This window comes from Lissotriton vulgaris, chromosome 2_1, assembly GCF_964263255.1.
Source record: "Lissotriton vulgaris chromosome 2_1, aLisVul1.2, whole genome shotgun sequence".
NCBI lineage: Eukaryota > Metazoa > Chordata > Amphibia > Caudata > Salamandridae > Lissotriton > Lissotriton vulgaris.
This window is the reverse complement of record NC_141687.1, coordinates 1,676,006,076-1,676,294,433: the sequence shown is the minus strand read 5'-3', so window position 1 is coordinate 1,676,294,433 and position 288,358 is coordinate 1,676,006,076. Positions and strand designations below refer to the sequence as shown.

General features: G+C 44.5%; 1 protein-coding gene across 2 annotated transcripts; it reads left to right on the top strand.

Moving 5' to 3' along the window:
- The first annotated feature begins 63,930 nt into the window (after positions 1 to 63,930).
- LOC147733074 (pancreatic secretory granule membrane major glycoprotein GP2-like) lies at positions 63,931 to 275,176 on the top strand. Of its 2 annotated transcripts, XM_086957636.1 has the most exons (9): positions 63,950 to 64,082; positions 65,315 to 65,379; positions 66,202 to 66,282; positions 155,100 to 155,189; positions 184,373 to 184,575; positions 188,742 to 188,902; positions 235,184 to 235,429; positions 247,267 to 247,420; positions 273,563 to 275,176. In XM_086957636.1, exons 2-9 carry the CDS (start codon positions 65,367 to 65,369, stop codon positions 273,572 to 273,574), a joined length of 960 nt encoding a protein of 319 aa, XP_086813762.1. In that variant the 5' UTR covers positions 63,950 to 64,082; positions 65,315 to 65,366; the 3' UTR covers positions 273,575 to 275,176. The 2 variants fall into 2 exon arrangements, with proteins under 2 accessions (XP_086813761.1, XP_086813762.1); XM_086957635.1 differs by lacking the exon at positions 65,315 to 65,379 and having other exon boundaries at positions 63,931 to 64,082.
- The last annotated feature ends 13,182 nt before the right edge of the window (positions 275,177 to 288,358 follow it).

The window sequence follows — 288,358 nt, the reverse complement described above, 5'->3', positions numbered from 1 at the left end:
TGGTTCCCCACTCTTAGCTGTGCTGAGTATGCATGGGAAGATTTACTTGAATTTCTTCAAGAGGCAAATGGAAACATAGAAAATATAGAATTCAAGACACCTGGAGAACTGTGCTCTTTGGATCCAGTTAATGTTTGTAGGTATTTTTATCATCGATTTGAAGCTATGATGTCTTTCATCACAAACAAAAAAATCCTCCACATAGAGTGGTTTTGGATTTCTTTTGGAGAAAAGAGTATCAAGCAAGAGGTGCTCCTCACATACATATGCTGCTATGGATCAAAGATGCTCCCAAGTTTGGAACAGATTCGGATGACACAGTGATGAGTTTCATTGAACAATATTCCACATGTGTTGTTCCAAAAAGTACAGAAGAAGACAATTTACGACATCAAGTCTTACGCTTTCAAACCCATCGGTGTGGAAAGTACTGTCGTCGAAAGTTCAAATCCAAGGAGAAGTTCTACACAAAATATCTTTTTGGATTTCCACGACCAGTAATATATAAAGGAAGAGTGAACAATTTTATGTCTTCACTGCGACATACTGTGACAAGAAAATCACCGAAAAATACGTACAACTTGAAAAGAAATGAAGAGTCCAAATACATAAATGACTACAACCCAGTCATTTTGTCCATGTGGAATGCTAACATGGATATTCAATATGTTGCTGACAACTCTATTGCTGTGGCTCGATATGTAACGTCTTACATCACAAAATCAGAAAAGACGGAACTGAAGGAAATGTGGGAGGATATTTCGCATGAAAAGAGCCTAAGTATGAAATTATACAGTTACAGTCTGAAGATGTTGTCGCATCGAGAAATTGGAGCATATGAATGTCCAGATCGGTTATCATCAGCAAGTCTATATGCCAAATCGAGATCCTTCATTTGGGTGAGTCTAAGTCTTGCTGCAACACGAAACCGAGTTTTGAAGTCTGCACGAGAAATTGAGTATTTGGCGGAGTTTCAACCAAACAGTACAGATATTTTGAAGACAAACATGTTGGATACATATTATCCAAATAGAAGTAGTCATCTTGAGAACGTTTGTCTATATGAAGTACTGCAATGCTATACTTTTAAGAGAAATATGACAGAAGATATCAGTAAAGGAGTTTATGCTGTAATTTGATGTGAAGGATGTCTGGTGAAACAAAGAAAAGGACATTTGATTAATCATTGTAAATTGAGTTGCGAATCTCCTGATAAAAGGGAATTTTACTATTTAGCTCTTTTGCAACTCTTTAAGCCATGGCGTTCTGAAAAGGAACAACTTGGAGATTTTCTCAGTTTTGAAGATTCTTTCAATGCAACCAAGGATACCATAGAATGTCCTGTTTTTTCAAATTATCTGCAAATGTTGAACGATGAAATACAGCCAGAAGCTCCCATTGCAGCAGAGATTGCTAGAGACAGTTCTCAAGAAAGTCAAAGTTCTGTTTCGTTGAGTCAGGATCCACTAGGAGGACCAATTATCCAAAATGAAGCTGCCACTGCCATGGAAGAGGTGGAAAGAGCCATGGAACAAGCTGAGGAGGTTGTAGTTAATTTAGAAGATTTGGAAAATCAACTAAACGTGGAGCAGAAATAAATATATGATGAAGTCACAGAACAGATTGAGCATGGTTTACGTCATGATAAAAAAGAGCGCTCATGTACGTCATTTGAACCTGTCCGACTGTATGTGAGTGGAGAAGCCGGAATGGGGGAAAGTTTTCTAATTAAATCAATTGCAACTGCTCTGCAGAAAAGAACAGAGTCATCACTATCTTGTGTTGTTACTGCTCCAACTGGGTTGGCAGCACATAACATTAAAGGGATTACTTTACATCGTTTATTGATGCTGCCAGTAGAGCATGATAATAAATTACTATACCACAAGCTATCTGGAGAAGCTTATTGTGAAGTTGGTAAAGTCCTGAAGAAAATGAAACTTCTTATCATTGATGAGGTAAGCATGGTTTCAAATGTGATGCTTGCTTTTGTGCATTTAAGAATGCAACAAATTCTTAAAACAGAGTATGATGTGTTATTTGGAGGCAAACACATCATTGTCTTTGGAGATCTACTGCAGCTAACTCCAGTGAAAGGACAACCAGTGTTTAAGATGCTTACGCATGAAGATACAAGAAAGTGCCTAGGAAGCATTGGAAATGTGAATATCTGGTTATATTTTAAATATGCAGAACTGCTTCAAAACATGCGACAGGCAAAGGATGAAGATTATAAAAATATTCTACAAGATGTAAGAATTGGAAAAGTAACTGAACATGGCAAAGAACCTTTACAGTCATGATTAATTTCAAATTTGTTTCGAATGGAAAATATTCTCCCAGAGATTATTTATCAGAAAATTGCTGAAAACAAAACTGTAATATGCTTGATGCCAACTCTTCGAGAATGTTCAGTCTTCAACAACAAAATGATAGAGTTAGAAAATCAAAAGATTGTGAAACTGGAAGCTGTTGATAAAATAGAGCACGAAGGAGTTACTATTGTTTTGTCAGAAAAGTTGAAATCAATTTGGATTCTTTAGAGAAGACAATTTCTAAAACTGCTGGTTTTGAAAAGACTCTATATCGTAACAATTGTCGTATAATTTTACGACGGAATTTAAATGTGGAAAGAGGTTTAGTAAATGGAGCAATGGGTCATGTTGTTGATTTTGTGAATTACCGAAATAGAGATGGAATTGAATTTTTGAAAATTAAATTTGATGGAATTGAAGAAGTACAACAGTTTAGTCATTGTTCTGTTCGATTTTTGCTTGTGAAAGATTTATAAGTCCGCCGAAAACAGTTTCCTGTTTCTTTGTCATATTCAGTAACTATTCATAAATCTCAAGGTTTAAGTGTAGATAGTGCTTTGATGAATATTGGAAGTTCTGTCTTCAAGGAGGGTATGGCATATGTTGCTTTATCTCGAGTCAGAACTTTATCTGGATTGTACTTGATTGATTTTGATGAGACAAAGATGAGTGCAGATCTAAATTGTGTAAAGGAATATAATAGGTTAAGAAGAGAGTATGCTCCAAATTTAGCTCTATATCCTCTATTTGAAAAGCGTGTGGTAGGCCGAAAAAGAAGAAATGAGAAAAATTGTAGCAAGGCTGTAGCAAAAAAAGAAAAGTAGATGAACCAGTAATTGTAAGCAGAAACAAAGAGGATTCTGTTGAAGATATTGTTGGATTTCAATTTGAAAACAGTTCTGGTGTCAACTGCTATGCTAATCTAGTGGTTAATGTTGTTTTTTTTCTCCAAAGTTTGCAAGAAAAAGATTGTTGAAAATCGGGATCAAAGTTTTTGTTGTTTGTTGAATACTGTGTTTGGGAAATGTAGAAGTGATAGAACAAATATAGAAAGTGTTTCTGATATTCGAAATGATTTAGACATATGTTCTGGTACTCAACTTTCTCAGGATATTCAGCAAGATTGTCAGGAATTTCTGATGTACATGCTTGTTGTATTGCAAGAGGAAGGTATAGATGTTGAAAATCTTTTTGGCCTTTCTTATAAATGGCAACATGTCTGCGATAATTGTTCCTTTTCAAGTAGTACAACAGTAGATATTGAAAGATTTATATATTTGACTTTACCAGACTGCAAATCAGTGTCTTTTAATAATCTAGTTGGAGCAGCTGATCAAAACATGGTTTGTACCCAATGTAACTCTGCAATGCTATCAACATTATTTATACAAAGTTATGGACAGTACGTAATTTTAATGTTCCAACCATGTAGAACTGATGGAACTAAATTAACAACTTTAATTGAAAATGTTGTGACTTCTCAATTATCAATTTCAGGAAGAACCTTTGTAACAGTAGCAATTATTTTCCATGATGGTCCTTCAACAACATCTGGACATTATACAGCTTATTTAAAATGTCAAAAAGGCTGGATTTATTGTAATGATACTATTATGACTTTCCAAAAGCGTTTGCCTTTTGACTTAAAAAATTCTAACCTAGTGTTTTTACAACCTAAATTTTAGGAAAAGTAATTGGCCTAGAAAGATTGGAGCAATTAATAAAAGTTAGTCATCAGGATACTATATGATGTTCAGATTCTGATAGTTTACTGGTTGTTTAATGTTTTATGGGCATGATACAAATCCTTGGGTGGAGATATAAATATTGTTAGGTGTTACGAAAGACGTTGGAGCTTTTCATGCAGAAGGTCGGGAAATGGAAGGTCTAGAGTATTATTAAGTATTATCCAAACCAAGGAATTTTTACGTACTATTTGGCCATGTGGGAAAGTATATCAATGAAAAATGAGTTTCTCGGGTAAATGTTGATAATATATGTTTTTACACAAGTTTGTAATGATACTCAATTGATTTTCAAACAACGTTTGACTTTTGACTTAACAAATTCTTACCTAGTGTTTTTAGAACCGAAATTTTAGTGAAAGTAATTGGACAATGAAGATTGGAGTAGTTAATAAAAGTAAGTGTGTTGTTCAAAATTAGTTTGTGAGTGAAAGTGATCAAGATAATTAGTAAACTGGTAGTTGTCATAGAGGTAGTGTAAGTGTATCACATAGTGAGTGATATCAGTATTATAGGAGATGTTAATCAAGAGTAAGTCAGAGGTGCAAATATATTTATTGTTAGATGATGAAATAGACGTTGGACTTTTCATTCAGAAAGTCGGGTAAATGGAAGTTTAAAACTACTATTAAGTAATTTCCAAAAAGAGGACTTTCTGTATGCCATTTGTCCATGTGGAAAGGTATGTAAATGAAGAATACGTATTTCGGGTAAATGTGGTTAATATATGTTTCTATATCACTTTAGTGTGAGAGTATAATAATGAGATACTGTATCTTAGAAATTGCTGTTTGGAAGTTGTATGGTTTTTTTAAACACAATCATTTTGATTGTGATTTTTTTTGCTCGCTGTGATATGATGAATAGTATTGAACTCACTGTTTCTAGTGAATATCAATATATTCTGAGAACAATTTAATTTGCATTTTATATTGTGAAATATATATTATAACTGATTTGTTTACTCTCTTCCACAGATATTACATTTATAAGGTAAGTTCGACTAATAAAAAATACATTTTCATTACTTTTTTATTTCTGTTTCTCTCTATCCTTCCCTTACTGCCTCTCTCTTAACCTCACTGCTTTCATCCCTTCAGTTTCTCACTCCCTTTCTCTTATGTTCACTCCCTTTAACTCATCCACATTTTGTCACTGACTTTTTTTTGCTCCTTCACTCAGTCCCCTTCTCTCACTCTTTCCTTCACTCCCTCTATTTCCTCACTCTTTTACTCTTCTTGTCTCATGCTCATTTGCCTTTATTCATCCTCTATCACCTCTGTTTCGTCAAACTTACTGTCATTCGTTTTCCCTATGTCACCCCTGTCCCTTTATTGTGCTTCCCTCACTTATCCTCATTCCCTATACTTCACTCCCCTTCTTCTTAGTCTTCCCACCCACTCATGTTAAGTCAGTCCCTCTGTTTCACTCCCCTTCACCTCTCTTTCCTTCCTTTGCTCACTCACTAATTCCCCTTTTGTCACTCACCTAACTGCACTTCAAACACACCTTCACAAAACTCCCTGTGTCCTCTTATTTTCTCTGTACTCTTCTATCACTCCATCTCTCTTAGACTCACTGTTGTTAACGCACCTGCACTAATTCCCCCTTCCCTCTCCCTCATTTCCCTTCCCTAACTCCTCTTTTCTTTTTCTCCTGCTTTGTCTCTTGTATTGTGAATAATGTATTATAACTGATTTGTTTTTTCGTTTCCACAGATATTTCATTTATAAGGTAAGTACGACTGACCCAAAAAACGTTTTTATTTTTATTTTTGTCTATCCTTCCATCGCTCCCTGTCTCTTAGCGTGACTCTCTCCATCACCTCATTCTGTCACTTCTTTTCCCTCACCTACACTACCTCATTTTCCGTTCTTTGACCCCTCACTGAGTCTCCTTCTGTCACTCCTTCCTTCACTCCTGTGTGTAGTCAATCGCTCACTCCCATTGTCTCATGCTCACTGGACTTTATCCACCCTCTTTCATTTGTCTTTCTTCAACTTCACTGTCCTTCTCTCACTCACGTCACCCTTGTTTCATTAGGCTGCTTCCCTCAGTACCCTTTATTCCTATCTTTCACTCCCCTTCTCCTTTCTTGTTTCCCTCACTTACCTTTTCTCAGTTCATCTGATTTTTCTCCCCTTCACCTCTCTTTCCTTCTTTAGCTCCCTTACTCATTAACCTTTCCTTACTCACCTTACTCCACTTTACTTACTCCTTCTGTCACTCCCTTTGAACTCTGACATCCTCACTTCTCTTTCTTCCCTGTCTCTCTGTTAGCCTTACTTCCTCTGTCCCTTCACTGTCTCACTGCCCTTCCCTTACACTCACTCTCTTTAACTCACCCACACTCCATCACTTGTCTTTCTTTGCTCCCTCACTCAGTCCCCTTCTCTCACTCTTTCCTTCACTCCCTCTGTGTCTTCACTCCCCTTGTCTCACGCTCATTCACCATCTCTCTTTTGACTGTGCTATATCTTCCTTTGCCTGTTCCATGTTTCTCTGTGTGTGTGTGCCATCGTACCCTCCGTCTGCACAATATATGCATGTGCGTGTGTCATCTTACCCTCTACTTGCACCATCTTACCCTCTACTTGTTGTATCTCACTCTCTGCCTGCACCATCTTACTCTCTACCTGTGGCATGTGTCCCTCTGCATGTGCCATCTATCTTTCTTGACTCTTAATCTCCTTCCTTCTCTCTTGTATTGTGAAATATACATTGTATGCATTATAATTTATTTGTTTCTTGTGTTTTACAGATATTATATCTTTTTTTAAATAATTTCTTTAAGTTTTTTTATATCTTAGAAGGTAAGTATAAGAAATAAAAAACTTTTTTCACATCAGTGTCTAAGTTTTCATTATTTATAAGGTAAGTATGAGAATCAAAAATAAGTTTGTTATCATTCTCTTATTGTGACAGAATAACTGCCTAACTCTTTCTCAGTCCCTTGCTCCCTCTCTCTCTACATGTCACTCCCTTACAGTTAATCTTCTTTGCTCTCTCTTTCTACCACTCCTCCTCTTTACCTCAGTCAGTTTCCCTCTTTCTTTATTTTGTTAGGTTTAATTTTATTCTCCTTCCTTCACTCAGTTATCCATTTCTTACCTGTTAGTAAACCTTCATTTATTGGCACTCCACTTCCTCCAGTGCACTTCCTTCTCTCTGTTTCTCACACCTCTTCCCTTTTGTGTTCACTTTTGTTTACACTTCTTTGTTTTGAAAACAGTGCCACAGGCCCTTAAATATTGGTTAGTTACCACCGAAAACTATACGGCCTCAAGGCCCATAGGAATCAATGGCAATTAAAAAAACGGTAAATACCGATTCGGTAAAATGACTGAATTATACAGATTCGGTAATTTCAAAAGAGAAATTACATACATCCCATTTACCTTCTCTTAAATATTGAAGTGGTATGATTTGGGACGCGATGTAGGTAGGCATTTACCAGTCGGTAACGGCTGAATTTGGCTGTTGCCGACCGGTAAATGCCTTTTCCTATGTAGGAGGCATTTATTTACAGATTTGGTATTTTTACCGATTCTGTATTTACCGAATCGGTAAAATTACTGAATCAGTAAATACAGACTCTGTAAAAATACCAAATATGTAAATTCTAATGTAGGTAGCACTTTTGACAGTGCTAGAGGCGTCAAAGAATTTGTTATTTACCACTCAATACAATTGGGTGCTAAATAAGGAATTCCTGTGTACATGCACATCTGTGCATGTACACCTGTGCCATGTGGCACACATACATGCCCAAAGGGCATGTATGTGTGTCACATTGCACACAAGCCAAAAACAGGGGTGCTACAGGGTGTCAAAGTGACACCCTGTTCCCCCTGGCAGGATTCGGTATTTACCGATTCGGTAATTACCGAATCGGTATTTGCCATTGATTCCTATGGGCTTCAAGGGCCATAGAAATCAATGGCAAATACAGATTCTGTAATTACCGAATCGGTAATTACCAAATTTCACTGAATCGGTAATTAATTTTGTAAAAATACCTACATCCCCATTGCCAGTTTTTAAGAAGTGGTAATCTGGGATTACCTACATCGGCCCTCAGTATTTATGAGTAGGTAAATCGAGATTACGTACATCTGGCCCATTGAGTTGTAACATATTTATATACATATGTTTCATTTCAGTGCTTTGGAAGTAGTACAGTATACTATAGGTAAACACCTTATAGGTTTATGCTGTACCACATCCTTATAGTTTTGCACTTTGACATTTACTATGACAAACTTTTACATACAATCATAGAAATTTAGTTCTTTCTTTAACCATAGGTAGTTCTAAAAAGAACTGTTTTTTTGTTGTTTTTGTTTTGCTTGAAAAACGATGTAAAAAAATAAACTTTTTAAGGCAGATAATTGTTCAACTGGAACAAACTATGAAAAATAAAGAAAAAAATTATGGGGTGCACCTGTGCTTCCTGTTTTTTTGCAGGATAACTTGAATGGACTCTTGTGTAAGGGTGGGCGTAAAATCCGTTTCGCGGGCGAATTTGCGGATTTTCCCCGATTTCGCGATCCGCGAATCTCGCGAAATCGCGGTAAAATCCGTGAATCAGCGGGGACGAATTTTCAGCCAAGCAAGGGTTACAGCAGCAGGTGCAAAAGTTGAACCTAATTTCTTTGTAACCTTTTACAAAAGGGTTACAAACAAATTAACTTCAACTTGGACACCTGCTGCTAATTGCTTCCTGGCGCCTTGTTGCCTACTTGCAACTATTCTCTGACCCTGCTCTGACCCTTGAAGCAGGGTCAGAGAATAGTTACAAGTAGGCAACGAGGCACCTGTCCAAGGAATTAAACCTCATCAAGAAGCACTTACAGATATAAAAAACAGGAAGAAGGGAGAGGATGGCAAATACACCCATTTTGAGTTGTCAGGGGGGGTTAAACTAAAAGAGACCTTTACAGCACAATTTTCATATGCATTTTGCTAAAAATAAAAAGCTGTATGTTCTGTAGGGGCAACTCAGGAATCTGGCCCTTCAGAGATCCAGCCTCTCTTTCTTTCTCTCGTTCTCTCTCTCCCTCTCTCTCCCTCTCTCTTTCCCTCTCTTTCTCTCTCTTTCTATCTATCTATCTATCTATCTATCTATCTATCTATCTATCTATCTATCTCTCTCTCCCTCTCCCATAAACGACTGCATGGGTAACCGCTATGCAAGCGGCTCGCGAAGACGCAAAAATCCCTGCGAACACGCAAAAAACCCAGCGGACACGCAAAAAAACCCCGCGAACACGCAAAAAAACAAAAATCCGCAAATTCGCGAATTTTGCGGATCGTGAATTCGCAAATCCGCAAATTCGCAGATCGCAAATTCGCAAAATTAGCCCATGCTTACTCTTGTGCAAAGGCTATTAGTTTCTGCCAACAAATGCATTGCATCATCAAATTCTTAAGTTCTGGTTGGATATTTGCAACCATTGATGCTTGCATTGGTGGTGCTGTTGGTTGAGAAGAAGTGCTGGGAGCAGAGCCCTGCTCCTCTGATGATCTTTTCATTACAGCTTTACTCCAATTGATCTAGGTGTATATTCTTGACATGGCGTTCCATGCTAAAAGTTCCAAAGCTGTACTTCTTCTGTGGATCCCCTCTGGAAAGTACTGTGTCACAGATTTTGCATGTGACAAAAGGCGCATTTACCTTTTTCTGTAAACATTTCCAAACTATGGACTCTTTTGGTGATCTAGGGGTTTAAGGAACAAACTCAGGTTCCTCATGTTCAGAATGCTCAGATTCCTCATGTTCTGAATGCTCAGGTTCCTCATGTTCTGAATGCTCAGGTTCCTGCTGTTCAGACATTTCAATAGATTTTTCAGGAGCAAAGTGCTGATGAAAAAAGGTGTTTCTTCCTCGAAAGCCAAAGAAGAATGATGACGATGGGAGGGGTCTTTCAAGAATTGGAGTAGGAAGTATTATAAACCAATAAAATCTTTTGTTATGAGGTCACATGGTTGGACGTAAGCTTACAAAGCGTTTACGGAGCATTTATGGAGCACTTACGTAAGCTTACTGTGCGTTTACGTTCTACGTACGGAGCGCTTACGTCATCTTACGATGCATTTATGTAGTACACACCCTCGCGAGGTTTATAATTGCTTAAATAAAGTTATATATGGTCTTTAAAAGTTTAAATTAACATGTTCTTTATTATCCCAGATAATGTGTTACCTTTACATTGTGCAATGAATACGTAGATCTAACGATTTAAAGTTTATAAAACTTTCGGGAGTAAGAGCTCGAAGCTTTTACGGGGTGCGGACGGAGCTCTTACGTTGCGTGCACGTGCGACTTACCCTCGCGAGATTTGTTACTACTTCAAAAAGTAATATACGGTTGTTAAAAGTTTAAAAAAACATTTTCTACATTAAAGCAGATATTGTCTACCTTTAAAATCTACGTTAAAAACGTTGTATTTTATGTTTTAGAAACTTAAAAAATCAGTGATGTCATTTAGTGGATTGCGGGTGTGCGAAAAATAATTAGTACAACTAACTATATAGGAGCAATTTCAATGGTTTTTTAAATGCTAATTCCTAACTATATATGACCTGAAACCTATGGTTTTTTCAGTGAATTTGCAAGGTTTTTTAAATGCTAATTCCTAACTATATATGACCTGAAACCTATGGTTTTTTTCAGTGAATTTGCAAGGTTTTTTAAATGCTAATACCTAACTATATATGACCTGAAACCTATGTTTTTTTTAGTGAATATTGGAAAGGGGCGACCATTCGGTCCCCCCGAACGTATGGTGGAGTACCACGATCCCCCCGGGAAGCCATCTTGGGCGGGAGGCGAGTCTCGGCTGGTATGCCCGAAGCGGCGTAGCCGGGGCGCGCCTTTTCCCGCCCTGGAGTGGGTTGTCCTAGACACTGACGCGGCTGGCCACGCCCTCGGAGGCAGGCGGGGGCGGGTTTACGCCCGCTCGAAGACGGATAAAAGGAGCAACAAGCCAAGAAAGCATCCTCTTGTTCCTGTGCTCTGAAGCTGCACCTCCCCGCTGCACGTGAGCTCGAGACGGAACGAAGAGCCAATTTTGAGCGTTGTAATCTTTCTTTTTGTTTTACAGATATCTTCGTTTGAGAATGCCAGGCAAGAAGGTCGGAAAGCGGGTCGGTACCGATCAGATGCTCCGCATGCTCATAAAGGAGGTAGCCGATTTGAAGAAGCAGATGGCGGCTAAGAGCGGGGAGGGAGGACCGAAGCGAGTCATCGGACCAGCTTTGCCAGGAGTAGTCCCTGGTGGGAGAGGCAAGAGGTCCAAAAGGGGGGCACTTGGGGAAGAAACCCCGGTTCCCGATACCCCACTCGAGGAGCCAACCCCGGTTCCGAAGGAGGGGCATCCGACCCCCGTGACCGGGGAAGATATGCCTCCCGAGTTAGCGGCACAATTAGCAGCGTGGTTGGGAAAAGATAGTGAGGGCACCACGGCTGAAGACGCCCGGGCAGTAATGAGACAACTGCGGGAATCTAGAGAGGCTGCGAAGGCACCATCTTCTGTTACCCCGCCAGTTCCGGCGGCGGAAAATGCATCAGGCCCAAGTTCGGCGGCAAATGCAGCATCTGGTTCAGGTAAGCGGCCATTGCCGATTGCGGGGGAGGGGTCTGTACCTTCACGAAGGGAGAAGGTGGCTCAGCACGTTCCACTGGAAATTAAGGAAAAGATTTGGGCGAATAAGTATGTGAACATTTTTTCTTTGCTTACCGACCATTACGAGATGGAGCATGTTAAGAGCCAAAAGGAGCTCATGCATCCGGGTGTTTGGCACGCAAAAATGGCTGCCTTTAAGGTTGATGAGAACATAGGTACTTGGGGCAGAGCGTGGGGCATTTTTACCTCCATCATGGGCGAGCGCAGGCCCGAGTTGCTGACCGAGTTGCCTATTTATCAGTCACGTATCATGGAGTATTCCGTATCGTACGGGGGCAATCAGTGGTTCTGTTATGACAATATTTTTAGAAAAGCTAAGGAGCACGACCCAGTTCTAACTTGGGATTGTTTCGACTCCGTTTCATGGCAAAAAATGGAGAGTTCAGGAATGTTAAAAGTGCCATTGTCAGGGAGTAACGGGGGGGAATCTTCCCGCCAATCCTCTGGGACATCCTTTCGGACGGGTGCAGGTAACGAGTACCACTCGAAGCCGAGTGGCAACGCAGGTAAAAAGGGGATTTGTTGGAATTTTAACAGGGGAAAATGTACGAGGCCCCAGGGGTCATGCAAGTTCAGACATGAATGTGGGGGGTGTGGGCAGCCATCCCATCCTGAGTCCATGTGCAGAGCCAAAACGGGTGATAACGGTGGTAGGGGAAGCGCCAAACAGGTCTGAAATAGTCCGAGGGGCGCCTTTACCTACTCCGATTGATACCATGGCAATGATTCCTTGGCTCAACGAATACCCGGATCATGCTTCCGCTGGGGTGTTGCGAGACGGGTTTTCATATGGTTTCCGCATCCCAGTGGGGGATTTTCAGGGTGTAGCAAATTGTAAAAATCAACTGTCGGTCTTGCAGCATACGGCGGTGGTACAGGTAAAGATTGGGAAGGAGGTGACTCGAGGTCGTGTCGCCGGTCCATTTGATTTGCCACCGGTTGCTAACTTTGTTTGTTCCCCTCTAGGGGTGGTCCCCAAGAAGGACCCGGGTGAGTTTCGGCTGATACATAACTTGTCAGCCCCACGTGGTCTTTCCGTTAATGAAGCGATAGACCCGGACGTGTGTTCGGTGCGGTACGCATCTTTCGATGAGGCCGTTGCCATGTTGAATCGCCTGGGGCCCGGGGCGCTGATGGCAAAATCAGACATCGAGTCAGCGTTCCGGTTGCTCCCGGTGCACCCAGACGATCAGCGTCTCCTTGGTTTTATGTTTCAGGGTCGCTATTACATGGATAGATGTATGCCAATGGGGTGCTCGATATCCTGTGCCTATTTTGAAAAGTTCAGTTGTTTTCTGCAATGGGTATTCACAAGGAAGACGGGTTTTCAGCATGTTATGCATTATCTCGATGACTTTCTGTTTTTGGGGGCAGCCGGGGATCCTGAGTGTGGACAGGCTTTACATGAATTTTGTGTCTTAATGAAGCAATTCGGTGTGCCATTGGCGCCAGGTAAGACTGTGGGTCCCTCAACTTTGCTCGAGTTTCTGGGGATCGAGCTCGACTCGGAAGAAGGTTGTTTTAGATTACCCAGGGAAAAAGTGTTAAAATTCAGGACATCCCTTGAAACATGTATTCGTGCGACAAAAGTAAACCTGCATCAATTGCAACAGGTGGTGGGTCAGTTGAATTTTGCCCTGAGAGTAATGCCAATGGCACGCCCCTTTTCCCGCTCGATTGCACAAGCCATGGTCGGCCTGAAGGAAGGACATCACCGCACGAGGCTCTCGGCAGAGGTTCGCCAGGACATGCGCATTTGGTTGGCATTTCTGGCGGATTTCAATGGTCGAATTGTCTGGAACAAACCGGCAGTGTCCTCTGAGGAGCTGGGGTTTTGGACAGATTCCGCGGGGAGTGTAGGTTTTGGCGCCATATTTGGTACACAATGGTCGGCTCAAAAATGGCTGTCATGGTGGCACGAGTGCGGGCTGACGAGTAACATTGCTTTCCTTGAACTCTTCCCTATTTTGGTGGCCTTGAAAACATGGCCGGAGGGGTTTCGTGATCACTCTGTGGTGTTCTGGTCTGATAACATGACTGTGGTTGAGTGTATCAATAGTCAGGCAGCACGTTGCAAATGGATTCTGAGACTGCTCAAAGAAATTGTGTTATTGTGTATGCAGTTGAATGTGCTCTTTAGGGCAAGACATGTCCCGGGGGTACTGAACCAAGCGGCTGATGCGCTTTCTCGTTTCCGTATGCAGGCCTTCTGGGGTTTTCTGCCCGCAGCGGACCTGGTGGCAGCACCCTTTCCCGAAGCTCTCTGGTCTCTCGGTGCCCCGAACTACAAAACCTCGTGGGAGAGAGTTTAGCACCCAGGACAAGGAAGGCATATGAAGGGGCGTTCCGTTCCTATTTGTCCTTTTTGGGTTCTGCTGGGGGGGAGCTTTGGGGACAGGAAGAGCTTGTCGTAAGATTTCTGCTGTCTTTACATCAGGCAGGCAAATCAGTAGCTACGGCCCAGAGGCATCGGGCCGCCATTTCCTTTATGGCAAGGGCTCATGGGATCCAGGACCCGACAGCGTCTTTTGTGGTGCAGAAAGCGCTACGTGGGTGGCAACGCCTTGAGGGTCGCAGAGTAGATGAGAGGCACCCGATAGGTCTGGATAGGTTGACCCTGTTATTGTCCGTACTCCCGGCACCGTGTTCATCCCAGTACGAAGCAGTGTTATTCCGAGCTGCGTTTGCGCTAGCATTCCATGGGGCTATGAGGGTAAGCGAATTGGTGGCGAAGAACAAGCAGGATACGATGGGGGGACTGTGCCGGGAGCACATTCAGGTCAGGGGGGAGACGATGACAGTCTCGTTTGTTAGGTCCAAAACCGATCAGGGTGCAAATGGGGACTGCATAATCATTCAGAGGATCCCCGGGTCTTCCATGTGCCCTGTGGTGTGCGTAGAGGAATATTTAGCGCAGAGGGTGGCATCATGGGGGGGGACCTTGTTGAGACACGCTGACGCCACCCCACTGACGAGGTTTCAGTTCCAGCGGGTGCTTGCGATGTCGATTTCGGCCGCGGGCTTGAACCCCGGCGAGTTCGGGACCCATTCCTTTCGGATAGGGGCTGCTACTGAGGCTACAGCCAGGGGTCTGAGTGTAGATGAAGTAAAACGTGTGGGGCGTTGGTCCTCGAACTGTTATAAAAGGTATGTGCGGTTGCACATGTTGTGAAGCTGTAATGATGTACTCACGCTTCTTGTTTTTGTTTGGTTTTCAGTTGCGCAAGCTTACGAGGCGGGGCGGACTGTGCAGTCGACCCGACACCTGGGGACCAGCGGTCAGACATCACCGGCTGCGAAAAAGGAGGTGTGGGTCGTGGGCCACTCATACGTGAGGCGTGCCGCGGACGTATTCAAAGCAGGTGACATGATTCACGTGGCTGGGGAATACGGGTACAGGGTGTCCTTCTACGGAAAGGGCGGGCTCTGTGTTGACCAGTTTCAATCCTTTTTCGAGGGTTTGTTAGGGCGGACAAGGTCACCGCCGTCTATAATCATAGTCCATCTTGGGGGCAACGATTTGGTGGCCACTGGTAGACGACTTCTTCTTGAGGCAATGCTTTCCACAGTAAGTTGGTTGGCAAGAAGAGTTCCAGGGTGCACAATTGCATGGTCCCATATGATCCCACGGAAAGTGTGGCGGGGGGCTATTTCGGTTTCTGCTCTGAATCATTCAGTAAAGAAAATAAATAACAAATTGAGTAGATTGTTTCGGTCAAGTACACTGCATTCTGTTTCGCATGGTTGTATCAAAGGGGACAGTATGTATTTGGGGGATGGGGTTCATTTGTCCCGGGTGGGGAATGAGTTACTCATAAGAGACCTCATAGCTTGGCTAAAGAGTTTAAAACATGACCTTTAGGCAGGAGTTGTTGTGGGGGGTCCGGATAGCCGGTCAGCTATCCGGCCTGTGGCGGTAAGGTCATGATCGGTGAGCAGTAATTGGAAGATCCCTATGGGGGGGCGTCACCCATTACGGATGGGAGCGCTCGGGGGAGGTGGCCATTGGCCCCTCAACGGGGAGGCGGTCCTTTCTAAGGATAGGCCGCCGGAAGGAAAGGAAAGGTGGTCAAGGCCCCTTCCTGGATAGGAGGGGCTACGGGCCCTCCTGGGGAATTTCCCGGGGCCAGGACATCTGCGACGGCAGATGGGGTAAGTTGTGTGGGGTTCGGGAGGGGGTTTACGCTACCTTTTAGACACCTCACACGAGTCCTCGGACGACCGTTAAATGGCGTCGAGTTCATTGCGGCCCCCGTCAAGTCCAAGGGAAATTGGTAGATGCACTTGAGGTACGCCTCTGTGCGGTCGCTCCCCTCACAAGTGAGGGGGGGTAGTTCTGGTTTAGGGATCTGACACCGGTTACGACCTTGCCGTTGGCCCTTAACGTTAGGATGTACAATTTCAAGTCAAATGTTTTGTAGGATGTTAGTTCGGCTAGGAGAACCTTTGTATTAGAGATCTGTTAAGGTTAGCCAAACATCGTAATGTGGAAATGAAATTGTACATAATATGAAACGGTTATTTTAATGTTTTTTGATTTTGTTTCATATTTTAATAAATACGGCCGGGAGGGTCACTCCCTCCCGCCTTCCAAAAGTTCAGAACCGTTTCCGGTTTCCCATCCTTGGGGATTGTGTTGAGAGGGGGTGGCGGGTATCTCAGCCATATGGAAAGGGGCGACCATTCGGTCCCCCCGAACGTATGGTGGAGTATCACGATCCCCCCGGGAAGCCATCTTGGGCGGGAGGCGAGTCTCGGCTGGTATGCCCGAAGCGGCGTAGCCGGGGCGCGCCTTTTCCCGCCCTGGAGTGGGTTGTCCTAGACACTGACGCGGCTGGCCACGCCCTCGGAGGCAGGCGGGGGCGGGTTTACGCCCGCCCGAAGACGGATAAACGGAGCAACAAGCCAAGAAAGCATCCTCTTGTTCCTGTGCTCTGAAGCTGCACCTCCCCGCTGCACGTGAGCTCGAGACGGAACGAAGAGCCAATTTTGACCCACCCACCAGCCCCTGAGGACAGCGAGTTGTTTTGAATAAAGTTTTGATGTGGTAACTCTATTTCTTACAGGTTGTGATGATTGTCGTGATATTTTGAGTATGCAATAAAGAATGGTCATTTTTCAGTATGTTTTTTCAAATAAAGTAATTCTGCATTAGTGTTGATCAGTAATCATGCTTGTAATAGTTATGATTGTTTTGTAATTTAGTAATTTAGGTAAATTGTCGTATTTATTTTGGTCGGGCGGTAAGGTCATGATCGGTGAGCAGTAATTGGACCCTCCTGGGGAATTTCCCGGGGCCAGGACATCTGCGACGGCAGATGGGGTAAGTTGTGTGGGGTTCGGGAGGGGGTTTACGCTACCTTTTAGACACCTCACACGAGTCCTCGGACGACCGTTAAATGGCGTCGAGTTCATTGGGGCCCCCGTCAAGTCCAAGGGAAATTGGTAGATGCACTTGAGGTACGCCTCTGTGCGGTCGCTCCCCTCACAAGTGAGGGGGGGTAGTTCTGGTTTAGGGATCTGACACCGGTTACGACCTTGCCGTTGGCCCTTAACGTTAGGATGTACAATTTCAAGTCAAATGTTTTGTAGGATGTTAGTTCGGCAAGGAGAACCTTTGTATTAGAGATCTGTTAAGGTTAGCCAAACATCGTAATGTGGAAATGAAATTGTACATAATATGAAACGGTTATTTTAATGTTTTTTGATTTTGTTTCATATTTTAATAAATACGGCCGGGAGGGTCACTCCCTCCCGCCTTCCAAAAGTTCAGAACCGTTTCCGGTTTCCCATCCTTGGGGATTGCGTTGAGAGGGGGTGGCGGGTATCTCAGCCATAATATATATATATATATATATATATATATATATATATATATATATATATATATATATATATATATATATATATATATATATATATATATATCCAACCAAACGAGTCGCTGTAGACCCCTGCCGCTTTCAAAGGCGGGCCTCGGATGGGATAGCGAATCCCAATCTATACAACCAAAACCTTCTCCAGTCAAGAAAAGAGATCCGGGCCACTTGGAAGTGCAAAGCGTTTTTTATTCAATGGCTTTCTGGCTTTATATATATATATATTCAATGAAAAAACCATAGGTTATAGGCCATATATAGTTAGGAATTAGCATTTACAAAACCTTATTTTACTCGCATAAAACCATTGAAATTCCATATATAGTTAGCTAACTATAAGCGCTAACTATATATCGCGCACCCGCAATCCACTGCTGATGATGTCACATATTACATCATTCATGACATGGTCAGTGACATCACTGATGACATCACTGATCAAAACAACCAGTGATTGTATGTGTCTGTAAAGTTTAAATATGTTTCACATATTGAAGAATGAGTGGATGTATAAGTGTCTGGATGAAGAATTTAGTAGGTGCATGACTGACTGTATGAGTGAGTGATTAAATGTGTCTCACTGAGTACATGGGTTAGTGACTAAACTGTCTTAATTCGTGCATCAGTATGTTTGTTGTTGTGTAAGCTGCTGCATGTGTTGATCAGTAGCTATAAGAGTGGCCATATGGGTTATTGATTGGTTGCCCAAATATTTGAATGGGAGGCTGAGTGTGTGTGTGGGTGGCTGGGAGGTGCGTGACTCTGTGCATAGATGTGTAAGCAGTTGATTCACTAGGAGTATGAGTTCAAGAGTGCATGTGGAAACAGCTATATGGGCGGTTGACTGTGCATGGGTGTGTTGGTGAGTGAATGGATTTCTCATTGCTACATGTGCAAGTAAGTACGTATGTAAAACACAATACATGTGAGAGTTGAGATATATAAATAACTGAACATAAGAGCCAGTGAATGTGTGAGTGGCTGTATCGATCACTGTGAGCTTGTATCAGGGATTATATAAGAGAGTAAATATGTGTTATTATATGTTTGAATAAGTAAGATGTGTATAACTGTATAGTTGAGGAAATGGAGGTGTGATTGATTCTTTGCATGACTGACTAGGTGTGTGAGTAACTCCATGGATGAGTGACAGTCTGTGAGTGTCTGTTTATACTGAGTGTATGTAAGGTTATATTAGAGTCTGAAGAGGTTCATTGTATTATCACATGAGTGATGTGATCAGTGATGACAAATGAGATGTCATCAGTGATGTCATTTGAGTTGTCATCAGTGATGTCATCAGTGATGTCATTTGAGATGTCATCATTGATATCATTTGAGTTGTCATCAGTGATGTCATTTGAGATGTCATCAGTGATGTCATCAGTGATGTCACTGACCATGTCATGAATGATGTAATATGTGACATCATCAGCAGTGGATTGCGGGTGCGCGATATATAGTTAGCGCTTATAGTTAGCTAACTATATATGGAATTTCAATGGTTTTATGCGAGTAAAATAAGGTTTTGTAAATGCTAATTCCTAACTATATATGGCCTATAACCTATGGTTTTTTCATTGAATTTTCAAGGTTTTGTAAATGCAAATTCCTAACTATATATCCACTATAACCTATGGTTTTTTCTGTGAATTTCATTGGTTTTTTAATAGCAAATATGAAAAGCTTTAAAATGTCAAGTACGTGATAGATAAAAACATTTTCGTATTTATGCACGCTGATGTGCTTTGAACGCTGCCCCCCCCCTCCCCTCTTTTGCCTTAGTAGTACTCTCTCTTTGCAGATACTGAAGGGTAGTTAACGCAGGCCTTTACCCCCGTTGTAATCCGTCGTGCCTCCTTGTCTCTCCATTTGATTGATTGTTGTCCAAGCATTTACTGTTTTAGAATTGGTTCTCTTTGGATCATTCTCTATTTACAAACAAGCACAAAGTCGCAATACTCTGTTTAGTCTTTGCAGATAGTGAAAAATCGTGTAAAAAAATAAAAGTAATCGAGCAAAATCAGTAGGCCAACTAATTGGATCTCTTTTTGACCTCGCTAAAATAGAAATATTAGGAACAACCCTTCTTGAGAAATACGAAAATAGTGAGATGAACTGAGCTCCACACCATGAGGGCTGCAAGACAGCTCGGCTCCATCACCCATCCCGCACAAAATAATGACAAACCCTATGCAAATATTAAAAATATAGACAACACACCAGCAAAGAAACAGGGTAAAACATTTTATTAAAAAACTATTTACATAACGTTGGTTTATAAGATGATGTCAGTAGTGGACCGATGTGTGAATAGATCGAAAACAGCACAAGGCTCCAAGATCCGGATAGCAAGCTCCTGGATGTTGGGTGCCATAGTTTAGAGTTCTGAATTTCAGCCTTTTTCAATGCCTGTGCTTTGTTGAATCAAAATGGCGGCTTGACACAAAGCTGACTCAAGCGTTGTTACTGATGCTATGCAGACCAAAACTGGTTTTCAGTTTGTACATTTTTCTAGATTTTTCAATCCAAGTTTGGTTGACTTTGTAGAACGATGGCTTCAGATTTTCAACATACGGTGTGGTGGCGCTGACTGGGAGGGGGCGCTTCGCTCCTGCCCCCTCCCCAAGTAAGATTTTCATACGTGAAAGTACGTTAATGGTTTTGGTCCCTGAGATGCTTCGATGTCACTACCATTCTCAAATAGCATAAGTTCTGGATGTTGGGTGCCATAGTTAAGAGTTCTGAGCAGCGCTTGTAACACTGTCTGAAGCTTATTTCCACCTACTGCAGCTTCACTATTCTCAAAGTAAGTGAGTGTCGTTTGTGGACCTGACTGCATTAGAAAACAATGTGATATGTTACCTTCCTAAACAGCTTGACGGAGGCCCCTGAAGGGCGGTGTGATGGCCATGGACTCGGAGAAGACGCTTGGCTCCGACACCCTCCCCAAGTCTTATAGCACTGGTGTAGCCTGAGATCGCCCCCGACATAGGCGGCCGGCTCCCGGGGTCCGGCGGAACTTTTTGCCTTTTGATGACTCTTCAATTCTGGACCTTGTCCCACAATCCGTTTGACCTGAAGACAAGCTGTAGTGGGGCGCCCCTTTATCGTTTTAGTTGCCATTCCGCCCGCTTTTGCTACACTGTGCCTCTTCCGCCATTCAGCTGTTTTCCGCCCGCTCTTGCGACTACAGCGTCTCGCTCACCATGTAGTTGAGATGCGCCCGCTCTTGCGGTGCAGCGATAGGCGGCTGCCACAGGACTCTCAAAATGGCGGCCGGCTCTTCGGTTTTGGGCCTGGTCCACTAAAATGGCCCTGGGACACCTTGGAACTCGGACGCTTGTCTGCTAGGGCTTGGGTCCCATTCTCGAAAAGCGTCCCCTCAGCCGTGAAGATTCTACAAAAGTCTTGGGGGCCTCCGACTCCCGCAGGCTTCTGGTGGGGAGCGGCTGCCATGATTGCTCGTGGAATGGCCACGACGGAGCTACGAGATGGTAGTGGTCTCATGCTGACGCCAGCTTTAGTCTGAAACATCCAGAAACACTGTAGACTACCAATTCGATCAGTTCCGGTAGCGCCCCAACATGACCCGGAAGAGAAGAACTTGCCCTCCCCTCTTTGACTGATGGTTCTTGTTGCCTGTCCCCTCTGTTGTCATTTAACAGAACTTTTTGGACTGCTGAAAGGGGTTGTGTTCTGAACGCTGGTTGGTGGAGACATTTAGACTATATTCTTGACCTACGTTGTCGCGTAATGCGTTTTATGACACGCCGCGTTAGCGCACCCGGAAGTGATCCGAGGCGCGGCGCGCAGCGCGTAACGTAAGCATAACAGGTCATGTGACTTGTTAATAAAACTTTTCATTGGTTCATTTTACTTTTGTTAATTTAATGATGAAAAGCTTGGTCATATGACCTAAAAATTACGCTTTTTATTATTTTCGAACAATATTTTTTTTTCAAACATATGTTATAATATTCCAGGCTAATGTACTTTCCCGGAAAATTTACAACTGTCTTGCAAGTAAAATATATTCCTTTTTCGAGAAAAAGGGCGTTTCTTCCTTCCATGACGGAGCCGTTGAGTAAAAGAGATTCGGCCTGCTGTCTTAGTCGCCGATACGCCTGATTATCAGATTCTTATCGATCACTTTATGTTGCAGACATGAAAAACACAACTGCCCTTGACCATTTATCTTTACTGCGTTCCTACATATTATACCTTTTATCCGTCATGTAATTGGACTGCTTTATTTCACTTGCCTTTTACTGATTCGAAAACAGTCACTAAAAGTAAAAACTTTACAAATGAAAATACTACTACCGTGTTTTGTTTTAAAAACCTTTATTGTGAAAATGTCAGTATACAAATACGGGCCTATAACCACGTGGGCCGGCCACGGAGCAAACTGAAATCGTATATGATGAGGAGACATTTACACTGTAGAAGAACGTAACGAGCGGGCCATTAGGTGACAAGAACAAAGGTGTCTAACAGTTGCGGAATCGGTGGACGTACATTTTGTAATTAAAATACGACAGGGCCACTTACAATAACATTTTCTAGATATACATTTGCGGGCAAAGAGTTACGAGTCCCATTTATACCGGCGCCATTTTGGGCGAGGCCGGGCAGGTCCAAGATATAGTCAAAATGTCTCCACCAACCATCGGCCAGACCAGAACCCCTTTCGGCCCTTTATGCTACAAGATGGTGTCTACCATTCAGAAAATATTGGTGGCAGCATTTTGAAAGGAAACAGAAACAGCCGTTCTCCTAGTGAGTTTCACATTGTTACATTTAGGAAGAATGTTGAAGAGTAGTATGTGGAAAATCTGAAGCCATTTTTCTACAAACTCTCAATCAGACTTGGATGGAAAAAAAAAACCTGAAGAATGTACAAACTGAAAACCAATTTTTGTCTGTATAGCACCAACAGTAACGCTTGAGTCAGCTTTGTGTCAAGCCGCCATTTTCATTCAATCAATAGCGTCCCCCTGCACACATTCAGGGACCTGGTCGTGTCTTCAGATGAAACGCATTGTAGGAAAAGAAGCAGAAAGGAAAAGGAAAAAAGTTCCGCCGGACCTAGTGAAGCTGCAGCAGGTGCAAATAAGCTTCAGACAGTCTTACAAGCACTGCTCAGAACTCTCAACTGAGGCACTCAACATCCAGGACTTGCCATTCGGATCTTGGCGCCTTGTATTTTTGTTTTGTTTTTGATGGAGGGGAAACAACAAAAAACAGACATTGAAAAAGGCTCAACAGTGCAGGGCGCCTTGTGCTGGTTCCGACCTATTCACACATCGGTCCGCTACTGACATCACCTCATAAACCAACGGGGCACCCCACGCCGACTTTCGGCGCAGCATTGTAGGATGGCCACACCAGTGCGGCAATTTGCTGGACACCACCTCGGTGCCATCCAGATCTCGGCGCGTTCATTCAATCAATAGCGTCCCCCTGCACACATTCAGGGACCTGGTCGTGTCTTCAGAAGAAACGCATTGTAGGAAAAGAAGCAGAAAGGAAAAGGCAAAAAGTTCCGCCGGACCTAGTGAAGCTGCAGCAGGTGCAAATAAGCTTCAGACAGTCCTACAAGCACTGCTCAGAAATCTCAACTGAGGCACTCAACATCCAGGACTTGCCATTCGGATCTTGGCGCCTTGTGCTGGTTCCGACCTATTCACACATCAGTCCACTACTGACATCACCTCATAAGCCAACGGGGCACCCCACGCCGACTTCCGGCGCAGCATTGTAGGATGGCCACACCAGTGCAGCCACTTGCTGGACACCACCTCGGTGCCATCCGGATCTCGGCGCGTTCGAGTCACTGTACCGCAACAGTGACCGCAATTCAGCTGAACACGCCGTCTTTCGGCGCAGCATTGTAGGATGGCCACACCAGTACGGCAATTTGCTGGACACCACCTCGGCGCCATCCGGATCTCGGCGCGTTCGAGTCACTGTACCGCAACAGTGACCGCAACTCAGCTGGACACGCCGTCTTTCGGCGCAGCATTGTAGGATGGCCACACCAGTGCGGCAATTTGCTGGACACCACCTCGGTGCCATCCGGATCTCGGCGCGTTGTGCTGCCTTCGGCCTATTCGCACATCGGTCCGCTACTGACGCCGCCTCACGTGCCAACGGATTTTCTACGCTTTTTGTAGCCCTATGTCGCATAACAGGTCATGTGACTTGTTTATAAAACTTTTCATTGGTTCATTTTACTTTTGGTTTCCTAAAGATGGAAGGCTTGGTCATATGACCTAAAAATAACACTTTTCATTGGTTTAGAACATTTTTTTTTCCCAAACGATGAAAGCCCCACCTTGTTTCTGGATCATTCAGACTGAAGCTGGCGTCAGCATGAGAGCACCACCATCTCGTGGCTCCGTCGCGGTCATTCCGCGAGCAATCATGGCAGCCGCTCCCCACCGGAAGCCTGCGGGAGTCGGGGGCCCCCAAGACTTTTATACAATCTTCACGGCTGAGGGGACGCTTTTCGAGAATGGAGCCCAAGCCCTAGCAGGCAAGCGTCCGAGTTCCAAAGTGTCCCAGGGCCATTTCAGTGGACCAGGCCCAAAACCGAGGAGCCGTCCGCCATTTTAAGAGCCATGTGGCAGCCGCCTATCGCTGCACTGCAAGAGTGGGAGCAACTCAACAACATGGTGAGCGAGACGCTGTGGCCGCAAGAGCGAGCGCAACTCAGCTAGATGGCCGCCACCTGGGGAGGCCCGTTCACGCCGGCTCCCCCACGCCCCCCCCCCGGGCCGCCGCACGCCAATTTTCGGAGCAGCATTGTAGGATACCAAAACCAGTGCGGCAGTTTACTGGACATCACCTGGGTGCCTGTCGTACATGTTGTGTCAGCCATGTGACACTGGACACAGACCGCTACTGACGAGGCCTCCCCCCGCACCACCCAGGACGCCCCACGCTGTTTTTCTGTGCTGCATTGTAGGATCCCTAAACCAGTGCGGCACCCAGGCGACATCACCTGGGTGCCGTCCAGAACTCTGCACGTTGTGCTGCCTTGGGACTATTCGCACAACAGACCGCTACTGACGAGGCCTCCCCCCGCCCCACCCGGGACGCCCCACGCCAATTTTTGGAGCAGCATTGTAGGATCCCTAAACCAGTGCGGCACCCAGGCGACATCACCTGGGTGCCGTCCAGAACTCTGCACGTTGTGCTGCCTTGGGACTATTCGCACAAAAGACAGCTTCTAACCATTGTTGCTTTTTGTGTTGAGAAATGTTTAAATGTTTTTAGTTTTTGTTCCGTTTGTTAAAGTTAGTAGTTAATAAAGTTTTATAACCTTACTTTGTTGGAGTGTTATCTATTTTTTTAAAAACGGGTGAATGGGGCCTTGATTCGGGTTATTGTCATGTGTGGGCTTTGGAAGTGTGCTGCTGCAGGATCGGACATTTCAAACTCAAATGCACGTTCTTTTTCTTACCTTTCCGAAGCATGGAGCGCAATAGCAGGCAGAGAAAGGGTGATGCACGTGTTGAACACTACCTGACCTGGCAAGTTGCTGGCAGTGCCCCCCCGCCCGCTCCTGAAAGAGGGCACACACACACCGCCGCCCCGAGTACTTCACAAATCTTTAAAAGACCATGCGCTTGTTCATGAGGCTTAAATGGTTTATCACCTCTTCTAGAACCCCTACATCGACCCTCTGATGTTTCATGGAAAAATTACCATGTAACACAATACCAAGCCCTGTCAGCTGAAACCCCCAAGGAATCGTGGGGCATATTATCAAGGGGGTTTATCTCCGCTTTTTTGGCTTTAAAAACCATGAAAGCGGAGATAAAATTATTTCCCTATTATCAAGCTGTCGCTAACACCAGTTAGTGACAGCTAAAAGGAGATAGCGACCATCTTGGGCCCCGCTTTGCATGTCAGTGATACTTATCACTAATGACATGCAAAGTGGCGTGCCAAGATGTTAGCGACTGGAAACAGTCCCTAACATCGCTACCTTCTATTACCAACTTTTGGAGATATTCGCGCTAAGCGCGAATATCTCCAAAATCTAACACCTGCCCTGAGCAGTTCTTAGCCATGTTATCCAATGGGAGGTGGATAACATGGCTAAGAGCATTAGGTCGATAATACATGAATATCGCTGACTTTTCTGCGATAATAGCAAGGTTTATCTGCGATAAAAATCGCCGATGTGCGGCGATAATTTTTGTCTCTAAACAAGTTATAGACAAAAATTATCGCTAGTTGTTCGTAATATGCCCCCGGGTTTTTGCTTGCAGAAATCGGGAGGCGGGAGACTAGCACTGAAATCAGTACTCACACGCCTGAATCAGGAGGATTGGCATGTCTGAATTCTCTACAGCTGGGGCCATAAACTACATCCGCAGGGTTAGGTGATAGCCTGGAACCAGCCTGGCATCTAAAATGGCTGCCGTGCACAACAAAATTGTGGCATTCGAAAAAAGGCAAGATGGCGCAGCCGCTGGAAGAGATATATCAACATATATCAGCCTCCTCAGCCACCCTCAGGAAACATAGGGGATTAGGATATGTCTCCCGCACCCCCTTATACCTAGTACTTTAATTAACGAAGCACAAAATGGCGAATTCCCGTTTCGCTACCAGTTTGCGGCCCAGTTCGCGGCCCGTGAAGCGCTTCTACCGTGAAAAATCATTTTTTTTTTATTTTCCCCACGGGACCCTTTAATAACCCCAACAACATTCCTAGGGGGTCAAGAGGGGGATACCTTGCCCCCTTTCATTAAATTCCCCCTTAGTTTTTCACCTTTTCTTCTCTCTCGATCCTACCGAGAGACAAGATGGCGGCCGCTCCGGACTGTCACGCAGCAAAAAAAAAAAAAAAGCTCACGCACAGCCGCTGGAAGAGATGTATCAACATATATCAGCCTCCTCAGCCACCCTCAGGAAACATAGGGGATTAGGATACGTCTCCCTAGCACCATCGCCTAGCTGGATCAAGTGAAAACCAGCTGGCCGAGGCTGAAGTGTTGCCAGGTTCAAGACTTCTTAAGCACAGCGCTCGATATGCGGATCCTGCCTGCTCTGTGAATCTAACCCTACTAAGGAATTAATAGTACTGAAAATATCGAACAAACAATGCTACTCACTGCAAGAAAAACGGAGTAACCCTCGCTAGGGACTTCGTATCCCAGAAGACATTGGAGGTAACTTGCATGGAAAAACACGCCCATGAATAAATTAACTATAAAACGTCAGTGTGAGTTCCAATTGAATGTTTGCAGCTGCCCATGAAGAAGGGGTCCAGTACCCTGAAACGCGTTGGCCAAAAGAATGCAATAAGGAATCACGTAGCAGGGTGCATTTTTAAAGCCAGGTGGCCGAGAGCTGTTGTGTGACCTCCCGATGCAGAGGGCACTTTGAATCACGCATTTCTACACGGCGGCTCATCCGTGGGGAGGAGCACCCTCGCCTAGCTGGATGAAGTGAAAACCAGCTGGCCGAGGCTGAAGTGTTGCCAGGTTCAAGACTTCTTAAGCACAGCGCTCGATATGCGGATCCTGCCTGCTCTGTGAATCTAACCCTACTAAGGAATTAATAGTGCTGAAAATATCGAACAAACAATGCTACTCACCGCAAGAAAAACGGAGTAACCCTCGCTGGGGACTTCGTATCCCAGAAGACATTGGAGGTAACTTGCATGGAAAAACACGCCCATGAATAAATTAACTATAAAACGTCAGTGTGAGTTCCAATTGAATGTTTGCAGCTGCCCATGAAGAAGGGGTCCAGTACCCTGAAACGCGTTGGCCAAAAGAATGCAATAAGGAATCACGTAGCAGGCTGCATTTTTAAAGCCAGGTGGCCGAGAGCTGTTGTGTGACCTCCCGATGCAGAGGGCACTTTGAATCACGTATTTCTACACGGCGGCTCGTCCGTGGGGAGGAGCACCATCGCCTAGCTGGATGAAGTGAAAACCAGCTGGCCGAGGCTGAAGTGTTGCCAGGTTCAAGACTTCTTAAGCACAGCGCTCGATATGCGGATCCTGCCTGCTCTGTGAATCTAACCCTACTAAGGAATTAATAGTGCTGAAAATATCGAACAAACAATGCTACTCACCGCAAGAAAAACGGAGTAACCCTCGCTGGGGACTTCGTATCCCAGAAGACATTGGAGGTAACTTGCATGGAAAAACACGCCCATGAATAAATTAACTATAAAACGTCAGTGTGAGTTCCAATTGAATGTTTGCAGCTGCCCATGAAGAAGGGGTCCAGTACCCTGAAACGCGTTGGCCAAAAGAATGCATTAAGGAATCACGTAGCAGGCTGCATTTTTAAAGCCAGGTGGCCGAGAGCTGTTATGTGACCTCGCGATGCAGAGGGCACTTTGAATCACGTATTTCTACACGGCGGCTCGTCCGTGGGGAGGAGCACCATCGCCTAGCTGGATGAAGTGAAAAACAGCTGGCCGAGGCTGAAGTGTTCCCAGGTTCAAGACTTTTTAAGCACAGCGCTCGATATGCGGATCCTGCCTGCTCTGTGAATCTAACCCTACTAAGGAATTAATAGTGCTGAAAATATCGAACAAACAATGCTACTCACCGCAAGAAAAACGGAGTAACCCTCGCTGGGGACTTCGTATCCCAGAAGACATTGGAGGTAACTTGCATGGAAAAACAAGCCCATGAATAAATTAACTATAAAACGTCAGTGTGAGTTCCAATTGAATGTTTGCAGCTGCCCATGAAGAAGGGGTCCAGTTCCCTGAAACGCGTTGGCCAAAAGAATGCAATAAGGAATCACGTAGCAGGCTGCATTTTTAAAGCCAGGTGGCCGAGAGCTGTTGTGTGACCTCGCGATGCAGAGGGCACTTTGAATCACGTATTTCTACACGGCGGCTCGTCCGTGGGGAGGAGCACCATCGCCTAGCTGGATGAAGTGAAAACCAGCTGGCCGAGGCTGAAGTGTTCCCAGGTTCAAGACTTCTTAAGCACAGCGCTCGATATGCGGATCCTGCCTGGTCTGTGAATCTAACCCTACTAAGGAATTAATAGTGCTGAAAATATCGAACAAACAATGCTACTCACCGCAAGAAAAACGGAGTAACCCTCGCTGGGGACTTCGTATCCCAGAAGACATTGGAGGTAACTTGCATGGAAAAAAAAGCCCATGAATAAATTAACTATAAAACGTCAGTGTGAGTTCCAATTGAATGTTTGCAGCTGCCCATGAAGAAGGGGTCCAGTTCCCTGAAACGCGTTGGCCAAAAGAATGCAATAAGGAATCACGTAGCAGGCTGCATTTTTAAAGCCAGGTGGCCGAGAGCTGTTGTGTGACCTCCCGATGCAGAGGGCACTTTGAATCACGTATTTCTACACGGCGGCTCGTCCGCGGGGAGGAGCACCATCGCCTAGCTGGATGAAGTGAAAACCAGCTGGCCGAGGCTGAAGTGTTGCCAGGTTCAAGACTTCTTAAGCACAGCGCTCGATATGCGGATCCTACCTGCTCTGTGAATCTAACCCTACTAAGGAATTAATAGTGCTGAAAATATCGAACAAACAATGCTACTCACCGCAAGAAAAACGGAGTAACCCTCGCTGTGGACTTCGTATCCCAGAAGACATTGGAGGTAACTTGCATGGAAAAACACGCCCATGAATAAATTAACTATAAAACGCCAGTGTGAGTTCCAATTGAATGTTTGCAGCTGCCCATGAAGAAGGGGTCCAGTACCCTGAAACGCGTTGGCCAAAAGAATGCAATAAGGAATCACGTAGCAGGCTGCATTTTTAAAGCCAGGTGGCCGAGAGCTGTTGTGTGACCTCCCGATGCAGAGGACACTTCGAATCACATATATATATATATATATATATATATATATATATATATATATATATATATATATATATATATATATATATATATATATATTGCTGCACGTTTCTGTGTCCAAATGTTGGTTTCAGAAAAAAAGGTTGGCTGGCACGCTGGTATCCAGTTTAGAAATTTATTAACACCAAACCCCCCTCACCCCAACAGACGCGTTTCGCCTTTGCAGGCTTCGTCACTGTTAAAAAATATATATATACATATATATATATATATGTATATATATATATATATATATATATATATATATATATATATATATATATATATATAGGAGTCGACACTGAGGCAACGGTCTGGTATTTGGTAGCGGTGAAAGGAGCCTGGGAGAAGTATAACCGGGCGGCAGAAGCTTTGCGAGCCCAAAAACTTTATGAGCCTCATTTGATGTTGAGAGCAGCCGCACTTGAATTGGTATATCTTTGAAATGGAGTCTGTGATGAAACTGCGAGAGGAAGCAGCTGACTTGGTGTTTGAAGGAAAAAGCATTGCAGAGGTAACTCCAAAACACGGAGTGGATTCCGGAAAAAATGAAGCTGAGAGCAATTCATTAAGACTGAAGAAGAAACTTGAGAAGTTACGGCGGAGTGAAATTTCTAAATGGTGGGAGGTCAAATCTCTAAGCCATTATCTAGATGTAGGAAGAATTCCCCGAGGCCTGCATGTCTCGACAGCCCCCACTTATGAAAACCCAGACCCGTAAATGTTAGGGGAGTGGGCACAAAATAATGTGCAAGCATCTGAAAATAAGATGAAAATATTAATTAAATAAGTTTCCAAAGATCGTGACAAGATTTTGGCAGAAATTATCACAATGGAAGCGGAGCTCAAATAAAGTCTGGAGGATGACATGATGAAAAAATTTCAATTGGATTTAAATGAACGCTTGAGAAAATATGAAAATACGATAACTGAGAGAAAGGCCACAAAATTTCAGCGGAATCGCCAAGATTATGCGAGAGGCCAAATATACACCTTTGCTCGATGCCTTGACACGATCAGGAAGCAAAGGCTGTCAAAAGCAAAAGGGGCGGATGGCAGACAAACAGCAACAAGCTTGCGACAAGCTGAACGAAGAGATACATCGGAGGCGAGCTCTATAGCAAGCTCGGATGTGGATACGATGTCGGAAGATGGCAATGCTCGTAGAGAACCACGAGTGAAATACCTACAATTATTGATGAGTTTGGTTTTTTATATCAGAACTGCAATCAATGGTTAAGATCAAACTCTCAAAGTCAAAGAAAAGAAAATTACGGAAGCTTAAAAACAGACGGGCGGGATTGGAACCCAGGAACAAGGAAGAAAGAATTCTATCAGCGCAAGAATTGGAAGAAGCAATAGAACAAACAACAGTCATTAATTTAACTGATTTGATCTGAGGACAAAACAAAGGTTCTATCTTTAGGACTTTCATTCTGTAAGCGCACTAATTTCAATTATACGCGGACGCGTATTGATTTCTTTAAGTATATTAGAAAATTAAAGCTCAAGAAATTTTTCAGTCAAAGAAGTGGCATTCGCAAGGAGATTGGGCAATTGATGAGTGAAGAACCAGGCAACCTGGATGTTGGAGATATGGAGGAACAATTCGAATGTCCACAGTTGATGAGGGAGGCTGAGGGGTTGGATGTGGCTGGTACTATTAGTCAGACAGATGATCTTTTCTGTCTAAATGCATTTGATAGACCACTCACAGTCTTTAGACCAAAATCAATGATTACCCCAAATACCTCTAAGGATTCAATAGATCTTTTTTCAGAACTTGTGATAAAAGATTTAAAGCAAATGTCATTATTGTGTGTTAGGGAATTTTTTTAAAATGAGCCTATGTTTGAGAAAAATTACCACATGGTAATAAAGAGATTACAAAACAGACATGATATAGTGGTGAGGCAAGCTGATAAGGGCGGGAATCTTGTACTCTGGCCCTTGGATACATATATCATGCAGCACTCATTCAGTTAAAGGACAGAGATTGCTAGCAAAAGGTTCCTCAAAGTAATCTGATAGAGATCAAATACATGTATATAAAGGAACTTGACAGATGGAAGGATCTAGGCCTTATCAGTAAGTCAGAGTACTTGCATTTGAAAGTGGAAAATCCAATACTACCAACACTTTATCTAATACCAAAGGTTCATAAGCATAGAGAAAAACTACCAGGCCGACCTATTATTTCGGCCATAGGTAGCTTATTTGAACCTACCTCCAGGTACTTGGATTCTTTTCTGCAAGAATACGTAAGAGCACTACCAGCTTGCATCCAAGATTTAAGGAATTTTTTGAGTCAAATAACTAACCAAAGGTGGGAGGAGTCATATCTTCTCGTTACATTAGATGTTGTTAACTTGTATACGAGTATTGCCCATGAGAATGGGTTACGAGCTATCAGACACTTCTTAAGTAAAAGACCTATCAACTTATACCAACATACCAACATGTTGATTGAGATGTGTCGTTTGTGCCTCACAAACAATCATTTTATGTTTGGAACAGACACATATAGGCAACTACAGGGCACGGCGATGGGCACCTGCTTCGCCCCCAGCTTTGCTAATTTGCATATGGGCTGGTGGTAGGAGCAGGTGCTCAAATCTGAATTTGGTAGGGAGTGGAGCAACCACATAGTTAAATGGGTCAGATATATTGACGATCTGTTTATCGTGTGGAATGCATCCAAAGAAATAGCCCTTGAGTTCATTAACGGCATCAATGTAAACAGTTTAAATCTAAGATTTTGAGCACAGATCCGTGAGAAGAGTGTGACTTATTTAGACCTTGAGGTGTATATCTCGCAGGGAGCTATTTATACGAAAACGTTCAGAAAGCCAACTGCAGGCAATACAATCTTGCATGCGAAAAGCTTTCACCCCTCAGGATTGAAAATGAGCATCCCATATGCAGAAAATTTAAGGATGAAAAGAAACTGCAGTGAAAAGGATGCCCTGGGGGAAGCACAGAAAGCTCTCTCAGATAGATTCCTACAAAGAGGTTATGGTCAACAAACCTTAGATCAAGCAAAGAAGAAGGTAGACAATATACACAGAAAAACTTTGTTGAAGCCCAATGAAAACAAGATGAGAGAAAAGAAAAAAGATACCCAAAATCAGATAAGAATGATCACTGGGTACAATGCCTACCAGGCGAAGGTGAGCGATAGCCTGAGTAGACATTGGTACCTCGTGAGGCAAGATCCAGTCTTGCAGGGTAAAGTATCTAGGAGACCTATAATCACCTTCAACAAGGCGAAGTCAATGAGGGAGGATCTATTCAAAACGAACCCAGAAATTAAGAAAGGGGGAAGTTACGCGCCTTGTTGCGGGATGGCAGGCCGCGCATTTCTGTTGTCAAATTGACCATTCCGTGGTATGACGGTGGTATTGCCTTGCCTGACATACGCCGCTACTACTGAGCGTCTCAGCTAGCGGCCATTAACCACGGCTTCTACGGACCGGCGGTCAACCCGGGATACGCCATGGATCGCTGGCTCATGAATGATGGGATGTATTACAGGGCGCTGTACTCTAGATCTCTGGACCGGAAATTGACTGGTCCCACCAAGACTGCGGTGCACTTGTGGAGGGCGGTGACAAAGACTCTGGGATGGCAGAACAGGCTCACCATGGCTACTCCCCTTTATGATTCCGATTTACTGGGGAAACTGTGGCACTCTAAGGGGTTTGACCGGTGGGACCTCATTGGTATTTCCAAAGTCGCGGATGTGCTGTCCAAGGGGGAAGTCAAATCATTCGCTGCTCTGCAGGCCGAGTTCCAATTGGGGGCCACGGAATATTTCCGATATGCACAACTGCGACACGCACTCACATCTTCCTTGCCTGTGGGTGACAAGGTTCCCGAATCATCCCCGCTTGAGGACAGGGTGTTGGACGGCCATATGCCGGATAGTGCCATTTCCCTGACCTACAAGAAACTTATAAATGTACGGACGGACCTGTTGGTGAAAGTACGAGACCTCTGGGTGAATGATGGGATTGAGATGGATGACGAGGAATGGCAGTCAGCAGTCTCCTCCCCTAAGGAGGTGGCCATTTCTGCCAGGTTGCGATTGGTCCAGTTGAAAGTGCTCCACAGGGTGTATGTCACTGGCCCCAGGTTGATTCGTATGGGGCTCTCCCAGGATGGCCTTTGCAGGAGGGGGTGTGGTGCAACGGCCACCTTCATGCATATGATTTGGGAGTGCCACGTCATTGCCTCCTATTGGGAGCGAGTGCATGCGGTTATGAGGGTTGTGACTGGTGTGACTCTGCATGCGGAGGCTCGACGCTGCCTGCTGAACGCGTGGGGTCTGACTGACTACAATACTGCTCAGACCCGCTGGGTCATCCTGGGTAATATGGTTGCCAAGAGGGACATCGCCCAGAGATGGAGTGCTCCGACCGCCCCCACTGTTAGTCTTTGGAAGACCAATATGGATTGGTGCATGCTCCGGGAGAAAACTGTTTACGTGGCCCGGGGTAAGCCCAAGATGTGGGGCCTGATCTGGAGTGCCTGGAATTCATATAGAGGAGACATCTGTGTACCCCCAGAGACAATTCAACCGGAGGCCCGCCTTTCTCCATAGCTTCCCCTTCCCCAAGTTTCACGTAGATTTATCCTGATTTCTTGCTCCCCTGTCACATGCTTGCTTTCATGATCTGGTACTTTTACGATGTTATCGATCCCGCCTCTCCCCCGGGTTATGTGCCTTAGCGCTTTTTATGCTCCTTTGCCTTGCCATCTTTTTCCTCCTTTCTCTCCCCCTTTTCCTCTTCTCTTTCTCCTCTTTTCTTGTCTTCTTTGGTTCCTCTCGTTTCTTGAGATTTTCTTCAATATCCATAAAATTAAACCTGATTGCTCCTTTTTCTGTTTTGTACATGTTTCCGAACTGATTCACAATGCTGCCTGGCCTCCGGGATGTACGGCTGAATAGCGGTGTACTTTGTTTTAGTAAATAAAGGTTTTCCAAAAAAAAAAAAAAAAAAAAGAAAGGGGGAAGTTGGTTTAAAGTAAGCCCAGGCTTCCATAAGTGCTACAAATGTAAAGCCTGTAGGTATGGGTCAAATGAACAGCAGTTGGTTTCACCCCTTCTAAACAGTCCATGGAGTATACGTATCTCTTTAAATTGTAATAGTGATTTTGTTGTTTACATTCTAAAATGCTCCTGCCCAAAGATGTACATCGGCAGCACAATCCACATGGTTCATGTCCGTGTTTTACAACATTTAAAAGTAGTAACAAACAAGGACAAGAACTATGTAGTGGCCAGACACAAAAATGAAGAACACAAAGGAAATTTGAATGATCTGGTTTACTTTGCAATTGATCAAGTCCCTAAAAGCTTGCGAGGCGGAGGTAGGGTGAGAAAACTCCGAAAACTAGAGTCAAACTACATACTCCTGTTTAACACGAAGATCCCAAATGGGTTAAACGTGGAGGAAGATCTACATGTACACTTAGCGTGAATCAGAAACTCCAATTCAAAGATTTTTAAAGTTAGTATCTTTTAAATTGTGAAATTCAGAGGAGAATAGTAGTTAAGATGTCACATATATTGTTATTGTCAATTTGAATTAAATCTGGAATGTTAATAAGTAATACAAGATATAGAGAAATGATTGAGCAAAGGATAATTTAGAGAGATAAGGATCAACATTGCAATTTAGAATTTTAAATATTGTGGATGCTGGATACTTGTATATTTATTTTGCGATAATTTGCACAGAATTGTAGGACTTTAATATCCTATGCAATATATTTATGAATTATACTATGGTAAAACAGCACTAGCACTTTATTAATGTATATTTTTGAGATGACTTGCACTTTACAAGCATTTTTTCACAGCATTGGATGCACTATCAAGCACTTGCACTTTATAAAGAATCTTTTAGCATTGTTGCAATAACAATAGTCAAATTGTACTGTATTGCATTTGAACTGTAAATGAATTATGAGAAATCTCTTATATTAGATACCTGTACTATATACACAATTATTTGATTTATTAACAGAATTTAACCAATGAATTGTGCTTAAGGGCACTGGCTTACTATCACTTTTAAGAAAGACTGTCAGACACCACAAATCCCATTGGACGAACTTTGGAAATGCAGTTACTGAAAATTAATATTGACACTAGCCATTAAAAGAGAATTTGGGAAAGGACTTCCAGTGAGAATACATCATGGAAAGAAATAATTCATCTCAAACAAAATATACTTTTTCTCTTTTAAAATTGGTTTTACAGATTATCTGCTATGATTAAAATAGTAGATACAATTTGGTGTTTTTAGAAATGTTAAAGAATGGTTGATTTATTAAAACACCAACGAACTATGTATTACATCAATTTGAATTTTAGTGACAATTATAACTATTGATTCAAACAAGTGATTGCTGGGAATATGATGATGTAATGTCAGGGTATAGTAATCTTTCTTTCTGTTTCATTATAATGATGACCATGTGACTCTGTGCCTCTGTTAAAAATACTCCATTTTATGTGGCTGACCATTGTGAGCAAGGCAAGTGTGCCGAAATGCGTCAAGTGGAAGACTAATAAACGGCTGGATGGTAAAGCTTATGCCCTGTGTCGGAGTCCGATTTTTTTCGTAAATCGGGAGTGGTTGCTATATATATATCTTTAATATCTATAATCTTTCTCTGACGCATTCTGCATCAAGAATGCGTGAGTAAGCCCATCCAGGGCTGGAATAATGAGACAATATCCCAAACTAGGCAAGGGAACATAAGGAAATATACAGCAGATATGAATTAAGCGCAATATGGATAAAATGGTTTAAACAAAGATGAAAGCAATGGAGATAAATTAAAACGTGCTGTATATAATAACGCAATTCTAGTTAATGAGGATATATCCTTAGCAGTATATTAGATTGCAGATGGTGATTTAACCATTCAAAGATGGCTGCCAAATGCGAATAAATTTAGTGTGCCTCTTTTATGTTTACTATTTTAACATGTGATATTTTTTGAATGTTAACTTTATTTAAAACTCCAAAAAATGGCTCCGTTGGCGAGCACTGACCAAGGCGGCAACGCCGAAACGCGTTTGCTTGTTAGCTGTGTGTGTGCGCAGGAAATAAACTTGAAAGCGGAGATCGAGAAACCGGGCTGGAGTGTCCTTATTTGCGTAGCAGTTCCACGGATGGGAACTGCGTGTTGACAATATATATATATATATATATATATATATAATCAGCCCCCATGAAAAAGAGCAGATGCAGGCACTCCCGGTAAGCAGACGTTTCTTTACTCATATAGTCATAAGGCCATGTCTGTCCTGACGCATTTAGGCTGGTCCCAGCCTTTGTCAAAGTGTTTTAGCAATTAATACTCAAATATGTTGTATATCTAGGGATGCGGAGGCTGCGATCTGACTGTTTGCCATAACCCCAAACAGGAAGTGATGGCAGCCATTTAAGGGCTTGGTACTCGATCCAAGTCATTAAAAAAAAGCTAAAAAGGATACAAGAGGGTAGGGTAGGAATACCGTGACCCCCCTAGGCATTGTGGTAGGGTCCCAGAGGAACACCACCTGGTGTAAAAAAAAAAAAAATCAAACCTTTGCTCTAAATTTGCAAATCCTACATAAATTTGTAGCAAAACCGAAAAGAAAACTGCACGATCTCCCATGCTTGTTTGATTTAAAGCCCCTTGGGTGGCTCAGTTCCTGGGGGAAACACATTTATGTTTTGAGGGATGGAGGTGGGCATGGAGCCCCTCTCCAGGTCAATTTCAGCCCGGGGACCCCATCAGCAGGGCGTAGCTGTGTATTAAAGGGGGAGGGGGCACACACCCTAACTCTGTGGGCTGTTTTTGACCCCATTATATCATCGAACCCGACAGAGAAAAGGCTGCTCCTCTGTTGAACGGCACCGGGGGAGCTTTGGCAGGTTAACCAGCGCTGACTCAGAGCACACGCATCAGCAGCCCTCTGATTTGAAACACCGACTGTTACATCGATACTAGTACAAGACACCGCTTCCCTTAATACAGAGCGGCAGCACGCGCCTCAAGTGAAATCTAGCTCCATGTGGATTTTACAGCGCTGAATCCTTCGGCCCACTCCTACAGCCCATCCGCCTGTCTCACTCCCACTACCCTCACCAGGGCACCCGGCTGGGTTCCCTGTGAGTATTTACTTTCACTTTTTTCACAGTGCCACTGCATTCCACATTCGGCAGGATTAGCCCTCCTTCAGGTGTCCCCACACTGCTAGGTCCTGAAGAGACCCAATATCCTAAATGGGTCGAAATGCCATGGACAGTCCAAAAAGGCAAACCATAACACAGCATTTATGAAATCTATTAAGTGCTGTGCACCACACTGATACATTTCTAGTGGTAGCCTAATTGTTCTAAAATTGAAACCTTGTACATATGACACCTTGAGTGTCACTGTTTAGTTTAGGCTCAATTGTTTTTTTTTTACTGGGACACCAGACACCTTTACGTAATGTTCAGTCACTGTATAGCACATTTCTCTCAACAGTAGATGTATGTATGTATTTACTTTGTTAATTGTGTATTTTTCCATATAAAGAATTTCACTAATTTATTATACATTTATTGTGTAGTGCCAGCTTTCTTTCTGACATCATATTAACCCTTTGCATTGCCATTGTGCCTCACACTATCAGAAGTGTGTCTTACTATTCCACAAAGAGCCATTGTTTCCTCAATAGCTTCATACCCAGGCTCCACGTGAGAAGGGTTCCCTTGTTGCTTAGTCACAGTTTTTGACGCCTGCTGCCTAGCTGTGTCATAAAGGAGAGCATATGGCACCCCTACCTGGTCCAGTTTCTGCCCCAGGGATCCCATCCCCCAGGGTGCTATGTTCCTGGGTGTCAACCACAGAACCTAGATGTTTCCTTGCCCACACTAGTGTTAGCAGGGTAACGTGATTGCTCTTGCTTGGTGGGAGCAATTTCAAACCTCCCACCAAGCAGGAGCAAATATCAAGCCCACTCCCAGTAGACAGATGCTTAAGAAATGCTCTTGGACTTCAGATTGGTTTTCTTGCCTGCATTGATGCAGGCAGGGAAACAGATCACATTATTGCCCCTACCAGCAGGGAGCAGCATTATTAGCAGCTCTCTGTGGGCAGGAGTAATACTGGCTCCTGCTGGGTTTGGGGAGCCAAAGGGGGCCGAAGGGCTTTGAGGCTCTCCCACAGCACACAACTATAGTGTAATGAGTGCCCTGGTTGCACACCAGGACTCCCACCCTTTGTGATATGCCCCCAGGAGATAGGGTCGCTGGTGCCAAAATCAGCCTAGGGTCTATGTCCTCCCCTCCCCCCAGAAATGTGTGAGGCCCTGGGTGATGGGGTCCCTGGGGCCAAAACAGCCCAGGGAGGAGGGCCACATGCCTCCGTCCCCCAACAAATATGCCAGCCCTGGGGTATGGGGTCCACAGGGCCTATCAATGCTAAGGGAAGTTGACTGAGGGACCACCCCTCCCTTAATTTTCAAAAATAGCCCTGAGGGATGGGGTCCCCTGGGCCTTACAAGGCTCGGGTACGGGGCTACATGGCCATCCTCCCCTTTAGTTTTAATTGTGGATTTGGCTATGAGTTCCCAACGGCCTAAGGAGGTTTGAGGAGGGGGAACACGTGATCCTTTCACCTTTAAAATATACATGGCCCTGGAGGATGGTGTGCCCTGGGCCATAATAGGTGTGGGAGGGGGCCAGACACCCCCACTCCTCTTGAAAAAAGGCCATGGGGTCCCTAGGACCAGGCCCTGTGGCAAGTCTCTTCTGCAAATGGTTGAAAGCGAACGAACGAATGCGCTACAACGCATTCCATTACAATGACTGCATTGAAACAAAGCAACCCATTACATTGCAAGTTGTTACAATAACTTGCTGTAGGGGGCATAAGGTGATAGATTTACAATCCAAAACCTTCCCTGCTGTTGCACAAACTGGAGTAGGGACAGTAAATTATACTATTCCTAAGTCCAAAGCGCCACGTAGACGCGTTGCCTAGGTTCTTTCCTATCCCTTGAGACGAGCATTGTTTAAGTCTCCGGCACGTGGTGCCAGTTCCCATGGATACCGAGGGCGTAGCTGATCGCGAGCGGTTTCGAGTTCGTTACTCGACCGTCGCGATTAGCTGTACCTCGTTGGGAATGCCAAACTTTACCGATTAACTTATTATACAATTACCATTGAAACTCCGCCTCTTTCCTAAAAAAAAAAAACGTGATAGCTCTAATATCTTCAAACTCTAACTACATTTCTAGTTATTGACTCACGTCTGAATCGGAGACTGAAGGCGCTTCTGCCCCTACTCCCAATGTTGAGGGTGAACATTTTAGAAGTGCTTTGGATCAGGAAGTGCAGTCCTGCATACGTGGTTCTCTAAGAAGGGTGATGTCTTCTAAGAGATCTATCTCTCCTGATGAGGATGAGTTTTATGAAGGTCATTCAATTGAGATTGATAATTTAAGGGGTAAAAAAGTAAGAAAGGTTAAAAACATTGAACAATTTGCCCCTAAGAGCGCTGTTGGAGGTCCTAGAACCTCGCTTTATCTGGGAGGTCCCCGCACCTCAAAGCCTCTTGGTGTCCTTCGCGGTACAACTCATCATGGTGTCCATCGCGGCACAACCTATTATGGTGCCCCTCGCGGCTCAAGATATCCTGGTGTCCTTAGCGGCACACAATATCAAAGTGCTCATGACCATATACTTGATAATGATCTCAGAGATGATAATTCCTCAGACACACCCGACGAATATGTACTTGATTTTAATGATGACTACGATGAAGACCTTTTTAACCCTCCAGAATCCTCCTCTGGTCCAAAAGATACTATTCTTGACCCTCTCGGGGAATAAATATTTTCTCCCCTTAATCTTAAACATCCTAGGAGTTCGGAATGGTGGCCTCACGAACATGTGGCGAAATTCATTGATAAATGGTTGAGATTTCCTCTTGAACCCAGCACTCGCAACATCCTGGGAGCTGAATGTTCAAGACCTTCCATTGATGAAAAGTCTGCCAAACTCCTAATTTGGACCCTGAATTGATAAAATTCCTTTTTAAGCTTGGACGGGACCCTCGCAAAGGTATGGAGAGGTCCCTCAAGGGTTGTCAGGAACGTGTCCTCGACGTTCTAGGTCCTTTGGCTAGAATTATCGACGCAGCGGAGGAGAGCAATCTCAATGGTACTCCCCTTAACATTACTTAATCAGAGGCTGGAGTGAGAGAGCTTTCATTCTGCTAGGGAACGCTAATGCCAGCTTGAATGCTGAAAGACGTAGAGTTGTTCTGACCAAAATAAACCCGAAGCTTTCGGACATGGCCGACAAGGAGACCTCCCAAAATCCTAAAGGCCTACTTTTTGGTGAAGATCTCATTAAAACTCTCGGCAAATATGTCTCTACTTTTATGGCTTTGGATAAAGCCCAACAAAATATGCGTTAGGTCTTTAATAACAACCTTTTTGGTAGGGCTGGAAGAAGAGGTCTCTCTTCCGGCCGATTTAACCAACTGCCCTCCTCGAGATCAAGAGGCTTTGGAAGAGGCTATCAGCAATTCAGCAACTCACAATTCTTTCCTCAGAGAGGACGCGGCATGCGCTCAAGAGGATATAGATCACGTGGCCAATCCTCCACCGACACCACTACAAGTGAGTACTGTCACCCCTCATTCCTCTCTTTCTTTCCCCTCAGAGGTGGGAGGGAGACTCAAGTTCTTTTCCCAGAACTGGAGAAAGATTACTCAGGATCCTTGGGTCTTGAACACAGTCAAAGGTTTCAAGATAGACTTTACAAAAACTCCAACTCAGTCTTCTCTTCCAAAAAATTTTCAAATCCCCTTAGACAAGCAAAAGATAATAGAGGAAGAGATCTCTTCCATGCTCAAGAAAGGTGCCATCTTAGAAGTCTCCCTAGAGGAACTCAGGTTCATAAGCACTCTTTTCCTCGTGGAGAAAAAAGACAAAGGTTGGAGACCTGTTAAAAACTTAAAACACCTCAACAAATTTTTAGTATACAGGCACTTCAAAATGGAAGGGATTCACCTTTTGAAGGATCTGCTTCTAGAAGGAGATTGGCTAGTAAAACTGGATCTGAAAGATGCTTACTTCACCATTCCTATGGCAGAAGTTCATCAACCTTTTCTCCAATTTCTTTGGAAAGATCGATTGTACCAGTTCAAAGCCCTTCCTTTCGGTCTTTCTTCAGCCCCTTGGTGCTTTACCAAGGTAATGAGACCAATTGCCTCCTTTCTAAGAGAAAGAGGAATTTGTCTGATCATTTATCTAGACGACATTCTAATTATGTCTCAGGAACTCTCTCAAATCTCTCAAGATCTCAAAACAGTTATGGACCTCCTAGAAAATTTAGGCTTCATTGTCAACAAGGAAAAATCGGTCTTGACTCCTTCAAGGTCGATGGAATTTTTGGGGTTCACTGTAGACACTTCCAAGTGTCTCCTTCTTCTCCCTGCCAAGAAAATACCAAAATCAAAAAAGAAATTCGTCGTGTCTTGAAACTCCAAGAGTTTCCCCTCAGAGAACTTGCAAGACTCCTCGGTCTTCTTTCTTCCTCTATCCAAGCAATTTTCCCTGGTCCTCTGAATTATCGAGCCCTCCAGAGGGTAAAAGCCAGAGCCCTAAGATCCGGTCTTTGGTACGAGGATCTTATCTCCTTAGACCTCGATGCCAAGCTGGAACTGAACTGGTGGCTAGAAAACCTGGATGCTTGGAACGGAAAAGCAATTTTCGGTTCGAAACCCGAATTCGTTTTGGAATCCGATGCCAGCATGCATGGCTGGGGAGCCTGCCTTCTCAACCAGAATACTGGTGGAACATGGTCGCTGGAAGAGTCTTCTCAACACATACATTTTTTAGAACTTACAGCTGGTCTTTATGCTTTGATGAGTTTCAAACACTCACTGCAAGGAAGATCAGTCATTTTAAAGATGGACAACATGTCCGCAGTGGCCTACATAAACCGCTTAGGCGGGACCAAGTCTGCAGACCTTTCGAACCTAGCAAAAAAACTTTGGATGTTCTGCCTAGAGCGCAAAATCGCTCTGAAAGCGGAATACCTTCCAGGGAAAGCGAATATTTCTGCAGACTGGAACTCGAGATTCCTCATAGATCACAGTGATTGGAAACTCAACATTTCCATCTTCAACCGTCTGAATATGCTTTGGGGTCCCTTGGAAATAGATCTTTTCGCAAGCAGACTAACGTTTCAACTGGAAAAATACTTCAGTTGGATGCCCGATCCCGGTGCTCTAGCAGTGAACGCCTTTCTCCAACCATGGAAGAATCTGAGGACTTATGCCTTTCCCCCCTTTGCCATGATTCAGAGAGTCTTACAGAAAGTGAGAATCGATCAATGCTCGATCAATGCTCCCTTGTTCTAGTGACTCCCTTCTGGCCCTTTCAAGCTTGGTTCCCAACAACTCTGGAACTAACTTACAACACTCCCTTCCCAATTCCTTGCCTAGATCATCTCCTAACAAACGTAGATGGCGAAATTCATCCTCTAGTACAAACAGGGAGTTTGAACCTTCTTGTTTGGAGAGTGTCAGGAGATCAAACGAGGTCTCAGGACTTTCGTCTACAGCTTCAACTCTCCTCTCAGAATCATGGTCACCAGGCACCCACTACAGATATAACAACATCTGGAGAACTTGGGTTCGTTGGTGCTTGGAAAGGAACCTGGATTCCCTTGAAACACCTATTGTTGACATAGTTAATTTTCTCTGTGAACAATTCGATAAGGGTCTTAGCTATAGAACCATCAATTGTTATAGATCTGCTATCTCCGCTGGTCATGTTCTTGTGAATGGTAAAACAGTAGGTAAAAATGTTATCATTTGTAGAGTTATGAAGTGCATCCGTCTAAGAAGACCCCCAAAACCTAAGTATTATTCTCTTTGGGATGTTAATTTGATTTTAGACCTTTTTACCAGCTGGCCTGATAACACTTCCCTTAACAGGAAACTCCTCTCTATCAAACTTGCCACTCTTCTTTGCCTTATTTCATGTAGAAGAGTGTCTGATGTTAAAGCTTTAGACATTTCCTTTAGGTCCTATAACATGTTTGGTATGAAATTTGAAATTCATAGAAGAACTAAGACTATGTCTGATTCTATTTTCTATCCACACTTTGACTCCTGCCCTACACTTTGTGTTGTTGATTGTTTGAAAGAGTATGAGCGAAGAATGTCTCCTCTTCGACCATCTGATGTCAATCAATTACTTATTTCCTTTGTTAGACCTCATAAAGCTATTTCCTCTACTTCCATTGCTAGGTGGGTTAAAACATTTATGAGCTTAGCAGGCGTTGACTTAGATAAGTTTCAGGCTCACTCCCTTAGGGGTGCTATGGCCAGCAAATCCCTCCGGTCAGGGGGTAACCTTGACGATATTCTTAAAGCTGCTGATTGGTCAAATGCTAGCACATTTGCTCGACATTACTATAAACCTATAGAACATATGTCTGATGTTGTTTTACAAAGCTACCAACATGCATAATGTAGCCTCCGTTCTTTTAATGGAATTGCGATTCTCCTATTACCATGACTAGAGAATCTGGATTTCATTAAAGACACGGAGGCTCACATTATCCCACCCATCCCTCCCTGGGATGTGATGTGATATTTCTAGGTTTACAGCTATGTATGCTATGTATTATCTTTCAAATGTTTTTTCATCTAAATTGTTACATTTGTATTCATTGTAATGTTTTAGTTTGGATTGCTCCAAATTTACCACCTTTTTCTCCTTTTCAGATAATCCTTCTTAATTTAAGATGTTTGGATCCTTCTGCAGTTTTGGCTTCTACGGATTTTCTCAAGATGAACTCTTATGAAGTTTCTCGAATATTTTGGAGTTTATTGTTCATTTATGGACTTCTCTGTATTTCCACATTTAAAAGAGGCAGTCTCTTGTTGGCTCATGCCCTTTATTTGTTATGAATGTTCTTTATGGAACCTTTTAATTGTGATGTATGCGGCTGCTTGGAGACGCATTAAAAGTTGTATGCATAATGTGAGCCTCCGTGTCTTTAATGAAATCCAGATTCTCTAGTCATGGTAATAGGAGAATCGCAATTTACAATCCAACACCTTCCCTGCTGTTGCACAAACTGGAGTAGGGACAGTAAATTATACTATTCCTAAGTCCAAAGCGCCCCCTACAGCAAGTTATTGTAACGACTTGCTATGTAATGGTTTGCATTGTAACAACTCGTCGTCGTAATGGAATGCATTGTAGTACATTTGTTGTAAGGAGATATATTCTGAAGGCCGAATGCAGTATGGTGTTAGCTACCTTTGGGGGGTTGGTCAGAGGGCCTGGCCTTGTGGCTAACCTCCCGCTGCACATGGTCGGAGGTCGAGCACGGCACGGGTTTGGATTAACATATGGCATTGTAATTAAATATCACTTTGCTTTAAAAGGACCCTAGAAGTTCACTGAAAAAGCAAAGGTTAAATACAATTGTAGTTAGGTGAAAGGTTCAGTTTTAAACTCTAGAAACCACTGAAATTCACCAGTTACAGTCATCTCAAGTAACTATAACTTGAGACGTTAGGTAACTATAACTCTCACCCTCATCATGCACTGCTCGTTACCCTACATATTACATCACTCATGACATCTTCTTAGACATCATTGATATTATCACTGTGCATGGCAGGGATGTGAGTTATAGTTACCTCAGGGCATGAGTTATAGTTACTTGAGATAACTATAACTGTTGAATTTCAGTAGTTTTCAGAGTTTAAAATTGAACATTTTACCTAACTATAAAATAACTTTATCCTGTTTTTTTTCTGTGAATATATGTGTGTGTGTGTGTGTTTCTGTGTGTATATGTGTGTGTATGTGTGTGTATATTTATGAATATACGGTAGGATGGTGGCCGGGCATTCGAATGGCTTTGGTGCTATTTATCCGGAAGACAACAAGAGGTATTTGTATCACCTTTTACATTTCAATTTCGAGCCTTAAGTTGTGGTATCCCTTAGGGCTCAGCTTTGAGCCCTATTCTCTTTAACATCTATATGGCCGTTTGGCTTTCATTGAACAACTTTGTGGTCTGAACATCAGATCATATGCTGATGACACATAACTTACGTTTGCATTTCAACAGCCTGACAACTCTGTAGTCGGTGATTTTCAGGTACATCTTACTGCTGTTGGCGACTCGATGTACAACAGCTGCTTACAAATTAACTTGAAAAAAATGAAATTCTGGTATTTGGTACTCTCTCTCCCCAGTGGATGCTGCAAGACTATGGCCTATCAAATTAGGGCAATCATCGATCCATCAACAGTCGACATGATTCTTGGAGTGTTGTTAGATGCAGCATTATCTTTCAAACCCCAAGTAAATGCGTACGCTGCTACTTGTTTTTTACTTTTAAAATCACTGAAAAAGCTCTTCATAAATTTGTCTCTGGTCACCCAAAAGGGGATTGTACATGTGAAAATGTACCATATCTGTGAGATTCTCACGGACTGCTTATGCGGCTTCAGGGAGTTTTGAATGCTGCAGCACGGCTTGTGCAAAATATTCCTAAAGGATTCTATTGGGTCAGGCTTAAAGCAACTGCCTTGGCTGCCAAATAAGTCTAGAATCAAGGTTAAAACACTCTTGATCACTTACAGAGCATTTCATCAGACTGGCCCGCTGTACATCCAAAATAGGTTGACAAAATACTCCCCTCACAATCTGCTTTATGTTCCTAAAGTATGGAAAGCCAAATCTAGTTGAAAATCTTTTTTCTTTCTTAACCCCAAGTGTTTGGAATTCTCTACCACTGCATCTCTCTACCATTCCAAGTGAATGTGTGCTTTTTACTCAATTAAAGGCCTTCCTGTTGCAGGAACTATAGATTCTGCTCTTTTCAGCGCCAGGACGCTTCTTATGAAGCAGCAATTGTGCTTTAACAGTTTGAGGTGAATTGGAGTCTCACAGAGAGACTCTCATTGACCCTGGTTAGTATTTTGTCTGACAGGGACATTAGGCCAAGTCACACAAGTGGGGTAGCATTTGTGTTGGGACAAGTGGGGGAACGCTAGGTGGTAGGACTTTTGTGTATTCCTGTTGATTCCAGAAGTTTACGTCACAGAGACGCGTGGTAAATGTGCAATTATAGGCAATGTTCGAAGTTTGCAGGGCATTGTGAGTAAGAAAACGTTGTGGGATACATGCAAGGTATACCACCCTGGACTCCCCTGGGTGTCTAACTTTCAGAAATGTCTGGGTTTGGTAGGTTCCCCCGGTTGGCTGTAGCCTAAGCCCAAAAAGTGCAGCCATTCAGAATAGAGGTAGGGCGATATTGCGACTAAGCCCAACTTTACTGCCCGCATGTAGTAAAAAAGCATTGAAAATCCAAATTTCCCTTCTTGCCAAAGAGAGTGGGCAGGCTACTCCCACACCTTGTAACAATAAAAAAAAACGTTGTGGTGTCTAGTGGGTTTTCTGCCCCTCCCACTGAGGCAGATTGGAGTTTAAGACTTTTTATCTGCCCCCCTAGGGGGGGGGGGGCAAAAAAACTGTTGTTGGTCTTTTGAGGGGTTGGATTAGGCCCAATGTTTTGGCAGGCTGCCCCCACCCATTTCTCCATAAAATTATCATCCCTGGGGTCTAGTGGGTATTCTGTGCCCCAGGGCAGATTGGAGATAACAGCCTCCAATATGCCCCCATGGGGGCATAAAGACATTTGTGACTGGGGGTAGAGGGAAGAATTAGTCCATTGCAAGGGAGCGCTCCCCCCTCCAAATACAATCTCTGATGGTCTAGTGGGATTCTGCCCATGCAGGGAGGAGATTGGATAAAACACATCCTATCTGAAAGAGTCCTGAGGGTTATCTGGGTGGATGGGGACTGGGCCTGTTCCCTGGGAGAGCTGCCCCTACCCATTCTGCCTTCGAAAATAAATTCTGGTTGTCAAGTGGGCATTCAGACCCCTGGGGTCAGTTTGCAGTGAAGAATCTCCCCAGGTGGGGCAGAAAGACATGTGGGGTAAGTGGAGGGGGTGCACCAGGCAATTGCTGGGGGGGGGGGTCACACCTTCCCTCCAAATATGGCCCTGGTGGTCTAGTGAGCATTCTACTCCCACTGGGGCAGATTGAAGGAAAGCACCAAAAGTCTGAAAGCTTGGTATTCACAAAAGGCATTTAGGAGTAGTAAAGTTAGGAATCCTAACTTTACTACTGCTAAATGTCTTTTTTGAATACCGAAAGGGGGACTCACCTACAAGCCATGAGGTGAACGGCCAGCGTGTCCAGCATCAGCGCTCCAGCCGTGAGGGAAACGGCCGGCGCTCCCTCACCAACTCCCGGGGACTTCAATACCCAGGTGCCCCGGCGGCGGGAGTGACGCCGCACCAGCGCCCGGAGGCGCCTTAAGGCACGGAGCATCCAGAGCTCCTTGGGGGACTCACCTACAAGCCGTGAGGTGAACGGCCAGCGTGTCCAGCATCAGTGCTCCAGCCGTGAGGGAAACAGCCAGCGCTCCCTAACCAACTCCCGGGGACTTCAATACCCAGGTGCCCCGGCGGCGGGAGTGACGCCGCACGAGCGCCCGGAGGCGCCTTAAGGCACGGAACGCCCCTCGCACCCGCGAGTCGCGCGCGGGAGCTGCCCGGGAGAAGCCCGGGACAAGGGCGGAGCCGTCTGTGGCCGTCCGGGGACGACCAGTGACGGGACGGGCCACCCCCCTTGGTTTTAATTGTGAGTACGCGCCCATTTTTGGCCGGGCTAGTGGCAAATTGTTTATAAAACTTTGTTTGTGACCTCATAACTGTCCGTGACTTTTGAACTACCCCCAATATGTCTATTCAATCTACCCTACCGGACAACTACCTACTGAAAGTAGTCACTAGAATTAATAGCGACAGAAGGAAATCGCTAGGTAAAGGTAATTTACCTGACCTCCCTTTAGTTACATCTCTGGACCCTAATAATGCGGATACTAATATCACTAACGATCCTATTATAGCAGTTGAGACTGATAACACCTGTATTAATGTTGTATCCACTGAGGCCCCTGAAGATCTTACTGTGGTGGAAGACATATCGAACCCATCTGAGCCCCTTGAAGGCACCCCTCAACAGTCCACCAGGGCCACAAAATTTATGAGAGCATGTAGGAAAACAGCTCCTAAACGGGGAAGCCATTCTGCTAGGAAATAAAAGGACACCACACACAAGGAGAATATTGGTGAAAAAGGGGCACCATCTAAAGATAATTGTGTTTCCATTAATACTAACCAAATTGACCTGCTAGTGAGTACTATTGATGACAAATTGAAGTTGGTTGTGGAGCCTTTGTTAGTTAAAATTGATGAATTGTGGGCAGAAGTACTGAGACTGAGGGCTGTGGTGGATCAGCATGTAGTTAATTTGGATAAATCCATATCAATTATTAAAGATACTACTTGCTCTCATCCTGCACCTAAACAAGATAAGGGAAGGCCACGCCACGTAAATAGCGCCCCTCCTGTTACTAATGTAGGGAAACAACCACCAAAAGAGACACCTGTATTGGCACGCCCATTAGTACATGATACGGGCCGACCTTCGCAGGTACCGGCGGTTGCGCCAGCAGCCGTAGTGCCTGTAGGTTTAAACTCTGATGTAAGAACACTACCAGCACCAAATAGAGACAAGACTGTGCCGGTGCCAGTTGTGTCAGCCATACCAGCTGCCATGGGGGGCACTGATGGGGTACCTGTAAGGATATGTAGACGACCAGTAGACCTTCCCCCTGAATGTGTACCCTATGTTGTGGTCTTAACTAATGTCCCGGCTCTAACCCAGGCCCCATATACCCAGGAGTCGGGGGATTCCTTAAAAAATAAAACAACTTCATGGTTAAACCACCACTGCTGTTATCCAGTTGGCTACTCTGATCAAATTATATCTATCAGAAGAGTCAATTGGATTGGTAATACCCGGAAGACCTGTGGGGGTGATTGTGTGATCATAAATTTTAAACACCCGCAACATGTTGCGACGGTCTTGCTCAGAGCAGCTGCAATAATGCAGTCAGAGACAGATGTCGTTGCAAGACCATTGGGCTATTTCTATAACCATCTTAACAGGTTGCCTTCTGCTAATTGTAGGGAGGGGGCTAATAATTTCAATTTTTCATCTACTGGAAATAGACCTGTGTTGTCCACTTTTAGCCCTGGTTTTTCTGATGGCAGACCCATCCTGCCTATGCATATGTTGAACCCTGCCCCCGGTGGGAACAGATTTATAACACACACCCCCAATTTTGTACCCACTTGTGATAGCATTTTTTCATCTGCTAATGGGATGGTCTACCAAGTCCCAATCCAGAACAGGTACCAGTCATTGAGTTTTCTGGACCAAAACGACTGACATCAGATGGGCCCTGGAATTGGGAGGGATGTAAACAGAAATTATAATGGAGAGTCAAGTCAGTCAAGTCAAAAGATCTTTATTCGAAATAAAAACATTCATATAAGTACAAACAAGTACAATCAAAACAATACAGTACAATAATTTGACAGCTGGCAAAGAGACATAAGACCAGTCAATCAATTTCACATTAACACACAAAGTGTCCCTCCTTACTAAAAACAGCCTTATATACAGTTAAAAATGATTTCTAACAAACATAGTTAAAACTGGATGAATAATATCAGCATCGTTAATGGGTCCACATCAATAATGTGCAAAAATGCAAAATGTGCAAAAAAGGAATTATAAAGTGCATAAAGAGTGCAATGTGCGGATGTTATACATCAATATTTAAAGTGGCTCGTGATCGAACAGCAGCTTTAAGGAAGCAACTCACTCTGAATATTACTTCTTCTGATCCCAGTAATAAAAAAGACCTCAATGCTATTCTAAAGCTAGTCAATTTATGTTTTCTACAGTAGGGCATTAAATAATACGCAGAAAGATTTTTATAAAAACCGCAGAAAAACAAAAATTGCATAAGGCTATGTTTCATATTAGGGTTACATGGACAATACATGGTTTCTAAATGTTTGTTGTAACCCAAAGGGAAGTTTAGTAGATTTACTATACTCCCGTCTCGAAAGCGAAACAGTAGGCTCCTATTCCATCTGCCAAGGTGTAAACATAAATACCTGTGTGGGGGACCTGGGTGTTTAGTGTGAGGTTCGAAATAGCCCGTGTATTTTTTAACGATACACTTTGACAGGTTCTTCCTTTCCCGCTCTTCTCTGTACAAATGATATAGTGCCCTATGAATAATAGTCTTATGAGAGCGATTTATTAGACTGGGTGAGGTGAACAAAAAACCGTGTCCTACGCTATCAAGGCATTCTTTTACAGCTTTTAACCATGGTATACAGTGGGCCCTATCGCATTTTAAACAGTCCAAGATTATATCCCGGGTCAAGGTGGCAGCCGGGTTAATCCATATCTTTAGCCAGAAGAGTGCTGGTCTAGATCTTACAAAATCTTCTATATATGAGATATTTAACTCACTGTGACATATATAGTGAGGGGAACAAATAACCCCACCCAGCACCTTCCGACAGAACCTATTTTCTTTGGTTTGGATATGGGTACAATTTGTGCAACCCCAAACCTCGGCGCCATAAGTACCAGTTGGGATGCATTGGGTTTGGTAAATCTTTACTAGTGGTGTAATCACATCAGCATGGTTGGGTTGTCTCAAGGAGGTGACACAATTTATGGCTTTACCCAACTTATTCCTAGCGTAAGATACATGTGGTTGCCACGAACCAGTATTTGAAAATAGCAGCCCCAGGTAGGGAAAAGTGCAAGTGCTTTTCAAAACATTTGACCCTGATTTAATCTCAGAAATTTTATATTTTTTGGGGCCACAGCTCATGATTAGGGATTTTTTTAAATTAGTGGTCAGGCCTAGGTCTGCCATAAAGTGGACAAAGCCTGAGATTAAAGTGCGAAGTGCCTTTGGTGTGCGGCCCAATAGGACCGCATCGTCGGCGTAAAGGAGGGTGGGTATAGGGACTCCGTTTACATGAGGTACATCTTTAGATAAAATACTCAGCGAGCAACTCAAATTATTAATATAGAGAATAAAGAGGAGGGGGGCCAGCACGCACCCCTGTCTGACCCCCCTACCAATGCTAATGTCGTCAGAAACTTCACCAGATTGGTTAATACGCACACGTGCTCTTAAATCACTGTGTAAAAAAGCTAAAAAGTGGACCAAGTAATCATCCAAACCATAATTAAGAAGGGTGGACCATAGACGGGAACGGTTAACAAAATCAAATGCAGAACTTAAGTCCATAAAACCAAAATATAGAGGGGATTTTTTAGCGGTATTATATTTTGCCATAATCAAACTCAAGTTCAAACATTGTTCCACCGTACCAACATTGCTGCGGAAACCAAGCTGGCTGGGATGTAGAATCTTACTCTCATCCGCCCTGGTTCTAATCCTTTTAAAGATAACCCTCCCCAGAACTTTCCGGGTGTTATCGATTAACTAAATGGGGCGGTAGCACCCGGGATCCAGCCTGTCGCCTTTTTTAAAAATGGGGACGATTGTACTACAAGACCATGTTTCTGGAATTTGTTCATTCGTTAAATTATTAAAGACGTTACAAAGCAGTGGGGCCCAAAAGTCAAGCTCACACTTTAACTGATCAATTGAGAGCCCATCGGGGCCAGGCGCTTTATTTCCTGCGCTTTCAGATATGGCATCCTCAACCTCAGACACAGAGATGTTAAGGGGGCTTAAGGGGAGGGAGGTTAAAGCGGGGATGTCTGGTGTGGCATAAATTTTAGCAAAATGTTCAACCCACGTAGGTCCGGTGATGTTACAGTTGATTGCCGTTAAATTTGAACCTATAGATCTTAGCTCCTTTACCTCCCTCCAAAACCCAGTAGTGTCTTTCAATTCGGCTGAGCGTGCCAACGAACCCCAGTGGGTCTTAACCAATTCATTAGTTCTAATACGTAGGGTAGATTTATACTCTGCTCTGAGTAACCTTATTTGGGGAATATCCCTTGGTTCAGCTTTTAGGGCAGCTCTCAACTTCCTATTTGCCTTAGAGCAAGGGGCATCAAACCATCTAGGTGTTTCCTCAGATTTCCTCGAGGCAGGTCTGGAAATCTCACTTTTTATTACAGAGCAGAGTTCACTAAATGATGTAATTATATTACCCCCGTGGTCATCGGTAGTGAGACAGTTGTCAATCAGAGCTGGGTGTTTTTTAATGACTTTTGCCAGGATTCCCCTGTTATCCACGCCCCTCCAAATTACCCTCAATTTGTCAGATGAAACCTCCAAGTTTCTAGCACCTATTTCATTTTGTGAGCACTTACCCCTCGGAAGTAATAGGTGAATTACGATAGGGTAATAGTCGCTATATACCTTGCACACAACTTCAGCCTTCGTTAAAACATTTGCGACGGGAGGTGAAACAAATGCATAATCAATTGTAGTACCGCTCCCAGGTCCAATAAAAGTAGGAAATGGGGCAACGCTGGTTTCCGTGCCAGCATATTCCATGCAATTTACAAGATCTCTGGTTGCAAGGAGATTTGACAGTTCTGTACCTCTTCTACATGGGGGATTTCTAGAATGTATATGGGCATTGAAATCCCCTCCTAGACAGATGCCGTCAAATTTCCCATATTTCTGTCCATCCATAATTTCATCAATAAAATCAAATAAAAGAATAAAATTACGATTAGGTTGGGACAAAAAGTCGTTATTGTAGAAATTAATCAAACATAGCCTTGTCCTTTGAGTATATGATAATGCCATGAAGCTTGGGCAGTTGGTTTGGAGTGTGTCGACTTTAACTTCTGCAGATATTTTGACCCAAATAGATAAGCCCCCACTAGGACGACCTAAAGGGGGGGCCAGAACAATCCTATTATGGCAGCTGTACCCCTCAAATAACAAATCGTCAATACACCAGGTTTCTTGAAACATTAATACATCATGGCAATAGACCCAGTCCTTCCAAGATGTAATTTCCATCTTAGCCTTCAGGCCGGCAATGTTCCAGCTAAGGATTGACAGATTTTTATCTGGCCTCAAGCAAGGGCCCTGGTCAATTCCTGGGGAAAGTGTTGATGTAATATGCCCCTGTTGTTCACATGGTGTTTCAAGTAGAAGAATTTTGGGTGTTGGCGGGGGTACCTCGGATAATATTTCCACTGTATGATCAAGAGCCGGACACACTGAGACAGGTTCTTCAATAGTGGGGGACAGTCAATCCAGTGTTCCCAGGTCATGAAGTATTGAGAACCTGTTATGTAGTGGGAATACAGGTGGGGGCTGCATCATTTTGTGTGGAGGACGGTAAAAGTAATTTAACGGTAAAGGGGTCACCACAGTGGTTGGGCCATGTTGAACAGAGTTTTTGTTTAACAAAAATTTTGCAGTGCCCGGGTCCCTGAAGTTAACTACGATACAGTCCCCGTTAATGTTTTTAAAAAGAGGACCTACCCAAGTTACTCGGCGTGTGGATATGATTTCTTTGGAAATGTCATAACCCACCCCCTTGTGCTTGGTTAGCCAGTCGATACATTTGTTATGCAATTGAACCCACGATTCTCCTTGCCCTTCCCTGAGAGGTGGGATGCCAGCCAGAACTAAGACATAAGGACACGCCTCAGGTGGAAGATGTAAGGCAGGGCCTTGATGTTTGAAAGGCCTGGTGTCTTCGTGTGGGGTCTTATTGTGGCGCTGGCTGGAATTTGTGGAAGCCTTCTGCATTGTAGTGCCTGTAACAGGGTTACTTTTATGATTATTCTTTGGGGCACTGGTAACAACAGAGGGAGGCGAGGCAGATTTATTCAAGGAATCAGGGGGATTACTTCCCCTTATGCTTGTGGTGGTCGCCACAGATGTTATAGTCGTGGGTGGGTTAGTGGCAGCCTGTGGTTCCTTAACCCTATTTGTAGTGTGATCGCCGCTAGTGAGCGCACGGGTGGTAGATTCCAAGTTTTTTAGCAGACGTTCGCCTCTTAGTTTATCCAAACACACTGTGCCTTTTCTTTTGGCATCATCATTTTTGATTAAATTTTCCAGTCTGTCAAGTCTTTTAAAAATATTATTAAATTGTTTGATCATTTGACCTTCAAGTTGCTTAAAAATTGTATCCGCAATGGTCTCAATAAGATTCCCCTCTGATTTAGAGTGGTAACTATTTACATTAAGGAATTCAGTCTGAGTGGAAATAGACATTGAATTTGAACCATCATTATTTATGACTACGACATCATCCAGATGAGATTGGTCCTGCACGGAAACTATGTGTTGATTTTGTTTCTGTTTCTTTCCCCTACTCCACATGCTTTGTGGTGTCGGTTGATTAGCACTCCTAGGGGGCTGCTTCCTTTTGTTGTATGTTAATTTTACCGGGCCCCTTTTTCGCTTAGCTCCTAAGTTCTCAGTGACCTCAGTAGTTGGTAATGATGAGGTAGGGTCTGGAGCTGCGACTGGGGCTGTATACATAATAGTATTTTCGTCTTCAAGGACAATGGGCACACTAATAGCAGAAGGTGGTGGTTTGACCACGATGACTTCAGGGATTATGTGCATGTTACCACTTAAACTGCCTGTTGCACTTGGTTGGTTAGTGGTAAGTGGACCCATGGAGAGCCTCCTCTCAGTTTCGGCGATCTCATTGAATGCAGTGTCTATCAATGTCTCAAAAGATGTAATGAGAGATGCAGAAATTTCTGCGTCCTGGGTGACTAAATCTGTGATGTTGATGATAGCGTTACGGTCGCCCATTTTATCAGCTAGATGGAATGCTCACCTTTCAGAGGGGATGTTAGATGGGTGGCCCGCCCGACCACTGATGACCTTTGAGGGCCTCAGAGGGCCCGCCCTTTGCCCGGGCTTCGCCCCGGGCATCCCGCTCGCGTCCCGCGTTGCGGTCTGACCCCCGCTTTGTAGCGCCGCCTGGCGCTGGCTGGTGACGCGCTCCAATGCGCGGTCGTAGTGCCTCCTGGGAAGGCGAGTTCCTTCTACCTGCGTCGCTGGTGTTCTTAGCGTCACAGCAGGGAGGAACCGGCAGGTGGAAGCGGGCAGGCACGGGAGTCAGCTCTGGTAACAGGCGAGTCTCGGTTCACTCGTAGGATCTCTCACGCACCCGTCTTTGCATCAGCGTTACACACAACTGGACGGTCTGACCCCCGCTTTGTAGCGCCGCCTGGCGCTGGCTGGTGACGCGCTCCAATGCGCGGTCGCAGTGCCCCCTGGGAAGGCGAGTTCCTTCTACCTGCGTCGCTGGTGTTCTTAGCGTCACAGCAGGGAGGAACCGGCAGGTGGAAGCGGGCAGGCACGGGAGTCGGCTCTGGTAACAGGCGAGTCTCGGTTCACTCGTAGGATCTCTCACGCACCCGTCTTTGCATCAGCATTACACACAACTGGACGGTCTGACCCCCGCTTTGTAGCGCCGCCTGGCGCTGGCTGGTGACGTGCTCCAATGCGCGGTCACAGTGCCCCCTGGGAAGGCGAGTTCCTTCTATCTGCGTCGCTGGTGTTCTTAGCGTCACAGCAGGGAGGAACCGGCAGGTGGAAGCGGGAAGGCACGGGAGTCGGCTCTGGTAACAGGCGAGTCTCGGTTCACTCGTAGGATCTCTCACGCACCCGTCTTTGCATCAGCGTTACTCATGGAGAGTCAACTATGTCTGAAATGGAACTGGTTAATAATGTGACTATAGATTGTATGTCCACCGGAGGAAAAGATGAGAATTTTAGGTATAACATTCAGCTTTCTAATTCAGATGAGAGCATGTCCACATTTAGTGATGGCCCGCCTAATGTTAGCCACCATAGGAAAAGTGAAACTTGCTATATCGCCAGTTGGAATATTGCAGGCTTGACGGCCAAGGAGGATATTTTAGGTTGGAAAGAATGTATTAGTTTATTTGATATAATTTGCCTACAGGAAACTTGGTGAAAAAATTTCAAGGGCAGTGATGGCTTTGTATCCTACGAACTTCCTGCCTTGGCATCGCCCTTTGGCAGAGCAAAAGGAGGGTTGTTGGTTTTGATTTCAGTCAAGTTACCAATCTTGGTGAAAAAGCATGTAGTAGTGGGGGCTCACTCCCAAATTCTTTGGCTAGCACAAGAAGCGGGTAGAAATATACTCTTGATTAATTTTTATAATAATATATTTGATGGTACTAGGCACACAGTAATTAACGACTTAGAAAATGCACTAAGTAGTATTGTGAATAATTTTAATGGTGTTTATGAATGTATTTTTGTGGGGGATTTTAACATTTCAGTTTGCCCCTTATCATCTCAGAAGTTATGTGGTGTCTACGATCGTTCAGGGGATGCCGATGTTCACTTTCCCCATAATTTGTATGGAGAAACTCTGAATAGCTTTCTGATAGATTATGACATGGAAATTTTGGAAAATGGAAAGAATGACCTGGGAGAAAGTTTACCGACTTTCAAAGGGAGGGGGGCTAATACTGTCATTGATTTTATGTGCATGTCCTCTAACCTAATCCCCCTGTGCTCAGAACCTAAGGTGGTTGATGTTATGCTAAGTGACCATAACTGTTTAACTATTGAAGCCATGATCTGGAAACCTGCCCCCGTTTCCGATTTGAGTACTATTGTTAATATTGAACCCCATAGACCAAATGGTTTCAGGTTGAGGTGGAAAGGAGATAAAGCCGAAATAACATCTGACTCTATCATTAATAGCTGTATGACAGAAATTACGACGATCCTCGAACAGGACGAAATCATGGCCGACAGTATTGATCACTTTGGTAGAATTAATGCAATCATCAATAAGAAGTTTACTAGAGTAGCTGGGCACAAGAGTAAACAAAAAAGGGGGTGGTTTGACCATGCCTGTTCTACCGCTCAGAAAGACCTCAAAGAGGCCTTAGCAGTTAAACCTAGAGATAAGATTCTGGTGACCCAACTTAGGCAGGATTACAATTTGACCCTTAAGCGCAGAAAGGCCGAACTCCAGCAGGAAGCGTGGGATAATCTTAGCCAAGCAGCAGAATTGAAGAATTGCACACTGTTTTGGGCCACAGTGAACTGTCCATTTCTTAAGGACGAGAAGGTACCAGAGCTAACATCAAACGTGAGCATGGAATCATGGATTCAACATTTTTCCATCATCTTTGACTCTGGTAATGGACCGGTCTCCTCTGGAGATGGTTGGCCTATTGTTGCCTTAAATATCACCATAGCAGAGGTCATGGATAGTATTAGAGCTAGCAAGGGAGGGAAGGCCCAGGGACCCGATGGGGTGCCTATAGATGTGTACAAGACTGCTCCGGAGATATGGGGCCCATAGCTGGTTAAGATCTTTGATGCAGCAGTTAGTTGTGAGATACCGTCAACGTGGGCGGAATCAATAATTGTCCCCATCTTTAACCCCTTTAGTGCTAAGGCAATATTATAATTTTCCTTTAATTTCCATGGAAATGAATGGTAAGTGCATGACGAGTTACCCTTGTCATTAGCATCGAAGAGGTTAAGAAAGGTGACCGGGGTGATGCAAAAAATTATCGGCCAATATCCTTACTGGATTCATCCGCAAAAGTTATGAGCCGGGTCCTTTTAGTCAGATTAGAGGAATGGGCAGAGACCAACGGGATCTTAACCAACAGTCAGTTTGGGTTCAGGAAGGGTCGTGGTACCATAGAGCAATGCTTGAATTTAGAACTTTTGGTAGGGAAATATACCCAGGCCAAAAAAGGGTCTATTTATTTATGTTTTGCTGACCTAAGCAGCGCTTTTGATATGGTAGACCACGCTATACTCTGGGCTAAACTGATTGAAATGGGAGCTCCCAAAGGTATAGTCTACTTCTTGGCCCGCCTGTACGAAAAATTATGCACCAGTGCTCGGTATGGACCTAATGGGGAGTGTACGAGCAAGTTCAGGATCGGGAGGGGAATAAGGCAGGGGTGTGTTTTAGCACCCCTGCTCTTCACACTCTTCATTAATGAGGTGAATTCTGTTCTACAGACAGTTACACCAGACATCCCGAGAGCTAACAACCTTAACATCCCTGTGTTACTCTATGCGGATGACGCCGTGCTGCTGTCCAGGACCCCATTGGGTCTTCAACGTTTGATGGACAGGTTTGTACAGTTCATCAAAAGTAGGAAGCTTGTGATTAATAGGACTAAAACTTATGTTATGGAGTGTGGGTCAGGACGATCTAAAACAAAATTTAATTCCCATTATTCCATAGAAGGTGAACCGGTTCAAAAAGTAGATAACTTTTGCTACTTGGGGATTACATTCTCTAAAAACGGCTGCTGGGATACAGAACATAAAGCCGTTAAAACAAAGATGATGAGGAGTGCTAATGGGGTATTTGTATTCGCCAAGAAGTTGGGGAATAGGCGCATTAAAGACATGTTAAATATTTTTCAATCTAGATGTCTTTCTGCGGCCCTCTATGGGGCTGGAGTATGGGGTGTGTCACCAGCCGGGAGTCTGCAGGTAGAGGAGAATAATTTTCTGAAAAGGCTCCTGTGTTTTCCCAAATCTACCTCCAACAACTTGGTTCATAAGGAAATGGGGATTCAATTCCTGAATGATATGATCATGTTAAGACCCCTATTATTGTGGCGCTCTGTATGGCTGAATGATGGTACTTCCCTGAACAGAGCCATCATCGATGATTGCCTTACCTTGGATCAGCATTTAAAGATCCCCTGGATCAAATATATTATTGATAGCTTTCAAAAGGTTTTTGGGTTTAATATGCCCAATGATCGATATTGTGCCTCTGACATTTCCAAGTCTAATTTGAAAGTCACTTTCTTGAACTATTGTGCAGAGAGGCGTGCTTTGGAGGAATTAAGTCTCTCTACTTGTATGCTGTATAACAGTATGAATGATTTTATTGGACTCCAACCGTACTTGACACAGGTGACCAGAGTCTCGCATCAGTTTGTGCTGACCAGGATGAGGATGGGAACAGTACATTATCTGGTAGCATGTCCCAATGTAAAAATGCTCCCATCCGGACCCTGTGCTTGTGATAATAATGCTGAGCAAAGCACTATGCACTTTCTTTTATTGTGTCAATTGTATAGTGAGCTACGGAAAATCTTCCTAAAGCCTATGCTGAAAAGATTTGGAGTAAGAACAATTAATGACTCTATGAAACTGCTTTTTAATCTGCACCACCCGGACATCTGCTTTTTTACGGCTACTTTCCTGCTTAAGGCAATCGGTGCTAGGAAAAGTATGTGTTTTTAATTATTTTAATTATTTATTCCATCCCCTTCTGGATAATAATGCATTTTGTGTTTCTTTTTTAAATCGATCAAATGTTCTGTATTTATAACTGTGTGTGCTTTTATGGACATGTTTTCTATGCTCCGAATAAAGCTTTATGAAATGAAATGAATACCGAAAGTCGTAAAGTTAGGATTTTGTCTCAGATTACTTTTGTGAATTGGGCCCTATGCCACTAACAGACCCGCACGGCTACTCATGCAACCAGTCACTCCCCCACACTGATATTCACACAGCCACATACTCACCCATGCAGCTACTCACACACAGACTTATTCACCTTGACACTCACACAATTACTCACACAGCCTGACAGCCTCTCAACACAGTCACTCATTTACCATACAAGCACTCACACACTCACTCAGAGACCCACACAACCACTTACATACCTATTCACATATCCATACAAGCACTCCCATACCTGATCTCTCACCCATAAAGTAATTCACACAGACACTCACTCTCCAAGACAAACACTCACACACCAATGCACTTAACCACACACAAACTCAAACAGAAATGCACTCAACCATACAGACACCTAGTCACTCACTCATACAGCCATTCAGACTCCCACTTACTCACCCATACAGTCACTCACTCACCCATACAGCAACTTACATACCCACTCAGACACCAGCATAGTCACTCACACACCCACTCACTCACCCACACAGCTACTTCCATACCTCCTTATATACCCACACAGCCACTCAAACAGTAGAGGGTCCAATGGGAGTTACAGTCCAGACCCCCTCTCCCAGGCCACAGTTTTAAAAGGCCTACCTACCTGTGAGGTGAAGCAGAGTGCGTGAAATAGCTGCTATGATGGGTGTGGGGATAGAGGGGAGTGAGGTGATGAGAGTAGAGAGCCTGGCGGGAGTTGCAGCCCTTATACCCTTTCCCAGGCCATAGTTGTATAAGAACTAACTACCTGTGAGGTGAAGTAGAATGGATAAAATGTCTGGCAATAGTAAAGGTGTGTTTGGTGCAAACATTACATTGGTATGTTGTTTTATTTTGAGGGGTGTTACTTACCAATCTCCGGTACCCCAGAAATCCCAGTCAAACTTTCAGTGTTCAGGATGGCAAGCACTTTCTCCTCCCATGCTGCAAGTTCCAATGGTGGCACAGGAGGCCCAATCACAGTCTGCTGAGTCGCCAGGTGGAGCCTGTTGACCAGACTCTTTACCCTGAGCTTCAAGTCATGCTACCTCTTTCTGATGCTGTCCTTTATGCGCAGGATGGGAGCTACAGCATTGACCTTGTTGACAAACCTGTCCCACATTTGATTTTTGAGGGTGACAGAGGTTTACTGGACTTGTCCTCCAAACAGTTGTGGCTCTACTCTGAGGATTTCGTCCACTATCACTTTCATCTCATTGTCACAGAATATTTGCTTTCTTTTGTTGCCATCCTTGTGCTAAAGGAGTGAAATTTGAACAGGCTGGTGAGGTGATTTTGAATTTGTGTTAAATCAAAATGTGGAGGAAAGGATGTGTGTATAAAGGTGTGTGTATGTGCAGGTGCTGGTGTTGTGATAGCTCTTGTGTCCTTTGCAAAAGCGTGTGAGGTAATCAAGTAAGGCAGAGTAGTTGCAAAGGATCATGGTCTGGGATGGTGTTCCTTTTATCCTATGTAATGTGGGTGTGACCACCTGTACGATTACCATCAGCTGCGTATTTTGTAGATCTTCCATTGGGACTATTCAAGATGTGGTAACCAGTATAGCAATACAGGCGCACAGCAATTCAGGGGAAAGTAACAAACAGATAGTTCATCAATGGTGCTCCAGGAAGATCAGGAGTTGGTTACCACAACCCCATATATATCCCCACTGCAGTGGAGAAACAATCAAAATAGAATAGTTCTTCCGAGCACTCCACAGTCAGTAATACATTATCAATGAAAAAAGTATTTCTTCAATCGTAGGTTCAGTCTGCACAAATTCCCGAATGGATTTATTAATTCCAAAAATTCCAGATCCAAAGAACTCAGTTCCAATTCAAAGGAAATAAGCGCAGCCAGTTCCAAAAAGAAATAAGCACAGTCAACACATGTTTCGTCTTGCCAGTATAAAGCAATTGACTTCTTCAGGGCTTGTATAAATCTTGATAATACAATGTTTTCTCGCATTGGTAATTCAGTTCAAATCATAACGATAACAGTTTTCCTCAAATCAAGACAATGGTCACTAAATATCAATTGTCTGCAAAATTCCAATAGGTTTTGCAATTTCTCTGTAATCCCCAGCAAAAGATGGCAATAAGTCACCTCAAAAATTTCAGCTATGCCAATGCTTCAAGTTCCCATCATGTCGTTCAGCACCCAATAATCATCCCGCAACTTCACAAGTACGTGTTCTCAGCTCCGTAGCAGTGTCCCCAAGGAACGACATGATCGTAATCAGGCCCAAAGTACTGGTGTGTGGCCAGCGCCAAATTGTCAAAGCCAGGACGTGGGCAGGCAAGGCAGGCTACCATAATATGAAGGCTATGTCTGGGAAGTAGGGGGCTGCCCTTACCTGGTTAAGTTATTTTATGTGTATTTGTAACGAGTACTATCATCCACAACGGTATCGCAGAGCTGAGCCTAGCCTAGCCCAGCAGAGTGTGCCTAGCCCTGTCTATGGGAGGTTGGTTAATTGAAAAGTAAATTCTTCATCTTCTTGTGGAATTCAACAAGAAAGGAGGAGACTCTGATGTGGAGTGAGAGGTCGTCTCACGTCTTAAGAGTAATATAAGAGACCACCCCTCACCCTGATCTCGTTCTCTGGATTCAAGCAGCTGTGGCTCCTCCATTAGGGCGGAGGAACGTTGCCCCCCTGCTGCGAGCGCATCATGTACACACAGAATAATAACATGTTTATTACCATTTTACTATTCTGTGTACCGCTGGCCGCGCTAGCTCAAGTTTTATAGTGGGGGCGGGCAGTCAGGTTTCTGCTTATTGCAGGAGGACTGCTCAGCGGGCATGACAGATTGACCGCTGTCTACAGCCCGGCAATCTGTCATGTGCACTTCAAAGCCTGCAATCCCAGAGCTGTAAAACAGCCAAGGGATTGCAGGTACAGGCCCCCAGCCTCAAAATTAGCTCTGGGTTAGCCTTCTGCAACCAATACTGGAGCTGCTGATTGGTTGGGTTCATAAGCAGGAAGCAAACCAACTTCCTTCCTGCTTGTCGCCCTGGTCGTCATCAAGAGAGTGGAGTGGAGAAAGGCAACATATTGGTGAGTTTAAGATGTGCTGTGCCACACTGATTGTCAGAGTTGGTAGCCAACTCTGGATGCAAGGATGTGTGTGAGTAGGAGTCCTGCGTTGCTTAAGTCTCTGGATGTTTGGTGGAAGGAGAAGTGATTTTTCAGGTTGGTCGGGCCTGAGTCGAATGTGTTTGTGAGGAGTTTGATTTGAGTGTGTTTTTGTATCAAGAGTCTATGTAGTTCCCTGAGATGTTCAATGATGTGAGTTCTGTTCGCGAGTTTGAGAATGAGTCTGAGTGTTGAGTTCTGGATCATTTGTAAGCTTCTAGTGAGTTGTTTGGTGAACCTGGTATAGAGGGTGTTCCTGTAGGTCAACTTGCTGGTGATAGATACAGTTCTTCGCCCACATATGAATTATTAGATAATACAGAACTGTTGTTTTGATAATTGTAGGCCAATGTGAACTTCCCGTTATCGCTTTGCCATGTTCTGGTAATGTCAACTTAGTACGGGAACTAGTGGGATTCATATTTAGCCTAGCAATGTAGTTTTATTCAAACTAGGGGTATTGTATTCTTATCCACATGCCTCCACCTCTAATGCCATCAGAGTAAAAAAATCATGTGTTGTCCCTACCTGTGATGACGTTTGGGGGTGTTCATGTGATGTCACTCCCTTCAATTTAATTGATTCACAAGATTTTGAATGTACATTCGCTTTACTACTGTCATGCTGGTAAACTAATGACAAACGCCTCCCTTGCTCAGGCATTGTCAGTCTTTTTCGCATTGTAGGGTAGGAGTAATGCTCTTCCATTCACGCATCAATGCGAACCACCATGCTCTGAGTAGCTGCCACCTCTTCAATTCTATCAGCTGTCTGCAGCTCCTACGAGCGCGTACCACGGACGCCCAAGGGCCCTGCACTTGTCACCTTGGGGGAGTTGCGTCGGGCTCCGAAGAAATTCCTCTGACACTTCCTGAAGCCTGTAATTCGACACACACTCTCAACGACTTAAAACATCCTCTACTCCTTCCTCGGTCACATAAAGTTGCAGCAGCAACCCCGACGAAAGAGTCCCGCAGAAACAACGATCGGTGTGTATTCTTCGGTGAGTAGCAACTCTCTTTATTTGCTCTGATACATTCTCTGATAATATCACATATTATCTGATAGGATGTATTATCTGGGCTGCCTTTATGTTTTAGGATCTATGACCTGACAGGGTGTGTTACCAGTTCTCAATTGTCTTATATGATAGGGTGTGTTATCGCACCGGATGTATCACATTTTTCGTGATGGCATGTATTATTTGAAAGCATCATTATCGGGTGACATGTTTTCGGTTACAAGGGGCTTTTCCTATTGGTTGCTTCATCTGTTCAAGTTGCGATGTGACCAAATGCACATCCAAATGCTCTTTTTAATCAGTAGAAGGTCCTCGTGATCTCACGCCCTCTCAGTCGAGTCGTGTCTGTGATAGCGAAGTGATGCGCTTGTCCTGGTCTCCAGTGCACTTCGCTCAGCCTCAGAGTTTTCTTATAAGGTTTAATGCACACCCCCTGATGCAATTTCAGAAATAAAGAAAGTAAAGCAGGGACATGTTTTGCTGCACGCGCTTCCAGCGTTAAAGGGCACTCTAGCGGTGCTTTACTGGGGTCGCCCTGCATAAGATTTGTGATGCACGCAAATTGCGCAAACGGACCGCGCCTGAGACAATTTTACGTGCACGGGGCAGCACTGAACGTGGATGCGTGGATTGGATTGGTTTATGTGCACGGTATTAATTCTTATGGATTTTGACCTTAACAGTAGGCCACAACCCCAGTGTGTTCTTCTTAGAGAAAGAAGGACTTCTGTCACAAAAATGCATAGGCCGAAAAGAACTTTGTAGGATCATCGAAGTTTAAAATAAGCAGAGAAGGAAGCTTGTCACCTTTATAGTCCTGTTGGGTAAAAGCCTAACACAAGAACAGTTTGTTTCCGTAGCAACCAATGTGGTGAGCCGCTGGGCCTCAAGAAAGACGCTATTATGTCAACTAATGGTGTATTTATTATTTTATTTACGAATTTTTATATGAGTTTATTTGTTTATTTACATAGTGTTTATGAGTGCATTTATTTAAGAATGTTTTATACATTTACGTATGTTTACAGCGTTCATCTGTCTTTGTAGATACTTAAGTATTCATTTTTGTGTGTTTTTATCGGTATTTTATTATTTATGCATACATTTTTTCTCATGTATTTCTTCTTTTCCTTATTTATTTAAGCATGTATTTTTTATGATGTATATTTTGGGGGTTTGTTGAGTTTACACGATGTCTTGCACCCATCTTACAGCACCAGGTGGTTGAGAAGGTGACAGATATTCGACCCAGGGCCAGAGTTTGACATGTTTCTCCTTGGTGAGTTAAATTTAAAGGTCGCTCTAAAATGTATGCATTACAGGGGGGAAAAAAACCTAGTTATTGGTTTTGAGGCGTTTTGAGTACTGAGGCAAGTTCCGTTTCTGACTTGCTTACTCCTAAATTCTCACTGAAGAGAGCGGTTTTCAACTCATTCCTGACCTCGTCTATAGTCGTTGGATCTAACAGCTGAGGACAATTTGTTCAATAGTCAGTAAGCCTTGAGTGTTCATCGCCTAGACTTCTCCTGTCTCGACATGCCATGTAACGTTTGACCATTGTGTTTAGATCTGAGGATCCTAGAGGACCCTAAGGAAGATACCAATTTGTGAAAGAAGATGGGGGCTTTATCCGCGGAGAGAGCCTTGTGCATCCCCAAGGAGCCATGAACTGGGTCTTAGTGCATAGGAAGAGCAAGTCATGTGTCTGCAGAGCCGTGTTTTGACCAACTTCAGAGTGTGTTTCCCATGTTATGGATCCTTTGACGATTTTGGACTTGTGTCCTTAGTATGTTGACAGCAATGAGGAGCAGGAGTTCAGTCTTGGTGGCCCCAGTGGCCTCATAAGTTATTGCAATGGTTAGTTTGAATAATTAGATTTTATCTAATTTAAAAACTGCATTAATCTGGTTGCTTCCGAATCAGTGATCCTAGTCGGGTGCTCTCATAAAGATCAACAACGAGGTTCTTCTTCCATAATCGGATCTGTCTTGCACATGACTTTGAACTATCTCTGACTTAGGTGTGGAACATGACTTATTGGTTCGTTGTCCACTGAAGGTGTTGACCAACAATGCCTTAACAAAAAATTGTTATCTTCTAGGTGCTGCAACAAGACAAGATTGGAAGATGATGATGTGGTTCGGACTAGGATTGGCCCTCAGCCTCTGCCTCTTACCCACAGGTGACGATTTCATACGGTCTGACTGTGCACCACTTCTCTTTCTCCATCCATGTCTTCCTCCTGTGCTCCTCTACACCATGTGGATGGAGGGGACTTGTCTTTACTAGTATGGTTACACTTTATCCTGGGTCGAAAGGAAGCTGTTTGCCCTGCTTTTTCCATCTCATCTACCAATAGACCTTCCTTTAATCCAGTATTTATCATGCAGTATTTGATGTCTCTTCCCAACAAAACGGAAGGAGCTAAATAGATAACAAAAATCAGAGTGATAAGTGGCTTCATTGCCTGATAGGCTTTGGGCCAAGTATTTTTAGACAATGAATATAACCTATGCATAAGGTACTAACAGCAGTGAAGAAGCATTGCGTAAGTCCCTTAAATAGGTGACAAGAGCCCCCTATTTAAAAAGAAGATTCACTATTTTGTACTCACCGCACATATATGTCTGTAGGTGTTTTTCCTTTTCCCACACTAAAAGCTTCAACATTCTAAAGCAAGTCAATAGGTAAATAAAAGCATTCCTCTTTCAACTGCAACATCTTCTTTTTCAGCTTTAGCAGAGGCTGACATGATTAACTCCTAAGGGCTTCAACACCTCGTTAAGGGTAGTAAATGCTGTAAATACAGTTACAATATTACCCCATGCAATATCCTCTTGTACAGGAGTACTAAAGGTATCTGTACCTAATCACTCCAAAACAGTAATACCTAAATGCTGCGATTCATGCTTCTTTAAAGCATGGAATAAATTAAATATTAAACAATTGTTTTATATTTTAGTTGCCTTAACACTGACATTGCAATTAAGCTAAGCCCCAGCTGACATTTGCCTTGAAAACCGTATAGTTACCATAAAGCTGTGGTAGAGTTAGCCTTGCTTTCACCACGTGAGGATGATGTGGAATCTGTGAAGAAAGCGGAAGCCAAGAGATGGGTGGAGGGGGGTTGTGGGGGAGGGTTTGTGACTTTAGTTACTCCCAGAGTACTTGGTGCAACTTCCCTCCCCTAACAAACCTTGATCAGCCACTGCTTTTATAGACCGGAGAAAGGGATTCCTGGATTTCTCTGGACAGTCCCATTTATCAAAGTTCTGACCTGGTGCCCCCACACTTTTAACATTTTTAAATACATGTCCAGGTTCCCAAAGAAGGAGTAGTGAGTATTTGAATTATTGCATATTGTTGCACTTCCTCATGTGCCTCTGTTGTATAGAATATAGTTAATTATTGCTGACGCTACTCTGCATCAGCCTAATTCTAGCAGCACAACTGGAGCTCAGCTGAACACTCAATTCATTGTCCCAGAAGAGGGGGGAAGGCATTGGGAAGAGGGAGGAAGTCATGATATATATTAGGGGCATATTTACAAGCCCCTTGCGCCACCAGTCCGTCACTTTTTGTGACACACCGGCAGCGCAATTTGGTGCTCCATATTTACAAGGACACATAAAGCCACTTTATGTGGCTTTTCATGGCCTTGTAAATAGTTCCACTTTTCATGTAGCACTGCGTGAAAGGGGTGTGCTATGGTTTTGCTGTGGGTATTCCCCCGCACTTCCCATGTATTCTGTTGCATTCCCAGGTTTACAGGGTTTTGTAAACCTGGGAATGCGTCAGAATCCTATGCCCCCACAGGGGAGGCGTAACGAGGTGCAACAAGGAGAAATACTTGTATTTCTCCTCATTTTTCCTCTTTCAATGGCACACAATTGGCTGCCATGCACCAATGCAGGCACCCTTGCACCATGGTGCAAGGGTGCTTGCGTTGCGGAGATGTTTGTTTTTGTGCAGAAAGGAACATCTTCCTGCATAAAAACAATCAAAAGAAGTGTTTTCCTCTTTTCATGCGTGATGCAGAATGAATACATTTTTCCTCGTTGCGCCTCCCCTAGCATTCACATGCATTTCCCGATTTACGATTCCTCGTAAATCTGGAAATCTGTCTGGTTCCATGGGATTTGCGTTGGAATTCCCACAGCACCCCACATGGAATACCCCTTTCACGTAAAAGTCACGCAGGGTGGCTTTTCCTTTACTTGTAAATATGGAGCGGTAAAATATGCTACAAGTGCGTCCCAAAAAGTGACGCACTGGTAGCGCAAGGGGCATCTAAATCTGCCCCTTTGTTTTCAATGTTAACGGTCCTTGTGCTGTGTACCTTTCAGTCCTGTATGGAGAGCAGCACTTCATCTGAGCAGGTGGTGCCAGGGCCAGCACTAGGCATGGGCCGGGGGCCCCCCGCCCAGCCGATCAACATGGGCCCCCTGCCTTGGGCATCACACCTGTGATGTAGCACTGCGAAGCCCAAGGCCTCACAATCATTTGGAGGTAGCTCTGGAAATAATAAGTGTAAGGGCCCACTTCCCTGGGCCTTGCCGCACTGTGTCAGGCACTGGGAAGGGGCGCCTCATCCCTGGGCCTTGCAGCTCTACACCAAAAGTGCGATGCTCAAACAAAGGGCCTCTCCCAGGCTATTCACGGCCTGTAATTGACAATCCGCACTGCTCACACAAAGACACTGCAGGGCACCCACTGTCTTGCACTTTTAACCCTTTCAACTCTCTTTCAGCCCTTGATGAGCAGTGAAAGAGATGCTTGTGGGCGGCAGACAGGAACACAGTACAGCACACGAGGTGTCAGGCGTCAAGCAGCTTCAGTAGAGCCTTCAGCTACTGGGATGCAAACATCCTTAAATGAGTGCATAAAACCTATTCTCAGCACCTGTACTAAGAGTGTACCCTGTAAGGTTATTTTAAAGTGCTGTCACAATTGTAAATCACTAAACGAGGCACATGGAGATTATTATTTGCCCATGAACAAACAGTTGATTAAATTAGTAGAGCCAAGAGTGTAACACATTACTTGGTTCAAAGGCTATTCACAGGGCCAGTGTAATTATGCAGAAGAGGACTGTCAAATTGTGCGGCAGAGTTCACTAGAATATGTGGTAAAAAATGATGCAGTGTAATGCAGTACATTTTTCATAGTATTACTTCATTATTTTCTCATTTTACACTTGGTAACACTGTCCTTGCATAGGCTGCCCCTCATTAGTATCAGTTTAACACCCAAACAGAGTAATAAGCAACAAATAGGTAACCAGTGAACCTTTGAAATGGGCCTTTCATTGCATGGCAACACATGTTGCTGGGTCTTCGTAACTTGTGAACCGGTTGAGCAAGAAACATTTTGTGGGTTAAAATCTGTAGATTATGTAACAGATGTTGGATTATGTGGCAAATGCAGCAAATCCATAATTATGGGAAAACCACCATGGCAACACAATTACATAGTTTCAGTGGCCCTGGCTATACATTTTCCACTGTATTGCACTGGGGTGAATATACCATGTGACTGGGCACTTCTCTCCCAGGTAATATTAAGGGCCTGATTATGACTTTGGCGGTATTCCCTTGGAGCGCTACACCAGCGCATCAGGGAAGAACTACCAAAGCCGACCTCACACTGAATGCCATATTACAACCGTAATCCTTGGCAGGTGAATGTGGTGCAGCAGCCCCACTGCGGTGCCTTTCTACTGTGGTGCCTTTCTACTGCGGTGCCTTTCTACTGCGGTGCCTTTCTAAGGCTCATAGGAGAGCCTTAGAAAGGCACCGCTGTGGGACCACCGCAATACGTTCCTTCACGGGAAGGAATGCACCATTTTATGCATTCCTTCCTGTGCAGGAACTGGGGGTGCGAACATACAGGGGGCACATTCTGTGCCCCCCACTGCATTCTCCCCCATGCAGAGAGGCACCACGGGCCCTGTTATGGCTCCCTCTGTTGTCTCACCACCACCACTCTCTTCATGGGAATCTCACCGCCATGTAAAGGATGGTGGTGAGGCTACTCTTAATACGCTGGCGGTGCTGCAGTGGCACCACCAGCATATTGCAGCCACTGAACGCTGCACAACCACTGCAGGATCATGGATCCCCAGCAGTTGCAGCTGTCCTGTGGCAGTCCAACGGCCAAAGTCGCAATACAGCAGGTAGCACTGCCTTAGTGGCCAAACAGGCCGCTCTGACCAATCACGAAGCTGCTGATGGAGAGTCGTGATTGGCTGGGAGAGTCTGGGAGCCTGAGTGCCTCCGGTGCTGAGAGAAGAGGACGGAGAATAGACGTGCGGCGGCAGCTGGGAAGATAAGTTTATTTTACTTATTTTTTCACCCCACCACCCCTGTTCCGAGGCAACTGCTACAGCACTTCCTATGATGTAATTTTCTGTGATTACACACTGTATGCAAATTAGGGGGGCCCCACACATTTCCTTTCTTGCCGGGGCCTCAGAAGTCCCAGGACCGGTCTTGGGTGGTGCAGGTGGGGTCTACCAATACTAATCTTTGGGGAGCAGCACTTATGTCTTCCCCAACAAACTCTGATCCAACTTAAAAGAAAGAAAAACACAAAGGGGGGGAAGGAAGGGAAAGACGGGAAAAACTGTGTCAAAGAGTCAAGGCAGTGACGAAGAAGATACTGCAAGAGTGGGATGAAGAGGCAGGGTGTGCCTGGTGGTGGATTAAAAAGGCATGACATCAAATCTAGACTGCAGCCTCGGTACTCGGTACCCTGATTAGTCGACGGTGAGCTTCGAAGCGAAACTTAATGCCCCAGCACTTACTCTTTTGCCAATTAAGCTCGGGAGGAAAGACAGTTTTTATGTAGGTGGTGTTAATGACACCGAGCTGCCCAAATGTTTAGGTGTCTGCCTTTGCTGTGATGATGAACGGGGATCTGGTAATATAGTATGTGTCAATGAGGGAGTACAGACCAGGGCTGTTGGTGGTGACGAGGACTGATAGAGAAAAAAGAAAAAAAACCTTATTGCATTTTGTGTAAATTAGAAGGCAAGTATGGTGGAACTTCAGTATATTTTTTCATGTGCCTCGACTAGCACTCTTTAGGAAGGTAAGTATGGCATTTTAGATTAAGTGTAAAATGCAGTATCAGATTCAAAGCTATTTCATTTACCAACCCTAGAAAGATGAAAGACTCCGTCGATTCTGCTGGGATTTCAAAATGACTGAGCCCTCTGCGCTCTGTAGCAAAAGCTCCACCCTTCGAGCTAACTTAAGACATTAGATACTGTGACACAAGCCTCAGAGAGGAATAACATTTCATAACATATATAAGCACCCCGAGTACATTGAAAGTTACTAATTAAAGAGGTGATTGATAGGAGGGATTTTCATTTCTGTCACCAATTTGACGCACCCAAGAATGACGAAGGACGAGTTGTAGGGGCCGCAGACCTCGGCATCAGGTGTGCGCGCCCTTGAGCTGTTTGACGAGGAAGAATGAAGGTCGGCAGGTTCCCTGTGTCAGGTGGAATGCGTGCTGCTCAATGTGTGTCTAAGTGCTGGGAGTGTCTCAGCACTGGGATGGATACCAGAGCACGCTATAAATGCCAATAGAGGATCCTTTTGATGCACTGAGATTATGGTGCTTGTTAGGACTGAGCACAAGGTCCGAGCCCTGTGATAGTCCTAGGGCGAGGCAGCAATATGTGGAAAAGCTTAGAGATCTGCTCCTTTGCATGTTTTCTCTTACATGCGAAATGGATGTTCTAGTTTTGGGATTCGCAGTAGCCCCATGACCTGATACTGCCCAATTGAGGCATAGTACAGGCAGACGTTATATCACATCTTGATTACACTGCAATGTGTTTTATTTTTCCAGATTGTCTGTGGTAAATTCTATTGTTCTGTATCATATCAACTAATGTGGATAGGTGAAGGACATTACCACCACAATTACGCACTCATGGCAGTCTTTGCTGCAGTAGATTTTGGCATGTCAATTCGGTGGTAAACTGATTGTGAGATGAGACTGGCTGGGGAACAACTGCATAGGGAGGCTTGGGAGGCCGCGCCAGGGGTTTAATAACGGAAGTGGTGTGGGAATACTGCTGCCATCAGACGAAGAAGGTATCCATAAACCACAGGCAAAAACTGCAAAATTACAAGTTTGCCTGCCGAGTTTACCAACTAAAGTGCAGACAATAGACCTAAATTGCTCCTCGCATCAGTGTCCACTCTGCACACAGCCAATGCAGCTATGGCCCACATGGCCTGGTCCTGATTTGATTTTTGATTTGATTTTGATTCAGATTTGTAAAGCGCGTAGCTACCCAAGGGCGTCCCAGCGCTGATACTCGGCCTGCTTGATCCAGAGAAGGGGTAGTTTATGGGAAAAGCCAGGTTTTCAGTAGCCTATGGAAGACCAGTAGGTTGGTTTCCCTTTGAATGGGGAGCGGAAGGGCATTCCATAGCTTAGGGGCATTATATGAAAAGAGGCGTCCCCCTGAACGTGCTTTTCTTATTCTGAGGACACTGGCCAAGGAGAGGGAGTCTGATCTCAACTGTCTATTGGATTTATGGGGTTTGATGAGAGGTCTCAGAATGGGGGGCCCCTGCCATGAAGTATTTTGTGTGAGATACAGAGGGTTTTGAAGTTAATCCTTTCTTGAATTGGGAGCCAGTGTAATGATTTGAGGGCAGGTTTGGCAGAGCATCTGGACTTTGTCCCAGTGAGGAGCCTTGCGGCGGCATTCTGGGCACATTGTAGTCTGTTGATGACCGATATTGGGGCACCCAGGTGCAGGGCGTTTCCGTAGTCCAGTCTTGAGATAATTAGGCCCTGCATTAGCAGTTTTCTGGACTGGAAGGGAATTAGGGGGAGGATTTTCTGTGCTGTCTGTATCAGGCCAAAGCATGTACCGGCGTTTTTGCTTGCTTGGACTTTAAAGTTGAGGTCTTGGTCCATCCAGATGCCAAGGCTCTTAATTTCCCTTTTGGGGTTGGGGGAAGTCCCCATACAGAGTGGCCATGAGAGAGAGGGGGGAAGTTTGCGTGGGTCGCCAAGTAGAAGGATCTCTGACTTCTCTCCGTTAAGTTTAAGGCGAGAGTCGCACATCCATTTTGAAATGTTCTGGAGGCAAGTGGCCCGGTTATCCAGACATTTGGTCGACTGGTTTATGGAGACGACCAGTTGGGTGTCGTCAGCGTACATGACTACCTTTATGCCAAAAGGTGTCACGATATCTTCTAGGGGGGACATGTATACGTTAAAAAGTGTGGGGCTCAAGGAGGAGCCTTGTGGGACCCCACACTGAAGGGGGAAAACTTTGGAGTTGACAGAACCGTCGGCCACCTCGAAGGTTCTGTATTCTAAAAAGGACTTGAGCCAGGTCAGGACGGTCCCAGAAATTCCTGCCATGTTTAGACGGTGGATAAGGATGGTGTGGTCCACCGTGTCGAAAGCGGCACTCAGGTCCAGGAGGATCACTGCCACTAATCCTCCTGCATCCAGGATGGTTCTTGCTTCTTCGATCACGACCAGGAGTGCGGTGTCCGTGCCCTGTCCTGGTCTGAACCCTGTCTAGGAATGACGGAGAAGGTTGTTGGAGTCAAGGAAGGTGGGGAGTTGGTGATTCCTGAGCACCTGGATTTAAGTTTAGGGAAGAGGCTTTCCTTCATATAGCCCAAATGACAGAACGCAGGATAGCTCCGCACACCCTAACTGCACTGCAACCACCAGAAGATTCATGGCACTGATCGTCTTGCTCCCCCAACATATATTAGTTCTATCTTGGCACAGATACACAACACCCACAATAACAATGTTGCTGCGAGTCATTTCAGTGAGCAACACAATAGCAGAGGACTCTGCGGCTCTATAGCCACAGATCTAGAAACACGGAAGGCCATATTACCAAAGTGCCCCAGGGGTGCAACGGATGTGTGTGCCCACTTTGTTCAGCCCGGGGTACTTTGGTATTACAGAAGGGGCCACTGAAGCTTGTGCGGCCCCTTATTGAAATACAGAAAGCGTTGGAGCACATACAGAGCCAGCTCTTTCTTAAGAGGGTGTTCCCTCATTTGCATGGGGCCGTGGCCGCAGGCAAATGATGGAATCCCTTTGCCTCTGCGCCCATGCGCAGAGGCAAAGACATAGCGGTTTGTATAGTGTTCCTTGTGTGCTCAGGATTTAGGCTGGCCTCCGCGGCTCCCTTTTGGTCTGGCCTTCTCCCAACCCGAGGATGCCTAGTGACGGTGATACTGAGGTTTGGTCTAACTGATTCATCTGGTGCTGAATTGTGTTTTGATGTTGCAAGAGGAGGAGGAGGGGCCAGAGGTAATGAGCAGCAAGGATGAAGGCTGTGCATTATGCACTGCAGTTGGCAGTGCTGCAATCAGCAGGGCTGCAGCAGTGTTCCAGAGTATAGGCCTGGATTTCATCTTCTTCCCTGACCAGTCTGTGATTTCCCCAGGGCTGCCCCTTTTCTTGGCAGGTTGTGCCATCCCCCCTAAAGAAAATAGAAACCTTCTCAGGGGTCTCACTGATACTTGGTCCTTTTAAACCAACAAAGAAGAAAGTGGCACAGAAGCTGTAATGTAAAAGTAACATCTTTAATAACCTCAAATGAGGGAGACTACGCCACACAGAAGTCTTAGCAACTGAATGAGGCAGTCTAAGGAGTACAGAAAACATGCTTAGGTTAGGGTAGGGAAGACATGGCTTGGCAGTTCAGGCTGGACCGTTCCCATGAGGCACAGAGTCAGACTGATTTGCATATAGCCATGTCTGAACTGGGGTGGCAGAGTGGGCTAAAGAACGGTGATGGATTAAACCCAGATCTTTTGACTGGGTGTGAATGTTTGATTGATTCAGATGCTCCGTCCATCACCACCCCCTTTTGTACCGCTTTTGGCCGCCATAAGTGTGGCAGGGTATGCTCAGACGTGAGTCCCTTGCTCACTTTGCCACTGGATTCAAGCAAGCCGTGCTGAAGACTGCTGGAATGCCAGAAACCGATCCTTGGAAGCTTGTTTCCAGTCCAGGGAAGACATGGCTTGGCAGGTCGGGCTGGACTGTTCCCTTGAGGCACAGGGTCAGACTGATTTGCATATAGCCATGTCTGAACTGGGGTGGCAGAGTGGGCTAAAGAACGGTGATGGATTAAAACCAGATCTTTTGACTGGGTGTGAGTGTTTGATTGATTCAGATGCTCCATCCATCACCACCCCCTTTTGTACTGCTTTTGGCCGCCATAAGTGTGGCAGGGTATGCTCAGACGTGAGTCCCATGCTCACTTTGCCACTGGATTCAAGTAAGCCGGGCTGAAGACGGCTGGAATGCCAGAAACCGGTCCTCGGAATCTTGTTTCCGGTCCAGGGAAGACATGGCTTGGCAGGTCGGGCTGGACTGTTCCCATGAGGCACAGGGTCAGACTGATTTGCATTTAGCCATGTCTGAACTGGGGTGGCAGAGTGGGCTAAAGAACGGTGATGGATTAAACCCAGATCTTTTGACTGGGTGTGAGTGTTTGATTGATTCAGATACTCCGTCGATCACCACCCCCTTTTGTACCACTTTTAGCTGCCATAAGTGTAGCAGGGTATGCTCAGACGTGAGTCCCTTGCTCACTTTGCCACTGGAATCAAGCAAGCCGGGCTGAAGACAGCTGGAATGCCAGAAACCAGTCCTCGGAAGCTTGTTTCCGGTCAAGGGAAGACATGGCTTGGCAGTTCGGGCTGGACTGTTCCCATGAGGCACAGGGTCAGACTGATTTGCATAAAGCCATGTCTGAACTGGGGTGGCAGAGTGGGCTAAACAACGGTGATGGATTAAACCCAGATCTTTTGACTGGGTGTGAGTGTTTGATTGATTCAGATTCTCCGTCCATCACCACCCCCTTTTGTACAGGGTTACAAAGTCAGCATAAGACCAAGGGGAGGTCCTGGAACATGTAAGCATGCAAAATGACTAATATGGGCATACAAGATCTACTTGCTCAACAAAGTGGGAGGAGAGTTACTTCTCCACACAGCAGCAAAAATAGCCTGACAGTTCTATAACAGGAGCAGGTGCTTTCTACTAGCGAGGCCCTTCTGAGCATGTGCAAGGCTCTGAAGAGGAAAACAGCACATGGCGAGCACATGGCCACCTAAAATGACTGCCAAAATACAAAATGGATGTCAGCTCATGCTAACAAATCCCTGCAATCTTTAACACCCCCAGCTTACCAGCGCTGCCTACCTAGCAGAAGCCCTCTGCTGTGCTGGAAGGACTGCTGGCTGGGGCGTGGGTGCAGAGGATAGCAGCGCCAATGAGAAGGAGCCGCTGAGGCCAGAAGAGATTCAGTGAAGGTAATGCATCACCCAACCTCTGACCTTAGTGCCCAGCTCTCTGTGTTTTGTTCCCTTCCACTCCCTGCAGTTACCTGCTCTCAGATCACCACCAGCATCCAGCCTGCCCCTCATTGTGGTGGTCCCTTTAGCTTGAAATACCTAGGGGAAATCTCAAGGGCAATAAAGGGAAAACTCCTGTAAGTACCAGTGATCAGAGTCCAGTGGTGGGAGGGCAGAATATAGTTGCACAACTGGCAGGTAAGGCTTTGTCTGTGCCACTGAAGCAGCCCAGCTAGGGGCGGGTGAGCAGGCTAGTCCCCACCCTCTCTTAAGCTTTTTTGGGACTCAGAGATCCCAGAAACTGAGAGACCTGCGTAGGAGCATACTACAACACACTAGACTCATCTGCCCTGAGTTCTTCTGTAGTGCGTTAGCACAAGGAGTGGGGACCCATCACTCTCACCACTCAGAAAAGGATAGAGAAGCGAGAAAGGGTGAGGCTGGGGAAATAAAGACATGAGGCATCACAAAGAGGCCTTGGGAACCGGCCTGTGCGTGAAGCGTTGGCAGTAGGCCGCAGAAGCGTTGACACGAGCCCACAGACAGCCAGCACAACTTGGAAGTGGGCAGCATTAGGCCAGCGTTGCTTGTGAGAGAGGGGAGTTCTGTTTTCCAACTTGCATTCCGGCAACCTCAACCCGGCCTCTCAACAAAACTGTGTCCAGTAGCATCCTGAGGATCTTCAAGACTTACCAAGTTGTAACAAGACTTCTGCGCCTGGGAGCTATGGGTGAGAAAGAGCAGAGGCCAAGTAGGAAAGGATATTGACTAAAAAGGAGGAAATCTCCGGGGTGCTCTTGCCTCCCTGAATTGGTCACAATACCACCTAGCTGAAACTAGCCCCGAAGCATGTTTAATCTAATCAGGTTAAGCAATGGCCCCCAAAGTCATGATAGTGAAAGTCATTAAGCCCTGAGGACCCAGACACCCCAAAGCGTGCATCAATGCCATCCAGGAAAGCAAGATGTGTCCCGGCACATGGGAGGACTAAGCCATCGAAGAGATCCAGACAAAGAACTCAAGAGTAGAACTCAGTAATATGTCTGGATGAAGTTTCAGATCCGAAAACACCTACCCCATCTGCTCCGGACAAAAATGTTAAAATGTTCACTCCCTACAAAGAAAGAGGGGTATAAAATCACGAAATTTCAAAGCCCATAAGTTAGTAGCTTCAAATCAAACAAAGTTATAGTAAATGAACCAATAAGCTTGGGGTTTGAGCCCCAGGTAGGAATAGAGGGTGGCAAGTAATGCAGTACGACATGCCACCAGTTGCATATTGTATAATTCAAATAGATGTCCATATTATTAACTCAACAGAATCCTTCTCAAAACGAATGGGCTTATTTACAAGCCCCTTGCGCCGTCAGTGCATCCCTTTTAAAATGGGATAAAGTGACACACCTGCAGCGCAAGGGGCTTGTAAATAAGCCCCTAAATCTTGCCAATTGTGATAATCTCAGGCAATGCCACGCGCTCATAACCAACAGACTGGACTACGGCAACGCCCTCTACATCGTAATCAACAGCACTTTGCTACACAAACTCCAAACCATCCAGAACGCCGCAGCCAGACTCGTCCTTGGGACACCTCATCACAAACACATGACCCAACACCTGCAAGGCATCTAATGGCTCCCTGTCGAGACAAGGGTCACTTTCAAACTCCTCACCCACGCCTACAAAACCCCCAATGTCAGACCTAAATACCTCGACGAGAGAGTATCCCTCCATGTACCCAAGAGGAACCTCCCCTCCACCGACCACATCCTGGAAGAGGTCCCCCGTATCTGCAGAAACAGAACAGGTGGGAGAGCCTTCTCCTACATCGCAGTCAAGACCTAGAACGAGCTCCTCATGAACATCAGACGCTCCCTGACCCTGCACTCGTTCAGGAAGGACCTCAAGACCTGGCTCTTCAAATGATCCGGAGCTGCTCCCCCCCGCCCAGCACCTTGAGACGCTCACGGGTGAGTAGTGCGCTTTTGAAACCCCTTTATTGATTGATTGAATGTGGCATAACGGTCAACCAACAGAGCCAAACAGAAGGCCTTCAGTCACAGGATCAGTGACTAATCAAACTGTCAGAAATTGTCTCCTTTTCAGACAAAGCACGCGTATTGCAGATCAGACACCCACTGTTGCCACTCCTTGCCCTTTGCAAGCGGACCATGAGACATGTGGATGCCACAACAGTTAGTCTAAGCCTATTCTCAGCTAGAGTAGCAGTTCTCTGACTGAGGCCGAATTCACCTTAGGAAAGAATAACACTACATCAGCAGGCAAGGAAGTTCTAGAGGAAATATCTAGCAGTGTTCCAGTGGGCACCTGGGGGCCCTTCTGTCAACCATGGATGCCATGTCAATGGTAATTAACTATCAAGCAAATAAACAGGGACTTCCGGTGGATCTTCTAAAAATCTTGGCATTCCAATAGCCCTCAATGATCTGATAGAGACGGCGCAAAATCATAATTACACACAACTGGTTACATGTCAATGTTCAATCTTAGGGGATAAGCCTAAAGGGTTGTCATCAATTCTTACTGACATTTTGACTGAAGCAAGGTATCCAGAGGTAAGACCGTTTGAGAGGCAACTTATTTCTGAATATTCAACTAAGAAAATAGCAGAATAAGGCCCACATGTGAAATCATGCTTTAACGCATAGCACAATCCGGCCTACGTAAAGAACTTGGTAAAGAGACAGACCAGTAAGATTAGCCCCTCAAAACAAGCTGCATAGGTATCAGAAGAGGAAAACCTAGCAGCTGTGACCCACGAAATGATAGAGAAGGAGCTTATCACATGAAAAAGGGAAATGAAAAGGCAAAGGAATGAACAGAAGAAAAGAAAAGTCACCCAACAAAAGGGCATATGGTAGTTGTTTTCATAGTGTAGAACCACGTACGCTGAGGGAACGAAAAAGATGGAAATTGAATCAATTGAAACATCACAGAAGAATATAAATGAGAGTATGCAGGGGTAAACAGAGGCTGAAAGTCCCAAGAAAAAGCATGATGATAAAATACAGGAAGGACCCCCAAAACAAGCACAGAATATCACATTGGAAAGGAATGATAAACAAAGACCACCACATCCTTTGCGGCAGGAATGTTATTATCCACAGAATGAGGGCCAGCAAGTCCAAAACGAAGTCCCCAGGGAGGAATGTCAAAGTGTAGGACAAGGTTGGGGGAGCAAGAGGGGCACTGGGTGGCGCACGACCGAGATGGCCGCACGCCGGTGAGACTACAGCCCTGCTGAGCAGGGAAACATCCTTTAACCTCCTCCAGAATCAAAAATGTGAACACCCGGCCTCACTGCAAGATACCTGATCCAATGTTGATGCTGAGGATGCCAACTTGTGTGCCTAGCTTGGAGTGCTGCTGCAAATACGACTGCCGAAACTAGAAGCGGGCCGCCAGGATTCAGGCAGGAGACTGAGGTGCTGTTGACCTTGCTGGGAAAGACCGAGGCCGCAGGAGCGTTAGGGTCTAAGATTCGGACGGGGGTCTGAGATTTGGACGGCGGATTAACGCGAAGAATCTCCGGCGCTTCTTCTTCTAGACAGATAACTGAGCGAGGTGGGTGCCTGCACCTGGGGGTGAGAGGACTCTAACGCAGTAGCAGACCGATTGGGGCCACATACGGAGTTTATAGAAAATATGCAGCGACTCAGTGACACGCTGCATCACGGAGCGGGTGGTTAACGGCGCAAACTCTGCACAAGAGGCAGCGGGTAACTGGCGATCAGGAGAGCCCAGAATTGCTAAACACTGTGCCCATTAATCCTACCTGTACTCTACGGACTTGACTTCTGACCGGCATCTCTACCACGCTATAGCTGCAGAGTGGTACTGCCACTATTTTGATTCTCCATAAAGATATCATCCGAGGTAGGAATGCAGAATCCTTGCAGCTAAGCGTGGCCACTTACTGCCCGATAAGACTGCCACTCAGTTGCCTCACCTGCACACAGACTTTCAACTTTCAAAAGAGCCGCGCACATCTCCCGCACCTTGACATACCTAGCCACGGACACTGACACTGGCAGCCATTTTGAGGTGGTTGGACGGAGAACTTCATCAACGGCGTTCGGCTTGAGCAGGGGCGGGAGGTTATAATCCCCTAGATGCAGTGAAGGGCCTTGCACTCATGCCTTGATACTCCTCTACCCCCCCCCCAAGTCAACTGGCTGCATTCTAGTACTCCCTGGTGCGCCCTTGGAGCTTGATACCTCCTTTTATTGTCGCAAGTGTCGGAGTGCATGCCCTCATCAGCACAGATCATGGACATTGCGTGCATACAATCTAAGTTACCCAGTGAGGAGGATGGCCAGGGCATATACTGATTGACGCCGCAGGAGTTGCTTTTTTGCATGGAGCTGCGGGTACTAATCGCCCAGGCCTCCACGCGGAAGTTACCGTCACTGCCTATCTCGGGATATTGGGCAGCACTTGTGCGCTGAATGTTGCTCAGGAGATCCTGCCCTACACCTCTGCTCTGCTCGCCGGCCTACGACATGGGGCGCACCGACACCAAGAAAACTAAAATACCATTTGAAACGCGTAAAACACCTAGATCGACCTCGTCGGAACATACGGACTCTAATGCCGCAGACATGCCTGAGGAGGACTGGAAAGCGCTCCTGCTTGGCATAAAGCAAAAGCCTTACATCCCTAGACGCTAAAATGGACATGATGAACATGCGGATGAAAGCTGTGGTCAACAAACTGGATCAACATGAGCTACGCCTTAAGGAAGCAGAGGCCAGAGTGTCAGATATCAAAGATGGCGCCACTACAAGCAAGGGCCAGATATCGCAGATGGATAAACTGCTCAAGATTAACGCTGATAAAAACGAGGACTTGGAGGCTCGCTCCAGAAGAAATAATGTCTGTATCCTTGGCCTAGCGGAATCAACCAACATGGGACATAAGGGGGACTTCATCGAAAAGCTGGTTGTGGATCTATTTGGCAGAGAATCCTTCTCAGCGCACCTCATGGTAGAAAGGGCGCATAGATCTCTGGCGGCTTACCGACCCCCGAGGGCGCCCCACGACCGGTGATAGCCCGCTTTTTAAACTATCATGACAGAGATGCAGTCCTGTGCATGGCCCGTGAAAGGAAACAGGTTCACTACGAGAACACTACACTGGCGTTCTTTCCAGACTTCACGCAGTCAGTGTAGGATGCCAGACGAAAATTCTCTGCTGTCAAGAAAAAGCTTAAATCGCAAGAAACCCCCTATGCCATTTTGTACCAGGTGAAATTAAAGATAACACATTATGGGAAACAGTACTACTTCCAGAACCCGCAGCAGACTGAAGACTACCTCAGACGACACCGCCGGGCAGCGTCTATGGAGTCGGGGGCACGAGCGAGCTTCAGATCCCACTCTCTTTTCTCGAACCCAGGTTGAGGCACGTAATTCACAATGGAACGCCTGATACTTTTATTGACACTCTGCTTTTGAGTAACTGAACTAAGCTGGTGATGTATAATCATTCTTACTGTTTTGTAAAATGTCCTGCTCAGCAACTTACCTCCGTCCCGCTGTAGCTGCCCACCTCACAGCGGAACAGTAGGTGGGTGCGAGTATGGAGGAGAGTGGGCAGGTTGTGTGCCCCTGGTGATTTCCCTACGAGGGCGCACCCCTAAATTCATGTTAAGGAGGGATAGTAATAGTTGAATAATGAAGGTTTTTTGGGTGGGAGGGGATCATGTGCCCAGCAAGTTGGGGAAGCCGGTGTGGGAGGAGGGGGGTTGGACTTCGATTGCAGTGTTACAATTTATCCAACTACCTATGGTGGTTAATGATGTATGGTTGAGTACAGATTGTGTCGTAGTAACAGTAATGGCAGACAACACATGCCATTTAAATAGTCTTAAGGTAGCGTTGTGGAATGTACAGGGTCTGAATAACCCGAGGGAGAAAAGGCCAATACTTGGTACATAGATAGGCACCACATCACAAATGCAATGCTGCAGGAAACACACCTGAGCCCTGGAACTGTGCCTCTATTTGCCCCCAGATGGGCCTCATACCGCTGCTTTGCATCTTACTCTAGTTATTCCTGGGGAGTCACTATCTTAATTAAAAGGGAGCGGCGTTTGTACCTAGTGGGGCAGAGATCGATGCAGGTGGAAGGTTCTGCCTGCTCTGGGAGAGACTTAATTCCTATGATATTACATTTGACAATTATTATGGCCTCAACACCGATGAACCCCAGGCTCTTCTCTGGTTAAGGAGTAAAATTCAGGAGAAATGGCACTACCTATGTCATATGGGGGGTAGACTTCAATACAACGATGCAACCCTGAATGGATAGATCCTGAGCTTCCCCAACACACTATGCGACCACTCAAAGAGCACTGCAAGATATTATAGCTGATAATTACTTACTCGACTCTTGTAGGCACAAACACCCTACGTTACAGGAGGGCACACACTACTCTGCAGTCCACTCATCTTGGGGTAGGCTAGACTATATGTTGATATCTGTAGGAATGCTGCACTGGCTGGGACATGTAACCCATCTAGAAGCACATACTCAGACCATTACCCTGTTACTGCGGAAATACATGCCCCATTAAAACACTCCCCATACAGTAGTTGGCGCCTCAATCCTTTACACTTGCAGGACACAGTATTTAAGGCAGAAATAGATCAAGATATTAAGGATTTTTTTAAGCGTAAATCTGTTCCCAGCATCACAACAGTATGGTAGGCGTTCAAAATCACGGTTCGAGGCTGGTGTATATCCAAAGGTGGGGGCATCCTCAAAATGCTGCGAAATGACCTATCCAAATGGGAAGAGAAACTTAGAAATTTGGAAAATTACATCAGTACCAGTCCTGACGGGCACGCATTTAGGGCCACCTTGCGCATCAGAATACGAAGAGATTGCTGACAGGGAAGGCAAATTTAGGGGGAACCGCACATTGCGAGGATATATGGTGAAGGTGACCGGCCATTGAAGGCTCTGGCAACTGCGACCAGGCGCCCTAAATTCTCCAACTACATAACAGAGATACAAGATGCACATGGTAACATGATCAAACAAACATGTTCAGAGACTTCTATAGTACCCCGCTTAATTTTTCTGACTATTTTGAGGACACAGCACTAGCCTGGTTGGGGGATACTCAGCGGAAATTCCTGAACTTAGATTTGGGGTTAGATGAAATCACAGATGCTATCTTGCAGATTAAGTCCGGACAGGCCCAGGGGTCTGACGGGCTGCCGATAGAATTTTATAAAACCTATGCTCCGATTCTTGTCCCATTCTGAAAGAGGTGTTCTATGTGGCATTGCAAGAGATACGCTTGACGGGACCATGCGCAAAGCCCTAATTACCTCAATATTAAAACCAGGGAAGTCCCCTCTTTATTGCAATTCGTATCGGCCCCTTTCACTGTTAAACTGTGATACTAAAATACTTGCAAAAGCCCTGGCGACCAGACTTAACCTGCTGATGCAGCGACTGGTGCTCCCTGACCAGGTGGGGTTCATTCCAAACCAAGTCACGTCCCAAAACCGTCGAACCCTTGCCGCAGTTCTTCAAGATATTGACCCTAACTGCTCTGCTGTGGCGGTGTTCCTTGATGCTACCAAAGCGTTTGATTCCCTGGAGTGGGACTACCTGCTGGGTACTTTAGGACATATGGGGCTGCCCACTACCTTCCTCCAATTGGTACAATTGTTATACAGCCAGCCAGTGGCATCAGTGCTTCTGAATGGTGCCAAGTCCTCCCCCTTCACTATCTCCAGGGGTACGCGTCAAGGCTGCCCTTTATCCCCAATTTTATTCGCCATTGCCATTGAACACTTAGCTGCTAAGCTTCGACAACATCATAATGATAAGGCGCTGATTTACCCTACTAGACAGCTACTTATTTCTCTATACGCAGATGATATGACATTGTATGTTAAAAAAACCAAGACAATCTCAACCCCATATTGCGGGAGATAACTAAATTCGGTGCTATATCAGGGGTTAAAATAAATTGGTCAAAATCTGTGACTTTCCCTCTCACAGATAGTACCCCGTCACACCAGCGGGACTACCCTCTAATCTGGAAAACGGATGAACTAAAATACCTGGGCATACATGTCACTAGAGACAGGGATGCGCTAATGAGAATAAATTATGGTACAGCCAAGGATAAGATAACTGACACGATCACCAAGTGGCTGCGGCTTCCCCTCTCCATGGCGGAAAGGATCTCACTAATCCAGATGGTATTGCTGCCAAAGCTTCTGTACCTTTTCATTAATATACCTTATCACCCAGGGCGCTACTTCTTTAGTACACTCAGATCTCAATTTACGAGGTTCATATGGGGCGGGAAACAGGCACGACTTAATCTGAATACATTGATGCTGCCATATCATTTGGGGGGGTATGATGTACCGAATTTTGAATGTTATCATTATTGCACACAGGCTCACTTTGCAACATACTGTACTTCAAATATGGACACCCCAAAGGGGGACTAGCCATTTTCTGTTCCACCAAATTCAAATGGGCCCTAGAACACCCAGACCTGGGAGTAAAATGAATTCAAGCCATCAAGCTAGAACACAATGACACAATCCTACTTGTACAGTAGTGCTGCTTATAAATGTTTATATGCATCCAAATAAAGCAAAGAAAGGGCCACATATTGAAGCACTGCTCAAAATAATGAAATTATTACAGAAGCAAAACAAGCATAAACATCTCAGGGGACTTCAAAACAGATCTAAGCAAAGCCAGCACTAAAAAGGACAACCACCATAGTGGATTCAATTTTAGAAAGAGGCTGGAGGAATTTGGATTTGGGATCCTGAACAGCAATTTAAAGGAGGACTGTCCTGCATGGATTACCTTTATAGGCATCATGAAAAACTCAAAATGTAAATATACTGCAATCAGGGGAGCAGCGCTGCCCGAGGAGTGTTACTTCAAAATGTACCCACCTGCAGAGAGCGATCACTTTCCCCAATCCATCAGGACCCTCTGTAAAACCACGCAGCTGAGCCCGATTAACAGATTATTCTCCATGCCAATAATTTACAATGTAATTGTATTTAAAATGTCGGGGTCAGAGGATTGAGAAGATGATGGCAGAAGTCTACTGCGGTTCTGGAGCAATCAAGACTACAAAAAAGTAAGTTAGAAATGCATGGGACTGTAGATACGCAAAACAAGTTGCATGTTGAAGCTAAGAGACTTATTATTAACAACATTTCCAACTAAAACTCAACCGCTAAAGTGCTTAAATGGAGCAAACAATGGCGGAGGTGGAAGGCAAATCTCGAATAACAATAAAAAGCTACAAAGGCAAAAATCACAAATAACATTAAAAACAAGGGGGCATATTATCAAGAGAGCTCGATACATTATCGCCGCTTTTATCGGCAGGAAACTGCTGATAAAGCGGCGATAATGGGCTTGATAATATGCTCTATGGAATTCCAATCGAAGTCCATGTTAGATATCTTCACATCTAACATGAGCTTCGATTGGAATTACATGGAGCATATTATCAAGCCCATTATCGCCGCTTTATCGGCAGTTTCCTGCCAATAATAGCGGCGATAATGTATCGAGCTCTCGTGATAATATGCCCAAAGATTCGTGATACAGGAGAGGTAAGGGGCCAAATAAAACCCTTCTGCTAAATCTGAAAATACAATATAATAAAAATTGCTGGAGAGAAAAAAGAAGATATCTAGAAGATCTATGGAACCAGGTCCTCGAGTCTAGTGAATGGGTTGACCTTAGCAAAAGAAAGGCAGTAATATGCAGGGATGGAAGCAGCAACATGGCAAGCTCACCGCCTTGCTATGTACTCAGCACCCAAAACAGTGAGCACCGGGGAAATCCTGCCATCCCAAGCCAAGTCCTCGCTCAACTACCTGCGGTATACAAGTATGCCCTGATACACCAAAGTCCTACGCAAAGAAGGATCATACCATACTGTTGGGGAACGAAGAACAACTCGTGGGAATTTAAAAAAGTTTAAAATCTGAGGGCGCAGCAGGACTAAACGGAAACCCGACTGCATTATTTAAAGGAGATGTAGTCTATGGGCATAGTATTTGACCACATTGTTCAATGATCTTTATCTTGCAAATCAGTTACCAAACTCATGGAAAGGCAATAACTTCCATCTTCTTTTTAAAAACGGAAATCCTGCGTCACCTCGCAATTATAGTCTCATAGCATTAATCAACATTGAGGTGAAACTTAAGGTCAACTTCAGTACTTTAAAGGATGGAAAGAAGAGCAACAACTAATACCACAACTCCAGACAGCATTCAGAGCAGGTGTGGGGACTTTAACACATTTAGCAGCACTAACCCTCCTAGTAATGTAATGTAACGTTTATTGCATAGTTAATTTAAACCATAACAAATAGACATAAAATCGTTAAAATCATGCAATATAATTCACTTCATCATCTAGGACTCATCAAATGCTGTAATCGCGATATTCCGTTCTTTCAAAAACCTATACAGTACTATAATTAAAATACCAAGGGCCTTATTTACAAGCCCCTTGTGCCACTTTTGCGTCATTTCTCCCATGTTAAAAATGACGCAAAAGTGGCGCAAGGGGCTTGTACATAAGCCCACAAATGCCTTGTTTTAATGTTGTCCGACAGTGTCAGCGCCATCTGTAAGTTGAGCATAACCTCATTATCACTAAAAACATTTACAATATCATATAGGCCGAAAACAAAGTCAGCTGTATGTCCACAGGCTAGATTATAATAGCTTGGGCTCAATTAAAATAATGCCGTAGCCTTTTCTTGGGGGCCAATGGGGCAATTCATTCTGGAAAGACAAAATATTTGTAGAATTCTAAACTTGCATTTCTTAGACCTACCATACTTCTTTTACGAGCCGTGCCTCCCAAGATTTCCGTCTAGAAGGATTAAACCTCACCACCAGGCCCCATACGTCCTAAGTATCCACTGTCTCCCAGCTCGGCTCATACATGCACATCTGCAAAGTGACTTAGATAATCGCAGACGTTATTTCCGAGGAAATGCTGTCGCCGGAGTATTCAACAGTAATTTGTTAAAAATATTTTTTTTAAAATAGCGTATATCCCCAGCCCACCGGGGGTGCTGCTACTAAAGCAAAAGTCGGATGCCTGTGAACAAGAGCATACGCCCTCTGCTAGAAAAATAGGTTTTAGCAGGAGTGTCCTATGTTGATCTAGGGCCAGGCAACAGCATAACAAATGAAACCATGATTTCCGATAAATATTTCATAGCCTACACTTAAAGTCACCCCGCTGCCCACTGAACGCATGTTAAAATCTCTTATTGGTACCGCAAGCACTCTCATATATAGAATTTGGTCCAGAGTATTTCTGTTAATGAGACCTGAGAAATAGTTTTGTGGCTACCCATTATAATAGGAATCCATCAGGGGCTGAGCCCATCCTTGACTCTCAATAGACCATAAATCCTGTTCCCAAGAGGACTCTTTCATTTGCTTATTAATGGCTGTCTTTCAAGCCCGATAAAAGATGGCACCGACCCCCAAAGTGGACTCCTTGATCTTGAACAACAGAATTACCTCTTTAAGTTGGCTAGAATGAAGTACTGGGTTTTAGGAACCCAGCGGTGCCAGGGTACAACACCCGAAGACTTCGAGTTCTCCTGTTTCGGACTACAGAAACACAGAGTCTTCTAGGTGAAGTCAAAGATCGTATTTATTGGCTGCAGCCAGTAACAGGTATCCTAGAAGTACAACAGCGTGTATGTTCTCAGGAGACTGCTCAATCTTACAAAGCCAGCCTTCTCTTCTTATACAAAATATTATGCTTTAGGCAAACATTCCTTATTTTACAGTTGACCATTCACATATTTCCACTACAAAGAAAAAGCAGAGTCATGATGACAAGCCCATATTTCAGTTTGTTCAGCCCACAATCAACTATCCGGCAAGGTCCAGTATTTCCATCAGATATCGACAGACCCCTAATAAAAACGGGCACCTCCCCATCGTAAAGCAAGTCATAAAGAAAGAAACAGAGACAGATGCGTGTGAGATTAGACATAGTTTGTATGCGATGAAAAGGTTTACGACATGTGCACTTGGATGCGGTATACACCCGTTACAACGCATCTTTTACTCCGCACTACCATTACAACGCGACTTTTACAACGCATACCATTACAACGCATTGCGCTGGGGGGCGCTCTAGGATAGGGAATAAGTATAATTTACTATCCAACACCTTCCCTAGGGTCCACGGGGACTGGAGTTAGAATAGTAAATTATACTTACCACTATCCAGCACCTCAAAGCGCTATGCGTTGTAATGGTATGCGTTGTAATGGTCGCGTTGTAACGGTAGGTAGTTGTAATAGTATGCGTTGTAACATGGTACATCCCTTGGATGCTAATCTCATTCGGCCACTAGGAAAGGAACTGGCCGAACAGGTTTGGCTTCATGCAGTGGACTCAGCTCGCCCAGGTCACAGAGGAGTCAGAGAATGTATACGTGTCCTTCTAACTCGATCTCGGCTTCAGTCATATAGCCTAGGTGAGGGCAATCACAAAATGAATGCCGCTCACAAAATGGAACCCGAGGGTTCAGGACGGAAACTCAGATTTCAGGGTGATTTCGTCACTTGAACATGACGGAAATGCTTGTGCATAGTATCTCAATCATTACCGGTCAGCTGATACCAAAATCGTCATGATACGACGATGTCTATAACACGGGTCCAGAATCTTCAGTACTACAGACCTCCTTTTGCCCTTACATAGGCAATAACCTATACTCACGCTAATCTGAGTCCAGGTCTGTATTCATAAAGTCATTGAGATGCTGCTGTAGCATCATCCTATTACTTAGCTCATTTCTTGATACAGGTTTCCTTACACACGATGTAGCACAGAGGCCACATATTGCAGGAGCACACTGTACACACAGACAGAACAGAAAAAGAAAGGCTAAGATCATCCCAATGACTATCAGAGTTTTGCCTGCACTGTTTTTCTGCGAGGACACTCTCTGCCACTCTCTGCCCTGAAGGACGTCTCGAGGACTTGCCGTTCCCTGGAGGGAACCAACGCCTGCCATCCTCTGTGTTGCCGCCTGCGGGGACCGGGACGGGACTGCGAGACCCAGCATTCTTAGCGCGGTTTCCATCGCAGCGCAGCTGGTGTCTCTTCCCGCCCCCAGCACTCCCGCAGGCTAAAAGCAGCCCGTAGTTCCTTCCTTACGGGTTTTGCCTGCACTGTTTTCCTGCGAGGACACTCTCTGCCCTGAAGGACGTCTCGAGGATTTGCCGTTCCCTGGAGGGAACCAACGCCTGCCATCCTCTGTGTTGCCGCCTGCGGGGACCAGGACGGGACTGCGAGACCCAGCATTCTTAGCGCGGTTTCCATCGCGGCGCAGCTGGTGTCTCTTCCCACCCCCAGCACTCCCGCTGGCTAAAAGCAGCCCGTAGTTCCTACCTTACGGGCTTTGCCTGCACTGTTTTCCTGCGAGGACACACTCTGCCCTGAAGGACGTCTCGAGGACTTGCCGTTCCCTGGAGGGAACCAACGCCCGCCATCCTCTGTGTTGCCGCCTGCAGGGACCGGGACGGGACTGCGAAACCCAGCATTATTAGCGCGGTTTCCATCGCAGCGCAGCTGGTGTCTCTTCCCGCCCCTAACACTCCCTACTTAATCCCGCCCCTTCCCATGGATCGCGGGACGTGGGCAAAGACCGGGCAAAGAGCGGGCCCTCTGTGGCCCTCAGAGGCTGGAAGAGGCCGGTCTGGGCCAGAACCCCTGGTCGGACATCGGCCCGTGTAGGACTATCGGAGTAAGTCCACTAGGGTTTTATTTATTTGCTTAATATGTCTATTGAAATCCTAACTCCGGAACTTGTTGGTTCAGATAAGCCAGTGAGCCTGATCAATGGGACATTAGACAACTATTTTAAGAAAACTGTTACTTACACCCCCAGTATTCCTACCCTGGCGGAACGACGGGCTGAGCATCGATGCTCGGTGGAAATCCTGAAAAATAGGTCACTAGCTGACTCACCTGTATTGATCATCTCCACTTTGGAGGGGACTTTAATTGAGAATGCTTGTACTTTCTCTCAGGATAGTGTTCCATTAATATTTAGAGAGTGTACGCCCATGAATAATACTGGTTCCCAGGATATTGTGAATGCCCCCATTAATCCTATTAATCCCAGTGTAACTAAGGCCACAATTGCAACTGAGGCACTGATAACCCCTATCCCTAGGCAAAGTAAACCCGCAAGGAACAGGGCTAAGAAAGTTACGCCTACTAAAATTTATGGCCCCCCACCTAATAAAAAAAGGCGGAAAAGGGCCGACTTATCGAAGCGGAAAATAAATCATCCTGATTTTGGGAGTAAAGCCAATGCTAATACAGGGGGAGAGCGGGTACTAGCATCGGATCAGGGAACCATGGCTACATCACTTATACATACAAGCCCCACGTCTAAAGTGGTGGAGGCCAGCTCTGATAATTCATCCGTTGTTGTGGCACCACAGGAATCCCAAAGTCATGTCTTACTCGATAGTATAGAGTCCATAATAAGGACATACACTCTTGCTATCGTAGAAAGACTTAATAAAATGGATGATAGGCTCGGGAAGATAGAGCGCGATATGGGTAGCAAGTTAGCAACCACTAAGGTACTTTCTAAAACTGTTTTACAAACTACCATCATATCAACCCCTTCAAGTACCCCAGTTATAACCTCTACATCTGCCCCTGCTCAGACTGTGGTCATGTCACAAGCATCACACACTCCTAGAGAAAATATACCCAAAGCTACCTCTGTATTGTCAAAAAGTAAACTCACATTGCCCCCTGCTGTATCTGCTAGTGGGCTGACGAAGAGCATAGGACAAGCCCCTGGGAATCAGAAGAGGGATAGGGGGAATGGGAGGCCTACACGGGGGAACTACAGTTAGGGCCCCCTTCCAGAACTTCCACCGGAAGCAGTGCCTTTCGTGGTGGTCCTTACCGGGGTGCCAGAGCTAGAGGCGAACAAACGCTAGGGTTTTGCCCAACTGAAGAATAAAATAATGCATTGGCGGAGCATGTATAGACCCATTGCAAATAACATCAATGGCGAAATCGTCCATGTTCGTCGCCTCCCCTGGCTGGGGGGAAGACCCAAGGACATTGAGGGCGACGTGGTGGTCATAAATTTTAGAGACCAGAATGCTGTTCATTTCATACTTAACTGGTCCGCTGATCACGTTAGTAACCGTATCACCCCTCGCCCTCTTTCATACTTCTATCCACGTTCAGTGGTGTTCCCGCCCCACCACCAATTCCCGCCAGCCCCTCCTCCACCTTTACCCAGGCAAATGTATTCAAACCCATACTGCCCACCGGTGTACAATAATGGGTATCCATTAATTGGTCATTATCCTGCAGTGACAGCCGACCCATATGGGTCGAACATTGTGGCCCCAAGGCATAATTCCTCCTCCCACAGGAGAATGGACCATCTCAAACCTTTCACGCCCCTGGAGACCACCAATAGGTTTGACCTGTTTAGCGGCCTGGAGGATTGTGATTGAAGCCAGCTGGCCACTGGGGAGGTGGGTGAGGGAACACGTGGAGACAGAGGGGGGATGTGGACAGAGGTATGGTGGAGAGAGGTTTTATTACGGATAATTTGTCTACTGGGTATAATGCTGCCCGTACCACCAGTTGCAATGAAGATAGTATTGGGCAGTCTCAATGTAACCTGGATCCCTTTACTTTGGCAGATGTCATTACAACCCCCATGGTCTCACCGACGAGTGGTATTATCCCCCGGTTATCTGATGACCCCCTGCTCAGGGACGTATCCCCCCCTTCATGGGCCCTCCGCCCAATGAGGCTGCAAGAACATCAGTGGGAGAGTATAAGCTGAGGAGTTGGAATATTGCTGGGTGGAATAATAAGGTGGATCGTTTAGGATTGCTAGAATTCTTAACCCAATTCGATATTTTATGTCTCCAGGAGACCTGGGCAACTGAAGATCTTCGCCTTGATGGTTACGTTGCCTATAATTGCCCAGCCCAGCCCTTCAATATGGATAGAGCTAGTGGAGGGTTGGTGATACTGCTGTCTGTAAGTCTGCCGGTGCGAGTGAAAACTCATCTGACCGTTGGCCGGCACTCGCAGTTGTTATGGTTGCAACATGGGAATGGGCGGAATATTCTGGTAATCAATCATTATAACAATGTTTTTAACCATTCAAATACTGTTATAGTTGATGAACTTGATGTGGAGGTTGATAAGTTGTGTGGTCGAAATAGGATGTCCTTTGAAATTCTGTGGGGAGGTGATTTCAACATTCATATGTGTCCCTTTGCCGGCATGAGGGTATGTGGTTACGGTGGGGAGGACAGAGAAGATCAGGCCCATTTCCTACACTCGACCTATGGCGATTCTCTCAACACCCTCATGCTTAAACTGGATCTATGCATTATGTTACCTGGCGAAGACAAAGAGGGTAACCCGGTACCAACCTTTATAGGTAGGAACTGTGCGACGGTTATTGACTACCTCATTGTCTCCACCAGTATTACTGTTTTGGGAACCACCCCCGAAATAGTAGACTTAGCCCTTAGCGACCACAACTGCTTAACAATGTACCTATCCCTGTGGGGGGATAAGATAAAGGCGTCGCACGGCACAGTGTCAGACGTAATTCCACACAGACCAAACGGCCCCAGAATCAAATGGGGTAGGCACAATGAGGAACGCCTATTAAGTACCATAGTGTCAGCTTGTCTAGGTGAGGTAGAGTACTGTCTTGAACCTGATATAGGTAGTGCTGGCATATTAGCTAGCTTTGACACCATCAATAAAAATATTGCTAAAATTGTAACTGGTACAAAGCCCAAGGGCACCAGGACCACCTGTGGGTGGTTCAATAGGGATTGTACTAAATCCCTACAAAAATTAAAAGCTGCTCTCAATTGTAAACCTAGGGATAGGGAAGCAGTCAGGGCCCTAAGGAGGAACTATACAACTCACCTGAAGGCCAGAAAACAGGAATTAAGAGAAGAAGCCTGGGCCAACCTGACTAAGGCCGTGGATCTTAGGGATACTAAGTTATTCTGGTCCACGGTCAATAGTCCATTTCTTCAGAAGGATGAATTCCCAGTACTGTCTGCCCAGGTGAGCGAGGAACAGTGGGTGGCTCATTTTTCTAGCATCTTTAACCCCGATGGATTAGAGGTAGGGAGCGATAAGGATGCTGTGGCTGACATCCCCGTACCCCTTAATATCACAGTCACCGAGGTGGACATGGCCATTCGGTGTAGTAAGGGGGGGAAGGCACCGGGGCCGACGGGGTACCCGTGGACCTTTATAAAGCTGAGGTATCCCTTTGGAGCCCATTTCTGACCAAGGTGTTTAATGCAGCAGCAACGTCCTCGGCCCCACAGGTCTGGGGGGAGTCCATTATTATCCCTATCTACAAAAAAGGAGAGAGAGGAGAGGCAAAAAACTATCACCCTATCTCACTCCTTACTGCCTCCCTTAAAATCATGAGCAGGGTGTTATTGAGCCGTCTGGAGGACTGGGTTGAAGAAAAGGGTGTCCTTGGGGACTCCCAGTTTGGATTCCGCAAGGGGTTAGGCACAATAGAACAGTGCATAAACCTGGACCTCATCATAGGCAAATATACACGCGCTAAGCAAGGCTCACTGTTCCTTTGTTTTGCGGACCTCTCCAGTGCCTTCGATTTGGTCGATCATGGTCTTCTGTGGACAACTCTAATGGATATGGGCGCCCCACGGGAAATCATTTATTTTTTGGCACAATTGTATAGGAAGCTATCGGCAAAGATACGTTATGCGCAACTGGGTGAGTGTTCCCCTAATATCCCTGTTGGCTCTGGTATCAGGCAGGGATGTGTCCTTGCCCCCCTTCTTTTCTCCCTTTTTATCAATGCCATTGAGTCCGAACTACGTGCTGTCAGTGCTGATGCACCGACTGCTGACGGCATATCCATTCCGGTACTGCTTTATGCTGACGACACGGTCCTACTCTCTAGAACCCCTGTCGGGCTGCAGAGACTCATGGATAAATTTGATGATTTTATCAATGGGAGAAAATAAAAAATTAACAATTCAAAAACTTTTATTATGGCCTGTGGCAAGAAAGTCAAAATTTTAAGACCTTTTACAGTTATGGATCAAATAATACAAGTGGTTGACAAATTTAATTATTTAAGGTATTACTTTTAATAGTGGGGGCATGTGGGCGTACGAAGTGACTAATGTAAGAGCTAAAATGGGCAAGTGTGCTTTTGGCATTTTTAAGTTTGCCTCCAAGCTAGGCTCCAGGCGGATATCCGATATGTTGTATTTGGTAAACAGTCATAAAATCGATTCCAAAATATAGAATGGACATAATATCGAAGTAAAAATATAGAATGGACAAAATATCGAATGGACACAATATAGTGGTTGAAAATATCGAATTTAAGGTAAGTAATATCGATTTTCAAAATATAGAAGTCAAAATATCGAAGTATACAATAAAGGCATTAAATATATCGATTTTTTAATAATATAAATTTTTTTTAAAGTGTTTTGTATGTTAGTATATGTGTAAAAAGTGTATATTAATTTTTGTAATGTATGTTTAATGTATTTTAAGTAATGAATTTTACGTTATTTAATTTTTGCGTAATTTAATTCTGTAGCGGGTTGTGGGTTTATAGGGGAATAGGGTGGGAAGTAATTTAATTGTAATTATTAAATATTTTTATTTATTTTTTGGTATTTATTTTGAATTTATTGTTATTTTTTAATTGGTAATTAATTTGTATTAATTGCTAATTAATTTGTATTAATTGATTAATTGTTAATTATGTTGATTTTCTACATTTATTTTCTGTAGTGGGTTGTGGGTTTATAGGGGAATAGGGTGGGAAGTAATTTAATTGTAATTAAGTAAATAATTTTTTTCATTTATTGGTATTGATTTTACATTTATTGTTAATTAATTTTTAATTGGTAATTAATTTCTATTATTTGGCAATTAATTTTTATTAATTGGTAATTATTTTGTATTAATTAAATATTTGATAAGTATGATAATTGTATTACTGTATTTTCTGTAGTGGGATGTGGGTTTATAGGGGAATAGGGTGGGAAGTAATGTAATTGTAATTCATTACATATTAAAAATACTTTTTGTGTATTGATAATTAATTTACTGTTAATTTTTAATTGGTATTAATTTTTATTATTAATTAGTTTTTGTTATTGAAAATTAATTAGTTGTTAAATAATTATGAATAGGTTATTAATTTTTAATAACTAATATGTAGTTGTATTTCTAATGAATTATTATATAATATTAAATTGGTTATTAATTTCAATTAATGTTTTATTGGTATTGATATTTAATTTATTTTTAATAATATATTAAATCATTACTTTCCCTACTGTTAAACTCACTGGAGTGGGAATAGTAATTTTCACCCTCCCGCTATCCAACGCTTTCCCTACTGTTGCACTCTCTGGAGTGGGAATAGTAATTTTTACCCCTACGCTATCCAATGCTTGCCCTACTGTTGTACTCTCTGGAGTAGAAATAGTAATTTTTACCCTTCCAATATCCAACGCTTTCCATACTGTTGCACTCTCTGGAGTGGGAATAGTAATTCTTACCCCTACGCTATCCAACGCTTTCCCTACTGTTGCACGCTCTGGAGTTGGAATAGTAATTTTTACCCTCCCGCTATCCAACGCTTTCCCTACTGTTGCACTCTCTGGAGTGGGAATAGTAATTTTTACCCTTATGCTATCCAACGCTTTCCCTACTGTTGCACTCACTGGAGTGTTAATAGTATTTTTTACCCCTACGCTATCCAACGCTTTCCCTACTGTTGCACTCTCTGGAGTGGGAATAGTAATTTTTTACCCCTACGCTATCCAACGCTTTCCCTACTGTTGCACTCTGGAGTGGGAATAGTATTTTTTACCCCTACGCTATCCAACGCTTTCCCTACTGTTGCACTCACTGTAGTGGGAATAGTAGTTTTTTACCCCTACGCTATCCAACGCTTTCCCCACTGTTGCTTGTGCATAGTATCTCAATCATTACCGGTCAGCTGATACCAAAATCGTCATGATACGACGATGTCTATAACACGGGTCCAGAATCTTCAGTACTACAGACCTCCTTTTGCCCTTACATAGGCAATAACCTATACTCACGCTAATCTGAGTCCAGGTCTGTATTCATAAAGTCATTGAGATGCTGCTGTAGCATCATCCTATTACTTAGCTCATTTCTTGATACAGGTTTCCTTACACACGATGTAGCACAGAGGCCACATATTGCAGGAGCACACTGTACACACAGACAGAACAGAAAAAGAATGGCTAAGATCATCCCAATGACTATCAGAGTTTTGCCTGCACTGTTTTTCTGCGAGGACACTCTCTGCCACTCTCTGCCCTGAAGGACGTCTCGAGGACTTGCCGTTCCCTGGAGGGAACCAACGCCTGCCATCCTCTGTGTTGCCGCCTGCGGGGACCGGGACGGGACTGCGAGACCCAGCATTCTTAGCGCGGTTTCCATCGCAGCGCAGCTGGTGTCTCTTCCCGCCCCCAGCACTCCCGCAGGCTAAAAGCAGCCCGTAGTTCCTTCCTTACGGGTTTTGCCTGCACTGTTTTCCTGCGAGGACACTCTCTGCCCTGAAGGACGTCTCGAGGACTTGCCGTTCCCTGGAGGGAACCAACGCCTGCCATCCTCTGTGTTGCCGCCTGCGGGGACCGGGACGGGACTGCGAGACCCAGCATTCTTAGCGCGGTTTCCATCGCAGCGCAGCTGGTGTCTCTTCCCACCCCCAACACTCCCGCTGGCTAAAAGCAGCCCGTAGTTCCTACCTTACGGGTTTTGCCTGCACTGTTTTCCTGCAAGGACACACTCTGCCCTGAAGGACGTCTCGAGGACTTGCCGTTCCCTGGAGGGAACCAACGCCCGCCATCCTCTGTGTTGCCACCTGCGGGGACCGGGACGGGACTGTGAGACCCAGCATTCTTAGCGCGGTTTCCATCGCAGCGCAGCTGGAGTCTCTTCCCGCCCCTAACACTCCCTACTTAATCCCGCCCCTTCCCGCGGATCGCGGGACGCGGGCAAAGACCGGGCAAAGAGCGGGCCCTCTGTGGCCCTCAGAGGCTGGAAGAGGCCGGTCTGGGCCAGAACCCCTGGTCGGACATCGGCCCGTGTAGGACTATCGGAGTAAGTCCACTAGGGTTTTATTTATTTGCTTAATATGTTTATTGAAATCCTAACCCCGGAACTTGTTGGTTCAGATAAGCCAGTGAGCCTGATCAATGGGACATTAGACAACTATTTTAAGAAAACTGTTACTTACACCCCCAGTATTTTAACCCTGGCGGAACGACGGGCTGAGCATCGACGCTCGGTGGAAAGCCTGAAAAATAGGTCACTAGCTGACTCACCTGTATTGATCATCTCCACTTTGGAGGGGACTTTAATTGAGAGTGCTTGTACTTTCTCTCAGGATAGTGTTCCATTAATATTTAGAGAGTGTACGCCCATGAATAATACTGGTTCCCAGGATATTGTGAATGCCCCCATTAATCCTATTAATCCCAGTGTAACTAAGGCCACAATTACAACTGAGGCACTGATAACCCCTATCCCTAGGCAAAGTAAACCCGCAAGGAACAGGGCTAAGAAAGTTACGCCTACTAAAATTTATGGCCCCCCACCTAATAAAAAAAGGCGGAAAAGGGCCGACTTATCGAAGCGGAAAATAAATCATCCTGATTTTGGGATTAAAGCCAATGCTAATACAGGGGGAGAGCGGGTACTAGCATCGGATCAGGGAACCATGGCTACATCACTTATAAATACAAGCCCCACGTCTAAAGTGGTGGAGGCCAGCTCTGATAATTCATCCGTTGTTGTGGCACTACAGGAATCCCAAAGTCATGTCTTACTCGATAGTATAGACTCCATAATAAGGACATACACTCTTGCTATCGTAGAAAGACTTAATAAAATGGATGATAGGCTCGGGAAGATAGAGCGCGATATGGGTAGCAAGTTAGCAACCACTAAGGTACTTTCTAAAACTGTTTTAAAAACTACCATCATACCAACCCCTTCAAGTACCCCAGTTATAACCTCTACATCTGCCCCTGCTCAGACTATGGTCATGTCACAAGCATCACACACTCCTAGAGAAATTATACCCAAAGCTACCTCTGTATTGTTGAAAAGTAAACTCACATTGCCCCCTGCTGTATCTGCTAGTGGGCTGACGAAGAGCATAGGACAAGCCAGTGGAATCAGAAGAGGGATAGGGGGAATGGGAGGCCTACACGGGGGAACTACAGTAAGGGCCCCCTTCCAGAACTTCCACCGGAAGCAGTGCCTTTCGTGGTGGTCCTTACCGGGGTGCCAGAGCTAGAGGCGAACAAACGCTAGGGTTTTGCCCAACTGAAGAATAAAATAATGCATTGGCTGAGCATGTATAGACCCATTGCAAATAACATCAATGGCGAAATCGTCCATGTTCGTCGCCTCCCCCGGCTGGGGGGGAAGACCCAAGGACATTGAGGGCGACGTGGTGGTCATAAATTTTAGAGACCAGAATGCTGTTCATTTCATACTTAACTGGTCCGCTGATCACGTTAGTAACCGTATCACCCCTCGCCCTCTTACATACTTCTATCCACGTTCAGTGGTGTTCCCGCCCCACCACCAATTCCCGCCAGCCCCTCCTCCACCTTTACCCAGGCAAATGTATTCAAACCCATACTGCCCACCCATGTACAATAATGGGTATCCATTAATTGGTCATTTTCCTGCAGTGACAGCGGACCCATATTGGTGGAACATTGTGGCCCCAAGGCATAATTCCTCCTCCCACAGGAGAATGGACCATCTCAAACCTTTCACGCCCCTGGAGACCACCAATAGGTTTGACCTGTTTAGCGGCCTGGAGGATTGTGATTGAAGCCAGCTGGCCACTGGGGAGGTGGGTGAGGGAACACGTGGAGACAGAGGGGGGGATGTGGACAGAGGTATGGTGGAGAGAGGTTTTATTACAGATAATTTGTCTACTGGGTATAATGCTGCCCGTACCACCAGCTGCAATGAAGATAGTATTGGGCAGTCTCAATGTAACCTGGATCCCTTTACTTTGGCAGATGTCATTACAACCCCCATGGTCTCACCGACGAGTGGTATTATCCCCCGGTTATCTGATGACCCCCTGCTCAGGGACGTATCCCCCCTACATGGGCCCTCCGCCCAATGAGGTTGCAAGAACATCAGTGGGAGGGTATAAGCTGAGGAGTTGGAATATTGCTGGGTGGAATAATAAGGTGGATCGTTTAGGATTGCTAGAATTCTTAACCCAATTCGATATTTTATGTCTCCAGGAGACCTGGGCAACTGAAGATCTTCGCCTTGATGGTTACGTTGCCTATAATTGCCCAGCCCAGCCCTCCAATATGGATAGAGCTAGTGGAGGGTTGGTGATACTGCTGTCTGTAAGGCTGCCGGTGCGAGTGAAAACTCATCTGACCGTTGGCCGGCACTCGCAGTTGTTATGGTTGCAACATAGGGATGGGCGGAATATTCTGGTAATCAATCATTATAACAATGTTTTTAACCATTCAAATACTGTTATAGTTGATGAACTTGATGTGGAGGTTGATAAGTTGTGTGGTCGAAATAGGATGTCCTTTGAAATTCTGTGGGGAGGTGATTTCAACATTCATATGTGTCCCTTTGCCGGCATGAGGGTATGTGGTTACGGTGGGGAGGACAGGGAAGATCAGGCCCATTTCCTACACTCGACCTATGGCGATTCTCTCAACACCCTCATGCTTAAACTCGATCTATGCATTATGTTACCTGGCGAAGACAAAGAGGGTAACCCGGTACCAACCTTTATAGGTAGGAACTGTGCGACGGTTATTGACTACCTCATTGTCTCCACCAGTATTACTGTTTTGGGAACCACCCCCGAAATAGTAGACTTAGCCCTTAGCGACCACAACTGCTTAACAATGTACCTATCCCTGTGGGGGGATAAGATAAAGGCGTCGCACGGCACAGTGTCAGACGTAATTCCACACAGACCAAACGGCCCCAGAATCAAATGGGGTAGGCACAATGAGGAACGCCTATTAAGTACCATAGTGTCAGCTTGTCTAGATGAGGTAGAGTACTGTCTTGAACCTGATATAGGTAGTGCTGGCATATTAGCTAGCTTTGACACCATCAATAAAAATAATGCTAACATTTTAACTGGTACAAAGCCCAAGGGCACCAGGACCACCTGTGGGTGGTTCAATAGGGAATGTACTAAATCCATACAAAAATTAAAAGCTGCTCTCAATTGTAAACCTAGGGATAGGGAAGCAGTCAGGGCCCTAAGGAGGAACTATACAACTCACCTGAAGGCCAGAAAACAGGAATTAAGAGAAGAAGCCTGGGCCAACCTGACTAAGGCCGTGGATCTTAGGGATACTAAGTTATTCTGGTCCACGGTCAATAGTCCATTTCTTCGGAAGGATGAATTCCCGGTACTGTCTGCCCAGGTGAGCGAGGAACAGTGGGTGGCTCATTTTTCTAGCATCTTTAACCCCGATGGATTAGAGGTAGGGAGCGATAAGGATGCTGTGGCTGACATCCCCTTACCCCTTAATATCACAGTCACCGAGGTGGACATGGCCATTCGGTGTAGTAAGGGGGGGAAGGCACCGGGGCCGACGAGGTACCCGTGGACCTTTATAAAGCTGAGGTATCCCTTTGGAGCCCATTTCTGACCAAGGTGTTTAATGCAGCAGCAACGTCCTCGGCCCCACAGGTCTGGGGGGAGTCCATTATTATCCCTATCTACAAAAAAGGAGAGAGAGGAGAGGCAAAAAACTATCACCCTATCTCACTCCTTACTGCCTCCCTTAAAATCATGAGCAAGGTGTTATTGAGCCGTCTGGAAGACTGGGTTGAAGAAAAGGGTGTCCTTGGGGACTCCCAGTTTGGATTCCACAAGGGGTTAGGCACAATAGAACAGTGCATAAACCTGGACCTCATCATAGGCAAATATACACGCGCTAAGCAAGGCTCACTGTTCCTTTGTTTTGGGGACCTCTCCAGTGCCTTCGATTTGGTCGATCATGGTCTTCTGTGGACAACTCTACTGGATATGGGCGCCCCACGGGAAATCATTTATTTTTTGGCACAATTGTATAGGAAGCTATCGGCAAAGATACGTTATGGGCAACTGGGTGAGTGTTCCCCTAATATCCCTGTAGGCTCTGGTATCAGGCAGGGATGTGTCCTTGCCCCCCTTCTTTTCTCCCTTTTTATCAATGCCATTGAGTCCGAACTACGTGCTGTCAGTGCTGATGCACCGACTGCTTATGGCATATCCATTCCGGTACTGCTTTATGCTGACAACACGGTCCTACTCTATAGAACCCCTGTTGGGCTGCAGAGACTCATGGAAAAATTTGATGATTTTATCAATGGGAGAAAATAAAAAATTAACAATTCAAAAACTTTTATTATGGCCTGTGGCAAGTAAGTCAAAATTTTAAGACCTTTTACAGTTATGGATCAAATAATACAAGTGGTTGACAAATTTTGTTATTTAAGGTATTACTTTTAATAGTGGGGGCATGTGGGCGTACGAAGTGACTAATGTAAGAGCTAAAATGGGCAAGTGTGCTTTTGGCATTTTTAAGTTTGCCTCCAAGCTAGGCTCCAGGCGGATATCCGATATGTTGTATTTGGTAAACAGTCATAATATCGATTCCAAAATATAGAATGGGCATAATATCGAAGTAAAAATATAGAATGGACAAAATATCGAATGGACACAATATAGTGGTTGAAAATATCGAATTTAAGGTAAGTAATATCGATTTTCAAAATATAGAAGTCAAAATATCGAAGTATACAATAAAGGCATTAAATATATCGATTTTTTAATAATATCAATTTTTTTTAAAGTGTTTTGTATGTTAGTATATGTGTAAAAAGTGTATATTCATTTTTGTAATGTATGTTTAATGTATTTTAAGTAATGAATTTTATGTTATTTAATTTTTGCGTAATTTAATTCTGTAGCGGGTTGTGGGTTTATAGGGGAATAGGGTGGGAAGTAATTTAATTGTAATTAATTAAATATTTTTATTTATTTTTTGGTATTTATTTTGAATTTATTGTTATTTTTTAATTGGTAATTAATTTGTATTAATTGCTAATTAATTTGTATTAATTGATTAATTGTTAATTATGTTGATTTTCTACATTTATTTTCTGTAGTGGGTTGTGGGTTTATAGGGGAATAGGGTGGGAAGTAATTTAATTGTAATTAAGTAAATAATTTTTTTCATTTATTGGTATTGATTTTACATTTATTGTTAATTAATTTTTAATTGGTAATTAATTTCTATTATTTGGCAATTAATTGTTATTAATTGGTAATTATTTTGTATTAATTAAATATTTGATAAGTATGATAATTGTATTACTGTATTTTCTGTAGTGGGATGTGGGTTTATAGGGGAATAGGGTGGGAAGTAATGTAATTGTAATTCATTACATATTAAAAATACTTTTTGTGTATTGATAATTAATTTACTGTTAATTTTTAATTGGTATTAATTTTTATTATTAATTAGTTTTTGTTATTGAAAATTAATTAGTTGTTAAATAATTATGAATAGGTTATTAATTTTTAATAACTAATATGTAGTTGTATTTCTAATGAATTATTACATAATATTAAATGGGTTATTAATTTCAATTAATGTTTTATTGGTATTGATATTTAATTTATTTTTAATAATATATTAAATCATTACTTTCCCTACTGTTAAACTCACTGGAGTGGGAATAGTAATTTTCACCCTCCCGCTATCCAACGCTTTCCCTACTGTTGCACTCTCTGGAGTGGGAATAGTATTTTTTACCCCTACACTATCCAACGCTTTCCCTACTGTTGCACTCTCTGGACTGGGAATAGTAATGTTTACCCCTACGCTATCCAAAGCTTTCCCTACTGTTGCACTATCTGGAGTGGGAATAGTAATTTTTACACTCCCGCTATCCAACGCTTTCCCTACTGTTGCACTCTATGGAGTGGGAATAGTATTTTTTATCCCTACGCTATCCAACGCTTTCCCTACTGTTGCACTCTCTGGAGTGAGAATAGTAATTTTTACCCCTACGCTATCTAATGCTTGCCCTACTGTTGTACTCTCTGGAGTAGAAATAGTATTTGTTACCCTTCCAATATCCAACGCTTTCCCTACTGTTGCACTCTCTGGAGTGGGAATAGTAATTTTTTACCCCTACGCTATCCAACGCTTTCCCTACTGTTGCACTCTGGAGTGGGAATAGTATTTTTTACCCCTACGCTATCCAATGCTTTCCCTACTGTTGCACTCACTGTAGTGGGAATAGTAGTTTTTTACCCCTACGCTATCCAACGCTTTCCCCACTGTTGCACTCACTGGAGTGGTAATATTAAATGTTACCCTCCTGCTATCCTACGGTAAAATATTGTACATTTTTTATTAATAACTTAAATTAATTATATCTTAATTTTAAGGTTATTTGAGTATTTTTAAGTATGTTTTAGTTAATTATATTTATTATTTCGTTAATTTTAAATAACTTTTAAGACATTTAAAAAAATTCGATATTTTGACTGACTATATTTTTTACAGACTATATTTTGGATTCAATATTTTTGTACTTACCTGTTTGTAGATAGGAATTCGATATTTTGGCATTCGATATTTTGTTGACTATATTTTGGTACGTCTATATTTTGTCATTCTATATTATGTCAGTGATCCGTTGTATTTATATCGTCATAAATGTGTTGCCTTGGCCCTCTATGGTTCAGGGGTATGGGGCCACTGTAATCATAATATGCTCCAGGTGGAGGAAAATAAATTTGTTAAAAAGCTTCTTTGCTTACCACCCTCTGCCTCAACCAAACTGATCCACCAGGAGGTTGGTCTGGAACATCTTTCTGATCTGATAAGTCTTGGACCACTTTTGGTGTGGAGATCTATTTGGGTCAAGGAGCAGACAGGGTTTACAAAAAAGATTATCCTAGATTGTCTCCACATGGACACATGTTCCCGTATCCCCTGGCTTAATTACATTATCTGTGTATTTAAGGATGTCTTCAAATTGCATGTTTGTGATAACCCACCTTGTGTTATAGACATCCCTAAGAAAGAACTTAAACATGTCTTTATGAGGGCTAGGATCCTAAAGCGTAATGTTGCCACTTCTCAGTACCCTACACATGTTTTTTATGATAAGTATAACATGCTGGAACCGGGTTTCGCTGGATACCTTAAAATGGTTACCATTCGCTCTCACCAATATGTACTGACAAGACTGCGGATGGGGACCGTTCATACGCTTGTCGCGTGCCCGCATATTAAGACTCACACTATTGCCTCTTGCCCATGCAATGGGACATCAAAGCAAAGCTCAGAGCATTTTTTATTGATATGCTCATTTTATCTTCATCTTCGTAAAACCTATCTGAAACCACTTTTTAAAAAATATAATGTATCCACTACTAAATCTGCCATGAGGCTTTTATTTGGACTTGATTCGTAGGACATTTGTTTTTTCACCGCTGTATTTATTTTAAAGTCGGTACACTTGAGGAAAAATATGTCCTTAGTTACATGAGTATTTATATATCAGCCGCATTTTATATGTATTTTATCGTATCATGTATGTATGTACTTTTATGATTATTGTTAACAAATGATCGAATAAAGTTTTTGAATTGAATTGAATTGAATATCAGAATCTTCCATCCCGAGGCGGATATCAGTTCCCAGAACCACCCCATCAATGACCAATCCCCTTTATCCATGTGGATAGATTCGGAGATCTTATGCAGTTTGGAAATGGCCTAGTAAACTGTTGGAGCATTAGCGGGGATGAAAATGCAGCAACTTGATTGGATCACTTTACATACCCCACCTCGGTCTGGAAGTATGACATTGTGACGGGGAGGCGGGTCAGGAGGATGACAGTAACGTTATACACGCAGACGGATGGTCTGCTCTACCGTTGACCCCCCTTTCTGTCGCCCTCATACAGACTGATGCCACCGCTGCGGGACCTGAGGAGTGGTGGTCGGCTGTCCCGCGGACCCCTCCTGCCATGCCTGCGCTGTCTGAAGAAGCCGGTCTGCAGGATTGGGGCACGAAGGAGACCGATAGTGTATGGCACTATGCTCCGATGGAAGAACACGGTCCCTTTAACTGTGGACTGCGAGCCGGCGTAACCACGCCCCCTGCAAGCATCGAGGAGTCAAATGCCGGAAGGGAGAAGGAGACGACGGACGGCGTTTCCCTGGAGGCGACAGGAGTGTTGGAGTGGAGACGGAGAGAAGCGGACTCGAGTTGCGAAGGCGGAGGAAGAGAGCGAGGACGGAGCCCAGCTGAGAGCGACAAGCCAGGAGGCCACCGATTTGGCGCTTCGCCCTGCCACGGTCCCACGGGAGGAACGTGGCTGGACAAGGTACGGGGTTCTGTGGCTGGCTGGGTGGGGAGGAGCGACCCGAGTAAAACGAGAGACCCGGTGTAAATTAGTGTACAGTCTATAGATTCCCTCCCCCCTCACGAGCACTTTGGAACGGCTGTAGTTAAAAGAGCACTGGTTTCCCTCACTCCCCGGGCCCTGGCAAATCGTGTACGGACGTACCACTGATTGTGCCTTTCTTCTCTTTATTTTCTGGGACACCTCCGGACGAGTCCACGTTACCTTGAAGACTCCACCTGCCTTCCGAACCAACGCGAGGGTCGAGTTAAAGGACTGCATTCTGGAGTATTCCGGATTCACGAGAGGTGTCAGGACGGAGACCTCGGACTTTGCCAAATTACGTGTGACTGCTAAGAGGCGTAAAGCTTATCTAAAAATAAAACCTTCTTTAAGAGCACTTTTCCCTGACTCTGCCTCGTTAGACCATACTTCCCTGAGTCCTGACCCCTCTTCCTCGGGGTTGCACGTACCTGACCCTTTACAACTGGTGTCAGAAGTGGGATTAACATCCCAGTCCACCTGTGATACCGAGATGGACGCCCTATTACAGCATTTAATAAAGGGACAGGAAAAACTAGAATGGGCTGTGGAACGCCAGATGACCTCGGCACAAGCTGACAGAGACCTCTTTAAGAACACTATAGCGGCTCAGATGGATAGTATGCAGAAAACCATGATCCCTCCCACCGGGGCGGTATCCCTAGAGAGCAGAGGCCATGGGCCAAGCCCGTCCGGCATCTCACTGCAAAAATACGTACAGGGTGAAGACCCGGACGCCTTTTTGATGAATTTCGAGCGGGCTGCCAGAGCGCTGGGGTGGCCAGAGGAGAAGTGGCCCTTCTTCCTAGCCCCGCTCTTAACTGGGGAAGCCCAGTTCGCCTATCAAGTGGCGAATCCGGCGGGGAATGCTACGTATGCCGTGATAAAGAACGTGATCCTTGATCACCTAGGGCTTGATTCAGAAGCCTACCGCCTCCGGTTCCGCAAGGAAAAAGGGGTACCGGGAGAAAATCCAAAGACCCTCTTCTTCCGCTTGAAGATGATGGCGGATAAGTGGCTGAAGGCGGGTACCAGTACCAAAGAAGAGATCTTGGCCCAGATATACCTGGAGCAGTTTATGGAGGCACTCCCCTACGGTTCCCAGAGGTGGCTGAGGCAACACTCCGGGCTTACAGTAGAACAGGCGATCGAGATGGCCGCCAACTATGCCCGAGCGCAACCACGGGGCATGGGTTGGGAGACGGAGAAGGCCTCCAGACAACCGTCCTTGATGAAGAGCGACAGGAAGACAAAACCGGCTCTTGAGCCGTTCAGGCCTCGACCTCTTCGGATGGAGCCTCCGGTACCACGGGGTCCCCAATGTTTCGAGTGTGGCGAGTGGGGCCACATTGCTCGCCTGTGCCCCAGGAGAAGACCTCCCGAGGAACCTATGGAGGTGGGGTACCTACCGAAGGCTGTCCTCTATTCCTCGGAGCTAGGAACCTCATTTCATGTAAGTATGAGGGTAAATGGGGTTTGTATTAAAGCCCTCCTGGACTCCGGGTGTAGACAGTCGGTGGTACAAGAGAAGTATGTCCTGCCCCACCAATATGACCGAGATGCCATAGTACACATAAGGTGTGTGCACGGGGACGTCCGACCGTATCCTGTGGCACAGGTGTCCGTTGCCGCTGACAACCAACCGGATTGCTCCGTGAGGGTGGGAGTACTAAAAACACTACCAGAGGAAATGATCTTGGGAGTGGACAACCCGGGCTTCCTAGACCTGTTCAGGAGAACTGTATACGACTTACCCCTGTCAAAACAGACAGCACAATCGACTCTACTCACGGAGGAACCCTGGGTCCTAGATCGCAGCTTTCGCTTCGCACAAGCAGAAGATCGGACCCTCTACAATGCGTGGGAAGCGGCACAGGCATCCCAGGAAGATTCCAGCATATCCTACCCTAGGTTTGTGATAAAGCGGGAGCTCCTGTACCGAGAGGCAGCGAGTGGAAAGGAGTTGCAACTCTTGGTACCTACATCCTTCCGAGAACAAGTGCTTTTCTTTGCACACGCGCATTTGACGGCAGGTCATGCGGGCAAGGAGAAGACAACAGAGAGCATTATCAGGCATTTCTACTGGCCTGGGATATACAGGGACGTGCAAGAATACTGTCGTAAATGCGAGATCTGCCAGAAGAAGAACTCCCACAAGCCCCCGGCAGCCCCCCTACAACCCATGCCAATCATCGGGGTACCCTTCGAGCGTGTAGGGATGGATCTCATAGGGCCCCTCCCAAAGACCCCCCGAGGACAGTTGTACGCCCTTGTAATAGTGGACTACGCGACCAGATACATAGAGGCCTTCCCCCTGAAATCCCCCACTACCGCCAATGTGGCGGAAAAGTTCGTGGAACTGTTTTCAAGGGTGGGATTCCCGAAGGAGGTAGTTACCGACCAGGGAACCCCCTTCACATCCCGCCTCATGAAAGAAATCTGTAAATCGTTAGGAATACATCATCTAAAAACCTCGGTCTACCACCCTCAGACCGATGGCCTCGTAGAGAGGTACAATCAGAGCCTCAAAAACACCTTAAAGAAAATGCTAACCTCCGAAGGCCCGGCCTGGGACCGGTTACTACCATTAGCCCTGTATGTACTCAGAGCCCAAAAACAGAGCAGCCTGGGTCATTCTGCTTTCGAGCTGCTATATGGGAGAATACCCAGGACCTTGCTGGAGATCACGAAAGATGCGTGGGAAGAGCAAGAAGAAATAGAAAAAAATACCCCCTTGGAATACACAGCTCAACTGAGGTCCAAGCTGGGGAAACTACGCAGTCTGGCATATACAAACCTCGAACAAAAACAGAAACAACAAAAGAAGACCTATGACCGAGGGACCCGGCTCCGAAAGATGAGAGTAGGTGATTGGGCACTAGTGCTTTTACCCTCTGTCACGAAGAAAACCGAGTGGGAAGGCCCTTATGAAGTAGTAGACACCATAGGTGAGACCACCTATAGGCTAAGACTCTCCCCAGCAAAAACTCAGACCTACCACATAAATATCCTGAAAAAGTGGATTGGTCCACCTCCTCAGAGGGTTCACTTGGCTATCCCGAATAAACAAACGGAGGAAAACACCCTACGTCACCTAGTCATTAATCCGGAACTGTCGGACAAGCAACAACGGGAGCTACATGCCACCTTGACCCCCTTCACGGCTGTCTTTTCGGATTTACCAGGGAAAACCACCCTGGTAGAACATAGGATTGAAACGATTCCAGGGAAGGTAGTGCGACAGCGGCCATACCGAATCCCCGCTGCCAGGAGGGAGGCAGTAAGACAGGAAGTAAGAGACATGTTGGAGTTAGGGGTAATACAACCGTCAACCAGCAACTGGGCCTCCCCAATAGTCATGGTGCCCAAGCCGGATGGCACTAAGCGCTTTTGCATGGACTTCCGGGCCTTGAACTCAATATCCTCTTTTGACGCGTACCCCATCCCCCGGGTTGATGAATTAATCGAGAAGCTCGGGGAAGCGGTTTACATCACAACCATCGATCTGACCAAGGGGTACTGGCAAGTACCCCTTCGAATGGAAGACCGGAAAAAGACTGCCTTCATCACGGACGAAGGGCTTTTTGAGTTCAAGGTTCTCCCCTTTGGGCTTCATGGCGCCCCCGCCACTTTCCAGCGGCTTATGAACCGCATACTCAAGCCTTTCCCAACCTTTTGCTCTGCCTACCTAGACGATATAGTCGTCCATAGTAAAACCTGGAATGAACATCTACGACACATACAGGCCATCCTCAGGGCCCTGCAGGAAGCCGGCCTCCACATCAACGCGAGGAAGTCCCGGGCGGCTTTCACCAGAGTCAAGTATCTGGGGTACGTGCTGGGCGAGGGTACCATCGCTCCACAAGACGAGAAAGTCCGAGCCATTAGAGACACCGGTTTCCCCACCAACAAAAGGGAGCTGCGCGCATTCTTAGGACTGATCGGGTACTACCGGAGGTTCATCCCCAGATTCGCTGAGCTGGCCACTCCTTTGACGAACCTCCTACGCAAAGACGTGAAGGTCAGGGAGATCCAGAATGCCCCAAAGGGGGCCTTGGAGGCCTTTCGGTCATTGAAGGAAGCAATCACATCGGCCCCCGTTCTGATGTCCCCGGACTTTACCAAAGCCTTCATACTCGCCACAGATGCCTCAGAAACCGGCATTGGGGCTGTCTTGTCTCAGACGGACAGGGACGGAGTGGAGCACCCTATCTTGTTTACGAGCAGGAAACTATACCTGAGGGAACAAAAGTACTCCACGGTGGAACGTGAATGCCTCGCCATTAAGTGGGCGGTGGAAAAGCTGCAATATTATCTGGAGGGCCGCCCCTTTGTCCTTCACACGGACCATGCCCCACTGAGTTGGATGTACCGCAACCGTTCTCTCAATCAAAGGGTCCTCAGGTGGTTTCTATCCCTCCAACCGTTTTCCTTTACTGTGGTTCACAAGAAGGGTTCCGACAACGGGAATGCGGACTACCTGTCCAGAGTACAACCTCTCCCCGATCGGGAGAGTCCAGGAGGGGAGGTGTGTGACGGGGAGGCGGGTCAGGAGGATGACAGTAACGTTATACACGCAGATGGATGGTCTGCTCTACCGTTGACCCCCCTTTCTGTCGCCCTCATACAGACTGATGCCACCGCTGCGGGACCTGAGGAGTGGTGGTCGGCTGTCCCGCGGACCCCTCCTGCCATGCCTGCGCTGTCTGAAGAAGCCGGTCTGCAGGATTGGGGCACGAAGGAGACCGATAGTGTATGGCACTATGCTCCGATGGAAGAACACGGTCCCTTTAACTGTGGACTGCGAGCCGGCGTAACCACGCCCCCTGCAAGCATCGAGGAGTCAAATGCCGGAAGGGAGAAGGAGACGACGGACGGCGTTTCCCTGGAGGCGACAGGAGTGTTGGAGTGGAGACGGAGAGAAGCGGACTCGAGTTGCGAAGGCGGAGGAAGAGAGCGAGGACGGAGCCCAGCTGAGAGCGACAAGCCAGGAGGCCACCGATTTGGCGCTTCGCCCTGCCACGGTCCCACGGGAGGAACGTGGCTGGACAAGGTACGGGGTTCTGTGGCTGGCTGGGTGGGGAGGAGCGACCCGAGTAAAACGAGAGACCCGGTGTAAATTAGTGTACAGTCTATAGATTCCCTCCCCCCTCACGAGCACTTTGGAACGGCTGTAGTTAAAAGAGCACTGGTTTCCCTCACTTCCCGGGCCCTGGCAAATCGTGTACGGACGTACCACTGATTGTGCCTTTCTTCTCTTTATTTTCTGGGACACCTCCGGACGAGTCCACGTTACCTTGAAGACTCCACCTGCCTTCCGAACCAACGCGAGGGTCGAGTTAAAGGACTGCATTCTGGAGTATTCCGGATTCACGAGAGGTGTCAGGACGGAGACCTCGGACTTTGCCAAATTACGTGTGACTGCTAAGAGGCGTAAAGCTTATCTAAAAATAAAACCTTCTTTAAGAGCACTTTTCCCTGACTCTGCCTCGTTAGACCATACTTCCCTGAGTCCTGACCCCTCTTCCTCGGGGTTGCACGTACCTGACCCTTTACAGACATCTAACGCAACCCTATTCTGAAGAGTCATAAGGCGATCCGACTGGAGCTCAGCCGTCAAATTACTAAGGGCACCGGCAGTTTCAACTATAGTGGATTCAACCACCCTTGTCAATTGCCTTATGTTCCTGCTCTTAACCATAGGTCCCCAAAACGGCAGAAAACCCTTCACAAATTCTCAAAATTCTTGTCCTGCAGTGTCTTCTTCACTCAGGACACCTCTAACTAACCTTGTCCTGTGGTAATCAGCAGTAGCCGTGTAGGTGGGAGGCAACAGGAACGAAACAAAACATGTGCCCGAGAAGTCAGGGGGCAACCATGTATAGGCTCTATCATGGCAGATAAAATAGGTACCCTTAGCTGCTAGAAACGGAGGGGAGGTCTGGGATGCAAAAACATACGTTTCCGTGCAGATGCAGATACTTCTCCCTAACTGAGCTCTGGGATTCTTGCCATTACCTTGCAGACATAGGTGACCCTGATGGGGTACGATCCAAATCAAGGAGGATCTCTTTGCTCGCTGGTTCTCACTCAAAGCAACTCCATATTTTGTTACATTCCATCTAACGTAAGCTTGCAACTCATCTCTAGGAATCGTTCTATGCAAGTCAATTGTTCTGCTCATATTTGCAATTCCTACTACCAATGCTTTGTTGCTCGAGTTACTTCTTGTGGAACGCGGAGGATATGGTTCGATAGCATATATGAACATTGTCTGAAACGCCCACAAAGAACCATTGTAGCTAGACGGTAAGACCAAGTATGGGATACCTTTATCTGTTGTATGTGGCATAAGACCACACACCCAACAATTAGTTGTATTCACTACTAATTGGTGTTGGAGCAAAAGCTGGATGAAAGAGTTATTGATAAACTCTAATCTTCTAGTGGACTCATGCTCAGGCAGAGGGTGAAAAGAATGCGAATAAACAGTAGGAGGAGGTATGGGCTGTGTAGTGGGTGCAAAGGTCACTTGAAAAGAGAATAAAACATATCCTATTAAAAACATCATTACACTGAGCAACATACAAATGCATAATATCAGAAATCGTTTTCTTGTCATTAATATACACATTCTGGCTTTAAAGTCCATCTGTTTGGCAGGTCTCTCCATCTTGAAAAACTCCATCCTCTCTAAGTAGCTGCCCGCGGAGGTAGAGTGTTTCTGCTAAGGAATGCTTCTGTCAGTCCAGGGCAACTCCCTTAGACCAACCAGAACTGTCGACCTAACGTCTTCAGCTGCACTCCAAAGACTTAAGCAACCGCGACCCTAGCAGCTGAATCAGATGGCAGTTCAAAAAAACAAAAATAAGCAAGTTTCTCAGATGAGAGAGCTGCACATTCAAAAATAGAAAAAAATAATTTTTATTTGACCATAGTTCTCGGCCTCAGAATATAACGGTTTCTTCCATGTACTGTCTGGTTCTGAAACAAGAGTTCAGGCTTTGTAGTGTTCAATCGACTTGACGGTGGCACAACTTCTTGCAAGATATTGTCGCTCTCCTGTTCAGAAATTGTTCCCTTTATACGTGCATCGATAAAAGGCAGAAAACGAGGCACAGTCTCAGTTTCAGAGTCAGCGATATTCTCCTGGATCCTACGGTCGTACGGGAGAGGCAGTGGGACCCTCTTAATGTGTACGCCATGGATCCAGTGCTTTTTCCCTTCTACTCGAACAGCTGATCTCGCTGAAAGAAGAACAAGGTGAGGTCCGGTCCAACGGGGCTGATCATTCTTTGTCCGCTGGAAATTCCGGATCAGTGCCCACGATCAAGGATCTATAGGATGTCCTGGAGCTTCAGAGACTGGAGGCAGAGTATCATGCACCTGTTGGTGTAAAACACGCAATTTAGCAGTCAATTCGTACAGATAATCAAGCAGTACAGGATGTTCAAGTTCACTTTATTTTTTTGGCCTTGTCACTCCCCATATATTGGCCGGTCGGCCAAACACAATCTCGTAGGGACTAAGTCCCACTCGCGAGTGAATAGTCATTCTCGTTGATAGGAGTGCTAAAGGCAGAGCGTCAGGCCATTTAAGACCAGAACTCGCTTGAATCTTTGCTAGTTTAAGTTTTAGCGTGCCGTTATAGCACTCTACTAATCCAGCTGATTGGGGGTGATTTGCAGCGTGGAACTTCTGTCGGATGCCTAGCCCCTCACATACTTTCTTCATCACTCGACCCACAAACTCACTTCCATTGTCACTCCTGACCATTTCCGGCATTCCAAATCTAGGGAAGACTTCCTTGACAAGGGCTTTAGCTGTGGATATGGCAGTATTGTCCTTTAGGGAGTATGCTTCTACCCATCTCGAAAAGGCACAAACAACAATGAGTACGTATTTCAAATTGTTGCACCTTTCCATGTGAATGAAATCTAGCTGCAAAACCTCGAACGGATACGTAGGAGGCGCAAAATGACCAGCTGGAGTTGGAGTTCCCCTACCAGGATTGTATTTCAGACACACCATAAATTCTTCACCAAGTTTTCTGCACATTTTGAAATTCCCGCATTTTGCCAAACCGGAGCCAACAACTTACAAATCCCTTTCACACTAATATGTGCCATTCCATGAGCCATTGTCACCACTGCAAGCACATATGCATCGGGTAACAACCATCTCTGATGCTCTGACAAATCAATCCAACAACCATTCGAATCCAATCTACCCTTACTTTCTCTCCATTCATTCAACTCTTTCTCTGTAGCTTCAGCTTGAATGGATTTCACGCTCTCAATCGTATCTTCACACATTCCAACATCACCAACCCATCTTGCAGAGCCTGCTACATACATTCGATTCATTACATCTTTTGCTGTTTCTTTTGCGATTTCATCAGCAAATGCATTACCACGACCAACATCATCCGTAACCTTTTTGTGTGCACTGCATTTCACAATCGCAACTTGTAACGGTAAGGTCAGTGACTCAAGAAGCTCATTCACCAACTGTCCATGCTAGATCTTTGTCCCATGCGAAGTTAAGAACCCACGTTCACGCCACAAACGTCCAAAGCTATGAGCCATCCCAAATGCGTATTGGCTGTCAGTATATATGGTCACTCTCATACCTTTTGACAACACACACGCTCTCGTAAGTGCAATCATTTCTGCTGCTTGTGCTGAATTATGTGGGATACGTGCAGTTTCAACAATCGTATGCAAAGTCGTAACAGCATATGCTGCAGTCGTATCACCATTCGGCAACTTAAAGCACGAACCATCAGCCCATAAAGTACCATCACATTCAGAAAGAGGAGTATCCCTCAAATCTATTCTCCCTTTCGTTTCTTCTTCAGTTCTCAGAAAACAGTTATGCTGTTCTTCATTATCATCATCTGTCTCAACTGAAATCGGCAACAATGTGGCTGGATTCAACGTGTTGCATCATTTAATGTGCACATGACTCGCTAATAACGTCAGCTCATAACCCGAAAACCGAGCACTAGTTAAATGTTGTGTCTTCGTACGGTTCAACAAGGTATCCACTGCATGTGGAACCATAACAACTAACGTGTTATCCATAACCAAACCAGCAGACTGTCGAATTGAAACAGCCGCTGCCGCCGTAGCTCTCAAGCAACTCGGCAACGCTCTAGCTACCTGATCTAAAGTCGACGAAAAATACGCACATGGACGTTGCTTATTGCCAAACTGCTGAGTCAAGACTGACAATGCACATCCCTCTCTCTCGTGATCATACAATGTGAAAGGCTTACTGTAGTCGGGAGTACCCAACACAGGAGCCGAACACAACGCATTGCGTAATTCAGAAAAACTCGTTTGACATTTGTCAGTCCAAGGAATAGGATTTGGAGTATCCTTAACAGTAAGGGCTATCAAAGGCTTTGCTAACAAAGAAAAATTAGGAATCCACTGTCTACAGTATGACGTAATACCCAAAAACGCACGTACTTCTCTCTGTGTCGTAGGCACACTCATTTTCGCAATAGCTTGAATTCTTTCTGGGGTCAGTTTCCTTCCCGCTTCGATAAGAGGTGACCTAAGTAGGTTACTTCTTGTCGACAAAATTGCAACTTCGAGAGAGAAACTTTGTGATGACAATCAGACAAGTGATGTAGTAACGACAACGTTTCTTCCCTGCAAATCTCCTCTGTGTCAGCAGCGACTAATAAATTATCTACGTATTGAATAAGGGCTGCACCACCAGGTAAAATCAACAGATCAAGTTGTGTCTTCAAAGCTTGACTATAGATCGATGGACTCTCGCAATAGCCTTGAGGAGCGCGTTTAAAGCAAAAACTACGACCTCCTAAAGAGAATCCAAAAATGTCCCTACTCTCCATTGCAATCGGGATGCTGAAGAAAGCATTCTTCAAGTCAATTACCGAAAACCATGTGGCAGAAGCTGGAATCAGAGTCAATAAGGCTGTAATGTCGGGCACAACTGGAAATTGTGGAACAACAATTTTGTTCACTTCGCGAAGATCGATGACAAACCTATATACAGGAGGCTGTGAAGGATCAGTTCTCTTCGGAACAGGCAAAACAGGACTATTACACACATTACCTCTCGTTTCCTCAATGACACTCTTTTCGATCAGATCATAAATAATCGCTAAAAGTGCACGCTCACCATCACTCGAAATGCGATACTGTGGAATGCGCGGTAACTTAGCATTCACCTTCAGTGTCATGACATATGGAAGAATGTCCAATAAACCCACATCATTTGGACCAGTAGCCCACAAGGAATCTGGTAAGAGAGACAATTCAGTGGAAGACAATCTTTCAACACGTACATCTGAGAGATCACTCTCTTAACTAAAGTAAGATGTACTCCTGATGGAGAACATTACAATGTCACATACAATCTCTTTAACAAATCCAATCCCAACAAATTCTCATTACAACCTGTAGTCAAAAGAAGGGGTGCTTCGATCTTATGCGGACCAACAGAAAGAGACAATGGAGCAGAAATCGGATTCGTAACGGGGGCGCCAGAAAAACCTACAGAAACATTATCAAAGCCAGACAAAGGAGTTTAGAATGCATAATAGAACTCTTTGTAGCACCAGTATCCAGCAGAAAAGGTTCTGACACACCTGATGCAATCACTTCAACATAAGGTCCACTCTGATCTACTGGAACTGAAACAACTCCCTCTCTTTGTCCATAGCTGTCCTAACAATCATTACCATTTGCTTCATCACCTTCAACATAGTAATCATCCACATAGTACTGGTTTGTCCTACCAGACAAACTTTTCTGTTGATCAAAACTATTCATCAAGTTCTGCGGAGGCAAAGGACGTACATTCTGTCCGCGATCTCTACCTCTAGGCACTTGTTGAGCACCTCTACCTCTCACACCAGAAGCACCATTCGTGCGTTGTAATAGAACCGGAGAACTATTCTTATAATGACCCTCTTCTTTACAATATGCACACTGATTAGGCCCATACGGAAAACGCTGTTGAGAAGACTCGTTTCTTTGCGAGTTTCTCGAATACTGCTGAGGCTGCTGATAATCGCGCTGACTAGTAATACGAGGTGGATAAGCTTGCTGTAGAAGAACTTTAGTCTTCAATTCCTTAGTCTTCCTATCCACTTTCTCTAACTCATCTTTGCGCCTATTTTCATAGTACTGGGCAGTAGCCAAAATTTGTGCTGACGTGGAAACAGCCCAAGCGCTTTCGGAATCCTTCAACTTGTTACACAATTCAGGAAGCAAATTATGTACAAACTTGTCAACAAACAATCTCTGACCACCCTCGGTAGCCATATCCTGACCACTATGATCTACGAAGGTCTCTTCAAACCTCGTGAAAAAGTCAGACACTGTTTCATCTTTCTTCTGCTTACATGCAGACAACTTGTCCCAATTGACACGCAATTCGGGCATTAAAGTCTTCATATTCGTAATAATTTTCTCAGGAAGTTCAGTAATCAAATCCTCAGGCTTAGCACCGCCTACTTGTCTATTGTCGGTGTCTCTAAGATGAACCCATGTATCACCTAATTCATCCACATGATCCGTATGACGAATCTTACTCCAAATCTGTTGTGGAACAACATTGCCAAACAACATATCGATGTCTACCAAATTCATAATACACTAACTCACAGTTTGAGTCAACTCTTTATAGTACCCTGCTGTATTTTTGCGTGGATCGGGCAAAGACTGCTTAATAGCTAAAACTTCAGCACGTTTCCACGGAACATGTACCCAAACACGCTGTAAATGAGCTGGTACAGCTGGCGGAACATTACCTGGACCAGCAGCCACTTCCTCCTTCCACACCGAAGGAACTTCTCTCATCGGATATTGTTGTGCCTTTCTCCCAACTGAAGAATCAGACTCAAACAATTGTCGAGAAGGAGACGCTTTCCTAAATGACAACAACGTCGCAACCGCTTTCTCAACATCAGATGGACTCACAATTGTTCCCTTCGCAAATTCGGAACATATGCTATACAACTTGTCAGGAGCTTGTCCTACTTCCTCTTCCCATTTCTGAACAGGAAAAGCCCACATCGTATCGAAAACGTACTGCTGCTTCGGTGCTTCCCATTAAAGGAAGACATGCATAACACCCTCAAGATCATACCGCATATCGTACACAATCCATTTACGCGCCAATTGGTCCAATATCGTACACTCATCCATATTCGGCAACTGACTACGTGACTGTCTACGCTCAATAACATGGGACATACCCATCTGTCCCAACAAAGGAGAAAAGAAACCAGTAACTGCAGTAGTCATTCGCTGTCTAACAGAAGTAGAAGGTGAAAGAATAAGAGAAGACGGAACAGTAGCAGAGGAAGAAGTCAAAGTCGGAATGGAGGAAACATTAAGAACAAGCGTCGAAGTAGCAGACGAAGAAGGAGACAAAGGTGGCGGCCCCTGAGGAGGCTGCGCCAAAGTAAGAGTAGCCAACGGAAAAGGAGCTTGCTGTGGTGGAATCACAGGTGGAGCAACAACTGGGGGTTGTGCAATCACAACTGGTGACGGTGGTGCCGTAGCACTCTGTGCATAAGGGGGTGGTGAATTCAAGAGATGTGACATTAAAGGATCTTTCTCAAGATCTTCCCTTCCTTCCTGTTCTTTACGCAGCATAACTGGGTAGCATCTGTCTACCGCTAACTTCTTCACCCTAAGCATCTGTTCGCTTTCTTGCTCTACCTCATTATCCCTGAACGCAACAGCAGCTTGTACCATAGACATACCTCGTTCACGTTTATTTTTCTTCGCTTACTTCATTTCTCTCCATTTGGCTTCTTTGCGACATATGCGAAAAGAGTCAAACATTGCCGGCCGGGCTTTCTTCTTAAAAAGTTTAACCTCTACATTACCCAAAATCTCTGTGTTAAAACTACCATATTGAGGCCATTTTAAAACACCATCTTTCCTGGTGTATCGGATCCATATTTCATTATATGCCATAGGGCCTACGCCATGTTTCACATAGAGTTCATACGTTGGAGTTCCAATCGGAGGAACCGGACACAAGTCCTCCAATCGGGAATCCTTATTACAGCCAAAACAAAACACATTTCCAAGTCTGCTAAGACCAGGCATCTACGCTCTCTAGTCTAGCTTCAAACTTCAAAGGATTATCGAATACGATAGTCTCGCGAATACACGAGTCCTTCAGCTTTGGGATTTGCAAATTCCAAATCAAAGCGATCCAAAAAGGATACCAAAACTAAGAACCAAACTGAGAACTGGGAGACGCTCCACTCATACTTAACTGAAGATATCGATGATGTCACCAGAAGACTCGTCTACTGTTTCGCTCTACCAAGCAACAAGGGTCCAAAACAGGGCGATAGTCAGGGCAGCAGTCCTTCGTAGCCGTCGGGAAGCGGGGAACCTCACAGCAAAGACTTTCGGACCACGTCGACATACAGGGGTCGATGAAGTGGCGGCCTTCCTCCAGAATTTTCACACGAAGCTCCTCACGAACCTCTCGCTTGGACCGGTACCGCTGAAATCGCCCCACATTGGGCGCCAACTGAAGTACTGGGTTTTAGGAACCCAGCGGTGCCAGGGTACAACACCCGAAGACTTCGAGTTCTCCTGTTTTGGACTACAGAAACACAGAGTCTTCTAGGTGAAGTCAAAGATCGTATTTATTGGCTGCAGCCAGTAACAGGTATCCTAGAAGTACAACAGCGTGTATGTTCTCAGGAGACTGCTCAATCTTACAAAGCCAGCCTTCTCTTCTTATACAAAATATTATGCTTTAGGCAAACATTCCTTATTTTACAGTTGACCATTCACATATTTCCACTACAAAGAAAAAGCAGAGTCATGATGACAAGCCCATATTTCAGTTTGTTCAGCCCACAATCAACTATCCGGCAAGGTCCAGTATTTCCATCAGATATAGACAGACCCCTAATAAAAACGGGCACCTCCCCATCGTAAAGCAAGTCATAAAGAAAGAAACAGAGACAGATGTGTGTGATATTAGACATAGTTTGTATGCGATGAAAAGGTTTACGACATGTGCACCTGGATGCTAATCTCATTCGGCCACTGGAAAAGGAACTGGCCGAACAGGTTTGGCTTCAGGCAGTGGACTCAGCTCGCCCAGGTCACAGAGGAGTCAGCGAATGTATACGTGTCCTTCTGACTCGATCTCGGCTTCAGTCATATAGCCTAGGTGAGGGCAATCACAAAATGGGTGCCGCTCACAAAATGGAACCCGAGGGTTCAGGGCGGAAACTCCGATTTCAGGGTGATTTCGTCACTCGAACACGACGGAAATGCGTGTGCATAGTATCTCTATCATTACCGGTCTCCTGATACCAAAATCGTCATGATACGACGATGTCTATGACACGGGTCCAGAATCTTAAAGTACTACAAGACCATGGATTACACAGTTTTTCATAAATCAATTGCATATCATTTTTTAAGGAATGCTTGGGGGCCCTTCTACACCTGATATAATTTTTTTATGAGGGAGCCTTAAGATCTATTGATTGAGTTATTAACCCCAGCTCAAGTCTTAACCTGGAGCGTAGAACATTTCGCGGTTGATGGAATATTTTATTATAGGCTCTAATGTTGCATAGCCCTAACGCTTCATCCATTGTGTATGGATAGGCGAAATGGTAATACTGCAAAGCTGGGAGGTAGGTTGCCTTTATAACTCTTAAAATAGGGGAAGCAGAAGCGCTACTTATTAAATGATTCAGCTGGCCAATTCCATAAGTAATAGCTGCCGCTTTCTTATTAATATCTTTAACTTGGTCTGCTGCAGAACCAGATTCATTAAACCACACGCCCAGATATTTATAATGCCTTGCAGTGGTGATGGTCTGACCTCCCAACTGCCAGTTTGCCAACTTCTTCCTACGGTAACACCTGAATAGCAGGACTTTAGCTTTGGACTGATTTACCAATAAAGGGTACGCCTTGTTATAACTACCAAAAGCGTTTAAAGCCCTTTGCAACCCTGACTTGATGTGATCCATGACCACAATATCCTCAGCATATTGGATTATTTATAATCATACTGAATTTAGCTTTGAAGGGACCAAGCTACAGCCCTCCAGAGCTTTGCCTAGATCCGCCGTGTGCAGATTAAACAACATGGGTGCCAACACGCAACCCTGTTTTAACCCTCGGTTTGTTTTTACTTTCTGTGTTACTGTTGTTGCACTCGTTTTTACTCGAACCCATGTCTCTTTATATAGTGATATGATGGCTCTTAACAGGTTTGATGGTAAACCTCAGCCCGCAAGTTTCCTCCATAGAATGGCCCTACCTACCCCATCAAAAGCTGCACTATAATCAATAAAGCAGCACAGGAGAGGTGGTCTGTTCTTCTGGATAGCCTTATGCCTAAGGACAGACAGAGCTTGAATACTGTCTACAGTGGAAGCACCAGCCCTCAACCCTGTTTGAATAAATGGTAATATTCCCTCCTCTGCCACCCAAGATTTTAAATGTTCTAGTAAGATTTGGGCATAGACTGTTGCTTCAATATCCAGTAAGGCAACCAATCTATAGTATGCGGCTGCGGTCAGAACTCTGCTCTTAATTATAGGGCATAAAATTGATCCTCTAAAACCGTCTGGTATATCAGTGCTTAGTAAGCAGTGGTTATAAAGCAGTGGTTATAAAGCGCTGACAACACTACTGCCCAAACTTCATGCGCCTGTTTGAAAAGGCCAGTTGGCAGCTCGCCGTGCCAGGGGCTCATTGGCTTTCAGCTTTATTAATGCCTTTGTCACCTTTCGTCTATCCGTTAGTTTGGGCTCAGCCCCCTGGATCTCTTCCTCGGGCTTGCCCAATCCCTCCTCCATAACCGCTTGATGTTGTTGGCTTAGTTTGCCTACCCCGACTTTTCTTTAAATGGTGAAGTTGAAGAGGAGGGCCCCCTAACCCCTGCAGGTTATTCGTCTGTGCCACGTACAGCTCAGCGATGTGGCACACCCAGGCTGTGTCTGAGCCCCCATTTTCCCTGCTCATATTTTCGTTTTTTAAATTTATTAATGTGAGCCCAAAATCGTGCCTCATTTAAATCCTTTAATAGCTGAAAGATTGTAACCCATTCCTTATCCTTTCTTTCCTTCTGAATCTCCCAAATGATTTTGTTATGTGACCGTTTTGCCAATTTTACTGCCGCAAGCTGTTTTATTTGAGGGACTACGTTGATGCACATGCCGCGCTTTACGTAGTGTTCGTCTGGATACAATGATTGCCTTACAAAAATTGCCTGACCTTCTTGGGTTGCAGTAGTGCACGGGTACTCATAGTACGGCCCACGGGCCACCAGTGGCCCACCAAGCCTTCCTTGAGGGCTCACGGACCTTGCAGACATCGTACCTGTGTTATAAAAACAAAAAATAACTGCCGGTTGCAGCAGTCCGAACTCTCAGAGACTCTGCTCTTTGGAAGCCAGGGGATTCCAATGATTGACAGAGTGGAGATGCAGGGACACTAAGAGGTAAAATACAACAAAGCTTAATTAACATGTAAATGGTCTTTTAAAGACCTGTGAAGTGCTCAGGTGCGGGTGTGTGTGAGCACCAGGGAAACTGTCCCAGCCCGGGCTGAGGGCTGACACACACATGGGGTAAGATGACAGAGGGAGGGAGAGGGAGACAGAGGGGGAGGGAAGGAGAGGGAGGGAGTGAGGGAGACAGAGGTTGACAGAGGGAGGGAGACAGAGAGAGGCAGTCAAGGGGAGACAAAGAGAGAGGGAGACAAAGGGAGGGAGAAGGAGGGAAACAGAGTGACAGAGGGAGGGAGACCGAGGGTGAAAGAGGAAGAGAGACAGAAAAAGACAGAGAGAGGGAGGGTGACAGAGGGACGGAAAGGGAGGGAGAGGGTCTCCTATGCCGATGACACCCAGATCCTGGTCTCCCTCTCCCAGTCTATTAACGAGGCTGCCTCCAATTTTAGATCTTGTTTAGAGGCAGTCGCACAATGGATGACATACAATTCATCAAAACTGAATGGAGAAAGACGGAAATCCTGGTGTATGGGGGAAAGGAGGACATCGGGTCGGCAAATTGGTGGCCTGCATCACTTGGAGCTTGTCCGGTACCCGCCGCTCTGGCTAAAAATTTAGGAGTTTTGATCGATCCTACCCTCAATATGCGTCAGCAGGTGAATAGAACAGTTTCCACCTGTTGGGGCATAATTCACATCTTGAGGAAGATTAAACATTACTTATCCCAGCAGGCCAGAAAGCAAGTCGTGGATGCACTCATAGACTCCCGACTTGACTATTGCAATGCGCTGTATGCAGGACTCAACAGGGGGCTGCTGCAGCGCCTTCAAATGGTCCAAAATGCGGCGGTCAAGTTTGTTTTGGATTTACCCAAACGTGTGTCGGCCACCTCCGCGAGGAAGGCATTGCATTGGCTCCCTGTTGAGGACAGGATTTCTTTTCAAATCATGTGCCTGACCTTTGGCGCCTTAGCGAGAAATAGGTAGGTGGGGATTGGGGCTCTTTTGGCCCCCTATAGCCCCTCGAGGAATCTGCGTTCCGCTAATGAATCTCTGCTATCTGTACCACGCATTCGCAGAGTCAAATGGGGTGGCAGAGCTTTTTCCACTATAGCACCAAAAATGTGGAATGCTCTTCCTGTGGAAATTAAGGCCCTTCCCACCCTTCAGTCCTTTAGGAAAGCCCTGAAGACATGGCTATTTGCCAAAGAATACCCGTAGTTTTGCTTGTGCCTTTTTGTGATTCATTTTTTGATAGGCGCCTTGATGCCTTCGGGTTTTAGTTTGCGCGTTATAAATTTTCTTTCATTCATTCGTTCATTCAGGGAGACAGGGAGGGAGGCAGAGGGAGGGAAATGGAGGGAGAGAGACAGGGAGGGAGACAGAGGGAGGGAGATCGAGGTTGACTGAGGGAGGGAGTCAGGGTGACAGAGAGAGGCAGTCAGGGGGAGATAGAGGGAGGGAGGCAGAGGGTGACAGAGAAATGGAGGGAGACAGAGGGAGGGAGGGAGACAGAGGGTGACATATGGAGGGAGACAGAGTGTGACAGAGGGAGGGAGAGGAAAAGAGACAGAGAGAGACAGAGAGAGGGAGGCAAAGAGGGAGGCAGAGAGGGAGGGAGACAGAGGGAGGGAGAGGGAGACAGACGGAGGGAGACAGACAGAGTGAGACAGAGGGAGGGAGACGGAGGGAGGAAGATGGAGGGAGGGAGACAGAGGGAGGGAGAAAGAGGGAGACAGAGGGACAGGGAGGTAGACAGAGGGAGGGAAAGAGGGGTGGGAGACAGAGGAAGGGAGACAGAGGGAGGGAGAGAGAGTGGGAGACAGAGAGGGAGGGAGACAGAGGGAGACAGAGGGAGACAGAAGGAGGGAGACAGAGGGAGAGAGAGTGAGGGAGAGGGAGAGAGAAGGAGAGGGAGGCAGAGAGATGTGTGTATGCCTGGTCTGGTGGCTCAGTGGACGAAGGCATCTGCTGCGAATCACTGACAGAATATCGACTCATAGAATATCGACCTACGCAAACATCCATGCTGGAATATTGAAGGCAAGTATATTGACATCCTATCTACAACAAGGTAAGTACAAAAATATAAAAACTAAAATATCGATGTTAAAAATATAGTAATTAAAAATATCTGTTTTTTTCTGTTAAAAATAAATGTGTAAAATAAAGTAAATCATACTAATAAATAAAATAAACATAGTTAAAAATATTTAATATTATTTACAATTAATAAATAATACATATATATTAACATATTAATTAAACATAGACATAAAATATATATACTTACTTAATAATAACTTTTAATAATTATTTTAATTACGTATACATTATTTATCAATACTATAAATTACAAATACATCTACACACATAAAATAATAACATAAATAAAAAGTAAATAATTTTTTTAATACAGTAAAAAAATTAAATATTCTTTCAAAATATTTACAATTAATTAAATACTACATTATTGAAAATATTACAAAAAATATTAAATAGATAAATAAATAAAACTACTATTAGAAGTCCAAAAAAACAACAGTAATAAAAACATTGGATAACGTAGAACATAAAATTACTATTCCCACTCCTGAAAATGCAACAGTAGGGAAAGCGTTGAATAGCATAGGGGTAAAAATTACTATTCCCACTCCAGAGAGTGCAACAGTAGGGAAAATGTTGGATAGCGTAGGGGTAAATATTACTATTCCCACTCCAAAGAGTGCAACTATAGGGAAAACATTGGATAGCGTAGGGGTAAATAATTACTATTCCAACTCCAGAGATTGAAACAGTAGGGAAAGCGTTGGATAGCGTAGGGGTAAAAATTACTATTCCCACTCCGGAGAATGCAACATTAGGAAAAGCGTTTGATAGCGTAGAGGTAAAAATTACTATTCCCGGTCCAGAGAGTGCAACAGTAGAGAAAGCGTTGGATAGCGGGTGGGTAAAAATTACTATTCCCACTCCAGAGAGTGCAACAGTAGGGAAAGCGTTAGATAGCGTAGGGGTAAAAATTACTATTCCCCCTCCAGAGAGTGCAACAGTAGGGAAAGCTTTAGATAGCGTAGGGTTAAAAATTACTATTCCCCCTCCAGTGAGTGCAACAGTAGGGAAAGCGTTGGATAGCGTAGGGGTAAAAATGACTATTCCTACTCCAGAGAGTGCAACAGTAGGGAAAGCCTTTGATAGCGTTGGGGTAAAAATTACTATTCCCGCTCCAGAGAGTGCAACAGTAGAGAAGGCGTTGGATAGTGGGTGGGTAAAAATTACTATTCCCACTCCAGTTAGTGCAACAGTAGGGAAAGTGTTAGATAGCGTATGGGTAAAAATTACTATTCCCACTCCAAAGAGTATAACAGTAGGGAAAGCATTAGATAGCGGGAAGGTAAAAATTACTATTCCCACTCCAGAGAGTGCAACAGTAGGGAAGCGTTGGATAGCGTATGGGTAAAAATTACTATTCCCACTCCAGTGAGTGCAACAATAGGGAAAGCTTTGGATAGCGGGTGGGTAAAAATTACTATTCCAACTCCAGAGTGTGAAGCAGTAGGGAAAGCATTGGACAGCATAGCGGTAAATATTACTATTCCCACTCCAAAGAGTGCAACAGTAGGGAAAGCTTTGGATAGCTGGAAGGTAAAAATTACTATTCCAACTTCAGAGAGTGAAACAGTAGGGAAAACGTTGGATAGCATAGGGGTAACAATTACTATTCCTACTCCAGAGAGTGCAACAATAGGGAAAGAGTTGAATCGCATAGAAATTGAATATAACATACTTATAAATAGTGCTTGTTTTTAAAATAATTAATAATTTGAATTTTAAATAACTCAACATCATTTACGAATATCCAACCATAATTATTAAAAACATGATTACAATTGAATCATTAATTAACAATAAATTAACAATAAATACCGATAAATTTTAATTCAATAATATTAGTTACCAAAAAATAAATATTGAACATTAAAATATTTTTAAAAACATATGTATTATTAGAAATTGATTAGAAATTAAAAAACAATAAATAATAACATTATTTTTATATCAAAACATACCTTTTTATAAAAAATGAATTACCAATTATAAAAAATAATTTCCCATTTAAAAAAATTACGTACCAAATAATAAAATGAATTTCCAATAAAAAAAATACAAATTAATTACCAATTACAAACATTAATTACCAATTTAAAAAATAAATTAACAAGTAAAATAATTAATTGCCAATTAATAATTTTTTTAAAATTAATTAATTATCAATACCAATACATTAAAATAAATGATTACTTAATTACAATTAAAATACTACCCACCCAATTCTCCTATAAATCCACTACCCGCTAAAAAACTTAAACGCAAAAATTTGTTAAAATTAATTTCTGATTCCTAAAAAATAATAATTAGTTTAATATATTTAAATTACTTCCCACCCTATTCCCCTATAAAACCACAACTAAGAGTGGGCATAAAATCCATTTGGCGGGCGAATTTGCGGATTTTCCGCAATTTCGCGATCCGAGAATCTCGCAAAATCGCGGTTAAATCCGCGAATCAGTGGGGACGAATTTTCAGCCAAGCAAGGGTTACAGCAGCAGGTGCAAAAGTTGAACCTAATTTCTTTGTAACCTTTTACAAAAGGGTTACAAACAAATTAACTTCAACTTGGACACCTGCTGCTAATTGCTTCCTGGTGCCTCGTTGCCTACTTGCAACTATTCTCTGACCCTGCTCTGACCCTTGAAGCAGGGTCAGAGAATAGTTACAAGTAGGCAGCGAGGCACCTGTCCAAGGAATTCCCCCTCATCAGGAAGCACCTACAGATATAAAAAACAGGAAGAAGGGAGAGGATGGCAAATACACCCATTTTGAGTTGTCAGGAGGGGTTAAACTAAAAGAGACCTTTACAGCACAATTTTCATATGCATATTTCTAAAAATGAAAAGCTGTATGTTCTGTAGGGGCAACTCACGAATCTGGCCCTTCAGAGATCCGGCCTCTCTTTCTTTCTCTCGTTCTCTCTCTCCCTCTCTCTTTCCCTCTCTTTCGCTCTATTTATATCTATCTATCTATCTATCTATCTATCTATCTATCTATCTATCTATCTATCTATCTATCTATCTATCTCTCTCTCCCTCTCCCATAAACGACTGTATGGGTAACTTCGCTATGCAAGCGGCTCGCGAAGACGCAAAAATCCCTGTGAACACGCAAAAAACCCCGCGAACCCGCAAAAAACCCCGCAAACATGCAAAAAAACAAAAATCTGCAAATTCACACAAATTCGCGAATTTTGCGGATCGCAAATACGCAAATTCGCGGTTCACGAATTCGCAAAATTCGCCCATGCTTAACCCACTCCAGTACTAAAACATAAAATTGACTTAAAAATAACATTATTAATATATAAAAATAGTACACATATAATTTAAAACAAGTAAAATACTTAACAAAAAACATACAACACATACATATTAAATACATAATAAAATACATAACAATGATACAAATATCGATATTAGTAACATCGAAATTTGTAACTTCGATATATTTGATATCGATTTTACTGACTTCAATATTACTTACTTCGATATTACTTACTTCGATATAAAAAAATTCAATATTGCTTACCTTAGGGTCGATATTCTGTCCAACCATATAAAAGTGGCTCAGCCGTGATGCAGCAGCGAAAATCTCATAGAAGTCTGATAGAGTACAAGGGGACAGAGCCTAAGTTTCTTGAAGATATGAGATGTCATTCTTACACAAATACTGGCACCCTTGCTTGCTTCTCATTAGTGATTTGAGCCTTGCTACATTCCATGACATTATAGTTAATTCAGGGTATGACAACTTTGTAAGCTGTTTTGGGCAACAAGGATTAGTTAGCGCTTCAACTGCGGTTTCCAATTTAGTAGATGAGGACTGTCATCAGGACTGAGGCATATGGCCTGGAGAGCTGTGAGTGGCTGTTGCTCTTCGCACCACCTCCTGCAGGTGTATTCTTTTGGGCTGATTCTCACCTCTCTCAGGTTATGCGAGCAAATTACCTTTAGTGATCTTGATCTTATGGATTCCTGTGGTTTCCAGTTTCTACTTCCACCTGATGTGCCCATAAGAACACTATGCGTTATCTGACATGTGGGCTGGTTTAAGAAAACATACAGATATTTTGGCGGGTAGATTTCACAAGTTCAATCCCCCAATCTGTAAAGGTTTATTTTTCACCCCGCACTGCATATCTCAGAGATCCACTTATCCATGCAGTGCGCAAGGTTTCTGATGTGCCATTCATCCCATCTGAGTCAAATCTTACCCATAACAAATCATTTGAGATGATGTGGTTCAGAGCTGTTACATTGGAACACAGGTTGAGCAGGTTCCCCCAGTTTAGCATATCCTGAGGGCCCCTTTGGCAAAACCTGGGAATAAAAACCAGTTCCAGTGGATCAATGGCTTGCCCAAGTAAACAGGTCTTGTCTCCCCTCGTTTTGTCAATGTAGTGTCCTCAGTCTACGCCCTACTCTCTACTATGTTCCAGTTGACTCTTAGACCCTGAGTTGGGGCTTGTTTTGGTGGCAAGACCCTTGAATTCCATGCAGGTTCTCTGCCTCCTGCATCCCGAACCCTCGCATTATACTATCCCCGGGTGCCTATGGTGGTCTGATGCTGGTATAGTTGTTGGGGTGTTCCAGAAATCTGGACCTACCATACGACTCTGTTTGTCCAAGATAAATGTATCCACCCACTGTACGCCTGTGGGGGCATCTTCCATAAAAAGTACTTGGCTGTATCCTGCTTTGGCCTTGGAACATAGTTTGCCCCCCCCCCCCCTCCAAACTACTTGTGTCTCTACGTCCTTTACAGTCCCGGCAAGCTCTTGCTGCTGCCCATAGTTTCAACCTTTGCAACACATGTTGGAAGCTGCCTTCCCCAGTAACAAGTTGGTCGCCTGGTCCACCTGTTTGTTTGATCCAGTAAATTCAAGGCTTTTGATAAGACCCGCTGGTCTTTAGCGGTCTTTCTCAGCTCAAATATTGGGAATAATTTGGTTGGGATCATTGACGCTGGTTTAAGGCTTCCCTTTTTTTATTAAGCATTTTTTTCAATTGCATTTGAGAACTCTTGTATACACTTTAGTATATACTTATATGTGTATGTACTCTGTGGCCCCTGGGGATCAGCCCTAGAACTGGTCTGCTTCCCCTTAGGGACATTTTGTCTGTTCAACTGCCTCTATTTAACTCTTGATAGAAAACACCCAGTAGAGGTCAGTAAAATACCAAAATTGCTTTCTGCTTGTTTGACTGCCTCAATTAACGGTCTTGATAGAAAATGACCAGTAGAGGTCAGTAAAATACCAGAATTTCTTCATGCTGAGGGACTTTCTTTTTTAAAAAAGTTTCTGGCAACTGCCTCTGTTTAACTTTCTTGATAGAACACAACCAGCAGAGGTCAGTAAAATACCAGAATCACTTTAGCATTCTCTAGTTTCAGCCCATAGAAATTGTCTTCCACAAGCTCCAGTAGACAATAATCTGCTTTTTAAATCTTGTATTTTCAGTGATATGACCACCTAGGGCCCTAATTTTATATTAAAAGCAGAGCTTTGGACAATACCATTTTCAGCTGAAAGGCAATATTTCTCTCCATGTGTTCCCATACCTGGCATGTCACACAGTTTGGTGCATACTTTCCTTCCAAGTTAAAAAGCAGTAGCTGTATCAGCACCTAGGCTAATGTGCTGCATAGCTAAATACATATAAGGTCCCAAAAGCGAGACTGATTGCTTTGTAAATGCTTGTTTAGCTTCTTTTTGCTCTTATTGAAAGGCCAGTCCCAGCACTTTTCTCTGTGGTGCTGCTGATTTGATTCCCTGGCACTCAGTTGCTTTTCTTGGATACCTTGGCGTCTCATGGCTTTCCTGCTCCTACTGATCTGGTTCAGTAACACTGACCGCCCCCCGGACTCTCGGTCATGACCATTGCCAGGTCCTCTGACACTTACCTTGTAGCCTTGTAATTTAAATCCACCTTTGAATTCTTAATGCTGTTCATCAGTGTTCTCAATATTCCCAGGAGAGTACTGGGCTTCTCTATAAAGGGGGAACATCCACAAGGCTTTCGTAAATCCAGAGCTCTTACCTTCATGTCCAACTGTGTTAATTTACTCTCTATTTCTGCCAGGTCAGTTGCAAATGACTGAAGAAGATCTATCTGGAGTTCTATTTTGCCGACTGCCAAAGAAGCACCCTGGCCATTACATCCTGCCGGGCACTTATATCCCCTAATGTGGAAATCTTTTTGAAAACCAATTCAGAAACAGGGGAATAGTTGCGAATCCTCTGTCCAATCATCAGCGTTTTATCTAGCATATCCTCCATTTGTGCTTCCATGGCAGTTAAAAACTGATATGAAAGGTTTACTTGCTCATGCTTGGTGACATGGGCGTTTCCACCCGTTGTTGGAATAAAAGAGGGAGAGGCTGCAAGCCTTCGCAGCCCCCCTTGCCCTGCTAATTCAGCCAAAAGTCTGGGAGTTGTCATTAGCAGTGACCTTTCGATGACACCCCAGATTAGCGCTGTAGTATCATCAAGCCACTTCCAACTCAGGAAAATACGAAAAATCTACCGCCTACTCACCACTGATGCCCTCATCTTGGCTCTGCTAGCGTTAGTCATGTCTAGACTTGACTACGCTAATGCACTACATGTAGGCATTCCTGCTTACCAACTAAGGAGACTTCAGTTGATCCAAAATCAGGCTGCCCGCCTGATTTACTGCCAACCCAAAGATCAACATGTTCGTCCCCTTTTAAAAAGTCTCCACTGGCTTCCTATAGCGGCTCGATGTAAATTCAAGCTTGACTGCATTATTTCTAAATCTCTAGCAGGTCACAGCCCTCTCTTCATTTCCTCCCTGCTCCACCCTTATGCCCCTCCTCGCACCCTCCGATCATCCCAGATGGCTCTGTTATCAGTCCCCAGATTCAAGAGGAAGAAACACGGTGGCCTTAGGTTCTCTTTTTTAGCCCCGTCTTTTTGGAACTCCGTACCCCTCCCTCTTAGGTTGTCTTCCCCCTACCCCGAGTTTAGATCCTCCCTTAAAACCTTTCTTTTCACTGAGTTTTATAATTAGTTGTTTCTTTTTCTGTATCCACTCTCGGCTCCCTCAGCAAAGCGCCAAGAAACCTAATGGTGTTAGTTGCGCTTAAAAAGTTAATTTAACATAACATAACATAACAGTTTATGGCTGTGTTTGCTGAAAGGTTACTTCCTAATGGGGCATTTAACATTATAGGGGAAGTTGAGCCTTGATTATTCCCTTAGTCCTTGCTTTGCAGCACTTGGGCGACTACTAAGATTTTATTATTGATCCGTTCAACTAGTTGGGAACTAAGTATGTTATCGCCAGATCTAAAAGCCAGTCGCTGGGGCAATAAGGAGAGTCCATGATCAATTTTGTCCTTGTTGCCCTCGATGTAGGATCTGTTGTCAACCATGACAGGGATCAAGATGTTCTGCTTTGCTTGCTGGCTGCTTGACTTGTCACCTTTTGAAACTTCATCTAACATCTTTGGACATGCATGTGGACTTTTTGGTGAATTGGCACTGATGCTAAGTAAGTTATAGACTCCACGGGTAAGGAGGGGTTCAATCTTGTCCACTCTGGAGCCGGTACACGCTTGACCAAAAGCATATTCAAAGGCGCACTAGTAGACTGAAAATAGTGCCTGATTGAGCCTCTTCTCGAGCGGGATGTGCCGGTCGACCGTCCCTCTGTGTCATTACAGAACACAGGCCGGGTTGCCCTGTTTCCGTAGTTGGCACTGTGGTGTTGCGCCTCCCCATTTTAGGGTTAAATAAATGCTATAATGCTTCTCAAAGGATCAGATTTCTTGGGACTGACCAGTTCCATGGTATAAATTTCCTCCAACCATTGGAATGTATACCAGGCCACTGAGGCGATCTCCTTCTGCCTGCTCTACGAATCCAGCCATGGACCTCCAAACATCTAGGTGAGGGGGCGTCAAGCCACTCTAAATATGCTTGCTGTTAAAGTTGTTGTTAAGTGATGAATAAATGATTGCGGCTCTTTCACATTACTTTTATAACCACCTTTATTATACTCCCAGACTTCTGGGCTATACCAATGCGTAGAATCACAGAAACCTAGTGAAACGGTGCCTCTGCAAGTAACACCAACGCCAATCCATGGAGGAGAAATTAACAAGGTGGTGTGGGGGCTGGGGGCTGATTATCGAGCATAGCACACCAGGACAGACCAGGGAGACCTACAGGCCTCACCTGACACTTGTTAGGCCGCCTCAGAGGGCACCTGCAGGTTCTCTCTTTTGCCCTTTTCAGCCGCTAACAACAGCTGCTGCGCTCGTCTGCTTCCTCTGCCTACTACCTTCTGCTTGGGAATATGGTCAGGGACTACCGGCGATATCCCCCCTTGTGCTCAACCTACATTTCTTTAAAAATGTACATGAGAGGGATTTCTTTGGAGGTGGTGGTCATACAACCCCCGGCCGTATTTATTAATACATACAAGCAAAATAAAATGAAATAAACAATATTTACACATTTACGCAGAAAACGTTGCATGACATTTGATTACAATTAATATATACAGATATCAGATGGCTAACCTTAACATACTTCTAATACAAGGTAATTCCTATCTGAATCTAAAATATGAATCAAATTCATACAGTAATTACTTTTCTGCGTATCCTATTTGGGCCTACGGCAAGGTGGCTAACTGGTTTCAGATCCTTATCAATTAACCACACCCTCCAGTAGGAGTGCGCATGCGTTTACTGTGAGGGTACTTCCCCCCCGGTTACTCCCATACGCTCTATTAACTCCATTAAAGGGGGCCCTTGCATCTCTGCGCCATTTACTGACGTCATTGTGCACGTGCGAGGTGGCCAACCAGCCTAAAGAAAGCATGACTCCCCCTCCCCCGCACCCATCCAGCTAACTTGCTACCCACCCTGGAGTTCTAAGAGAGACCACTTGTCCCTCTCCTTGGGCGACCCCATTCGAGAATGGCGCCGCCCTCAAAGAACCTTAAATTTACTGCTCACCATTCATGACCTTACTGCCACAGGCCAGCGTAGTTGACCGACTATCTGGCCCCACCTACCGTCCTACACTGAAAGGTCATGCCCTTCCCTTAAAACTCGCTAGCCAAGCCATATTATTTTCCAACAGAATTTCCTTACCGAAACTAGTCAGGTGGACCCCGTCTTTTAGGAAGCATGGCTCCCCCCTGCACACCCATGAGCGATGGTTTGTAGCCAAGGAGACCTGAACAATTTCCCTATTTTATTGTTGATCCTCCTTACTGAGTGATTCAATGCTTCAACAGAATCCCCCCCCCCATTGATATCTGGGGACCATCTGCGACCAGACTATGGTGCAGCCCTGGCATGTCTTAGCTAACCAGCCCACTTTCGAGATTATGTACTAGATCAAGCCTCTCCTACCCAGATTCACCAGGTCATTCCCACCCAAATGTAAGATAACTATCCTGGGTGGGGGACTGTGTTGACTTAACAGGTCTGTAACGAAGGCCCTGAACTGACTGAGTCAGAGACCCCCTTTACGATGGATAGATACTGTGAAACCACCCTGTTCAGCTCTGTGTCTGTAATTACCTGAAAAAAAAAACTGATTTCATACGCCTAATATACGAATGACCAATGACCCAAACAACATGAGATCCTGTGTCCAATGAATGTGCCTGCCGTTGTGACGTATCTTGCTGTTGGTGCGCCAACGCCAGTTTCCCCCCTGCGTGACAGGTTTGAGAAACTGAAATGTAAGCAGAAAATAGGACAGGCATCAGCACAATTGCATTGCCACCCTCACAACATGTGTAGCCGCACATAGCGCTTATATTAATTGGAGGACCATCTCCCAATTCTCTTCACACTGTTGCTGTGTAAACCTCTAGCTGTTGCTTCTGTGGCAGCCCTTATTCTGAATAAGTGAGTTCCAAAGTTCTTTGGATCCAAACCTGTCCTGTCTATCGCCATGGCTAATACCCTTTTAAATTGGAACCTGGTAAGAGGGGTACCGTTGGCATGCATTAGTAATGACCCCCCCTCCCCATCGCACTATTCCTCTGTCGGAGGAACGCTTCTAGCTGCCTCACTGGGCAGCATGGATTATCCTGTGTGCGGTGAAGTACTATCCCTTCGCCACGGGCTTCCTGATCAGTTTTGGATTTTTTAATGGTTATTAGCAAAGTGTTGCCCTGTATCCTTGCAAGCTCCAGCTGGAGACCCCTTGCACACCCTGTTTATTGCATGCCACCAGTTCCGCTACCCTAAATGCTCCATAAAAAGCCAGTGAAAAGGTGACTCTGAAAAGCAGTGCCTCCCCTGCTGAACTGCAAATGCCACCAAGGGCTGCTAGCAGTGATGTCAGCTGCTCTAAACCAATCGGGCGTCTTGTGTCCGGAGCAGCCCCCTGGAGGCACCGACACCCCTTCAGTGCCTTCCTCACAATGAAACTATTAGTGGGGTCCGTGGTGTCCTTGATTTGCGCGAAGAAAGAAACTGCTGCCACGTGTCACCTGGCTGTTGCCGTAGAGCGCCCTTCCTTATTCAACGTGTCTAGATACCGAAGGAATGCCCCTGTCTCATGCCAGCTATCCGCCCAATCCTGCCCCAGAAAATTGCAGTAAGACCAAAACGCCCCTTCATAAGCTTTCCTGGTCCTGAGCGCTAGGCTAGCTGCCACGAGGTTCTGTAGCTGGGGGGACCAATCTGACAGAGTACTTCCGGGAAGAGTGTTGGTGTTGCCTCTGCAGAGGGTAGGTGCTCCCAGAAAACCTGCATCTTGAAGCGAGAGAATGCATCAGCAGCATTATTCAGTACCCCTGGGACATGTTTAGCCTTAAACTGCATGTTAAGTTTCATACACAACAGTACTATTTCTTTCAACAGGTGCAGGATCATTTTACACCGTGCAGCCTGCTGATTGATGCACTCTACCACCGTCATGTTGTCTGACCAGAAAATCATCAAATGATTATGCCATTGATGAGGCCAAACAGTTCTTGCCACCCAGATGAGGAAGAGTTCCAGAAAACCAATGTTGGCTGTCACACCATTCTCCACCCACCAAACAGGTCAATGCTGTGCCACCCATTCATTCCCAAGTATGGCACCAAATCCCAATCTGCCCGCAGCGGCGGTCCATAAACCTAACTCTGCGTAAGTCGTGGGAGGACCGGGCCACACCACTATCCTGCCGTTGAAACACTCCAGAAATGCGATCCAAATCTGCATGTCCTGGTGAACCTCATACGACAGTCTTGTGTGATGGTGTTTTCCCTGGAGACCTGTCATGGCCTGTGCAATAGAGCGGGAGAATGGGCGTGCCATTGGTATGACTCTTAAGGCAAAGTTCAACTGACCCACCGTTTAAAGTAGCTGATGTAAGGTTACCTTGTCTTTTGCTAAGCATTGCTTTTCTAAATCGTGAAATTTTTTCTTTAGGTAGCCTGAAACACCCCTGTACTGAGTCTAATTCAATACCTAAAAATTCCATTGAAGTCGCTGGACCCATCATCTTCCCTGGCGCCAGGGGAACCCCGAAGGTATGCATGAGCACGCAAAATTCCTGAAATTCCCAGGCACACTCCCTGGAGCCCACCGAACCAAAGAAGTGAAAATCATCAAGATAGTGCATCACATACTGGTGCCCTGTCACCCGTCTAAAAACCCATTCCAAGAATGAACTGAATTTTTCAAAGTACGCGCAGGAAACAGAGCAACTCATGGGCATGTACAAATCCATGTAGAATTTGTCACGGAATTTAAAACCCAGAAGGTGGTGATCCAAAGGATGTACAGGCAGCAGCCGAAAGGCAGACTCAATATCAGATTTGGCTAGCAAAGCTAGGGCCCAAAACCCCTAGCATATTTTACGCTGCAGGTTTCTTCATTGATGGCATCATTTAATGACTTGCCCCTAGGGGCTGACAGATTGTGAATCAACCTGAACTCCCCCTCCTCCTTCTTTGGGACCACTCCAAGGGGCGAGCAAGCAAAATTGTGGACAGGGATGTGGTCAAAGGGACCGGCTATTCTGCCCAAGCGTAATTCTTTTTCAATTTTTGTAGTTGCAACCCTCGGATTGGTCCTTACAGAAAGTTGATTCCTACAATCAGGTCTCCCTATGTAATTCGATGCAGGAATCCTGAAGCCGTACCAAAACCCTTCTTGTAAAGTCCTAGCCGTGGCATGATCCGGGTACGTGTTTAACCAAGGAGTCATTGCCATAACATCGATGAGTGTGTTACCAATTGTGTCCCCTCATCAATCCTGTTTCTTCTTTCCCTTATAACTTCCTTTCTTGAGACGTTTTGATTCTGGGTGAGAAGAGTTGTTGCAGATTGAACATGCATGTCTGAACTTACAAGTGCCTTGGGCCCTGGTGCATGTCTGTCTATTAAAATCCCAACATGTCCCTTTCTGTACCCCCCCCCTGTCCTTGGACTGGGGACCATGGGTGTGGTGTGGGGCGGACGAAAGGGCTGGGACGTGTGAGATGTGTGACCCTTGCTCACATGTTGGACTGTGTTACCTGGCTGCCCTGACCCAAACTGATCCAACCATGATAGCGTGTCAACCCTGTCCCAGGAAAGTGATGGGTCAACTGCTTTGGCCTTCCTGAAATTCATGTCATAATCTTTCCCCCTACACCCCCATATTTTTCATGAGACATTGTAATCCTGCTCTGGTAGCAAGACATTTCTGCTTGTAAATTAGGTGAACGCTCAGCTGTTATAGTCATAAATACAGAGAGTGCCCTAATCCATATGCTCAAACTTTCTTCTACCATGAATTTCAACAGTTCAGCCCGCCATTCACTAGGAAGCATCCAATCTTTTTGTTTCCTTGAATACTCCATTTCCCTGTCATCGACCAGCAGGGAGAAAATATTAATGTAAGCACCAGACCATTCCAATTCCTTCACTTCGCGTGTTACATGTCTGGCTAAATGCTCCCTTCCTGTGGGTAGCACACCCGTGCCCAGCAATGGCAATGTCTCTTCCTTACCTGTTGCCACTACTCCAGCCGACTCCATCACTTTGTCTTTTCCATTGCTGGTCGCTGGCAACTCTTTGTTGTCTCCTGCTAACGGCACCACCCCTGTTGGTTGTGGGTGGGCTGGACTACCCAGCCCTTCGCCTGAAGTCCCACCTGGCACTGCATGAATCTTTGCCATCAATTTCATTGCCTCTGCCAACGGGTCCTCCCCTACTTCATTTGCCCCCACTGACATTGGCAACATCCCCCCTTCCTAGCCACAGGAAAATCGCCGCAATCTGCTCCACTAGCTCTTGTGGGACCTGATTGGTGTCGGCTGGCACTGTGACGGGATTAGGTAGCACTGTACCTGGTACTGGTTTAATAGGACTAGGTATGGGCACAACAGGGACTGACATGGGAACCACCGGGATTGGTGCGGGAGGCACCGGACATGGCGTGGGCACTACTGGGATAAGAGCAGGGACCAATGGAATACCTGTTACTGGTGTAACTGCCACTGCCGAGGGGCCCTCACCCGACAGGATTTTCCCTACAGGCTGACATGGCATGGGGTCCTTATCCTGCTACTTCTCCTTCCTGAGCCTAACCCGCCTGGGGAGCGGATCTAATTCCCCCCTGGGCTTTGGGGGCACTATGGTTTGCTTAGGCCTGCCCACCACCTGCTTCTGGCCATTTACTCTTTGTTTGAGCTCAGCCAGGCTCTGTCCCAGTTTCTCTACCTTTCTGTCCATTGTTGCCATCCTGCGCATCATTAATTCCAGCAAATGTTCCATGCGGGAATGCTTCGCAACACGCTTAAGCTTAAGCTAACAATTGCAAGGTAACTTATCCACTGGAAGGGGTGATAACACTGCGAGCACAATGCTATCTGTTACCTAAATGATTTCTCATGTGGGGAGCCTCCCTACACAATTTGCCTGGCCTGGAAACCCGTCCAGGTCCTCTTCTGAGCAGCCCACAGAAGCAGTGAAATGCAGGCCTGTCTGCGTCCTCTTACCGCAATGTTCCTTGAACACGCCACTTGATGACCCTCCACTGTGAATCACCCTGTTTCACTGCTATAATGATAAAAGAAATTGCCTTACACACTGGGCATACCAACAATAATGAACCTCATTATCGCCTTCCACCACCCTTGACAATGATTCAACCCAAATCCCCACACAGCGAATCGGCAAATGAGGCACTTCCCAACTGCACGATATGCTGTCAGATCCTACAGCATTTCCGTGCTAGCTGTGTTAACCATTGATTATGTTGACCCAGGCACTCCTTTCTTGAGCACCGCTAATCTGCTCTAGGCGCTTGCATACCACAGAAGCAGGGAATATCTGTGTGTATTCCTTGTTTAAAACACATCCAACTTGCAACCACTCACCACTGACAATTATTGTGGTTCTGTGGTTCAAACACAGGCAAGAAATTGCCAATGTACTTCTAGACAGGAACATCGATATAATGTTCCTGACAGAGACCTGGTTGGATAAAGCATCGGATCCAGATCTTGTGATAGCCGTCCCAAAAGGGTTTAAATCCTACAGGCTGGACAGAATTGGCAAAAGAGGAGGTGGGATAGCCATAATTGCCGGAGATACTCTCAAAATTCGTACCACGGCAATTCCCTCCACAGCATGCAAGGCGTTTCAATTTGACATTTACCTGTCCCCCTCCTATAACTTTAGAGGCGTACTACTATACAGACGACCAGAAATTCGGTCGGGATTTCTTACAGAAATCGCCACTATCTTAGAAGCCTCAGCAACTGATAAATCCATAACATTGCTAGGAGACTTCAATTTCCATCTTGACTGTAGCGAAGATAAAGACACCATGTCTCTACAGTCAGAAATGGAGGTCTTCGGTCTATCACAGCTGGTGAAGGGACCTACCCACAATGCAGGACACAATCTAGATGGAATATTCACCAATCTAGATAATCTGCTAGTGACCGACGTCCTGCCAATGACTTGGACCGACCACTACTTGGTATTTGCCACGATAAAAATTAGCAAAACCTCTACTGTTACAACGCCTGGCCCCAAACAGGAATCGTTTAAGGTATGGAAAGACATCAACATTCCTAACCTTAAGGACGCATTAGACATCTCAAAACCCATTCTGTCCAATGACCCAGAAATCGCTACTGAGCAATATCAAGAATGGCTGGACCAGGCTGCCAATAAATTAGTGCCAGTAAAAAGGATGTCTAGGAATAGAAGTTCCCCATCAGCACCTTGGTACACAGAGGAGCTCAGAAAATTCAAACAGCAATGCAGAAATAAAGAAAGACATTGGAGGAAAAATTATGACAACGAAAGTAGAAAGACGTATAAGGAACTTTTAACTCAATATAAACTCCTGATCACAGAGGCCAAAAAAAAGTACTACAGCGAGCAAATCGAAAGTGCTAAAAATTCTAATAAAAAGCTGTACGAAATAACCAAAAAGCTGGTAGGATGCGTTCCTGACTTGAACCCCCCTTGTTCACAAAGTTTTTGTGATTCACTGGCGTCCTTCTTTTTCACCAAAGTGAATGATATTTTCTCAGCATTCAACTCTGGTGATAATCAAAGTATTGCAAATATAACTACTCCACTCACAAGCAATCACTTTTCTCACTTTGCAGAAATCACAGAAAACCAAATCCAGGACATTATCAAAACTATTAAGTCTGGATCTGCATTGGATCCCTGTCCTTTGAACACCCTCCGCTCATTAATGGATACCGTGATTCCTGTTATAACCCAAATATGCAACCTAATGTTCCGTACAGGCATTTTCCCTAACCCCTTAAAAAAGACCTTACTAAAGCCTCTTTTGAAAAAATCCGGCCTAGATAAAACTGAATTGAAAAATTACAGGCCCATAGCCAACCTCCCGTTTCTTGCCAAAATAGCTGAGAAAGCCATGAATACCCAACTTGCGGAATTCATCGAGCAACACCATCTGCTCGATGAAACACAATTTGGATTCCGCAAGTTTCATGGAACTGAAACAGCGCTCATCAAAGCGGCGGACGACATCCGACTAATCAGAGACCAAGGTGGTGCTGCACTATTGGTGCTTCTAGATTTATCGGCCGCCTTCGACGCGGTTGACCACAAGATCTTAGTCGACCGTGTCGAAAAGATGGGCGTGCAAGGCCTGGCAAAAAAACTACTGGCATCTTTTCTGACGGATAGATCCCAGGCAGTCATCCTGGGACAATTCGAGTCTGCAGAGTTGTCGCTACCATGTAGGGTACCTCAAGGTTCATCCCTTAGTCCGACACTTTTCAACATCTATGTGTCGGACCTCGCTAAAACCATCAAAGCGCATGGGATGAACCTTACCTCATATGCGGATGACACCCAGCGGATTCTGGCTGTCAGAAACGATGGGGACACAGTGGCGGAGAGTTTTAAAAGAGGTATGCTGGCCATTGGACAATGGATGTCAGCAAACTGTTTAAAACTGAACTCCGATAAAACTGAGGTGGTAACCTTTGGCCATCTCAGTCCTAACTGGTCCCCAATATGGTGGCCATCATCCTTTGGAGCCTTGCCCAAACCAGCCACGAAGGTGAGAAATTTGGGCGTCATCTTCGATGACAAATTAAACTTTATGGCTCATGCCAACCAGACGGCCACCACAGCGTTTTACAAACTACGCTTGGTCAGGAAGATCCTTCCTTATCTTCCCAAAAATGTAGGCAAGACATTGGTCAGCGCCCTTGTCCTGTCGGCATTAGACTACTGCAATGGCCTATTTGCCAATGCCCAAGTTAGGGTCCTCAAGAAAATGCAGACAGTCCAAAATGCAGCAGCCAGACTTCTCTCAGATATTCCCAAATTTAAGCCTATAACTGAGACCTTGAGAAGTTTTCATTGGCTCCCTATTAGGAACAGAATTAAATTCAAAACACTGTGCATTGTTTACAAATCGCTACATCACCAAGCACCTCAATTCCTGAGAGACCATCTTGTTCCATACATTCCTTCTCGGACACTCCGCTCAGCAAAACTGAACGATTTGGTAGTACCACGGACTAAGTTGGTCAACTGGGGAGACAGACGGTTCCTGGTTGTCGCCCCAAAACTATGGAACACACTCCCGCAATCCATAAGATCCAGCCCAAATCTCATGTCCTTCAGAAAGAAACTGAAAACATGGTTATTCAACCTCTAAAAAATTAATAAGACCGCACAGGAGAGCATACCAAAGTACAGCGCCGAGACGCCTGCGGGAATTGTTCGCGCTTAAGAAATGTTAAAAATAAATAAATAAATTTACTTCTTTTGAGGAGCCTTTCGTAATTTAAATTGCAGTGAATCTTTAAAATTGCGATGTTTCAGGCCCAGTCCGGCTATGACCTACTTTCCCTGCTTCACAATGCGTTAGCTTTAGCCTCCCGCCACAAGCCAGCGTTAAAGTAACCCCCTGCGGCACGATCTCTCGACCTTCGGGCTCACAGTCAGCCTAGTTCACAGAGGCGCGCCCACTGCATTCAAAACCACACCTGCGCAGAGCACACACTTTACTGCAGCAGTTACCAAACACTGAGCTGTCCAAGCTGCCACCAAAAGGCCCCCCCTCGCGGTACCTGTGTTGCACGTGTGCTTGCTGCAAATATCCAAAAAAATCTGTATTGATGATCCCGGCTCTGGAACAGCAGTCCCGATCTCGAGCGGTCCTCCTGATCTTGCTGCACGACCCGCACGCCTCCCAGAGCTGCAGTCCCGATCTCAAGCAGTCCTCCTGATCCCTCCGCATGCCGCGCACACCTCTCGCCCGAATCTGTAAAGGGGAAAGAACGAATAAAACAATACTGCGTCGCCGACGGTCTCTCGCTTCCTCCAACTGTCCGCTTTTACAAGGATCTGTGAAAATAAAAAGAAAGATAATTACAGCCTCCTAGAGGCTGAGGGGCAGACTGAGGAGCATGGGGTCAAAGAGGCCGACTCCAGCGCTCCCTGGCCTTTTAAACCCCTACTGGTCAGGCCGGTTCTGACCTGTGTTCCCCCGTGACACAGAAGCGATTCAATCGCTTCCGGGTCACTGGGGAGCCCTGCGGCCATTCCAGGAGGAGGCGCGTCCCCCGTGTCATGATGACGCGGCAGGGGCGTGTCCCACACAGAGAGCTGGTGGAGGGGAGGGGCGGTGCCCCGCCATACTTGCAGCGGGGCCGATACCGGCCCGCTTTTCTCGGTGGTGCTAGAAGCCGATTAGTGTTTTGGTGATATAACTATTAACTGTATGGCGACCTGCTCTCTGCAGTCTGAGAACTAAGACTGCAGGATGATTGTTTGACGACTGTTTGCCTGCTCCCCTAGCCGCTGTACCACCGCCTCTCCACTGCTTCGCCACTCCGCTAAACCGAGACCTGCACTGCTCACTGAACTGTAGCCAGAACCAGAAACTAGCAAGTAGAGAAGCTCAAACTAAAAAAATAAAGGCTATTTGAGTGTTGTATAGACTTCAAGTCGGCTTTCAATCGAGTGCCCAGGGCTGACTATGGAGAACATTGGAAGATTGGGATCTGCTAAAAGATCTTCCATGGGTCAATACTGAACTTTTCATACTACCTGGGGTAAAGTCAAGATAGGAGACAGCAGCCAAGTAACAAGCAAAATTTCCATAAAGAGCAGCCTGAGTGCTTCCGGTGCTGCAAGCCCTGATGAAGAGCATGTGCGGGCCAAGGTAAGGTAATTTTTTTAATCCATTTCCCCATCCGATCCTCCCGGCCGTAACACCCCGTTCCGAATCAGCTGCCACTAAAAAAATATAAGGACATATAAAGGTTAGAGTTAAATCTGAATAAAACCAAATTAGTTTGAATGGTTGACTTTGAATTTAAGACTTACTCCTGATTTCTAGAGGAGAAAAAGGTGAAGGAAGTTTGCTTATATAAATACCTGAGATTCATTGTGGACCAGCAATTTACCTGCATATTCCATTTAGCAGTTATCCAGGCACATTTACCAATTTATGGGTTAAAATATTAAAGCAGATTCTGAGTTACCTGTCATTTACCCATCTGCTCAAGGTTATGTCATCTCAGGCCAATGCTGTCTTCTGGTACATAAATGATTTGGGACCGGGAAATAGCCACACTGAACAAGAGCCAAACGAAAGTCTACAAATCAGTATTCAATATCTAAAAGACAGCTTCACCAGCCCAAGTTCGCCTAGAGTTTGGCTTAAAAAATCAAGCATGTCAGTGCAAAAGCACATTTATCAAATTGTACAAGAGATTGTGAGCTTCTGAAATAGTGATCCATTAATCATCTATCCTGGCTGAACATTGAGGAACAGCAACGTAGCAACGCAAAAGGCACTCGGGGAAGTACTTTAAACCTGGCAATTAAGGATTTAGATATCCAAGAAGCATGTTTCGCGAATGTGGGAAAAGCGCCATTTAATCACGACCTAAATGCCTCAACTCAGATCTCATCTACTCTAATAGATAAGAATGTACTAGCACAAAGGAGACAAGCCAAGACTGTGATAAATTCCTTTTCAAACTTGCGCTCACAGAGGTATCTGTCAGAGCATTTTTCAATAGTATTAAAGCACCAGTTCACATTCATTCGTTTCAGCAACATGAAGTCAAAAAGTCTCACACCCCCCTGGAAAAGCCAGTCGTAGAATCCAACTTGCAGACTTTGTGGATACAAGCGAGAGACATTAGCCCACATAGTCTGCATTTGTCCAGTACCGCTGCTGCAAAGGAAAATCTTTTGAAAGCAATTTTCAGAAATATGGAAATACGTTTGAGTTGGCAAGCGGTAATTGCCTGGCTAAATGGAACATCTGTAACATTTGCTTGCAGGGGGTAACGTTTTTAATGCCACTATTCAAAAAAATTACTATAAAGAATGAGTAAGGATAGAGTCAGAACTGCAACTCTTAGGGGCCGATTACGATCTTGTTCGAATCGGCCCCTGACTGCATCCATCAGGATCGAGTCCGACTCGTAAGTGCAATTTTCAGATGACTCGTACTGCTGTAAGAGCGAACAAGTACGATGCCCAAATAGCCATGTCCTCCGAGTGACTTGTACCTGTCAGCGAGGCCTTCCAGGCGTCTCCGACATGGCCAACACGCACAGTGCAATGTAGCTGATTTCCGAGCGACCAAGTACGATGCGCCTGTCAAGCAGGAGGATCAAGTGTGGTGACGGTCTAGCGTTCCGCATACCGGAAACGGAAGGGTGGGACAGGAAGCGGAAGGCGGCCATTTTAGGTTGTTGGCACCGACCGTGTAGGGGAGTAGAAGTGGTTCCCTGCGCTCCGATAATAAAATAAACTTACACATAACTAGGCTTCAGTGTGGTGAATTGGGGACTTCCACAATGGTGACGAGAGATGGGATATGAACTCCGCCCCCACCCACCGGCGAAATAAAATAATAAATCAAACGGAGCCTACAAATAAACCGGAGCGTGGCAGTGGACACGAGGCAGTCCCCACCTAAGGCGAAATCGCGCACAAGCTGGGCAGGACAACCACGCAACTGCAGAGGTACGCCCAACCAGAAGCACAACTACGGGGGAAACGTTGCAGTCAAGGGGCCATAGCAGGACAGCAGGAAAGGGGCACTAATGCACCAGGGAGCCCGGCTCAAGGCACAGCATACTGACCTCTGAGCAGAGGCCCACTCAGCATGCTGCAGCGCGGCATAAACGCGGGGAAGAGTCAAGCACCGCAGACACAGAGCAAAGGGGCAGTCAGCAAGAAATCCCAATCATTGAGGGAGCGGCAAACAGCAGAGCAACCGACAGTGAGCATAGTGATGAAGACGCAGACGCGCAACCACCACCAGGGAGCCCACCAGGCAAGCGCATACCTGATCAAGCAGGCCCCAAAGGCAGCAACAAGATGGCTACCCAGTCCTCTTCCCTCACTCAAATGGTACCATTTCTTTCCAAAAGTGGGGAGCCAGAAATGCAGTAGGAAGACTGGAAACGGTATTTCCTCAAATACTTGGAAGCCTTGGAGGAAGAGGGTGAAGCGCCATTCTCGAGCCTGAGGAGAAAGAAGATTCTACTACACAATTTGGGTCCAGAGGGGATTAGAGTGTGCAATACCATAGTCATGGGCACGAGAGATGCAGCAGACACGGATGTGTTCAGTCACGCCATTGCTGACCTCGATGCACACTACAGGCCGGTGGTATGCGTAGCGATCGATAGACACAACTTCTTCCAGAGGAAGCAGAAGAGTGGAGAGTCGGTGGACGAATACGTGGTGGCACTACAGAAACTAGCTTTGACGTGTAATTTTGGCACGCTACATGATGACTTAATAAGAGATCAGATCATTATGCACACGTCCAGCACTCATATCCAGGAGAAACTGTGGGTCAATGGAGATGCCCCCCTAAAAGAAGTCTGGGCCTTAGTGAAAAAGGCGGAGATGTCGAAGCGATGTGCGCAAGCTGCCAGAAAGGAGGCAGGAGGAACACAAACCGTCTGCAAAATCATGACGCGGGTAAAAAGCGAAAGAGCGAAGCCGAGAGACCAACAAAGGAGCAAAGACGTTAAACGGACCTCCCACACCAGCCACACGGACCAGAGGACAGGTAGAGGCGGACGCCCGAGCTGTTACAGGTGTGGAAGCATGTTGCACTTAGGCAACGACAAGGCGTGCCAGGCATTCAGGGCGAAGTGCTCATTCTGCAGCGTGTTCGGGCACTATGAAAAAAGTGTGCCGCCGAAAACCCAAGGGAGCCATGGTCAGATACGTGGACCAAGAACAACGAGAAGAAGCGGGGAGCTACGAGGAAGAAGAGGACTTAGAGGAGATCCTCTACATCGATGTACAAGTATTGGAGGTGGAAGGCGCAGAGACAGACAAACCCAAGCTGAACATGCACATAGGAGGTTTGCCCATGGAGATGATCGCAGACAGTGGTGCGCCCATTACCATAATTCAGAGAAAGGTATGGGAAGAGAAGTTTGGGTCACAAAGAGAAGACGAATTGCGCCCGATGGACTTGAGACCGGTAACGTACACGGGGCAAAGGATTCCAATGTTAGGGTACTGCCCCTTACTGTTTGAATTCCGAGGTCGCCAAGCAAATTGCAAATTGTACATTGCCGAAAAGGGGCCGTCAGTGCTCAGCTGGAAGGACCAAGGGGCGCTGGGAATACTGTTGAACCCAGGTGGAGTGGAGAAAATCTTGATCATGGACACAGAGGGAAAGGACAACGGTGAAACCTGGCACAAGGCATACCCCAAAGTGTTTAGTGAACAAATTGGAGAACTGACCAAGTACAAACACGTCATCAAACTGAAGGAGAGAGCAAAACCAGTCGCCCACAAAGTAAGGAATATCCCCTTCCCGTGTAGAGAAGCGGTGCAAGCAGAACTCGATAGACTGGAAGGAGAAGGAGTGATAAGGGCAATCAAGAGTGCGAAGTGGCTTTCGCCCTTGGTGGTAGCACAGAAGCCTAATGGGAGGGTGAGGCTGTGTATCGATCTCAGGGAACTCAACAAAAACATCCTGGTCGACAGTTTCCCCTACCCCGCATCAGTGAGATGCTGGCAAAAACTAAAGGCATACAGTGGTTCTCCACGATAGATTTGTCATCTGCCTACGACCAAATTAAGTTACAACCATCGTGCAGTCACCTCACGTCGTTCATCACACCCTTTGGCTGTTACGAGTTCGTAAGGATGCCGTTTGGCCTGGCCTCAGCAGCCGCGGTATTCCAGAAGCTTATGCACAGGCTCTTCCGGCAGGTGATGGGAGTCCAGTTCTTCCAGGACGACATTTTGGTCATGGGAGAGACCAAACAAGAGCACAATAAGAAGCTGCACACTGTACTATGAACATTGCAGGAAAATGGATTGACAGCAGACGGGTCAAAATGCAGATTTGAGGTGCAGTCCATCACGTATCTTGGACATGAAGTGAGTGGAAAAGGTATAGAGCCAAAAAGAATCAACATGCAAGCCATCTCAGATGCGCCCACCCCAAGTAAGAAGGAAGACGTCAGATCATTCCTGGGAATGGCTGAATTTTACAGCAAATTTATTCCCCACTTTGCCACAAAGACACATTACATGCGCCTACTCTTGAAGGAAAAGAATGGCTTTCAGTGGAACCAGGAAGAACAAGAGGAGTTCGACACTTTGAAAGGAGAGATGAGTGAGGCCATACCTCTGAAGAGGTTCGACCCGGACGCGGAGTCCATTCTGACGACTGATGCGAGTAACCGTGGTCTGGGAGCAGTGTTAATGCAGCGGTCGGAGAAGGGGGAAATGTCGACGGTTAGCTTTGCTTCAAGGTCCTTAGCGCCCAACGAAGAAAAGTTTAGCGTCATAGAAAAAGAGATGCTAGCAGTAGTATGGGCCATGGAGAGGCTCAGGCAGTATCTATGGGGTGCAAAATTCTTGGTGAAGACAGATCACAAACCTCTTGTCAAGGTGTTGACATCCAGTGGGCATGCGCATGCCACCCCAAGGATTGCCAAAATGACACTTCGCCTACTGGACTTCATGTATGAGGTCGAACACATACCAGGACCGCAGAACAAAGTAGCTGATTTTTTGAGTCGAGCAGCATTCATGGAGGAAGCAGACAAGCAAGAGCGCCCAAGGTGGGAAGGATATGTGGTAGCCACCATTCAGGACATGGAAAGGGTGACCAGCGCACAAGAATGGGAAGAAGCATACAAAGCAGATGAGGACATGGAAGCGATTAAGGCATATGTGGTCCACGGGTGGCCAGAAAAAAGACACCCCAAGGATGTACTAAGACGGTACTGGGAGGTGAGAGATGAACTGTCACTAGCAGAGAATCTCATATTCCTCCTGAGAGGCGACAAAGTGGTTCCACCGCAAGGCATAATCGAACACTTGATGGTACTACTACACGAAGGGCACCAGGTAATCACTAAAACCAAGGCTCTGGCCAGGCAAGCGTACTGGTGGCCGGCCATTGATGCCCAAGTAGAACGACATGTGAGATCATGTGAGTCGTGTGCCAAGGCGGACAAATCCCAGAGCATGTTGAGACCACCTTTAGGAAAATTCCCAGTACCCGAGGGACCATGGGAAATGGTGTCTATTGACATAATGGGACCCATCCTCAACAAGGAAGGAGTACAAAAGTATGCCCTCGTCCTCATTGACAAGTATTCCAAATGGTAAGAGGTGGAAGTAAGAGAGAATGTGGATATCGACGCAGTGGCGAACTTCTTGCGCACCATATTCGTCGGGGAAGGAATTCCAAAAATCATCATGTGCGACAATGGACCGCAGTTCGTTTCAGCTAAATGGGAGGCGTTTACATCCAGGAATGGCATAGAAGTCAAACACACCCCCATTTACCACCCGTCGGGAAACGGACAAGGTGAACGCTTCAACCGGGTGATAATGGGTACCATTCAAGCGGCCATCAATGATGGACTGGACTGGGAGAGAGAATTACTGAAGATATATGGGCCTACCGAATTACCCTGGGCAGCACAGGGTACAGTCCCTTCAAGGTACTGAGGGGAAGAGATGCCTTCACAAAGGACAACATTGCATGGAGGAAAATGGTGGTGGAAAGTAAATGGTCACCGGCGGTGGTCAGGAAGAACCTGGAGAAAGCACAGGAGGTGTACACCGAACACTTTAATAAAAGACACAGTGTACAAGGACTGGAGCTGAAGAAGGGCGACTGGGTAAGGGTGAAGTTAGCTATCCTAAAAAGGAAAGGGGAGAGCAAGTTCTCACCACCTCTACGAGTAATAGAACCTTATGCCCGGTCGGCCCTACTCAGTGATGGAAAGGTGTGGTCGCAGGACAGAATGGCGAGATCCTGATGTGGGGAGAAGAGATGGAGGGAAGTACAGAGTATGTGGAAGATGGAGAAGAAGGAAGTAGCGGAACGTACCGGGAGAAAGTAGAAGAAGGTACGCAGCAAGTGGGAGAGAGGAATGAAGAAGGAAATGAAGGAGACAGAGTGGAAGAAAGAGTGAGAGGCTGGAGCAAGGAAGGATCGAACAAAGACATGGTGGGAAGTGACACAGAAAGCACACGAGAGAGGAGTGACCGAATGGAACAGAGCGGCGAAGGAGGAGATGGAGTGACAAAGACGAGAGTGGGGAGAATAGTAAAGGTTCCGGTGAGGTTCAAGGACTTTGATATGAACTGCAAGTAAGGACTAGAATTTATGTTTCTGTCATTGCATAAAGGGGGTAGATATGTGGTGACGGTCTAGCGTTCCGCATACCGGAAACGGAAGGGTGGGACAGGAAGCGGAAGGCGGCCATTTTAGGTTGTTGGCGCCGACCGTGTAGGGGAGTAAAAGTGGTTCCCGGCGCTCCGATAATAAAAGAAACTTACACATAACTAGGCTTCAGTGTGGTGAATTGGGGACTTCCACATCAAGTCGGAGCCCCTGACTCGAGACAGTGGGAAGCAGACTTTGGGGGGCCATAGCACCCCCCCTTCATCTGTAGCTCTACGACTTGGTCACTGGAAAGATGCATGCATAGGGCGGCCTTCATTGAGGAGTCCCCGCGACAGGTGACGCCCTTTACCGCAACCTACCTTTATTCTCTATGGGAGCCTACGTACGCTATGTACAACAGGCTCCCATTGACTTCAATAGGACTCCGAGCGACCCGTGTCTGTCAGCGCTCAATTGCATCATACTCAGTCGCTCTGAGCCTTGGAGCGTAAGGCACTCGGAAAGCTCTATGGGACCGAGTCGGCCATAGGGCTTTGGAGCGAGATTGCAATCGACCCCAAATTTGCAAAATGCACTTGCACGTTAGGCAATAAAACGACTATGGACCATGGACATCTTGGCTGTCAATCAGGCTAAAATAAATCTTACCTCTGAAATACATTTTATTACGTTTTAGTATATTAATTGTGGGCCACTTTCACAAACCTAGAATGTACTGTTCAATGTTAAAAGTAAGAACGGTTCTTGCAAGCAATTTGTAACAAGTTTTTAGATTTCTGGATGTCCTTGTTTGGGTTTTAAATAACCCTGGGCGTAGTACTTCGCTACGCCCACAGAGTGGACGTAGTGTTGAAGTAGGCGTAGCAGGCAACATTACGCACACTCCGTGGGCGTAGCGAAGTTGCCCGCCACCCGCCTCCCTCCCTAAATACTTAAATAATGTTTTTAAAAGGAATAAACACCACTTACCTTGTCGGCTGCGTCTCCGGGGCTCCCTCTGGTAACCGCGCCACCATCTTGGATACTAATGCGCATGCGCGGCCACCCGCGCATTTCTCATGAGAAATGCGCATGCGTGGGCGGCCGTGCATGCGCATTAGTATCCAAGATGGCGGTGCGGTTACCAGAGGGAGCCACAAAGACGCAGCCGACAAGGTAAGTTGTGTTTATTCCTTTACAAAACATTATTTAAGTATTTAGGGAGGGCGGTAGGGAGGGCGGGAGGGAGGCGGGTAGTATTTAGCGAGGGCAGGAGGGAGGCGGGTGGCGCGTAGTGGGGCTATGCGAAGTGCGTGGGTGGACGTAGTTTCTGTCCCACTTTGCGTAGCTTCGCGTACCCCCACTACGCCTACCACACCCAGGCTTAGTTTTAAAGCATGCATCGGTTTTGAGAACTGTTTGTGAACAGTTTTTGCACTTTTTGAAGGTTTTTGATTGAGTTTTTATAGTATGCAATGGTTTTAATTAAGTATGCAAATAAAATGTATTTGATTTGATTCGAGACACAGTTGCAGGTGCAGAGGCAAATAAGCTCTCAGGTGTGCACTGTCAATGCGCCCCCTGATTGCATCACTCTGGAGGAAGGAAGGGAATCCTATGGACCCCTCAAACACACCCTTGCTGGCTGGTACAGTAATTCACTGCACCTGCCTGCAAGGGGATCTCTAATCCCCTTTAAAAGTGCAGGCGGGTTCCTGTCAGCACTGTGAATACAAGGAGCGGCTTCAAAGCAGCCACTCCGTTTTTTACATGAATGCGCTGCCCCTGGGTGCAGCACAAGTTTGCGGCTGCCCCAGGCGCAGAGCATTCCATGCAATAGGGTGCTCTTTCCTTGTTTGCACCTGGTACACCTGTCTTAAGGTGCACCAGGCGCAAACAGGGAAAGTACGCACTTGAATGAATGTGGATATCATGCTCTATTTTGTTAAATGTAGTGTGTTGACAAAGTTTAATTGGCTCAATGTTTTATTGTTTTCATTAAAATAATGTGATAACAAAATTAAAAGTGAGAATGACAGCGGGTGATAGTGAGTGAGTATGAGAGTCAAAGTGAATAGGAATAGGTGAGAATGAGTGTGTCTAAGTTTCAGTGTGAGTGAAAAGTTTGAGTCAGAATAAGAGTGAGAGTGAGTGCAAATAAATAAGTCAATGTAAGAGTGTGAGTGAGTGAAACGAAATGTGTGCAAGTGAGCTAGAATGAATGAGCGAGAGTAGGTGAATAAGTGTGAGTAAGTGAATGTAAGTGAGCATGAGTGAGAATGTGTTATGCTTGAGAGTCTAGTGTTGGATCTGGAACACTTCTTGGCTTATAGAGGCACCTATGACAAACTGGTTTACTAGAGGCAGTACCTGCATATGGGACAGTGGCGTCACTAGGGAGGTGCGGGGGGTGCGGACCTCATGGGGTGAAACTGTGACAGGCCTGCCAAGTATCACCACTGACCGGGCACTCTGCTTGCATTTATGTCTTATAATACGGGGGCCACTTTGTGTGAGTCACAACCCATTTTCTGATGCCCCAGAGTGAGAGGCCTGGCCTGGGTCATCGGTTCCCTGGATGCGAGCCCCATCCTGTGATACAAGGTTCCATAGCTGTGTCCCGAGGGTCCGCTTGTGTTGTAGGCGCGTGCGCTTGATGGGAGCTATCTGTAGGTAGAAGAACTAAAATATTCTTATGTTTTGCAGAAAATATAAGTGTTTATTTTGCGGCATGATGTCTCTTCCTCTCTCTGCCTTCTAGTTCTCAGCAAACTGGCACCCTCTGCCCATGGTCTGCCTTTCCTCACCTTGGTGACAGTTTCCTGTATCCTGGGATAGCCACAAGGAAATCGGTGTTCTGTGTAAGAGCATGTTGTGAGATTCCCTACCTAGCCTTGCAGTGATAGCTCATTGCTGAAACACCCGTAATTGCAAAAAAGGCTTTTGTGGAGAAATGACGTAATATGACAGCACCATCCTGTACGGAAAAGGATCTTGGATGAGAGGCCTAACCATTGTGGAAGGGCAACAGTGCCCGGGCCGATTCTTCCAAGGTGTTCCGGGTTAGAGATTAAGGTTGATTTGTGAGAGCCCCCCCAGTTCGACTCACACCTAGCGCAGCGCTGACAGCGCCTCTGACACCCAGCTGTCTGTGTGTGCCCGTGCGGACCGGGCTGCAGCTTCACATGCCAGGCTCAGACTAACAAGATTGCGCTGGTGCTCTGAGTCATAGCGCCGTCCGCAGCTTTCTGCTACAATATACCAATCTTGAAATCTTCCACACTGCGCAGCTCTGCCTGGAGAGACCCGGGCACCGGGCCTGCCTCCCAGCAGAGTCGTCGTTGCCGCGTTAAAGTAACCACTGCTAGGCAGCTGACAGACTCTGTGGCGCCGTGGGAGGTGTGTCGGATAGGACCTCATAACAGGAAATGAGGTCGGAGAAGCCACGCGGGTCCGGGTCTGGGGTCGGATTCGAGTCTGAGCTGTGTTGTCGGTTTGACCGGCAGCACAGCGTTTGCCTCAACCTGCACACAGGACTATGTGGAGTGAATTTGACAAACATGTAAGTACTTTCTTTAGTCAGGCAGGCAGCCTGATACTGTGATGTTTTTGTTACCGCTCTGTGTGCAGTGCATTACCTCTTGGTGATTTCCTTTGTTTCATAGGAAAGGGTTTTGTTCCAGAGTCTGGGTGAAGTTACTTTTCAAAATGTGTCTGCCTCTTGGTATCATTTTGATTACAAATGTGTAGCACAGGTTGAATTTTGAATTTCACGTTGTTGCTCAGTTGTGATGCTTTGAACTTGTTGGGCTGCACTCGCGTCATTCCTCACAGAGGTCCCTCTCAGTCCTCTCATCATGGTCTCGCCAGATAATAGATTTTGCTGGCAGAAACTGGCATGGGGAACGGGCCCAGCAATTAACACAAAGGCAGCACCAATCCTGGTGACTGGAGGCCTCGTGGGACTCCGGGTGGTGCGGGCCTGCGCAGAGGCGGACCTTTGCTGGGAACAGAGAGAAGTGTCACCGCCGAGTAGGCCACGATATGAAAGCTATTAATATTTATGCAGAAACGTCCCTTCCATCAACCGTTTATTGAAAGGTGCTCAGCGCGGGAGCCCGCCTTCTGATTTATGAGAGCAATAAAGCTTCAAACTCTCTTACACTGGCGGACTCGGAGGAGGTCCATGGGGTAAGTCGTGAGGGGGTGACACCATGAGTTACCGCACTGGGTGACACCAACCCTAGTGACGCCACTGATATGGGATACCTGTGGCAAACCGATGGTGCTGACACTCTGTAGGAAATGCTGGCATTGGGCACTTGTGGCAAAATGCTGAATCTGGTAATTGGATAAAATTTTGGGCATAAGGGAGGACTACCATGACATATGTCAGGGGCATTCATGACAAAATGTTGTCCCTGTAATGCTAGAAGTAATCTTTGATATAAAAGTCACCCACAGTGTATGCATGGCAATAATTGTGAAATAATGGCAGTGGTATATTGAATGTAATATTTGAGCCAAAAGGACACCAATGGAACAATTCTGACTCTGTCAGTAAAGTTAATTTTTGAGATATGGAGGCATTGAAAAACAAAAGGAAATCAATTGATTGGGACCGTCAGATTTAAATGGTTGGGCACATCATAAAATGATATAAATATTTATTCCGTGCCTTTTCAGAGCCTATGGCAATTTGAGCAAAATTATGTGAAATTTTCTAAATAAAATACTCTATTGGAGCAAATTTTTTAAAACATTTTCTCAAAGGGGAGAACCGCCCACTCCCCCAGCTCCCTGATACCCTGTGGCAGAGGTCAGACTCACTTACTTTGCTCACCCACTACAACTTCTGTAAATGGTCCCATATTATGTTGGCACCTTACCGTGGATGATATCTAACAGTGCCATTTATCTGCTTGAAGTTGTTTTTATTAATGAGGCATTCATTATCGAACATTAGCAATGTTAATTATTGTGATGTCATCAGGATAAAGGTCATGTGACTACACTTGTAAAGATTAAGGGTCAAAGATCATATGATGCAACTTCATATGATGTAATTAAGTCTAAAGCATGTGTGATGCCACACTACCCATGGTATTTTGGTGATTCAACATCTGCGTTGTGTGCCAACACACTTGGGTGCTTGTGTGTGTTTGACCCACCTGTTGGAGCTAAATACAAGTTCATTGTGTGGACACTTTATATTTGAATTTACCAATAATGTTTTCTCTGTCTCTGCAGCCTCTGCCCTGGACGATTGCTCTTTCGACGAGATATACAATCAAACAACCGACACCTGCAGCTGCAACCTGACCATGTACAATTCAAAAGGTAACAATAAAAGCTGAATGAAATTCCCACAAGCACCTGCTGCAAACACCAGAAGGGTCTTCAGTTGTATACGTTTGCCAGATCTGTAACAGCACTCACCTTTCATTGTTTTTATCTCCTCAAGATGAATTCACCCTATGTGATCATGAACGCATGAACCGCTTCTGTGGTTATGTGCAGCTCTGGCGGGAGAAACCCTAGCACAAAAGTACAAAATATCCAATAATAGCTCAAAATTGGCACAGTGCATCCCATTCTCTATCTCCATGCGATCACAGGCAGATGTGAGACCATTTTTTAATCAGATTTTTATGACTCATTCAGGATTCATATCTAGAGGTGGGCGAACCTCTAGTCGCTGCTGGCATGACCCGCAAGTGGGGGATGGTGTGTCGCACGGGGAGGGGTTCACGCAGGGAGCAAGGTTTAATTAAAAGCATTTTTTTACTTACCTTCACCGGCCTGGTCCAGGGCCGCTTCGTGTCTGCTTTTCTCTGTGCGCCTCACAGGAAGGAGACAGCCTCCCTCCCCTATCCTAAGCCAATTACAATGCTGCAATGGCAGCGTTGTGACTGGCTGGGACGCCGACCCGACCACACAGGTATCTACGGAGGGCCATTTTCTCCATGTAAGCTGCATGCAACCCACAAAAGGGGCAAGCCACTCCTCTCCTGCCCTAAAGCAGGACCACCCACCCACCCGCCCCCCAACCAAACCCTTTTGATTTCTGACAGTGTGAGAAGCAGAAACATAAAATGGTATTTACAATACCATTGTATGTCTCTGCTTCCTGAAAGTCAAGCCAGAAAACCCTGACTCAATCCAGACTGATAGAGAGCAGTGAGGACCCTTGTGGAAAAAGCTTCAGAAATAATAAATGCAACAATAGTAAAAGTGTTGGATTGTGGATAAGTAAAACTTACTGTACCCATTCCAGCCAGTACAACAGTAGCAAAACATTTGGAGTGTAAAGGGATACATTTACTATTCCCATTCCAACCACTACAACAGTAGGGAAAGCGTTAGATTGCAGAGGGGTAAAATTTACTATTCCCACTCCAAAAAGTGCAATAATAGGGAAAGTGTTGGATAGCAGAGGGGTAAAAATTTACTATTCCCGCTTCAGACAGTACAACAGTAGGAAAAGTATTGGATTGGGGAGCGGTAATATTTACTAATCCCACCCCAATGAGTGTAATAGTAGGGAAAGTGTTGGATAGTGGAGGGATCACATTTACTATTCCTGCTCCAGTCAGTACAAGAGAAAGGAAAGTGTTGGATTGCGGAGGGGTAACATTTACTATTTCCACTCCAATAGGTGCAACAGTAGAGAATGTGTTCAGTAGTAGAGGGGTAAAATGTACTATTCCCACTCCAGTCTGTTCAAAATTAAAAACAAACGAAATATCTTCAACAAAATACAATTATTTTAAAAACAAAGATAATAAACAAATATGACGAAAAATAAAACAAAAATATATTTAATTAAAAAAAATGGCAATCTTAAATACATATCACAAATACTTACAAATATTATAATAAATAAAATACGAAAATTCTTTTCATACAAATAAACATTTTTACTTAGAAAGTATTCATTAAGAAAAACATTAATTATTACATACTATTACTTCCCACGCTATAACACCACAAAACTCACAACCCTCACCTAATAAATTCTTTACGATATGAATATAAATATTCATCAACAAACTAATTTTCATTATTTAAATATTAAATATTAATAATTATAATTAATATACTTACCACAAGAAATCCACAGAAAGCGCACAACATGCTCATAGCATGTAACAATTTATTTTACACAATTAACGTAAATATTTATAAAATAACTAATCAATACTAATTTGAAAATAATTATTAATTGCTTAAGCTGAATTTACTTCCCACCCCATACAAAACCCACAATTAAAATCTAAAAAAAAATTTGCACAATTAACATTATAAATTATCAATTAAAAAAACATTATTAATTAGAAACAAAATTATAATCATTAAACGTAATTTACTTTCCACCCTTCACCCCTATAATCCCCACAACCCACAACTAAAATTAAACTTTGAAAACATTATTTACACAATTTTTTACAGTATTTAACAACTAATTATAAAGTACTTGAAAATAATTTATTCCCCACCCTTTACCCCATAAACCCAAAACCTGCACCTAAATTCCTTTAAATAAACAGACAATTAACATAATTAATTATCAATTAATTAATATTAATTATAAACTAATTAATAACTAATTAAAAACAAATTACTTCCCAGCTATTACCCCTAAAACCCCACAACACTCCTCTAAAAAAATGACACATTTAGCATTGTTATGTATCACTTAATTAATTAATATTAATTAACCACTCAATATTAATTACAAATAAATTACTTCTCACCCTTTACCCCTATGACCCCACAATTTGCCTCTAAAAATATTACATAATTAACATAATTAATTATCAATGAATTAATATTAATTATCAACTATTCAATTAAATTCATAAAGCTTTATTCGGAACATTAAAAAGCATGTCCATAAAAGCACATACAGTTACAGAAACAACATTTCATTAAACATTTCATTAAAAGAAAACACATAATACATATATTATCCAGAGGGGGATGGAATAAATATTTAAAATAATTAAAAACACATACTTTTCCTGGCGCTAATTGCTTTAAGCAAAAATGTAGCAGTAAAAAAGCAAATGTCCGGATGGTGCAAGTTAAAAAGCAGTTTCATAGAGTCCGTGATTGTTCTCACTCCAAATCTTTTCAACATTGGCTTTAGGAAGAATTTCCGTAGTTCACTATACAATTCGCATGATAATAGAAAGTGCTTAGTGCTCTGTTCCGTTTTGTTATCACATACACAGGGTCCATTAGGGCGCATTTTAATATTAGGGCACGCAACAAGGTAATGTACTACTCCCATCCTCATTCTGGTTAGTACAAACTGGTGCGAAACTCTGGTTACCTGTGACAAATACGGATGAAATCCAATAAAATCATTCATGCTATTGTACAGTACACATGTGGATAGTTTAGAATCCTCCAAAAAATGCCTTTCGTTGCAATAGTTCAAGAAAGTTATTTTCATACTTAATTTAGAGATATCCGAGGCACTGTATGGATCATTAATCACATTAAGCCCAAAAATCTTTTGGGAGCATTCAATAGTGTATTTGATCCAAGGGATCTTTAAATGCTGGTCTAAAGAAAGGCAATCCTCAATAATAGCTCTATTCAATGAGGTGCCATCGCTGAGCCAAATGGAGCGCCACAATAATAAGAGTCTTAACATGATCATATCACTTAGGGTTTGAATCCCTGTTTCCTTATGGACCAAGGTGTTGGAGGTAGACTTGGATCAGCTGAAGGGTCCATGGGTGTCGGCTGGTGATGCTAGCTTTTAGTTGTTGTTGCAGCCTGGGTTGAGTGCGTGGAGTGCTGCTGGGTCGTAGCGTTGGCGGGGCGGAGGTCCAAGGTTCCTGGTGCTGGTTGCGGACCGGTCGCAGACGGGCGCAGACGTGCTTGCCTTTGACGCGCCTTCGGTGCACCAGCGGCGCACCCGCAGCCCGCGGCCGCAGTGGCCGCCATTAAGTAGGGGTCGGGGAGGGCTGGAATGCTGGGAGGCGGGGAGGGGAGCTGGATTGGGCCAGTCGTGCTGGGGGGGAGGGGCCGCGGGGGCAGCAGCGGCGGGGAAAGGTAAAGGGAGGAAAGAAGGGATAAAGAAAAAAGGGAAAATAAGCAGAAATAAGACACAAAAGAGCAGAGATGCAGAAAAGAGCAGAAAGGTGAAAGATAGAAAGGGTAAAAAAAACGAGTGAAGGAGCAGAGGGAGAGAAAGGGAAAATGGGCAGAAATAAGGCACAAAAGAGCAGAGGTGCAGAAAGGTGAAAGATAGAAAGGGGAGAAAAACGAGTGAAGGAGCAGATAGAAAGAAAGGAGACAGAGGTCCACTGGACCACCAGGGATGAGGCGCAGGGAAACCTGCGGGTGGAGGAGGGCCTCGATCACCAACACTGAAGAGTGCAGGGGCAGGGGCACCTCACTTAATGGTGGAGCTGCGAGGGTGGGAGAGCAATTTCACTGACAATGAGTCAGTGGTCTTGTTTGCCTTTCCCCGCAGTGGCCGCCATTAAGTAGGGGTCGGGGAGGGCTGGACAGGTGGGAGGCGGGGAGGGGACCTGGATTTTGCCAGTCGTGCTGGGGGAGGAGGGGCCGCGGGGAAAGGTAAAGGGAGGAAAGAAGGGATAAAGAAAAAAGGGAAAAAAGGGAAAATAAGCAGAAATAAGGCAACTATAACCACAGGCTCCCAGCAAATAGTAGATGCATTAGCAGCCCATTACAAAAAGGTATATACAACCACTGCCACAAACACAATAGTAGAAAATCTTGCTTTCCTCAGAGACATACGGATGCCCACACTGGCCCCTGAAGTGGTACAGGCTCTGGAAGCAGAATTGACTCCGGACGAGCTCGCGCTTGCACTTGGCGCGTTACATACGGGAAAAGCTCTAAGACCTAATAGAACCCCGGTGGAATTTTACAAGATGGTGGCAGATCAGCTCATACCACACCTACTAAATATGTATGAAGATAGACTGGAGAAGGGGGTGCTCCCCAGTGATCAACGCCTCGCGCCGATAGCTGCAATACATAAGCCTGGCAAGCCACCACACCAATGCATGTCTAATAGGTGGATTTCCCTGATCAATGTACAAACCAAAGTACTTGCAAATGTCATGGCCCTGAATCTGCAGCCATATCTCATGACATTCTTCTACCTGGATCAATCTGGGTTTATGCCGAACCGCAACACACCACTTAATCTAAGATGATTACATAGTGCGCGCAGATCAACCATTGAGGAGTATGTGGTCATTCTGCCCCTGGGTGCACGTATGGCATCTGATCTCGTAGAGCGAGCTTTCCTCTTCGCTGTCCTCCGCCACCTGGGCTTCAGCCTAAAGTTCTGCGCATGGATGCAGTTACTGTACACAAAACCCCTGGCACAAGTTTTTGTAAACGGTTGCATTTTGGCAGACTTTCCGCTCGGCAGAGGGACAAGACAGGTCTGTCCCCTCTCACTGCTCCTCTTTGCATTGGTGCTGGAGCCAATGGTGGCATAGATATGGAAAGATCCGGTTATCCATTGTGTAAAAATGGGCCATGGGATGAGAAGATCGCATTTGCTATATGCGGATGATGTGTTACTGTACTTGGCATCCCTGGCACGCTCTATTAATTGCTTATTGGATATATGTGCAGCTTAGGGGCGAGTCACTGGCTATAATATAAATTGGGCAAAATCGCACCTCTATGTGCTTCACAGTCCCATGCCATGGCTCCTATGAGACTGCGAAATCCAGATTGCAGCTAGGGGCTTCAAATACCTAGGCATATATATAACCTATGAAAACCACGCAGTTTCTCGCTCTAGACCTCATGCAGCCACTGGCACGATTCCGACGTAATGTTAACCACTGGCGATCACTACCACTGACGGGAAGGGCCGACCTTTTCAAGAAGATGGCGCTCCCCAGATTCCTGTATGTCTTAGAAAACACGCCGTTCCCGGTTTCCCACACATACTTTGCGGCAATAAATGCTGAAGTAACCAATCTGCTGTGGGATGGAAAGGCTGCCCATATTGCCATGCATAAACTTGTGAGGAGCTGGTATGACAGCGGCATTTTCCCTCCCTAATATAAAGGTATATTACTGGGCGTCACAGCTCACTGTCATAAATCAATGGTTACATGCGCCCCAAGATGACCCAGCTTTCTGTACGGATAGGCACCTCCTGGAAGCCGAGAGGATTATGGGAGCATTGTATAACAAATTTAAAGGGACTGTTTTCATGGGTTCAATGGCACATACCATCAAAGTCTGGTTTGAGACACAACGGGTGCTGGGCTGGGAAGGGGTAAGAACGCAGGCCACACCACTATTGAACACCAAAAGGTTAGGTAAACTGCGCAATACCAAAGGCTTTCGACAATGGGATTTATTAGGAATCTCAAAGGTGAGGGACATGTGAAAAAAAGGTGAAGTAGTCCCATTTGTACAGCTGCAGGCCACTTACGGGCTAGGGCAGGCTGAAACCTTCCATTACATACAGATTAAACACGCACTTATGGGAATTATTGCACCGGGCACACCACTCCCAGAGGCATCACCGTCGGAGGATAGACTTCTGATGAATCATCTGTACAAAAAAGCCATGTCCCAAACCTACCGGAACTTCTTCAAAAAACAGGGGAAACCCGGTAAACCAAAGGCATCTGGGTAGATAAATACTATTATGAAGCAAAATGATGCCTAGGACTCTGCTAGCATAATGTTATTTCATGGATGAGATCATTTAATTATCGCATCCTATACCCAATTTATTGTATTTGGATGAATCAAATTTTATATTTCATTTCCTCATGTAACCCAACCCTATATAGAGAACAGCAAATGATTTTTTATGTGTTTGATTTCAATTTAATTTAATTAAATTTCTTATTCATTTGGTCTATTTTTGACACATTTAGACAAACAAATATATACATATACACACATCACTTTTTACATATATACATATACAAAACATATAAACAATAATAAATTTGTGTTGCGGTATATTCTGATAGCCCAATTTTTTACATAGGATGATAGCTCCTAGTATATAGCCTCAGCATTCCTTAGATAGTAAGCACCTCCAGTCCTATTTACAACGAGTGTACCAGATCATATTAATTTTTAGATCCGTTCAATGTCCTTTTTACTCCTTGTGAAACCAATTGTTTCATTTATAGTTTTCAGTATTTTGGCTGGGGTCTTCTCTCAAACAAAGGTGTCAACGCGTTTCAGCTCACTAATTTTGGGCCTCATCAGGACTTGGGCTAGTGTAATAATCCGTCTGAGTCTTTTCCTTCAGTCCGAGTGACGACGGTGGCCAACAAGAAGCCAGGTGCGTTGAAATTCCGTTTAACGGTATCCACTCTTCAAACACCCGCCATGGGGCCCCCTGAGGAACTAGAAGCTGAGACACCTTGTCCCAGACCCACCTGGACACCCAGTGATCTGTAAATGGCGCCTGTCAACGGAATTTCAACGCACCTGGCTTCTTGTTCGAGGTCAATTAAGTAATGGTCACCAGCTTGGAAGCTCAGTTAATTCTTCAGTATTTGTCATTGATCTTCATGTGTGGCTGGTTTGGGTCTGCCCCCTGCATCATTCCCGATAACTCACACAGGGTCTTCCTCTTCAGTCCCTTAGGTGTGCCTCGGCCACCGTCGTCACTCGGACTGAAGGAAAAGACTCAGACGGATTATTACACTAGCCCAAGTCCTGATGAGGCCCAAAATTAGTGGGCTGAAACGCGTCGACACCTTTGTTTGAGAGAAGACCCCAGCCAAAATACTGAAAACTATAAATGAAACAATTGGTTTCACAAGTAGTAAAAAGGACATTGAACGGATCTAAAAATTAATATGATCTGGTACACTCTTTGTAAATAGGACTGGAGGTGCTTACTATCTAAGGAATGCTGAGGCTATATACTAGGAGCTATCATCCTATGTAAAAAATTGGGCTATCAGAATATAGTGCAACACCAATTTATTATTGTTTATATGTTTTGTATATGTATATATGTAAAAAGTGATGTGTGTATATGTATATATTTGTTTGTCTAAATGTGTCAAAAATAGACAAAATGAATAAGAAATTTAATTCAATTAAATTGAAATTAAACACATAAAAAAATCATTTGCTGTTCTCTATATAGGGTTGGGTTACATGAGGAAATGAAATATAACATTTGATTCATCCAAATACAATAAATTGGCTATAGGATGCGATAATTAAATGATCTCATCCATGAAATAACATTATGCTAGCAGAGTCCTAGGCATCATTTTGGTTTATAATAGTACCAAACCTACCGGAAATCATAAATAATCAACTGAACCCCATTACAGCCCTTAAGGAAAGATGGGAGGCGGAGCTGGAAGAACTAGACGAGGCAGACTGGCAAGAGGCACTCTCATGCCCAAACGAAGCAGCGATATTGTCCAAACTCAAACTGATACAGTTGAAGATTCAACACCGCACTTACTACACACACACACTTTCACACAAAATAGGTAAGGTGGACACACTGCTCTGCCTGAGACTCTGTGGCTCATCAGGCACATTCCTTCATACACTAGGGCAGTGCCTAGAAATTACACCTTACTGGGAGGCGATTATGCATACAATTTCGCAGGTCACAGGAGTTGATATTCTGCCAGAACCAAAGAGGTGCCTGCTTAACATTTGGGAGCTCATAGATCTCTGCCACATGACCCAGGACTGGGTGACACTGAGGGGTCGATTCCGATTCGGGAAACAAATCCGTACGACGATTCGTATTCGTAGCCGTTTCCATACGAATCGTACAAATCCGCGCGATCCTCGCACACCTTGTCAGGTCCTGATTCATTGAACTGAAGCCCTGTAAACTCACCTCGCCATATGCTGCACTTCTACAGGCTCTAACCGGACATGAAAATTGTAATGTCTAGAGTTACTCGCACACAGGTTTTTACATTTATAATGTCCTGAAGATGATCCCCCCACCTTGCCCTAGGGATCGAAACGCCATCGACAATTTGTATACCATATGCATGTAATACATTGTGGATGCTAGTGTGCAATGGTATTTTCAAGCTCTTTATGTCTGCTATATTGTATGTTGCGCAGACTCGCTCCCCTTGCCTGAACCTTTCCCCAATTTCTATTGTTTGTCCATATTTGTGAGTAGGACGCAGGCTGTGTCCCACTTGAAACTCTTTCTATGCACTTATTGAGTATTAAAACTCTGTCCCGCTGTAAATAGCACATAGAGTCTATTTAGCCTATGTTTATTATTTCTAAATATATCTTAACTATCTAGGGACCCCTTTCTTTAGAAATTAATGAATTACAAACAGGGTGCGCTCCCACAAGCTGATGTCCAAAGGTTTGAATAACATGTGTCAGTGGCAAACGTTCCTTAAGAGAAGCCACTCTGACCCAAAGTGTTTTATGCTTAATTGCGCTACCTTTAATGTCAAAAAATTCATTTTGTGTCCAGAGGAATAAATTGTAATTGAAGGAAGTGTGAGCTGCCGCTTGTGGATAATTTCTACTTGAGCGGCAGGAAGAATAGTGTGAACAGCAGTTCGCACTGCATTCTGCCACTTGCCGACTTTCGCTGAGTTTTATTGTCACTTCGCGGTGTTCCGCATACCAAAACTCCGCGAACTACACCCAGGCCTTTTTAAAATCCCCATCAACATTCATACCTGCCACAATCCTGCAGGCTGCAGAATAAGCATGTTTAGACAAATGGCTGGCTGCACAGACCCATCAGTGTAAATAATGAATGTGTACTGATCATGAGGGAGTAATGATAAAGGAGGAGGATGGACCTGTTCATATTGTAAAAATTCCTGTGTCTGCAAAGAAGGGTCAAAGACAAAGTTGACATCAGCCGACGCCAAAGAATCAGCGCCAAAGAATTCCAGACACTAACCTTTGTGGCTGCTTCTAAATCAGGCTCTGTCAAGACCATGAAAATGCATTTACCCTGAACCAAAGAGCGTTCTTTCAGAATCACCATCTGAACTGCTGTAAAAAAAATTGCGTAGAAGAGAAACGCATCTCAACCAGAGTATACAAACGTATTTTATAAGCAATGGGGACATGTCTCCTTCATTGAAAGTTACGTGAGTGAACCCGAATGCTCCTGGTACAATCCGTATCACCAAATTAGTAGTATTATCATTAACAAGATCAATCAATCAATCAATCAATCAATCATGACACAAGGCGTTTGGGGGAAGGGGTCGGCTACTGCTCAAACAGCCAGGTCTTGAGTTGTCTCCTGAAGGCGAGGTGGTCCTGGGTTAGCCGAAGGTGGATGGGGAGGGAGTTCCATGTCTTGGCCGCCAGGTAGGAGAAGGATCTGCCTCCGGCGGTGGCTCTTCGGATGCGTGGTACGGCGGGGAGGGCGAGGCTAGCAGACCGTAGCTGGCGGGTGGGCGTGTGGAAGGTCAGGCGGTCGTTGAGGTACTTAGGGCCCAGGTCGTGGAGAGACTTGTGTGAGTGGGTGAGGAGCCTGAACGTGATCCTCTTGTTGACGGGGAGCCAGTGCAGGTCCCTCAGGTGGCCGGAGATGTGGCTGCGTCGGGGGATGTCCAGGATGAGTCGGGCGGAGGTGTTCTGGATGCGTTGGAGTCTTTTCTGTAGCTTGGCTGTGGTTCCAGCGTAGAGGGTGTTTCCGTAGTCCAGTCGGCTAGTGACGAGGGCCTGGGTGACCGTCTTCCTGGTTTCGGTCGGGATCCATCGGAAGATCTTGCGGAGCATGCGGAGGGTGTGAAAGCATGAAGAGGAGACGGCGTTGACTTGTCTGGTCATCTAGAGGGAAGAGTCCAGGATGAAGCCCAGGTTGCGTGCGTGGTCTGTTGGCTTGGGGGCGGTGCCCAGGGCTGGGGGCCACCAGGAGTCGTCCCAGGCGGAGGGTGATGGTCCCAGGATGAGGACTTGCGTCTTGTCTGAGTTCAGTTTTAGGCGGCTGTTCTTCATCCACTCGGTGAAATCTTTCATCCCTTCGTGGAGGCTGGTTCTGGCGGTGTCGGGGTCTCTGGTGAGGGAGAGGACCAGCTGGGTGTCGTCGGCGTAGGAGATGATGTTGAGGTTGTGTTGGCGTGCGATGGTGGCGAGAGGTCTCATGTAGACGTTGAAGAGGGTGGGGCTGAGTGATGATCCTTGCGGGACGCCGCAGATGACTTCGGTGGCCTCGGATCGACACGGGGAAGGCGGACTCTCTATGTTCTTCCGGCGAGGAACGAGATGATCCACTTCAGTGCCTTCTCTTGGATGCCGGTGTTGCTGAGGCATTGGACTAGGGGGCGGTGGCAGACAGTGTCGAACGCTGCGGAGAGGTCCAGAAGGATGAGTGCCGCTGTTTCCCTGTTGTCGAGAAGGGCTCGGATGTTGTCGGTGGCTGCGATGAGGGCGGTCTCGGTGCTGTGGTTGGCTCTGAAGCCGGACTGTGAGGGGTCGAGGGAGTAGTCGGCCTTGTTGAAGACGTGGTGGGGGCAGGGGTCAGTCGGAGTTCCGGAGTGGATGGAGTTCATCGTGCGGGCTGTGTCTTCGGTTGTCACCGTGGTCCAGGTGCGGAGGGTGGCAGTGGGGTGCGTTGGTTCGACAGTTGGATGCGTGGATGGTGCGCCGAAGCTGTTGTGGATGTCGGCAATCTTGCGGTGCAAGAACGAGGCGAGGTTGTTGCAGAGATCTTGTGAAGGCGTGATGTCGTTGTTGCCGGTGCTGGGGTTGGAGAACTCCTTGACGATGCTGAAGAGTTCCTTGCTGTCGTGGGCGTTGTTGTCCAGTCAGTGATTTCTTCTTGGTGGTGCGGATGAGCTGGTGGTGCTTGCAGGTGGAGTGTTTGAGGGCGGTCATGTTGTCAGTGGTCTGGTCGAGGAGTCAGGCTTTCTCGAGGGTGCGGCAGGTCTTCTTGGAGTCCTTGAGTTCATGGGTGAACCAGGGGGCCTTCTTGCTTCTGGGTTTGCTGGGAGGGTTCTTCAGTGGTGCGAGGTCATCGGCGCAGGCGGTCAGCCACTGCGTGAAGTTGCGGGCTGCTTCTTTGGGGTCCGGTGTGCTGGCAGGTGGGTTCTGGCGGAGGGGGGTGGTGAGCTGGTCGGCGGTGATCTTGCTCCAGCTTCTGTGAGGAGCCTGTTGCGAGTGGTGGTGGGTAGTGGTTTTTCTGAAGCTGAAGTGGACGCAGCTGTGGTCGGTCCAGTGAAGTCCGGTGGAGTGGCTGAAGGCGATGTGCTTGCTGGATGAGAAGACGGGATCAAGCGTGTGGCCGGCGTAGTGGGTGAGGGTGTTGGCCAGTTGCTTGAGTCCGAGGTTGGCGAGGTTGTCCAGCAGGGTGACGGTGTTGCGGTCCTTGTTGTTCTCCAGGTGGAAGTTGAGGTCCCCTAGGAGGATGTAGTCGGCGGAGGGGAGGGCGTGTGGGCTGATGAAGTCCGTGATGTCTTTGCTGAATTGTGTGCGTGGTCCCGGGGGTCTGTAGATGAGGGTACCTCTGAGGGTCGTCTTTGGGTCGGTGTGAATCTGGAAGTGGAGGTGTTCGGCGGCGGCGTAGGTGTCTTCGGTGTTGGTCGTGATGTGGATGGTGTTTTTGTGGACAATGGCGATGCCTCCTCCGGTCTAGTTGACGCGGTCCCTCCTGATGATCTTGTATCCATCCGGGATGGCAATGGCGATGTCGGGGGCTGAGGAGGCGTTCATCCATGTTTCAGTGAGGAAGGCGATGTCTGGTGAGGTTGTGTCGAGGAGGTTCCAGAGTTCGACGGCATGTCTGTGGACAGAGCGGGTGTTGAGCAGGATGCACTTGAGGTCGCTGCAGGAGTTTGGCATGGCGGGCGCGGTGCATGTTCGAAGGCAGGTGAACTTGCAGGTTGTGAAGGTGAATGGTTCGTGGAAGCGTTTCGGGGTGGCCCGGCAGCAGGTGGGCTTACGGCCGGGATTGAGTGCGTTGAGGGCCGCGGCATCGTAGGTTTGTCGGGTCATCTTGCGTCGGTGGGGGCCAGGGGTCCTGGCACTGGGCGCGGTCCAGGCGCAGACGGGTTTGCCTTTGGCACGCCTTCGGCGCACAATCGGCTCACCCGCTGCGCGTGACCACTGCGCGTACCCGCTGTCGCCATTTATGGGCAAGTGGGAGGGAGGAGCAGCTGGAACGCGGGAGCGGGGAGGACACAAAACGAAAAGGGGGCGTGGCCGCGTGAACGGCAGCGGGAAGCGGGGAGCATAGCGGGCAAGGCACAGGGGGACTGTAGTAAAGAAAGTACAACAATGCTATTTCAACAACGCGCACAGGGGGACAACAGCAGTAATAACACAAAGAGGCAATGAAATAAACAACAAGCAAACACGGCGGAGGGGCAGGGATCAGTGAGGCAGGCAACTAGGGCAGAGAGGCAGGCACAACGAGGCTGCGAGCAGCAGCGAGGGCCGAGGGGCACACACACAGCTGGAGTTTTGTTAGTGGTTTGCATTTCAAGCCTACAACTTTGGCTAACATAAGAATACATTTTTAAGCATCACGATATAGGAATTCAATTTACCAACAACATCATTACTGTTCAGCTAACACATTGTAGTTTTCGAAAAGGAGCATGATTATTATATCACATCTAATACACCATTAACGAAACATGTTTTATTCATATAAATATTTTCAACTAGTCACATCTATTTCCTAGGTTATTTCGTACATTGACTTGGTATACTCTAAAACATGACACGTAAATGCATTAACATATGTTGCGTTTCTAATAAGCACATTTGCACGAAATAAGATTATATGTCGGTGCTCCCTGCATGTGATTATGATGCACCCCTACAAATGTATCAATGCAAATGCAAAATGTCTGCTCAATCAGTCCACCCTCTGATGACATTGACTTATCACAATCATTCTAGCACATCAGACGCATATCTATGATGATCATAGTAACACCCCAATAGAGTGAACTGATCTTAACAGACCTTGTAGCCATTCTCTCCTGCTTGAACTCCTCCATGCACTTCTGATTCCCATAATAAATGTCCTTCATTCTTTAAATTTTTCTATTTCTTTCTCTCAGGAGCTCTCCAACTGCCTCCCTTTTTGCCATTTGGATGCTCTTAGCATTCCAACCAGAATAATGATACAGACTATAAAAATCAGTATCAGCTTCAGAATGTAACAAAGATTCCGCTTCCCTAATTTGCAAACCACTTTCTAACTACCCAAATCCTTTTTGAAACTTATCCAAAATCCATTCTGTTGCTAGGTCATGTCTTTAATGATGTATTTCAGTGATAATACTAATATATCCCCGCAGATTTTTACTGTTGTTAGGGATATAAGTGCAACACTGTTGGACTTTCAGCATTCACAATGGTCACTTTCCTTGGCAATTGCAATGAAGAAGAGCTGGGAGAAGCTTGTGGAGAAGTACTGCCCCTTTAGTGTGTGCTGTCTGGGGTTGACGAGCAGTGGCTGTTTCTGCCCCCTGTTCAAGAAGTCTCAGGAACAGCAAAGAGTTCACCATCTTTCTGGGCATGTCTTTGGAACTGCTGGTTTCAGTCGCCGCAGAAGAAAAAAGTAGCCGACTCAGTCACCTAGTCCGTCGCTGGTTCCGTGTCCTGAAGTCACTGCAGAAGGCACTGCCGCACGCCACAATGCATCCTGGGTCTCATGACCTGCTGTGTCGCCTGCATTGTGACCTGCCAGCACCGCATAATGCACTGCCTCACTCCATATCGTAAACCTTGGCCTAAACAATGCTGTTGGATGATTGTCAACAAGCAGCTGTAGCAACGTGCCGAGAGGGTACCGCAACACTGCACCTCTTCCACTTCACATCTCAACTACAGCGGTTGCCTCGACCAACTCATACCAAAGGGATCGGCTGCAGCGAGAAAGGTTCTGTTGACGTTTTACCTGGCCCGTGCCAACACGGTCTGCTGGAACTGTTAGACTCTGTCGTTTTCATCATTGCAGTAGCCCCAGCCAGAGCTCCCGACTAGGAAGGACTGTGATTTTTTTCAGCTATTCTTGCAAATTGAAGGTCATCTTGCAAAGTCACTATTTTTCCAGAATTGTATTTGAGATTTTTGACATTTTTGGTCTTGTTGGTTTAGGTAAAGATTTGCTATTTTTCTAAACTGGTGTGGTGTCCATTAGTTGTATTTTCACAGTGTTACCATATACATGCACACATGCTTTACACACTGCCTCTGAGATAAGCCTGTCTGTTCATGGGGTTGAGCAGGGGTTATTTTTGGAGTGCATCCCGCTTACCCTGACTAGGAAGAAGGGTCCCTAATTGGACAAAGGTGTAAACCATTGCCAACTAGAGGCCCCCTTTGTAACAGCCTCCATCATGTCTGTTCTCCACTTCTGAAGCTTCGCATCCCACTGTGCTTTGTGATATGTCCTCACAGCTTTCTTCATCTTTCCTTGGCATTTCCCCCCTGTCTAGCATAAGCAGCATGCATCCACCCATCCAATGCCTGAAACTGTGTATGTCTCAGCAAAGGTAGCATTGAGAACATCTCTGCTCTGAGTTGATTGAATACCTCCAACCTGAATGAGCTAAATCATGGGAATGACAATTCTACCTCCCTTTCAGTACATTTGTACCAATTTTGGAGCCAATTGATAGTATGGAGCCCAACTTTTGTTGCCAAATAGTGAGCTGGAGTATCCTTAGGGTTCGCCTCTTTGGCCACTGTAGTAAGTGCCCCTTCATCACCTCTGAACATGTTCCGTATTATCTTAAAGCATTGCATGATTTCTAAGAGTTTACAAACTTTCCCCAATACAAATGAATGCACTTTTTATTTGGTTTATGCAATACAATGACCTGCTTCAACCACAGAGTATTCTTGCTGGTCACCAACCAAGCCCAGCACGGCATTACACCTACCGTCCTATCACAGCACGGCACAGTCTGACATCACTCATGCTCCTCACAGCATTTCTTTCTCAATCACAATTTCTCCATGCACTCGCTTACACAATCATAAATCAGTAATTATCTGCCATTCTCGAAGATCAATAGAATTCAATCACTTAAGAACGTCCACACATGGAAACCCTAGACCTGCGTGAGTCACCTGAATCATCATCATCATCAAAATACTTTATTCGGTTTACATGTTAGAAAACCATAAAACCCCCCAGGTTTACTACATAAATAAAGTTTACAAGAGTCACCTGAATCGATATAGTTCACCTCAGTACACAAGATTCACTAAACGATTCATATGAGTCCAATTCACACAAAGTTCCCTGTCTTAGGTGAAGATTCAATAATGTCTCACGACAACTCCTCAATTCTCCGGTCAGTCAATCACAATATGAACAGAAAAGGGTGGGGGAGAAAGAGGATATAGGCTGGGGCACGCCCTCCAATCAGACGTATATATCGAAACAAAAGACCTAGTCATATTTCTAGCAAGAAAGGTAGGTACCTTATCTTGGAAAAAAGAAAAACTTTTTTTGTAAAACCCTCACCCACCAGGGTTACCCCTTGGTGGCAGGCTTCATCTTAGGGTCCTTCCCGTTCTGCTACGGAACGGGCGTGCTGCGACCAGACGACTACGCGGGAGAACTGGTTATATAGACTATGAGAGGCAGATGTTGTGCTATGAAAGAGTGAAGTTAAAGGGCGTGTACTTAAAATGACCTGGCTAGTGGGAAAAGTGCTTTATTATGACCTCTAGTCTGTAAGTTAAAAAAACAGGGAAAAAGTTTAGGGTGTTAATGGAATTTATTGTTCACACACCCTATTGGTCGACATGATACTAGCCTATGCCTATTGGCTATTCTTCAGGACCTAGTTATTGAAAGTAATTTCTCCAGGACTAGCTCCACACCTCAAGTTGTATACCTATACAAAACTATATGCATTGAAAACGGGCTACATTCGCACATTCACGCACAGGTGTGTAATAGTTCATATCGCCAGATCCTTTCCAACGTTATAATACGTATTTACAGAAGCTTGTGCTTCATGGTTGCCGCGGCAGGGTGTCCAGCCTCTAGTGATTTCACTGAGCTCAGTCGGACCCCTCTTATACACCCACTCATTGTTCTCCGCTCAGTAACGGGAAGGACCCTATGATGAAGCATGCCAGCAAGGGATAACCCTGGTGGGTGAGGGTTTTACAAAAAACTAAAGGTTTTTCCCAAGATAATGTACATTTACCTTTTTTGCTAGTAAGTCAATCAATTCAATTTATAAACTTTATTCGGTTCTTAAAAAGACACCATAAAAGCACAGATACAACATACACAGGTTAAAAAGCAATGTTAAAAATATTTAGTCTAAAAAATATAAATGTTTAAGATTTTATGTACTTAATGGGAGGGCCAGGATAGTTTTGGTAAATTTAAATGTCCAATGCAATTTTTTTAAGGGACAATGTCTCTGGTAGTCCTCAGTCTTGTTGCGACCCGAATGAAATTTATCGTGCAGAATAAAGTGTGAGCGTCCTCTGCTTCCATTAGGAATCTCAACGCCAGTTTCTCTTGCTTAAATCTTTGCTCCTTCAGGATACCCACCAGGAACTTGCGTCTTGGTATCGCGTAGAATGGGCACAGTAGGACAAAATGAAGGGTATCCTGCGGAGATCTATGATCGCAGCCGCAGGTACCCTTCTCCTCCACTGTGCGGGTAAATCCAGATGGTACTGCAAGGATGTGATGTAACATATTAATTCTGAATCGGGTTATGAGGTAGCGATCCTGCGCATTGTACATGACCCTTAGATAAGGTTCCATACCTTGCTTCGGGGTGAGATTGTTGTAAGAGAGATTGGTAGATTTGAGCCTCTCTTTTTCTGCCCTTGTCAATTTCAGCTGTGCGAGCAAAAGTTTTTTAACCGAGGTTTTACACTCCGGGGTTAAAGAGTCGGGGGCTAAAAAATATTCAGAGCAACCAATCTCTGTTAACGAATCTTTAACAAATTTCAGCCAGGGGATTGCATGGCCCTTGTCTCTTTTAAGGCAATCCTCGATAATTTGTCTGGTTAGGGCCGCCTCGGGGTTGGTCCATACCTTCACCCAAGCCAGAAGGGGTTTAATTTTAATTTTATCCTCCAGGAAGGGTTCTCCCAGCTCTTCGTGTATGATGTGGGCCGATACACTCTGTGGGACTTTTAATATTCTTCGTAAAAATGTATTTTCTTCCGTCTGGAGTGGCTGGGTTTTTTTTCCCAAAAAGCCCCACACTTCCGCTCCATAACTTACTTTTGCACAGCAAATGGATCTATATAAGGTCAAGATTTGTTCCGGGGACCATTTCCCTAGTCTCTGCCCGAACCCCATGATTGCTCCTACTGCGGCCGCCAGTTTGGTCGAGTGTTTTTCAATCAGGGGTTTGAACGATAGGTCGTGGTCGAATAATACCCCCAGATATGTAAAGGACTTGACCTGGTCTATTTTGTGTGACCCGATGTTATAAGAAAAAGATCCTTTTGTAGGTTTCCCTGATGTCATAATAAAGGACTTTTCCAGGTTTGTTGCCAGGTCCAATTTGTCCATAAATTTGACGAACCCATCGATTAATATTTGTAGACCCAGGGGTGTTCTCGAGAGCAAAACCGCGTCATCGGCGTAAAGTAGTACAGGTACAGCTCGATGACCGATTTGGGGTGAGTCAACTTTAAGTTTGAGAAGGTCCTGTTCCAATGCGTTGATATAAATGGAGAAAAGGAATGGGGCGAGGATACACCCCTGTCTTACTCCACTATTGCAACTAAAGGGGTCGGTCTTTTTTCCTTCCTGACTGTATCTCACACATGCTGAGGTGTTACGATGTAGATTTTGTAGGGTGTCAACTAGGGAGTGATCCACACCTAGATCCATTAGCATAGCCCAGAGTTTTTTCCTGTTTACGCGGGCGAAAGCCGCAGAGAGGTCCATGAACCCCATATGTATTGACCCCCTCCCGGCGATGGTATATTTTGCGATCAGGAGATATAAATTTAGGCATTGGTCGGTGGTAGATCTGCCTTTCCTGAAGCCATATTGGGTTTCAGATAGGATTTGGTGCTCCTCTGCCCAATCTTGCAATCTTGATAGGATGACTCGACCCAGGACCTTAGCTGTCACATCAATGAGTGAGATGGGTCGATAGCATTGGGGGTCGTCCCGATTGCCTTTTTTGTAGATAGGGACTATGGTCGCCGTTGACCAGGACTGGGGGAGGCCTACCTCCGCTGCCTCATTTAGCACCCTCGTGAGTAACGGAGCCCATAGCTCTGGTTTGCTTAGGAATAAGTCTGGTGGTATTCCGTCCGGACCCGGCGCCTTGTTTTTGCTTAGTCCGGTTATTCCCAATTCGACCTCCTTTAAGGTGAAATTTGGTTTAGTGGGCTGGTGGACCTTCTGAAACTCCTCTTGGGGTGTATGATTTGAATGGTTATACAGACTGTGGAAGTGTTTCTGCCATTGCTCCGGCAAGATGGTATTCAAGATTTTTGGGGCTCCTTGGTCCTGAAAACATGGGGCATTGATCACTTTCCAGAAGGCAGTAGAGTCCTTTCTTTCTGCGGCGTCCCTTAGATCTACCCAGGCCTGGTTTTGTATACTCTTTTTTCGTGCCTTCACGGCTTTTTTGTATTCGGCTCTGTTCCTTATCACCTTTATTTTGTCCCTTGGTTGGGCATGTAGGCTGTCCTTCAGGTTTTTCAGCGCCTTTGTGCATTTGGAGTCGAACCAGCGGGGATTTGAGGAGATGTTATTATTCACTCCCTTGGTTCGAAGGGAGTTATTTACTACCTGTGCGATTTCTTCAAATGCTTTCACCACCGCACCTCCAGTTACGCAGGGGTCGAGACATTTGTCGATCGCTGCTGAGGCTTCACATAACAGTTTTTTATAGAAGCAGTTCCCATCAATTTTGGCCCATTTGATTCTTCTACCCTGGTCTACCACTCTTTCCAATGTGACCTTTCCCTTTACCGCTGCAAAGACAAATCCTTCCATTTTGATGATCACCGGGTTGTGATCGCTGAAGCTGCTGGCCTCTATGAGGTTTGTGCTGATAAGTCTTTTTAGATGAGCAGAGACTAGTGCAAAGTCAATATAAGAATAGCAGCCCCTGCCTTTGAATGTCGGGGTCAGTTCTCCTCTCTCATTTAGAGTGGCAAGATCCATAGTATGGGCGAGATTGTTCCTTTTCATTAGTCTCTCTAGGTCCCAGCCCTCTGGTGAGTGGGTGAAGTGTGGGCCTTTCATGATTGTGCAATTTGACCAGTCATTATTGGCAGGTAACAGATTTTCACAGAGATGACAATTAAAATCTCCCATTAAAATTAAATTCATGGGCTCTGGTGTCTTAGCTAAAAAGTTCAGGCAAGTCTCAAGTTCTTTTATAGCTACTCCCTTCTCCGTTATGGCCGGTGTGTTATACCAATTCATTAACAAGAAGGTTAGGCTTGACGAAGTGAACCTTAGAACCTGAAGGTTACGTGTGACCCATTTGGTGTTGGACCAGGTGCCATCAATGTCTAAATGGACATAAATCGCGAGCCCCCCGCTCGCTCTTCCTGAGGTAGCTTTTTTTGCAGGTACGAAAAAGCTTTTATAGCCCTCCATGCTATATTCATGCGGTTCAGTAGCCCAGGTCTCTTGGAGGCATAGGATGTGGAATTTCCTTATGTAGCTGAGCCAGTCCTGGGATGTGAACTTTGTCGCTAACCCTGCGATGTTCCAGGTAGCTATAAGTAGGTTATCATAAGTTGTTGCCTTGAGTGTCCCTCTACCTTCGCCTTTCGGTGGACTTAGTTGTTTGTCCTTAGCGGGTGCGACAGCCCTGCTAGGTTGCAGCCCGGGGGGGTTAACGATTTTGTTCTCGTAGTATGTCCCCTCCCCTGTGCCCTGGGTACTGGATGGTGGTATACTCCTACCTTCTGTGGTGTACACAGGGTCCATAAAGTCAAGTTGTCCGTGGGTTGCTCCCTCTTTATCCCCTAATGATGTAAGGCTTGGCTCGTTCCTGCTTTGGTTTGATGGTGGGTAGCAAGTCCTTCTCTGTCAGTCCACCCCTTCGAGTGTACTGAACCTGTTCCAATGGTTGTACTGCATCAATGAGGAATCATAAGTAGGAAATACTGGGAATACAGGGTTTGGCCTTTGCCATTGGGGGGGGCCATATTGGAAACCCGGGTGTGGTGTTCTGTTCTGAATGAAATTCTGCCTGGGCCTTTGAAGTGCCAAGGGATAGAAATAAGATAGGTGGACCGGGTGGATTTGTGAGCGGGTATAACTCGGGGGGGCGTTGCAGATGAAGTTGACTGCTGTCATGTCTCTGAAATTCACCGTAATGATGTCTCCTGCGATGGTCTTGGTGCCTTTGCCAATCCACTCGCCCCTTCTCACTGAGAGGATTTCCCCATAGATGTTTGGGGGTAAGGGCCTATGTATTTGCAGCCACTGAGCACATTTGTTTTTTAGTTCAATTTGTGATTCCCTTTGGCCCTCCTTTAATGGGGGCACTCCTGTAAGGACAACCACAAATGGCAATGCCTCAGGGGGGAGATTAATTGTCCGGAAGCGTGTGGCTGTTTTCTTGTCGTTAGTTGCCACGGTGGGAGTGGGGAGGGTCTTGGGGTCTGCCTTCGGGGTTTGGGCCTTATTTTCTTCAAGTGTTAGAGAAGAGCTAGGTAAAGGTTTATTGTTACCGATTAAAGATTGATTTTTATTTTTATTTTTACCTGCTTGTGGGGTGGAGGCGGCCTTCTGTATTTCCTTGGCTCCTTTCTGCATGACACTGATGTTATTAGCATTATTGGGTTTGGGGGCACCATTTTGCACTAAAGGGGCCTTATCTTTCGGTAGATTTGTTGTAGCGGGAGCCTTGGGATTTGTCACATCTCGTTCCTGCACGGGATGAGATTTCGGGTTTATCCCCTTGTTATTGACCAATGATGTTAATCTGTCTATTTTTGCTATAAGGGGCTTTAACAGTACCGTGATGGAGTGCTCTAGGTCAGATTTCAAATCCGCCACCATGTTGGTTATCCAGCATGGTATTCCCGGAGTAGGCGGGGTAATGGGTGTGACCAGATTATGGTTGCTGGACTTTACATGACCTTTTTTCCTCCCTTGCTTGCGGCCATCCCTATGCGACATTTTCTCCTCCGTATGTGCATCTAAGTCCTTTATAGTTGTTTGACTGCTTAATTGTGCACCTGGACTGTCCCTGCTGGTTTCAGCGACCGCCTGGGCACAGGGAAGGTCAGCGAAAGATGGTGGAGTTATGGGCCGGCTGGTGTAAGTCTCCTCTACCGAGTTCTCAGTTGCTTCTGACAAGTTGAAGAGTGATTCCTGAGTGTCTTGGATGATGGTTACAGGTGGTAAAGACAATCTTCTCTCAGTATTAGCTATGGCATCGGAAACCGCCCCTATAGTCTGTTTAAGCATTTTATCAATGGCAGTTAGGGTCGGTAGGGATGGTGGTTGATCCGATTTAGCTTTTGTGCTCGATCTTAGAGTGGGCATCCTGGTCTTCTTCGCAGTTTTCCTCATTGCAGGGGGTGCTGTATTAGATGGTAGTAGCCGGTTGTGAGGTGTTTGGGGGGGCAATTTTTAGGGGACTGGCCCAGCCCGGCCTCTTCTGGCCCCTGAGGGCCACAGAGGGCCCGCCCTTTGCCCGGGCTTCGCTCCGGGCGTCCCGCTAAGCGGTGTTGTGCTATTCTTAAATGGGGCGTTGCGGCTGGGGGCGTGTCTTGCTGTGGGCGCGGCCGTGCACACCTGTGCAACGCGGGGACTCCTGGTCTTTGGAGTCCCTGCCCCACGCGCTTACAGTCGCCTCCCGCTGATCTCTCTTCCTCCCGGGTGTTGTTCTCTGGTGTGCCTGCAGCCTCAACCCCACGCCAGTCGCCGCGCAGCGGCACCCGCAAAGCGGGTGCTGCAAGTTGTGAATTGGCGAGCTGGCGGTCAATCCCTCCTGGGACACAGGGAGGCTGCAGGGCTAGATGGCGCTTACCCGCTCTGCTTCTTATTGTGATGGCGATGTCCGGAATAACGTTCTGGTGAGGGTCTTTTTCAAACTGAGTCCCACTGCCCTCTGGACGTGCTTGCTTTTACCACAGATTGGCCGGCTGGGGGCGTGTCTTGCTGTGGGCGCGGCCGTGCACACCTGTGCAACGCGGGGACTCCTGGTCTTTGGAGTCCCTGCCCCACGCGCTCACAGTCGCCTCCCGCTGATCTCTCTTCCTCCCGGGTGTTGTTCTCTGGTGTGCCTGCAGCCTCAACCCCACGCCAGTCGCCGCGCAGCGGCACCCGCGAAGCGGGTGCTGCAAGTTGTGAATTGGCGAGCTGGCGGTCAATCCCTCCTGGGACACAGGGAGGCTGCAGGGCTAGATGGCGCTTACCCGCTCTGCTTCTTATTGTGATGGCGATGTCCGGAATAACGTTCTGGTGAGGGTCTTTTTCAAACTGAGTCCCACTGCCCTCTGGACGTGCTTGCTTTTACCACAGATTGGCCGGCTGGGGGCGTGTCTTGCTGTGGGCGCGGCCGTGCACACCTGTGCAACGCGGGGACTCCTGGTCTTTGGAGTCCCTGCCCCCACGCGCTCACAGTCGCCTCCCGCTGATCTCTCTTCCTCCCGGGTGTTGTTCTCTGGTGTGCCTGCAGCCTCAACCCCACCCCAGTCGCCGCGCAGCGGCACCCGCGAAGCGGGTGCTGCAAGTTGTGAATTGGCGAGCTGGCGGTCAATCCCTCTTGGGACACAGGGAGGCTGCAGGGCTAGATGGCGCTTACCCGCTCTGCTTCTTATTGTGATGGCGATGTCCGGAATAACGTTCTGGTGAGGGTCTTTTTCAAACTTAGTCCCAGGTAAGTCAATCACAATAGTCATGGTGTCTTCTACACCTTTTAATATCCCAAGATCTTAGGCCACTTCAGGACCTGCAACTCAAATCTCAATCTTTGGGTCACGTCCGACCCAAAACCACATTCACTCGACTTTCACACTAGCTACACAAGACATCACACAATCAAATCATTCCCACAATCTATTATATCACACATACATCATTTTATACTCACTCCTCCTTCCGTTGCTGTTCTCGCTGCACCGTCAAGCTCAACCGACTCTGCCGGACTCCTTCATTTTCCGCTCTTGGTTTTGGGACTTTTTGGGGTTCTGGACTCAAACTATTCTGGACCAAATTCTAGATTCTACCCTTACTTCATGTGCAAACCATCCTAAACTTCTACCAATTGAAAGGGCACGGCCCATCCGGTCTGTATCTATCTAGAAACACCAAACGATGAATATTTTAAGTCGCATGGAAGTGTGAAGGGGAGAAAATCAACTTCATTAACAAACCAATTTTGAATAACTCATCTTGATGCTCAATAACCAAGGGACAACTGGAGAAAGTTAGTTGAATGTATTACAAAGCCAAAAACAACAGAACATAGATTCCTCTCAGCATGAGAGTGTAGAAATATAAAAGAAATAGCATGAAGCCAAATCGGCAGATCCGAGTTTAGTCGGTGTAGAATACATACAACTATTAGTAGAGAATCAGGATACAAGCAATCCAAAAGCAAGAGTCCAAATGTGCGAAACCGACTCTTGTTCCTTATCATCACAATGACATGAAAGTGTATCTTCTTCTCTTCTTGCCTAGCTGCTAAAACAAAGACATTACTATTCCTATGAAAATGCTTCTCCATCTGCAATGTAAAACGTGAGAAAGAACAGCTTCCACAGTACACACAAAAATTCAGAACATTAATCGTAAAGCAATTGTTTTGTTAGGGGTTTTCATTTCAGGACTACATGTTTGACTAACATAACAACATCATCATTACTTTTTAGCTAACACATTGTAGTTTTCAAAAAGGAGCACAATTATTATACCACATCTAATACACCATTAATGAAGCATGTTTTTTCACGTAAATGTTTTCTGCTTTTCCCATTGATTACCTGGGTTATTTCATACATTGACTTGGTATACGCTAAAACATGACACGTAAGTTCATGAACATATGTCACATTTCTAATACGCACATTTACACGAAACAAGATTACATGCGGGTACTCCCTACACATAATTATGATGAGCTCGACAAATGAATAAATACGAATATGAAATGTCTGTTTCATCATCACCTTGGGTTGAAATTGTGTGCCTTGGGCAGGACATCTGACTGCAAAAAGTGGGGTTAGGAGAGTTGAGAAAACGACATATCTGCTGTCATGTGTTTCGTGTGTGTCCCATTGTGGTTTTCCCTATGTTAGCGTAAATGTGCACGTTGTTGGCCGCATTTTCATTTGCACATGTTACTATGTAAACACACTTGCTTTGAGATAAACTGTACTTTCACACAGTAGCTGAATATGTTTTAGTATTTTGTTCTTTTCCTGGGATTTAGTCTGAACAACTTAGACAAGGTCAAATAACAATTCCCCTTGTTATTCTCTTTGGTCAGACACTAGCACCTAGACATAACACGAGAGCACAGCTACTGTTTAAGAGCACATACGTCTTGTCATATAACTGAGTACAAGAGAGTCAGAAAACACACATGGAGCAGGAGTTCAAAGACAACATCAATACGTAAGCTGAGATGTAGAACAACCATCTATGTATGCTAAGGTACGAGGTCTGCCTCTAATCCGAAAGATCTTTGATATATAGTAATTTAGCTTCAGCAGGGAGGGGGTTAGGTTTCTCTGGCTTTAATATATATATATATATATATATATATATATATATATATATATATATACATATACATATATATATATCTTTTTCATATATATGGTTTTCATATAGAACAGCCCATTGGGACGCACGATATGGCCAAATGAGGGAAACGAGGTAGCATCATGCACTCTTCTGATTGCCTCTGAAGAAGTTATTACGAAACGCGTCAGGCAAATCAGGTGCTTTTTTAAATGTTCAAACGTTAAGACTGCCCATACCGTTGTAACACTTTGGGGAAGGTGCATGCACGCCGGGTGCTGCTCGATTGTTGGACACCCCAGGAGCAGATGTAAATAGCAGCCGGACTGTTGCTGAGCGGGCACAACCCCGAAACTGTGGGGCCATGGGACACGCAAGAACGAAGAGTCACGAATGTGGGACCTGCATGGTGGATTGAGGACAGTCTCTACGTTTGGGGCTCTTGTGAAGAGACTTATCCTGCATGAATTACAGAGTGCATTAATTCAGGATTTAATAAATGGACTTCAATTACCATCAGGCAACGTGTTGGTTTTCATATAGAACAGCCCATTGGGACGCACAATATGGCCAAATGAGGGAAATGAGGTAGCATCATGCACTCTTCTGATTGCCTCAGAAGAAGTTATTACAAAGCGCGTCAGGCAAATCAGGTGCCTTTTTAAATGTTCAAACGTTAAGACTGCCCATACCGTTGAAACACTTTGGGGAAGGTGCACGCACGCCGGGTGCTGCACGATTGTTGGACACCCCAGGAGCAGATGTAAATAGCGGCCGTCCTGTCGCTGAGCTGGCACCACCCCGAAACTGTGGGGCCACGGGACACGCAAGAACGAAGAGACCCGAATGTGGGACGTGCATGCTGGATTGAGGACAGTCTCTACGTTTGGGGCTCTTGTGAAGAGCCTTATCCTGCATGAATTACAGAGTGCATTAATTCAGGATTTAATAAATGGACTTCAATTGCCATCAGGCAACGTGTTAGTTTTCGTATAGAACAGCCCATTGGGACGCACAATATGAACAAATGAGGGAAACGAGGTATCATCATGCACTCTTCTGATTGCCTCTGAAGAAGTTATTACGAAACACGTCAGGCAAATCAGGTGCCTTTTTAAATGTTCAAACGTTAAGACTGCCCATACCGTTGAAACACTTTGGTGAAGGTGCACGCACCCCGGGTGCTGCTCGATTGTTGGAAACCCCAGGAGCATGTATATATACATATATATATATATATATATATATATATATATATATATATATATATATATATATATATATAATATATATATATATTTTTTTGGTTTATCTTACTATGGACGAGTACAAGTGAAAGAGAGAAAGGGTTTATCCTTTTACCACGATCCGAGAGAGGGCAGAGAGTGTTGCATTCTGATGTGCCAAATAATTTGTTTCTCTGATAAGGCTAGGAGGGCAAGTGAGGCACTATAGCTAGTTGGACTCGGGCTCAGAGATATTGAGGTGGTATGGTGACTCAGTCCCTGCATACAGATGTTCTGTGGTCTCAAACATAGTTCTGTTCCTGAGCTGAATCCCTGCAACAAAGCAACATTTCCCCTTTGCCCTCCTTATGGTCGAGTTTGTGACAGCCTGAGCAAAGCGCAGAAATAGCTTCAATTTCCATGCCCCTTTATATTAATCTCTGAACACCAACATTGCTCACTTGTGAGTAAAAAGTCATACAACAGAATTGCAACAGGTTATAAACCCTAAAAGTAGGTTTTGTGGGTGGCTGTTTCACTCAAAACCAACTTTTCTAGAATATCCTTGTAACTACTTTTTTCACTAAGATTTCAAACCTGAAAAAAGCTTCCAAGGAGCTAGTGTGGAATAACCACACAACTTGGAAAATCCCTAAGTTAAAATATACTCCCTGAAGAAGAGTTAACGCAGCAGAAATCCTGCAGTGCCGTGAAATGTGCCACTAAGAAAGCTGATGGTTTTACTAAGGTAGCTTCTACCTGTTTTAAGCGTTGTGAGGTGGCTAAGGAAAAGTCTTTGGCTCCTTCCTGTTTCAGCCCAAAGGAGGGTGGTACAGACATTGATCCTTTTGAGGCTCAGTTATGGTATCTTTCTCTGTACGGGGGCATCAAAGGCTGCACTTAAATTACCACAAGTCATTCAAAATGTGGCTGCTTGGTTATGGTTTCCTCCTCCTAAGCATTCCTCAGTCTCCGATCTTCTTTGCGACCTTCATTGGCTCCCAATTATCAAGCAAGCACAATTGAAAGCATTGCGTTATGTGTTTAAAGCTTCATCAAATTCTGGTCCACTATACCTCATGTCACTGGTGTCACCCTACTGTTTTAGTTGGCCTGTCCGTTCTAGTAATGTGAACCTTGAAGTTGTCCCTAGGTTATGTAAGTTGAGACAAGGTGGTCATTCCTTGTCTTATCTGGGCTCGAAATTGTGAGCGTCTCCATCTTCCTTGATTAGGTCTTGTAAATCTCTTCTACTCCTTCTGTTTCAGTCCTTCTGTTTTGCCAGTGCTGAGAAACCCCTTGGGGTTGCCATGCCCTTTACAAATCAGTTTATTAATTATAACCTGTGGTGTCTGCTTGTACTGCAAAGCATTCTCCAGACACACCTTAACTCAAGAATGAGGATAATTCTGTCAGTCGACATGTTAAAAAATGTGGCCCAACTGGAAGACACTGATCCCGAGGCAGAAACATATTTATTTTTCAGGCTTGAAAAAACTATCTGACCTGCCACAATCTAAAAAGTGTCAATCTACACTGTGGTTTCTTTCCATGAAACTAAGCTGGTTGACACTCAGGCTTCAGAGGTCCAACAATCTCAGGAGGCAAAACCACCAAAAAGCCAAAGGCAATAACAAATTTCATAAAATGCAACAACCAAAACCACAGTGCCTTCAGAATACTTGTACGCCTTGACATCAGTTGAAGGCAGCCAGCTATCCAGGTCTTGACCCGTGGTTACTATGGCTCTGCCTTTGTTGTCCTTCTTCTCCTTGCTTGTGGAAAAAACAACAGTAAGAGAATGTAAACACAGCCATAATAGCGATGTTTACTTTCTAGAATTTCGACTCCTTCCTTCCTCCTAGCCACACTGTAGCATGCAAGAGGCTCTTGAGGGTTTATGGGTGGAAAACGCATAAATCTTGTGATTTCACTGCTGTCAAAGGAGGCTCAATGCAACAACTCCTCCCCCTAAGCTTGTATACTTTTAAACGCATAAATCTTGTGATTTCACTGGAGTCAAAGGAGGCTCAATGCAACAACTCCTCCCCCTAAGCTTGTATACTTTTAAACGCATAAATCTTGTGATTTCACTGGAGTCAAAGGAGGTTCAATGCAACAACTCCTCCCCCTAAGCTTGTATAGTTGTATAGTGTTTTGTGTTGGCATTTTCTGATCATTCCTAATGTCTCTTGTCTGAGATGGGGGTCTACCAAAATTCCATAGTTGAGATATCAACTACAAAAATATTGTATCCAATATATTCACATTACCACACCATTGCTCAGTAAGTCCATCCACTATGTTGACCTTACAAAAACATTGCAAAGCAAGTCATCCCCTATAAAGACTTTTACACAGCATTGCAAAGTAATTATAGCGACTTTATCGACCTTACCACAACATCATACAGTACGCTGATCCGCTATATCGACATCACTGCACAGTATGATTAGATAAGTGGATGTGGAGTTAAGAGTAGTACATGTATATTTAACTCATAATAGTAGGCAATGTAATGGATATGTTATATCACTAAAGTGCTGTTTCAACTGTGATAGGGTTGCTTGCAATCTCAGAGATGTTCTGTCAGATGTTTCTTCTAATGATTCTGAGATGCTGTCCCTGTCTCCCTGCAGCTCTGCCTCCCACCCCGGATCTTCAGTGTTTGTCCGGCCAGATAAAGATCAATGTGAGCAAATGCCAACTGGAGAGGAGTGGATACGACTCATCTAACCTGTACCTTTTAAACAACAGCTGTGTCGGGGTCCGGAAGAATGCAAGCACAGCTGAGATTGTTTTTGAATTAGAAACATCATCATACTGTGGAACCATCATGACGGTGAGAGCTGGCACTGCGAGTATCCTGCTCTGACTACTGCAGGATATACACATAGGACTCAGGGTGGGCGATAGAAAGTGTAATTCCATTGGCTGTAATGGCTCCTGCATCTATCACTCAAGGCCAAAAGATGACAAGAGTAGGAGTATGCAAATGTGGCCATCTTTCCTTTCCCCCACCCTGTGAGATATTTCTTTTAAAGGGCTTAGGGGCCTATTTACCAGCCCAGCACACTGCCGAAATATCACTTTATTTTACATTCGGGAGGTACATGGTGCAGACCCATACCTACAAAGCCACGGAAAGCCACCCTGTGTGGCTTTTCATGACCTTGTGGATATGGTGTAAGGCAATGCAAGTCGCTGCGTTGCCTCACACTGCCTCTAGAAGGCATGCCATGTACGTTGCAGTGGGTGTTCCCACTCAACTCCCATGGTTTTTGACTGATTCCCAGATTTACAACATAGCGCAAATATGGGAATGTGTCAAAACCCTGCACCTCCCCAAGGGTGATGTAACAGTTGTTTTTGTGAAGGAAGGTGTCCCTTCTGCAAAAAAAACACTTGATTTCAACACAGGTACCCTTCCGCAATGGTGCAAGGGTGCCTACGTTTGTGCTAGGCAGCCATTTATGTGCCAATGCAGTTTTTGAGGACAGTAATGCACCATGGGGCCTGAATAACTACCGTTTTGCATGCGCAAACAGGTCTGCGAACCCATTTGCTCATACAAAAACAGCATGGGCAATGTACAAAGCCTATTTAGCGAGTTGCAATACTCTCAGGTATGGTGGCCTGCTGAGCCCAGCAGGCCACCATACCTGAGAGTGCCTGATATTCCCAAGGGGGTCGCAAATTGCGAGAGTCTTATTAATTTTCATGAAGCTCACAATTTGCGACCTCATTGGGAATTGCAAACAGTGTGATGCACACTGTTGTACATCTCAAATAGTGCCTCACAAGTTGCAAAAAAATCGCACTTTGCAAGGTGCTATTTTGCGAGTTGTTCATCAGACCCATATGTCATAGATGCCTACCCAGGCAATAGTAAGCCAATTGCCTTACATATGGGATGGAGGCCTGTAACTTACCTCTTACAGTACACTTTCTCTCAGTGTTTGTGGATTCTGAAAATTTGTAAACCTACTCGAAAGTGTCAGTTACTCAAAAGTCTCAGTTACCTATGCGGTGTTCGGCAGCATGGTCCTCCTGGGTACTGTTGTGTCCCATGGTGCAGCTATCCTCCATATTATGCACTACTTAGGAGTACCCAAACCAAGCCTAAGAAATGGCAAATGCAACCACAGAAGACATAGATTTCCAATAGAGGCAAGGTTTCTTTTCCTCGGCTATTTTGTGTGCAGGGGGTAACACAGTATTATAAGCATCCTGAAGTGCAGGAATTTAGGGACCAGCCCTAAGTGATATGTCATTAGCTGCATGCTGGATCACTACATTCAGTCCATCGATCTATAGAAGGGAATGTCTGGAGGCAGCATGCAGCCTTCAGGCACCTCTCTTGTGGACTGTCACAATGCCAAAGCTGTCCCTGTTTTTCCCAAGCCGAACACTTCTTTTTGTGCATGTATATGAACAGCCATTACAGTTGAGAATGACTGCTTCAATTATCAAACTAAGAATAAAATACCACAATTTCTCCCTAATCACTACCAAAAATGAGCTAAGGCAAGAACTGACTTTCTTAATAATTATATATCTTGAACTGAAAAAGCAATTTTGATGAACAGCGCCACAATTGCCAGGTCACTCCAAAAACTTAGGGGCATATTAGCAAAAGGCCATATCGTCGCTTTAGCAGAACTTTTTGGGGCTAAAGCAGCGATATTTTTATTGCCCTATCAGCAAACTGTCACTAACAGCAGTTAGCGACAGCTTTTAGGCGATAGCGACCGGTTTGGGGCCCGCTTTGCATGTCAGCGATATTTATCACTAATGACATGCAAAGTGGGCGTACCCAAATTGTTAGCGACTGAAAGCAGTCTCTAACACAGCTATCGCCTATTATCAGGGCAGACAAAACGATAAAAAATATCACCTTAAGCGCGATTATCGCTATAATCTAACTCCTGCTAGAAACATGACTTACCTATTTATCCAAAGGGAGGGGGATTGTCACGTTAAGCCCCCATTGGCGTTAATGTGTGAATATTGCCGGATTTCCAGCTATATTCACGCATTTCGCGGCTATAGATGGATATTTTAGCACAATAGAGAAAAACTTTGCTAATAGCATGTTTTCTCCGCTAACATATCCAGTGATAAAAAAAATGTGCTAAGACATTTTACGATAAATATCGCTATTCCTTGTTAATATTCCCTTTAGTTGTATGCCTGCAATGCAATTTTTTAGGGTCAAGTAGATGGCACCTTGGTGAAATACAATATTTCCGAATTCCATTAGCTGTGGGCCTTGTAGTTGGGGTTTGTTGGCATAAGCACCTGGAGGTGGATCGGCCATAAATGAGTACGTCGGATTTTATTTTTGAAGGTAAAAAAACATTGACCACCTTGACATGGGGTCATTTTCCAGTATTCACTGACTCTTACTGCCAGATTTTACTTGGCGAGGATTACAGTGAAAACTGGCCATTTGTCAGCCCACTCTGTATAGCGAACAAATGGCCAACCCTCCAAAGGCCTTACTCTGTGAGGCCCATGGAGGTGTATGTCAGCGGCAGAGATGACTATGTCTCTGCCGTCGACATACTGAAGGTCTGACTGGCATTTAATGGGGAGGGTGGATCTTCAGTTTTGCAGAGAGAGTACTCTGTCACCATTATTGCGACGGAGTACCCTCTCTTCGAAACTATAAATCGGACCCTAAATCCAGTAAAAGGAGTTCATTTTGGTGTGTTTGCTTTGGAATACCAAACCCTACAACGATTCACTTACTTTTTTTCACAGTAATGTTTTGCTCATTTTACTGTGGCTCAAGCCAAATCAGCGTAATCTAGAGGCTTGTAAATTGACCCCACTTATCCATGATAATAGATAGTGAACTCACAACCAAGAAAGTTAAAACCATGAAAAACTAAAATCACCTTGATTCAAATGAATTTCACAATGTAGTACCATTTATTTCAACATCTCTTAACGTTAGGAACTCTCTTCTGGCGAGATATCCTCAAACTCGCTAGATCCTTTGAAAGCAGTCCTCCATTTTACAGTGGTGTTCCTCCCATGGGCACCAGAAGATATGACTATGCTATACCAGTCCTTACAAATATTCTCCCATCACAGACAGGATACAATTTAAATTGGCCAGCCTCACATATAAAGTACTCCACATGTAGCAAAAGGATTATCTCAGATGTTGTAGTAAAACCCCATGTTCCAATTTAAAACTAAGAAGTCTTGAAAATGTCGAGTTTCAGAGTAAAATACTCAGGACACATATATGCAAAACAAGTAAAGCTGCATCTTGATCCTTCTTGGGAGCAACTCCACAGACGGCTTGGGTTACAGCTGTACTTGAAACTCTTTGCTTATACACCTGCAACATTCTTAATATCTGATAAGCTTTTGAAAGACACTCAAAACCCACTTAATCAAACCAACTTATCAACTGATCGTATCTCTTAATCCAGTAAAACATTGTTTTGTCTGCTTTTTCCTGGTATTTCTCCTGCTTATATATCCCCTTTTACCAATTTTATTACTTCTGTCCTTTCTTTGCTCTCTTCTCAATCGGTCATACCCGATGCCTTGCCTGTTTTCTCCCCTTCAACATCTCCCTTCCCCCTAGTGAATGTTCTCTTGGATCCTCCTGTACCCAATGTTGCTGTGTTTTCTATTTTCTTTTACCAACTGTGCTTCTTTATATGGTTTATTGTTATTCACTCTTTGGAAGTGATGCTGTTTATAAAAGTGCCCAATATAAATGTGGTTGATTGTACAGCAAGCTGACAACCTTGGGTCTGTATGCTACATGAAAATCAAATAAATATGCTGAACCTCATTTGTTATATTCAAGGAAGGGTACTAATGGGGAGATTTTCCGGGGTTGTAGTTGGACAATGCTGGCAATAGGACCACCCTTCATCCTTTATATGCTGACCACCAGTAGGGTGTAAGGCAGTGCAAACTCTCACTGGGAACATTCTGTTGGATATCTGATGCTTGCTGTTTCTTTTTCTTTCCTTCCAGACGAGTGGATCCTATCTGATATATACCAATAATGTCACTGTCCCGGGGAGGATTTATTCCAATCAAGTCCGTGCAAGGAATGATGTCGTCTTTACTTTTTCCTGCTCGTATCCTCTTGAAATGACAGCTGCTTTACAAATAGGAATTCATTCAGCAAATTTGTGAGTACCACTCTGGATTTGTCAATCAGAGAGCACAATAGGCTGAGCATTCCTCACAGGGATCACTCAGTGCATGTAATTATGGGAGCAAGTTTCTTGGTGGTCACTGAATGGGTCTGAAAGAGTGGGTGGCTTTGAAACGATCAATTAGTGAGTGTGATGAGATGATCATTCCGTTTTGCAGTCACTCAGTGAGTGTGATATCTTGAGTAACTCTCTTGTTGGTAGCTGGAGCCACTCCCTTGAGGGTCATTCTGTGAATGTGATAAATCAGTACCCGTCGGGGAAGTCATGCCATAAATGTAAGACCGAGGACTACTCTTGATGGCCAAAACACTGAGAAGTCATTCAGTGCATACAACAGACTACCTTTCAGAGTAGTTCTCAGTAATAAATCTTGTATAAGTGACTGTTGTTGGCTTTGGTGAAAGCTTTGCCCTGAGTAATAGCTCGTGCTCAAAGTGACAGCCATATTTTTTGTGAAAGCCCCAGTCTCAGCAATATATGAAGTTGTTGGTCATATTGCTCTTCTTGTAGATTAACCTGGGCTCAGAAATAGCTGCCCGCTGAATGACAGTCTCAGATCTTTCCTGGGTTTCATGAATGCTGGAGGTCTTCTTCATATTTGATGGTCTGCACGACAGTCTCAGTGACCATACCTTTGTCTAACCCGTAACTGTTGGAAGTTGGTTTATTAGTAGGTGCAGGTAGGTACCTACAACAGGTAATAACACCACAATTACAAATAAGTCCCAGTAAATTCTCAAAAAATGAATCCTATCTCAGCCCTTTGTAGCTTGGCTCATGAGCTGTCAGGATTAACTTAGAAGACAGGTGTCTAAAGCATTTAAAAACACTGATAATAGTGAATATGTAAGACACAACACAAAATAAAAATGCAACACCAATTTATACAAATAGGAAATATTTCTATGATTAAAATGGCACCAGAATGACAAAATCCAATGTAGTGAACCTGAGATATGGATTTTTCATTTCAAAAGTGAAACTAGCACTTTGAAACTAATAGCACTCAAATGGATAACATGGTCCAGCTGGCTGCATGTGATATAACACTTTTACACTTCCAGGAGTGCTTCTTGATGCAGAAAGTGGTCCAAAGCACCAGCCAAGGGTTCAAAAGCTCTGTTTTGCCTCTTGTGGTCTGGGACTACAACTCTTACAATGCACCTTGTCAATTCAAGTAAAATCCAGGTAAAGCTAGTCAGTTGGAGTTGTCCCAGTTGTTGGTGCTTCAGGCAGCCTTTCCACCACGGTCTTACCTGTTGCTGATAAGGGAGTACACTAATTCTTTATGAAAGGGTAAGTCCTTTTGTTGTGAAGCCTTGTGAGTGTAGCAGATGCAATCCTTATGAGTGCTGTCCTCTTTTGTGCAGTCCAAGGGTCAAGCAGCGCAGTCCTTATTTTCCAGATGTTTCATTTGGGTCTTTGAGGGACCATAACACCAGCCAAGGGTCCAGAAGCTCGGATTTGTCTCTTGGAGGTTTGGGACTACAATTTCCACAATGCACCTCTTCAAATCCTTCAAAGTACAGGTAAAGCTGATTGGCTGGGCTTGTCTGATGGAGTCAATGCAGGTGACTTCTTTAAGCTCTTTTGAAGCTGTTGCTTTCAGGGTGTAGAACATCTCTCCTAGAGGTTCAGCTCTGGCCAATCTTAAGGTGAGGGTAATTTTTCCCTACACTCTCTTTCCAGCTCCTCTTTTAATTCAATTACAGGGGCTCCCATCTGACTGGAGGTGCAGGAAATGGGGGTGGGCCTGACCTGAACTAACTGTGTTTCTCTCTTTGAAGACCAGTTTGGCTGCCAAACCCCCTTCCTGTCCTGACATCTGCAGGCAGCAGATCTCCCACCAGATGCCTCCTTTGTCTCTGCCCAGGCCACTTCACACCTGATTGTGGCAGCTTGGCTCAGCCTTTCAAGGGCTGGCCAATCAGTAGAGGCTGCTACTGGGCTGATTGTAGGTAATGTTGGGAAAGAAGTTCTGAAACTAATTTCCTGAAATAGTTATAATAGATCCAACATTGGCAAGCTGATGGATTTATTGTAACTATTATGTTCATGCTTTGAACTATTATTTTAGCTCACTCCTGTCAAATGTTAGAATGTATTAAAGTTAAATAAAGCCTTTCCATGTTAGCTTACGGAGCTAATGTACTACAATGGGGACACATGAAATTGTCAGCTTTTCCCTCACTAGGGCATATAAAACATATTTTATAATGCCTGTGCTTATTTTAACAATGCACCCTACCATTGGGGCAACTAGCGTAGACCTTAGGGGTGACTTATATGTAAAGAAGAAGGTAGTTTAAGACTTTGGAAGAACTTTTCATTTAAAAGTCGAATTTGGACATAGTTTTATTTAAAAAACTTTTAAAATGAGTGCAGGCACTACAGCATTGCACACTCAAGTACATTAAATCTACTGGGCCTCTAAACCTATATGCCTTCCATATACTAGGAGGTAACTGTTAGATTATCATGCCATTTGAAATTGTAATTACACCAAATTACCATTACATTTTACGCAGAGCACTGGCCCTGGGCCTAGTTAGAAGAACTGAAGGCACAATCAGAGTCAGAAAACACCAGTATCAGTCAAAAATGGGGGCAAAAAATGGGGGAACAGCTGTAAAACCCCTGTTTCCTCACAATAACCATGTTTCCTCTGTCTTGGTGAGGGTATCAGACTCAATGATTACTGTATTACCTGCACCGTCCATGGTGTGAGCGATAGAATCAGTGAGATGCATTTTCTCTTTATGGTTAGACTAGCAGCCCGTCCCAACGTTGTCCGAGTATGAATTGCTGCCAGCCAGTAGTGTATTGTTTTGTAGGATTTCGTTTTGATAGCATTTCTTATCTGTGACAGGCCGGTGAAACGCTCCGATTTACAGTGCACTGCTGATGCACTTAAGAGTGCGTGTTCAGTAGTGTGTGAACTCGAGTTTCCCTACTTTATTTTTCCTTGCAATATTACTTAGAGCAAACTCGACAACATGGCATGAGCACAATTTACATTACAGAAGAACACATTCATTTGTGGTAGGCACGGGGAGACAAAGCGATTTGCCTGGAATCACAGGATGTTGAGCTGATGCCGAGATTCAAACGTAGCTCCCCAGCTCTAAATCGCAATACTCGAACTTGTGGAGGGAGGTGTGTCTAAAAGTGTATGTCGGTGCTGGCCATCAATGAGAGAGACCTGTGCATTTTTCAAATGGGTGGTGAAAAAATATGAGTATGTTGCTGGAGATGTGGGCCGCCGTGCCACCAATGTACTTACCGGGAGAAGGTAAACACCCATTATTAAGCAACTTTCTTTCCGCATACCAACACTCCGCATACTTTCATTTCGAAAGTACCATGACTCCTCAATGCCAATATAACGCATGGCATTACATTTTATATGCTTTTACCACGCATACATGTACAACGAAATTCGTTGTAAATGCATGAATGGTAAACGCATGGTTTTTTTAAATGTTTGGATAAGGTAAGTATGGGTATAGGGGTATATGTTTTGGGGTACTGAGGTATATGTTTTGGGGTGATTGGGTATTTTAAGGGTTCAGATATAGTTTTGGGATATGGGATACAGGGGTCGTTTTAGGGTTTATGGATAGGTATGGGTTTTGGGGTACAGGGGTATTTTTAGGGTTCAGGGCTAGGTTTGGGTTTTGGGGTATAGGGGTATTTTTAGAGTTCAGGGGTAGGTTTGGGTTTTGGGGTACAGGAGTATTTTAAGGGTTCCGGGCTAGGTTTGGGTTTTGGGGTACAAGGGTATTTTTAGGGTTCAGGGTTAGGTTTGGGTTTTGGGGTACAGGAGTATTTTAGGGTTCAGGGGTAGGTTTCGGCTTTGGGGTACAGGGTTATTTTTAGGGTTCAGGGCTAGGTTTGGGTTTTGGGGTACAGGGGTATTTTTAGGGTTCATGGGTAGGTTTGGGTTTTGGGGTACAGGGGTATTTTAAGGGTTCAGGGCTAGGTTTGGATTTTGGGGTACAGGGGTATTTTAGGGTTCCGGGGTAGGTTTGGGGTTTGGGGTATTTATTTATTTAATTTATTTATTTAAAAAGTTTTATATAGCGCTGGCTTGACCCGGAGGTATCAGAGCGCTTTACATGAGCATCAGATCACAGTTACAGGTTACATCGTTACAAAGGTTACACAGTTCTTAGAGCATGGCAACACAGTTACTTGTAAGGTCGAGATAAACAATAAGCACAAATACGTAAGGGGAAAAGGAGGCAAGGTGAGAAATTCAGGGGAGGGGGTTGGAGTAGGGAAAGTATACAGATAATGAAGGTGGGAAAGAGGAGGGGAGGGTGAGAGACACAGCATGGGGAGAGGAGGGGAAAATTGACGGGGAAACAAACCGGTAGAGGAGTCAAGGCAAAGTCCAAAGTCCAGTAAGCTGTGATCCCAGGGGAAGTGGTATCCCTTCCCTATCTCTATTGCGAGAGGTTCCCTTTATGCAGTGGACTCTCTCAGAGGGGTCTCTGAGACTCCAAGGCCAACATACTCGATCCTTCCCCAAAAAGGGGAGAGGGAGTGCTTTGGCAAGGGGTGCCATACCATACCTCAAGTGTGAGTGGCTCCCTTGGCACAGTGGACTCACTCAACGAGTTTGCTGAGACTCCAGAGAATAGATATTGGATCTTTCCCCAACAAGGGGAGAAGCAGTGCTTAGTCAAAGAGCACAAAGGACAGGGGGTAGGCAGAGTAGCAGGCGAGGGGAGAGATTCACTGGATAGAGGATAGGAGCTAGGGAAGAGACAATAAGGAGAGACGAAAAGAAGTCTGCCTAAAGACCGACTGGGTAGGTGACGACCAAGGAGGGAATCCACCACCCATCTCCCCTATAGCTAAACTAAGTAGCTCCATCAGGCATCAGACAAAATAGTTCAGTCTCAAAACATTGAGAGAGGAGGGAGGGAGAGACATAAATAGAGGAAGGATGCGGTAGGAGACAACAGGAGAGACGAAAGGAAGTGCAACAATGGGGTTCAACAATATACTAGAAGAAGAACAACAAGTAACCATTAAATCAAACAATCAGCAATACAATTAGTGGAGGAGAGAAAAGAGAGAGAAAGTAGTGGGTCGTAGGGGAGGAGGGAAAGTGAGGATAAGGGAAGAGAAAACCGTAGAGACGAAAGGAAGTCTGTCTAAAGACCAACTGGGTAGGCGACAACCAAGGAGGGAATCCACGGCCCATCTCCCCTATAGTTAAACCAGGAAGCTCCATCGGGCATCAGACAAAATAGTTCGGTCTCAATACATTGAGAGAGGAGGGAAGGAGAGACATAAATAGAGGGAGGATGAGGGAGGAGACTACAGGAGAGACGAAAGGAAGTGAAACAATGTGGTTCAACTATATACTAGAAAAAGAACAACAAGTAAACATTAAATAAAACAGTCAGCAATACATTAGGGGAGGAGAGAGAGGAGAGAGAAAGTAGTGTGGGGTAGGGGAGGAGAGGAGAGAGAGTGAGGATAAGGAAAGAGACAACCGTAAAGACGAAAGGAAGTATGTCTAAAGACCGACACGGCCCATCTCCCTTATAGCTAAACCAGGTATTTAAAGGGTTCAGGGCTAGGTTTGGATTTTGGGGTACAGGGGTATTTTTAGGATTTAGGGATAGGTTTGGGTTTTTGGGTATAGGGTATATTCATAGGGTTAAGATGTGTTAGTGTTTAAGGGTGTTGGGGTATTTTAAGGAGTAAGGGTGGGTTATGAATATGGAGTGCAGGGGTATTTAAAGGGAGCAGGGTGGGATTAGGACACAATATGAGACATGGCATGAAGGGCGGAACGTACCACACGCCCCCAGGAGTTGTCACGCCCCTAGCACACGCCCACAGCACAACGCCGACACGCCCACAAGGGACTACTTTGCTGCCGCGGTTCTTTTACCTTTTAAATGTATATGGTGGGCGTCTGCATAGCCTATGTCCTTCTGCACCAACTGCCCTTTCCAACGCAGTATTGGGTGTTGTGATTGGTGCTGTGGTTCCTGAGATTACCTCCCTCAAAGGTTTGGGCTCTCTCTTTATTATATTAGTATGGATTTTGTCACAATGATGCCCCTGGTTGTGATGCAGAGATGTTGTAGCAAGGTGTTTTTTACACTTTAATAGGAAATAAAACAACATCACAATGCAACAGTGTTGATTAGCCTTTTCATGTAACCGTGTTTTTCTTTCAGTAAATGTAATGTTTTTTTCTTGAATATTCTGTATTTTTTCAACTAATGTAGATAACAAATGGGAGGTGAACAGATACTGATCGTGATATCCATTGAAACAGCAAAGCAGATTGATTCCATATGAACAGAGAAATGAGTTGTTGTAGGCAAACTATGCAGTTGTGATATGGTTCCATCAATTTCCAGATTAGCTGTTGGTAGACGTTAGAACTGGGGGTCTCTAGTTGGCAGAGAAAGGTACCACTGTCCAAATAGGGACCCTTGCTTCTAGTCAGGGTAAGGAGGAAACCCTATGAGATAACCCCTGCTCACCCCCTTGGTAGCTTGGCACAAGCAGTCAAGACTTATCAAAGGCACTGTGTAAAGTATTTGTACCAACACTCACAGTAACACAGTGAAAACACCACAAACTGACTCCACAACAGTTTAGAAAAATCAAGGTATTTAATCTAAACTACACAAGACCAAAACGACAAAAATCCAACAAACACAGTTTAAGCATATGGTTTCAAAAAGTGTACTTAAAGTTGCGATAAAATAATCCACAGTTGCGTGAAAAGTTCACAGTTGTGTCAAGTTTAGCCAGCAGTACCTTTAAACGCGACAAAGTTCCAAAACAGAAGCTGGTGCGGTGGAAAACAAGTGATGCGTCAATTTTGAGACCTTGGGGAGGCGATGCGACAACCCTGATGGAATCCGGTCTGTATGGGGAGGGAGGCGATACCTTGTATGGATTCCGGTGCGGGGGGAATTTTGTCACACTGACGGGAATGCGCTCCACAAACGAGCGATGCGATAAAACTTGCAGAAAGTCCTAAAATCTTGATTTCCAGCTTCCTAACACAGGTACAACTTTCAGAGGCACCACAACTGGCCCTAGCACTCTAGGAAGGACAGAACTCTCTCAGCAGAGTACAGGGAAGCTGGGGGTGAAGTCCTTTTGTTCCTGGGACTTCTTAACAGGAAGCCAGCTCTTCTCAGGCCCTTGGAGATTCTTTCAAGCAAGGGGACACAGCACAGAGCAAAATCCTTCCCCTCTCCTTGACAGCAAAGCAACAGCAGGTCAGTCCAGCAGAGCAACAGCATGACAGTCTTCCTTCTTCAGTTTCAGCTTTCTCTACCAGAGGTTCCGTATTGATTCCAGGATGATCTAATTTTCTGTAGTCTGGGGTACTGTACTTATACCCCTAAAAGTCTTTGTTCCCTTTGTGGAGGAGGGCTCTGAACCTGGTCTGAACCAGTTCTGGGTGTTCCTTGAGCACTTTGTTTTCCTGGCCCCTCCTTTCCCTTCAGGGAGAAGGGCAGGGTCGTCAGCCGCCAGCAGGAGGTGGAGGCAGCATTGTGGAAGGCAGGCACAGTCCTATTCAGGTCCAGGTGCTATCCTCTCCCACCACTCAAGATTTAGATGCAGTCATTCAGCCTAGGGTTGACTCAGCCAGCCTCCTGGGGCCTCCCAGCCTCTGTCACTCTCAAACTAGACAGTCAATTTACAAACAGGCCAAGGCACACAGAAAGATCAGACAAGAGAACAGCAACTTTCTAAAAGTGCTGTTCTCAAACACAGGATTTGAAAACAACCTTTCCTGAAAGATGTGCTATTAAATTCTGAGTTCAGGGATACCGGACTTTTATGTCCTATCTTGCTCTGATGAGAAGATATGCTGGTAGCCACTGTAGCCAGCATTCCCCATGATAGCCTATGGGGCAAGATAGCCTTACAATAGTGAAAAACGAAAGTGGCTGTAATTCACTACCAGAGCATGTCACCTGTACTAGTACATGCTCTACCTTTCACATGCACTGCACCCTGCCCAAGGGGTAACCTGGGCCTTCCATAGGGGTGACCAATGTGCATAGAAAGGGAAGGGTTAGGCCTGGTCAGTGGGGACACTGACCAGGAGGACATGGCAGTTCACAGACTGCACACAGGCACTGCGGTGGCAGGCCTGAGGCACCATTTTAGGGATACTCATGTGGGTGGCACAATCAGTGCTGCTGGCCGACTACTAGCATTTGTTATCACCAACCCTTTCACACTCAGTGCACTTTACTAGGGACATCTTGGTGACACAAATATGCCAATCATGGATAACCAATCCCAATAACAATTTACAGAGGAGCACATGCACTTGGACACTGACAGCAGTGGCAAAGTGCCCAAAGCATTGAAACCAGCAAAAACGAAATCCAGGACAGCATCAAAAATACAGTAGGTAGAGGCAAAAAGATAGGGGGAAACCACGCCAAGGATGCCAGGTCTAACATAGACGAACTGTGATATAGTTTCAATAATCAAATTACTCTCTCTATTTGCCCTTCTTTCTGTGCGAGGTTTGACCTCGCGCTAAATAGCGGCCCGAAATTGCGATTTCGCAATTTAAAAATGGTTACTGAATTGCATTTAAAGAATCTCAAATAGAGATTCCTTAAATGTAATTCCTCGCAATTTAGCGAATTCGCAATTACCGATTTTTGCATTTGGGATGATGAATCCCAAATGCAAAAATTGCGCTCGCAAAGGGCCAGATTGCGAGCCGATTTTTCAATGATGAATCTACCTGATAGTGCCAAATTGGGACATCCGGCTGCCCTTGACCGGGACAAAGTCAAAGTTTGAGGCCAACCATTATAGAGCCCTGGTCGAATACACTGAGGGAAGAGCTCGGTCAAAATTTTGTTTCGCACTTAGTTGTTTTATGGGGCTTTTTCTCTCAACGTCGAGCAAGGTTGTAGTTCCAGAATGCACAGCAGGTGCAGTCCTTCAGAGTCCAGACATTTGGGTTGCAGATCAGGTTTCCAGCAGGGCAGTCCTTCTTCTACTTGTAGTGTCAGGCAGCAGATCTGAGTTGCTTGGCAACTCTTCTATATTCCATGGTGTTTCTGAGCAGGGGGGCACACCTGACCAATGGGATGCGCGGTGCCACCCTCAGGTATGAACACTTCCTCCAAAGTGTGACATATTCTTGTCCCAGAAGGCTTCATTCTCCCAAAATCCAAAAGTCAGAAAGTCTCTTCTTGCAGGTTAGATCAAGCTAAGCCAACCCACTGGTGTTGCTAAGATTCGTTAACACTCCCCTTCCCTAATCTATTTACATATAGGGGCTCCTGAGTGGTTGGGGCTGCAGGATGTGGGGGTGAGCCTGTGCTGTTCATTCTCCTTCTGAAGACCAGTTTGGCCACTCCACCCCTTCCTGCCTGTACCTTCTGCTTCCTGCTGTAGTTCTCCTCAAACAGGAAATCCATTGTGAATCTGTCAGACTACTCCACACCTCTTTAATAGAGCTTGGCTCGGCCTGGTAAAGAATAGCTTAGGACAGTGTAGCTGGAAGGGAGGATTTTGGCTTACAGAAAATAAGTAATGGGTATTTGGAATTCCCTAGCCTAATTATTTACTAGGGACTTACACTGGGTCTGTCATTGCCAATTGTAATTATACCTAACCACCATATACCTTTAAAGCAGAGCATTTGCCCTGGGCCTGGTAAGCACAGCCCAAGGCAAAATCAGAGTCAGTTACTACTAGTACCAATCAAAAAAGTGGGTGATAAGGGTAAAAAAGGATGACTTTCTCACGTATATAGCATTGGAATTTAAATATTTATGGTTGGTATTTAGGGCCTGATTTAGAATTTGGCATATATGGTACTCTCTCACAATTGCAAAGGTGTACCCTTTCTGCCAAACTATGGTTCTGCCTGTCTGCTTTACAGGTGGGCGGACTTTTAGTGTCTTGTTGACTTAGTGCTCTGATAGCCTGTTCGATTTAGAGTCAGTGGTTGAAGGGCCAGTTTTCACTGAAAGACATCACCAGGTAAAACCTGTTGGTAAGGGTCAGTCAACATTTTTAAATGACCACCAACACCATGTGAGACAACTCCCATGGTATGGGGCTATTCGTTTTTTATTTTTTAAAAGCAATCTATTGCTTTGGAAGTTTGTTATAGAAAAAACAAAAGCATGTTAAAAGTTTTACAAAAGTCTTTTGATTTGACTGCATCGTCCGTCAAATTTTTTTAACACATTGACAGGAGCCCCTCTTGAGGTAGTTCCTGCCAATGACTAGAGATGTATGCAGACTGAAATAAAACATGTTCCTGCACTCTTATTTATCAATATATTCCTGCTGTGATTTAATTTTATTCAATTTTAACTAAAGTGTGTGTGCATCTACCTGCATGAGAGACTAGGACCCCCTCTCTCTCTCTACATAACACAAAAAGAGGGCCGAGGAAACACCAAAGCCTAGCTAGAGCACAGCATCAGACACTCAATGTCCCACATAGTTTCACCACATGAAAGCAATAAGTGTTATATAAATGTACCACCATTGATTCCAACGTTTGAAGATTCTTGTATTTCAAAATATAATTGATAACAAAAACATATTAGCAGCCCTTTAAATCAAGTTATCTGGGCGAAATGTCTTAAGAAATAAGATAACAAATATGTGAAAAATACCATTTAACATCTGCAATTCAATACATATAATTTTATACACAAAAACAATCCCAATGCATTTCGGGTTCGTCTCTGAACCCTTCGTCAGGGGATAGAAGTAGAATCCAAAGTGTAAAAGATGATAAGGTGGTCCTCCACAGCAATCTATAAAACAATTGTTTCATAATTAGATGAAGACTGAGTTAGAATTTGCACTCAGAAAATAAATAAATAAAATCACAGTTGAATAAACATAAAAAGAAGAAAAAGGAAAAGAAAAAGAAAAGAAAAAGAACGGACCCATCTAGATCCCAAACACGTGTGTCAAAGATAAAGGCTCCCAAAAAAATATATAATATGTGCCCCCGTGCATTAATAGTTGTGAATGAACAGAAGCCACCCTTACTGGGTGTTAATACACTCCTTATGTTCCATTTGTGTAAAAAAAGATGCCAACAAACAACTAGCAGTAAGCTTACCCAGTCAGGGCGAAGACTCTACAAAATAGAAAGCACGTTTGTGACCACCTGTATTTACGTAAAAACCAAATGCCAATTCAAAAGATGTTCGTGAGCATGATATTCTTACCCTTCCTAATGTAGAAACGAAGAGATTGGCCCTTTAGTATGAAGTATGAAAGCAAATAATAATGCGAATGTAAGTTTCTTATGACCACAATAGCTACTCACATGATAAAAGAAACACCAGACCAGGCGTGTCGACTTACAGAAACAGCGTCTTTTGAACCATCAATCTTCGTATATGAAGCCGGGAAAGCGTCTCGAGCATTCAGGTTTCTCTAAAAATGGAAATGTAACTACTGTAACCCTTCATATAGGTCTTTTAATGCCAATGTCACTAATAATCCAAACTGTGAAAACGAAGCCTCACCTCCATTGAAGCAAAAACGCCACCGACTGAAACGCCGAACAAGTAGGCTAAACCGCATGTCCCTGTACTTCCGTCTAAATTTAAAGAAACTACCTCACCATTTCTCCCGTAATCCCGTGGTTCTCGCAGCCAATATCAACAAAAACTTTATGCACGCAGTGTGCTTGTCACAAATGTTATGCCGCTACCTGTATGAATACCTGCGGCTTCATAAGTTGCTCTATCTGCCGCGAACTATCAACTCAAGAGGCAGTGAGAATTTTACCTTCCGGGCAATAGAAAAGTGAAAGAGTAAAAGAGTATTATGTAGCTGAATATACGTGTCACGTATTCGTATCTGTGGTGATCTGCTAGCAAGTATAGCGTCAGACGTACCCTACCAGAAATGGTAACTAATGAATAGAAAGTGACCCAAAGCAAAAAATAAGCATAACCAGAATTGGAAAATTAAAAAAGTAAAAAATATTTGAGTGCAAATTCTTTACACGAAATGTAAGTGAGTTATTGATGTACCTCAGTAACAGCTATTATTTACAAAAAACATACCATCTCGTAATGGTTGTTAAGCCCCCTGGTATAACTGTTCCTAATTTTTGGTATCCAGTGTGTCTCTCTTCTTGCTAAGGATGTGTTTATTTCCACCCCTGGACTTGTCTGGATTTGTTCCAAGATTGTAAAGTGTAACTGTGGTATAGTGTGCGCAGCCTGTTCCCAATGTACTGCTAATGGTGAGGTAGTATTATGGTTACAAATCCTGCTCTTATGCTCAATTATCCTAGTTTTTTCCGACTTGTTATCCCTTCGTACACAAGTCCGCAGGGACATTTAATTGCATATATGACTGCTTATTTATTTATTTATTTATTTTTTGCACTTATAATGCGCACAGATACCCACAAAGGGTTTCCCGGCGCAAAAGATGTGAGAGCTGAGAAAACACCGAAAGCGCAGAAAACAACCTATTAGAAGCCTGCAATTATTTATCAAAGAGCCAGGTTTTTACACCTTTCTTAAAACTGGCGAGATTTACCTCCTTACGCAGGGCTAAAGGCAAAGAGTTCCAAAGAACTGGTCCCAGATGGGAGAAAGACTTTCCCCCCATACGGGCCAGTTTAAATCTAGGAACCACAAAGTTGGCTCCATTTGAAGAGCGGAGGTTTCGTTCAGGAACATAGGGCCTAACCAGATTCTGCAGGTACTTTGGTGCGGTCCCTGCCTTGATCCTAAACATGTAGGTCAATGCTTTGAACCGGACCCGGTTCTCAACCCTAAGCCAGTGAAGGTCCTTTAGGTGCTTTGATATCCTAGCTGTCCTAGGGATCTTACAAAGCAGCCTGGCGGCGGAATTTTGGACCAGTTGGAGCCGCCTAATCACAGCTACATTGGAGCCCAGGTATAAGATGTTACCGTAGTCAAGCCTAGATGTAATCAGTGCATTGACTACGGTCTTCTGGGTATCCATAGGCAGCATCCAGATGATCTTCCGCAACCATTTCAGGATGGTGAAGCACGTACCAGCTACTTTGTTTACCTGCTGTTTCATTGATAAAGAGTCATCAATGCATACCCCTAAGTTTCTGACTTGAGTGGCCGGGCAGGGGAAAGCACCCAGGGAGGGTGGCCAATGGGTATCCTGCCATAGATCTCTCTTTTTCCCTAGGAGAAGAATCTCCGTCTTCTCCCCGTTAAGCTTCAGCTGATTAGTTGACATCCAGCTGAAGACTTCCTGAAGGCCTGTTTTCAACGCAGAGGGGGATGAAGGCTTTGCGTTGGTGAGGGAAAAAATAATCTGCGAATCATCCGCATAAGACATAAGTTCTAGGCCAACTCGCTCAGCTAGATCGGCGAGTGGGCGGAGATACAGATTAAAAAACAGCGGGCTCAAGATTGAGCCCTGAGGCACGCCATGTGGAGACAGAAAGGTGTCTGACTGAGCTTGCGAGGACGAGATCTGAAACGTCCGGTTGCTCAAGTAGGACGCGATCCAGTCAAGCGCTTTCACTCCGACACCATCATCGCTCAGCCTAGCAAGTAGTCTGTTGTGTGAGATGGTGTCGAAGGCCGCACTAAGATCAAGTAAGACAAGAGCAACCGTTTGCCCCTCATCCAGAAGTCCCCTAATCTTTTCGGTGACTCCCAAGAGGGCGGACTCGGTGGAATGGCCTGCCCTAAAACCTGACTGAGTAAAATGGAGTAGATTATTTTTCTCCGTGTACATTGAGAGTACACCGTGAATGCTTCCAAGTTACAATTGGATGTTTGTTGCAATTTTATGGATTGTCCAGTGTGCGGGTGCATGAATACATCTCCCGGGATGACATTACTACATTGTCCACAGTTGTGACACTTGCCCATGCCTTTAAGCACTTGTGTATTCTCAGGAAGTTTTGTTTTGAGTAGCTCTCGTAAATTTCTTGATCTGTTGTGTGCAAACAAAGGTTGAGCCCAAAAGATATTAGCAAAATCCTGCTCATGCTCAATAATTTCCCAGCGTTTCCGTATAATTCTCTTTATTTGAGAAGCCTGGGTAGAGTATTACAACACAAATACTTCTCGTTTTGGGGTTTTCTTCAAACTGGGCTTCAGTAATTGATCCCTGTCTTTTGAGGCTACGGTTTCTGACGCTTTAATTAGTGTTTCGGTTGGGTAACCTCTGTCTTTAAATCCTAGTAGCTGTTTCTCCATTTCTTGAGTACAAGTGTCATCTTCCGAAGTTATTCATTTGATCCGCAAAAGTTGTGATACCGGAAGTTGTTGGGCTGAGCACTTGCGAAGTGTAATGCATTATTTACATCCGTTGGCTTCCGGTAAACTGATGTTGCCAGGCCTAGTGCAGTCTTCATATTCTTGATGTCCAGAAAATGTATGCTCTCATTACTAATATCATGTGAAAAATGTATCCTAGGATTACACCGGTTGAGTTCAAGTATGCATTCTTCTAGTGACAATTTAGAACCTCTCCAGATCACCAATATGTCATCTGTGTAACGATAAAATGCAACAGTGTTTTCTTTCCATATCGGGTGTTGCAAGATGTGTGTATATTGGAAGAGAGCCATGAAGGTATTAGCGTAGGACGGGGCCCCAGGAAACCCCATAGATGTTCCTTTTTTTTGCAAATAATATTTGTCCTGCCAGGTGAAATAGCTATGGTACAGTGAAAAATGAAGTAATTCAAGAAGAAATACAGCTATATCAGTAGGTAAGGATGATGCCAGCATCCTCCACTCTATTGCTTCCAAGCCTTCATCATACGCTATTGAAGTATATAAGGCTGTTACATCTATGGTACAAAACCAAATGTCGTCTTTGAATGCTTCACAAATGGTTTCCAATTTCAGGAAACAGTCAGTTGTGTCTATTATGTAAGTTTCCCAAGTTTGGACCAGAGGTTGTAAATGATGATCCACGTAGTGACCTATAGCCTCGTGAATAGAATTACAGCCAGCTACTATGGATCTGAATGGTGGTGTGTGCTTGTTCTTATGCACTTTCGACAGCATATAAATATGCGGAATCTTTGGGTTTTCATTGATAAGAAATGTTCCAGTTGATGAGTCAATCATCCCTTCATCAATGGCTTTTGTAAAAATTTGTTTCAGTAGAACCAGTAATTCTTTGGTGGGATCCTGATCCAAATGAATGTACTTGTCCTGATCCAGTACATGATTGTTCAGGCTAGATTCATAAAACTCTGTATCAAGAATTACAAGGGCACCTCCCTTATCTGCAGGCTAAAATGTAATTGATGTATACAGGGCATCTCTAAATACGGAGAAATCTGTCAAGGCAACGGAGTAGTTTACCAGATTACCAGGCAACATTAAGGCAATAGAGAGGGGCCTCATGAGATGCAGAGGCAACATCTGCCTTCGCACAAATGTGTGACTACGAAGGAGACATTACCCACACTGAACCATGATGCCTATTATTTAATATGACCCAGGTTCAAGCAATCCAAGTGAGGGTAGGGTTTTAATAATTTTCTTTTGCATAGTTTGAGTGGATAGCATAGCTAGGGAGTCCTTAGACCCTGAAGAAGGCCTCAGATTCTTTTGGCTTTTTGCTATAGATTGAAAACATGTTGGTAACTTATGGATTCATGATGGCCATGTGAATCATTGTATTTCATCAATCAATCAATCAATCAATCAATCAATTAATCAATCAGTCAGGGTTTATAAAGCACAGCTACTCACCCGTTAGGGTCTGAAGGCGCTGGAAGGGGGGGTGTAGCTGGTGTCAGTGAGGTGGATTAAAAAAGCCAAGTCTTCAGTTCCTTCGTGAAGCTGTGGAGGGAGGTGATTTGCCTGATGATTAGGGCACTCCAGGCAGTGGTTGCGAGGTAGGAGAATGTGCGTCCTCCTGTTCTGGTTTTCCTAATGCAGGGTACTTCTTCGAGAGAGAGCTGGGATGAGCGTAGGGCCCTGTGGAGTACGTGAAGGTTTAGTCGCTGGTTAAGGTAGGCTGGTCCAGTGTTGTGGAGGGCTTTGTGTGTGTGTGTGAGGACCTTGAAAGTCATTCTTTTCTCTATGAGGAGCCAGTGCAGTGTACGTAGGATTTGCAAAATGTGGCAGTGTCAGGATAGGTTGAGGATCTTTCTGGCGGTGGCGTTCTGGATTTTTTGCAATTTGCGGATGAGGTTTTTGTTGATTCCAGCGTAGAGTGCATTGCCGTAGTCCAGATGAGAGTGTGTGTGACGATCTTTCTATGTTCGGGTGGGATCCATTTTAAGGTCTTGTGTAGGAGGCGGAGGGTGCGGAAGCAGGTAGGGTGACTGAGTTGATCTGATCGTTCATGCTGAGGTCGAGGTCCAGGATGATTCCGAGGTTGTGGGCTTAGTTGGCGGGGGTGGGCGGGTTTCTGAGGGTTGGAGGCCAGCAGGAGTTGCTCCATGCATTTGGTTGAGGGCCAATGATGAGTACTTCTGTCTTGTCTGTGTTGAGTTGAAAACAGCTGTCTGTCTTCCAGTCAGCAACTGCTTTCATGCCTTTGTAGAAGTTGTGTTTGGCCTTGTCGGGTTCTCTGGGGAGGGAGAAGATGAGCTGGATGGCGTAGGAGATGATGTTTATTCCTTAGCTTCTGATGATGGTGGCTAGCGGGGCCATGTAGAAGTTGAACAGCATGGGGCTGAGGGAGGATCCCTGGAGCACTCTGCAGGTGGTGGGTGTGGGATCTGCGAGGAAGGGGGTGAGTCTCACTCTTTGTGTTCGGCCCGAGAAAAAGGATTGGATCCAGTCGAGGGCCTTGTCTCGGATGCCAGCTTTGTGAAGTCTTCTTATCGGACCCCATATCAGCCAGATTTTTGCTCATTGATTACCACTAAGGTGGGTGTAAGACATGTGGGAATGACAGTCTCTTTTCCCCTATTTTAATATTCGCCACAATCAGCCCTTACGGCATTCCTCTTTCTGACTCATTATATTTTCCCCACGCAATGGAACATTTCTATGCTTGAATTTGGATTGACAAAACCAGTCATCTTTACGTTACTTGCTACCTAATTAGTAATCATCAGTATTTTATCAGGTATGTCCTACTATGAATGTTGGTACGCTTCACTACTCTTAACTATTTGACTATATTTTTAATTGCCTTCCCTTCCTCCTTTCTACAGTTGAGAACCTCGCAATTTTATCGTTTTTGCGATAGTTTCTTGGCTAACCCAGTCCCCGACCGGGTTGGAATTATCACCGATAGGGGGTAAGTTCTCGGAGCGTTATAAACCCACCACAGTTTCTTTGCTCCGGTTTTGAAAGAGTTGTAGTATTAATTAATCTCTATTTTCATCTCACCTCTTTTTATAGATTATTTATTCCATCTATAATGACTTGGGTATGTGCCTTGCATGCCACATTCTCAATAAAGATCTCATTGGTCACTTTTTTCTTCAATATGGCAGCACTTGTGTATGAGGGTGTTTTAATAATTTGATTTCATTGGCATTCCCTTTATACTCACTGGTCTTTCTAGATGTTTTTTTGATTTCAGTAATACCCACTTGAATTCTTGTTGGGTTTTTAAATTTGGATTTCTTGTTTAACTTTTGTGCATGATTCACTAGCAAATTCTTTCACCCACTTGATGTTGCACCATTCCACTCTACTGACGCGGTATTTTCAACTGATGGCTTAGTAGTTTACCATTTGAGAAACTACTTTTTGATGTTTCCACTGATGCCGGATTAAGTTGGCAGTTTGATACTATGTTATGTAGAGGCATGACGATTCTGTATTTGTGGTTTACAGAGTGAGCTTCCTTTGTTCTAATTCCAGCCCTAAAGAATCAGAGTTGAATGTTCTCTGACGAAACACGTGTCGGCTGGCTGGTCTCTATGCAAACAAGCATTAAAAGAAACAAGCAAAGTCGTGACGATCTTTTTCTTTCCATCTGTACATAATATGAACGTACTCTGTTTTTGATCTTATGTGTGCACAGGCCCTTGGCTTCTTATCAGGGTGTGATGGGAGACTGTGTCAAAAGCCGCCAGGAGGTCGAGTAGGATGCGTGTTGCCCTCTCTCCCTTGTCCAGTAGGGAGCCGATGTCGTCTGTTGTGGCCAGGAGGGCTGTTTTGGTGCTTTATCATATGACCATTTTTACTGTTATTAAATGAAATGTGGGCATACCCCATGGTATTTCTAACTAGATTTGCTTTAAACAGGACCTAAGTATTTGTCCTGAAACAAGATGTATTTAAACTCCCAGGGCATATATCCTTGGTTGAGCCTGCTGGAGTGCCATTGTTCCTACCCCAGCTAGAGGTCGCCAATAATGAAGCATGCCTTTATGCATTAAGGGTGAGACGACCTCTCAAATATATTTTTGATGACCCTATCTTCTTAAGTCCAAACTGTAATTTAACAGTAGTTATTTTTTTGTGTTGATCCTTTAGTATTTGGTCGACAGGATTCTGCACCACAAACCTGGCTGAGTAGCCTGACGGCCAAAGTAATGGTCTAACCGCTCCATTAACAATCAGGTGAACAAACAGCTCTCCACCAGCCGGGTGCTTGCTGGCAGAGATGAATTAGTCCACAGCCATTGGGCCATCAGTGGATGTTCCTCAGACTATTTGCCTGGTTATCCTGAGCAGAAAAAAAATATCATCCCCTACACAATGGGAAAAAATTCCCAAATGTCTGTGACACTTCTTTTTTTTTTTCTTAATACAAACTCCTCCTGAGGAAGCTATTTTTGAAATAAAAAATGTTTCCTGAGCTGCCTCATGAAACATGGAATGTTTTCAGTACAGCAACCTTGCTTTGGTAGGAGTCACTGTGTCTGTGGCTCCTTCAAAGGAGCAATGATCTCTAAATATGACAGATGGTCATCCATCGGGTGGGAATCAGAAAGGCGGATATTATAACCTCTGCCATCAAACATTAAATAACCAGCTGCCTTGTAAAGTTCACTGAAATGTGTGCAGATGGTCTTTAAGGATTGGATACTTTCACTAGCTGCCTACATTTTTCCTGTGTGAATGATTTATTCTGAGCATTCATTGCGGGTGCTATTTAAATTCTGTGACCAGAATTGGAGAATTTCCAAACTCCATATTGCTCTTGTAAGATGGAGTTCCAGCAAAAATTGCAAATCACCTTATGGCGGAACTTCATTCTTGTTAGAGCAACCAGTGGCGGCTCCTCCCCTAAGGTGGAGGAGCATTGCCCCATTGCTTTTAAGCAGTGTAACTTAGGAAAAATAAATGGCAATAACTTAATTTTATTATCATTTTATTTGTTACAGCTGCTTTTTGAGTGGGGGCAAGAGGGGTTGCTGCTCTCTCGGAGCAGGGTAGGGCAGGGCAGGGACAGGAGTGGTTAGCCCACTTCAAGAGTGTATGAATCATTGCGTGCAGAACCACAGCACTCAGACTTGGTCAGGTAGCCTGGGCGTGTTTCTTGGTTCGTGTTCCAATGTGGAGCAGAGATGGAGGAGAGACCCCTCGCCTGCTTCCCACCGCAATCAGTGTTAGCTGCTCCTGAGCGCAACGCAATGTCAACAGGAACAATACGAGTCTTCAGAATGGCAACTGGTGACCATGAGCAAAGTTTGACATCCCCTAGAGTGTTTTCCAGTCGCTAAGACTTACAGTGAGATATGGAGATTTTGCCAATGCGGGCAGTTTTGTTAGAACGCTGCTTCCTGAGTAGATGTTTTTTACTCAGGCGGTAGCAAAATCTACTCAAAATAGCTTGGCGCCATTCACACTGAGTTTTCAGATGGAAAACGCTTTACGGCACTAAACACAGAGCACGAGTAGGACAATGTGCATTTCTGCTCTTTTGTGGAACTTCACAGAGTCTCACTGAGGGCCCGATTCACAGAACTAACTTCAGACAAAATCTGAAACTTACTACGATTTTGGTATTCACAGAAGGCACTTACTCATTTTGGTTAACTTACTCTTTTTGGTATTCACAGAAGGCACTTACTCATTGATGAGTAAGTGCCTTCTGTGAGTACCAAAATGAGTAACTTATTCATTTTGAGTAACTTACTGATTTTGAGTAACTTACTCATTTTGGTATTCACAGAAGTCACTTACTCATCAATGAGTAAGTGCCTTCTGTGAATACCAAAATGAGTAAGTTACTCAAAATCTGTAATGTTACTCAAAATGAGTAAGTAAGTGCCTTCTGTGAATACTAAAATGGTAGTAAATTTAGAATTTTGTCTTAAGTTAGTTCTGTGAATCGGGCCTTGAATTTTTATGTAAACCTTTGTGATTCCTCAAAATGAAATTCTGCGAGTTCCACCCAGTCCCACTGGGCCTATTTCAAGCATGAGGAAACACATAGAATGATTGGGGCCTTTTTTTTAGGAACTATGCAAATTACTGTGATCATAACAGTCGGACAATACCCTGCCTTCTTCTGTATTCAGGGTAACATTCATTGTTGGTCTAACAATATGCAATCTTGAATTTCAATACAACTGGGATGCATTCTCATATACCCTCTTACGTAAACATTTTTCAAGAAGTTCTCTTTTAAAGTTTTAGAGTAAGTAGAACAATGGAAGGAAACCCACCTGAAATGTACCCAGGAATAAAGATTTAAGGTGGTGCTATTATGCTGTGGATAGTTTAATTATCCAGTAATCTGATAAAAGTGTCTGTCCAAGGACTCAGTTTGCCTCATTAAAAAAAATCCCAAAACAATGCTGCAGTTTCGTATGATCCTCTAGGAGTTGTTTGGGGTTGTTAGAGTCTTCCAAAATATGTCACAAAATTAGAAGGTATGTGTGCCTACAAGGGATTGGTTCAATAAGGTCTAATTATAGCAATTGAGAAATTAAATTGAGTAAGCTCTGTAACAGTCGCTTACAGTTAGTTTACTCCATAAACAATTCGGTTACTTAGTCAATGAATCAAACATTATCATAGAGAAAGAGATAAGAACAACACGGGTGTAGGTATTCTATAACCTAATTTTATATTTGTAGAAAATCATTGACTGTAAAGGGTATAGAAATCAAGAAATCAACACAATGTAACCAGAAGTGAAAAAAATACATAAGATTAAATAATCTTCATAGTTACAATTGTGAACACCTTTTCACAAAGTATTTGTAGGCAATCTGAAATGTTTACACATTGCAAAAATTGCCTCTTGTACAATAAAATAGAGAATAGGTGTAAAAGTCGACGTTTCGGTCTAATACTGTCTTTATCTGTTAGACCATCCTCAGGACTTTTTTTTTTTTTTTTTTATTTGAGCAAGATTCAAAAACAGTACAAAAAACCCTCAAATATTACAAGTAGAATACAAGATTAAAAAATCAGGTAGTACACCGGAGCTTACAAAATCATGATCTCAGATTATACAGGCATTATAAAGGAGGTTAAAAAAACAATCACCATAAAAAATGTATAATTCATAGTCCTATTACAATTGGCAATTAGATATTCCTTATATCATTGTACCAAGCGGTAATTGGACCCCAAATCCAGGCCCCACGTATTCTAGATTTTTTCCCTCTATCTTCATAAGGAGCTGTCTCTTGTCTGTAAAGCCCTAGAAGCCGGGTTAACCACATTTGGAAAGTGGGAGGGTCTGAGTCTTTCCATCTGGCTGCCAGTATGATCCGAAACACTGCCATACCCAAGAATATAGATATTTCTTTCTCCTTACTAAAGCCCAGAGTGTTATGATGACCTCATAAATACAAAGTTGACGAAGTTCTCAATTTATGCCCAAAAACTTCTTCCCAGTAATCAAAGATCATTCTTTTACACAGGTCTAGTTTAGGGCAATCTGCAAACATATGTATAAGGTTCGCTGGACCCAAGCCACACCTTGGACATTCATCATTTAGTTTTTTGCCACATGCATATAACTTTGCTGGCGAGTAATACAAGTCATATATTGTTCTATAATATTGGGCCCTTAAATTAGACGCTAAGAGCAATTTAGAAGACAATAGCAGAGACATATCAACATCGAGATTGGGATTATCTAATTTTATTGCCCAGGCAGACTCGACGCGCTCCATATCATCACGTTGATTCCTCATCAATAACTCATAGATGGTCCCTATACTAGTGGCCCGTCTTGCTATGAGCTCAAAACAGGGGACCGTTTGTATTCCAATTCTTGGTGAGAGTTAAAGAATGATGGTATAGACTTGTATAAATTTCAAGAAATCAGTGGAAGGGATTGAAAATTGTATTTGTAGATCCCTGAATCCAATTCTGGGTCCCTGACCAAGAAAATCAGACACAGTTACAATCCCTATATTCTCCCACGTTCTAGAGATTCTATCATTGAATTGAACAGGTAGGATCGAACTATGCCATAGAGGGGTATACTTAGTATATTTGGGTACTGAGAGATGTTTAGATGAGCGTTTCCATATCCTCCATGCGTCAGCAACAATTTTACATTTAATTTTCTTAAAATAAGATGGTTCTAATTGCCTTAATAGCAGCCCTATAGCTTTATCTCCTAACGCCAATTCATAAATTGATGGTATACTTCGATCTGATACAACTTCAGTTAAAGGCTTGGTGTTAAACAGTGGGGCCATTTGTTGGAGAAGGGTTGCCCAAAGATAGAACATTATGGGGGTCATTATGATTGCGGATTTTCCGCATCCTCGGGGCCGGCGGAAGCCACCGCCGGCCCCGAGGATGCGGAAAATCCGCAGCGGACTGACCAAAGACCCACCGCCAGATTAGGATGGCTGGTGGGTCCTGGTTTCCGTCCGCAGCTTTTCCGCCGCGGTCGGATTACAACCGCGGCGGAAAAGCTCTAATATGGTGACAGTGTCAGTCACTGTCCACCATATTAGGATGGCCAGTAAAGTATGCTTTTCCGCGGCGGGTTTTCCGCCGCGGAAAAGCATACGGAACTTCACTGCGGGGGCCCGTTGCGGGCCCCCTAGGTGAAGGGGGGTGGGGGGTGCACATGGGGGGGTACCTATGGTACCCCCCTGCATTTGCATGCAGAAAGCGGCAGGCACCGCGCGGTGCCTGCCTCTTTCTGCATGCAAATGCAATGCGTGCATTTTTAACATTGCCGCGGGTGCAGCTTGAAGCTGCACCCGCGTCAATGGTAAAAATTGAGGATGTGACCGCCAGGGTGGCGGTCACATCCTAATCGCACAGCAGGGGACTCCGCAGCCAATGCGGACGTCCCCTCCTCCTCAATGATCGCGGACGGACGCAAGTCCGTCCGCGATCATAATCGGCCCCTTAATTTGGAATGGCTAGCCCACCCCTATACTGTGGCAATGATAAGTGCGGCATCGCCCTCCTTATTTTTCATAATTCCACACAAATTTGGACATACAGGAGTCAATGATTTTAATAATATTATCATCAACCATCAGCGGAATTGCGCGAAATAAATATAAGATTTTCAGAAAAATCGTCATTTTGAGGTAATTCCCCCTCCCAAAGATTTATAAGTGAAGATTTTTTTACCCTTAATAGGTCTTTTTTATTAGTTTTAATCAAAGGATCTTAGTTAAGTTGGTTAATTTCATTCACCTTAGGAGATATACAGACTCCAAGATATGTTGCGTGGTTCACCCTGTATGAGCTTTCATACAATATGTTTTCTGTACATAAGACCGTTGTCTTATCCCTGTTCAGGGAGTACCCTGAGTAAAAGCCAAAAGTCTGGGTAAATTGTTCGATCTCCTGAATTGCCTCAGCAGGGTTTGGTGTTCATACCGCCACATCATCAGCATAGGCTAATATTTTAGTTTTAAATATACCAACTGTAACGGGCTCTATTAAATTAGAAATAAGCAATTTTTAAATTAATGGATTGATATAGAGAGCAAATTAAATTGGCGAGTACGGACAGCCTTGTCTTGTGCCTCTTTGAATGTTGATAAACTCCGATTCCATGCCACTTACGGTGATTTTGGCCTTAGGGTCAACATATAGTGCCTCGATGGATTTGGCAAAGTCGGGTCCCAGGTTGTTTAGTTCGAGAACTCCCCATAAGAATTGCCAAGAGACTTGGTCAAAAGCCTTTTTGGCATCCAGCAGTATCATCGACATCCGGCCCCCCGCCGCAGCCATGATATCAAAAAGAGAAATGACTCTACGGTGGTGGTCAGTGGTGCCCTTTCCGGGGATGAAACCATGCTGCCACGGGGAGACCAGGTGTTCGACGACCCTGCTAAGCCGGTTAGCAAGAATCTCGGCATAGAGCTTTGAATCGGAGTTTATCGACGATAATGGCCGATAAGAGGACGGGAAATCGTACCGTTGTACCCCGAGGAACAAGTCCAATAAATATGGTATAATTTGCTTTCCCAGAATATTATAAAGGTCCAAGGGGATCTTGTCTGGGCCTGCAGCTTTTCCATTAGCCAGCTCTGAAAGAGCTAATTCGAGCTCGATGGTTGAGATTTCTCTTTCTAGATCTTCCCTAGTTAGCTCGTCAACAGTCCGGACTAGATCTGGGTCAACAACCCATTCCGTTAAAAAGTCTTTTATGTCGCAAGCCGCAGCCTGATCCTCATTTTGATACAGCCTTTGGTAATAACATCGAAAATTTTCTGAGATACCTACAGGTGTAGTATGTTTCTGTCCTTCAAAATCAATAGATTGTATCATGTTATAGGACTGTTTCTGCCGCATGCGCAGAGCAAGTTGTTTTCCCACCCTCTCTCCATTTTCGTAGATATTTTTTATTTTGTCTGGAAGATTTCAGCTGGTCTTTGAGTAAGCCCTAATATTTTACGCAAAATACTGTCCCCATCTTCTCCTCTGTGTAACTGGGTGGCGTGTTGTTCTTCTAGATTTGCTAGATCAGAGTTAAGTTGATGTTTCAATCTGTACTGATCTTTCTTACGACTAGCTATGAAGGCAATAGTCTCACCCCTTAAAACAGCTTTGAAACAATCCCAGACCACCAACCTGGCGGCGCTATACTGGTTATAATCAAAAAATTATTGTGCCCAAAGTGTTATGTATGTTATATATTCTCTATTCACCAGTAACTTCCTGTCAAACGACCATTGAGAGCAGGGCCTCTTATAATAGTTAACACTGAGTGTTAGAGTAAGTGCATTGTGATCCGAAATTGTTTTTGGGGATTTAGCTATCTCTACATAGGTGGCATTTTCTTTGGGTGTCATTAAATAATCAATGTGGACATATTTGTTATGGGGATAGAAAAAGTAAGTACATTCCAGGTCATTATTATTTTTCAAATTCCAAATGTCTATTAAGTTATAGCTATCCATAAGTTGCTTTATTTCCCTGAAAACTTTAGGCTCACGCCCAATGTAAGTCTGCTGTCTTTGACTATCCTGCATAGGGCCCAAAGTTATATTAAAATCCGCACAGACAACTAATGATCCTGCCCAGGAAGCCAACTCCAGCTCAAGGTCTTGGAATATCTGAGGGTCATCTTGATTTGAACCATACAGTGAGCAGATGGTAATACCCATATCAAGTTCAACTATGACCCACCTACCAAGGGGATCGACTAATCTGTGCTTAACTTAGCCCAGAAAAGTTTTCGCCCAAAATTGCCACCCCGTGTCTTAGACGTTTGCGGTGTTAGGGCAAGTACATTATAACCGGGGATTTTTAACAATTCCTTCTCGCCCACAGGAATGTGAGTCTCCTGTAGGTAGAGGACGTCATGGGATTCCTGGTGGACTATTTCATAGAGTTGAGCCCTTTTATCCCTATCATTGAGGCCTGCGACATTCCAGGACATAGTTTTAGCTTCCCCATTGTTGGTTTCCGATAAACGACCCGTCCGTGATATTATGAGCCCTTTTTTCATATTTAGGTACAACCTCAATTTCTGATTTCGAAGTGAAATTAGGTTTACTTGTAGATCTCTTGTTGCAAATCTTGATGTAAATTTTGTATATTTGAGCTTGCTCTTTTTTTTTTTATTTTGCCCCCATTCCCCGTTCCCCTCCCCTCCCTCGCCAGCCAAAGGCCCCCCCCACAGCCCTCCCCCCTCACACCCACTTAAGTGCAAATAGACTCTATGAGAGTCTGTAGTGATGGAACAGTGCTACCTAACCAGTGCTCAATAGTATCAAACAATGTAGAGAAAAAACCTTGCAGAAAAAGGAAGAAAAAAACAAGAAAAGAAAAACTGAAAAAGGTGAAGGAAAGAAGAAGCACAAACAGCCTTAATCCTCCTAACGTATCATCTAACGTATTATCTTGCATATTTATTAGTTATTCTACCAAGTGGGTTTTTATATTATAGTTTAACTACTCATTTTTCTCTTCATCTCTCTAGATAAAGAAGAGCGGAGACATAAAAAGAGAGAGAGCAAGACTAAGGGAATAAGAATTGTGTATATAGGCAGATCAAAGATAGATACTCCTCCTTCTCATCCCATCTCCCAAATATGTACTTATTACAAGCTGTCTAGGTATTCCTTTGCTTTGATCTCTGAGGTGAAGAATCTCGTTTGGCCTCCAAAAATGATTTTCAATCTAGCAGGATTGTTGAGATATGCCTGCACCTTCTTTTCTAGGAAGGGTTTAATCATTTGTCGCAGGCGCCATCTCCTCTCTACAGTTACATGACAAAAGTCCGGTCGGACAAAGTAGGAGATTGAGTCTTTGCTATGACGTGCTTCCGGCCTTGCCTTCTCGAAGATGGCTTGTCTTAGGAGAAAGTTCCCAAAATAGACCAGAATTGCTCGGGGGTAACCCCCCGACTTTACTGCAGGTTTCAAAGTAAGTTGAACTCTATGTGCTCGTTGCACTTCAATATCCCAATTCCAACTAGATAGTTCAGGCAGGGTAACTTGAAAGAGTTGAATTATATATGCGCAAACATCGTCTCCCTCGATTTTCTCTGGGATGCCTAATACGCACATGTTATTTCTACGTAGACGATTTTTGCAATCTTCCAACTTCCACCTTACATCAGCTAATTCTGCCTCGTGGGAATCAACTCGTTCTTGAGTTGCAGCGGCCTCGGCTTTGTTCGACACTATGCGAGCTTCCACCTCAGTCATTCGTTCACCAAAAGTGCTAACAGTTCTTGTTAGCTTGCGTACTACCCCTTGTACCTTGTGAAGATCTGCCTGTGCTTTGCGGCTATCTTTAGACATTTCTTCGCGGTGTGAAGCAATGGCTCGGAGAACAGTATCCATGACAGAAGTTAATGTAGCCCCCGGCTGGTCTGCATGATCTGATACCGCTGAGCGAGAAGAATGGGGTGGATGGGTGTGGGCAGTAGAATGCGTTGATGGAGAATAATCCCAAGCCAGTTCAACTGCCTCATGATGGCTCTTTTTCTTTTTCTTTTTTAAGACTGTTTTCCGGCCGCCCCTGGGGTCATTATATTTTAAGTTTTGGTCACTCTCTGTAGTAAGGTCAGACTCAGTGTCTTCCTCGACATCCTTCTCAGTTTCGCCTGACCATCCTGCGTCCTCAGAGAATGAGAAAAAGTCAGTTGGATCGTCATTCGTCTCTGCTGTCTCAGCAGCTGCCCCCATTACCTCTGGGCCCATAGGTTTGTGCATTTTATTTCCATGTGTCCGTGCAGGCATAAATGTCTGCTCCCCTGAGGTGCCAAAGGTGCCTGGGGTGTCTGAAGTGTGTGACACATTGTTCATTGTGTTAGATAAGTCTGTGAGCACTAACAGTGAAGTCTCAGAATTGACCTGAACATTTGTAATTGAAATTGAGGGGTCATACCTTCAGGCTGTATCTCCTCCTCAGATAGTCCGATGTTTTCCCCTTCCTCAAGCACATCTCTACACACCTCTACGTTAATATCAGTTTTTTCCACAACAGTAGGAGTTGTGATACCAGAGGCAGTTTCATCCTCAATACCGCCAATATCCACTCCGTGTTGCTCCGTTGGCTCAAGCAATCCACCCCCGGTTGTTAGTTCTGGTGGTACAGCCGGCGAGGTCAGGACTACCGAGTGCCTCTTCTCCCCGCTAGCCGTGGGTGTTTTTGCGAGCGTTTTCACAGGTGTTTTCATTATAGTTGTCCCTGTAGCTCTCCGGAGCAAATCAACAACCGAGGGGCCAGACGGTTTGAGTGACTTCGGAGTGGACACGGTCTCTGTATCAGGCCCTCCTGCATCGCCGCAGCTAGCAGCACCGGCACCACCGCACCGCTTCAGTGCGAGCTCCCGGTCTTGCAGTGCTTGTTTAGCTGCTCTAGTCTTTGCAGCGGCCGCCAGTGCTGCAACACTTTTAGGAGCCACACTAAACCAGTCGACGTCTGCGTCCAGGTGAGCCCTTTCACTCTTAGGAGAGCTGCCTGCCGTTTGTGTAATACTTGAAAAAAACTTGTTTGTTTTTAAACCTCCAAGGAGCCGTATAACTGCAACACCGATCATGGAGGTGAAGAATAAAAGCTGATCTTTTATCGCCACCCTCCTCTCGTTCATTACTGCAGGCTCAATAACTGTTGTACTTCCTGTCTCCATTCTTCACCGTATATTAAATACTATGTTTTAAGAAAATGCAAGACATCTCCAGGTTCCGCTTCAATTAGGGCATCAATATTTCTGACTGCTAGCGCTGCTTCCATTCCGCGTTCGTCATTACTGGAGGCACTGGTCAGGACGCACCGTACAGCTGTCTAGCACACTGCCGCCATCTTGCCCTCAGGACTTTTCTTTTGTTGATAAAAATTACCCTTCACAATAGGAAATTTCAATGTTTGAGACAACTAGTCCACCAATTGAATTTCTTGTCAAGCAAAGAAATGGCTGTTCCTGCTTCGTTTGAAGACCCCAGGGAACGCAGATTCTGTATTTGAAGCAAAAGAACTCTCCTTTCGCTTCTGATACAGAGTCTGTGTTCCCTTTCTGGCTGTCAGCACCCACATTGACTGGGGTCTTTAAACAAAGCCAATTTTTTGCTTGACAAGAAACTCAATTTGTGGACTAGTTATCTCAAACATTGACTTTTCCTAGTGCAAAGGCTCATTTTTATCAACAAAAGCAAAGTCCAGAGGATGGTCTAATGGATAAAGACAATATTAGACCAAAACGTCGACTTTTACATCTATTCTCTATTTTATTGTACATGGGGCAATTTTGACATTTTGTAAACATTTCAGATTGCCTACTAATACTTTGTGAAAAGATGTTACAATTGTAACTATAAAGATTATGTAATCTTTTGAATTGTTTCACTTCTGGTTACATTGTGCTGATTTCTGGATTTCTGTACCCTTTACAACGAAAGATTTTCTACAAATAAAAAAATTGGTTTTAGAATACCTACACCCGTGTTGTTTTTATCTCGTTCACTATAATAATGTTTGATTCATTGACTAAGTAACCGAACAGAGCTTACTCAATAGTAATTTCTCAATTGCTATAATTAGACATTATTGAACCAATCCCCTGTAGGCACAAATACCTGCTCATTTAATTGCCTAAGCCTCCAAGTGTTTACTGAGTTTCCATTGTTCAAGACCAATGTTCACAAAAGGCAGTTGTAATAACGAGTAATCATTATAAAATCCAGCAGAGGTAAGCCTTTTTGGATACTTAAGCATGAGGATAATCAGTGCCAGTTTCGTATCTTTGTAGTTTTAGTATACTAATAGCAGTGCGAGATACATCAGCATCTGCAATGATAGAGCAGTTTTTGTTAGCTATACCAATATTAGGCCTATCGAACATTTGTTCACAATCGTTTAGTATTTAATTTCATATTTCATTCTTTTTAGGACTATCACAGTTAAAGTTTTAATGAAACAAGAGAATTTAGCTTTAACACAATTTCTTAATAAGTTTATAAAATTAATGCAGTCATACAAGAGACACAAGTACTTGTCATTGAAGAAGAGCTTGGACTACCTGTTTATTTATGGCAATGCCATCGGCTCTTATTCGATATTCCAGGGAGTTTTATTTCAGGCTGCTGAAAATAGCATGTTTTTAATTTGGTCAGAAGGTAGTTCTGAATAATTGAGCATGCCAAAACGATGAAAATCTTTTCAACCAAGTCCTGGAACATTTCACTGCTTAACTACTGAAATGTTCATTGGGCAGTACAATGCCCAGAATGTGTAACACACTCAGAATTGTCAAAATGAATTTGAAAAGTTATTTTCAATTCCTCCTAGCTTACTATTTCTCGAAAATTATATTGCAAATACTCATCTAGTCTGCTGTTGACTTTTCTGTATTCTTGGCAGATGTCAGGAAGGGCTGTAGCTGCTGATGGGGAGGTTAACCAGGGTGTTAAGTGTGTCTTTGTTGCACATGATTTCTGTGATCTATGTGCTGTTTAACACTGCTGTTAACAGTAGGCTGTTGTAGTATATGTATAGTAAGTATTTATTACATTGTATTTGCTGTGTGTTAGTCTATGTAGAATGTTATACTTGTGGAGTCATGTGAACACTCTACATTTTAGGTTCTGTATATTTATATTAGTGTGTGTAAAATGTTGACATTCATTCATTGGGAGCTGCGACCAGCATACTTGAATTTGCATCACTACATTGAATGGCAATATAGAAGATTATACCATCATAGTGAATTTACTGAATGAATACTACTGTTGTCTCCCCAGAACACAGAAGGAACAGATCAATCTATCAACATATTCTGAAAGATCAGTCAATCTACTACAAGAATGATTTCAAAGGTGGAGGCATTCATTTGAAAATGATCTTCTCTTGGTGCTTTCATTCTTATTCGCTCAGAAGTAGCTTGTTTCGGACAAGATATACTTGATTTTCCATGTAAAACTCTATTTCAGCTGGATAAACATGATTATGCATGGATAAAGCCATGCAATATACAGAAGTTGGATTGACAAAGTTATCCACTGAATATATGTCTAGTCATTCTAGTTGACCTGAGCTTTGAGCTGATTAAAGCATTACCTCACTTTAGTATCTCCTCCGAACAGTGAGCATTGCTTCTCAGTAGATAATGGCGGTTCTTTTACATATTAGGATGGTGTAGAGGTATATGTCAGACTATGGCAGAAGCTAGGCTGCCCACCTACACGTGTAACTCCTGTAACTGTAAAAAATGTGGGGTTCCTGATGGATGATTCCCTTTCTTTCAGGTCTCAAATTAATGCCTTAACCTCTGCTACGCACTTTGTGCTTAAAACCATCAGGAAAGTCCTGCCTTTCCTACCGATAGAACATAAAAAAACAGTAATAACCGGACTGGTGATGTCTCGGTTAGACTATTGCAGCGCGCTCCTTCTAAATGCTCAGCAGGGTCTCCTTGACAAACTTCAGATCCTGCAGAATGCAGCAGCTCGCCTGATCACAGGCACGTCCAGGTTCGCCTCAGTTTCCCATGACCTGGTTAATCTTCACTGGCAGCCAGTGCAGAAAAGAATCCCATTTAAATCACTCTGTGTGATCTTCAAAGCACTGCACAGCATTGGCCCCCACTGCCTGATTCCCCTCTTCCAGTGGTATAAACCAGCCCGAGCGCTACGATCAGCCGAGGGGGGGCTGGCTGTCGTCCCTAGAATTAGGAAAGTTCGCTGGGGAGGCTGAAGTCTTTCCCTAGGTGTCGCCAAAACCTGGAACGCGCTGCCGGCCTATCTGAGACAGATCCCCGACCTACTCAGGTTCAGGAAGGCTCTCAAAACGTGGCTTTTCTCTCACTAATGCCCCTGCTCACCCCCTCTAGCGATCAACCAGCGCCAGAACACCTCCGGGTAACAGTGCCCTCTACAAGTGTCAAAAAAATAAAAAAAATAAAAATTTACTTGATCATTCTCAATCTTTAATGCTTCCAAATTAAATTCTGGCAATACTCAGTGAAAACTGTGGTTTTTGCAATGGCAGATATTTTACTCTGTTTCTTTTTTTAGTTGCTAGTCTTGTGTCAGAAATTCTTTCATATACCTACTTGTTTTTATAAAGGTCATTGTATTCTTTATTTTTATTTTTCATTGGTTCTGAGGGGTAATTCATAAACTTTTTGACTTAACCCTTCTGTTTTCTAAACACGTTTGTGTTGGCTTTTAGGACTCTGTGCACTTTACTACTGCTAACCAGTGCTATAGTGCTTGGTCTCTTCTCTAGCTGAAATTGACTTACACCAAATTGGCACGTTTAATTTAATTATAAGTCCCCAGGAAAGTGGTAATAGATGTACCCAGGGCCTTTAAATCAAATGCTAGTAGTGGGCCTTCAGCACACATTGTGCCACCAACTCAAGTAGCCCTTCAAATAAGTCCCATCCCTGCCATTGCAGCCTGTGTGTGCATCTTAAACTTCCATTTCGACCTAGCAAAATAAACCTTTTGCCAGGATTAACCCTTCCTTTTTTTAAAAGATAACTCACCCCTAGGGCGGCCCTACACAGCCCATAGAGCAGGATGCAGTGTATTTAAAAAGTTGGACATGTACCTTTAACGTTAAAATGTCCTGGTAGTGAAAAACTCTTACATTTGTTTTTCACTACTGCAAGGTTTGCATCTTCCATAGGATAGCATTGGGTTGCCTTTTTACTTTTAATAAGTGATCATTTTTACATGAGAGCAGGTAAGAATTCTGAATTGTAATTTAAAAGCCTATTTAATGGTAAAGTCATATATATATATTTTTTTATTTCAAGTCGTTTTTATTGAAGTAGAAACCCAAAAGTAAAGACAATACAGTAATTCTCCCGTTACAGAGATGATTCGATTCAGTTATTGCTGAACAATTATAAAAAAGCAAATAATATAAAGTAAATTAACTCTTGCTTGCATCATTGATATACAGATACATATATAACACTCAATGTGTGGAGGCAGCGATTTTAGGCTCTAGTGGATGACAACAAACGTACTCTCAAATGCCACAGGTCAATGTAACAAGACCACCATATAATGCATCAAGGTGGCTCATAGTGAAATGAGGATGCGTCTAGTGATTTCCACAGCTTTCTATTAGATGGACTCCATGTAGATGCTTGTAGTTCCGGATTATGAGCACCTCTCACAAATGATAACCACTCCTGCCAGATTTTGAATTATACCTCATTTGCACTTTTCCATTTGCATAGAACCACTTTACATGCCAATGTTAGCATTAAGTCCAAAAGCAGGCGATCTTGATCATTTGATAGCTGTGGGTCAAGTGCCCCTAAAATTACATATACAAAGTCCTGTACAGGCCTTATCTTGAATGCAGTCAAATATTTTCCCCCAGTATACTCTTAGAGAAGGACAGTTGAATAGCATGTGGGCAAGATCACCAGAACCTGACTGGCAGTTCCAACATGTAGGTGAATCCCTTAACTTACATTTGAAAAGCTTATCCGGAGTCCAAAATGCCCTGTTAATTAGCATGTATTTTGTTTGGAATAGGATGGGTGATACTTTGTGGGCAAGGGCCATCTTATGAATCATATCCCAGTCGAAAGCTATTCCTGTTAAATTCGGTTCAGCCTCCCATTTCGATTCCACCTTTCTGTGATTTTTCTTGGGCAAGGGCAATAATAGTTTATACACCTTAGAAACGAAGTGACCCGCATACATAAGACGTGGGAGATGAGTTATTAACCATGGTGTGTAGGGAGAGAAATTACAAGCAGTTAGTATCGCTTTGATTTTCAAGAAGTCATAAAAATCCATCGGAGTAAGATCATACTTCCGCTGCAAGGTCGAGAACGGGAGTGGATTTTTATCGTCGTACAGATCCCTCGCCAAGTTAATGCCCTTCTTGGACCATGAGTCCCAGAAGAGTCTATTGCCATTATGTTTGAGATAGGGATTTCTCCACAGGGACATAAAAGATGATTTAGGGAATGTCAAATTTGTTTTATGTGTATGGTCGAGTCTAAGCAAAGCCCGCCTAGTATTTAGCATTATATATTTGGAGTGTGGTAAATGCAACAGGTCCATAGTAAGTAGGGTTTCAAGAGGAGCATGATCCACTAGTGATTCCTCAATATTAATCCAAATTGGTGTATAGATTGGGGATTTTGTGAATGATTCCCCTAAGTTGAATTTGTGTAGGACTGCTTCAAGGAAGGGCCAGTCAACCTTCAAGGAAGGACCAGTCAACCTAGTAAAGTCATATTTTAAGTCACAATTCTAACAATGCCACCTATAGAAACATTTTTTGTTTTTGTTACAAAAAAAGGGGTCAGGCCGATTTAGACAGGACCCAGGTAGGGCCTATTCATTAGTACAACAAGGGAAAAACAACCTAGTATCCTACTTAATTATAATTTATTTGAGTCAACCACACTAAATTCTTTTAGTGATTGGGTTATTTATTTACTCAGTTTTCTCAATTCTTATTTCATGTGCAAGGAATTAATGTACTTCTTTTGAAACATATAAGTAGTAACATATACACATTACATACACGACAATTCACATAACATTTATCACAATGTAACACATAAATTATACGTAATTACAATTTAACCTCTAGACATTACATTAATCGATGCGCCATTTGCACTCCACAATGACACTATGAGATTTCAATCAACATTCTGATAATTCAGACTGCATTATTTTCCTGAATTAATTCAATTTCTTTTTTGTATATCCACTTTTTGCCAACTGAATAGCGATTGCCGACACGTTTTGAGCCACACAGAATCTCAATGGGCTCTCCTCAGGCTTCTTATTGTCAACACATTGGTAAAATCTATAATCAAAAATGAAATAAAACAAACTGTCACTTCTAAGTCTAGAGCCTTCTATTTATTGTCTTGTCCCCTTATCTCTGTATCTGATCATACCTGCCAATGTCCGGCACTTTTTTCAATGGCCATGTGTTTCTCTCACTTTCTTGGTGGGATCAATATTCATGATCCTGTGTGATTAATAAAGTTCATCTTGAAAAACACATATTTTTTTAACTACTAAAAGTGCTTCTGTCGCAAACCAACCCATGTACCTCTCTTATGTCCATGTAATGAATAGTCAAAAACTCGGGCATTTATATTTATTCTGGATATTCAATGCAAGGTTTCTGTTGAAAGAAATCAATGCGCCTTTATTAACTTCTGATGGGCATATTTCTATTGTATAGATATATCAGGGAAAAAAGGGGTAAACTGCATACCTCCGTATCATGTAGTCGGCAGGGACGTTTCAAAAGATTAGCTCCCTATCCTCCAATCTCCACTCGATTTTTCGTTTCCTAATAGGACAAAAACTACACAGAGGGGCTTATACCTACCGCTCGTGTTTCAAGATGCCGCCCGTTCTGTCAACTACAGAATGTGCCAAAACCTCACCTGATCTCCTTCTGTCACCAAATCGCCCGGTCTCTTCGTGCTTATGCATTACTTCAAACGTGGAAGTCACTGTCGACCTTGATCTTCCGGTATTCATCTGTTTGTGCTTAGGCTTCTGGGTAATGTAGTTTTTCCCTTATTTATCAAGTATCTCATGATTTTATCAAAATTTAAGCCGGTCAGATTTATTATTAAATTTGTATTGCTCTCCAAGTTATGACTCACTTTCTTTTAATACTGTACTTATGGACCATTGTCTTTCAATAATCTATTTTCCTGATTGCACTCTATCGCTCAATTTAACCTATCTGTTGTGGGTTTTCATTTCACCTGCATGTTCTCTTGCCTTTTGGTGGGTGCATTAAGCATTAAGCACCACTGTTATTATATGAATATGTCAAACTCATCACCTGATTACAAACTGGACACCTTAGTACACAATCAGATAATATCAAACACATTTTTGCAATTTTTAAACACGTAGGGCTGCATGCAAACACCTCTGAGGCTTTTACAGTTTACACTTCTAACATTATGTTCTTGATACTTCCGACATTTCATTCAATCCTGAATGTACACTGTTAAATTTCATGATCAAATATGCCTCTTTTGCCAACAACAAAGACTCCACATCTGTCATTTTTTTTAGATAAATTCAATGCAATCAACACTGTCCATTTAAAATCACGTTCCGAATGTATGGCTTTCATAAAGTGATCAACCATAGGGGGAGTGTTAACCTTCTTTTTAATTCTGGACCTGTGTTGGAGTTATTCTCTGGTTAATTTGTTGATTTGTCTTGCCGATGTATAATTTAGCACATGGGCATACTATAGCAAACACAACGTTTTTGGACTTACAATTAGTAAACATCGTGTGTTTCCATTTCACCTCTTTGTGTACAAATTCTGTTCCCTTCATCGTAGAGTCACAGGCAACACAATTTCCACACTTAGGGTGGCCTTCCACTGGTTTCAGGCCCCACTGACTCTGCAAATCTTTTTTTATTTATTTCGAAAACACATCTGACCTTACAATCTCTTGACCAATGCTTCTATTCTTTTTCATCGTGAGTAGTGGTCGAGGAAAGGGACATTCCAGATTTTCTAATAAATGCCAATTTTGTTACACAATCTGTTTGAATTTATTTGTATCTGCCCCAAATGTTGAGACACATACCAACCTATCCAGTGGTGGTTTCGTTCTTTTTTCCAATAATGTTTCTCGCGGTGTGAACCATGCACGCTTTTTTGTGTGTTTTAGCATTTTTGTAGGGTAACCTGCATTTGGTCACAAAAGTTCCCTGCATATTGTTCAAAGTCATCTTTGGTCGAACAATTTCTATGAATACATAGTAGTTGACCATAAGGGAGGTTCTCTTTTAGACTCCTAGGGTGTGCGCTGTTGAGGTGTAGTATTGTGTTCTTGTCTGTCTCTTTTTGGTGAAGTGATACTGTTAGTACATTTTCCCTTGGGATAACATCCAAATCCAGAAATGTTAGACTGGTCTTAATCTTTATATAACTGAATTTGATGTCATGGTGCGTAGAATTCAGCCACCCAAAGAAACTATCTAAAGCAGGGGTCTCCAAACTGGTCCTGGAGGGCCGGATCCATGCCAGATTTTTTGGATATCCCCTTTGAGATACATGTAGTAATTTTAAAAATCTGGCATGGATCCGGCCCTCCAGGACCGGTTTGGAGACCCCTGATATAAATTCTCAACTGGGCGAGAACACAGGCACCAGACATCATCAATATAGCGAAGCCACTGCTTGATATTGTTCGATAAGGGATTATTGTAAAAAATTAATTGAGCCTCATATTGGGCCATGAAGAGGACCGCCTTCTCCGGTGCAAAAGGACATCCCATGGCGGTTCCCTTTGTTTGCAAATAAAAGGTATTATCAAACCTGAAATAGTTCTTTTTGAGGGCCACTTCCGCCAAACTCAAAATAATCTCAGTAGGAACTCTGTGATGCCTTGGTCTTTTGTCCAAATACAACTCAATGACTTCCAATGCTTCATCCTGAGGTATCTGAGTATGCAGGGAGGTGACATCAAAGGTCACCATCCACTGTTTTGACTCATCAAACTCAACTCCTTCAATTTTCTTAATAAAATCAGTTGTGTCCCTCAAATATGATTGTACTTCCACTAGAAATGGCTTTCAAAATACATCCACGTATTTGGATATAGGCTCCAACACGGATTCACAACCGGAGACGATTGGATGTCCTTGTGGCTCTGACAGTCTCTTGTGAATCTTGGGAAGAAAATAAATAACTGGGACTCTAGGGTATTTTTTAGATAGATATTCCAACTCTTTAGGGCCCAGCATTCCTTGTTCAAAGCCTCCTTTAAGGATTCCTGCACTTTGATTTTGTTTAGCTGCAGTAGGATCATCCTTAACCATTCAGTAACATTCCTGATTTGTAACTTGAGTTGTTCCCTCTCTCATATACATCTCACGAGGCCAGATGACAAGGGCACCCCCTTTGTCTGCCTGTTTGATAATTACCGAAGTGTCCTTTTTGAGGTCACTAAGAGCTTTCTGCTGGTTCGATGTGATGTTCCTCTTCCAATATTTCTTTTGTTTTTCTAGATGTATCAGAGAAGACAAGACAGCTTGTTCATATGCAATGATCTCTTTTGGGATGCCATATGAGGGTGGAATACATTTAGATTTGTTGGCCAGCCCAGTGACTTCAGTGTTACCTTCATATTCTTTGTCTGCAAAAAACGCCTTAAGGTGTATTTTTTGACAATTTAGTAAAGTCGGTTGCCCTATTCGGAACAAACTTTTTGCCCAGTTCCAATACTGACTCTTCACTTTTGGTTAAACATTTTGGAGACAGATTAACTATGGAACTTTTTTTCACGAATTGTAGTACTGCCTTCTTGTTCGCATTTCCCAAGGCTATTGTTTGAATCGTACCTTTCCTTTCTGCTCGCCTTTGTCTAAAAAAGTGCTCTGTCCATTCTGTGGTCCAGGTCTTGAATCTGAATAACTCGAAGACCCAGAAGAAGAAGTTTCAGAAAAGGTCGTAAACCTATTTCTCGAGCGACCCCGATAATTAGTCAGTGCTCGTCATGAATCGGTGGAAGTATAGTAATCTCCTTTTAAATAAGGGTATGCTTGTTCCAAACTGAATGCTTTACTGTCTTCCTCAAACTTCGATGTCTTATAACTGATCATGTTATCTTTAAAAATCAATATCTCCTTCTCGATTTTTTTCAAGCAATTTCTTCGCCTCACTATCACAATGAATAGTTTTCAATTCCTCTGTTAATTTCTCCAACTCCTCTAGTTATTTTTACATAACCTCTGTGCCATCCCTATGGTATGGACCATGAGATCCCTACTGCATTTTGTGCTTATGCAGCTAAATCCTTTCTTATATTCCGGGTCATCCACAAAGATGACCGGAGTGTTCTTAACTTGCAACCCCCATGGGATTGTACCTCCCCTAAGGTGCTGCAGGAGAAAATGCCCTTGCAACTCGGTTATAATGTGTTTCTTAGTTAACCATGTAAGACTATCTACTTCACTTTGCTGTTTAGCCTGAGTACTCAAAGTGACTGACGAAAAGGGCAAAGGTGTTGTGACTAAGTTTTGTATATGTTCCTCTGAGAAGGACAACGTATCCTTTTCTGTCATCTTACTCCGGTGGTGTACAACCACCTACACAAGACTTTAGAGCTCTCTAAGTATAGATCACTCTTTGTCTCTATACCCTCGTGGGTCAATACCTGCTCGGTAATTTGTTACAAAAAAGAGGTCAGGCCCATTTAGACAGGGCCCAGGTAGAGCCTATTTATGAGTACAACAAGCGAAAAGCAACCTGGTATCCAACTTAATTATAATTTATTTGAGTCAATTGCACTATATTCTTTTAGTGATCGGGTTATTTATTTACCCAGTTTTCTCAATTCTTATTTCATGTGCAAGGAATTTATGTACTTCTCTCGCAACATATAAATAGTAACATATACATTTTACATACACGACAATTCACATAACATTTATCACAATGTAACACACAAATTATACGTAATTACAATTTAACCTCTAGACATTACATTAACCAATGCGCCATGTGCACTCCACAATGAGACTATGGATTTCATTCAACATTCTGATAATTCAGTCTAAACTATTTTCCTGAATTAATTAAATTTCTTTTTTGTATATCTACTTTTTGCCAACTGAATAGCGATTGCCTACGCGTTTTGAGCCACACGGAATCTCAATGGGCTCTCCTCAGGGCTTCTCTTTCTCAACACATTGGTAAACTCTATAATCAAAAATGAAATAAAACAAACTGTCACTTCTAAGCCTAGACCCTTCTATTTATTGTCTTGTCCCATAATCTCTGTATCTGATCATACCTGCCAATGTCCGCCACTTTTTTCAATGGCCATGTGTTTCTCTCACTTTCTTCGCGGGACCAATATTCATGATCCCATGTGAACAATTAAGTTCAACTTGAAAAAAACTTATTTTTTTACTACTGAAATTGCTTCAGTCCCAAACCAACCCACATACCTCTCGTATGTCCATGTAATGAATAATCAAACACTCGGGCAATTATATTTATTCTGGATATTCAATCTAAGGTTTCTGATGAAAGAAATCAACGCGCCTTTATTAACTTCTGACCAGCATATTTCTATTGTGTCAATATATCAGGAAATAAAGGGGAAAATGTCATACCTCCATATCATGTAGTCGGCAGGGACCTTTCAAAAGATTAGCTCCCTATCCTCCAATCTTCACTCGATTTTTCATTTCCTAATAGGACAAAAACCACACAGCAGCGCTTATTACTATCGTGCGTGTTTCAATATGCCCGTTCTGTCAACTACAGAATGTGCCAAAACTGATATATTGACACAATAGAAATATGCTGGTCAGACGTTAATAAAGTCTCGTTGTTTGCACAGAACAAAACACTTTTAGTCCGTTGTGATTTCATTAATTTTTTACTTTATTTCAACATTGTTAATTACTCATAAAAACAGCTTATGTGTTTCGGTCCTCAAAAACATAAGCTTTTGGACCTTCATCAGGGCTTATGCAAATATGCCATCAAAGTATACTTTCTGGGCATCACAGAAGAGGGCTCGGTTGCTTATCAAGATGGCAGACTTTAACTTTAGGAGCACCTCTCCTCTACAAGCAATACCTCATTTCCGAACCACATCCTGACGGCATATTTGCATTCTGCTGTATAAACCCTGATGGAGTTCCAAAAGCTTATGTTTTTGAGGAACGAAGGGGCATATTATCAAGGGATTTATCTCCGCTTTTTTGGCTTTAAAAGCCAAGAAAGCGGAGATAAAATTATCTCCCTATTAGCAACAGGGTGCTAACACGCAAATTTGCATGTTAGCACCCTTTTTCTCTAAGCTTCCCCTTGCATCTCTAATGAGATGCAAAGGGGGCGTTCCAGAGAAAAATAATAGGAGAAATGTTGTTAAGCGACATTTCTTCTATTATCAAGGATTTCGCTAACCCTGTTAGTGATAAGAAAAGCAGCGCTAACCGCGGTTAGCACTGCTTTTTTTACACCTGGTATTTTCCTGACTTAGCCATTTTATATCCTATGGAAGGTGGATATCATGGCTAAGTTTGTGAGCCCCTATTATCAAGCTAACGCCAAACTTCGAGAGATTATCATTGGTTTTCCAGAGATAATCTCTCAATTGGCAGTTATCGCGAGGATTTTTATCACTACTGAGATAAAACTTGCTAATAGCAAGTTATCTCTTCGATAATTTCCGGCGATGTTTAGCGTTAAAGAATTCGTTGCTAAGCATCGTTAGCGGTAAATATCGCTAAACGTTGGTAATATGCCCCGAAATTCGTTATCTGTTTTTATGAGCAATTATCGATGTTGAAATAAAGGAGGAAATTAACGAAATCACAATGGACTTAAAGTGTTTTATTTGGTTGTTTTCAGTTTAAAAGAATGCCCTTTGGCCTCGTGTCATCAGCAACTGTTTTTCAGTGCATTAGGCATAACATTTTTGGCGTTTGTAAAAATGCTGTCTGTTTTCAAGACGATATTCTTGTGTTCTGGAACAACAAGACTGATCATAACAATGCGCTGGAAGTAGTCTTAAGTAGATTATTTTCTAACTGTGAAACATGCAAAATGTGAATTTGGTGTTACCTCAGTTACTTATTTAGGTCATGTGCTTTGTGAGGATGTAATTAAATCCAAACCAGACATTGTAGAAGTAATTCAGTGGGCGCCATCCCTAAGTTCTAAAGATGATGTACGGTCATTTGTGGGTTTAACGGAATTCTGGGGCATATTATCAAGGGGGTTTATCTCCGCTTTTTTGGCTTTAAAAGCCAAGAAAGCGGAGATAAAATGATCTCCCTATTACCAAGCTGTCGCTAACACCAGTTAGTGACAGCTAATAGGAGATAGCGACCATCTTGGGCCCCGCTTTGCATGTCAGTGATATTTATCACTAATGACATGCAAAGTGGGCGTGCTAAGATGTTAGCGACTGGAAACAGTCCCTAACATCGCTATCTCCTATTACCAACTTTTGGAGATATTCGCGCTAAGCGCGAATATCTCCAAAAGCTAACACCTGCCCTGAGCAGTTCTTAGCCATGTTATCCAATGGGAGGTGGATAACATGGCTAAGAGCATTTGCTCGATAATGCATGAATATCGCTGACTTTTCAGCGATATTCATGCATTGCGGCCGTTTTTTATCGCATTTGCGATAAACCTTGCTAATAGCAAGGTTTATCTGCAATAAAAATCGTCGATGTGCGGCGATAATTTTTGTCTCTAAACAAGTTAGAGACAAAAATTATCGCTAGTTGTTGGTAATATGCCCCTCTATTCCATATACATAAAAAAATGTTCTTGCAGATACATCAACATTAGGCAATTATTAAAAAACAGGATAAAATTTGTGTGGGATGCTGAATGTGAAAAGGAGTTCAAGGATGTTAAGTTGACAATTGAAAAAGCAACAACTGTTAATGGTTTTGATCCCCAACTTACTTGTGTCATCACAACTGATGCCAGTTCAAGGGGTTTGGGAGCAGCGTTAGCAAAAAAAAAAAAATAGGAAGTGAGGCCATAATTGCTTATGCTTCAAGGGCAGTATCCCCTACTAAGGAGAAGTATTTCACTACTGAAAGGGAGACTTTAGTTTGCAGGTGGGCCTTGGAACATTTTAGAGTGTTTGTTTGTGGGAAACAATGTGACATGAGGAATGATCATAAACCTTTGGTACTTTTATTTACCAATGATGAAACGATCAAGGCTTCAGCAAGGTTTGCCAGAATGTCGATTAGGTTGCAGGATTTATTTACAAAATTGTCTACGTGCCTGGCAAGTATAACATTACTGTTGATTTCTTGTCAAGACTCCCTTTACCTGGGCAGGACTGGAAACCAAAACCGGCCCAGGCAAACTGATCGGCTAGCCCCCCCTGTGGGCGAGGGGGGGGAGTGTGGCCGAGCTGTTTGCTAGGGCTGCTTTCAGCCGATTTTGTTACGGGAGGTCTATATTGCGGCCCCGGTAACAAAAAGAAAAACCCTAGGGGCCCAAACCCCCAGCCCCCCCTCCACCCACCGGAAACACCTGGTTCCTGCTATGGCCAGTCCGGCCTTGCCCTTGACCTCTTAAAGAAAGTGTTCAGAACATATGGGATGATTTTCACTTCACGTTAGTACATGATGAAGGTGCTATGCCTATCAAAAATGAAAATTGGTGTGAAGAGTACTTAAAAGGTGAGAAGTTGCAGGAAGTCAAGAAGTGTATAATTGAGGGCTGGCCCGCCCAAAAAAATCTTACCCCTGATATTAGGAATTTCTGGGAGGTGAGAAGTGAGTTACCCTGTATTAATGGTACTGTTTGGAGGGGGGTACAGCTGTGCCTCCCACCTGAATGAGACAAGGCAATGCATGGGCATGTAGGACATAATGTTATCATTAGAATAAAGCAATCAGATAAAAAAAAACTTTTGGTGGCCTGGTTTGGACATTTTTGTCGAACGTATAGTTAGAGATTTAGTTAGTTGTGCAAATTCTGACAAATTATTAAAAACCTTGAGACCCAATTTTGGGGAACATTGCCATGGATATCATGGGTCTCATCAGTACTAAGAATAAGTACATTGTGGTAACCATCATTGTGTTTTCCAAGTTGCAAATCATGAAAATTGTAGAAAGAGTAAATACTTACATTGACTTATAGTTTTTGGATGAAGCATTTACAGAAGAGGGCCTTCCTATACGAGTTATTACTGACAATGGAGTACAATTCCTTTCTAATAAGGCAAAAGACTATTTTCAGAATGTTGGAGGCACACATTGCACTACCTCTCTATATAATCCCAGTAGGAATTGTATTATTGAGAGGTTTAATAGAGTACTAAAAGGTGCCATACAAATTGCTGGTGTGGACGATGACAAATAGGAAGTTCAAGTGGTAAAAACCATGCCTGAATGCTCTCCTTTTGAGATTATGAGAGGCACATTACCTAGGACTAAAAGTAATACTTCTTGGTTAATAATTTCAACTAAAAGGGCTGTTGATTTAGACAAAATCAAAAAAATAATAGAAAGAACTCATATTGTCAACAAGAAGAGCTTCGATCTGAATCCTTTGATTCAGAGAGGAATGCTTGTCAAATTAAAAAAAAACTTGAAAAATATGCAAAGAAGTAAGTCAATTTATGGGACCTTTTGTTGTAAAGGATGTTTTAAAAAAAACTTTGAGTCTCTCTAATGGTATAGTATGGAACTCAAGTAGAATAGCTGTTGTTAAGTGTGAGAAAAAAGTTGTATAAAGAGGTACATGCTACACCAAAGCAGGATTTTGATATAGAGAAAACTCTCAGGAAAGATGTCTTTTAGACTTGTTATAATGAAGATGACAATTTACAGAGTGCTGTTAGCTCTGAAGAAATTTGCGTACCGAATTCTATTGTTTCTGGTGGTGCTAACAAACATAACTCTCAGGAACAGGTCAAAGCTTCTGTACCTCATACCTCAGAAACAATGCACCTACGCAGAAGACCTATATGGATATCAGATTTTCTTACTCGCATTAGAGATAAGTTGTACACGTACATCTCTTTTGACTTAAAATGCACCTATAATATTTCAATGCTGTATTATTATTATTTATTTATTTTTGTTTAAAGGAGGAAGATGTGTTGTGTTGAGTTGTAACTATTTTCTCAGTACGGACCTTTGGTTTTATTCTAGAGTGTTGGGTCCGTGTCGTGCTATCTGTGGGTAGTTGGTGGCTGGAGACATGCTGGATTGGATGTAATCTGGTGGTGCTACTTCTCGTGCCATTAAACGTCATTTTACACCAATTATGAACTACGTATGTTACTTAACCCCATCACCGCAGGGCTAATTCCCCCGTGACGCGGGGGGGAGCGGAGCCGCTCGCGGCGCAGCAGTTCTGATGACAAGCTCGGCTCGTCATGCAGCACGGTGGTGCTGTGCTGATGTCGAGCTGAGCCTCGTCATTGTCACGCCGCTTAATGGAACACCCAGCACAGCGGGGTAATTATCCCATGCGTGGGCGTTCGGCGGAGGTCATGACGAGCACAGCGCGTCATCAGCACAGCGCCACCGTGCTGCATGACAAGCTCAGCTCGTCATCAGCACGCAAAAGGTTAACAATCACTCTTTAAGATATTAATCATTTAGCTGTAATAACATGTTCATTTTTCTTCTATTAATTCAGTATGGTGAAAGAGGGTACCAATTAATTACATTCTGTATTATCAAGCGAGTTGTGAATATGTAAACGTGCACATTAGCATATCATCGATGTATGAAATGCACTTTGTGTTAAAAATGTCTGGTCTGTAAATGTTTACCTCATGTTGGAAGTTTATTTTCTAAAAAATAGTTTATACGCCTATCGACCTTCCCATGCCTGGGTCCACTCTCTCCGCGGTGGGGATGTCTTCACGATTTTCAAATTTGCCACTCAGGTCATTCTCTTAATGCCGAATTATATGGATGACAGTTTTTTCAAGCATCAGCCTTTTTTTCATTTATTCGGAAGCAGATTAAAAAAACATGAATATTTCCTTTGAAAGGAGTGCACACATCTCCGCCTTTCTGCACCGATTCGCAAGATTTGCTATTTCAACAATATTCTTGTAATTCATGGCAAAAACTGTACACCCCAAGAACTACTCAAATAGGGGTAATGTATTTTTCAAAAAAATAAATGATCACCTGTTTGTATCCACTTCATTAAGGATTGTGAAATATGGTATCATACATTGGATAACTATACCTCACACAATGCTTTACCTATTCTTTGAAATATATTTAAAAACTGGTACTGTTGAAATTGGTATGTATTTGTCTAATTATTTTGTAAAGCTTTCCAAAAGTTGAAAAAAGAAGACTGGCAAAATAAATAGTCATTGGTTCACTCGGAGTGCTATTGCCTCTATGCAAACAGCATGTAACATGTAAGAAAGCAGTCAATAGCGTTAAAGGTTTGTTTTTCGGCAGAGTGGAGTTTTTATTCTCCTCGTTGACAGAATCTATTACTCATATAAAACATTTATTTCCTCAAAGGAATGGTTACGCTAGATATCTTTCCATTCGATACTATTTCTGAGGGCACTCGCCCTTGGAGCCTATTCCAGCTCTCATCTGAATGAAGAGGAAGGTGAAGATGCCCTTCCGTATCACACAGTCACAGTCTCCTATGAAATTGACAACAAGGCACCACCCTGTGATTGAAATTGCGATTTCGGTCCTTGCCTGCCCCACTGACAGACAACATTCCTGTTGGATAAATCGCATTAGAATGTCCCAATGTTACTGGTGAGTCCGTTTCCTGAGCCAGTGAGTCGTGATACTAATATAGCGTATGCACTGTTTGGCTACTTCTCTAGGTCTTTGCACCTGAGTTATGTTATGTTAGATTATTTGGCACTGCATGTTTTAGACTTTAGAGAAACACCATGACTTTGGGGGTGAGGGTAGATCTACGGGAATCAGGGAACAGAAAAAAGTCAACCTTTTCTTTTTCTTTTTCAGCACCAATCATACATATTTATATGGTTATGGCTCTATGAATGTGGAAATCCATGCCTACACAGATTCCATCTTCAACGTCTCTTACGCCGACCACATGCCAGTGTTGTACGTTGGCGATCCCATGTATATTAGTGTAAAAATACCTGACCTTGATGCTACATCGCTATCAGCGCAAGTGAAAAGCCTCTACGCCACTCTGGAGAATAGCCCCTCCTCTGCTCCCAAATACGATATTATCTCTGGTGGGTAAGTAAAAAGAGGATGTGCTTGGGACTCCTAAAGCAAAGTAAATGCCTATCCATTGCGTGTAAGAGATGACCTTTAACACACTTACTATCCACATGTCTTTAGGACACTGGGCCTCAGTTATGGGATTTTAGCGAAGGCCAACGCAGCAAGGCCCCTTGCTGGGCTGCCCTATGCCAAAGCAAAAGGGCAGCAATGCACTGTATTTTAGCAATATGGTGCATTTCTTTCCTTTCTTCCTGCGCTGGCGCCGTTTCGACAGCCTACGCCAACGTAAAGGGTGCCTTTATTGCATGCAGGATTGTTTTTGTGCAGGGGCACCTTCCTGCAAAAAACAATCCATTGAGGCATTTTTCTCTTTCTCAGGGTGATGCAGCAAGAGAAAAAAGTAGGAGAAATAAGCATATTTCTCCTCCTTTCGCCATACCTTGGGAGGCATACAGATTTGGTGCTTCCTCAGGTTTACATGACTTAGTAAATCTGGGGCAGCAGAAAATTTCATAAGTGTTGCATTAGAAAACCCACTGCAACGTCCTTAGGAACGCCTCCCGGAGGTAGAGTAAGGCAACACAGTGATTTGCACTGGATCGCCTTACTCATGATATATGAGGCCACTAACAGCCATTCAGGATGACTTTGCATGGCTTCCTAAATTGGATTCAGGACATGACTGTCAAGAGCGGGCATTATGCTGGGGGCTGTTAGGGTGGGGCTGATTTTGAGGAGGTAGGGGCATATTTTTTACTGGGGGCCAGTTTTGCAGCGATGCGGCTATATCATTCGCCCCCCCCCCGCCCCCTGCTTGGGATTCCCAGTCCGGCCTGATCAAATTGATCACTGCACACATTTCTGGCTCTTAAACGACATATTTTTGTGTTAAAGTAGATTTTGACTAAAACCTTGTGATCTGCCTGTACAGGTGTTAGTTTTGAATCTTATAGGTTGAAGGCTAATCTAAGGGCATACATAAAAAACGTATAAACTTAACACTTGCAAAGGAGTCTCTCTTTAATGGGCCCCCTATTATTAGCACCACATTGTCGACCATTAGAAGAAAAAGTGAAATTCACGTGGTTCATTAATGGGCAAAAAGGGAAGTATCACACTCCTTACATAGAAGTATGAAAATGGGTGGTCATTATTTTCTTCCTAATGCATAACTGTCAGTGATATTGAGCTGTTGTGATGATGTATTTGGTGTGAGAAGTTGGCCAGATATATACTGTCCACTAATTAAAGTGGGCACCCTGTACCAGCCCAAACAACCCTTATGGTGATTTAAGAGGTCAAAGATAAACTTAGAAAGCTATCCAAGTGGTAGCTGTGGAAAGCAGACTTCAGGCCTAGTCTTGAAGGAATGTTAAACTGCTTGTTTTACAAGAATGCAACCTTATTGTATTGGTTGAATGATAGGAGAATCATACGGTAGTTACAAAAATATGTATTTATTATCATAACACACTCTAAATACCTCACAGTATCTGCTGCATACAGATAAACATAAAGAACATAATACTGTAGCACATAAATCGTAAGTAGCATTAGTGCACAGTGTGCTCCAGGGAGAGATCAAATCATATACTACACTAGTGGTATAAGAATCACGGCTTGAGTCAAGACAGTGTCTAGAGGATGTAGAAATGCTGGGACCCCAAGAAACCACCCAAAGTGAGTAAATAGGGACCCCACAGAGAACGGGAGCAGTGTGGGAACAAGACCACATGCGCTGTAAAATTCTATGGGAGAGTCGCAGGTGCAGTTTTAAAGCTTAAGGACCCTTCCCAGTGGATTACAAGGAAGCCCTATGGATTATAGGAGGTTGAAGAGCCACCCCACCTGTGGATACCGTAGTAGCAGAGTTATCTATCCCAGGGAAGCAGGATGCATAGGGCTGAAGTGGTGTCGGAAACAGTTCTCAATCTCAATGGAGGACTTCAAGGAAATGCCACTGTGAGAAAGAAGAATAGTATCCGATGGAATTCAAAGGTGGATTTAAGATGAAGAGTACCTGAAAGCAGAGGGGACAGAGTCTAGCTCACTCAGGAGTGACCAGGGGCTCGGTAGACAAATGCCCACCGATGTCGGGTACTTCAGGTGCATTGAGGGGGTTCTTGACTCTGCAGCCACCAGGAACAGGAGATATCGAGAACAACGAGGAGCGGGATGCAAGCTGCCCACAAAGGATGTCAAGTGCTATTGGGGTTGAAGTCCGGCTAGAGCACCCACAAGCCTTGGCAGCGGCAACCCATGAAGATGATCAAAAAAGGTTATGGTGGGGACGTGGTTAGCAGCCAGGCAAGTTGGCCGCAGCCTAGCGGAGCTCTAAGGGTGAGGTTGACTTCCCGGCAAATCCAGACATCTATCCGTGGGTAAAATTGTACTCAGAGCCCGTTCTCTTGATCCGGAGGTGGAGCGGATCGACCCCAGGCAGAGGTCTCCCCGTGGCCGGCGCGGTGCAATATCGCTAAAGGCAAGGAGCGGCCTACTCACCCATGTGCAGCCAGGGAGTAAATGTTGGCGCTGCAGCGGCTACGCGGCTGGCTGAACGGTGAGGAGAGGACGTAACTGGCGTGGAGGGCGGGCGTGCGGCCAGCCACGACTTGTGGCGGCGTTAGCGGCTGCTGCCTAATTGACTGTGTGACAGTAGGGGACCCCTTTTCCCCCTCTCACTCCGCCCCCCCCCCCCCGAAGACGAATATTGGCAGCCAGGACCGGCCCGTCGGTCTGGTTGAAAGCGGGGGTGAAAGGCGGACGCCGCGGAGTCCCGGAGGGGCTCAGCAGGAGCCCGAAGCAGAGCGGCCAACAACAGCGATGCAGCGGGGACGGTACACCGGCGGGACAGACCGGGGTATGTGCGCACCATAATTGACCGCCCAAGCATAAGAACCTATCCCTACCGCTCCAGCTACTAATCAGCAGCTTGGGACAGTGTATTATTGTTTCACAAGGCATGGCAGGTGGCGGCTGGCTCCAGGGTCGCCTGTAGTGCCTCCATAGCGCATAAAGCCCTACACAAGGGGTACAGCAGGCCAGAACCCTGGCGGGGACTACTGCACAGCAGCACACACAAGATAAGGGTACACGCTGGAGCACAAAAGACAGTGGTGGGCCAGTATTGCAGACCCCATACAATAGCCCCCCGGGTGGCTCAGTGCATACTGTTGGACGACAGTGGCCCCACTCACGAAGCAAGAGAGCTACAGTGAAATCCCCAGAAGGTCCGACTGAGCCTCCCCCATCCGCGACAAGCCACATCAGCCCTCAAGAAGCCTGGTGGCGACGGGAGGAGGTGGCCAGGTGAACAATGAGCGGCAAGGGGGCCAGCGCAGCCCAACAAGGCAAGCTGGATAAGGTTGCCTATACTAAAGACTTTCCCCTGCTGCCGGAATACACAGGAACACGAGCTAAAAACCAGGAGGTGGTCAAGGGCTCTAAAGTGACACTAGAGGATGTAATGGTGGCCCTACACCAGGTGCAGACCACGGTCTTGCAGTTTCAGGTCTGCAAGGCAGAGAGGCAGGGAGGGGGGTTGGGGGCGGGGACTTAGTTTAAGTTTTTGGATTTATGTACATGTTATGGTCAAGTTTAGAGATGGTTGCACAGTACTAGCACGCACAGAGACACACATAAGCTCAAATATGAGACACTTCACTAGCATTAATAGGATTATCACACATAACGCTGTGAGACAAATGGCCCACTCCAGCAAATCCTCTATACCCTACAGAAACGGCGCCAGACATGACATTAAGGGATAAAGACGGAAGGGTGCCTGATATAGAAAAGCTGACACTGGTACCACCCCACTCAATACTTACATGGAATGTGCGTGGTCTGGGAGATAAAATAAAATGGGGTTTGGTTCTACGATACATCAAAAGGTGCACCCCAGCAGTGGTGTTGTTGCAGGAAACTCACCTTACCGGTACTGCAAACAAGGCTTTGGATAGATGGGGATATAAGATGGTGGTCCATTCGGAGTTCACTTCTGGATCCAGAGGAGTGGGGATATTGGTATGGAAGCAATTCCCAATAATAATAAAAGACACCAAAATTGATGGAGCAAGGCAATTCGCGGCAGTGGCTACGCAGTGGGAGGAGTGGCCTCTTAAAATAGTCTCGGTCTATATCCCACCTGCACTACACACAGTGGTATTCCCAGATCTTAATGCATTTTTGTTGGGATTGCCAGAGGGAGAGCTACTCCTGGGCAGGGACCTTAGCACTGTCATGGACGGGACCCTTTATAGACCATGGCTGGGCGGTGGGGGAGTGTCCCGTTTAGGGAGCTTTCTGGAAATGCTGGGGCTTGTGGACATATGGCGATGACATCATCCGACAGAGCAGCAATACACGTACCACTCGGGGGTACACAATAGTCTCACAAGAATTGATTACTTCATAGGTTCTATGGGTACCCTTAAAAGCGTAGACAATGTAAAAATAAAACCTAGAGGGATTTCGGACCACTCCCCAATATTTCTGAGCTACACCCATTACCAACGTACAAGACGCCGTATGCACGCAATACCCCATGGCTATTTACAACTCCCCAAGGTTCAGAAGGCAATCTTACAGGCGACACACCTTTATTTCCAAGAGAATGCTGCGTCAGTGGACTCCCCGACCATCCTGTGGGAGGCATATAAAACTGTTCTCCGTGGTCGGGCAATCCCCTCATTTGCGGCACATGAGCGTGAGAAACACCTTGAGTTGAACTCGCTAGACCAGGAGTTGCAGGCAGCCGACACCCAGCATGCCACAGACCCCACCACTGACACATCACATGCCCTACAATTAGCGCAGAGACGACATATAGCGTGCCTAACAGAGCTGACAACGCAGCAGATAGAATCCACAAGACACAAGATCTATGAGGTGGGGACAAAGCCGGCAAATTACTGGCCTGGCTGGACAAGAGGGATACAGGGGACAAATGGGTGATGCAACTACGTATTGATGATGACCAGGTGATAACTGACCCTCGAGAGATAGTGAAGGCACTAGCAAGTTATTTCCAAACAGTTTCTACGTCACCTAACACCATGACGATAGAGGAAGCACTGACCTATGTGCAAGATCTGGATATGCCCAGACTTGCCCCGGATGCAGTAATGACCTGGAGGCAGATCTGACAGTAGAGGAGCAACAGGCGACAATTGGGGCACAACAGTCCAGTAAAGCAGTAGGGCCAAACGGTATACCTGTAGAACTTTATAAGAAAATGATTGTCACCATCGCCCGCACTTACTTAACATGTTCACAGACAGTCTAAAGGCCGGAGAACATCCATTGAACCAACATGTTGCAACTATAGTGGCTATCCCAAAGCCTGGGAAACCAGCAGATAAATGTACCTCCTACCTCTCTATAAAAAAATTTAAAAAAGGTTACGGTTCAGACTAGCAAGGTACCGGAACCTCACCAAACATAAGGGAGTCAGGGCAAGCCTGTAGTAACCAGAGGAGCCCAAGAAAAGCATAGAGGACCCTTAAGAGGACCCACAGGCTGGAGACACAGGAGTCGCAAGGGGACCTCAAGCAGATTTACAAAGCAATGACTCACGGAGCACTCGGCGTGAGGAGGCCAAAGTTCTTTGGTGGAAATATTGCCAGAAGTTGGGGCTATTTGAAGCCTAGTGCACTTGTTTTGGTAATGCAAACAGGCATATAGTATGCGGTGCAAATGGGTACAAGTATTGCAGCCCCACAAGGGATTCTGACCTCAAACTTAGTGAGAGGGCAGTTTGGACCGTGAGAAACTTGGAAACATACTGCCTGTGTTGCTGGAGCCTTTGGAGTCCATTGGAGCTCAGGAGAAACAGACCAGTCAGTCATGATGTGGTGCCTGTGGTTGCAGGGGAGTGACTCCTTCATTCCAAGGAAGATGTATTTGGTTGTCCTTGATGCTCCACAGGTCCTGCATGGAGCCTTTATGGTGCACGAGCACAGGCAATGCTTTTGATGGAGTGGGAGACGAAGTCGGTCCCACACAAATTCCAGAGTGTCCAGACGGTCGAAGTTCAGTGGTTTGTGGTCCAGAATCTTGTCCACGTCAAATCTAGGGTGCTACAGCCAGGTAAGACCTTTTGTACCCATGAGAAAGGGTTGGAAAAATTCAAGGGAACCTCCCAAGGGAGGGTCTGGACAGTGGGGAGGTTACTCTGATGTCCTATCTTCAGTTTCGTGCCAGAGCAGGAAGCAATGGCTCCCAGGACTGGCTTGAACGGGACTATGCACAGGGACACAAATGCAAAATACAGACAACATTGTGATGCAGAGGGCCCATCACATTCCTAGACCTGTTGTACCCCTGCTTATTAGTCTCCTAACTTCTCTCCTCTTATCTTCTTCCTCCCTCCCAAGCTGTCCTTTCTATCCCTTTCCTTTGTTCTCCCTGTCCTTTCGTCTTTCTCTCACTCGATATTATCTCCTCCCTCACTGGCATCCTGATTCCTGGACCTATTCTTTTTCCTTGCTGCTTTTGCTTGTCTCTATCCCCTTTCTCTCGATTGTATGATGTTACAATGCATACTTTTACAACGCATACCTTTACAATGCATTTTTTACAACGCAACATCCATTGCAACGCATTCCATTACAACGCATGCCATTACAACAAATTTTTTAAAACTACCTTTACAACACATTCCATTACAACGCATACTACCTTTACAACGCAAACCATTACAACGCATACCATTACATTGCATGTATGGTAAGTATTGAATAGTGTAGGGGTAAAAAATAATATTTTAACTCCAGGGGGGTGCAACAGTAGGGTACGTGTTGGATAGTGTAGGGGTAAAAATTACTATTCTAACTCCAGGGGGTGCAACAGTAGGGTAAGTGTTGGATAGTGTAGGGGTACTATGCGTTGTGATGGTATGCGTTGTAATGGTATGCGTTGTAATGACTGCGTTGTAATGACATGCGTCATAGTGGTATGCGTTGCAGTCTCATGCGTTGTAATGGTTGCGTTGTAATGGCATGCGATGTAATGGATGTTGCGTTGTAAAAGTTTTGTTGTAATGGTAGTGCATTGTAAAAGTTGTGTTGTAAAGGTTGTTTCCCCTTTCTCTCACCTCATTATCAACTTCTCTTATTCTATCAGGTTTTCTATTCTCCTTTCCTTTCTATATTTCACCTTCTCCCTTTTCTCTCATTCCTTTTAGTTTTCTTCTCCATTTCTCCCTTTTCAACCACTCTCCCCCTAACTAGTCAATCTCCCTGAAGAGTAAACAGAGTTGAACCCAGGCATGCTCTGCCTAAAAAATAACTGGGCAGGTGACCTCTGAAATAATTGCAGCCAATGCCAAGCAGGTTTCCTCCTCCAAGCTCCAGACACTGGTGCAATTTCACCTGCTGCACCACTGATATCTAAGCCCTTGTGTGTGACAGAGGAGAGATGAGAAGACATACCACTTAAGAATAATTATATATTTTCTGCCTTGAAAGGAGCAGAGAGTGAAGGTTTGGTTTCTTTCCACACCAAATTGGTGTTAAAAACTCCTAGGGCCTCATTACAATGTCAGTCAGAAAGCCTCTGCCCGACAGTCTGAATTTCCTAGACTACATTGGAACCCTTCTGACCGACTTGGTCGGTGTACAATCCGCCCGATCGATTATGATGCTTGCGGTTGGAAAGAAACCTGCACAGTTATTCTGAATCAGTTCCAACTGGCTCTCGGAGGATCCATGTCAGTCAGAACTGCATTGTGCACCTCTACAAACAGCATTTCCAACTATTCAATTATGATGTCAATTTCCAACAGCCTTTCCACATCGGCCTATCTGACACGAAAAGGCTGTGGGAAAGGGACTTTGAAGGCCCCTAGCAAGGCCCCCTTCATCCTGCGTCCTCCAGTTAGGAGCCAAGGGGGCCACCTAAGGGAACCCTCTGTAAGAACCTGAACTGTGTAGCAGGCACTGTGGGGTGTCTGCGACAGTGTCCACAGTTTTACACACACACACATATCCTGATAGGAGCCTGTGTTGTCGGGCAGAACAAGGGCTACTTTTTGGAGCAATGGGACTCCGAACGAACAGTGTTCGGTTGCATCGTAATGAGTCAGGCTGAACCGCTGACGGTGAGTCAATCGGTTCCCAAATCTAACCGCACAACATCTTATAGAGGCCCCTAATGTTATCTAACACTAGAAAAAACATATGTTTCCTACAGGAAATGGTCCAAAGGTGAGTGTTTACAAAATAATGTAGATAAGTTTAAAAAATACATTTTAGTCCGGATACATCTAGTTCAACTGTTAGTAGATAAGTGTAGAGTGTAACATTCTTAACCATTCAAAGGGGCAGTGAGTAACTCACCTAGCAATTAGAAAAATAGGTTCTTACTACCTCTAGTGCCAGAGAACTGGGTACAAACCTGAAGAGAATATAGAGAGTTAGAGTTGCTAATTCCCTACTTGTACCTAGAGCTAGGTTCTGAGTTGCCTCCAGGGCAATCAGGAAGGGCCTGGCGGGCTGGTTTGACAGGTCAGTATCTGGGATGACTTTTTAGCTGTCTGTGGGCAGTGGCAGCTGGTACCTGGAAGTAGCAGTGGGGCAGATTGAGGGGAAAGGGTAGAGGGGTCAGGTAAAAAAAAAAAAATGATAATCACTAACCTTCCGGCCACTGGCCGGCCCACCACCACCACCTCTCCTGTGTCCTCTTCCTGCCCTCTTGGGGAAATAGGAAGCAGGAAGCACAAGGGCTTCCATATTCCTCTAAGCCAATCGCAATGCTACAATGCAGTATTGTGATTAGTCTGAGTACTGTGACACGCCGCTCATCCAGGGGCTGGAGGGATGGGCATGTTCTCCATGCAGGCTGTATTGCAGCCTGCATGAAGGACATACTGTGTGCGCATTACTGTAGAGGGCAGGCCAATCACTCATGCTCATATAGCGAGTGCACAGTGCTCCTCCTCCTGCTCTGAGAGCAGCCCCACCCCACAAAAACGCCACAACAGGAAAAAATAAAATGATAATAACCTTGAGTTATTATCTTTTTATTTTTCCTTTTTTACACTACTTAAAGCAGTGGGGTGATGCTCCTCATCCTTAACCCCGTGCGTGTTCATGACGGAACCATTCCGTCACGAGCCACGGTGGGGCTGTGCTGGTGATGGAATGGTTCCATCACGGGCCGGCCGCCGCGCCTGCACGGCGCTGATTCCGCGCCTGCGCAGAGTGTTCCATTGAGGGGGCGGGGCCGTGACGGAACCATTCCGTCACAAGCACAGCCCCACCGTGGCTCGTGACGGAGTGGTTCCGTCACGAGCATGGTGGCGCCGCACGGCCACCCCTCCCCCTAGCGCTGCAGCAGAATTACCGCCGCTGCCAAGGGGTTAACAAAGGAGCCAACACTGTTTGTGTGCCTGCTTTATGGTCTCTTGGACTGGTATTACTGTTAATTTCCCTGATTTTAAATCAAATATTGCAAGCAGCAAGCTGAAATCCAGAAAGTCTTCCGTACTTCCGTAAAGAACTGCTCCAGTTTGCAAATATAGGTCGCTTTTCTACATATCTATTTTACTACCGGTGTCCGCACATATAGTAAAGTTTACTGATTCCATCACTTGCAATTATCCTAGGCACTCTATCTTCAATGTGCTCTAAAGCAGCTCCTGTCGCTCACAAGGTTTCAACTTGGTGCTCAAGAAGCTGTGATGACTTAAAATTGTTAGGATGAGCCTGAGAGTTTTGTGAGGCTGCAAATTATACTAGATTCCCCATCTCCTGGTTCTAGATTAATCCATATTTTACTTCCCTGCTCCACAGTAACCACCACTCCCAGAGTCCCTGACGGGTCTCTTAGAAAACCTAGGAGACAGTAAGTGGTTGATTTTACATTGTAATAACTTACTATGACAACATACTTTTTAGGAACATCATTCCTGGTACTTATGGTTTGGTACCTTTTTCCAACAGATATTTAATCATTATGCCACTCTAAAGCGTTATGCCAAATTATCTTCAAAGTATTGGGATCTGATAGAAGTGCAAAGCCACAAATGTACCCTCAATGGAAAATTAGATCAACACAGGACTTTGCCTACTCTGCGATGAAAAGCTTTTTTAAAAGGAAAACATGCTAAAATATACTGATTTAATTTCTCTCAGCTGTACGCCACATAGGTTGCAACAACAGATAACAGCCTTACAAAGCATTAACGCATCCTTGTTGATAACTATAAGCTTTTTCAGCGATCCACTTTTTTGTCGGCCCAATTCTTCTTCAGGACATAAATATTTGCATTACAATTTAAAATAGTGGATTCTGTTGTTTATGTTTGCCCTTAGATCAACCTTCAGGCTATAAGATTCGAAACTAACAGCTGCACAGGCATATTTCAGAGGGTGAGCCGAATTCTACCGGAAGACACGAATATGTCTGATGAGGGCTATAATAGTATGCTGTGATCTTAAGAAATATTTTGGGATGTGTAAACATGACTTAATACTGGTTGCAGAGATAAAATTCCTGGGTCACCATGCATAATTTGTGAACATCACACTCTTTTGACTACAGGTTAAATTCACCCTAAAAAGTATTTAGAATAGGTTTCCCACACAAAACACATTCAGGAAAATGTACCTTTTGCAGAGCTTTTTTCTTAAGTAACCTTTTCATGTAGTTGTATTACCCACTTAACGTTTCAAATCTCTTTACGGTTCTGAACTTTACAAAGTTTCAAACAATCTTCACACACTTTTCGAACAGTTCAGTTACACCTCTTTTCACACCTCTAAACAAAAAAATAGCCGTGCAACAAAATTGAAATGCTAACCATTGTACAAGCATGCGCACTGGAATTGTGTGGTAACTGACTGGGCCCCAATACACAAATGGAATTTCTCAAAAAATAATTCAGTAGCTCAAGCACCTTTTCAGGGGGAGGACATTTCGTTTAGATTCTTGCAACAGTTGAAATGGAGTTTGTTTTGGAAGCATTACTGAGACAAAGGAATAATTATATAGCGAACTATGGGCCAGATGTAGGTAACTTCCATTTAGCGAGTCCTTAATAGCGATTATTACCGAATCGCTATTAAGGACTCGCTAAATTTAATGTAGGTAGGAATCGCTAAAAATATTAGCGATTCCTTAACATTCCTTAATAACGAATCGGTAATTCCGAATCGTTATTAAGGAATACTTAGCCATTCATTCCTATGGGCTAGGAGGCCCATAGGAATGTATGGAAAGAGATAGAGGTATTACCGAATCGTTAATAGCGGGAGATATTTCAAGGGTGCCACAGTGTCCCAAGGACATCCTGTTGCACCCCTGAAATGTGCATGTGTGCGCATGTGGTGCACATACGTGCCCTAAGGGCATGGATGTGTGCCACATGGCAGATAAAAAAAAACAAGTGCTTTTTGTAAGGAAATCGCTACTTACCACCAACTTGAAGTTGGTGGCAAATAGCTATTCCTTAAGGCTCAGGTGCACTGTTTTCAGTGCTACGTACATTGCATTTAAGGAATCAGTATTTCCGATTTCTTAAATGCAAGAGCAAAATAAGGGATCACTATTTAGCGATTTCTTATTTTGCATGTAGGTTTACAGTCACCTACATCACACATGGCTAAATAGCGTCCGGTAACGCAGAAGTTTAATGAATTTCGCTGTTACCGACCGGTATTTAGCCACCTACATCTGGCCCTATGTTGCATAAATGGGTTTGAGGCAATGTGAAGCCACTAATGATTGGAACCAATATCACCAGGTACAACGATTGCTAGTTGTCCTTACGACCAGTTCAGATTGAAAGATTTTTGGATTCTTTGTAGTAATTCACTGTTTAAATGTGTCCCCGATCTCCCATACAGGTGCCCCTCTGTTGACTTCACGGACATAATGTCCGTTAAAAAGAATGGGAACGAAACGGAGGCTCAATTTGTTCTCCAAGTCTTCGAGATTACTGGGAGTGAAACCTTCTACCTATTTGCTGAAGTTACAATCTGTGATGGCACCTGCGTTCCGGTAAGGAAAAGTAGCCTTGTCTGCAAAGCCGCCTAGTATGTCAGCCGCTCTCGTGTGTTGCTTGCTTCTTCTGATCTGTCCATTGAAAATACTCTTCATATCCAAATGTAAATAAGTTGTCCTTTCAAATTATTAACACACTAATTATGGAGACCTCCATAGCGTCATGTCCGTTACTTCTCTGGGAGTGTCACTTGGACTACAAATACTCCTTTTAATAAGCCCATAACTCTTCTAGTCAAGGCCTTGATGAGCGATAACCTCTGCTGTTATGTAGCGCCCCTACCTCTGCTCTGCTAGTTTTAGCTGTTACTATTACCCACGTCAAAGGCAGCATTTCATATTGACTTTGGGAGCATGAGGGGCTTAACCAGACATACCAGGATTTGAACCTGTGTTCAGCAGGCTATACACGGACCATTGCAGCGGCAAGATTAATCCACAAAGTCATTGTACCAGCTCCAAAGTCAAAGGCCGGAATAAATATTGGACTTCTCCATTCATCAATTCTTCCCACCCTCAAGCACCCCCTCCACCAACAGACCGCAAGCTTTACACACAAGGCCCCTTTTTAGGTGAAGATTGTATCTAGGTGTTCCTGTTCAGAGATGTAGGAAGCTGGAATGTAATGGAGGAGAGAGATTGTGGCTAAACCTCCACAAAGTCAAATCATCCAAACTCCCAACAAATAACACTTTTGTGTGAGGAATCCCAGCCTCCCCCTTGGTAGATTGACACAAGCAGCAAGTCCCTGTCCAAAAAAATGGCTGTGTGTATACAAAATGCAATGCCAAAACAATATTGCGGTCTAGAAATAGGTCAACTCGAATGTCGTGATCCGAAGTTATAAAAATTCAAAGAAGTATCCCATACAAAGCAGCAGGAGCTATCGTTTTGGAAGGTAGTTACGACAACAATAAAAACAACAAAGAAGCCATATGAATTTCCAATTGTTTAAAAAATAGCAAAGGATCATGAATTAAAAAGAGTGTAAGAGCTGCAAACAATGTTAGGTGCAGAGGTCCGTGAAGGTGTAGAGTTAGATGAAGAAGTAATGGTTGAGTTAGATATAGGTTTAGAGGTTGGTGTATAAGTAGTAGTTGGTGAAGTTGTAAAGATAGATGTGACTGTAGTGACATAGGCATTCCTAGAGGTAGGGGTAAATGTAATAGTAGAGGGCTGGGTAGAAGTAGACATTAAGACTGGTGTTGTAGTAGAGGGTCATGTAGAGGTAAGAGGCAGATGCAGATGTAAGTCAGAGGGAGAGGTAGTTGTAAAAACAGATCAGTGTGTAGGTAAAGATAAGTGCAATCATATACGTGAAGGTGTACAAATATAAATAAATGTGTTTGTAGACGTAGGCCAACGATAAGAAGTAGAGGTGGATGTAGAGTTAGAGGGAGAGGTACATAGAAAGGTAGGAACAGAGGGGTAATGTGTAAGGGTAGGATAGAGCTCAAAATATTTCTAATTAGGGTCACGGTTTATGCCATAGTTTCCTGTTAAAAACATCTTATTATCGGGTTTACGTTAACTGTCAAGGAAATACCATGACAAATGTGTCATTCGTATGTTATTCCTCACTTCCATTTTTCAATATAGCATTCTAAATTTAGAGGTATATACTGGTTCAATCAGTATATTTTTTTATAATAAAGTAAGGGAACTTAAAAACCCCATCGATCGTTGTATTAATATTCTCAGTTGTTGGCCAATCCCTCAGGGAACTGATTTTGGCCCATTGCATGACTCCACAAACCTGCAAATAAATCACTAGGTCAGAAATCCAGCAAACGGCTGATTGAGGGGGTCAATCAGCTTAGCAGTGGTAAGTGTGTTTGTGGACAATGGGCCAAGGTGTAGGAGGCAGTAGTTTGGTTCATCTACAGAAGCTGGAATAACATTATTATGTCTGGCAGCGAGACAGCTATGGCTTAATGTAGGCAAAAATATTTCAAAATAGAAAAGTACATATTTTTATTTTATTTTATTTTAAAAGTTTTATAAAGCGCAAACTACACCCTTAGGTATCAGTGTGCTTTACATACACACTGTGAAAAACAGAAGGGCATTACATTACATATAAGGCTGGCAGTTAGTAAGCAAACCAAGGATAGATCATACAGCATGAAAAATAGATAACAGTGCAACGGAGGGGGAGAGAAACAATAAAAAGAAAAAGGTGATTAGCATAGTTCGTACACCAACAATTCTTGAACAGGAGTCAACTCGGATATTGAAGTCTAGGTTAGTTAGAGGGGTTGTGGGTCAACCCTGTTCATTTCTTGGGCTTTTCATTTTCATTTTGCTTCTGCTTGGGTAGAAACTTGATTTCTTATTTTTGTCTTCTTTTAAATTTTCGGGCATATGCTTGCAATAAAAATACAACTATCACGCCAGCCTGCCAATGCCATATCTAAAGTCTTTAGCATGTCCCCTAACGGAAGTCCCTGCCCCTGGGCTCTGTTCCTCAGTCCGTAGGTTCTCAAAGTGCCCGGGACTGGGTCTTGCAGACCTGGGAAGGTCTCCCCTGGCTGCCTGGGTTAAGAAGCTCTGACTATGCCCCAAGCCAGAGCTCCGGCGGGTCCAGGAGTGGAAACCCTGGCCCTGGGCTCTGTTCTTCTTCCTGCTGTATCTGAAAGTGCTCAAGACTAGGTTCCACCAGCCCGGTAAGGGCCCCCCTGCCTGCCTAAGTTGTGAAGCTGTGACCAGGCCACAGGCTCCAACTTGCACATGGGGTCAGAGCCTCAAGCCCCTGGCTCCCTTCCTCAAACTGCTATGTTGCAAAGAGGCCTGGAAGAAGGTCCCAAATACAGGCTCCCCTGCTTGTCTGGATGAAAAAGCTTTGATCAGGCCCTCAGTCATAGCTTCGTGAAGCTTCCCCACAGCCCATTTCTTCGGCCCTGCCTTTGCCCAAGTACCCGGTACAGGGTGTTCTTGGACTCTCTAAGGCCAGACGCAAACTGATTCCTAAAGCATGGTGCAACCAGATGACCATCCTTCAAGCCCTGCCATCTGGTTGCTCTTAGTCCAACCATCTAGTAATACGTGTCACAGGAATTATTGACTTCCCTAGATGGCCAGTCTGCCCTGGAAGTCCTGATGAGGGCTCATTTGATTCTTCTAGCCCAGCCAGGGCTCCAGGAGGTTGGATACATTTTCTCACATGTTCCCCTCTGTCATTCTTTGCGCTCGGATTACAAAAATCAATGGTCCTAGACCTTCATTTGCAGATAGACTTTAATCGTTATCCCTACTAAATGATTTCACGAAATAATTTGGAGCTTTAAAGAACAGGTTAATAGCTCATAGTACTCAATACATTACTTCATCACAAAACAAGGTGCAACAAACCATGATCTCAATCACCATTCGTTTATTTTCACTTGGTAAGACAGTCAAAAAATATTTATTCTTTTTACGTTTTAGTAACAGTTTGGCAGTGGAGGTTGCTCCAGGGAGAACGTGAATAAAGCAAGGGTGCTCAAGTGTGGGTGGGTGAAGAAGAGTATTTAGAGTGGTGACAAAGAGAAGCTTAACACATGTAGAAACAGTTGGACTGGTTTGTAATCACCATCCTATAGTGCCTGGCCACGTTTTTCAATATACAAACTTAATCATACAGTTTTAAAAATGAACTAGACATCCATTCTAGTATGGCACGTGGGGAATTTCGGGGTCCAGGTTAGAGAAAGGGGTGTTGACCTTTCGACCCATCTTAAGGCCTATAGGGTAGTTTAATCCTCAGCCGTGCGGGTCTTCATCAGGACAAGATGGGGCAACCTGTGCAAGTATGGGGCCTTCTCGCATGCCCGCTGTTGCTTGCGGGATGGGGGTCCTCAGTTTAGGACGTGGGGCTGAGGTCCATAGTCCCTACCGCCCTGTGGGCTAATCCTCTGACTGATGTGCGTGAAAACTTAAAGCAGAAGATCCAGTCATCCAACTTATTGGAGAGGTATGTAGGACAATGGGTTGTGTCTCAAAAAACGGAATTTAATTCCCGCACTTAATCTGCTCTTTGACTGTATTCGATTTAGGACAAAGAGCGGATTAAGTGCGGGAATTACATTTATTCTGGAGTTTTATTCTGTATGTGTGTACTATGCTTTTATGACAACGTCGAATAAAGCTTGTTGGTATGGTATGATATAGGTAATGCAATTATTTTCTTTGAGCAAGGACTTCACAGTAAGAATGTGTCATAAGCTTTGGTTGTTTAATTCTCTGCCCTTTGTACAATCACTGGCCGCTACTACCAATTGGATGGTTTAGTGAGGTTCTCGTATCAACCTTGCTGGGGTTAGCAGCATCCCTGGTGAAGCACCTAGAAGATGATCAAACTAGACGAAGTAAAAGAAGTAACAAGGTTCCCATAGATTGCCCTGTGAAAGGATCATTAAAAAAGGCAGGGCCCTGGCCTGGTTTTCTTCGTTTCTATCTGAACACTCCTTCCAGGTTCAGCCCCCCCCATCTGTCTAGCGTCTACCCTCTAAGCTGTGGTGTTCCCCAATGCTCGGCCCTGAGCCCCACGCTGTTTAACGTGTACGTCCGCCAAAACGGAGTTGCTCCTGGTAGGCCGTGACACTCACAAATGGGACTACCAGTGGTGGCCTGCTACCTTGGGCTCCCCCCAACATCCCAAAAAGACTGTTATGGATTTAGGGGTTCTGGATGACACTGCCCTCACTTTTGAGCCTTATGCAAAAAAAGTGGCTGGTACATGTTTCGGCCTCTTGCGCAGCCTCAAACTCATTCTGGGGTTCTTCGACGCCCGACTCATCAATTGATAGTGCAGTCGGTGGTTAAATCTTGTCTAGACTACTGCAATGGTCTTCTGTTTGGCGCTAATAAAATCTTCACTGGTCAAATCCAACGTGTACAAAACATAGCGGCACTTACTCTTTTTGCCGTACCCAGGCAGTGTCGCACCACCAATCTTCTCCACCATCTTCATTGGTTGCCCATTAAGAAAATAATTCTGTTTAAAACTCTATGCACTATTCACAAGATTCTGCACGGCCAGTGCCCTCAAATCCTGCAGAAGCTCTACACCGCCTATGTTCCTAGATGCCGCATTACCCTCCGCCGATCAACAACTGCTATGCATCCCACAAGTTCGCTGTTGCAGATCTGGGATCGTTCCTTCAAAGCCCAGGCCCCGCACTGTGGAACTCTATCCCTTGAGCTGCCCGCAGCACTTACGACCACTGGGCATTCAGGAAGCTGATTAAAACCTGGCTTTTCACATCCATCTAGCTTAATTTCTTCTCGCCCCCCATTCTGCTAGTGCTGCGATGCCCTGTTGCTGGGGCAGCCATGCGCGGTATAAATCACCATAACATAACATAACATTAACACCAGACTGACCCGAGTGACTAATGATGCCAGTTTAATCCCTCGCCTACACTGAGATCGAACCAAGGCAAAGTGCCTGGTCCTCCCATCAGTGTATCCACGACCAGTATGGTCCACAACCCCCGAGCTCCAGGGCAAGGACCGGGCACAGGGCTGGCTCCTACACCCTAGAAGACCCAACTGACACAGTGACCGAGGACTGGCCTGTCTTGTGTGGTAGGGCAGCCTGAATGAGAGAGAGCTTGAGCCATGCAGGAACCCTGGCTCTTCGTGGTGGAGTTGTGTAACCATTTCGAAGCCAGTGTGAACTGCTTCAAGGGGTGGGAGGAGAATCCACACTGGGCAGCACAAGCTTCTATGAGTGTACCAGATGCAGGTAAATCACTTTGACAGTGTGGGTGAACTTGACTGTTCTCCCCTCAGAGCCTCTCACCAGGGCAAGGAAGACTCCAGTCCACCAGAATGGCTTGGGGCTGCTGCCTAAGTTGGGGTCTCTCGACATGCAGGTGTAGAGAGCCCTGGCTCCTACTGACCCCGGTGAGTGGCAGATGGATGATGTGCAGGTGGGGTAACACCCTCTTACTGCAAGTACCTTGTGGTCAGCACCTGTGTGGCCAGACTCTGAGGCCCTATGCAGCATGCTGGAAGTGGATCTGCCTGCCTATGCTGTCATGGGATCCTATTGCTTTCCCTCTGTCATGGCAGTGGTGTGAAGCTACCTGGCTAAGGGCCTAGAATCACTCTTTAAGGTGTGGAGGCCAACTTCCAGAGGGTAAGCCTGTCAGAGTGCTGGACTGGCAGATCTCGTGAGTGGTGGATGACTTGCATTGATTTCTTTCCTCCTCTCCTGCATCTGAAGTTGGTCAAATATGCCATAATTTGCCTGTGACTCTTGGCAATAGAGTGCTCGGCTCATGCCTTGATGAAGAAAGCCACTAGCTTTGAGAATTATTATATATTGCAGGAAACGTTGATCGAAGACACTTTGCGGCTCCTGGTTCTTTCCTGGATGGTACAATATCAAAATATCGATGCTCCAAATATTCCCTTACAAAAATATTGCCACAAAAATATTGATGTCAAAAATACCGACATCCTATACTTATAATGGTAAGTATAAAAATATTTAAAAAATATTGATGTCATTAATATAGCTGTATAAAATATCGATTTTAAAATATATATATATAAACTAAAATAATACATATTAAATATATTAAATAGTAAAATTAATTAAATACATTTTGTTTTTTAATATATATCCTAACAAATAAACATAATTAAAAAAAAGTTAAACATGCATATAATAATTAAAATATATTACATATAGCTACTTACTAATGAGCTATTAAACTTATATTTTTAATTTATATTGTAATTTAAACATATTATATAAATAAATAAATATGTACATACAAGTACGATTTTCACAAAATCTTTGAAAAAACAAACAGTTATATTTAAATGAAAAAAGTAAACAACTTAAAATACTTTAAATGTAGCAAAAATAATTTTGCACCTTAAAAATATTATTTAAAGATATTATAATTTTAAATAAACAAAAACATACTGACATAAATTATAATGGCATAAAATAAATGATAAAATATAAAATGTAATATATATAACGTTCCCAATACAATTTATACCAACTAAGCAAACTATTAAAACTATTATAGAGCCAATTTAATACTCCCACGCCACACAATGCAAAAATAATAAAACTGCTTCAAATTTCAAATCTCCTTCCAATATTTGCAACAGTAGTAAAAGTTTTGGATTGCGGATAAGTAATATTTACTGTACCCATTTCAGCCAGTACAACAGTAGCAAAACTGTTGGAGTGCGAAGGGATACATTTACTATTCCCACTCTCTATTTCCCACCAAGTAGGGAAAGTGTTAGATTGCAGAGGGGTAACTTTTACTTTTCCCACTCCAATAAGTGCAACAGAAGGGAAAGTGTTGGAAAGTGGACGGGTAACATTTATTATTCCCACTTCAGTCATTAGGGAAAGTGCTCAAATACAAAGGGGTGAAATTGACTATTCCCACTTCAACAAGTGCAACAGTACGGAAAGTGTTGAATGGTGGAGGGGTAACATTTACTATCCCCACTCCAGCTGCTCAAGATTGAAAACAAACAAAATATTTTCAACAAAATAAAATAATGTCAAAAACAAAGTTAATAAAAAATATATAAATATATTGGAAAAAAAACGCTACACATATTTATTAGTAAACATTTAAAAAAAGAAAAACATAGCACAATCTTAAATACATATCACAAATGCCTATACATATTATAACAAATAAAATATAACAATACGTTTCATACAAAGAAATATTTTTACTTACAAATTATTCATTAACAAACACATTATTACATACATTTAGTTTAGTTACTTACCAACCAATAACACCTCAAAACTAATAACCTGCAACAAAAAAATTATTTACACTATTAATATAAATATTCATCAATAAACTCATTTTCATTAATTATTAATTAATTATAATTAATATACTTTCCACAATAAAGCCCCACAAAGCACACAACATACACAATTTATTTACACAATTACCGTACTTAATTATTACATTAATAATGAATAATAATTAAAAAATAATTAATAATTGCTTACAACTAATTTATTTCCCACCTCATACGCCAACAAAACCCACAACCCACATCTAAAATCTAAAAAATAAAAAAATTGCACAATTAACATAATTTCTAATAAATGATGGTATTAACCATAAAATAAACTAAAATCATTAAACTTTATTACCATCCCATCTTTTACCCCTATAATCCACACAACCCGCACCTTAAAGTAAACTTTTAAAAACTTAATTACACAATTGAAATTAATTTTCGATTAAATACCTAACATTGGGGGCATGGCCAAGATGGCGGGCTGAGTGGACGCACTCGAGGTGAGCTCCGCCATCCCTGGACCCTAAGCCTGTTGTAAATGCGCTGATTCTCCCCCCGGGACACCGCGATTTACAGAGCGGGGGCGTGTGACTGCGGAGCGGCTGCTGAGAGGCCGCTGACGCCTCCCGGGGCGCTGGACTGGCTCCGGAAGCGGCACCGCTGTGGAGAGCGAACGTGGCCTAGCACACGGCCTGGTGAGGAGGCGGACCCTGCCCGGCCTTGGACGCCGACCCGGGTAATCGTAGCGGGCTCGCTGACCCTGCCCACCGACCCTGGATCCCTATGCTCCGCATCGCTGCAGGTACCGGAGCCTGAGCTGCCCGGCCCAGAGCCATAGAGATTCCGGCACGGGGCCGGTGGCGGACTTCATGCAAGGCCGGGGCTCGGGCCTGGGTCCCGGGCCTCGCCTACCTTGGTGAGCCCTAGGAGGATCGGGAAGAGCTGTGGGCTCTGCCTGCCAGACCTGGACGGACCGGATTGGTCCTGCGTGGTCCAGCGTTGCCCCATCGGAGTGTGGACCGGCTGGTGCGGTGGTGAGGAAGGAGCGGTGCCGGACTTGGGGCCCCGCACTACGCGAGGCCGTGGCTTTGGCCTGCACCCCGGGCCTCGGAGGCGCTGCACGGCGGTGGGCCCCCAGCCCAACGGTCGGGACTACGGAGCACGGAGCCGATCCCCTGGGTCGCCAGGGGACCCTGCGGTGAGTCAGGCAGCTGGGGGTCGCTGGAGGGGAGAGTCGCGGCCGATGCCCCTGGGCGCCACGAGGGATCGGAAGCTGGGAAGCTGAGACGCAGAGCTATTAGCCGCCATTGACCCTGGCCAATTTAGCACTGGGACGGTCGGTCCCTTACTTCAGGGGGACCTCTGGCGGCGTTTTGGATCGGACTGTGAGGCGGCGCAGGGGCCGGACATTACCGCGACTTCCGCACGGTCCCTGAGGGCCTGCTGCAGCCTAGCTCAGAGGGAGATCCCGCAGGAGCGCTGGTGACACCGAACCCGAGGCCGAAGAGCAGCACCGGGCTGATTGGTGTCGTGGACCCCGGAGGGGCGGCCAGTGGGGCGGCTCGGTCCCACAGATCACTGGTGAGACGGCGCCGGGGACCACTAGCTCGGTTCCTAAGCCGCAACTGGGGTTGGTCTATTGACTTTCCGAGAGGCACACCTCGGTGGCAAGCATGTCGAGCAACAGAGGATCCCGGAAGGGGGACCGCACGCTACCGGAGATGCTGAACCGGAGCAATGCGAGACAGGACCGGGGACAGCCATCCCCTCCCCACCCGAGTGGTTCCCAGGGAGCGAGTGGAGGAGAACCGCCGGTTACAAGATCCTTCCTGGAGTCCCTTTTCAGCACATTGAGGGAAGACTTTCAGACGCTCAAGCAGGAGGTCGCAAGTGAGGTCCGCGAGATACGGAGGGAGGTGGACGGTCTGGGTGACAGAGTGTCCACAGTGGAAGAAGCGGGCCATGCTAGGGACGATGAAATCACACAGTTGCAGCAGGAGGTCATCCGACTCCGGGAACAACACATTGACCTGCAATCGCACTCGGAGGACCTGGAAAATCGCTCCAGGAGAAACAACATCCGTGTCCGGGGAGTTCCGTCCCGAGAGGAAGGGGAAGATGTAGCTGCATACCTTGGGGAACTGTTCAGAGAGGTGCTGGGGCAGCCGGCTGACTTTCCTATCCGGATAGACAGGGCGCACAGAGTAGGCCTGCAGCGCCGTACTTCAGCGCCCCCTCCCGATATCTTGGCCTTCTTGCCTGACTACCCCCTGAAGGAGCGGATACTACGGGAGGCTCGGAGAAGACCCGCCCTGGAGTTCCGGGGCCACCGGGTGGCTCTGTACCAAGATCTGGCCGCAACAACCCTGCAGAAGCGCAAAGCTTTCAAAATTGCGACTGACTTTCTCAGGGAGCATGGAACTCAGTATTCATGGGGTCATCCTTTCCGGCTCATTTTTAGGTGGAATGGCACTTTGCACCAGTTGCGCTCCCTTCAGGACACGTGTGGGGTTCTGGGGATCACCGCCACTGAGGACGGTACGCACACACCCCGCCGGAGCCGTGTCACCAGAGACGGATGGCAGACGATCCCCGGCCGACAGTCATCTACTTCTTCGACGCGACCGGGCTCTCCTGCGGCCCTAGTGGAGTCTGGCGCCGCGACGCAGGAAAGGGCAGATGATCCTGCAACGATGGTGGTGGCACTGACAGCTTAAAGTGAACTCCGGGGGGAGATCGACATCGCTATCATGGAGCTACAGGTTTGGGGGACTGGGGGGGAGGGGGGAACGGAGAGGTGCGTAGTGGCTGGACGTCCACTTGTCTGACTTTCCGCAGGCTTGTCCGATAAGGACCGGACTGGGACACTGGGTTTGCAAGGTTCTTGGGGGGGTGAGAAGGGATGGGATTAGGGTTGTTGAACCAGTCCCGGTTGAGGGAGGGGACTGGGGGAGGGGGGGTTGTTGGGGAAGACAGGGGACAGTTGGGGGGGTTGGGAGTTGGAAGTGGGGAGGGAGGGTTGTCCAGTGCACATGGGTTTTTTTTAGTCATCCTAGCAATGCCTATGTTTTTTGGTTTGCTTTCGCTTTGCTATGGCATTTGTAGTCTGGCCTGTCCACCTGATTTGAATGTGGATTGGAATGGTATGGAGAGAAATGTGCGGAATTCCTGGCGGGTGGTGCGTCCCTGGGGGGTCTGTTTGCTCTTTAGTATATACCTCATCTGCGGCTCTTTGTGTCCCTGCTCCTTACTCTATGCTTGGCTGCACACCATGCCGGATAATGCCTCTGTCCTACCGCCTTTGCTGGGTGGGGGCCTTGTAGCTTTTTGCTGTGTTGCTGCTCATGCCTCCTGCCACGTTTAAGGTTGTAACCCTGAATGTTCGGGGTTTGAATAATCCCGTTAAGAGGAGGGCTGTCCTTTCGCTCTTGGAGAACACTCAGGCAGATATTTGTCTCCTACAGGAGACGCACTTATTATCACAAGTCACACACAGGCTTCGATCGCGTAAATTCCCTTCGCAATTCTTTTCCTCTTGCACTACTAAGACGGCTGGGGTGGCGATTCTGGTGGCGCGACACTTCAAGGGGGAGATTCTCCACAAATTTACTGAACAAAAAGGTAGATTATTGGCTTATCGGTTTAGGATAGGGGGTCTTCTATTTACAATCGGGTCCCTGTACAGCCCCAATGAACGGCAGGACCGCTTTCTACAGGCGGCAATCGAGGAGGTCACCTCTACCCAAGATCGACACATCATACTTGGGGGGGACTTTAATATTGTCTTTGACTCTGCACTGGATAGGTCGGCGCAACGCTCCCCTCAAGTCGGAGAGCTATCCGCGGACCGCAAGGCCCAGCTAGAGGAGGTGGACCTCCTGGATCTGTGGCGACATCTACACCCGACAGATAGGGAATATTCGTATTATTCCCATGCCCATAAGACATACGCGCGGTTGGACCACCTTTTAGTTACCGCTCCGGTGAAAGCGCTAGCCTCGGGTTCGGAGATAGGAGTGATCTCCCTCTCTGACCATGCCCCGGTTGAGGTCCTGCTGAGTGTGCCTCCGACGGCTCCCCGCCCTCGGACGTGGCGCCTCCGAGACACACTGCTGCACAGAAAGGAAGTGGTTGCTCGCATTGAGAAGGTGATTCAAGAGTTTCAATCCCATAATGACAACACAGACACTACCCGGGCCACGCAATGGGCAGCCATGAAGGCTGTTATCAGAGGGGAATTTATTGCGATTTCCTCGGCGGATAATAAATTGCGGCAGGCCAAGAGAGAAGAACTAACGGATCGGGTTAGGGAGCTTGAGCAGATCCATCGCAGGACGGGGGCTCCCCGAATTTGGCGGCAGCTCAAGGAGGCCAGGAAGCTTCTGGCGGCCCTGGACCTTGACCGGGCGGAGTATGCGGCGTTGAGGTTGCGTCACACCTTTTACACCGGGGGGGATCGCTGTGGCAGGTTGTTGGCAAATAGGCTACGAGTAGCGAGGCAGTCCCAGCTTGTTAAGGAGGTCTCGGACTCCACGGGGCAACTGGAAACAGAAGACGCTCGAATAGCAGCAGTCTTCCGCGGATTTTATGGGGAGCTCTATGCGGGGGACCCCCCGGATGAAGTGGCCATGGACGCTTATCTGGACTCTGTCACGTTGCCCTCTTTAGAGCCTTTCCAGGCGGAACATTTAGACAGAGACATTCGGATTGAGGAGGTGGTCTCCGCTATTGCCAGACTTAAGCATGGCAAAGCGCCGGGTCCGGATGGATACATAGCGCTTTACTATAAGACGTTTTGCACGACGTTAGCCCCCATCCTGACACGCCTCTTCAATTCGTTCGCGGAACCTGGAGCCATTCCGCCCGAGCTACTCCGGGCCACGATCTCGGTATCCCCAAGCCTGGCAAGGACCCGAAACAATGCGGGTCGTATAGGCCGATCTCCCTCCTAAATATTGACCTGAAGCTGTATACGGGGATCTTGGCCGCTAGACTAGCTCTCCATTTGCCGGGGCTGGTCGATCCGGACCAGGCAGGTTTTGTCCCCGGGAGACAGACAGTGGACAATACAAAACGAATAGTTCACCTATTAGAGAAGGCCTCCCGGATCCCGGGAGAACGGATGATGTTGGCGGTAGATGCAGAAAAAGCATTCGACCGGGTCCATTGGCCTTACTTGGAGCGGGTGCTTATGAAGGCGGGTATAGGGGAGAAGTTCCGCTCCATGGTCTTTAATTGTTACAGTCGCCTATCGGCGGTGGTCCGTGTCAACGGGCTCGCTTCTGACTCCTTTGCTATCGAACGCGGCACCAGGCAGGGCTGCCCGCTCTCGCCTCTGCTTTTCGCGCTCTACATGGAGCCGTTGGCCCAGCGGATGCGCGATAACCCGATGGTGACTGGCATCCGAATGGGAGGCTTCACTCATGCCATCAGCCTCTATGCTGATGATGTTATTCTGTCCATTGATAGGCCCCGCATGGCTCTACCGGCATGCATGGAAGAACTGGCCTCTTTTGGCGCGGTATCAGGGTTCAAGATGAACATGGGGAAGTCGGTGGCGTTGGATATCTCTCTTGAGCCGGACACCAGAGCCTGTCTGCAACAGCGATTCCCCATGCTCTGGTCTTCAGGGGCGGTCCCATATCTGGGGATCCAGATTGCTCCTACCCTACCAGCTATGGTATCAGCGAACTACCGAGCCCTGGGTGCCAAGATTAAGGAGGAACTGGGTCGGTGGAACCGAGGCATCCTTTCCTGGCTCGGCAGAATAGCCGCTGTCAAAATGACGATCTTGCCTCAGGTGCTGTACCTTTTTCGGGCCCTCCCACTCCAACCGCCGATGGGTTGGATCTCGCAACTACAGGCCGATGTCTCTTGGTTTGTCTGGCAGGGTAAGAAGCCTAGAATGCGTATGGCTCTCTCGCTGCTAACTCCGGAGGCTGGTGGGCTGGGTATCCCGGATTTCCGCAAATACTATCAGGCGGCTCAGTTGCGCTATCTTGTGGAGTGGAGTAAGTGGGAATCGGATAAGCATTGGCTCTTTCAGGACCAGGCGGTGGCGGGGAGACCCCTGCAGGAGGTCCCGTTCCTGCGTCATCAGCATCGGCCCAAAAATCTGTATGCCTCCTTTGTCACGAGGGTGCCCCTGCGAGTGTGGGATGCTACTAGCAGTTTGCATGGCCTCACTACGTTTCCATCACCGCTTACTCCGCTGGTGGACAATCCGGACTTTACTCCAGGGATGGAGAGGGGGGCGTTCACGAGGTGGCGTCAGGCTGGGTGTAGAGCCTTATGTCACCTTTATGACCCGGAGGGAGTAGTCCCTTTTCACCAACTTCGTCAGGAGTTCTCCCTCCCCGAGACGGAACGGCTTCATTACATGCAGGCTCGCCACTGGGCACTCCAGCCACAGGTGAGAGAGACGGCCGATCGGCTTTTTCTCCCCTATGAACGTTGGCTTATGACACGGACCTCTGACTCCAAACTGATTACCGACTTGTACAAACTACTACAGCCACCGGCGACACATCTTTATCACCCTGGGAGAGAGCGTTGGGAAAGGGAGTTGGGGAGGACACTGAGCCCTAGAGAATGGGAACACATATCCTACAGAGCACGGCACTCAGCTTACCACATGGGGCTCACAGACACACTGACTAAAGTCTCTACCTACTGGTATTATACACCTGAGCGAGTACATGAGTTTGATCGTAACAAGGATAACACATGCTGGCGGGGATGTGGGCACCGAGGTACTTTAACGCACATACTCTGGGACTGCCCGCTCTTGGGACCTTACTGGAAGGAGGTGTTGGATGAAATTGATTCTCACTTTGAAATTGAATTGCCATGCTTCCCTGCCTATACCTTGTTAGGGCTCCCCAATGATCTAATGTATCCCCTCCGTTCTCGCAGGGGCAGGCAGATAGCGATAGCATTGGGCTCCGCTGTTTAGAATATCTTGATTCATTGGCACACTGCTGTAATACTGTCTATCACTGGCTGGCTTCACAGGTTGTGGCATGTGCTAAGTATGGAGAAAATGTCCCTCACAGTGGCGGGTGATGTGGAACAGTTTGGGGAGCTCTGGCAACCGTTTCACTCCCTGTTGCTTACTGAATTTAGGGAACTTACCTGCCCCAAGTACCTCCGCCTTTTGCGGCTCCCGGCCCCGGTGGGGTCTGCCCCGTGATCTCTCTCTGGACTTCTCCTCCTTGATATTGTGACCTGGATGTGTGACGCGGTAAGGGATTGTGCACTGGACGGGGGGTGGGTGTGGGGGTGGATGTTGGGCGTTTGGTTGTTGGGAGGGATTGTTGGGCGGGGGGGTTTCACGGAAAATATCATGACATGCTGAGACGACAGGTGCCTTCTGTTATTGAATGGGCGTGATTTGTGGAATGTCGACTGTTGACAGCGCTTTTCGATGCCAGCTTCTCCGCCCTGCTGTATATTACTGAGATGTCTGTTTGTCCTTCTGTGTTGTGATGAATAAAATACTTTAAACCTAAATACCTAACATTATTTACCAACTAATTATACAGTAATTACTCCCCACCCTTTACCCCATAAACCCAAAACACACACCTAAACAATATAATTAAACAATTAACATAATTAATTATCCATGTATTAATTAATATTAGTTAGCAACTATTTGATAATTAATTAGAAATAAATTGCTTCCCATCCATTACCCCATAGCCCCACAACCCAAACCTAAAAATATTGCACAATTGGCATAATTAATTATTATTAATTAATTATTATTAATTCATCACTAATTCTTAACCAATTAAAAATAAATTACTTACTACCCTTCACCCCTATAACCCCACAACTCACACCTAAAAATACACAATTGCCATAATCAGTTATTGATTAATTAATTAGTATTCATTATCAACTAATTATTAATTAAAAATAAATTACTTCCTACCCTTTACCCCTATAACTCCACAACCCGCACCTACAAAAATTACTCAATTAACATAACTAATTAACAATGAATTAACTGATATTAATTCACAACTAATCATTAATTATTACAAAATATATTACATCCCACCCTTTACCCCTATAAATCCTACAACACACACATAAGATTAACCCCAAAATAATTAAAAGCACAATTAATGCTATTAAATATCAATTGAATAAATATTATTCAATAAAAAGTCATCATTAATTTATTATAAATAAATTACTTCCCACCCTATTTCCTTATAAACCCACCGCCTACTACGGAACTAAGAAACACAAAATGTATTTAAATTAAATTTAATAACTACTAAAATGTAACACATATATTCAAAGCTTGAAAACCACTTATACAAAAAAATTTCATCACATACATTTAACATAAATACTAAAATACATAACACTTAGTAACACTTAGTAAAAACGATGTTTTAAACAAGTATGTTTTTGCGAACGATACTAATAACTTCTATATTTAAAAAATATATATTTCTTACCTTCAAATCGATATTCTTGATATCGATATTTCCATGTCATGACATTTTAAACCCGATATTCTTGTACATTGATTTTTGCAACTCAATATTTTGTCTAAACACCTTCTGGAGCTAATCCTGTCTGGGGGCAGCTTGAACGTCAATCACCTTGTGGATCTACCAAAGCATGACTGGGGCTGTTACAGTAGACACTTTCAAGTCAGACGCCTGATCACCAGTCACATGGCCTCACCTTGCACCATGGAGGCCTATCAATGGCATGTCTGATCTTCACATTCTTGGTGGAGCAGGTGAGTGTCTGGTCTGCCACGAGTCTGAAAAACACAGGGTGCCTCGCTGCTTGCTGTGCATGGCTTTCTGTAGTGTCTGACGGCTGCCCACTTGCACTGCCTGGTGTGAACACTTCTGCAGCAGGAGCTGGGAAGGCTTCCTGCCTGCCCACTTGAGCTGGTTTCCATGCTGGCCAACCTGAGCTTCAGTCTGTGATCTGGAAAACAACATGCTGTTTTGACCCTCCTCTGCGAAAGAGAGCTTCCCTTTCTGCAGCCCAGGGAATTAGTCCGACTCCCTCGGTTAGTGTCATAGTCCTCTGGTGGCAAGAGCACACTAGGACTGCTAAACCATGTCGTCTGGGGTGGTACTGTGGATTAGGCTATGAACCGGGGAACTGTTACCAGAGGCACCAATGATTGTCGACCATCCAGTTCACTCGACAAAAAGTGTGACGCCTTCATTCTACCTCTCTAGCAATAATTGCTGAGCTGAAGAGCCCAGTCTAAAATGCAACTTCATCTTCCTTAAGCTTTTCCTCTTCCTCTGATTTACATTTCCTGCTTATATCTTATACAAAGGAAGAGAGCCCGTTTGATCTTTGCATCAGAACACAGCTAGGTAGTATTTTTATGCTGGTATCTCTTGCAATTTTTGCCCTTTCGTTTTTTCTCAGTCTTCATGAAAAGCTTGGATTGCCACTTTGCAGTCTAACCTCCAGGTCCTGTTCCACACTGTCGGTGGGGTCCTATGCCTGGTCTTTCTACATAGGTTTTTCCATGCAGTAGCGGCCGGTATAGGGCGTGCTGCCCGGTGGTAAAGTGGGATGGCGGTGGGGCAGGATGAGGGGTAGTAAACTGCCGAATACGGCTGATTGGAGGTAAGTAAAGGGAAAAAAAAAGAATTTCAATGCTGCACGTGCAACTAAATTTGCCTTGTCACCACCCGGTAGCACGCTCTTTACAGGCCGCTACTGCTTTCTTGGCAAACCATATTGGATTTCATGTTGCAGTTCTTGCCAGAACTTTTTTTTCTTTTGTCTTTTTCCTCCTTTTTGTGATTATTTCACAGAAACACCTCCTTCTTCCATGTTCCTCCTTCTTTGGAGACGCAATGTGGCTACTGTGAGGAGTTGCCCTTACTCTGGACAAAATAACCCAGAAAACTAGAACATTCACGCAGTCCAGCAGATGACAATCTCTCCACCTCAGTCAGTCCAATTCCTGGTTCCCTCACCAACGCAGGAAGACAGCTACAGATTGTTTCCCTGGCATTGACTTCTTGTACACTAGTTTGCAAAGCTCTTGCCATAAAAACGTGAACAAAGGATATGCTTGTGAGGCCAACTTATATTAACACCTGCTCAAAGCTGACTTTTCCAAATGTCCAGTCAAGTACAAGTAAAAAGGCACACATCTTTTTGCAATAATGCGTTGGTGATGGAAGCCATCCAAGCTTAGAGGCACACCATATTTTGTGGTTAAAAGAGTCTAGCACTCTGATGGTGAACACCACGCAATAATCACACAGAGCACTTGGTAAGAGACTCATGGCATGGATCTCCTGACACTGAAAAAGTACTACATCTGTGTGAATGCTACAATGAGTAGCAGATTGTCTTGTGGACTTTTGATCAGACAGGCAGTCAGACCCACTCCTTCGTCCAACTATCGAGCATCCCTTACCAGTCAGCCACCGCATCACTCTCTGACACATCTCTAGGGTTACCAAGTCCCCCCATATTGTCAAGGAATCATGTTTACATTGATGAAGTTTCCATTTCCAAATCTTTTACACTTTTGTAATGCATTTAATTCAATGAAGCATAACCATTAACTTGTGCTGTCAATTTAAAATTCATTACCAGCAATTGGAAAATTGATCACTTTGCTACTGGATTCAAGCTAACCTGGCTGATGAGGGGTGAAACATCAAAAGCGGTCCCTGGATGCTTGTTTCCGGTCCAGGGAATACCTGTCTGGCAGTTTAAGCTGGCCTTTTCCATGGGGAACAGGGTCAAGGCTGATTTGCATGAAACGGAAAGGCATGGGGAGCAAACGAACAATGGTTTTAGACCCAGATCTCTGTACTTGGGTAAATGTTTAACATTGTGCAGCATTCTGTCTATCAATTGTTCTTTTTACAAAGTCAGCCCAAGTTGAATGGGTATGCCCAGACATGGTCCCGTGCTCTTTATGCCACTGAAGTCAAGCTATCCTGAGTGTTGAGGAATGATGCCCTGCAACCCGTCCCAGGATGCTGGTTTCCAGTCCAGGAGGACCTGGCCTGGCAGTTCGGCGTAGGGGAACAGAGTCAAGACTGATTTGAATATGTCTGGGTCTGAACTGAAAAAGCATGGGGAGCACAAACAGGATGGATTTAGGTCCATATCTATGGACTATGGTGAATGTTTGACATTGTGCAGCATTCTTTCGATCAATTGTTCATTTTGCATCAGGCTGGACTGTTCACATGAGGAGCAGTGTACAGACTGATTTGCATATGTCTGGGTCTGAACTGTGTTAGCGTAGTGAACTAAAGAATGATGATGGACTAAACCCAGATCTGTGATTGGAGATGAGTGTCTGAAAAGTTTAAACGCTCCATCCATCATCTCCTTCTGTTTGCTATGTTGCTGCGCATGCACAAATGCGGGTACCTTGCTCACTTTGCTACTGGATTCAATCTAGCCTGGCTTATGGTGGGTAAAACAGCAAAACTGGTACCTGGATGCTTGTTTCCAGTCCAGGGAAGATATGGCTTGGCAATTCGGTCTGGGCTGTTCCCATGAGGAATAGGGTCCAGACTGATTTGCATATGGCCGGGTTTGAACTGGGTGGGCGAAGTGAGCCCACCCAGTGAGTGATGGATAAACCCAGATCTGTGACCGGGGTGAGTGTCTGAAAAGTTTCAACACTCCGTCTATCATCTCCTTATGTTTGCTCCAAACAATTGCCACATAACATGGTGAAACCGTGCAACCATATTTGACCACTAGGTGAGTCACAATCCCAGACAGAAAGATACAAACCACCCAGAGATCCAAAGTGATTATTAACTGTTCCCCCTGCCAGCTGGGTCTTCTACTGCCCGTTTTTCCCATTTGGTCTCATGTTGTATTATACCTACCACATTGGTCTAACAGACTGTCCAACACTATTACTGGTTTACAATGTGTCTGTCATGCGAGCCATGGTGAATATGAGCAGGGAAAAGTTAGAATGGTCCCTGTGTCCATCCCTGGGCACTGTATTATTTGAATCCACTGTGCAGGAAGAGCCCCCATTGAGGCAACTTTCTGCTCATCTGTGGGATTGCCATCATTCAGAGGCACAACATAGCGTGACCTCAGGTTGATGCGCTAGGCTCCTGTAGCTGGTAGCTGAAGTTAATTCCTATTGGGTCCTTGTAAGAAATTGGGTTATTGTTGAGGTGGTGGAACCCACACTCATTCAACAACTACAATCCTTGTCATGGTAAACCACAAAAGTCACAAAAGTATCCTGTGCTTAACTCTCTGGTAACTATTTATGCAGCACTCGAATAGTAATAAAGTGAAAACACAACACAAGAAGAATCCCAAACCAATCTATTAAAATAGAAAAAAAATTAATAAATAAAATGGTACCAGAACAACAACAAAAGACCCGGAAATATGCAATTTCAAAGTTTTTAGGTAGATATCTGTAAAAGCAAAACAATACTCGTGGTCGTCTCGCCGTTCTAGACCTGGGAAAACTCACAAGTTCAGGATGAAAACAATGGAGCTTGAGCCAGATATAGGGACCAGGTTTGTACTGATGAAAAAATTACCTTCTCAAAGTCTGCCGTGGAGAGTCCACTTTGCGGTGGAGGAGGCCGCGAGGGGCCGGGAGAGTGTCACAGATGGTTGCCACTGTAGCATGAAGAGAAGGTCTGGCATCGCAGACAGACGTCGCTGTTGAGTGAAGATTTAGTTAGGCATCACACATGGTCTTTGCTGGACCTTCGCCGTCACCACATTGCTCTAGTGTATAGTGCAAATCTTGCACAGTTGTTTGTTGCTGGCAGTCACTGTAGCACAAAGAATCGGGTTCACCAGATTTTTGCATTGACTGTCGCACATTCTTTGTGGGAAACGCGTTTGTTCACGGTCGCAAAGTTCCCACAACTTGACAATTTCTCCTTTTCTTACAGTGGAATGCGCTCTGGTGCCTGTCAAGGGTCCAGAACCTGGGGAAACACCTCTTGGGGATCAGGTACAGATCCAGTTGCAGCAGGTCTGCTTTGCAGTTGCAGGGAGGCCTCTAGAGCTTCTTGTGTTCCTGTAGCTCAGAAAAGAAGACCAGCCAACTGACTCTTGGAGTCACTCGGGTAGCCTTGGATAAAGGGAGCAGGGACAGTTTTCCTTTAGTGAGAGCAGAGCGGCCGTCAAGCAGCAAGGCAGTCTTCTAGGCAACAAGGCAGGCCTAAAGCAGCAGACCAGACCTCTGGTAGCAGCAGTGCAGCCCCCTTGGGAACATGGTAGGTCTCAAGCAGCAGGGCAGTCCTCTGGGGAACAACACAGTGCTTCTTCTCTAACGTCTGCAGTTCCAAGAGTGTACTGAAGATGTGTTCTGAGTGTCCAATATGTACATGGTGCCAACCCTTGTAGTGGAAGAATCTTCTGGGATACCACTAAATCTTGTTCTGAGAAGGCTAGTGTCAAGATGCTCAGTATCTGGGCCCAATATGCATTCCTAATAATGGAAGCATTAACAGACCCAGGCAGCTAGAAACTTTTAGAAGGCCTCAGAAACTTTTGAGCAGGAAAATGCCAACTTTCTAAAAGTTATACCTTAGGGGCGCTAATTCGCACCCGACCTGCCACACTGCAAACGTGGGGAATCGTTCCCCTACTTTTGTGTCCACTTCTTCAACGTAATCCAATGTAATCAAATGTAATCCTGAGACATCCATCATAATCGTTATTTATTCAAAACATTATCCAGACTTCAAAACACAGCTGAGACAGCGTCCTTTCTCCTCCAATCTTCATTTTAGCATCTTAAAAAGACTACTGAGTGCCCATCCGGGCTTTTTCACAGTAACTCCATACATCAGAAGGGAAACGAAACAGAGTAGGCTCATTCTGTTATGCTCCCAATGCATTTCAAGCCTCATGGGCTCTTCGTTAGGGGTTTCTATAGGAAACAAAAGACAATTCTGCTAGTTGTTCCCAGTTGACATTCACAGTTAAATCATAATCTTAAAAAAGCATTCATAATGCGTGCTATGTGCCCAAACCTACTGCCTCCCATTCATTTCTGTATCCAGTCTGACTAGTCAAACAGCAAACAGTCCTCTCCCTTCCCTTTCCAGCTCTACGTGCCCAATCTCACTAAACTCCCTAGAACAAACAAATAAAACTGAAATAACATTCCCGATTTTCTGTGAACAGAACCCACTTTTAAACTCTTAGATTACTTCCCCTTAGTGACTCCCTACCCACACCCCATAAATAACGATCATGATGGTCTCAGGATTACATTTGATTACATTGGATTATGTTGAAGAAATGGACACAAAAGTAGGGGGAAGGTTCCCCTTGTTTGCCTTGCGGCAGGTGGGGTGCGAATTAGCGCCCCTAAGGTATATTGTTTACACAATGCTGTGCTTCAGGATGGTACACAGCACCTGTCTCGCATGCATTAAAGGACGACAGAAAATCAGATAAAGAAAAGTTTGAATAATGGCATAAGGGAAGGAGTGCATTCTCTATATATCCTTAAATAACTTTCTAAAAGTGGCATTTTCTAAACTGTAATCTTAATTCTGACTTTGCCATTAAAGAGGATTTTTAAATTACAATTAATTTGTGTCCAAACTTGACATCCCCATCTGTTCCTTATCAATTGTTAGCACCCGTTAAATGAAATAAGGTAACCTAATGTTATACAATAGGAGAGATGGTCCTTCTATTAGTGAAAAAACAAATTTTGGTTTTTTTCACTCCCAGGACATGTAAAACTTAAGAACATTTGTCCTACTTTTTACATACTACCAAATAATCACAATCCTTGTCAGAATGCATCCTTAAAGTCACTAAACTAACCTGAGCTCAACCCCCTGGCCCAGAGCAGTCAGGCTTAATTTAGAGGCAAAACAGTAAAAAGGTAAAAATTCAACAATACAAATCCAAATAAAATTTGAAAAACAGGGTAAAATGTAAGAAACACGACATAAAAAATGACAAAATCCAATAAGGTGAATGGAGATATGAATTTTAAACATTTTAGGTAGGAATAGTAGGAATAGGAAGTAGGAAAAGTGCCAAGGGTTCTTGGTTTAAATCTCTATAATGTCTCAGCATATATAACTAATATTCCTATTAGAATTATATTAGTGATTGTAATGTTAACAATTTACCAAGCTGCCTTAGAGGTTGGAAGGATAAGTCCCTTAACTACCTCAGCAACCACCCGCTCCTTGACACCACGCAGTCTGAATTCATCCCCTACCAGAGCACAGAAACAGCACTCATCAGTGCCAAAGACCACATCTTCATGATCCTTGTCAGAGGAGACAGATTAGCCCTCACGCTCCTGTACTTCTATGCAGCATTTATTTGACAGTTTCACACCACGTCCTCATCAGGTGACTGCATAAGATTGGCATCCAAGGCAACTTCACTGTATCTCCTCCTTCCTAACAGAGAGAGCACAAGTTCTAAGTCTGACAACTTTCTTCTCAAAAGCCTACAAACTCATCTGCAGAATGCCCCAAGGTTCATTGCTCAGCCCCACCCATTTCAATACATACATGAACCCTCTGGCCAACATCATCTGCAACCATGACTTGAACATGCTCTCCTACACAGACAACATTTAATTCATACACTTCCTCTTGGACAAAGCACTCAACACAAGAAACAAGTTCACTTTCTGCATGACTAAAGTCACTAACTGGGTGAATGCCAACTATCTCAAAATCAACACTGCCAAGACAGAAGTAATGATCCTTGTCAAGAACAGCTTGCCATGGGAGTCCAACTTTTAACCGGTAGGACTTGGACCCAGCACCCACATTCAGCATCCACACAGGGAACCTTGATATCATCATTGACAGCAAAATAGATATGACAACACAAGTCAACATTGCCACTGTATCCTGCCTCCACACCCTAAAGATACTGAGGATGATCTTCTAAGGTTTCCACAGCAACACCAGAAAAACTGTCACTAACTCCCGAGTCACCAACAAGCTGGACTATGGGAACACCCTCTACACCAGGGTCCCCAAGCAACTCATCAGAAGGCTACAATCCAGCCAGAATTTGGCAGCCAGACTCATCTTCAATCCCCCACACACAATCCATATGACACCATACATCAAGGAACTCCAGGGATGATGTTCCAGACTCTGGGTGCAATGATAGAAAGGCTGTTGTTTTGTTTGTATCTTTTTTACACTGCTTAGTCTGCAATATGATGATGTCTTAGCTGCAGGTGTGCTGAGAACCATCAGAGACCGTGAGCTTGTCTGCAAGATAAGTGGAGATGCTAGTCGTGATGCCTTTGTAAATGATACCGCTGGTTTTGAAGATGGTGGGTGCCAGTAAGGGGAGCCAATGTTGTTCTATGTAAATAAGGGTGATGTGATCATATTTCTTCAGGAGTTGGATACGATGTGCTGCCATTGTTAGGATGCCCCTAATGTATGCCAGTATGGAGTCTGGGAAGCCATGGTATGGGGCATTATCACCTTCCAGATTTGGGAGTACAGGTGCTGAAACTGCAGTTCTGAAGTCACTGGTATCAGGCAGTATTTGTTGTTTTTGGCAATGTGTTCCATGAGGATGAGGTTGGTCTCCGTAGTGCATGCAAGTGACTTTACATTCAAGAAGAGTTGGGGTTCAAAGCTGTCAAGGTTGCTGTCATTGAGCCAGGTTTGTACCATATTTTGTTTGTTGTTTTTGGCAAGTAATAGGAATTCTGTATTGGTTAGCTTTGTCATGGTTTGTTGTTGAAATCTATAAGTGGGATTTCCTGGGTTTGTGGCTCAATCAGGAACCATTACATGGTGTGAATAGAGTGTCATTCAATAATGCCAGTATTTTTGGCTGAATTGTGGAAATGAGTTGCCTTCAACTAACAGCAGATTCTTAGTGAGAGCATCATTAATTGAAAGCTGTTTGATAAACTTCCATTTGTTCACTGAAATCTGAGAGAAAGATATCGTACACTCCTTTTATGACATGCAATACTACATCAACTGCAGAATGATAGATATTGTATGCACCATTACAGAGCTACTGACAGAAATTAGCCCATTTCCGTTAATGGTTGACCGATAGATATGCTGTGACTTCTATTGATAGCTAATTTATAATATGCTGTGCTCTAGTGATGACTGGTTGATATAAATGACACTGAAGGTTTCTTTATAGATGTATTGTGCTCTACTAATGACTGATTGGCAGACATGAAACTTGACTGATATTATTCTGTCTTCAAGGATGGGTCATTGATTGACATGTTACACTCCTTTGATGGCTGATTGACAGAAGTTCCATCCTTTAATGATGGCTCAATGAAAGTCATGATGTGCCCCATTAGTGTGTAGTCTTTCATTGGTGATTGATTGATATGCCTCTATGGTACCCCCAAAGGCTTTAGCGTGCTACAAAAAAGAAATAGGTAAAGATACTCTTCTCCCCTTTTGTTTGATGTGTTGTTCTCCATTGATGGCTTACTGAAAGATGTGTTGTCCAATACAGATGGTTCACCAGCATGCATTTGCTTCCTTTCATTGATGGTTGATTGTTGGTTGGTAGTTGCTTCGATAGACCTGTTGTTCTTTCTTTATAAGTGCCCGATAGGCCTGTGTCTACTATTGATGGCAGAAGAGTTGTCTTCCTTTGAGGTGGTGACAGCTGCTCGATATATATGTGGTGTTCGCCATTGCTGCATTGATGGCTGAGGAATCAATGTGTGCTATTCTCCTTAAATATAGTGATAGCTGATTGATAAATGTGTGCTGCTCTCTATTGGTGCATCAAAGGGTGAGTGATAGACGTGTGCTGTTCCCTAAAGATGCAGTAAAGCTGTCTGATAAATGGATGCTTTTTTCAGCGATGTATTACCAATTGATTTATGGATGTCTGCTGTTCTCTATTTATGATTGATTGATAACTGCGTACTATTCACCATTGATGCATTGTTGTACAATTAATAGACATATACAGCTCTAAATAGACTCTGTGATGGCTGATTGATATATGTATTTCGTTCTCAATTGATACACTGATGGATGATTGATTGCCATTTGTTGTTACTCATTTATGCACACACTGTTGAATGATAGACAACTGCTGTTGTCCCTTGATGCATTCATGGGTGATTGATAAACATCTGCTAATCTCTATTGATGGTTGTTTGATATTAGTGAATTGTTCTTCATTGGTGAACTGATGGTTGATCAATAGAAGTATGCTGTTCCCCACTAGTGATTGAAAAGATATTTTCAATTAGTGATGATTTATACATTTGCTGTCCTCCATCAACAGTTCATTGATAGGCATGCTGTTTTGCATAAATGCTTCCAACTAGGGCATTATTTAACCATTTCTTTTATTTTCCAGAATTGTAGTTAGTGGAGCATGGAAAAGAAGCACCCTGTCCATTTCCTGGTTTCTTCTACACAGCTTGACTTGGTCTTTTGAGCATATGGTTTATTTGCACGAACTGTACAATATCTATTCAAATGTTTACCCTAAACACTTGTGTCTACTCACATATATTTTTATGGGGAATTCATAGTGTATTTTTTGCCCCAATAAGGCAATTCCACTCTATGGGCAGAAAAACAACTGGCAAAATGTCTGCGCTTTGCTTTCTACATAGAACATTCACCCGGCGCAGTTGGAGACCTTTAGTTAAATATCCTTAACTGGCCTTTATTTCTTTCCATTCAATTCCTTCAAGGTGCACACATTGTGTCAGATCAGCAGACAGATGCACAGGAAGATTTGAATTTGCCCAAGATCAAACAATTTGGTAATGTGGAACACCTACAACTATATGGCAATACTTCTTGTTCCAAACTCTATTGCTTTACCACCATAATTCTTATTCCTGAATAGACCAGTAGACCAACGATGTAATGTCCAGTCCAAACTATTTTGTTTAACACAAACTTATTAACAGATTTTAGATTGATAACAGATTGATTCTACATGTTGCCAGTCTTGGACACTAATAGGGACCGAGGAATAAGTTCAAAAGGCGATATAATTTACCCAAATGTGAAGGCTTAGTGTAGAAGCCATGTCTCCTGGCTCCACACTTTCTAGCTAGACCACAACTGTGGTTACATGGAAGGTCAATGAACTACACTCTCAGGAAGATGTTCTTGTGTTGTGGGTCCTGCCCAGATTTCTTATTCACTTTATTTTCAGCATATTTAGGTAAGCTGGTAAAGCCAGGATTGGCTATAAAGCCTAGCAATGGCATCTACCCACCGTAGTAAACTGTATACATTGTTAGCCTTCTTTCAGGGTGTTTTTATAGTGCTTGCTACCTGCAATCAGCCTATTTCTAGGCCTCACTCTCCAAAAGTTTAATAAAGGAAAAATTCATAAGTAGATTGTGAGACTTTTCCTTTAGGTTCAGGGGCAGTAGGTAGCTACTGGGCAGCGTCCATTGTGGATACTGTTGCTTACTCTTGGTCTTGCAGGTCTTAATACTATTTTATTCTATTTAGATGATTTAGTCATGTGTTTTATAAACTTGCCTCTCCAAAGGTTCCACTAGCGAGTGATCAAGGCCTATTCTCGAAGGTGGTAAAAGGGTGTGAAATTCAAATGCAATATGACACCGTAATCAGACACAAGAGCCTCAAAATCCAGCCAAGTCTTATATCTTTTCAAAGTGCGTGATTTAGAGGGAGAGTTTTTGGAATTAAACTCCAAACCTGCTCACCATGATTCATAATCCCTCCTAACCTCCTCAAATGACTTCTGGTATTTCCATGCATGTAAAGTGATTCAATGCACCAAAATTGTTTCTTCTTGTGCTCCCTATATGATCTTTTGAGGCACCCTTTCCCCTTTTCTCTTAAAGACTTTTTTTAACCATTAATTTCAAATGTGAATTTAAATCTGTTCACTTGTTCATTTTCTATACTTTGTATTACAAATGTATGCTGTTAATGCTTCAGCGGAATGTATTGATTAGTGCATTAAAAAATTTTAAAAGAGATTTTGCTCCTTTAATTGAAGCATTGTTTTTATCCTTTTTTATTGTAATATCTTCAAGAGTATTTGACCTTACATGTGGTACTTGACATATAACATTATGAATGTAATATTAGTTTTTGTTCACAGACTTCCAAAATAGTTTCAACTGAAAGAATGGTTGTTTCACAAGGAGTGTGTTCAGTGACATCGTTTTAGGACAATTCACAGTTCTTTGAGCTTTGTTAGCAATGTTGGACAACGCTATACATGGCAAATTAGTAGTTGCTTATCTAAACCCCATGCATCTTCAATTGGAGTGCTGCCTAATTTTGAAGCAGGTTTTAAACTACTGGTTTCTCGCTAATTGCGATTCAACCCCGGTTTTACCAACCCAGTTCCCTTCAGGCAATACCTATTATAATGTTTTGTGGCCGGAACATTGTGGTTAGGAGAATGTTGAGATGTAAATTCGGTCAGAATACCATTAACACACAGTATGCTTGATCCCTCCCATGGTATTCATGCTTCCTCCTGTTGTTTGTCCTCTCATTCCCTCTTTGACCCATAGTGGGGCTGCCATTGTTGGAGAACAGTGTCCTTATTCTCAACCATATTTATCACCATTTTAACAGTGAGTTATATATTGAAATAATATGGTTAGTTAATACAGAGTTATGAACTGTGCCATTTTTAGTCTTTGCAAACATTAGTTGGAGAAAAAGCTCATTACTTAGGTCCAGTACTTATTATAAAGGTAGAGACCTTTCAGTACACTGCTACACATAATTGAGCTTGATGCAATGCAAGTAAACCTCAACTTTCAGTGGAAGTTACTTTTGCTCAAATTGAGCGTCCATATTGTATGATGAGCCTTGTTGGCTGCACCAGAGGAGATGGATTTTCAGTTTTTTTCATAAAAATCTTTGTTGCCCATCTTCACCTTCCTACATACAGTGCCTTCTTCCATTCTGCCCCCTGCCATCAACTTTACAAAGTGTTTGCTTGCTCATTCATGAAGCGGCTCATGGCAAGTTAGGGCCTGAATTAAGTCTTGGCAGATGGGTTACTGCATCACAACGGTGATATATATCCTGTTCACTGAAATGTAAATCCCATTATATCCAATGGGATTTATATTTCGGCGAATGGGATATCGGTCACATATCCGTCACCTGTACACCAGGATCTAAAGCAGGCCCTTACTCTTGATTCTGCACAAACACACACACACACAGTCCATCAATCTGTGCATGCTATATTGAGAAAAATAATTCGAGGGAACATTGGTGCCCATGTGTGAAAATTGTCTGCATGTGCACAGTGTGCTGCAAAGTGAGAATAAAAAGTTGGCCACTTTATGTAAAAACACAGAGCAACCCTGCGTGTCCTGCGTGTATCTCACAGTTTACTCAATATGTATGACTCACCACCACCGTGTAGCCACAGAGAGAACTGCACAATGTAACAGTATGTACAGTTAACCCTTTCGACGCTCATGACGGAGCGGTTCCGTCATGAGCACTGGTTGGTTCCGTCATGACCGCGCACGTTCTTAAGAACGTTCAGCACAGCGTGAAAATTCGCGCCGCGCTGGTGTGGTTAAAAACGTAACTCATTTTGTAAATCTTCAATTAGAATCTTAGGATTGAGCCACTGTCCAGTCCAACATGCAAGCCCATATTGTATCTGACCATGCGTCACACACCTGAGAATGCACTAAGAGCATACCAACCCTGTGCCATTCAGAGTGTAACTTTTATTGTAATCCCTATGCAGCCTTGGCAGTGTATCTGAATCTTTGCTGTATTTTTTTTAAAAAGAGGATGAAACATGGCGGGTGATGAATGAGATAGTAAGAGGACATCACCCATACTGTCACGTTCCACAGAAATATGAACTGCGTTTCCAGGATAATGTGCTAGTTATAGCATAGAATAATGTAAGGCAAACAGCCTATACAATGTGGTTTTTACCACATTGTATCTTTACCACACATGTTTTTTTATAATGCATATGCTTTTGCAACGTATGCCTTTACCACTCATTGAAGGTAAGTTCGGGGTCTAGGGGGGTCTCCCCAACAAATACATTGTTTATATATAAATAAATATATAAACAATGCATGGTAAAGGCATACATTATAAAAGCATATGCACTCCCAAAAAATTCTGGGTAAATAATGCATAGTAAAGGCATGCACAGTATTTACCTGCGTTGTTCCGTCTTACAAACATAATGTAAATTGATAAATGTAAATTGATATTTGTATAGCGCACTACTCACCCGCAAGGGTCTCAAGGCGCATGTCCGACTACCGCTGTGGAACCCGTCCTGGCTTTTCCCTGTGAGGCGTCCACCCCTGGGCACCACTAGGGTGAAGGCCAGGCATCCTTAGCGTTGTGGGGGCCGTTGTGGAGATTAAGCAAGCTATTGCCCAGAGTTGCAGAGTGGGACTCTATGATTAGAATAGGCACCGAGCCGAGAATTATCAGGTCCGTGGAATTTTTGAGCCCAAGACCCGCCGAGGCGGGGAATTGCACCCTGGTCCCAGGCTAGACCTCTGCTTCAGGGTCTGCCGCTCTAACCATTGAGCCATTGGAACACTCCTAATATGTCATGTCCTTCCTCGGATACATACGCCTTTCAGTGTATAGTTTTCCCTACAAACTCCAGAAATGCTTCAAAATATCCATTGAGTTGATACTTTATATCAGTATACTCTATGGAAGTAACATTGGAAGCAATACGTTTTCTGCCCTCCCTGCCCTATTGAATGTTCATGAAGACGAAGTTGTGATCACGGCCCCTAAAACAATCATTAATTCACCAGCAATTCCATCTGAAATGTTAAATGCCCTGCATCCTGCAATGATTTTTAGTCCATCCACCAATCCACCAATCCTTTCTCTTCACTCACATGCACATTTTCATTCTATGAATTGTTTTTGCAAGCTCTTGCAAAATGGCAGTTGCTGCTGACTTTTTGTGGGCAGGGCAAAACGTGTAACTATCAGGGTGTTTTATACAATCAAATTCTAACATTGTTACTAGAGACATTGCCTGCCTTCTGCTCGCTGACTTTTTATGTGTCTTTTTCCCATTTCTGCCCAATGTATTCACAGCACACACTGATTCTCCGTCATCTCCTTTTACCTAGTTTGTTTCTCCGTATGTACTTTGGAGCGGTTGTGAAAGTCAACTGTGTGTCATAACAAAGATATTTACACAATAGCAACTTCTCATGGATTCTCATTTATTTCATACCAATTGATATCTAAATAATGGCTCTGTGAGGTGTTTAAACTCACAATGACCTTTAACCACATATTAATCAGTGCTCTCATCTAGTACCTATTGTTTTAAGGAGATCTCTAATAAACTAGACTTGATGGACTTAAAGTGCTTTTCTAATTTTTCAGAGCCTCATTCTTCTCAATCAATTCTTCCTTTTCAGGTGGTTGATGAGCGTCAAATAGGTAAATATTTTCTGTCCCTCCATTACCAAGTAATGTTCGAGAATGAATATTTTCCTGCTCTCCCAAAATCCTAACCCACCAAAAGCACTTACATACACTTTAAATGCATGGCAAAACTCAGGTAGATACACAAATATCAGTCATCATCATCATCATCAAATATACTTTATTCAGCATGGTATCATCAAAGCATACAAAAATATCCAAATACATAAGACATCATTTAATGCATTATAAAACATAATTCTTTAAAGTATCTCTAATTAATAAGAATACTACATCCAGGCTCACCTCGTTTGCTCTGCACCTAAATCAGCACAATCAATACATGTCATCTTATATTCTACAGTGGTACTAAAGTATATTAACAATGTATAAAAAGGCTTTGACCCATAAGTTACGAACTGACTACCCACTGAGTCAAAATTGTTTTGTAAAAATACGGGCAAGAACCAAAATTCATGTTTTAAAAATATTAGAAACCCCATTGACTAACTTGGGAGTACACTTCCATCAAGTTTATTCCAAAAATAACATGCACAATATAAATCATACGGTAAGCGGAATTGCTTCCTCTATATCACAGTATTTAATTAAGGTTTGTCTTAGATACTTTTCACTCTCAAACCATACATTTAGCTAAAAGAAAGTCATTGCAAACACAATCAAGCTTGACGCATTGGTTTTCAGAATTCACTGCGCCTCTAGGCACTGGGCAACCCCCATGTTAAGAAAGACTGGGCACAACCATCTTCGGTGCATACTGTGGTACCCAGGGCAAGCGAACAAGATGTGCTCCACGGTCTTGGGGACCAGACCAAAAACAGGGCAGATAACAGAAGTCTCAATCAATCAATCAATCAATCAGGCATTTTCTAAGAGTGCTACTCACCCGTGAGTGTCTCAAGGCGCTCGGGGGGGAAGGTGAGTGGAGGATAAGCAGCTCCAGTCAGTCGAAGAGCCAGGCCTTGAGGGTCTTCCTGAAGATGTGCAGCGAGGGAGCACGTCTGATGTCGACGGGGAGCTCGTTCCAGGTCTTGGCCGCAATGTACAATAAAGGCTTTTTAACCCGTTCTGGCTTTACAGATGAGCGCGGTTTTGGTGAGGGAGAGGTCGGCGGATTGGAAGTTTCTCTTGGGTGCCTGGAAGGATATTCTTTTGTTGAGGTATTGGGATCCGGTGTTGTGGAGGCATTTTAGGTGTGGGTGAGTATCTTGAAGGTCACTCTCGTCTCGATGGGGAGCCAGTGGAGGTCTTGCAGGTGTTGGAAGATATGTTCTTGTCGAGGGATACAGAGGACCAGTCTTGCTGCGGTGTTCTGTATGGTCTGGAGTCTGAGGAGACGAGATTTGTCGATCCCGGTGTAGAGAGCATTTCCATAGTCCAGTCTGCTGGTTATGAGTGCGTGTGAGATGTCTTTCTTGATTCAGGGGGATCCATTTTAAGGTCTTGTGGAGGATGTGGAGGGTGTTGAGGCAGGTAGAGGCGATGGTGTTGACCTGTTGGGTCATGGAGAGGGAGGAGTCGAGTATGATGCTGAGATTCAGGGCATGGTCCATTGGGGTGGGCATGCTGCCAAGGGCGGTGGATCACCAGGTGTTGTCCCATGTGGTGGGAGAGGGTCTGAGGACGAGGAGCTCTGTCTTCTCTGAGTTGAGCTTAAGGCAGCTGCTGCTCATCTAGGATGCGATGTCCTTCATTCCTTCCTGGAAGCTGAGTCGGGTGGTGACGTAATCTTTGGTGAGGGAGAGGATGAACTGGTTGTCATTGGCGTAGGAGACTATGTTGATGGTGGCTAGTGGGGCCATGTACATGTTAATTATTATTTTTTTATTTAGGAGTTTATATAGCGCTAGCCAGAACCGGAGGTATTGGAGCGCTTTACAGCCTTAACATTCGTATAATACATTAATACAGTAATACACACAGTGCCTCAGACCCACTGCATAGTCTCATCATAAAGATCACAGTGACATTCGTGAGATATATAATCATAATAGTCTGCACATTGTCTCAAGTCAGTGCACGTGTTTTCACCGCAAAATTACAGTGACTTATGATGGGATTGGATACCACAACACTCACTGGGGGTCCCACTTGATGTTGGCCAAGGAGTGGGAGGACCTGCTCTTTTGGTGATGGGAGTGGTGCCGAGCAGCTGCAGTCCAGGGGAGTGGCTGTCACAAGATGAGAGGCATGTACTGGATGGCCTATATTCCGCAGCAGGAGAGCTGCCTCCAGACAACTCCCCATGGGTGGCTTGAGTAGGGAGCTGAGTCGGCCCGACAGATTTCACAGTTGGAGCAGCGGGTCTGGATTCGCTCCAAGGAGGCTATAAACAGGCATGGTTTGCTTCCCCCAACTAGACTGCTAGATGGTCGGACAGAACTCGCTTACCGTTGTGGGCCCAATATATTTGTCGCTGTCACTGAGGACTAGTACCGCAGCACTGAGTAAACAGGTCTTTCCCTGTGCCTGCCAGGACCTGAGGTAATAAATAGAAGGCATAAGGTTTCACACCATTGGTTAGCAAGGACAGCAACATTCATTGTGGGCAAGGCACGACTCCCTGAGCTTACAGAGGATCGGGGCAGGGCTCGCTACAGCAACCTAATGCATGACTCTCGCACCTTATGACATTACTGCTGACAGGGGACCACTGCTCACCTGGAAGGGTGGACACATCAATGACACAAGAATGCAAATGCTGTACTATCTACTGCAGCCCTGTGTAGGCACTCTTGAGGCTCAACCCTCCAGTCTCACCTGATCCACCTTTATTGCCCAAAGCCTACTTTGCATCATTGCTTCCAATGGGGCGCACTTGGTCGGTGGCACAATCGAGCCAGGTGGTGCCTGCGAGTCTGACCTTGTGTGTGCCAGGCACTCAGCAAGTGAGTTACGCTATGTTTTGTGGTGGTGTGTGTGTAGTGTCATATTCAGATAGGTTCTCGGCTTGCATTCCAGTCGGTTCCGCCCCACAGCAGACCTTGACAAAAAAGGGGGGCCACCACATTGCTCGGGACTGAAAGGGCGCATTGAGGCAGAACGTATATGGAGCCTTGTATGCTGTGATATCCCCCACAAACTCATACAAGGGATAGGACTACCTGTACAATCTGGAACACTAGACTCTCATCCCAGCAAATTAATCCTTCACTGTAGCATAAAAAAAACCTCTTCCCCAACGGCACAGGAAAAGGTAGGCAAGCATATGAAGCACGCAGTGTTATTAGAGGAGGCTGTAAGTGGGAGAGGTAAAAAGAACACTCGATTGGAGGGGCTCCAAACAACCTCTATCCTACAAGCTATTGGGGACCTCAAAGAAGTGATGGAAGGCAAAATTGGTGAATTGAAAGTAGACTTATCAGCGTTTGGCAAGAACTGCAGAATACCGTAGAGAGGGTCACAGAAGTGGAGGGCAGAATCTTTGCAACTAAAGGCACAGTCAAGTCGCAGACCTTTTGAATCACCTCACTCCAATAAATGGTTAGTCATCTGGAAGCAGGAGCAGATGACACAGAGAGAAGGTCAAAGTGTAACAACCTACTCATCGTGGGCGTTTCAAAGGGGAAAGAGAGAGCACACCAACCATATTAATCTCAGACTGGCTGAAGAGCTGGGTACTGGTCGCAGGTGTGCCATTCTGCTTCTTAATAGAAAAGGTAAACAGGGCCCTTATGGTGAAAGATTCTGTGGGTAACCCGCCCTGCCCCTTCATTGCCCGAGTTTTTAATTATGCTGATTGTGATGTCATCCACCGGGTGGCACATAGGATTGGCGCTCTCACCTTTCAGCCCTCCTCAGTGATGATCATCCTGGATTATATGATGAAAGTTCAGAAGCAATGGAGGTCCTTTCAAGAGGTGAAACAAAAACTGAGGGCCGTGAACATCCAATATATGCTCCACTTTACTGCTCGAATTAAAGTCATCTTCCAAAAAATCCCATATTCTTTGACACTCCAGAAGTGGCCTGGGACTGGGTGGAGGCGCAGCATAGTCTGCGATGCTGTGCATAGTTCATGCAGGGAGCAGAGGGAGGTGAGGCAAAAGAGACAGTGGGGATTGAGTACCTTGGGGAAAATGGAACACTGATTCACAACACAGGAACCACCAGCATGAGCGCAGGGTCCACTCGCTCGGCCGAGATGGGTCTCCAGTGGGGAAGTTGGCCTTCACAAATCTCACACATGATACTGCAGCAAAGAACCCTCTGTTATCTTCCCAGGAGCCTCCTGCTTGACATGTTCTAACAACGTTTGAGGGATATTCAACTATTTCTTAGGGGAATGTGTGAAGTTGCTCAGGGATGGCTGGATATCAAAGTCCTGGGCTGTTCTAATTTATGGTTCTTTGGGGATGACAGGGGAGGGAATGGGTTATGCTTGGAAGGAGGGTTGAAAGGTAAGGGAGATGGGTGGGCGTTGGGGAGGCAGGGCTTTCTTTGTTTTGCTCTAGTTCTGGCACACTCACTAGCACTTAACTTGCAGTCACACAAGAAACATGCATGCAGATCGCCAGCATTGTTACTCATGCTGGCACCATCCTGGACAAATGGCTGATCTACAGCAATCCCCCTTTGTAGGGCGGCTTAGCGTCCTTTTTTGCAACTTAATGGTACTCTAGCCAAAATTACATGAGAGGCAGACCTCAGGGCGGCACATTAAACCAACCTAAATATACTCCTGTTGCAGGAGACATACCCAATAGACAACCATGGCTTGCAGGGGGATTTGAGAGTGTTCCACTCTGGGTTTTACCGCGGTGCGAGGGAGTTGCCATTGTAGTCCAAAGAGAATAAGGAAGTGGGGAAACATAATATACCCATGGAGGCTTGAACAGTCAAATCAATAATAAGTAAAAGGTGCCTACAAGGGATTTTGTTTGAAGATTCTTACTCTGACATAATATACACGATGTTAGTTGGATGTTCAACCCCAATTGGTCTCGAACCCTTGAACAATCAATACATACGTCAAGCTGTTTGAAATATACACATCCAATGAATGAGAAGAACATTTCAAAGACACAGTAATATCTTTTTTTTTAAATGCAAACTTTTATATGTAGATAAAATTAGAGTGGGTAAAGTCAAATATAACAAAACACCCTCAAGGAGGATGTACAAATCCACCTGCAAATCATGAATGTATACATCTGTTCCATATCAAAATGATCCGAAAAGTAACAGATCTGACAATATAGAAAACAGTTACTCATAAACAATAAATGTTTAGGAAATAGATGAGAAAGTCGCCGTTTCGGTCTGTTGTGGCATAATTGTCCGTCAGACCATCTTCAGGACATAAAGTCGATTGTATAAAAAGACCCATTGCAACAATACAATAATCAATTAGGACCAGTCAAGTCTTGGATCAGAAAGGATTCACCCAAAAAGATCTCTGTTGAAGTATTCACTTTAACATTAAATTGCTTGTTGCTATCCAATTTAAAAGGCGTCAATCAATACGCCTTCTTCAACAAGTTTGTATCAGTCGTAGCCCAGTCACTGGCATAAGGCCAAGACCTATGCCAGTGACTGCGCTACGACTGATTCATTGAATGTGTATTTTTCAAACAGCTTGATGTATGCATTGATTGTTCAAGGGTGTGAGACCTTTTGGGGTCGAACATCTAAGTTTTTACGTGTATAATATATCAGAGTAAGAATCTTCAAACAAAATCCCTTGCAGGCACCTTTTACTTATTATTTATTGTAGTCCCAAGGCACTGAGGAATTGCCTTTGAGTTGAGTGGTAATCTACTATGCCATCAAGCTTTGCTCACGGTTGATTGTCAAAGGGCGTTTGACTCCGACTGCTACATACCCACCTCCAGGCAAGAGGACCGGTCGGTAACACCACGCCACAATGGTTTAACAAGGGTGCCCGCACTCCCCAATATTCTTTTCATTAGCGATAGAGTCTTGGGTGAGGGTTGACACACTGTTCCGAGGCTTTAAATGGTTCCTGACAGTTGGGTACAGAATTTCCCTGTACACAGATGATGTCTTTGTGTTCCTTGATAACCCCACTTAGTCGGGTCCATAAGCTCTTCAATTACTGAACAAATTTGGGATCTACTCAAGCTTTTACATGAATAAGGCTAAGGCTTCCATTTCTGGTGTCCATTGGTCATGCCATCGGCTATGGAGTTGCTGGTTCTTCTGACTTGGTTCAAGTATCTGAGGGCATATATCACCAAGAATAGAGTCTTGGCGTATGAATCCAACCTTCAATCTCATCTGGCGGGATTGGCTAAGGACATTACGTGTTGGACCTCCCTCCATCTGTCCCTGTTTGGCAACTCAGCCATCCTTGAAATGGTTTCATCCTGAAACTTTTATATCAACTTCAAAATATACCCTTTTTGATAGGGAGAAGCTTTTTTGCCAAGCCCAACGCACTTCTACAAGGCCTTCTATGATGTGGAGGAATTCCCTGACATTGCCCTCGAAAAACGCTTTAAGCCTACCTTTGTGGGTGGCATGGCCACCCTGGGCCTGAATTATTTTATAGAGCTGCACATCTGTAGCTCTATGACTGGTGGTTTGCGGTGGGTAAGGAAACACAATAGTCTCCCACACTTGCTATACGGCACCGATATACCACAGTCTATATGCTTCCACTCAAGGGGTGTTGACCACTGGGAGAGTAATTACAAAAGCTGAAGGATGGGGAAATGACTTACGTTGGAGACCCGGCTGTTAAGGGGTTCCAGTCTCCACCAGGTGTCTGTGCTCCGCAGCATTGCCAAATAAAATACTATAGGCATAGCTATACTTGGTTATGTGATTAGAAACTGGTCTATTAAGTACTTAACGTGCTGCAGAAGTTCTTTCCCTACCTCCAGCTTTGACATATAATTACAACATACTTACCATCAGAAGATGAAATTGTGGCATATTCACCTCTGGAAGTGAATATCTTACTCACAGATATTAAAAGATCCCATAAACTGCCTTTTCACTATCAAACACTGCTGCATCATCAGCCAGATCTATTAAGAAAAGTGAGGGAGGCGTGGTCTTGGGACATGGGACCGCTAGAGATCGAAGACTGGAGAGAGGCAGTGGGCGCTCCCCAGGAAACAGCAGTGGCCTCTTACTTTTGCCACATACAGTTTCAACTGCTACACCGCACATATCTCACCAGAACACAGCTGTGTACAATTGGTCTAATTGGCTTTGGGTGCCGCCTGCAATGCATCGATGCCTCAGTGGATTTATTGCACACTTTCATGAGCTGTCCAGCCGTGTCAAATTTTGGGAGGGGATGTTGGAGACTCAGGGGAAGGTGATGGGTTGGAGGATTTCCAGAGAGCTGAGACTGATTCTACTACTCATAAGTGATGACATCGGAGTTAACAGATTTTAAAGAGCAGTGCTCAGGCTGGTTCTGCCAACAGCAAAATGAGGTATCTAAAGATCATGGAACGGTATAGAGGCCCCTTCCCTAGATTGGTGGGCAAAGAGTATGGGGCCATATTATCAAGGGGGTTTATCTCCGCTTTTATGGGTTTCAAAGTCAAGAAACAGGGATAAAATTATCTACCTATTACCTAGCTGTCGCTAACATCAGTTAGCGACAGCTAGTAGGAGATAGCGACCATCTTGGGCCCCACTTTGCATGTCAGTGAAATTTATCACTAATGACATGCAAAGTGGGCGTGCCAAGATGTTAGCGACTGGAAACAGTTGCTAACATCGCTATCTCCTATTACCAACTTTTGGAGATATTCGCGCTAAGCGCGAATATCTCCAAAAGCTAACACCTGCCATGAGAAGTTCTTAGCCATGTTATCCAATGGGAGGTGGATAACATGGCTAAGAGCATTAGCTCGCTAATGCATGAATATTGCTGACTTTTCAGCGATATTCATGCATTGCGGCCTTTTTTTATCGCATTTGCGATAAACCTTGGTAATACTAAGGTTTATCTGCGATAAACATCGCCGCAGCTCGGCAATAATTTTTTCACGCTAACCAAGCAGTAGCGATAATTATCGCTATTGCTTGGTAATATGCCCCATGGACTCTTATATGGGGCTGGAGGTCCCGGTGTACGAGGCAAGGGGATGCCCACAAAAACACTACAAACTTTGTAAGAATTGTGCCACTTACAGATGGATACATATTGAACCCTCTCCGTTCAGGTCATAGGCCATTGACTGTGAGATATGCCTTTGTTCCATTACTCTCTTCTTGGCTTTATGTATCATGCTGCCTCTGTAATGTTTATCACAAGGGCAGCACATTGCATAAATACAGATGCTTGAATTACATGTAAGATATTTCTTTATCTGAAAAGGTTATGAACTGATGAAAAATGTACCTTTTTTGTTTGCACTCTATTTACACACCTTACAATTGCTACAAGCTTAGATGCCCTGAAAATTAGAAATGGCTCCAGGTTTTCTCACCTGAGGGTCATAGTCAATGAGGATGAGCAATTTCCCATTGCTTGACATTTCAAACAGAAGAAATCTGAATCTCCTCAAATGAGATACACTCGATAGAATACCTCTGAAAGAGAAAGGGAACAATAGTTCCCTTGAACACAGGAGACTGGAATCTAGATTGATACTTAGCAATGACATTTTACACCATGTGGCCTCAATCTAAATGAAAAGTTATCAGTACATCTGGGCTGATTCACCTACAAAATCATTGCAAACTTTGGTTGTCATGTAAAATCATCGCAGGCTTTGGTTGTCCTATTTTTTGTGTGCACTGGAGAGAAAATGTTTTCTCCTTTGGTTTGGCATTTTATAACCTGTTACTCTCCAATTACCCATGCATCAGTTACAAGCTGATTATCGGTTTTGGATCCCTTAGCTAGGACAGGTTTAATGTCACTTGTGTTTGTAAATGTTTTTAACATGGGTTATTTTTGTTGGACATTTACAGTTATGCCTACGGAATGGATGAAACTGGGTCAAGGAATATAAAAGCAAGTGATATATACTTAGACTTCTGAAGGGTTGATTTTCAGACACAAGAGAGCAAAAGAGCTAATGTATTATTTTTGATTAGTTTGGGGTACATGTGACAATTCTTCAATTTTTCAGCATAATTATGATTAGTCTACAGGCATGAATGTCTTCTATTCATGTTGGATAATATTATGCTGTTATGTTTTCGGGATCTTGGAGGTACTGCAGAACCATCAATTTATTTAAAAAATATAAAACTTGTTTAATTACATTTAAAAAAAATAACGTATATTACATTAAGTATGCATGTCATGTGTACCCTTTAAAACATTTACAAAGTATATTTATTTTAAAAGTCTGCAGTTAAAAAAAGGCTAAATAAAAATCCTAAATAAATTGTTGTATACTTAGTACTAAAACTAAACCCAGGAAATTAACATAAAAAAAACTAAACATTGCAGGGACATGATACTTAATTTGAAATACCTTTAAAATCCGCAAAAAGTACAAAGCACACAGGGACATTATAGTTAGGAAATAGAATTTGAAAAACCTTAGAAATTCACTGAAATAAACAAAAGTTACAGGGACGTTATAGTTAGGCACAGATTATACACATACAAAACCATAGACATTCAGCAGTTAGAGTTAACTGAGCTAACTATAACTTATGCTCTCGCAATACCCTACTTATAACCTCACTTATTACATCACTCGTGACATGGTCAGTGATATTACTGATGACATCTCAAATGACATCACTGATGGCATCACTGATGACAACATTT

Excerpts from the sequence above, each read along its gene's own strand:
- LOC147733074 (XM_086957636.1), top strand. Across the intron at positions 184,576-188,741 it reads ACTGTGGAACCATCATGACG|ACGAGTGGATCCTATCTGAT; the intron begins GTGAGAGCTGGC and ends CTTTCCTTCCAG. Across the intron at positions 188,903-235,183 it reads GGAATTCATTCAGCAAATTT|CACCAATCATACATATTTAT; the intron begins GTGAGTACCACT and ends TTTCTTTTTCAG.